This window comes from Gnatocerus cornutus, chromosome 9 (assembly GCF_029298725.1).
Source record: "Gnatocerus cornutus isolate USDA-ARS CGAHR chromosome 9, icGnaCorn1.1, whole genome shotgun sequence".
In the NCBI taxonomy this organism is placed as follows: Eukaryota; Metazoa; Arthropoda; class Insecta; order Coleoptera; family Tenebrionidae; genus Gnatocerus; species Gnatocerus cornutus.
Window position 1 is genome coordinate 1837248 of NC_142241.1, and position 251160 is coordinate 2088407.

At 32.3% G+C, this 251160-nt stretch overlaps 15 protein-coding genes, 1 long non-coding RNA gene and 1 pseudogene across 22 annotated transcripts; 8 read left to right on the top strand and 9 right to left on the bottom strand.

The window, feature by feature from the left end:
• Nucleotides 1-4674: 4674 nt before the first annotated feature.
• Nucleotides 4675-10487, top strand: LOC148167712 (aldo-keto reductase family 1 member A1-like). The gene is made up of 5 exons (XM_088045043.1): nucleotides 4675-4838; nucleotides 4889-5260; nucleotides 9774-10021; nucleotides 10070-10327; nucleotides 10381-10487. Exons 1-5 carry the CDS (start codon nucleotides 4767-4769, stop codon nucleotides 10409-10411), a joined length of 981 nt encoding a protein of 326 aa, XP_087901169.1. The 5' UTR covers nucleotides 4675-4766; the 3' UTR covers nucleotides 10412-10487.
• Nucleotides 10488-16881: 6394 nt separating this feature from the next.
• On the bottom strand, nucleotides 16882-28128 carry LOC148167713 (protein CNPPD1). The gene is made up of 5 exons (XM_088045114.1): nucleotides 27862-28128; nucleotides 27713-27809; nucleotides 27214-27419; nucleotides 27028-27156; nucleotides 16882-17643 (listed from the first exon to the last, which is right to left on the bottom strand). Exons 1-5 carry the CDS (start codon nucleotides 27892-27894, stop codon nucleotides 16921-16923), a joined length of 1188 nt encoding a protein of 395 aa, XP_087901240.1. The 5' UTR covers nucleotides 27895-28128; the 3' UTR covers nucleotides 16882-16920.
• A 2888-nt stretch (nucleotides 28129-31016) lies between these two features.
• Nucleotides 31017-32183, top strand: LOC148167714 (nucleolus and neural progenitor protein). Its single transcript, XM_088045144.1, has 2 exons — nucleotides 31017-31165; nucleotides 31212-32183. The coding sequence occupies exons 1-2, from the start codon at nucleotides 31093-31095 to the stop codon at nucleotides 32147-32149; spliced, it is 1011 nt and encodes a 336-aa protein (XP_087901270.1). The 5' UTR covers nucleotides 31017-31092; the 3' UTR covers nucleotides 32150-32183.
• A 7331-nt stretch (nucleotides 32184-39514) lies between these two features.
• On the bottom strand, nucleotides 39515-41866 carry LOC148167715 (uncharacterized). The gene is made up of 2 exons (XM_088045878.1): nucleotides 41786-41866; nucleotides 39515-41727 (listed from the first exon to the last, which is right to left on the bottom strand). Exons 1-2 carry the CDS (start codon nucleotides 41849-41851, stop codon nucleotides 39658-39660), a joined length of 2136 nt encoding a protein of 711 aa, XP_087902004.1. The 5' UTR covers nucleotides 41852-41866; the 3' UTR covers nucleotides 39515-39657.
• A 17360-nt stretch (nucleotides 41867-59226) lies between these two features.
• LOC148167716 (uncharacterized) lies at nucleotides 59227-61578 on the top strand. Its single transcript, XM_088044589.1, has 2 exons — nucleotides 59227-59307; nucleotides 59366-61578. The coding sequence occupies exons 1-2, from the start codon at nucleotides 59242-59244 to the stop codon at nucleotides 61433-61435; spliced, it is 2136 nt and encodes a 711-aa protein (XP_087900715.1). The 5' UTR covers nucleotides 59227-59241; the 3' UTR covers nucleotides 61436-61578.
• A 5067-nt stretch (nucleotides 61579-66645) lies between these two features.
• On the bottom strand, nucleotides 66646-79490 carry LOC148167717 (NIF3-like protein 1). Of its 2 annotated transcripts, none has more exons than XM_088044593.1 (4): nucleotides 79410-79490; nucleotides 74184-74490; nucleotides 67007-67296; nucleotides 66646-66960 (listed from the first exon to the last, which is right to left on the bottom strand). In XM_088044593.1, the coding sequence occupies exons 2-4, from the start codon at nucleotides 74483-74485 to the stop codon at nucleotides 66689-66691; spliced, it is 864 nt and encodes a 287-aa protein (XP_087900719.1). In that variant the 5' UTR covers nucleotides 74486-74490; nucleotides 79410-79490; the 3' UTR covers nucleotides 66646-66688. The 2 variants fall into 2 exon arrangements, with proteins under 2 accessions (XP_087900719.1, XP_087900718.1); XM_088044592.1 differs by having other exon boundaries at nucleotides 79378-79469.
• Nucleotides 74509-79498, bottom strand: Ciao1 (cytosolic iron-sulfur assembly component 1). 2 transcript variants are annotated; one of them, XM_088044591.1, is made up of 3 exons: nucleotides 79410-79498; nucleotides 78836-79359; nucleotides 74509-75070 (listed from the first exon to the last, which is right to left on the bottom strand). In XM_088044591.1, exons 2-3 carry the CDS (start codon nucleotides 79292-79294, stop codon nucleotides 74528-74530), a joined length of 1002 nt encoding a protein of 333 aa, XP_087900717.1. In that variant the 5' UTR covers nucleotides 79295-79359; nucleotides 79410-79498; the 3' UTR covers nucleotides 74509-74527. The 2 variants fall into 2 exon arrangements, with proteins under 2 accessions (XP_087900717.1, XP_087900716.1); XM_088044590.1 differs by having other exon boundaries at nucleotides 78836-79307; nucleotides 79378-79469.
• An 8617-nt stretch (nucleotides 79499-88115) lies between these two features.
• On the bottom strand, nucleotides 88116-97627 carry LOC148167719 (uncharacterized). 3 transcript variants are annotated; one of them, XM_088045360.1, is made up of 10 exons: nucleotides 97242-97627; nucleotides 97049-97187; nucleotides 96952-96996; nucleotides 96819-96901; nucleotides 94368-94464; nucleotides 94265-94315; nucleotides 94131-94215; nucleotides 93130-93293; nucleotides 92957-93071; nucleotides 88116-88387 (listed from the first exon to the last, which is right to left on the bottom strand). In XM_088045360.1, the coding sequence occupies exons 1-10, from the start codon at nucleotides 97459-97461 to the stop codon at nucleotides 88133-88135; spliced, it is 1254 nt and encodes a 417-aa protein (XP_087901486.1). In that variant the 5' UTR covers nucleotides 97462-97627; the 3' UTR covers nucleotides 88116-88132. The 3 variants fall into 3 exon arrangements, with proteins under 3 accessions (XP_087901486.1, XP_087901485.1, XP_087901487.1); XM_088045359.1 differs by having other exon boundaries at nucleotides 92957-93080; XM_088045361.1 differs by lacking the exons at nucleotides 92957-93071; nucleotides 93130-93293 and having other exon boundaries at nucleotides 97242-97625.
• On the bottom strand, nucleotides 90302-92017 carry LOC148167720 (uncharacterized). The gene is made up of 2 exons (XR_015770728.1): nucleotides 90398-92017; nucleotides 90302-90345 (listed from the first exon to the last, which is right to left on the bottom strand). It is a non-coding gene; the product is annotated as an uncharacterized LOC148167720 (long non-coding RNA).
• On the top strand, nucleotides 93577-123206 carry LOC148167721 (uncharacterized). The gene is made up of 6 exons (XM_088045358.1): nucleotides 93577-93796; nucleotides 100857-100978; nucleotides 111198-111368; nucleotides 111421-111548; nucleotides 111603-111776; nucleotides 122250-123206. Exons 3-6 carry the CDS (start codon nucleotides 111211-111213, stop codon nucleotides 123125-123127), a joined length of 1338 nt encoding a protein of 445 aa, XP_087901484.1. The 5' UTR covers nucleotides 93577-93796; nucleotides 100857-100978; nucleotides 111198-111210; the 3' UTR covers nucleotides 123128-123206.
• Nucleotides 123207-127432: 4226 nt separating this feature from the next.
• glu (structural maintenance of chromosomes 4-like protein gluon) lies at nucleotides 127433-148002 on the top strand. Its single transcript, XM_088045119.1, has 15 exons — nucleotides 127433-127816; nucleotides 127861-128052; nucleotides 128100-128276; nucleotides 128333-128437; nucleotides 128484-128671; nucleotides 128720-128860; nucleotides 128910-129282; nucleotides 129332-129694; nucleotides 129742-129944; nucleotides 129993-130177; nucleotides 134347-134579; nucleotides 140364-140680; nucleotides 140730-141210; nucleotides 147164-147411; nucleotides 147461-148002. Exons 1-15 carry the CDS (start codon nucleotides 127568-127570, stop codon nucleotides 147918-147920), a joined length of 3915 nt encoding a protein of 1304 aa, XP_087901245.1. The 5' UTR covers nucleotides 127433-127567; the 3' UTR covers nucleotides 147921-148002.
• Nucleotides 148003-151525: 3523 nt separating this feature from the next.
• LOC148167723 (chymotrypsin BI-like) lies at nucleotides 151526-155148 on the top strand. Its single transcript, XM_088045844.1, has 3 exons — nucleotides 151526-151637; nucleotides 151696-151874; nucleotides 154370-155148. The coding sequence occupies exons 1-3, from the start codon at nucleotides 151584-151586 to the stop codon at nucleotides 154914-154916; spliced, it is 780 nt and encodes a 259-aa protein (XP_087901970.1). The 5' UTR covers nucleotides 151526-151583; the 3' UTR covers nucleotides 154917-155148.
• Nucleotides 155149-162428: 7280 nt separating this feature from the next.
• LOC148167724 (venom serine carboxypeptidase pseudogene) lies at nucleotides 162429-163911 on the top strand (annotated as a pseudogene).
• A 5200-nt stretch (nucleotides 163912-169111) lies between these two features.
• Nucleotides 169112-170318, bottom strand: ND-B14 (NADH dehydrogenase (ubiquinone) B14 subunit). The gene is made up of 3 exons (XM_088045259.1): nucleotides 170144-170318; nucleotides 169981-170096; nucleotides 169112-169294 (listed from the first exon to the last, which is right to left on the bottom strand). The coding sequence occupies exons 1-3, from the start codon at nucleotides 170268-170270 to the stop codon at nucleotides 169166-169168; spliced, it is 372 nt and encodes a 123-aa protein (XP_087901385.1). The 5' UTR covers nucleotides 170271-170318; the 3' UTR covers nucleotides 169112-169165.
• Nucleotides 170319-170390: 72 nt separating this feature from the next.
• Nucleotides 170391-206535, top strand: LOC148167726 (uncharacterized). Of its 2 annotated transcripts, none has more exons than XM_088045257.1 (9): nucleotides 170391-170736; nucleotides 170785-170870; nucleotides 184414-184759; nucleotides 184811-185098; nucleotides 185146-185807; nucleotides 194270-194897; nucleotides 199155-199793; nucleotides 204877-205715; nucleotides 206390-206535. In XM_088045257.1, the coding sequence occupies exons 1-9, from the start codon at nucleotides 170572-170574 to the stop codon at nucleotides 206436-206438; spliced, it is 3702 nt and encodes a 1233-aa protein (XP_087901383.1). In that variant the 5' UTR covers nucleotides 170391-170571; the 3' UTR covers nucleotides 206439-206535. The 2 variants fall into 2 exon arrangements, with proteins under 2 accessions (XP_087901383.1, XP_087901384.1); XM_088045258.1 differs by having other exon boundaries at nucleotides 184423-184759.
• Nucleotides 206536-211211: 4676 nt separating this feature from the next.
• Nucleotides 211212-213572, bottom strand: LOC148167727 (acylphosphatase-2). Its single transcript, XM_088046039.1, has 4 exons — nucleotides 213495-213572; nucleotides 211904-212039; nucleotides 211733-211859; nucleotides 211212-211441 (listed from the first exon to the last, which is right to left on the bottom strand). The coding sequence occupies exons 1-4, from the start codon at nucleotides 213495-213497 to the stop codon at nucleotides 211327-211329; spliced, it is 381 nt and encodes a 126-aa protein (XP_087902165.1). The 5' UTR covers nucleotides 213498-213572; the 3' UTR covers nucleotides 211212-211326.
• On the bottom strand, nucleotides 213342-220539 carry LOC148167728 (uncharacterized). Of its 2 annotated transcripts, none has more exons than XM_088046037.1 (4): nucleotides 220325-220539; nucleotides 219665-220278; nucleotides 213800-214279; nucleotides 213342-213612 (listed from the first exon to the last, which is right to left on the bottom strand). In XM_088046037.1, the coding sequence occupies exons 1-4, from the start codon at nucleotides 220325-220327 to the stop codon at nucleotides 213366-213368; spliced, it is 1344 nt and encodes a 447-aa protein (XP_087902163.1). In that variant the 5' UTR covers nucleotides 220328-220539; the 3' UTR covers nucleotides 213342-213365. The 2 variants fall into 2 exon arrangements, with proteins under 2 accessions (XP_087902163.1, XP_087902164.1); XM_088046038.1 differs by having other exon boundaries at nucleotides 213456-213626.
• Nucleotides 220540-251160: the final 30621 nt, after the last annotated feature.

The window sequence follows — 251160 nt, forward strand, 5'->3', positions numbered from 1 at the left end:
TAAATCCACATTTCTTCTAAAAAAATTGTATTCATTTCGGGAATAAATAAATCTCTCGATTAAAGATACTCTTGCTCCCTGCCATCGCGAATCATTTACAATGTCAGGATTAATATGAAGGTTTACTGCCTTAATGACTATTATCATTTTGTACAGGGAATTAAAAAAAAACGATACTTTGTTCAACTTAGCTCAACTTTAGCTCAACTATTCGGGCACAGTGTTTTCGCAAGAGCTTTTTCAATGAATAAACAATAATTTTACACAATACAATAATTTACACATTATTAGGTTTAGCCAAAAAAAAAAACAATTTCACGTTATTGAGTTTTAAAAAATAACTTCTTACTATCCTTACTGATAAAATAGCATTTTTTCCACAATTTTAAACACAATTTGCGTATAATAAAAAAAGACAATTGAAATATTTTTAACACATTTATATTAAAAAATATATATATTGAATGGTTCCAAAAACCCTCACAAATAGGTAAAATTACACTTTTAAGGCGTCGCGACGCCAAAACTATCGGTAATAAAGAACAAGTTTTTGCGTCATCTCCTAGTGCTTCTTCGACTATGTATTAGCGTATGTAATTTATTAAAATTTTACCTCTAAGACAATTTTAAGAGTGACCACAAATATTGCCGCACCCTGTATCAAAGATACAAAAATATTAATTCTCAATACACTTGCTACAAGTGTCTTCGATGTTTGTTGCCGAGAGCGGCCAGTTGGGTCTTTACCTGCTTTTACCCGATATCAGTTTATTACAATTGGGCGGAACGTCAGTGACCCCCTGCGAGCGGTCGTAAATTATGAGATTTGAATAAGATGATTTGCGTTAGTTGTACTGTTGGTTGCCTATTTTTAATTTGTTTTTTTTATTAATAACTTCAAAATTATAGCATAATGACAAAAACAAAAATGTCACCTCCATAGAGGTTTTAATTCTCCTCATGTTGGTATTTTTTTTAACTTCGTAGGTTGCTTCATATTCCTTAAAAACAAAAAATGGGAATTTCAGTTTTTAATTAATTAAAGTCAAATTTTTCACTTTTTCAAAATTCGAAGATGTCACCTCCATAGCTCTACTTGAGACGCATACATACAGAGGTCGAGCGATTTTTCAAAGTCTAAAATGCGCTTCAAAAACGAAAAATCGTAAGCCATATACCGAGTATATGCGTAGCGTAGAGCCTTAAGGCTAAAGTGGATTTAAAGTTCTTAAAAATAACTCCCCAAGTTAGATTTTTAATTTATTACGTCAAAACTGGAAACTAATGGCTTAATTTCATGTTGATTTGCGGCATTCTTGACGCGCATTTGGATAGTAATGCTTACCATCATCAAAACGATGATTAAACAGCATTTTTTGACGAAATTTGTTGTTTTGTTGAGAATACATTGTATTTTATCAAGAACCGTTCTGCGCTTCCTACTTTTTTGGTTAACTGATGTACTTACATGATTTTTTTGAACCGTTTGCTATTGTAAATTAAAATAATTAAAAGCAAATAATAATCTAATCTAGAGAACAAAAATTGGCCATCATCTCTTTCTGTAATAAACAGCAAGTTTGATAAAAGCTATTGACCAACTTTAATCGACAAAACTCTAGAAATTTAAAAAAGTACATTGATTTACAAGTCGAGGACAGTCAAAAACAAGTAACCAAAGATTGCAAGAATTTAAATATTTTTTTCAAGATATTTATTTATAAGTTTTCCCAAACACATTTTTAATTGCTTTTGGATGATTTGAAGTTTTGGGTTTTACAATCTTTTCTTGAAATGAAAATTATGGTGTTAGGTTCGACATTTTTCAAAACAAAACGGCTTATTGGTATCGTAAATGTGCAGGTCAAGCGCCCGTTTCCATAAAGTTTATGATCCGCTCATTACCAAATCCTCGGTAATCCCTTTTGGCAGCTGTCAATCAAAGGTGTTGTTAAAGTTGCATACTTTTCAAACACGAAATTTTCGGGCAGGCTCGTAGACCCTTAAGCCTCATTTCCACGGTCCGTTCTAGAGAGAACAGAATTTGATTTACGATGGAATTTGAGTTATTGCACCATATTTTGCGGTCAGAAAATTTGCAAATCCTATTGCACCCTTGGTTTACAATCCTCTGTTCCGATTCGGGCGGACAAGCTGGTTGAAACGCCGAACCACCACACGGACTGCTACATTTGATCGTAACCAAACAGTTTTAATTACTCCAATTCTTTTAATTTGAATACTAATTTTTTATCATAATGTTAATAAGGTAAATAACACATATAAATGTGGATTAATAAATATGCTGATAAATGTAGATGAACATACTTATTGCCTGCATTGATCATTGTATGAAAACAGGCGCGAATGAATGCAGGTAGGTACGTTTCTTATCTTTGTGAGTGGATTTACCCTTTTGAAATAACCGACAGGTCTGTATTTTTGTGGATTTGGTCAGTTATTACCTGAGGATTTGAATTTTTAATTTTGTTCTATGAATTAAATTTTCTGAATATTAGTGAAAGTTAACATACCAGACATATCCACGTAATAGGTAACTTGAAGTATAAATAAAATGAAATAGATTCATGACCATTCTGTTCTGGTTCAAATGCACGAACCATCTTGTCTGTTCGACGGACATTTCAACGCAGAACCAAGACAGAACGCACCGGACAGTTCAACAAAGAACGCACAGAATAATTGAAATTAGCCGCTCCTTTGGAGAAAACTTTCAATAAACAATGCATTTCAAAATTTTTGTATAATTAATCTCGTTAAATAGGAATAAAAAAATGTTACTGTATTTCAATTGATTATTCCTGACATTATTTTACTGGTGGAGAAGTTATTTTAACATCAAGCTAAATATTGCAATGAAATATACAAAATTATTGTATGAAAACAGGCGTGAATGGATACAGGTATGTAGGTTTCTTATCTCTGTGAGTGGATTTACCCTTTTGAAGAAACCGACAGGTAGTATTTTTGTGGATTTGGTCCGACTTATTACCTGAAGATTTGAATTTTTAATTTCGTTCTATAAATTGAATCTTTCTGACTTACGACGGTTTATATGAGAATTTACCTACAATATAAAGTTTACTGCTTTAATTGAACGAACTATCTTGTCTGTTCGACATCGGTTCGGCGGACATTTCAACACAGAACGCACAGTAATAAAATTGGCCGCATAGAATGAACCTAACTTATGAAATTATTTTGTACGTTCGAAAAACAGGGATTTTTGTATGCTTGGTCTGCGTTCTATGAATTGAATCTTTTGGATTTTGGTCAGAGATATTACCTGAAGATTTAAATTTTTAATTTTGTTCTATGAATTAAATTTTCTGAATATTAGTCAAAATTACCATAGCTGACATATCCACGTAATAAGTAACTTGAAGTATAAATAAAATGAAACAAATTTAAGAACATTCCGTACTAGTTCAACTGAACGAACGAACCATCTTGTCTGTTCGACATCGGTTCGGCGGACATTTCAACACAGAACCACGACAGAACGCACCGGACAGTTCGACAGAGAACCGAGACGAAACGCAGAGAACCTAATTAATTTTTTTTAATTGCACTTCATGATTGCTGACAATTGATTGGTAAAAATGAAAGTTATTTAACATCAAATAGTAGCTGCAGTTTTCAGATTATTACTTATGAAATGGCCAAAAAAAAGTTCAAATCATAAGATTTAAGGTCATTCTCAAATATCGAACTTAGCTTATTTGATAAGTAGCTATTTATTTCTCCTAAAAATTATAACACGTCGGACGAACAAGTTGGTTCTGTCCGTTCTGTCTTTGTTTTGTGTTGAAATGTCCGTCGAACCGATGTTCAGTGCAGAATTTATTTAACTTCATTGATCCTTCAAGTTTCTTATTTCGCAGATACGTTGTGTAAGTAAATTCTCCTAAAATCTATTTAGCAGATTTAATTTACAGGATTATATAAAAAATTTAACTCTCCAGGTAATAAACCTAACTAAATCCATAAGAATACAGAGGCCTGTCAATTATTTCAAAAGGGTTAATCCACTTACATAGATAAGAAACCTACCTGTATTTATCCACTTTTTTTCATGCAATGATTCTGTAAATTACAATGCAGGAAATAAATATCTGCATTTATCGCCATCTTTATTAAAATTAATCCACATTTATATGTGTTATTTACCTTATATTAACATATTATAAAAAATTAGTGTTCAAATTAAAAGAATTGGAGTAATTAAAACTGTTTAGTTGTCACCAAACGTAGCAGTCCGTGTGTTGGTTCGGCGTTTCAACCAGCTTGTCCGCCCGAATCGGAACAGAGGATTGTAAACCAAGGGTGCAATAGGATTTGCAAATTTTCTCACCGCAAAATATGGTGCAATAACTCAAATTCCATCGTAAATCAAATTCTGTTCTCTCTAGAACGGACCGTGGAAATGAGGCTTTAAACTCGCTTTGGTGTGACGCCTTTTTAGATCAAAAAATCCTGGGTTATCTTGTTAACAACAGCATTGCTGCGAGTATTAGGCATTTCCCGATAAGAAAATTGTTACGATCATGACTTTCAATTTGCTTCGTTTTTCTTGCAAAGTCATGCGGTCATAAATATGATGCAAGAATCTTTCAACGTACTTTAAGAGATAAGGCTAATTTTGTATGTGAATCAAAAGATAAAGTCCTTAAAAATGTAGTTATCACCAATAAAACGATCAATTGCTAGGTTTGTGTGTGCCTGAAACCACTAAAATTAGAAAAATGGCCGCAAATATTTTCTTCACGTTACCCGGAGGCCTAAAAATGCCGGCTCTCGGTCTAGGAACTTGGCAAGTAAGTGTCAAACCAACAATAACCGCTCAATTCCTTGATTTCTATGGCAGGCTAAAGACGAAAATGAACTGAAAGCAGCCCTAAATGTGGCCCTAGAGGCCGGTTATCGCCACATAGACACCGCTGCTGCCTATGAAAATGAGCACATAATCGGCGACGTGTTAAAACAGTGGTTCATTTCAGGAAAACTAAAACGAGAAGACGTCTTCATCACTACAAAACTGCCACTGCAAGGAATTCACCCGGACCGCGTGGAATTTTTCATGAAGAAGTCTTTAAAAAACCTGCAGCTTGATTACGTTGATTTGTATTTAATTCATTTTGCGATGGGTGTCGAGTGCGATTTAGCTACCGGTGCTCCCAAATTAGCCAACAACCAAGTCATTCCAGAGCCTAAAAACGATCACGCTGCTATTTGGAAGGTACGTCGATTTTACGCTCATACAGGGTGATTTTTAAAAATTTTTATTTATGAACCCATTTCAAAAATTAAGAAAACAAATTTAATGGTTTTTAATATACCATAAACTGATGATTTTAGAATTTTTCTAAATGGTATTAGTATCTTTTGGGCGATATTCAACTTTCTTATTTTTTTTTCATAATTTGGAAGAAATTAATTTTCTTGATTCAAAAATGTGTAATATGTTCTACTTTTACAAAAAAATTTTTTAAAAAAATATCAAAATTGAAAAAATAGGCAATAAAAGTTAATAAAATCTAAATTTATGGTGTCAATTGTGCAATGAAAAAAATCGCGATGGCGTTTCAACAGTATTTTAATTAAATTAGATAGATGTTTTCTCTGATTTGTAATTATCATCGTCTTTTATTATCAATAATTTCAAAAAAGATTGCCAATATTTTCTCTTATTTCCTGCGTTTTGACATTACAATAACGGTATTGTATCATTTGACAGGAACGCACCTAGATTTTATTAACTTTTATTGCCTAAATTTTTTCATTTTTGATAATTTTTGATAATTGATAATTAAAGTTAACAGAGCTAAACAAATAAATAGAAATTTTTGAATTTTGATTTTGCCCTAAAAGTAAATATTTAAAAAAAAATTTCTTTTTTCTCAAAAATTTTGAAAATTGTCAATAAACGTGTCAGAATAATTAGCAAAAGAACGAAATATCATGCTCGTGGTTTTAAAATTAATAATTTGGTCGAATTTTACAGAAAACTATGGAAATTTTGATTCATAGCTTTAAAAATACTTTTCTAAAATCTCTTTCTTGGTGTAAAACATTGTGCATTGGTGAAGTTTGAAAGTAAAAACAGTTTTAAATTTCATTGTTCTAGCATAATGATTATCAGCCCTAAGCAATTACTTGCAAATTTTTGAATTTTGGCTTCATCCTTAAAGTAAATATATTTTAAGTTCTTTCTTTTTGCTTTACAATTTTGTACTTTGCTACAGGCATCAAAGGTGTCAAAAGTAGTAAAACTGCGATATTGCATTCTCGTGACGTTAAAATTACTAAAAAAGTCAAATTATACATCAGATTATAGCTTGACAAATAAAATTTTCTAAAATCCTTTTTTAACAGCTAAAATTCTGTGTGCTTTGGTGAAGTTTGCAAACGCATCGAGAGTAGAAATATTTGCAAATATTATTGTTCTAGGCATTAAGGTTATTAAAACTACGTAATTAATTAGAAATTTTGAAATTTTAATTGAATATTTTTAAAATTTTTCGTTTTTCTTTAAAAGTTTTGCAATTTGGTAACAATCATACGCTTGTAAAAAGTAGTTTTACTTCTAATTTTCATTCTTTTGGCGTTAAAACTGCTAAGATAATCGACAAATAAAAAAACTATGCAAATCTTGATTAGTTCGATTTTTTTTATAGTTTCAAAATTTTGCCTAAATTTTTTCATTTTTGATATTTTTTGTAAAAGTAGAACATACTAAACATTTCTGAATAAAGAAAATTAATATCTCCCAAATTATGAAAAAAAATATATGGGTGCCAATTTAAAATAAGAAAGTTGAATAAGACATTTTGAAAAATTCTAAAATTATCAGTTTATCGTAAATTAACAACCATTTCATTTGATTCAGAAATGTGTAATAGGTTATACTTTTAGAAAAAAATATTTAAAAAAAATATCAAAATTGAAAAAATAGGCAATAAAAGTTAATAAAATTCATGGTGTCAATTGTGCAATGAAAAAAATCGCGATGGCGTTTCAACAGTATTTTAATTAAATTAAGTAGATTTTTTTTCTGATTTGTAATTATCATCGTCTTTTGTTATCAATAATTTCAAAAAAGATTGCCAATCTTTTCTGTTATTTCCTGCTTTTTGACATTACAACGGTATTGTATCATTTGACGCACCTAGATTTTATTAACTTTTATTGCCTAAATTTTTTCATTTTTGATAATTTTTGATAATTGATAATTAAAGTTAACAAAGCTCAGCAAATAAATAGAAATTTTTGAATTTTGATTTTGCCCTAAAAAAAAATCTTTTTTCTCAAAAATTTTGAAAATTGTCAATAAACGTGTCAGAATAATTAGCAAAAAACGAAATATCATGCTCGTGGTTTTAAAATTAATACTTTGGTCGAATTTTACAGAAAACTATGGAAATTTTGATTCATAGCTTTAAAAATACTTTTCTAAAATCTCTTTCTTGGTGTAAAACATTGTGCATTGGTGAAGTTTGAAAGTAAAAACAGTTTTAAATTTCATTGTTCTAGCATAATGATTATCAGCCCTAAGCAATAACTTGCAAATTTTTGAATTTTGGCTTCATCCTTAAAGTAAATATATTTTAAGTTCTTTCTTTTTGCTTTACAATTTTGTACTTTGCTACAGGCATCAAAGGTGTCAAAAGTAGTAAAACTGCGATATTGCATTCTCGTGACGTTAAAATTACTAAAAAAGTCAAATTATACAGAGATTATAGCTTGACAAATAAAATTTTCTAAAATCCTTTTTTTACAGCTAAAATTCTGTGTGCTTTGGTGAAGTTTGCAAACGCATCGAGAGTAGAAATATTTGCAAATATTATTGTTCTAGGCATTAAGGTTATTAAAACTACGTAATTAATTAGAAATTTTGAAATTTTAATTGAATATTTTTAAAAATTTTCGTTTTTCTTTAAAAGTTTTGCAATTTGGTAACAATCATACGCTTGTAAAAAGTAGTTTTACTTCTAATTTTCATTCTTTTGGCGTTAAAACTGCTAAGATAATCGACAAATAAAAAAACTATGCAAATCTTGATTAGTTCGATTTTTTTATAGTTTCAAAATTTTGCCTAAATTTTTTCATTTTTGATATTTTTTGTAAAAGTAGAACATACTAAACATTTCTGAATAAAGAAAATTAATATCTCCCAAATTATGAAAAAAAATATATGGGTGCCAATTTAAAATAAGAAAGTTGAATAAGACATTTTGAAAAATTCTAAAATTATCAGTTTATCGTAAATTAACAACCATTTCATTTGATTCAGAAATGTGTAATAGGTTATACTTTTAGAAAAAAATATTTAAAAAAAATATCAAAATTGAAAAAATAGGCAATAAAACTTAATAAAATTCATGGTGTCAATTGTGCAATGAAAAAAATCGCGATGGCGTTTCAACAGTATTTTAATTAAATTAAGTAGATTTTTTTTCTGATTTGTAATTATCATCGTCTTTTGTTATCAATAATTTCAAAAAAGATTGCCAATCTTTTCTGTTATTTCCTGCTTTTTGACATTACAACGGTATTGTATCATTTGACGCACCTAGATTTTATTAACTTTTATTGCCTAAATTTTTTCATTTTTGATAATTTTTGATAATTGATAATTAAAGTTAACAAAGCTCAGCAAATAAATAGAAATTTTTGAATTTTGATTTTGCCCTAAAAAAAAATCTTTTTTCTCAAAAATTTTGAAAATTGTCAATAAACGTGTCAGAATAATTAGCAAAAAACGAAATATCATGCTCGTGGTTTTAAAATTAATACTTTGGTCGAATTTTACAGAAAACTATGGAAATTTTTATTCATAGCGCTAAAAATACTTTTCTAAAATCTCTTTCTTGGTGTAAAACATTGTACATTGGTGAAGTTTGAAAGTAAAAACAGTTTTAAATTTCATTGTTCTAGCATAATGATTATCAGCCCTAAGCAATAACTTGCAAATTTTTGAATTTTGGCTTCATCCTTAAAGTAAATATTTTTTAAGTTCTTTCTGTTTGCTTTACAATTTTGTACTTTGCTACAGGCAACAAAGGTGCCAAAGGTAGTAAAACTGCGAAATTGCATTCTCGTGACGTTAAAATTAATAAAAAAGTCAAATTATACTTCAGATTATAGCTTGACAAATAAAATTTTCTAAAATCTCTTTTTTAACAGCTAAAATTCTGTGTGCTTTGGTGAAGTTTGCAAGCGCATCGAGAGTAGAAATATTTGCAAATATTATTGTTCTAGGCATTAAGGTTATTAAAACTACGTAATTAACTAGAAATTTTGAAATTTTAATTGAATATTTTTAAAAATTTTCGTTTTTCTTTAAAAGTTTTGCAATTTGGTAACAATCATACGCTTGTAAAAAGTAGTTTTACTTCTAATTTTCATTCTTTTGGCGTTAAAACTGCTAAGATAATCGACAAATAAAAAAAACTATGCAAATCTTGATTAGTTCGATTGTTTTTTATAGTTCTTGTTTCAAAATTTTGCCTAAATTTTTTCATTTTTGATATATTTTTTTAAATTTTTTGTAAAAGTAGAACAATACTACACATTTCTGAATCAAGAAAATTAATATCTTCCACAAGATACTAAGACATTTTGAAAAATTCTAAAATTATCGACCATTTCATTTGTTTTTAAAATTTTTGAAATCGGTTTATAAGTAAAAAATTTACAACGCCTGCCGTTTTTAAAAAATCACCCTGTATTTAATTTAAGCGTTTTCTTAGAAAATGGAGGAGCAAGTCGAAGCTGGTAGGACAAAAACCATCGGATTGTCTAATTTCAACATATCCCAGATACAAACCGTCTTAAATAACGCAAAAATCAAACCAGCGAATTTGCAAGTCGAGCTTCATGTGTACTTGCAACAAACGCAACTTGTTGATTTCTGCAAGAAGAATGAGATTACAGTCGTGGCATTTTCACCCTTGGGATCTCCTGGATACAACAATTTCTTGAAGCAGATGGGAAAAGAGTAAGACGAAGCAAATTTCAAGTTACGATCGCAACTACTTTCTTGTAGGGAAAAAGAGCTGCCTAATATCCTCGGCGATGCTGTTGTTAGCAAGATAGCGAAAAAACACTCAAAGACTCCGGCGCAGATTCTTTTGCGATTTTTGATCCAGAAGGGAATCGCGCCTATTCCTAAAAGCGTTTCGCCTAAGCGACTTCAGGAAAATATTAGAGTGTTTGATTTTAGTCTGGACGAGGGTGATATGAGAGAGTTGAGCAGTCTGGATGTTGGGGAGACAGCTAGGGCCAATGATTTCAAGTTGTTTGGGTAAATAGTGGATTAATTGGGATTAGGATGAATTTATGACATTTATTTTTTAGCGTACACAATCATCCAGACTATCCGTGGTAAAAGGAAAGGCCTAAAGTTGTGCAATAATTCATAATAAAAACTTGTTTTTGACGTTTTTTAACAAAAAATAAATAATAATTTGAATACAGGTGTCCCAGAACTCGCGCCGCTGTAAAAGCAACAATTTTGATCTAAAATTTCGAAACTAAAATTTTTTAGCTTAAAAAATAATCGTCGAAAAAACGGTACCCAATCCCAAAGCTAAAAAGAATTTGAAAATTGGTAATTGTGGACCAAGGTATTAAAATTTGAAAAAATAAAAGTATAAAAGAGTATAAAATGTTACTTCTGGCGTCTTAAAAAATAGTGCAGAAACAACCGAAAAAAGACTAAAACCCTTCAAAAAGCGTTAATTTTTATGCACTCCAAAAGTACTCAAATATCTGTAGACTACCAAAAATTGGGCACTCGAAAAAACTGTTGAAATCTCTCAAAATAATGTAAAATTTCCTCAAAGAAAAAAATTAGTTTTTAGACATTCCAAATGGCTTTTTACTTCTGGACTAACTCTGGGAACATCGAGTAAAAAAAATCGATGTTAAACTCAATTTCGACAAAAGCACAATTACATCGATCTCCGATACATGCATTTTGAAAAATAATAAATAAAAATTTCAATATAGCATAGTGTGAAAAACAAAAATAATTAAAATTCTCAATAAAGCAACAAAATAATAAACAAATACGAGAAAAACAAGAATAAATAAAAACCTAATAATAAACAAACTAATAAGTAAATAAAATTACAAAAAAAATAACAAATTCGAGATTAATAAGAATAAACAAAATTCAAAAATATAACTTCCTTAAATTAAATTCCAGTTTTCTTTATTTAGACCGCAGCACAAGTAAATCCCGCCTTGCTTTGGTTCTATTCGTTGACAACCATCCAAACGAAATGTCACCAAAATCAAGAGTGTAAAATAAAAATCATCGATTTTTAATGATACATCGAAATTAAAAATATTTTCCTATGTATTAAAAATCGATGTTTTTTTGGCGAAATCGATATTAATAAAAAATCGATGTAAAAGTCCCAGATTTATTCTGGACCAGGGCATTTGGCGTGTTAAAAATCAAGGCAGAATCTAACATATTTAGCTGTTTGCCCAAAAGCAAACAACCGAAAAAGACATAAAATCCTTCAAAAATAATAATTTTTTATGCGCCCAAAAATACTCAAAAATCAATAGACCACCAAAAAATTAGTACCTTGGAAAACTGTCAAATCATCAAAAATCAAGCCTAATTAGTAAAGTTTAATTACATTAAAAGTACCCAAAAAAGACCCAAAATGTTTTTTTTTATTTCTGGACCAAGCCAATTGAAACATGTAAAAATCAATGAAAAGAGCCAAAAATCTTATTCAAATTTATTATGTTTTCGACACCTCAAAATGGATTTCTATTTATCGAACTGGACTTTACAGCACTTTAAAAAAAAATTCAGATATTAAGTACCCCAAAATGGCTTTCATTTTCTACACAATTTTTGGCAAAATGAAACCTAAATGACCTTCTGCTTCATCTTTAATCAATATTCTGCCTCTACATGTGGACAAAAGGGTAAAACTCAACCCTCAACCTAACTAACGACAATTATTATTAATTTCAACCTTTAATAGAAATGTAGCCTCATAAGCTTGACATCAAAAAATCACAAATAAATCACTTATCGCGCATAGCCCCACCACCTTCGAGAGGGTGGCAATCTCAACCCCTTTCCACAACGTTCAACTTTTTTCAAAAAAACTTTAATTTAGTCTGATGACATTGCTCTAAAAATTATTATCAGCCCTTAGAGGTGTAATTGTTAAAAAGGGAAATAGCCATCTGTTATGTTAATTAGCACCTATTAGGAATGAAAGTGTTTAATTTCCTTTAATTTAATTTAATTTAATTTACCTCGCTCTTTATTTGATATACAATATGAAATGTACAAGGTGTTTATATTCCTAGCATCAAGGGTGGCTATGAAATGTCAAAGAAATTTGCCGCTCATTACAAATATGGGTTTCGATTTGTCAACTGACATTTACAGTTAACCTCAAACATGAAGCAAAGTAAGTTTTGAGAAATAAACTATTCCAAATGCAATTTAAAACTTGAAAATTGAAAACTTGGGCACAAAACCATAACCAAAACGTCATTGAAGTAAGTAACATTATGAATAATTTTCAAGATAGTTATATTCACTATGTAAACAAAGCGGCAAAATAGTGTACGACAGGAATTCCAAAGCCACGCTTGATGCTAGAAACATTTATAAACACCTTGTATTTGGCTACATAAGTCGGTCCGCCATTTTGCAGACTTTCAAAATGCAGTTTGTCCATTTTTTCACAAATTGAGATATTGGGGCCATTTTGTTTTTTGCGAAATTCTTTTCTATTCTAGTCCTGAAATTTATGTGCAAATACAATGTGTTTATAAATGTATCTAGCATCTAGGGTAGCTATGAAATGTCAAATAAATTTGCCGCTCGTTACTAATATGGGTTTAGACTTTTCAACTTCAACTTTTCAAATTGAACAATTTTAACGGTAACGCTGTCAAATTTGGTACAATTGTTACTTTAGAGGCGTTTATTAAGCGTACAAAATTACAAAATTTTAGATGACGAATTGCAAATTTTAGAATTTTTTTATTTCTAGACTAAGAAGAACTTAAAGTTCACATTTTAAAAAAATCTATAAATTCAACAATTTTATCGATAATGTTCTCAAATTTAGTGGACTTGTTAACTAAAAGGCATTTCTGAAGTGTACAGAATTTTATATCACAAATTACGAATTTTAGAATTTTTCATGTATAGGAGAGTCGAAATTTAGATTTTTTCTAAAATTCTGCAAAATCGACAATTTTGATACTAATGCTGTCAAAGTTGGTAAACTTGTTAGATAACAGGCGTTTATTAAGTGTACAAAATTACAGAAATTTAGATCAGGAATTGCGAAATTTAGAAATTCATACTTCGATTAGGAAAAGCTCAAAATTTATTTTTTTTTAAATTCTGTAAATTGAACAATTTTACCGCTAAGTCTGTCAAGTTTGGTAGACGTGTTACTAAAGCGGCGTTAATTAAGTGTACGAAATTACAGACATTTAGATCACGAATTCCGAATTTTAGAAATTTTCATTTCGACAAGAAAGAACTCAAAATTCAATTTTTTTTTAATTCTATAAATTCAACAATTTTACCCAATCCTGTCAAATTTTGGATACTTTTTACTTAGGAGACGTATATTAAGATTACCAAATTACAAAATTTAGACCACAAATTGCGAATTTTAGAAATTTTCATTTCGACTAAAAAAAACTCGAAAATCATATTTTTTTAAAATTCTATAAATTGAACAATTTTAACGGTAACGCTGTCAAATTTGATACAATTGTTACTTTAGAGGCGTTTATTAAATGTACAAAATTACAAAATTTTAGATCACGAATTGCAAATTTTAGAATTTTTTATTTCTAGACTAGGAAGAACACAATGTTCACATTTTAAAACAATCTGTAAATTCAACAATTTTATCGCTAATTTTCTTAAATTTAGTGGACTTGTTACCTTAAAGGCGTTTCTTAAGTGTACGAAATTGCAGAATTTTATATCACAAATTACGAATTTTAGAATTTTTCATGTATAGCAAGGAGTCGAAATTTAGATTTTTTCTAAAATCCTGCAAATTCGAAAATTTTGATACTAATGCTGTCAAAGTTGGTAGACTTGTTAGATAACGGGCGTATATTAAATGTACAAAATTACAGAAATTTTAGACCACAAATTGCGAATTTTTTAAATTTTCATTTTGACTAGGAAGATTCCAAAATTCAATATTTTTTTTTAATTCTGTAAATTGAACAATTTTAACGCTAAGGCTGCCAAATTTGGTAAACTTGTTAATTTAGAGACTTTTATTAAGTGTACAAAATTACAGAATTTTAGATCACGAATTGGCAATTTTAGATTTTAGATTTTTTTAAAGATCCAGTAAATTAGACAATTTTAATACTAATGCTGTCAAATTTGGTAGACTTGCTTTTTAACAAGCGTTTATTAGGTGTACGAAATTACAAAATTTTAGACCACAAATTGCAAATTTTAGAAATTTTCATTTCGACTAGAAAAAGCTCGAAGGCTGTCATTTGGTAACTCTAAAAAAAAAAACAATAGAAAAATGATACAAGACGTTTATAAATGTTTCCAGCATCAAGGGGGGCTTTGGAATTTCTGTCATGCGCTATTTTGCCGCTTTGCTTTCATAGTGAACATAACTATGTTCACAACTATTTCAAATGTCACTTTACGTCTACGACTTTTCAGTTACGGTTTTGTGGCAAAATTTTAGATTTTCAGGCTTCAAACCACAAATTAAACAGTTTGTTTTCAAAACTAACTTTGTTCAATGATTGAGGTTATCTACAAATGTCAATTGAAAAATCTAAACTCACATTTATAAAGAGCGGCAAATTTATTTGACATTTCATAGCCACCCTTGATGCTAGAAACATTTATAAACACCTTGTATCTGGATGCAGAGGCGGATTAAGGTCAATTTAGGCCCCGGGCACAAGAGGTTTTTTATTTTTTTCTTGTTTTTGTTCCGTTTAGATTCTCTATAAACTTTCTAGATTTTCTTTTTTTATTATTTTGCACTTAATGGAGTTGACTATCCTAAAAAAATCATGCAATTACAACAAAATTTTAGTACCTTCGAAAAGATAATGCGTTATAAATGCACTGTATATAATTTTGTCCAGAATGCTTTAGTTTGTAATATACCGAGTGTTAAAGTGTCGCATGCATAGGCTGAAAAAATAATCTAGAAATGTTAACGATACTTATAGAAATTATACAAGGTGTTTATAAATGTTTCTAGCATCAAGGGTGGCTATGAAATGTCAAAGTTTAGATTTTTCAAATGACATTTGTAGTTAACCTCAATCATTGAACAAAGTTAGTTTTGAAAACAAACTGTTTAATTTGTGGTTTGAAGCCTAAAAATCTAAAATTAAAATCTAAAAGTAAACGTAGTTATATTCACTATGAAAACAAAGCGGCAAAATAGCGCATGACAGGAATTCCAAAGCCCCCTCTTGATGCTAGAAACATTTATAAACACCTTGTAGAACATAATTTTCCTCATTTTATTGCCACATGTTTAAAAATGCAAGTTATTTCTTAAAAGAGCTGCAGATTTTATTCATTTTTAAAAATATGCAATTAAGGACAAACTACTCTTTGAAATAGTTTGCTTCTGTTTCTGCTTCTTCTGCTTCTCCTCACATTTTCTCTAGATTCTGTGTATTTTTCATGTTTTAGATGTTTTGTTTTATATTTTTCTTTACTGGGTTTTGCGGACACAATTAAAGTACTAATAGTACTCCTGTGTAAATTTTCAAAAATTTTTGGGTGCAAATCAGGCTTTCAAATCTTTAGGGAGAAAATCAGGGGAAAATTGAATGTAGCGATTTTTGAGGTTAACACGTTGTCAAAGTTGAGTGTATTAATCAATAATTAATTAAACATTTGGTGCTACAGGAAGTTTTTAATAGAGATTTAACAAGTTTTGGCAATGTTGTGCAGGATGTTTCTAGCATCAAGGGTGGCTATGAAATGTCAAAGAAATTTGCCGCTCATTACAAATGTGAGTTTCGATTTGTCAGCTGACATTTGCAGTTAACCTCAAACATGATGCAAAGTAAGTTTTGAGAAATAAACTATTCCAGTTGCAATTTAAAACTTGAAAATTGAAAACTTGGGCACAAAACCATAACCAAAACGTCATTGAAGTAAGTAACATTATGAATAATTTTCAAGATAGTTATATTCACTATGTAAATAAAGCGGCAAAATAGTGTACGACAGGAATTCCAAAGCCACGCTTGATGCTAGAATCATTTATAAACACCTTGTACTATATTTCAGAATGATTGACATCTCAGTGTGCCTTGGAAATTGCAATTTATGTTGGCAGAATCTTCTAATATCAGCGTATTTAGTGTTTTTAGATTTATATTTATCCCTATGTGTATGTAATGTGTGTCATGTCAACTTAGAATCTGATTCATCATTCATCCATTGGCTTAAAAAAGTAATTTACTTCATAACCTCAAAATGTTACATTGACAGTTTTAGAACCAAAATGCTAAAAGTCGTTCACATTGCTAGAGGCGTTTTACACAGACATGGCCAACCGAGATGTCAATAATTCTCAAATATAGTATACATGTTGGTATAGTTCGTACAGGGAGAGATTGAATGACAGAAAAGTCACTAAATTTACGCGCGAAATTTAAAATAACAAAATAAGCCCACTTACTGTCAACCCAGTTCACGTAGGAATTTAGTGTTTTTAGTGTATTTTGTAGCATAATTTGCTGCTAACCTATATGTCAACTGTCAAAATCTCTCAATCTCTCACCGGATATACTATAGTTTTTGTGGTTTTTGAAACAAAACTACAAACCCATTATTGCAAAGTTTATTGATTCAGTACAAAGTCATTGTTATGACTTGATATTTTCCATGTAATGTAAGTAATTGTCATAAAACTCATGTTTTATCGTATCCGTCCACTCCGCATGCCAGGAACTCTCCAACTGGTCTTGGATTCTAACTTTCGTCGGTTTGTGCACCTGATCCTCCAAATCAAACAGTTTCACTTGAATGTAAGTCTCATACAAATTCTGAAAGTATAAAGTGTCCAATTTCGGCATTTCTTCGATGAACGCGGACGTCTTTGACAACCACTGCATGGTCGACGCAGACCACCAATCCCAAGAAACCTTCTGGACGTTCTCTTCCTCCACGTCGCTCTTATTGCAGAAAGGTGTCAGGAAACTCTCAATGGAAGCCAAGAAGATGCTAGTTTTAACAACATCTAAAGTCGTCATTTCAGTTTTCTGTTTCGTGGCGAGATAAGGTGGGGTGAAGTTCGTCTTCTGCCTCATTTCCAGGCTCTTCTGTTGGAGGTAAGCGCCTGGAATGTGACTCACGATGAAGACTGAGCCGAACAAGGCGAGGACTGCCGCTGTGTACGACGCTACGAGGATGACGGACATTGACATGATGCTTTGGATCAAGTTTTGGATCTTGACGGTTGCTAGAAGAGTTGAGAGTTCGGTGTACGTGAAGAAGCCTCTGGTGGTTCCTTGTTTTCTGGCCACCGCTCTTTCTATGTCGTTTAGTTTCTTCCAAAAGGTTAATTCGTTGACGAAAACTTCCCATTCCTGCAAAAAACGAATGGAAAATAAGCGGAGGCGAAAGAGGGAAAACATGGACGGATAAAAAAACAACTGAAAAACAGAAACAAAACAAAAAAAAATTCTTATTTGAACTTCTTTTTGTAAAGTGTTTCCTTGAATTCTTGTTATGGATTCTATTTTTCTTGTTTGACAACAAAATAAGGACGAAAACCAAAGAAAATGTCGAAAACAGAATTTATACCTAATGTAGAGAAAGTCTATAGAAATTAAAATAAAATAAAATCGGCCTATTGTGTTGCAAAGGAAACTAAAGTAAATATAGAGAATCCAGGAGAAATCTAAACAGGACCTTGAGAAAATCTAGGGTGAATTTTAAGAAAACTCTTTTAAGAAAATTATTCAGTTTTAAAGAACGGAAAATAAGCTAAAGAGAATTTAGAAGACGCAATGCAGAAGAAGTAGAGAAAACCGAATGATGAAGATAATCTAGAGAGAATGTAGAAATCTTTATACATAGAAGGAAAATAGAATTTAAAGAAAGGATGTTGGGAGAATGAAAAATTAAAGAATATTGAATCGAAAAAAATAGGAGTAGTTTCTAGAATTTAAGTATTTAATGACATAAATCTTTAGAATAATCGAATTTAAAAAAGTCTAAAAAGCAAATAAATTCATAGAGAAAATAGTAGGAAAATTTGGAAAAGCTCAAAAGAATTCCATCGAAAACGAACAGAACTGAGGCAATCTAACCTTTTGGGTTAATCACGAGAAAAATTAAAAAAATTAAAAAAGAAAATTAGAATGTAGAGAAACTTAAAACGAGCTAAAATTAATCTAAGAAGAGCTAAAGGCTCTAAACAAAATCTAGAAGATCTAAAGAGAATCTAGTGAGAATCCAAATAGAATTTGGAGAATCAAGAGAAAATCTAAAATTAATCTAAAAATCTCCATAGGCTATCCAAAAAATTCGGAATATAATTTATAGAGAATATAATATAAGAAGATTTTGAGAAATTAAAGAAAATAGAGAGAAAATTTAGATAGGAAGAATACAAAACAATCTAAAGAAAAGTCATGGGAAACTCGAGAGAATCAAGAAAGAATCTGGAAAAAATGTGACAATGTGAGAAGTTTAAAGAAAAACTAAAAGGAATTCAATGAGAATTTATGCACACTCGTAAATTCTAACAGCTTTAAAGTGAACCTGAGACAAATATGTATAATCAATTTTATCAAGATTCAACGGCTAAATTGCAAGAAAACAGCAGAAATCTGCACGAAATCATCAAATTTCTGTAAGAAATCCGCTTATTTCGATGCAAAACGACGATTTCTCGCTGATTTTCGCCGGTTTTTGCCTTGAATTCGCAAAGAAGAGCTCGAAATCTAGAAAACCATCAATTTTTATCAAGATTCAACGGCTTAATTGCAAGAAAACAGCAGAAATCTGCACGAAATCATCAAAATTCTTTAAGAAATCCGCTTATTTCGATGCAAAACGACGATTTCTCGCTGTTTTTTGCCCTGAATTCGCAAAGAAGAGCTTGAAATCTACAAAACCATCAATTTTTATCAAGATTCACCCACTGAATTGCAAGAAAACAGCAGTAATCTGCACGAAATCATCAAATTTCTTTAAGAAATCCGCTTATTTCGATGCAAAACGACGATTTCTCGCTGATTTTCGCCGGTTTTTGCCTTGAATTCGCAAAGAAGAGCTCGAAATCTAGAAAACTATCAATTTTTATCAAGATTTAACGGCTGAATTGTAAGAAAACAGCAGAAATCTGCACGAAATCATCAAAATTCTCAGAAAAATTCGCTTATTTCGATGCCAAACGACGATTTCTCGCTGATTTTCGCCGTTTTTTGCCTTGAATTCACAAAGAAGAGCTCGAAATCTACAAAACCATCAATTTTTACCAAGATTTAACGGCTGAATTGCAAGAAAACAGCAGAAATCTTGGGAAATTCGAGAGAATCAAGAAAGAATCTGGGGAAAATAAAAGAATATGAGAAGTTTAAAGAAAAACCAGCAGGAATTCAATGAGAATTTTTGCATACTCGTAAATTCTAACATCTTTAAAGTGAACCTGAGACAAATAATATGTATAAAGGCAATTTGTAAATTTAAGAAACTCTCTAAGGTAAATACAATGAGGGAAATCTAGATTATTTACTGGGAATTAGACAGAATCTAAATAAAAACTAGTAAAATTCAAATATCTAAAAAACAAAATATTAATTTAAATATCTTAGAGAATGAATGAATTTATCAGAACAAACTATAAAAATTAGTAGGAGTGGATAATAAGAATTCTAGAATGGGACATATAGACCAAAGGTGCAAAAAGAATCTGAGAAAATCCAAAGAGAAACGAATGATTCTGACCTGATTGAAAGAAAATCTAGAGACTCCAAGGAGAACTCAATGGAAGTTTACGGATAATCTAGAAAAAAAGTCGAAAACACCGAGAGAATTAAAGAAATTTGAAGAAAATATTGTTACGAGAAGATTCTGGAAGCTTCGAGCGCCAGCGCTGGAACGTTCCGCTCTGCTCTAGAGCGAGCGATTCGTGGAATAATTCTTATTCATACGCGGAACTCCCGAATATTCTCGCAGCGCTCCAGCATTAGGCTAGTGGTAGGGGAATATCTGTATATAGGGGAGTAGTGATAGGATTGTAGATAGTCTAGTATTTGGAAATCCTGAAAAGTGTTGTAATTGTGAAGTACGAGAGTGTTCATAGTGCACAATAAAATTGTTATTGTTACAAGCGAGACTTTTGATTTTTCGGCCAACGTGACAACTGGTGTCAGAAAGTGGGATCCCGTCCAGCATTGTGATCGAGAAAATTCTGGAATTTTCGATCGGAAAATTCGTGACATTACCGGACTGTGACATTGTTACTTGATTGTGGACAATTTTTATGCCTGTTCAAACCAGACAGCAAGCCGCAGAAATGGAGGCGCTGCAAGAATTGATGGCTTCGATGATGGCGAAAATGGACACACAACAAAAATTGATTACGAATTTAGAAGAAAAAAGACAAAGAGAAAAACTGGAAGAAGAAGAACGAAGACAAAATGAAAAACATGAAACAGAAGAAAGAAGACAAAGAGAGAAACTAGAAGAGGAAGAAAGAAGACAAAGAGAGAAACTAGAAGAGGAAGAAAGAAGACAAAGAGAAAAACTAGAAGAGGAAGAAAGAAGACAAAGAGAGAATGCAGAAATCTTGAACCAGCTTAAAGATATGGAACAAAACATGAACGTAACTATTATGGTTAAAGTCGACGAAATTCAAAAAGAGGTAACAGAGCGGTTAGGAGGCGTTGAGGGAGAACTACAAGGCGTCAAAGAGGAAGTGAAAGATTTGGAGCGATTCAAACAGCAGGTGGAAGACGAGTTACTGCGCTTAAGGCGTCAAGTTCCAAATAGGACCGGCCTGACCACAACGAAAGAAATGAAACCCCCGACTTACGATGGGTCGACTTCACTGGATAATTACAAGCTGCAATTCGAAGTGGCGGCCAAACAAAATGGATGGTCGGAAGAAGAAAAATCCTCATTTCTGATAGTTTCCTTGAGAGGGGCGGCTCTGGACTTGCTAGAGACAATTCCAGGTCGAGACAAAGAGCGGTACGACCAGCTGATGGCAGCGTTAGAGGCCAGATTTGGAAACCAACACCTGCAGCAAGTATACGTCTCAGAGCTCAAGACGCGGCGGCAGAGAACTGGAGAGTCTCTGCAGGAATTTGAGGCAAGCGTCAAGCGCCTTGTTTTGCTCGCCTACCCTTCGGCTCCGGCGAATTTTGTGGAACAACTAGCTGTGGATACGTTCCTGCAAGGGATTCGAGATCCAGAAATACAAAGAACGGTCCGACTGGGCAGCTATCACTCCGCAAAAGAAGCTCTGGTGCGCGCTCTAGAGGTGGAAGCCGTTTTCAAGAGCTCTGTGAACGTCCCCGATTACCGACGAATTCGAGGTGTGGGTATTGACGAAGAAGAGGCAACACCTACCGCTTTCGTCACGAAAGCCGAGCTAAACGACATCCTCAAGGAAAACAGGGAGCTACGGATGGCACTGAAGCAGCGAACTAGCCAGACCTGCTATCGTTGCGGAAAACCAGGCCATTTTAAACGTGACTGTAGGGTTGTTCTTAGGAACGACCAGAACGGTCCCCAGTCACGTCCTCAGCAGTCGGAAAACTAAAGCCCAGCAGTGTCAAGGGGCACACACTGGCTGGGGAGAGCACAAGCCCCAAAGTTATTTCCGTTATGCGTTTGAAGAGGAATTTTGAGAGTTTGATAATTGAAGGAAGTGTGAATGGGAGAAAAGTGAAGATGACGGTCGACACCGGAGCCATGGTTTCCCTTGTGAGAAAGGACATGTTGGACAACAGGACATCTCTGGAAACAACGAGTGCTATTTTAAAAACAGTCACGGGAGATGTCGCCACAGTAAGTGCCGAGGCAGAGGTCACGGTCCAGTTGGGGGGTATGAAGTTTCGGCATCGGGTGCTGGTGGCAGGAATTGAGGATGAGATGATCCTGGGAATGGATGTTATTGGACGACATGGGATTTCCTTTAATCACAACGAGAAGATCCTCAAGATTGGAACCGAAAGCTTTGTGTTATCGACCCCAGAAGTAAAAGAAGATGGAGTGAAAGCGTTCGCCTGTGAAAATACTTGTGTGGATGGGAACAGCGAGAAAGTGATAAGTGTGCGTTTAGGAAGTAACTTTGGGAGCTGCGTTGGAATGATTGAACCAACTAGAGACATGACAAAACCAATTCTTGTTGGAAAGACACTAGTAAAAGTGACGAAAGAAATACCTGTGCGGGTGGCGAATATCAACCCTACTCCAGTCACGATCAAGAAGGGCGAACTAGTTGCTGTGTGTGTTCCGATCTCCAGAATAAGTGACGCACAGCCATCAAAGAAAAACGTGAAGACCGTGAAAAAGTTAAAGCTGGAGGTAGACACGAGTGACCTTTCTGAAGAAGAGGCTCTTAAAGCGCAGGCTTTCATCAAGAAGAATAAGGACGTGTTCGCCGTTGAGAATGAACCATTAGGAAGAACGAACATCGTTCAACACAGAATCAATACGGGCGACCATCAACCCATCAGACAGGCACCGAGAAGGTTACCGTGGGCGAAGCAAGAGCAGGCCGAACAGTTGGTAAAATCCATGCAAGAAGAAGGGATTATTGAAGAATCCAACAGTCCTTGGTCTTCGCCGGTTGTGCTCGTAACCAAGAAAGACGGTAGTACAAGATTCTGTGTGGATTACCGAAAACTCAACGATGTTACCAAGAAAGACAGTTTTCCATTACCCCGGATTGACGACACTCTCACAACTCTGTCAGGGTCGACGTGGTTCTCAACCTTAGACCTGAAGAGTGGATATTGGCAAGTGGGACTTCATCCCGAAGACAAGGAAAAGACAGCGTTCTCCACGGGAAGTGGCCTGTACCACTTTACGGTTATGCCTTTTGGGCTTTGCAACGCACCCGCTACATTCGAAAGACTAATGGAATGTGTGTTGCGAGGATTGACGTGGACAACTTGTCTGGTTTATTTAGACGACGTTATGGTCATGGGTAAAAACTTCGATGAACACCTGAAGAACCTTCAAGAAGTGGTAGACCGGTTTAGGGGTGCCAATTTAAAACTTAATCCGAAAAAGTGCCATCTATTTCGGAAGAAAGTGGAGTTTCTGGGGCATACGGTGTCATCTGAAGGAATCAAGACCTGCGAAGATAAGATTCAGGCGATTAAGGAATGGCCCAGACCCAAGGACAAGCACGATGTGAGAAGTTTTATTGGACTTTGCACGTATTATCGGCGGTTTGTAGAAGGTTTCGCCAACATTGCTGCACCTCTGCACAAACTAACGGAAGCAAAGGCATCATTCAACTGGACATCAGACTGCGAAAGCAGTTTCAAGCGGCTGAAGTTAGCTTTGTGCACTAGCCCGATTTTGAGCTACCCCAGGACTCATGGAAAGTTCGTCTTGGACACAGATGCCAGTAACATCGGCATTGGAGCGGTGTTATCGCAGGTGCAGGATGGAGAAGAGAGAGTGATCGAGTATTACAGCAAAGTGTTGAGCAAGCAAGAGAGAAATTACTGCGCTACAAGAAAGGAATTGCTGGCCGTTGTAAAATCCGTAGAGCATTTCCACAAATACTTGTTTGGCCACGAGTTCTTGATAAGGACTGATCATGCTGCCCTCACGTGGTTACTACAGATTAAAGACGCCGAAGGACAAGTGGCTAGGTGGATTGAGCGGCTGCAGCAATACCACTTCAAAATCAAACATCGACCAGGAAAGCAACACAATAACGCTGACGCTCTCTCTAGAAGACCTTGCAAGGATTGCAAGCAGTGCGCGAAGATTGAAGGGCCATTGCCGATAAACAGGATGGTTATCGGTTGTGATGATGACTGGACTACGGAGAATCTTCGGAAGGATCAACAGGCGGACCAGGAAATTGGGCCACTGCTGGAGTGGAAGGAAGCGGATAATGGAAGGCCGCGTTGGGAAGATGTCTCGGAAAAGAGTCCAGGGTTGAAGGCGATGTGGGCGCAGTGGGACTCACTGCGAGTAGAAAATGGGGTACTGAAAAGGGCTTGGGAAAGCGCAGACGGGAAGGAAGTAACCTCCCAGTTACTAGTGCCCAAGAATAGAGTTCCCCAAGTACTCAAGGAGGTCCATGACGGAACATCAGGCGCTCACTTCGGAGTGAACAAAACCTTAAGTAAGATTAGGCAGCGGTATTACTGGGTTGGCTGCCGGGAAGATGTCGAACGATGGTGTAGGAGATGTTCAGTTTGTGGGGCGAGCAAGGGACCTCGAACGCGAACTAAAGGAGGCATGAAACAATACAACGTGGGAGCCCCGTTCGAGAGAATCGCTCTAGATGTGGCCGGGCCATTTCCAAAAACTGATGACGGCAACAAGTACATCTTGGTTGTGCAGGATTATTTCAGTAAATGGCCGGAAGCGTATGCCCTTCCCAACCAAGAAGCCACTACAGTAGCTCGAGTCCTAGTGGATAATTTCTTCAGCAGGTTTGGAGTTCCACTCGAAATGCATTCCGATCAAGGAAGGAATTTTGAGTCTGGCGTTTTTCAAGAGATGTGTAAGCTGCTGGGAATTAGGAAGACTCGAACCACACCCTTGCACCCGCAATCCGACGGCATGGTCGAGAGATTCAATCAGACGATGGAGGAACATCTGTCCAAGGTAGTGGAAGAGCACCAGAGGGATTGGGATCGTCGACTGCCCTTGTTTATGATGGCCTACAGAGCTGCCATTCATGAAACCACGGGAGAAACACCAGCGAAGATTGTGTTTGGAAGAGAGCTGCGTCTCCCTTGTGATCTTCTGCTTGGTTCGCCTGGGGCGGAGCGAAGGGAAGTACCGGAATTCGTCGACAACCTGAGGGAGACCCTACTGGATACACACCACCTTGTGAGGCAGAGGATCAAAATGGCTAGTGACAGAATGCGGTCCCGATATAATGTGACGGCTAATCATGAAGGATTCAACGAAGGAGACTTGGTGTGGTTATTCAACCCTCGACGAAAGAAGGGCCTATCTCCGAAGTTGACACCTACATGGGAGGGACCGTATAAGGTGATCAAGCGGATCAACGACGTGGTGTATCGGATCCAACGCAGCGCCCGTTCAAAGATGAAAGTGGTTCATCTAAATAGACTTTGTAAATATCACGGAGAATCAGGTGTTTGGTCTGATCGGGACGATCAGAACTAAGAGGGGGGCAGTGTTACGAGAAGATTCTGGAAGCTTCGAGCGCCAGCGCTGGAACGTTCCGCTCTGCTCTAGAGCGAGCGATTCGTGGAATAATTCTTATTCATACGCGGAACTCCCGAATATTCTCGCAGCGCTCCAGCATTAGGCTAGTGGTAGGGGAATATCTGTATATAGGGGAGTAGTGATAGGATTGTAGATAGTCTAGTATTTGGAAATCCTGAAAAGTGTTGTAATTGTGAAGTACGAGAGTGTTCATAGTGCACAATAAAATTGTTATTGTTACAAGCGAGACTTTTGATTTTTCGGCCAACGTGACAATATCATGAAAAATCTAAAGTTTAAGAAGAAATTCTAAGAAGAAGCTAAAAAGAATTTAGAGTATTTAAAAATCTAGTACAATTCCAGAAACTCTAGGACCCACAGGAGTTTTCGCTAGGAGCAGTAATTCCAAAGATATATGAGAAAAAGTGTTATCTAGAGAAAAAAATAAAAACAGTCGAAAGAGAATCTTAAAAAAAATACCAAAGAAAAGTGTGAACAGAGGAATACATAGACAGAATCTAAGAGAATTCAAATAGAATTTGAACACAATCGAGACAAAAAAGAAGAATCTACAAAAAATACTCCTAGACGAGAATTTAAACAGGACCTGCGCTCAATCTAGAGAAAATGACGAAAATTCAAAACGGAGTTTAGGTAGGATTTTAGACTGCATTTATAGAAACTAGAGAGAACACAAAACAAAAATATGTAACTACTCTAAAATGAAACTAAGGAGAAATGAAAAGAAATTTATGCCCAATATATCGTGTTATTCATTAAATTTCCACTCTAAGCATACGTATGCGTATGTCGAATCTTTGCTCGTTTTTTTCTAAAATATTAAGATTTGGTACGTCAATTTTTTTTCTGAAAACCAACAGCGTAATTTTATTGAACACACGATAGAGAAAAAAATATTATACAGAATGATTCTTTTCAATATGAATCCGAGACGGCGTTGAAAATTTTGGGTACTTCATTTTTTACACCACACGATTTTGCCTAACCTAAAAAAACGTCATGAATGTACATAGTAGTTGTAATACGTTAAAGCAAGAATGAAAATTATATTTGACAAATGACATCCGTGATATTTATCAAGATATGTAACTAGTATTCGTAATAGTTACAATGGAGGCAATGATTTATCATGTAGCAACATTTCTCCATTAAACAAAATTCGTTTTAATTTTTTGTTTTGTTAACTTTTAAATCTGTGTCGCTCAAGCAAATTTATTTAAATTTTCTCTAAATAGGCTCAACTTGCATGCATTTCAAAAACCCCCTGTGTGGTCTAGACGAAATTTTGAAAAACGAAAAATTTAAAAAGAAAGAAAGAAAAATCCAAAGAGAATCGAGTCAGAATTTGAGGATAAGCCCAGAAGAAATAAAATTAAAAATAAAAAATCTGAAGAGTATGTTCAGAAAATCTAGGCTGAATAATCTTTAGGAAATGCATGTCAAGGATCCAAAAATAACAAAAGGAAATCATAAAAAAAAGTAAATTACCAAGAGAAGACAGATGAAAGGAAGAAGAACAAGGAGGAGGGAAAGAACAACCAAGGAACATAAAAACTTACAATCGCTTTGAGAAAGTCCTTCTCCAGTTGAACCAACTGCTTGACCGTCATGCCCCCCGACAATGCCCATTCATCAATAAAAACTTCATCAGTCTCACCATCATCATAGAGGAACTTGCAAGAAACCATCTGAAAGAAAAGCATTTTAGTTCATTCTACTAGTCCTCATCGGAACTAGAAAATTACCAAAGACACCAAGAACAAATCAGAAGAAGCAGTCCTCTCCAAGTATTCAGGACATGTCCTTTTCAACCTTTCCAGATACAAAATCGCAATAACCAAAGAGCATGGAGACACACAAGCATTTCTCGATATATTCGCAGCATCATCACAATGGAGCCTGTCCAAAGAACGCCCCTTTTGCGCTTCAGAAAACAACTCCGCAGCTAATTCTACAAGCAATCAAAAATTTATGAGTAGGCTGGGCAAAATGACGTATGTCGAAAAACGAAACAGATTTGACATTTCAAGCCCAATTCGTGCAATTTTATGGGGGAATTTTCAATAAACTGAATCTGAGTGTTCCGTTTCCTTTTGATTTCCCCTTTTCTTAAAGGTTTTCATGCAAAATTTGAAACTGCATGTCTTAAAACGGATCACTCAGACATGACTTCTATCTCTGTCTTTGTCTTTCATAGCCTACTCAGAAAACGTTTTTTGTGGATCACACTGTAAAACTGCCCACCTGTTACAGGTAAACTCAGGCCATCTGGGTGTGGAATTTTGCCATAATACAGAGTCTTGGTAATTCGGGAAATGTACTTCTGATGATCCACATTTCGCTGCAACAAAATTAGCACATAATTCTCAGGCGGCGGGGGTGCGCACACTTACTTTATCGCGGGTTTTTTTCGGTAATTTAGACATGTCGTCTAAACTAGACTACTCGCACTGGGAGATTTTGTGTGGAAAACACGACGGGCACTGTCAAAATGTCAGCGAGTCAAGATGTCAAATTGAAGGTCGTTACTGTCAACCAGTAAAACACAAACAAAAACGTAATTTTTCAAGCAAATTCTTTGTTTTTAGCAAAAGTACCACCTTTTAATTATTAATAAGTGATTCATGCTAAAAACTGAGTTTTTATTTATTGGATTTGGTGCTTTTATGCCGCCGAGGTTGGCACTCCGACTGTCAAATGGAGGGCGGGATGTAAAGTACGCAACCTCCCACTCTGGAGGATCAACAAACCATTTAAATACCATTGCAATCGTTGTTTTTACTATGGTGAGGTTGAAACCTTTTAATATGTATTATCTATACTGCCTTTGAGTAGTAATTGTTTATTTTAGGACACTTTTGGAGTAATTAGTGGTTCAAAAACGTCACTGAACATGAAAACAAAGCGGCAAAATAGTGTACGACAGGAATTCCAGAGCCATCCTTGATCCTAGAAACATTTATCGTGTATTTTTTTTTTAAATAAATAGCGTTTTTAATCTTGTAAAAACAAAAAGGTTTTTATGTGTTATTGTATTTCAGAATTAACAAACATTGCAATTTCAGACCCCAAGTTTTTAAATCTCAGATTTTTCTCAGAATCTTAGATTGAGGCGGACATTATTTGGACTTGTTCTGTTCAAAATTCAAATCTAAAATGAATTGCAAGTAAACCAAATATCTCAAACTTTCAAAACCTGTTTGGTGTAAATTTTTCCATCATTATAATTTGATTTTTCCCCTTCTTCATTCGTCAAAGACCGATGAGAAAATCGAATTCCTTTTGTGCCGCTCGCATTGTTCTGTGCTCTGTCACTTTGAACTCATGTCGATTATGTCACTTGTCGAACGTCAAAATCGCCAATAGGGAAAGAATTTAAACAACAAACAGAAAAATTAAGCAGAGGTTGAGTCAACTTTATCCCTTCAGCGATCTTAAATCAGTGTCTACTTCATTATTTTTGAAATTATTGTGAGGTTATGTAACCAACGTTTCAATCGTTATCTTCATAAAGCGGCAATTTTTAATTTGTACGGAAAATCATAGAGGACTAGATGTAAATCTTTATCAAACACGCTGTATTTTTTATTTTATACAAGGTGTTTATAAATGTTTCTAGCATCAATGGTGGCTATGCCGCTCATTACAAATGTGGGTTTCGATTTTTCAACTGACATGGAGTGCGGGCACTACTGCCTGTAAAGTATGCAACCTCCCACTCTGGAGGATCAACAAACCATTTAAATACCATTGAAATCGTTGTTTAGATGCAGTATTAAATTATTTTTGACTATGTTTTTACTATGGTGAGGTTGAAACTTTTCAACATGTATTGTCTATACTGCCTTTGAGTAGTAATTGTTTATTTTAGGACACTTTTGGCGTAATTAGTGGTCCAGAAAAGCATCAAGCGTGGCTATGAAATGTTTAGATTTTTCAACTGACATTTGTAGTTAACCTCATTCTTCCTGGTGCACCAGCGCGGGTTCAATGTCATATCTGCCGTCAAAAATAACTCTTCTCATAAAAATATTTTTTTTATTGTGAATACAAGGTGTTTATAAATGTTTCTAGCATCAAGGGTGGTTTTAAAATTCCTGTCCTGCACTATTTTGCCGCTTTGTTGTCATAGTGAATTTAAATATTTTGAATTTTTTTTATAATGTCACTTATGTCAGTTACGGTTTTGTCACCAAGTTTATGATTTTCAGGTTTAAAATCACAATTAGAACATTTTTTTTTTGTAAACTTACTTTGTTTTATGTTTGAGGTTAACTACAAATGTCAGTTGAAAAATCTAAACCCACATTTGTAAGGAGCGGCAAATTTCCTTATCACTTCATGGCCACCCTTGATGCTAGAAACATTTATAAACACCTTGTGCTAGGCTTTCATTCGATTTTTTTACATTTTCCAGATTCTTTTAGATTTTCCTCTCTAGGATCTCGTTGAGTTCTTTTTAGATTTTCCTTAGTTCTTTCAAAATCCTTCAGATTTTCTCTATTTTTTCTGTTTTCTTTGGTAGATTTTCTTTGACTTTCTACAAATTCTTTCGAATCTCATTGGATAATATAAATTTTATCTGGATTGCCTATAGTTTCACTTTAGATTCTTTTAGATTCTCTAAATTCTCTTGAACTAAATCTGGGACTTTTACATCGATTTTTTATTAATATCGACTTTACCAAAAAAAACATCGATTTTTAATACATATGTGAGACCATTTATAAACATTTATAAACACCTTGTACATGATTTTCGGTATAGTTAAAAAAGAAGTGTTAAATCATGCAAAACTGCAATGTTAATAAAACGCACTGTATTTAAATGATGATTTAACTCAACAATAAAAAGTATTCTCGACAAGATCAGAATGATTGTTCTATAGAAACAAGGAAGAATTATTATATCTTGTTTTTTACGACAGTTTAAACCCATAATAACTGAACTAAATACAAGGTGTTGATAAAAGTTTCTAGCATCAAGGGTGGCTCTGGAATTCCTGCCGTGCACTATTTTGCCGCTTTGTTTTCATAGCGAATATAACTATCTTGAAAATTATTTATAATAGAGTGCTGGCACTACCGCCTGTAAAGTATGCAACCTCCCACTCTGGAATTTTTCGTTTCAAAACTCCTTATTTGGTATAATTGAATTTAAAATTCGATTCTAAGCAATTTCTCTTAGAATAATACCTAACTTTTAGAGAAATTCCTAACGCGAAGTAAATTACAAGAAATTAGCTATATTTAAAAAATTCTAATATATTGATTTCGCCATATCTGCTGTTTTTAGTGTCGTCATGAATTTTGCAAAGTTGCAAGTTGCATATAAGTATCCCTCAAAAAGAACGATTTTATCAACATTTAACTTAATATGCCAAAAATTAATAGAGATACCAGCTTGTATTCTGGCTGGAATTAAACATTTACCATTCACTGATCAAAATTATCATTAAGGCAATACATTTTAAGAAGTTGCAACCCAAATTATTAAATACTGCATCTAAACCACTATTTCAATCGTATTTAAACGGACCGGCACAGTTTGTTGATCCTCCAGAGTGGGAGGTTGCCTACTGTATCTGTCATTCGTCACCCGTGTTTTAAGGTTATGTTGTCACGATGGAGCTTTGGAACGTTAAAAACCTCCAGCCGCCCCCGGTGATGAGCTGCATCGTCACCACAAAAGAAATAGGTACCGCCGCCCCCACTCTAATCACTCCTATAAATTCTCTTTTTAGACCTCCGCCTCTTGATCATCGTGTTAAAAGAAGGCGTCCAATTCTTCGAAAACGAGAACCACTTGTCCACCGAAGCCGCTCTCTTATCCCGATCTGTGTACCGCTTTAAGACAAAGTTTCGCTCCTCTAAAGACTTCAAATCCGTGGAGATTCTCAACAGAATTCTGCGCACTTATTTAGATATGCGGATTCCCGTGATGTTGAAGATTCTATTGGACTCAATCCCGCAGAATTACAAGATGAATAAAGTCTCGATTTTGACGAAGAACATGATGGATTATGTTCTAGTCAGGTTACAAGGGCTGGGGAAAATGTTGTGTAAGATGTTGGATATTTGTAAAATGGTGTCTCTATGGATGCAGCAGAGACTGAGACTGGGGCACTTCTGGAAGATAGCGTTGGTTATTTTTGCAACAACGTCCAGAATTTTCGTGGTTACTAAAAGTGTCTTGAAAAACACGTGTGATTTGTATGGAAAATTGTTACCATTTTCTTCTTGTTTGAACAATACAGGCGTGAAATGGTTGCCTGATGGTTACAATTTTCCCAGCCGTCTCGATGAGTGGCTCAACATCGATTGGATTGATTTAGAAAGTAACGTGATTGAGATTCTTGATGACGAACCAATTCTGTCTTATTTAAAACTCACTGATTCTGATGATGAGGTTGAGTTCTGTGATGAGTATATTTTGGTTAAAGATGAGACTATTATAGACTTGAGTCAAACCGCTGAGATTGATGTGGGTGAAGATATAAACGTACCCACTGTCAAGACACCAAGAAAAAAACGCAAAAACAGTGAAAATTGGATGAAGATAGGAAAGATGAAAAATAAACGAGCTAAACTTAATGGAAATGATTCGGTTATCTGTTTAGACAGTCCTAAGAAGCAAGGTGGTAAAAAAAAGAGGAAAAAGAAGAAACTGGCGCAATTGTAAAAGTTGTTTACTTTTTATTAAAAGTTAATTTGAGTTTGCGTTGTCGCAAGTCGCAAGTTTCCCGATTTTGCTAGGTTTTGTACTTATACAGGGTGGCCCATCTAAGACCTTCGGGCTCAATATCTTTGTTATTTATGAACGGATTAAATTAAATCTTAAGTAATTAAAATTTAAAATAAGACAAGTAAATTTAACATTTTTAAGACAAGCATGATGCTGGTAATGTCACATCATCCTTACCTACTCAAGAAATTATATTTTAAATTTTGGAAAAATCCGTTCATAAATAACAAAGATATTGAGCCCGAAAGTCTTAGGCCACCATTTTCTAAAATTGATTCCTTCATATTTTTCAAATCCCTAATATCCCTTAGATTCCTCAAACTGCTTAGATTCTTAGATTTCTTAAATCCTGTATTAGATCTCACAAACCACTTAGATAAATCATTTAAATATAAGAAAGATAAGAAATTTTTTAAATTTTGCATCAATTTTGCATAACAGTAGATGAACAAAATGTCATATTTGTTCATGTTATTGTTGTTTGTTGAAAATGAAATACAAGGTGTTTGTTACATAATGGACGTTTATTAGGTGTACAAAATTACAAAATTTTAGACCACGAATTGCGAATTTTAGAAATTTTCATTTTGACTAAAAAAACTGGAAAATCATTTTTTTTTTAAATTCTGTAAATTGAACAATTTTAACGGTAACGCTGTCAAATTTGGTACAATTGTTACTTTAGAGGCGTTTATTAAGTGTTCAAAATTAAAAAAAAATAGACCACGAATTGCAAATTTTAGAATTTTTTATTTCTAGACTAGAAAGAACACAATGATCACATTTTAAAACAATCTGTAAATTCAACAATTTTATCGGTAATGTTCTTAAATTTAGTGGACTTGTTACCTTAAAGGCGTTTCTTAAGTGTACGAAATTGCAGAATTTTATATCACAAATTACGAATTTTAGAATTTTTCATGTATAGGAAGGAGTCGAAATTTAATTTTTTCTAAAATCCTGCAAATTCGACAATTTTGATACTAATGCTGTCAAAGTTGGTAGACTTGTTACATAATGGACGTTTATTAGGTGCACAAAATTACAAAATTTTAGACCACAAATTGCGAATTTTATAAATTTTTATTTTAACTAGGAAGAATCCAAAATTCAATATATTTTTTAAATTCTGTAAATTGAACAATTTTATCGCTAAGGCTGCCACATTTGGTAAACTTGTTAATTTAGAGGCGTTTATTAAGTGTACAAAATTACAGAATTTTAGATCACGAATTGGGAATTTTAGATTTTTTTACATTTTTTTTAAAGATCCAGTAAATTCGACAATTTTAATACTAAAATTAACTTTGTTCAATAATTGAGGTTATCTACAAATGTCAGTTGAAAAATCTAAACTTTGATATTTCATAGCCACCCTTGATGCTAGAAACATTTATTTTTAAACACCATGTATACAGGGTGTTAGGTAACGTTACGGCCATAGATTAATGGGTAATTATGGGAAGCAAATTGTCTCGGAATCTGCAAATAATTTTATTTTTTTCGTTTTAGTTAAAAAGTTACAAGGCTTTAAAGTTGACCAATAGAATGGCTTCAAATAACTTTTCAATTTTACAGAAATCCAAGTCGCTTTCGGACCAAACGAATAATTTGTTACTTTCCCGTCACATTTGAAGTTTTAAATCAGTGGCGTCAATAAAAGGGAAAAACAATAACGCAATTGTATGCAAAAAACAGACAATAAAGCAACACTACAATGGATGTTCAAAATGGCCACCATCTTGTTGAACACATAATTGTAAACGACGCAGCAATGTTTCCAAAGCCTTCCAGCTCGTAAACGGTTCAAGAAAACTTGAAAAAAAAACTTCGAAACATTACTTTTCACGGCTGCCTCCATCACCCCTTTTTCTATGGCCGTAACGTTACCTAACACCCTGTATATATTATATAATGTTATATCTATATAAAATCTAAAATTAATCTGAAACATCAAGGGCCGGTTTACACAATAATTTAATTGAAATTAATTTAATCTCGCAATTCATTTGACGATTGCTGACATTTGATTGGAGGAAAAATAATCATAACTCACTTTAATATGATGTTAAGCATTTAATTGAAATTAAGGATTTAACTTCTGTAAACCGGCCGCTAGACTCTAAAGGCAATTCAAGAATTACCACAAATACAGAATTTCAGAAAAATGTATAGAAAATCAAAAATACAGAAAATTTAAAGAATGTTTAATTAGGAAGAATATAAAACATAAGAAAAATCTACAGAAAATTAGATAGAGTTTAGAGAAAGCAACGAAAATCTAGACCTAGGGAATAAAAAAAAAATCAAACTTATGCACAGTTTAGAAATTTCAAACATCCAAGGATTTGAGCTGAATTTTATGAATTTAAGGTAAATATTAAAAATCCTAGAAGAATTAAAAAGAGAATTTGAGAGAATCTTTATGTAGTCTAGTAAGATAAAAAATTGTAGAAAATTTCATTTTCGCATAACAAACTAAAATTAATCTAAAAAAAGCAGAGACTAAGGAAATTTTAAAGGAAAACAAGAAAAGTAGAAAATCCAAAAATATTCTAAAAAACTATATAGAAAAAATCTGTAGAATCCAACGAGAATCAGAAAAACTTCAAGAAAATCAAGAATAATCTATAAAATTCAGAATTTGCAGAACTAAGAATTCAATAGCATTCTAGATAATCTCTAATATTTCCAGGACGTCAGAGAAAAAATGTCAAAAATTTGTAATGCAGGGAAAAATTGCGGTGTTGGTGGTTTTTTAATAAAAAAACGGACTTTATAGCAGAGCTCATTACTATTGGTCCACTCATTAAAAACTTAAGTTGGCAACAGCCCCTAGGGATTTTCATCGGTAACAATTGGCAATAAGAGTGCTTGACCTTGACGCAACTGTGGCATGCGTATAGTTTATCCGTTGAGAGATTGGGAGATTTCGACAGTTGACATATTGGTTGGGAGCAAATTATGCCACAAAATACACTTAAAAACACTAAATTCCTACGCGAAATGGGTTGACAGGGTTGTCAGTAACCACGGTGAATCGAGTATACGGTGGCCGCATCTCTCTAGCCGAACAGAATGATGACGTCACAATCGCCCTGTAGACAGCGCTTGCATGAACATTTTACGATTATTCAATTAAATTTCGCAGAAATAATGTTTAAACTTTTATTAACATATCAGAAAATTATACAACGATTCTTTTCACTTTAGGGAAAAGCATTTTCTAACTATTTCTTAGCTATAATTTAGCAGAAATATTTTCCTAGTTTTTTAACTGTTGTTACAATTTTTGTTTCTGTAACATGTTCTATCTGTTTTTTGAATTAAAAATAACAAAAAAACACGTAATAATAAAAAAGAAAAGTATGTATATAATACTAGTGTTGGTTTTTTTGTTTTTTTAGCATTTTTAGATTTTATGTGTGTTTGTGATTTTCTTTTTGCCCACGCATATTCTTCTTGACTCGTATTTAATCTTTATACCTTCATATATGTGCGTTAAAAAAATATATTGTCAGCTTATTAAGTCGTTAAGTTGCTAAGTCCATTTCGATTTTTTTTAACCGAGGTCGACATATCTTAATTTTTTTTTTTGGGGAACGAAAATAGAATGGTTCTTAATTCTGAAATCATAACACATGAAAGGATCCAATGCTGTACTATTCTGTTATTCTTTTTATAAAATTGAAAACGCATTTTGTTCAAAAATGAATAATTTACGGTGTACAGTACAATATTTTGTTACAAAAAATATTATTAACAATACGTCGTACGAAAATGAGGCCAAAATGCATTTTCTAACTTGATAGTTTTGTAAAATACAATGAGTACGTTTTAAATGACCAACCGTTCTGAACTCTATTGTGTTTATTATTTTATTACGCGTTGATAAAAAATGCAAGGTGGCGTTTGATCAGACACCGACATCAAAAAGTGCCGAGTGTCTTGGCTTGAGACTGCAAATAATTTTGAGAAATATTTTAAATCTTTTCACAGTAAAGCCGTAAACAAAAATAAAAATATTGTTAAATCTATTACTAATGAAATAAAAAAAAATTAAAGAATTTCCAGAGGAAATTATTACTACATATATTCTTCAACGCACATACAGGGTGATTTATAAAAAACGGCAGGCGTTGTAAAATTTTTATTTATGAACCAATTTCAAAAATTTAAAAAAGAAATTAAATAGATTTTAATTTACTATAAACTGCCGATTTTAGAATTTTTCTAAATGTCTTAGTATCTTTTGGGCGATACTCAACTTTCTTATTTTAAATTGGCACGCATATTTTTTTTTAGATTTTTTAGATTTTATTAACTTTAATTGCCTAATTTTTTTCGTTTTTGATTATTTTTTTTTAAAATATTTTTGTAAAAATAGAACATACTACACATTTCGGAATCATGAAAATTAATATCTTCCAAATTATGAAAAAAAATGACTCCCAATTTAATAATAAATAATAAATTTAATAATTATCTTATCTTGCAAAAGTAAAAAGTTGAATATCGCCCAAAATATACTAAGACATTTAGAAGCATTCTAAAATCATCAGGTTATAGTAAATTAAAAGCCATTTAAATCAATTTTTAAATTTTTGAAATCGGTTCAAATATAAAAAAAAATTCTACAACGCCTGCCGTTTTTAAAAAATCACCCTGTATATAAGAGTTGAAAGATTAAATACTAGTCAAGAAGAATCCGCGGGGGCAAAAAGAAAGTCACGTACACACATTTTTTATTTAAGGTTTTGGTCCACTTTTTCTCTGAACCCCACAATTATAATGTTTTGTGTATTTCTCTCTGTATTCTAGTTTTAGGTCTTATATTTATATCTTGTATAATCCTTTTAATTCATGGGTACCAACACTAGTATTAGATACATACTTTTCATTTTTATTATTATGTGTTTGTTTGTTATTTTTAATTAAAAAACATATAGAACATGTTACAGAATTAAAAATTATAATAACAGTTAAAAGTAGACTATAAAATGTTACTTCTGGACCACGGCATTTGGCGTCTTAAAAATCACGGCAAAATCCTACAAATTTAACTGTTTGCCTAAAAGCAAACAACCAAAAAAGGGCTAAAACCCTTTAAAAAGCATTAATTTTTATGCACCCCAAAAGTACCCAAATATCTGTAGACCACCAAAAATTGGGCACACGAAAAAACGGGGTAGAATTCTACAAATTTAGTGTTTTTCCAAAAGTAGACAACCAAAAACGTTCCAAAAAACTTAGAAAATGCCTTGTTTTTAAACACCCCAAAATGGCTTTCTATTTCTGGACCAGGGCATTTGGCGTGTTAAAAAACAAGACAGAATCCTACAAATTTAGCTGTTTGCTCAAAAGTCAACAACCAAAAAAGGCATTAATTTTTATCCACTCCAAAAGTACCCAAATATCTGTAGACCACCAAAAATTGGGCACATGAAAAAACCGTTAAAATCTCCCAAAATCATGCAAAATCATCTCAAGAGCACTCTGAAAAACTTTCCAAATCCGTTGTTTTTAGACATTCCAAATGGCTTTGTATTTCTGGACCAGACCAATTGGCGCATGCAAAAAAAAGTAAAAACATTACCAAATCAAAGAGGTATATTTGGCGCCCTACAAAACAAGGCAGGATCCTAAAAATTTATGTTTTCCCAAAAGTTAACAACCGAAAAAGACATAAAATCCTTCAAAAATCATAGTTTTTAATGTGAGCAAAAAATACTCTAAAGTTTCTTTTCTTGTAAATCAATAGCCCATCAGAAATTGGACATATGAGAAAACTGTTGTAAATCATCCAAAATCAAACCTAATTATGTTAAAAGCACCCAAAAAAAACCTTACCAGAATTCCTTGTTTTGAGTCACCCCAAAATGTATTTACTTCTAGACCAATACATTGGCGCATGCGAAAAATTCACCGGTCGGAATGGCGACTGGTAAAAATATTAGACAAATAAGAGCTCTTGTTTTTAAATACCTCAAAATAGATGAACCAAGTATTACGCTTCCCATCTACGATTATGCACATTGTTAATATTAGTTAATAAAAATCTGCCATCTAGCAGAGAAAAAGAGAATAAAGTCTTCCTGTCTGCGACTCACAGATCGTTAAACCTAGCTTAATTGTCTATGCTGTGACTAAACATAAGGCCCTTTAAAATTTTTTGGAATTTTTTGATTCGTTTTGAAATTCAGGCGAAGCCCTCATGAGCGTCCACACAGTGGACTAGTGCGTAGCATGCGGAGCGAATTTTATTTTACAACTAGAATATATTCTATCGCTATGAAAAAGTTTTGGATATCAGAAGGGGAAGTAAGAAAAATTTTAAAAGAGAATTTAGGTTGTTTTTGTTATATCACAATTAAATTTTGTTACAATATAGGTAGTATAGTATAAAAAGTTAGAGACAAAATTTTAAACCACGGCCATTTAAACATTCACATTTCATGTGCATCAAAAGTTCAGTCTGCTCTGGATTGCCACTTTCCAGCCATTTCAAAATTTCGCTTACACTTTCGGAAAGATTCTTTCAAATCCGCCAAAGTTTTACAGCATTCCTTCACAAACATCTTTATGCTGTCTCAAGATTTCAACAAACATCCACAACTATTTTGAGAATTGATGTGAATTCAAATTGGAGCAAACGAAATAAGAATATTTCTGTATATTTGGCGTGACACTTTTAATTATGTATTATTATAATAAGTGAAATAACTGATAAATAAAATAATTGACTAGTTCTTTGAAATTTGTCAGATTAGTGACATCTGAAAACTCTAACCTTAAAAATGGCATGGTGGAACTAAAACGTTGGTTTCACAGTCGAAAAGTTACTAAAGTCACGTGAGTTAGTTCCGTATAATGAAAATACATATATCTACATATTAGATGCATGTTTCATAATGTCATAGTTACTAATCAACAAACGACAGGGTTCTTGCCTAGTTACTTACTACTATGGGAGTAGAAAAAATAAATTATTATTACACCAAAGTAACGACACGAACGAAAAATTAGTTTGTTTGCTTTATAATTATATAATTTGTTTTTGTAACACAACTACTAACTAAAATTGATTTTCTTATTTTGTGATATTAAAAAGGTACAGATTTTCTTATCTTACTTTGTTGTAATTAAGAGAATTGTTTATATTTAGTTATAATTTTCATTGAACATATAAATAATAATAGTTTGTTTTTTTTTCAACTTATTTTCTTACCATATCAAATATTATGTACCAACTAACATAAAGTCGTAAGTCCCGGTTTAATGAAATATTAAAAAATACTCAAGTAGAAATGTATAATTTAATCAAAGATTAAGGGCAAAAAAATGAGATTATTTTCCATTACAATTTACAGATTCTCAAACTACCTTAAAATCAGCGAAATGCACATAAAATAAAACAGGGTACATAACTAACAGAGAGAATGATTTTAACATTCATAGCTATCCTCTACAATTGTTTCTATGTTTGGTTCATCTTGCAGTGTTTTTTTCTCAAAATTTTCTAAATACCTGATGCTAACTTTACGATCATCAGAGAGATGAAGACCAATTAAAATTTTCTTTAAACCCTTTCTTTCATTTCCTTCAAGTTCAAATGCTTCATAGTATTTTTTCCGTAGACACTGTTTTAGGGCCTTCTTTGCAGAATCTTGTTTATGCCGCTTTAGTTCAATTATAATTACTGCACATTTTGAAATAATAATTAAATCAAGCTCGGGTGAGCAATCCAACTTCCCACAACTAGAAATTAACATCCAAAGGTCACAGTGAAAGTGAAAATGAGCTTTTGGTAATTCTCGGTCGGTATACAAATTTTCCACAGATTTTTTAAACGCAACATATTTCATAGGTTCATGCTTCTCTCCACTTCCTAAAGACTTTAATGCATTCACAAATGACTCTTGTTGTTCTACAGTAAACAGGTTAGTTTTAAATTTTACCAAAGCCTCCTGAAGTTTGTCTGTAAATACTTGTTTCAATTCTAGATTCGGAATTTGTAATGTCCAATTCCCATCATTCTTGTCAATAACGTTAAAGTACCCACATTGTGTGAGAAACTGAAGAGCTAAGTCTACCTGCACTAGTTCGATACAATTCAAAATTGATTCACGTAATGATTTCAGATTATAAATATCGTTCAACTCTATAGTTGTTGCTATGATGGAAATTTTCTCATTGTCTCTAACGGCAGGAAACACCTTCTCCCGCATTTTTTCGAATTTAAATAGTTGGCAGATATATTTGGTTCCAACCGATTCAATCCAATAACTTTTTCGTACGAGATTCGGTAAATAATTGGTAATAGACACAGGATTAGAAATAGTTGTATCTTTGTCTCCCACTACAGTGTAATTGTTGTACCAAAGAGTAATTTCATCAAGAGCTTTTTCTCTTTGACTTCCTTCTTTGACACAGTTGTTAACTAAAGCGTTTACTTCTTCTCTGGTAAATCCAAAGAATTTATAATAATCATAATCCTTGTCCAAGAATGTTCTACGTTGCACATTGTTAGCTCCTAATGAAATCGTACCGCCTGATGCAGTGACAGAAAAAATTATTACTCGTTGAACAAATTGTGCTGATATCTCATCTTTACATAAAAGACGCATTAGTTCTCGTATGAAAAACATAATCTGTCGGTCTGATGAGTTTTCACTAAATAACATATTCATAAAAGGTGCGTCGAACTCGTCAATCAATATAATAATTTTCTTATGGGTTTGTTTTGTTTGATAGTGGACCGACAAAACCTCGATCAAATATTTAAAAGCCACCATTATGTATTGTGGTGCTGTGTTACAATTTATTGCCTCTTTCCAATGATCATCATCATCGGCATATTTCAAATAGCGCAAGAAACGTTCAATATCCAGTTCTCCCATATCGTTACTTGACCAGCTGAATTTTTCACCATCTTCGTGAATTAAACATGTTTTATATTTTCTAAACAGCTTCGTTATCATATTTCTAAGACTCTCCAAAAATTGGCTATATGACCTTACTGATAATTGTGCAAAATCAAGAAAAATTACTGGATGCTGTCCGCAATGCTTGCGAAAAAATCTTTTACTTTCACAATCATGATTCTCTATGCATTCTTCAGTGCATTTGTAAATTTTGAGATCCTGGAAAAGTTTATATTTCTCCAACTTTTGTTGTTCACTGCTGACAATTTCAAAAAACTTCTCCAGCATTTTGCAAGCCATAGTCTTGCCAAATCTGGGCGGTGCAGTGAGAAGTATTCTATGTGCATCCTTCATAACGCATTTAATAAACATAGACTTGTCCACAAAAGTCGATGTCCAACGAAGAACTTCAAAAACCAAGTCAGGATCCTGAAAAGACATAACAAATTGTAATTTCCATGAATTCCTATTTGAACATAAAACAAATTGTACATTTGTTCGAAGCAAGTTACTTACGTCTTCACTTTCATTTGAGCCTCCGGAAGTGTCCAAAGATGTTACATCATCCATTAAATTTAATCCAAGTAATTCCTATAACAAAAGTGTAATACCATGTTACCGTGTGATACAATAATATGTCTGGTCTTACTTGGTCTGAATAGACAGGTTTACTTTCGACTTTTTTGCGCTTTGATGAGGATGAGGAGCCCTCCATCAGATCTACCTGAAAAAAATTTTATATTCAACGAATTTTTTTATCTGTAATCTGTATGAGTAAAAAAATATTAACAAAGTTCCGTTCAAAATGATATAAAAAGATTCAAAATAAATTTTTTACAATAAATAAAAAAATGACCAATACTAAAGAGAACAAAATTGTAGCAGAATATTATACACCATTAAAAACAAGACAACCATCTGAACTCCAACAATTTCAATGAAGTAACTCAAATGAGAAATCGTAATTTTGCCATTGAATATCTCAATTCGACTGTAAATAAAAAACTAACAAAGACAGAATTTTGCAAATCTAAAAATATTTCTAGAAATTCCCTAAATATGGGACTAAATTCAGTTGGAATTAAGATTGCATGTAAAACGAGAACAAATGAGAACAAACGGGAACAATCCGGGACAAAAGAGAACAAATCGGAACAATTGGGAACAAAAGAGAAAAAATAAAATAAAATATAAAAAAATATTCGATAATGTAGAACATAAAGCAGGTAGTCGTAAAAATATAAGTTTAGATGAAGAAGCACATAAATTAATTAGTAAATCTTTAGAAACTTTTCAATCATAAATGGACAAACTAGTTTCATACATTCCCAACGATGAGAAAGAAAAATGGAAAAAAGATTTAAAACCTATTATTACTGAAATAGACAGATTAGAAGATGGAGCAAAAATAGTCGGTTTCAAACAAGAAGTAGTAGATAAATATATTACAAGAGCTAACAGCTAATTTATTCCTTGAACAATTAATTATGACAGACTGTGAACTAGAATCCGCTAATAATAAAATCGATGAATTGGAATATAAATTAGACAACTACAATAATTATGATCCTAAGAAATTAGCAGAATTAAGAAACAAAACAGTAGTAATACCATCAAACATCGATGATGTAAAGAAAAGAAGTCTCAAAATATTTGAAAGACATACTAAAAATATGAGAGCAATAAATGAAAAAACTCAAAAATTGTAAATTAAATGGAAAGTACTGTATTCAAGAATTTAAATATATTCAATGAAGAATATCCAAAATTCAGAAAAAAGTCTTATTCAACAAGTTAATAAATTAAAAATTATTATTTTTATTCTTGCGTTTATTATCGTAATTGTTATTATTGTTTTCTTAATTTATTACTTCAACGCTAATAAAAAATAGTTCAACAGTGTCCATGAACGTACCTATGATGATACTAATACGTGTCCATAAGCTAATGTATCTGTAGAATTAGGTAAAAGATATCTTTTATCATCTTTCCAACTTAGAGACTTTTTCTTTACTTCTTCAGTAAAAATATCATGTTTATGACTCCTAATCACTCTCTGTCTATGGAAGTATTCAGTTTGATTGAATAAGCAATTTTTGTAATCTTCAAAACTTATTTCTTTCTTCAATACTGCTTTCTTGATACCTTTTAATTTTTTTGAAACACACGTTTCAGTTCTGTAACTGTACATTTTTGACCTTAAACCTATGTATTCTAATATCTTAATACCATTCAATTCATCTTTGAATTTCCCTATTACTTTCTTATTTTTATCAGAATATAATGGATGGTCCTTTGGATAATCAGATGTATCAAAATAGTCGGGTTTGTTTTTCATAAATTCATAGAAATCAGCCATTTTAATCTCATATATGAAACTGTCGGTATCTCCATAAAGAAGTTTTATTTTTTCATTAAATTCTTTTTTAATTACATTGTAATGGAAGTTATACATTAATAATTTCGATAAATCTAATACGGCTTGCCCAATGTAAATTGGTTTATTAAACAATACTTTGGTTTTACAATTGCGAACTGCTGCCAGGTGTTTGCTAAATATAGTTCTGTGTTTAAAATTAGGTTTGTTTATCGCTTTTTGTAATTTTTCTTCATCACAATATAATTTAATATTTTGTTGGTTTCTAACAGATTGCATAGACTTACCATATGGTGCATTAACCATTAGTTTCCAGAAATCTTTTTCAAAATCATTTTTCGCCTTCTGTCTTTGTTCAGTATTAAATTTTACATATGGTGCTATGAAATTTGACTGAGTAAATTTTATACCTCTGTGAACCTTTGTTATTCTAATACCTAAACTTTTGTAAAGTTTTAATGTTTTGTAATGAATTATATAATTTTTCTTATCATAGAAATGACAAAGTAGTTTTTCTACTTTTCCGCCCGGGGGAATTCTATTTTCCGGAGCCAAAGGCAAGTCATTGAATTTGTTATGAATAGCCAAGTCTACAGGGAATGCTAAATCAACTTCTAAAACATAACCGGTATCACTATCTGATAACAGTATACCATCAACATTTTTAATTTCATCACAAGTCAACCATTTAAAGTTTTTTTCTGGTAATCTCTGAGATAAAGCCCATCCATATAGATTATTAGCATCTATATAGATAATCTGAGTATTTTCATCTGCCTGCGAATACCTGTTACTACACTGTGAAATACCTCCTCTAATTCCGTTTTCAAAAAACAAATACATTTCATAATCAGTTAATAATTCCAACTTCACTGAAGTATATTTGAGCATACAGTCCCAAGCTAACCCCGGAGTTGTATAATACCAAACAGGATCCAGTCCATAACTCTTTTCTAAACATAAATCTCTAAAATTTTCAAATACATCAGTTAATAGCAAAACATCTAGTTTTAAGTATAAATCATGCCATTCACCCAAGTTTTCAATTTTAAAATATTTCCATACTTTCACTGCATGTTTGAATTCTTCTTGAGAAATTCCTTCTTTTGTGAGCGAAGAATAAAATTTATCTATTGATGGAAGTTTTGTTTCAGAAAATTCCTTTTCTAATTATCTTGCTTTTTTCTTTCCTAAATAACACATCTAATTCATGATTTGAAAAGTATTTAATTATTTCTCTCAACTGACTTGATTCCAGATTAGATGACAAATTGTCTAGGCTACTTGCTAAAAATCTAAATGAATCGATAAATCTCAGTTCGATATATCCATTATCATCCATTCTTAAAATTTTACTGAAAGAAATATATTTCTCTTCGTTATTAGGTATTAATATCAATTGACTTTTATCTTCTCCTAGATTTTTTATAAACAAATGACAATCGTAAGCGCTTAAATTATGAAACAAAATTGGAATAAACAATGGTTGCCTATATTTCAAATTGCATTTTCTACAAGCAGCTCCTCTATATTTTCCAGTGTAGTGATCATGATCTCTTACTTTTGGGTTTTCTATAGAAAAAAGATAACAAATTTTTGTTTTTTTATATTCTTCTAGTTCGATATCTTTTATGGGTTTATTTTCTTTTAATAACTTGTATATTGTTCTGGCATATTCAGTTATTCTTTTTATAAAACATTTATCACTTTCCTCTCCTCTGTAAATTTCCAATGGGTTACCAATATTATTATAAGCACTCTTAATGTATAATCCATAACCACAGGGAATATGAAATTGTGTTTTATGAGTATATGATGATTCAGGATTTGGTTCGCATGTATGAATAGGTTTCAGAATAGATTCAAAATCAGAATAAATTACATACGGATGTCTTAACATTCTTTGAATATTTTTAAATTTTAATATATTATCTTCAGGCATGTTCGGAACACATGGTTCATTACTAAAGCACACATTTTGATGTTTCTTTAAAGCATCTTCAGTTCTAGAGGAGTAGTTTAAACATCTTCTACAGAAATGTTTTTTGTTTCTATTTACTTCCAACTGATCATTCAACAATCGACTCAAATTCTTATATAAAAAAAAATATATAAAATATAAAAAAAAATAAAAAAAAATAATAACAAAAGATATTACATATATAGGTTTCACCAAATAATTTAAAAAAAACAATAAGGATTTTATTGGGTGTTCGTAATTTTAAATCCCTAATTATATAAAAATTATTAAATACAAATACAAAAACAGCTCAAGAAATTAGAGAATACTATAATATTACTTTGGAAGAAATATTTTATTCATATTTGGAATACACTAAAGACTTTTATTTGAATATAGAAAAATCACTCCATAAAGCAAATTGAAACGATAATCTGAAATTAAGAGAGATTGTCATGTTTTTTAGTCCGCATAAATCTAAGTGTGGGAAAGACATGTTTTCATGATAATTTAATCGATGATGACAACGTAAACAGATAACTCATCTTTTGATAACACAGGTTTACAAAAATTTACAAAAATTTTTGGACTGCAGATGTAAGGTACATTTTTAATGTATTTTGACACGCTGAATTCAAATCTGTGCTCAGTTTTTCTCCATCAAGTCTAGATTTTGAAATAGCATATGATTGTTGACCCCTCGTGATTGGTCGCGGGTCTCTGTCAAACTGAAAATATATGAAAATTCTTGGATGTAACCCACAAAACATGAAAACTTACAAAAGCTTTCAAAAAGCTTGATATTCACTTGACAAAATAACTTAAATTTGAAAGTTTAAAATAAACTTACAATATACTTTGATGTGTAAGTTTCCATCTACACTTAATAGCAACGTTGCGATAAGCTGCCTTACGAAACTTTAGATTAACTTGTTTTGGTAAGTTTATAGTAAGCTTACAGAAAGTTGATGTGGTAAGTACAAATGAAAATGGGCGCATGTGCGTGTACCAATTCAGAGAAGAAACCAAGAATTATAGAAAAAGTGTCATTCGTTCTTGAAGCTAACTATTTATAATTCATTCAAAATGGATTTCTTTAAGCATCCCTCTTTAAAAGTAAGTATGAAACCTCTTATTTATTTATTGTGTTTGTAGGTATACCTAAGTAGTTCTGTTTTCTTTAACTATAGATGCTGTAAGAAGTTCATTTTCGACAGTCACGAACCGCGAGTTCAAGATGGCTATGATGGATTGGTTCAACCATTCGAGAACGAGGTTGAAGCGGGCTGGCGAAAATCTCGTAAGGGCAGTTGCCGGACCAATTAGTGATTTTTTAGCATAATTCACTACACAAAAGGACTAAAAGACCGCATTAGCAGATTCAAAAATGTTGTTATTTTATGACAGACATTGGCATAATTGACTATTTGACCATTGCTGTCTGATGGTCGGTTTTAGTTTTGAGAAGGGGTGTGGGGTAATCTCGATATGCCTAGCATAAAAAACAAAATTAAGAATCAAGTGCTGTGGCGATTTAGCCCTTCTGTGTAGTGAGTACCCTAATTAAACCATAAAAGCACTATTTGGTGCCGGCAACTATTACAGTTTATAGTTCATCCAAGTTAATCTAAGCTATTATAAAATCATATAAATTTATGTTCTACCGCCTACCACAACCGGACAGCTTTGTGGTATTTTGATATTTATGACGAGACAGCTTGACCTGTTTGGACATAGTATTTTCATCGCAGGGTGCAAATTCGGGTAAATAAACCCTCACTCATTACATGCACTTATGGACCTTTTCAAGCTGTCCCATTGTAGTAGACCAGACATTTTTATAAATTTATGGTATAAATCAGACTAATTTGATGATACTATAAGTTTTTTTACTCATTTTTAACCGTTTTCATTTAGAATTAGATCACGACGACCGACTTTCTTGTTTCTCTTTTATACCATTACCATTATTTTATTATTATTATTGTATTTCGTTTTGAATTTAGAATAAACATCTTTATTTGAAAATTTGAGTTTATTTACAGAACTGCAATTTTAATATAACCTTTCATATGTTAACTTAAAATAACCTTTCTGTTACAATCGTTTTAAAAGCTTGTCGTTTCAAGCTCGCACTAAACTTGTGGTTTCAAGCTTGTGTCAAGCTTATGGTTTCAAGCTTGCACAATCAAGCTTAAGAAAGTCGTTTTCAACGTTTATGCAAGAATTCAGCAAGCTTATCGCAAGTATGCTTGGAAACTTACACTTTGATTCGCAAGTTTGAGGAAAGTTTACATCCAGCTTTTTTTGCTTGGTGGGAAGTTGCTGTAGGTACGTTCTTTTTGGGAAAATCTTGTGAGAAATTACTGGATGACAAGTGCGAAGTCAAATAATAAACGTTTTTATAAACTGAATATAGGTAGGTATGCCCCTTTAATTATTCTATTAATTGCTATCATGTTTTGGGCGTGAAAACAACGTTTCTTCTTTTACGACATTGGAAAACGATACACTATACCACGTGGCTGTTCAGATGTTTCATTTATTTTAATTTTCGACACAACCGTTAAAAATTACCGAAAAGCAGACGACTTATATTTAACTTATAAACTTATAATACTATTAATAAATAACAAGACATTTTATTACTTACCAGCAGCTTTAACAATTAACACCAAACCAACACTGAAACGACTGAAACTGTCAATCATCTGTCAACGCAGAACGCAGCGGAACGGACAAAACTGAATTATCGACCGAAAGAGCGTCGCGCGCCATCCTGGTCTAGATGGCGCTAACCATATTATCGTTTTTATTATAAAAATGTGTAATCACAAAATAAAAAAACCTCAAATTTAGTAAGTTGTGTAACAAAAACAAATTATACTTAAAAAAACTTTAACGTTCACACCGTTACTACGGGTGCGATTTTGGTTCTCCTAACGATAATTATCGGTACCGAGCATTTCGTTTGTTTACATCACGTGACCATTTTATTTCTCTGTTTTATCGGTCCCGTGGACGAAATTTTGCCAAAAGAGCGACACTATTCTAAGACTTAAGTCTGCCTTAACACAATGCATGCCGTTTCGGCTCTCAAACGATTAATAAATATTTTTGTTAGTAATTTTTCAGAGATCTCATTGGTTCGCTCCTCAGGTTTGATTTTAACAAGGATTTATCGCCAATCTTCCGATTCCGGTTCAAGTTTGGTCAAGTGTGTTACTTTTTAAAGCATGTGCAATTTGGCTTCATTTAATTCCTTTCGCAAGAACGGGGAATAGAAGGGTTAAGTCAGGAATCGTTTAAAAGGCAACTCCGTAATAGTTGATGCATTCAATCTTCCCTACGAATAGTAAAAAACATCTCATTTTAGAAAATAGATAATAGATAACATTTCTATTTTAGTTTAGTGAATTTTTTAAAGACACAATGAATAACTTGATGTCATGTGAGAACCTGACCTGACTCCGCACATACCAGTGGCGACTCGCCATATGAGGCAAATTAGGCTGCGCCTCACCACTTTTGTATCTGGCAAATTTAAAATCATACTAAATTTATTATTATACTTTTGTATATAAATTTTAACATTAATGATCACTTATTATAATCATAACCCTTGAAAAAAAATAGAATTCAGTTTGTTGTTTAGAATATATCGCATGAGGCTCATCATTTTCAGTTTCAGTTCCACTCATTTTACATGCGATATTCACGCGAACTGGAACATCTCAAGATGACCCGATGTACTCGGTAATCTTCGTCGTACAATATTTTGTAATTGTATTAAATTTACCTACTCCTGGAGGACGTGTGATGACTTTTATCTGGTTTAATCTGTTCTATGGTGTAATGATCTGTAACCCAATTCCGCCAAAATTCAAATGAACCGCCAAACTCGAGAACTGCGAACTTTAAAATAAATAAAATGGCCGAAAATCGTGATCGTCTGAAACGCCTAGGACCTACGTTGTGTTGTGAAGGCGGATGTTCGTTAGATACAAAGCAGTGCATCGTCTTTTGGGAAGAGCGTACCAACACAAAGAAATAAAAATACACCAGACAAAATGTGGTTTAACTTGTTTTATTCAGACTTTAAAAGTTTGAATGGTTTTGATTTAAATTTTACAGCTAATTGTTCAAGAATTACAAGCATTTGAACAGACGAACTGATCATGTTACAAAATTCTTAATAACCTTTAATGTCAAAAGAAGTCACTTTACAAAGAAACGTTTCGGTACAAAAATGCAATAAACAAATTAACAGAAAGTGAATTACGTCAAAAGAACTACGAAAATCTCCCATTCGCTCTGTTGTGAGTGTGATCAAACTACAAAAATTATTTAAACAAAATAACAATGAAAAACAACACACAATTTACCAAGTAAACATATACAAACAATTTATCAATAAACATTAATAAAAGATAATTATTTTCAAAGGCGACACACAGAAACAGGACGAGATTATGTTTTCGGAAGACTCGAAGACAATCTTTCCTATTCCGCAAGCATAGTACAGGCGGTGTCTTAGCGAGAGTACTAACAAATTATGGCCAGATTAAGAGTAACCAACATCTCACCCGCGGAAGACCCGCTAGTTAGGTGAACCCTGACTACCTCGCGAGTCCCACGTAACAAGCTTCCAGCACTGGAGGGTTTTCGAAGGTCAAAAATCAAAGTTTAATTTTGAATTGATCACACTCTAAAAAAAAACATACTAGCATTAACGCGAGAGGCTGTTTGTTATGTTGAGTCTTTTGTGACGAAGAAAATTTAGAAAGGAGAATTGGGTTCGGACAAGTACAGAGCAGCTAAGAAAACAAGGGACATACATAAAATACATAAACATATAAATTTTCGGTTTCAGTTTCAATAAAATACAATGGAAGAGAAAGTCGTGGACTTTAGGAAAAATGTACTCGTTTTTGCTCACGAATGACACAGAGCGATTCAAAATGACATTCCCAGTTAATTTGATGTATTTCACAATTTCTTTAAAATCCTATTCTATTTTTAATCCTTCGAACTCAACAGTAAAAATTCCTTGAACTGAATCGAATAAAATTCAAGTTCCCAAAACTATCGGGTTTCCACGAATCTAAACTGCTTCTGCACATGTCTTATCGGACGGCGGGCGAACACTGGTTGAATCCAGACGCTTACGTCACCGGAAAAAACGCGTTACTTTAGAATTGTACAGAAAATAACTACTTTACATGATTCCGGAGTGACTTCCTTCTTAAACAACAAATGACAAAAATAATTACATACCAAAAGGTGACAACACACAAGCGCTTCTACAAGAAGCCCTAAAATAGTCACTACACTCCCGTTAAAGTCAATGCGTTTAAAAAAAAGAAAATTATTTACAAGATTTTGACAAACTACAAATTAACAAAACACAAAATGAAAAATTAAAACAAAATAGGAATTAAAATTAACACTTGGAAAAATTTGGCGAAACGCACTCGATAACACAGCACCTTCGTAGTTCCGAAATCGTACCAAGAATGATTGCCTCCGGCGTCGCCCGCCTCCTCCGCTGTGGCGGCGGTGAACTCTCAAGTCCACCAACTTCTTAACGCAAAAATCCCTGCGGTCGTTGTAGCGCGAAGAGTTTGAAATTTGAATTTGAAGTGGGACACTACAATGGGTTTAATTATACCCAATGCGGTATTCTACATAAGAGGTAACTTATGGTTACTCCTAGCCTTTAAAAAGATTCCAGGAAGCATGTCAAAAATACATAGTGAACAACACAAAAAAGAAATTTGGAAATCCCAAACGCCCAAATTTAAAATTGTTTCTAATGATAAACTTAAAAATCGATCTAATAGGAGAACAATTGAATTGCACTTCAGATAGTTGTGCTAATTTTAAAGAATTTATTGGCTAGATTAATATTTATAGATATTTTCACAAATCAATTCAAATTTAATACTATATTACCAATTTAGGTGTAATCTATAATAAGCCTCACCTTCCCAAGTGATCACAAACTGTAAAATGGAAGTTACCAATGTTTTTGATCAGAAAGCTAACCGCTCGCAAGTAGCAGTGCTTGATGCCTCATTTGGCTATTTGTTAATGTCCTACCTTTTGACACTGTTTTAATCCACAGCAGATCCTTCAAAGGTTTAAGATATATTCTTGTATTGAGCCGTTGTTGTGAGGTTCTAATAAATAATTTTGAAAAAGATGCAATACAAGATGATCGAAGTGTTAACCACGACGTTGAGGCTGATATTATCATTCTATTGCAAAGTTTTGAATTATATATTTTCTTTTATTTTGGTGGTAACTATTTGATTATTTATTCTCTTGCCCACTCACATTCTCAATTCAATTCCAAACCTCGCTAGTTCTACTGTTCATAAACTGAACGTAGAGTTTTTTTCTTGCACAAAATTGGCATATGAAACTGTTCAGAGTTATTGGTTTTTACTAGACTTAGCAGCTCTGGCTTCTAAATATTTTGGTTTCAAATGGACACCAACGCCTTGAATAAAAATGTTTCCATTTTATAATTATTCCAAAGATAAAACAAGTAGCAAACTCCTTTGTATGGACATTAATGTAACATTTTGGAACAATCCATCAAAAAGGAAAGAAAAATCAGTCTTTGCTGTCCAGTTAATTTTTTACACACAATGTTCTTCATGTTTCATCTAAATAATGAAAAACTAACCTTAGAAATAAATATAATACATTCCTGCATTTAGCCATCGTCGCATTTCTCAATTGAATTATGTTAATAAACGTTAATTTGTAATTTCGCTTGTCTTTCGTAGTGAGTAAACAAACTGTTGAGGTTATGTACTACCGAAAACATCTTTTCGTCTGGGTTCAGGCTGCCGAGAAGTTTTTTGTTGCAGTACCGATAATAGCTGCGTAAGTAACGAAAACTATAGCGTCAGTACTGTCAACTAGGATGACGTCATTGACTTGGACAAAAGTCATATAAGAAATACATGTTCTATGGTATGAACTGTCAAGAAAATATTTGGTTATAATGTTCTAAAGGCTTTCTTATGGTTTTGTTCCGTTCAGACCATGGGGCAGACTTACTCATTTACTTCGTAGTGCCCTTAGACAACATCAATTCGAACCATTTTGCATGTTTTTTAAAAATTTTGGATCGGTAGAAAACAAGTGTGAAATTATCGTCATCTCGAATAATATGTGGCAACAGCGCATCAATTTTTACGGTTGGTGAAAACCGAAAAGTAACCAAACGAAATGCTCGGTACCGATAATTATCGTTAGGAGAACCAAAATCGCACCCGTAGTAACGGTGTGAACGTTAAAGTTTTTTTAAGTATAATTTGTTTTTGTTACACAACTTACTAAATTTGAGGTTTTTTTTATTTTGTGATTACACATTTTTATAATAAAAACGATAATATGGTTAGCGCCATCTAGACCAGGATGGCGCGCGACGCTCTTTCGGTCGATAATTCAGTTTTGTCCGTTCCGCTGCGTTCTGCGTTGACAGATGATTGACAGTTTCAGTCGTTTCAGTGTTGGTTTGGTGTTAATTGTTAAAGCTGCTGGTAAGTAATAAAATGTCTTGTTATTTATTAATAGTATTATAAGTTTATAAGTTAAATATAAGTCGTCTGCTTTTCGGTAATTTTTAACGGTTGTGTCGAAAATTAAAATAAATGAAACATCTGAACAGCCACGTGGTATAGTGTATCGTTTTCCAATGTCGTAAAAGAAGAAACGTTGTTTTCACGCCCAAAACATGATAGCAATTAATAGAATAATTAAAGGGGCATACCTACCTATATTCAGTTTATAAAAACGTTTATTATTTGACTTCGCACTTGTCATCCAGTAATTTCTCACAAGATTTTCCCAAAAAGAACGTACCTACAGCAACTTCCCACCAAGCAAAAAAAGCTGGATGTAAACTTTCCTCAAACTTGCGAATCAAAGTGTAAGTTTCCAAGCATACTTGCGATAAGCTTGCTGAATTCTTGCATAAACGTTGAAAACGACTTTCTTAAGCTTGATTGTGCAAGCTTGAAACCATAAGCTTGACACAAGCTTGAAACCACAAGTTTAGTGCGAGCTTGAAACGACAAGCTTTTAAAACGATTGTAACAGAAAGGTTATTTTAAGTTAACATATGAAAGGTTATATTAAAATTGCAGTTCTGTAAATAAACTCAAATTTTCAAATAAAGATGTTTATTCTAAATTCAAAACGAAATACAATAATAATAATAAAATAATGGTAATGGTATAAAAGAGAAACAAGAAAGTCGGTCGTCGTGATCTAATTCTAAATGAAAACGGTTAAAAATGAGTAAAAAAACTTATAGTATCATCAAATTAGTCTGATTTATACCATAAATTTATAAAAATGTCTGGTCTACTACAATGGGACAGCTTGAAAAGGTCCATAAGTGCATGTAATGAGTGAGGGTTTATTTACCCGAATTTGCACCCTGCGATGAAAATACTATGTCCAAACAGGTCAAGCTGTCTCGTCATAAATATCAAAATACCACAAAGCTGTCCGGTTGTGGTAGGCGGTAGAACATAAATTTATATGATTTTATAATAGCTTAGATTAACTTGGATGAACTATAAACTGTAATAGTTGCCGGCACCAAATAGTGCTTTTATGGTTTAATTAGGGTACTCACTACACAGAAGGGCTAAATCGCCACAGCACTTGATTCTTAATTTTGTTTTTTATGCTAGGCATATCGAGATTACCCCACACCCCTTCTCAAAACTAAAACCGACCATCAGACAGCAATGGTCAAATAGTCAATTATGCCAATGTCTGTCATAAAATAACAACATTTTAGAATCTGCTAATGCGGTCTTTTAGTCCTTTTGTGTAGTGAATTATGCTAAAAAATCACTAATTGGTCCGGCAACTGCCCTTACGAGATTTTCGCCAGCCCGCTTCAACCTCGTTCTCGAATGGTTGAACCAATCCATCATAGCCATCTTGAACTCGCGGTTCGTGACTGTCGAAAATGAACTTCTTACAGCATCTATAGTTAAAGAAAACAGAACTACTTATAAATAGTTAGCTTCAAGAATGAATGACACTTTTTCTATAATTCTTGGTTTCTTCTCTGAATTGGTACACGCACATGCGCCCATTTTCATTTGTACTTACCACATCAACTTTCTGTAAGCTTACTATAAACTTACCAAAACAAGTTAATCTAAAGTTTCGTAAGGCAGCTTATCGCAACGTTGCTATTAAGTGTAGATGGAAACTTACACATCAAAGTATATTGTAAGTTTATTTTAAACTTTCAAATTTAAGTTATTTTGTCAAGTGAATATCAAGCTTTTTGAAAGCTTTTGTAAGTTTTCATGTTTTGTGGGTTACATCCAAGAATTTTCATATATTTTCAGTTTGACAGAGACCCGCGACCAATCACGAGGGGTCAACAATCATATGCTATTTCAAAATCTAGACTTGATGGAGAAAAACTGAGCACAGATTTGAATTCAGCGTGTCAAAATACATTAAAAATGAACCTTACATCTGCAGTCCAAAAATTTTTGTAAATTTTTGTAAACCTGTGTTATCAAAAGATGAGTTATCTGTTTACGTTGTCATCATCGATTAAATTATCATGAAAACATGTCTTTCCCACACTTAGATTTATGCGGACTAAAAAACATGACAATCTCTCTTAATTTCAGATTATCGTTTCAATTTGCTTTATGGAGTGATTTTTCTATATTCAAATAAAAGTCTTTAGTGTATTCCAAATATGAATAAAATATTTCTTCCAAAGTAATATTATAGTATTCTCTAATTTCTTGAGCTGTTTTTGTATTTGTATTTAATAATTTTTATATAATTAGGGATTTAAAATTACGAACACCCAATAAAATCCTTATTGTTTTTTTTAAATTATTTGGTGAAACCTATATATGTAATATCTTTTGTTATTATTTTTTTTATTTTTTTTTATATTTTATATATTTTTTTTTATATAAGAATTTGAGTCGATTGTTGAATGATCAGTTGGAAGTAAATAGAAACAAAAAGATGCTTTAAAGAAACATCAAAATGTGTGCTTTAGTAATGAACCATGTGTTCCGAACATGCCTGAAGATAATATATTAAAATTTAAAAATATTCAAAGAATGTTAAGACATCCGTATGTAATTTATTCTGATTTTGAATCTATTCTGAAACCTATTCATACATGCGAACCAAATCCTGAATCATCATATACTCATAAAACACAATTTCATATTCCCTGTGGTTATGGATTATACATTAAGAGTGCTTGTAATAATATTGGTAACCCATTGGAAATTTACAGAGGAGAGGAAAGTGATAAATGTTTTATAAAAAGAATAACTGAATATGCCAGAACAATATACAAGTTATTAAAAGAAAATAAACCCATAAAAGATATCGAACTAGAAGAATATAAAAAAAACAAAAATTTGTTATCTTTGTGAAAATGTGTTTTCTATAGAAAACCCAAAAGTAAGAGATCATGATCACTACACTGGAAAATATAGAGGAGCTGCTTGTAGAAAATGCAATTTGAAATATAGACAACCATTGTTTATTCCAATTTTGTTTCATAATTTAAGCGCTTACGATTGTCATTTGTTTATAAAAAATCTAGGAGAAGATAAAAGTCAATTGATATTAATACCTAATAACGAAGAGAAATATATTTCTTTCAGTAAAATTTTAAGAATGGATGATAATGGATATATCGAACTGAGATTTATCGATTCATTTAGATTTTTAGCAAGTAGCCTAGACAATTTGTCATCTAATCTGGAATCAAGTCAGTTGAGAGAAATAATTAAATACTTTTCAAATCATGAATTAGATGTGTTATTTAGGAAAGAAAAAAGCAAGATAATTAGAAAAGGAATTTTCTGAAACAAAACTTCCATCAATAGATAAATTTTATTCTTCGCTCACAAAAGAAGGAATTTCTCAAGAAGAATTCAAACATGCAGTGAAAGTATGGAAATATTTTAAAATTGAAAACTTGGGTGAATGGCATGATTTATACTTAAAACTAGATGTTTTGCTATTAACTGATGTATTTGAAAATTTTAGAGATTTATGTTTAGAAAAGAGTTATGGACTGGATCCTGTTTGGTATTATACAACTCCGGGGTTAGCTTGGGACTGTATGCTCAAATATACTTCAGTGAAGTTGGAATTATTAACTGATTATGAAATGTATTTGTTTTTTGAAAACGGAATTAGAGGAGGTATTTCACAGTGTAGTAACAGGTATTCGCAGGCAGATGAAAATACTCAGATTATCTATATAGATGCTAATAATCTATATGGATGGGCTTTATCTCAGAGATTACCAGAAAAAAACTTTAAATGGTTGACTTGTGATGAAATTAAAAATGTTGATGGTATACTGTTATCAGATAGTGATACCGGTTATGTTTTAGAAGTTGATTTAGCATTCCCTGTAGACTTGGCTATTCATAACAAATTCAATGACTTGCCTTTGGCTCCGGAAAATAGAATTCCCCCGGGCGGAAAAGTAGAAAAACTACTTTGTCATTTCTATGATAAGAAAAATTATATAATTCATTACAAAACATTAAAACTTTACAAAAGTTTAGGTATTAGAATAACAAAGGTTCACAGAGGTATAAAATTTACTCAGTCAAATTTCATAGCACCATATGTAAAATTTAATACTGAACAAAGACAGAAGGCGAAAAATGATTTTGAAAAAGATTTCTGGAAACTAATGGTTAATGCACCATATGGTAAGTCTATGCAATCTGTTAGAAACCAACAAAATATTAAATTATATTGTGATGAAGAAAAATTACAAAAAGCGATAAACAAACCTAATTTTAAACACAGAACTATATTTAGCAAACACCTGGCAGCAGTTCACAATTATAAAACCAAAGTATTGTTTAATAAACCAATTTACATTGGGCAAGCCGTATTAGATTTATCGAAATTATTAATGTATAACTTCCATTACAATGTAATTAAAAAAGAATTTAATGAAAAAATAAAACTTCTTTATGGAGATACCGACAGTTTCATATATGAGATTAAAATGGCTGATTTCTATGAATTTATGAAAAACAAACCCGACTATTTTGATACATCTGATTATCCAAAGGACCATCCATTATATTCTGATAAAAATAAGAAAGTAATAGGGAAATTCAAAGATGAATTGAATGGTATTAAGATATTAGAATACATAGGTTTAAGGTCAAAAATGTACAGTTACAGAACTGAAACGTGTGTTTCAAAAAAATTAAAAGGTATCAAGAAAGCAGTATTGAAGAAAGAAATAAGTTTTGAAGATTACAAAAATTGCTTATTCAATCAAACTGAATACTTCCATAGACAGAGAGTGATTAGGAGTCATAAACATGATATTTTTACTGAAGAAGTAAAGAAAAAGTCTCTAAGTTGGAAAGATGATAAAAGATATCTTTTACCTAATTCTACAGATACATTAGCTTATGGACACGTATTAGTATCATCATAGGTACGTTCATGGACACTGTTGAACTATTTTTTATTAGCGTTGAAGTAATAAATTAAGAAAACAATAATAACAATTACGATAATAAACGCAAGAATAAAAATAATAATTTTTAATTTATTAACTTGTTGAATAAGACTTTTTTCTGAATTTTGGATATTCTTCATTGAATATATTTAAATTCTTGAATACAGTACTTTCCATTTAATTTACAATTTTTGAGTTTTTTCATTTATTGCTCTCATATTTTTAGTATGTCTTTCAAATATTTTGAGACTTCTTTTCTTTACATCATCGATGTTTGATGGTATTACTACTGTTTTGTTTCTTAATTCTGCTAATTTCTTAGGATCATAATTATTGTAGTTGTCTAATTTATATTCCAATTCATCGATTTTATTATTAGCGGATTCTAGTTCACAGTCTGTCATAATTAATTGTTCAAGGAATAAATTAGCTGTTAGCTCTTGCAATATATTTATCTACTACTTCTTGTTTGAAACCGACTATTTTTGCTCCATCTTCTAATCTGTCTATTTCAATAATAATAATAGGTTTTAAATCTTTTTTCCATTTTTCTTTCTCATCGTTGGGAATGTATGAAACTAGTTTGTCCATTTATGATTGAAAAGTTTCTAAAGATTTACTAATTAATTTATGTGCTTCTTCATCTAAACTTATATTTTTACGACTACCTGCTTTATGTTCTACATTATCGAATATTTTTTTATTTTATTTTTTCTCTCTTTTGTTCCCAATTATTCCGATTTGTTCTCTTTTGTCCCGGATTGTTCCCGTTTGTTCTCATTTGTTCTCGTTTTACATGCAATCTTAATTCCAACTGAATTTAGTCCCATATTTAGGGAATTTCTAGAAATATTTTTAGATTTGCAAAATTCTGTCTTTGTTAGTTTTTTATTTACAGTCGAATTGAGATATTCAATGGCAAAATTACGATTTCTCATTTGAGTTACTTCATTGATATTTTTTGGTATATTTATTTTTTTATCTTGGGTAAAAGATTTGTAACTGTTTTTAAATTGTTGGAGTTCAGATGGTTGTCTTGATTTTAATGGTGTATAATATTCTGCTACAATTTTGTTCTCTTTAGTATTGGTCATTTTTTTATTTATTGTAAAAAATTTATTTTGAATCTTTTTAAATCATTTTGAACGGAACTTTGTTAATATTTTTTTACTCATACAGATTACAGATAAAAAAATTCGTTGAATATAAAATTTTTTTCAGGTAGATCTGATGGAGGGCTCCTCATCCTCATCAAAGCGCAAAAAAGTCGAAAGTAAACCTGTCTATTCAGACCAAGTAAGACCAGACATATTATTGTATCACACGGTAACATGGTATTACACTTTTGTTATAGGAATTACTTGGATTAAATTTACTGGATGATGTAACATCTTTGGACACTTCCGGAGGCTCAAATGAAAGTGAAGACGTAAGTAACTTGCTTCGAACAAATGTACAATTTGTTTTATGTTCAAATAGGAATTCATGGAAATTACAATTTGTTATGTCTTTTCAGGATCCTGACTTGGTTTTTGAAGTTCTTCGTTGGACATCGACTTTTGTGGACAAGTCTATGTTTATTAAATGCGTTATGAAGGATGCACATAGAATACTTCTCACTGCACCGCCCAGATTTGGCAAGACTATGGCTTGCAAAATGCTGGAGAAGTTTTTTGAAATTGTCAGCAGTGAACAACAAAAGTTGGAGAAATATAAACTTTTCCAGGATCTCAGAATTTACAAATGCACTGAAGAATGCATAGAGAATCATGGTTGTGGAAGTAAAAGATTTTTTCGCAAGCATTGCGGACAGCATCCAGTAATTTTTCTTGATTTTGCACAATTATCAGTAACGTCATATAGCGACTTTTTGGAGAGTCTTAGAAATATGATAATGAAGCTGTTTAGAAAATATAAAACATGTTTAATTCACGAAGATGGTGAAAAATTCAGCTGGTCAAGTAACGATATGGGAGAACTGGATATTGAACCTTTCTTGTGCTATTTGAAAAATGCCGATGATGATGATCATTGGAAAGAGGCAATAAATTGTAACACAGCACCACAATACATAATGGTGGCTTTTAAATATTTGATCGAGGTTTTGTCGGTCCACTATCAAACAAAACAAACCCATAAGAAAATTATTATATTGATTGACGAGTTCGACGCACCTTTTATGAATATGTTATTTAGTGAAAACTCATCAGACCGACAGATTATGTTTTTCATACGAGAACTAATGCGTCTTTTATGTAAAGATGAGATATCAGCACAATTTGTTCAACGAGTAATAATTTTTTCTGTCACTGCATCAGGCGGTACGATTTCATTAGGAGCTAACAATGTGCAACGTAGAACATTCTTGGACAAGGATTATGATTATTATAAATTCTTTGGATTTACCAGAGAAGAAGTAAACGCTTTAGTTAACAACTGTGTCAAAGAAGGAAGTCAAAGAGAAAAAGCTCTTGATGAAATTACTCTTTGGTACAACAATTACACTGTAGTGGGAGACAAAGATACAACTATTTCTAATCCTGTGTCTATTACCAATTATTTACCGAATCTCGTACGAAAAAGTTATTGGATTGAATCGGTTGGAACCAAATATATCTGCCAACTATTTAAATTCGAAAAAATGCGGGAGAAGGTGTTTCCTGCCGTTAGAGACAATGAGAAAATTTCCATCATAGCAACAACTATAGAGTTGAACGATATTTATAATCTGAAATCATTACGTGAATCAATTTTGAATTGTATCGAACTAGTGCAGGTAGACTTAGCTCTTCAGTTTCTCACACAATGTGGGTACTTTAACGTTATTGACAAGAATGATGGGAATTGGACATTACAAATTCCGAATCTAGAATTGAAACAAGTATTTACAGACAAACTTCAGGAGGCTTTGGTAAAATTTAAAACTAACCTGTTTACTGTAGAACAACAAGAGTCATTTGTGAATGCATTAAAGTCTTTAGGAAGTGGAGAGAAGCATGAACCTATGAAATATGTTGCGTTTAAAAAATCTGTGGAAAATTTGTATACCGACCGAGAATTACCAAAAGCTCATTTTCACTTTCACTGTGACCTTTGGATGTTAATTTCTAGTTGTGGGAAGTTGGATTGCTCACCCGAGCTTGATTTAATTATTATTTCAAAATGTGCAGTAATTATAATTGAACTAAAGCGGCATAAACAAGATTCTGCAAAGAAGGCCCTAAAACAGTGTCTACGGAAAAAATACTATGAAGCATTTGAACTTGAAGGAAATGAAAGAAAGGGTTTAAAGAAAATTTTAATTGGTCTTCATCTCTCTGATGATCGTAAAGTTAGCATCAGGTATTTAGAAAATTTTGAGAAAAAAACACTGCAAGATGAACCAAACATAGAAACAATTGTAGAGGATAGCTATGAATGTTAAAATCATTCTCTCTGTTAGTTATGTACCCTGTTTTATTTTATGTGCATTTCGCTGATTTTAAGGTAGTTTGAGAATCTGTAAATTGTAATGGAAAATAATCTCATTTTTTTGCCCTTAATCTTTGATTAAATTATACATTTCTACTTGAGTATTTTTTAATATTTCATTAAACCGGGACTTACGACTTTATGTTAGTTGGTACATAATATTTGATATGGTAAGAAAATAAGTTGAAAAAAAACCAAACTATTATTATTTATATGTTCAATGAAAATTATAACTAAATATAAACAATTCTCTTAATTACGACAAAGTAAGATAAGAAAATCTGTACCTTTTTAATATCACAAAATAAGAAAATCAATTTTAGTTAGTAGTTGTGTTACAAAAACAAATTATATAATTATAAAGCAAACAAACTAATTTTTCGTTCGTGTCGTTACTTTGGTGTAATAATAATTTATTTTTTCTACTCCCATAGTAGTAAGTAACTAGGCAAGAACCCTGTCGTTTGTTGATTAGTAACTATGACATTATGAAACATGCATGTAATATGTATGTATGTATGTATTTTCTTTATACGGAACTAACTCACGTGACTTTAGTAACTTTTCGACTGTGAAACCAACGTTTTAGTTCCACCATGCCATTTTTAAGGTTAGAGTTTTCAGATGTCACTAATCTGACAAATTTCAAAGAACTAGTCAATTATTTTATTTATCAGTTATTTCACTTATTATAATAATACATAATTAAAAGTGTCACGCCAAATATACAGAAATATTCTTATTTCGTTTGCTCCAATTTGAATTCACATCAATTCTCAAAATAGTTGTGGATGTTTGTTGAAATCTTGAGACAGCATAAAGATGTTTGTGAAGGAATGCTGTAAAACTTTGGCGGATTTGAAAGAATCTTTCCGAAAGTGTAAGCGAAATTTTGAAATGGCTGGAAAGTGGCAATCCAGAGCAGACTGAACTTTTGATGCACATGAAATGTGAATGTTTAAATGGCCGTGGTTTAAAATTTTGTCTCTAACTTTTTATACTATACTACCTATATTGTAACAAAATTTAATTGTGATATAACAAAAACAACCTAAATTCTCTTTTAAAATTTTTCTTACTTCCCCTTCTGATATCCAAAACTTACGATACGTAGGTAAATAAGTTGAAAAATGTGATAATGCAAAGTACAGAAAAAATTTTATTTTTTTAATTAATAAGAAAATTAGCATAAACGTAATACATTCAATCCGAAACCGTTTGTATAAAATCCATTATAGGCGTGCTGATAAGACAGAACCGTGTTAGCCCAGAAGTTTAAGCGTCGCACTTTAAACATGTGCGCTCATTTGTTGCTTGTTCAAATCTTGATAAAGCGCAAAATCTTTTTTGTACGACCATAACCTAAAATGACATTTTTGACACTCCTTACTAACGTCAAAAGTATGGCTTTTTCGAGGAGCGTTAAAAAAAATTTTTTTTCACGGCGTGATAAAAAACTTGAACAATAGATTAAAACATGTAATTGCAAATAATTCAAGCTGCAATTAATAATTTAACCATTTTTTAATAAGATTTTATTCAACATTCAAGTACAAATTTTTAAAATTCCTAATAAAACATAAAAACTTGTTAACGAAAAGTAATGTGGATTGTACTATTTTGAACATTATTAATGTTTATTTCTGGAAGTAAAGCTCCTGAGGAGCATGTAATATTAGGGCCACGTATCTCACACTGAGCTGAAGGTTCTGAATCAGGAATATTAACTTCATTTTTCTCAGCATCAACAGAACTATTTCCACCTTTACTAGCAAAATTTTTTTTTGCTGTATCCACTTTCGTATGGACACTTTCTTCCACGTATCCTTCGGCAACACTTGACGACTTCCACCCTCCTAGTCGTTTTAATGTTAGGATGTCTGTCCCAGAACTTGCCAACAACGATGCCGAAGATCTTCTAAAACTGTGCCCAGTGTACCGTTCGGGATTAGGTAACTTTAGGTAATGAGCTATTAAACTTGGTATTTTTGAAAACTGGTTAATCCCAACACATTGTACGGTACATTTTCCTTTCTGATACTGTAGGAAAAACCGTCTGTGTTTCACATGAACCGGACGTAGAGCAGCGTATTTTTCGTAAACATCGAGTAGATTTATTCCGTTAACTTCCTCACCTATGACAGTAAATGTCCGTTCAGTATGTGTTTTAGAATCCGGTATCTTGACAAGAAGAATTGACTCTTTTTTGACAATGTCATCGATAGTCATGTTAGTCCCATGCTAGTCCCATTATTAACGTCACTTTGTACAGCAAGTACGTGTCATCTGGAGCATTCAACAGAAAATTTTCTACATCTTCCCTAAAAAACGCTTTAGATTTCTTTGGTCGATATCCGACAGACTGTCTCTTCAAAAATGCCTTCAGTTTATAGTATTTAGTCACATCAACATGATCCTTAACGTCAAGTCCGGACTAAGGAGGGGGGCTAAGGGTGCTGTAGCACCGGGCCCTACTTTCCCAGGGGCCTCTTGCCACGTAAAAATTGCTATAAAAATTGAAAAAAATACAAATCTACGTAAGGCTTTCTTTGCATAATTTTATCGATGGGTCCTCTTTTACAATTTAGCCCCGGGCCTCAAATTTTCTTAATCCGGGCTTGCTTAACGTATAATACTGACTTTAGCATTGAGAATTTGGACCACAATGTTGAAGATTTGCATGTTCTCGACTTCTCACTCAAGTACGCTAGAAGAACGGATTCAGATATTTTGCTTGCGGTCTTCTGTTCGCACCACTGCTTAAATCCTTTATACTCCTTTTCGTATAAAATACGTACTTTCTTGGTAATAAATCGAGGGATGCATTATTTGCTTCTTGTCTAATTTCAGGAGGAGTACAAGAAAAATCTGTTTCGCTATCACTCATCGTGTTTTGTGCACGTTTTGTGTTGCAAATTTAGGTTATTGACAATTTTTCCTTAGTAACATCAACAATGACGACTGGATTAAATTCAGGAAATTTTGATCAAAAATTCCTGTCCGTTTTCAGAAAGATGCCGACATGGAGGACCATTCTTCGCATCCAGAAAAAGCTTTGGATACAAGATTCTTCATTTTTATTTAAAGGAGCTTACGTTTCATTCATAGTTTAAAAATTACTTTGACTTAAATAAAAATAATTAGATTTCTTAAGAAGTATTATGTTAAATTATGGTCGTACAAAAAGTATTGTATACAACACGTGGCTAAATAGTGCTTTTTTTTACTTGTGGGCTTTATAGCACTCGCCTTCGGCTCGTGCATATAAATGGCCCACGCGTAAAAAAAAAGCACTATTTTAGCCACTTGTTGTATAAAATACTATTTCATAGCGATAGAATATATTCTAGTTGTAAAATAAAATTCGCTCCGCATGCTACGCACTAGTCCACTGTGTGGACGCTCATGAGGGCTTCGCCTGAATTTCAAAACGAATCAAAAAATTCCCAAAAATTTTAAAGGGCCTTATGTTTAGTCACAGCATAGACAATTAAGCTAGGTTTAACGATCTGTGAGTCGCAGACAGGAAGACTTTATTCTCTTTTTCTCTGCTAGATGGCAGATTTTTATTAACTAATATTAACAATGTGCATAATCGTAGATGGGAAGCGTAATACTTGGTTCATCTATTTTGAGGTATTTAAAAACAAGAGCTCTTATTTGTCTAATATTTTTACCAGTCGCCATTCCGACCGGTGAATTTTTCGCATGCGCCAATGTATTGGTCTAGAAGTAAATACATTTTGGGGTGACTCAAAACAAGGAATTCTGGTAAGGTTTTTTTTGGGTGCTTTTAACATAATTAGGTTTGATTTTGGATGATTTACAACAGTTTTCTCATATGTCCAATTTCTGATGGGCTATTGATTTACAAGAAAAGAAACTTTAGAGTATTTTTTGCTCACATTAAAAACTATGATTTTTGAAGGATTTTATGTCTTTTTCGGTTGTTAACTTTTGGGAAAACATAAATTTTTAGGATCCTGCCTTGTTTTGTAGGGCGCCAAATATACCTCTTTGATTTGGTAATGTTTTTACTTTTTTTTGCATGCGCCAACTGGTCTGGTCCAGAAATACAAAGCCATTTGGAATGTCTAAAAACAACGGATTTGGAAAGTTTTTCAGAGTGCTCTTGAGATGATTTTGCATTATTTTGGGAGATTTTAACGGTTTTTTCATGTGCCCAATTTTTGGTGGTCTACAGATATTTGGGTACTTTTGGAGTGGATAAAAATTAATGCCTTTTTTGGTTGTTGACTTTTGAGCAAACAGCAAAATTTGTAGGATTCTGTCCTGTTTTTTAACACGCCAAATGCCCTGGTCCAGAAATAGAAAGCCATTTTGGGGTGTTTAAAAACAAGGCATTTTCTAAGTTTTTTGGAACGTTTTTGGTTGTCTACTTTTGGAAAAACACTAAATTTGTAGAATTCTACCCCGTTTTTTTGTGTGCCCAATTTTTGGTGGTCTACAGATATTTGGGTACTTTTGGGGTGCATAAAAATTAATGCTTTTTAAAGGGTTTTTGCCCTTTTTTGGTTGTTTGCTTTTAGGCAAACAGTTAAATTTGTAGGATTTTGCCGTGATTTTTAAGACGCCAAATGCCGTGGTCCAGAAGTAACATTTTATAGTCTACTGTTAAAATAATATTTCTGCTAAATTATAGCTAAGAAATGGTTAGAAAATGCTTTTCCCTAAAGTGAAAAGAATCGCTGTATAATTTTCTGATATGTTAATAAAAGTTTAAACATTATTTCTGCGAAATTTAATTGAAATAATCGTAAAATGTTCATGCAACCGCTCTCTACAGGGCGACTGTGACGTCATCATTCTGTCCGGCTAGAGAGATGCGGCCACCGTATATACTCGATTCACCGTGGTCAGTAACTGGGGTTACTTTGTTATTTTAAATTTCGCGCGTATTTATTGCGTAGATTTAGTGACTTTTCTGTCATTCAAACTCTCACTGTACGAACTGTAGAAGCTAATCGTCCTACAAAAATTGCCAAAACTTGTTAAATCTGTATTAAAAACTTTCTGTAGCACCAAATGTTTAATTAGATTGATTAATACACTCAACTTTGACAACGTGCTAACCTCAAAAATCGAATTTTCTCCCTAAAGATTTGAAAGCCTGATTTACACCCAAAAATTTACACAGGAGAGTTCATCTAAAAACCTGTATTTGCCTAGATCAATAAAATCAAGTTCACACTGTACTCAGTGGATCCCTGTCGACTTTCGAAACGACAACTTCCACTTCTTCAGGCAACAAACTCTCCTTCAACCGCCGCTGGAAAACCCGCAAGAAACCTCTTTCACTGTTACTGTGCTCGCACAAAACGACGTGGACGCCATTTTGAGTGGCGTCCAAGACATCATGATGCGACATTTCTCCAGTTAAGTAAAGATCGGCTTCGACTCCGCTTAGAACGGAGCTTCCTGAGCCCGCGCAGAGCGCTATGGAAGTCACCAGTGAGTCTAAAAGAAAATCTCAATGAAAAAATTTAACAGTAAAGAGACTTACTTAGGTCTTTGTGGCGTCCCAAGGCCAGGCGGACATGCTGCATCCCAATGTGCTTCTTGACGAACTCAGTCACGTTCTGCACGCTTGTTGGACTTTCCAGCATCAACAGTCTTCCAGCTCCTTGGCGAGGGTTGTCGAGTCTTTCTTGAATCGGTTTGATTAATCTGAATTTGAAGGCTGTGGCCAACCAGTCGTTGACGCCGCCTTCCACCGAGTCCCAGGAGGTGTGAGGAGAAAATACGGCGATTTCGTGCTTGATGCATTGGACGACTATTCGCTCTTTCCAAGAACTAAAAATAATGATTGTTTAAGAACCTATGTGATTTAAAGAAGTGAATTTGGTAACAAAATCTAATGAGAATCTACAAAATTTAGACAATCTAGAGAAAATTTAAGTTCATCTTAACGGAATCTAGAAAATCTAAAAGGAAAATTAGCACATTGAAAAGTTATAGAAAATGTTAAATTAATCCAAAAAGATCTAGATATAGAGAATCCGAGACAAATCTAAAAGAAAGGAGAGAATTTCGAGAGAAATCAAAGAAAATCTAAAAAAAATATTAAAAAAAAAACATGAAAAATAAACACAATTCAGAGAATAATAATATAATATTATAATTTATATTATATTATAATATATACATATATATATAAAGTGTTTAATAAATGTTTCTAGGCATCAAGGGGGGCTATGAAATGTCAAAGTTTAGATTTTTCTACTCAAGATAACACCTTGTATAGGTGGAACATAAAAGCCAATTAAACACATTTTAAGAAAAAAAAATGCTTTATTGACATTATTTTACACTACATATTTCAAAAAGGCCGCCAAATAATAAATTTCAAGTTTTCTAAAAGTATTACGCTTTTTCTTTAGCTAAACGGTTTTACTTTTTTCTCCAAATGTTTTGTTCAATCGTAATATTCTTTTCCTACCGATGTTTATAGCAATGTATTATTTTCTCTTTATGTGGCCTATAAATTTTAGATCACGAATGGCAAATTTTAGAATTTTTTATTACTAGTCTAAGAACACATTTTAAAAAAATCTATAAATTCAACAATTTAATCGGAATGTTCTCAAATTTAGTGAACTTGTTAACTAAAAGGCATTTCTTAAGTACGAAATTGCAGAATTTTATATCACAAATTACGAATTTTAGAATTTTTCATGTATAGGAAGGAGTCGAAATTTAGATTTTTTCTAAAATCCTGCAAATTCGACAATTTTGATACTAATGCTGTCAAAGTTGGTAGACTTGTTAGATAACAGGCGTTTATTAAGTGTACAAAATTACAGAAATTTAGATCAGGAATTGCGAAATTTAGAAATTCTTACTTCGATTAGGAAAAGCTCAAAATTTATTTTTTTTTAAATTCTGTAAATTGAACAATTTTACCGCTAAGTCTGTCAAGTTTGGTAGACGTGTTACCAAAGAGGCGTTAATTACGTATACAAAATTACAGAAATTTAGATCACGAATTGCGAATTTTAGGAATTTTCACTTCGACGAGAAAGAACTCAAAATTCAATTTTGTTTTAAATTCTATAAATTCAACAATTTTAACCCAATCCTGTCAAATTTTGGAAACTTTTTACTTAGGAGACGTATATTAAGATTACCAAATTACAAAATTTTAGACCACAAATTGCGAATTTTAGAAATTTTCATTTCGACTAAAAAAAACTCGAAAATCATTTTTTTTTAAATTCTGTAAATTGAACAATTTTAACGGTAACGCTGTCTAATTTGGTACAATTGTTACTTTACAGGCGTTTATTAAGTGTACAAAATTACAAAATTTTAGATCACGAATTGCAAATTTTAGAATTTTTTATTTCTAGACTAGGAAGAACACAATGTTCACATTTTAAAACAATCTGTAAATTCAACAATTTTATCGCTAATGTTCTTAAATTTAGTGTATTTGTTACCTTAAAGGCGTTTCTTAAGTGTACAAAATTGCAGAATTTTATATCACAAATTACGAATTTTAGAATTTTTCATGTATAGGAAGGAGTCGAAATTTAGATTTTTTTCTAAAATCCCACAAATTCGACAATTTTGATACTAATGCTGTCAAAGTTGGTAGACTTGTTACATAATGGACGTTTATTAGGTGCACAAAATTACAAAACTTAAGACCACAAATTGCGAATTTTATAAATTTTCATTTTTACTAAGAAGAATCCAAAATCCAATATACATTTTTAAATTCTGTAAATTAATCAATTTTAACGCTAAGGCTGCCACATTTGGTAAACTTGTTAATTTAGAGGCGTTTATTAAGTGTACAAAATTACAGAATTTTAGATCACGAATTGGCAATTTTAGATTTTAGTTTTTTTTAAAGATCCAGTAAATTCGACAATTTTAATACTAAAATTAACTCTGTTCAATGATTGAGGTTAACTACAAATGTCAGTTGAAAAAAATCTAAACTTTGACATTTAATAGCCACCCTTGATGCTAGAAACATTTATAAACACCTTGTATATATATTATATAATATTATATTTATATAATATCTAAAATTAATTTAAAACATCAAGGGCCGGTTTACACAATAATTTAATTAATTTAATCTCGCAATTAATTTGACGATTGCTGACATTTGATTGGAGGAAAAATAATCATAAGTCACTTTAATATGATGTTAAGTATTTAATTGAAATTAAGGATTTAACTTCTGTAAACCGGCCGCTAGACTCTAAAGGCAATTCAAGAATAACCACAAATTCAGAATTTCAGGAGAATTTATAGAGAATCAAAAATACAGAAAATTTAAAGAGAATCTTTAATTAGGAAAAATATAACACATAAGAAAAATCTACAGAAAATTAGATAGAGTTTAGAGAAAACAAAGAAAATCTAGATCTAGAGAATAAAAAAAAATTCAGTGAGAACTTATGCACAGTTTAAAACGTTCAAATATCCAAGGATTGAAGGTGAATTTTATGAATTTAAGGTAAATATAAAAATCCTAGAAGAATTACAAAGAGAATTCAAGACAATCTAACGAAATTAAGTGAATTTATGTAGTCTAGTAAGATAAAAAATTCTAGAAAATTTCGTTTTCACATAACAGACTAAAATTAATAAAAAAAGCAAAAACTAAGAAAATTTTAAAGGGAAACAAGGAGAATTGGAAATCCAAAAAAAATCCAGATATTCCAAAAATATTATAAATAACTTCAAATAGAAAAAATCTGTAGAATCCAAGGAGAATTCAACGAGAATCTACAATCTAGAAAGACTTTCAGAAAATCAAGAGTAATCTATAAAATTCAGAATTTACGGAACTAAGAATTCAATAGTATTCTAGATAATCTCTAATATTCCCAGGATGTTAGAGAATAACTAGAAAGAATTTAGGTTCGTTTTAAAGGAATATAAAAAGAATCTGTGAAAAATCTAAAAGGAAAATTAGATCACAGAGAATTTATAAAAATGTAAAATGAATCTAGAGAGAACCTAAGAAAATCTACAAAAAACAAAAACTCCAAAGGCAATCCAAGAGAAATCACAAATACAGCATTTCAGGAGAATGTATGCAGAATAAAAAGTAAAACAAATCTAAAAAAACTCTTTGGATTACAGGAATATAAAACAATATAAGAAAAATCTACAGAAACCCTAGACAATGTAAAGAGACGAAAGAAAGAAAGTTAGATCTAGAGCTCTAAAGTATCGGAAGAAAAGAGAATTTTAACAATCTAAGAAGAATTCCAGGTGAAATTAAAGATTGTAAACAAAATTTAGGAAATCCAAAAGAATTACAAAGAAAAATCAGAGAATCTACAAAGATAAAAAAAAACAAAGAGTATCTGGCAAATTTCATTTTGAAATAACAAACTAAAATTAATCTAAAACAACCAGAGACTAAAAAATAAAAAAAATTGAAAGGGAAATTATAGACTATTTAAATCAATCAAAAGTAAAAATCAAAAATAAAAAAAGAAAAAATAAATTAAGATAATGTAGAGAGAATGCAAAGAGAATTCAGAATGTAGAAAAAAAATCTAAAATTAATCTATGTAAAAGGTTTAGAGACAGTAAAGACAATCTAAGAATAATCGATAAAAATTTAAAGAGAATCAAAAGTATAAGAAAATCTTGTGAATCTAAAGGGGATCATTAGATGGTAAAATTTTTAAACTATTTAAGAAAAACACAAAATTGCTCCATACAATTCAGCCGAAATTTAGAAAATACGAAGAAGAGAATTTGGAGAAAACAACTAGAAATTTTAAAGATAAACCAAATGTAAGGAGTTGAAAGAGAATCTAAAAGGAATTTAAAGAATCTAAGAAATCAGTAGTATTCTAGAAGATCTCTGATAATTCCCAGGATATTGGAGAAAAACTGTAAGTAGCTAGAGACTACACAAAAACTAGACAAAATCTAGAAAATAATTTTAAAATAGGTAATTCAGAGAATTAATTAAATACATTTTAATCCAGAGAGTACTTGACGTAAATGCAATGAGAATTTTAAGTAAAGATGGAGAATATAAAGAGATTCTAAAGATGCTAATGTAAAGTCAATAAAGAAGTTAAAGCATACTTAATCATTTAAAAACAATCTAGGAAATCAACGAGAGAAAACGTAAAAAATGCAGAATCCAAATTCGAACAGCTAATCGAATCCATAAAATTCAATAAGATTTTAGACAAAATATACAGAATTTTAAAAATATACATAGAGAGAGAAGCTAAGCAGAAAAACAGAGAAATAAAAATAATCCAAAAAAAATAAAGAAAATCGAGATTAAAAAAAATAAAAAAAATATAGAGAATTCGAAGAAAATCGAAAGTAAGTCTAAAAATCTGTGGCTTCCTTATGATGATTACTAGTATTTTTAAGCATATGCTTCTAAACTACTTCAAGTTATCAAGAACTACATAAAATAGAAAATAAGACTTATTTTAACACATCTTTTATGCAATTAAATTCTCTTAACACTTCTTGTTAAACTAAGTTTTTAAAAATTTCGGGTGGCAAGCTCACTTTATTAGTAGAATTGTTCATTTTTATTGTTCCTGTGATACTTTATTTTACAACTGAGGTTATCAAAAAACCAACATAATAGCAAAAAATATGTAGGCACATTAAAATATAAAGTCCAGCTCATTGCTATCAGTCCACTCTCTAGTGTAAATTTTCGAAAAATTTGTGGGTGTAAATCTGGCTTTCAATTCCTAAGGGAGAAAATTAAATGTAGCGATTTTTGAGGTTAACACGTTGTCAAAGTTGAGTGTATTAATCAATAACTAATTTAAAATTTGTTGCAAAAGAATGATTAATAGATTTAACAAGTTTTGGCAATGCTGACGCATGCCACAGTTGCGTCAGGGTCAAACGCTCTTACTGCCAACTGTTACCAATAAAAATCACTAAGGGCTGCTGCCAACTTAACTTTTTAATGAGTGGACCGATAGTAATGAGCTTTGGTATAGAATCATAAAAAGAAAAATATGTTTACAATCCCATTCAGAAAAACCCATTCTAAAGGAGATTATTTTAAAATTAGTGATTTTAAAATGTGCTTTACAACATTCAATTGTTATTTTAATTTCAGCACCCGTATTAACCTATCAAACCGAGTTTATAGGCCAAATAAGGAGAAAATAATACATTGCTATAAACATCGGTCGAAAAAAAATAAAACGATTAAACAAAACGTTTGGGGAAAAAAGTAAAACAGTTTAGCTAAAAAAAAAGCGTAATACTTTTAGAAAACTTGAAATTTATTGATTGGCGGCCTTTTTTTCTTAAAATGTGTTTAATTGGCTTTTATATTCCACCTATATATTTCTATAAGTATCGTAAACATTTCTAGATTATTTTTTTTAGCCTAGGCATGCGAGTCTTTAACACTCAGTATATTACAAACTAAAGCATTCAGGCCAAAATTATATACAGTGCATTTATAACGCATTATCTTCTCGAAGGTACTAAAATTTCGTTGAAATTGCATGTTTTTTTTTAGGATGATTCACTTCATTCACTATTAAAATACAGGGTGATTTTTTAAAAACGGCAGGCGTTGTAGAATTTTTATTTATGAACCGATTTCAAAAATTTAAAAAACAAATTAAATAGTTTTTAATTTCCCATAAGCTGATGATTTTAAAATTTTTCTAAATGTCTTAGTATCTTTTGGGCGATACTCAACTTTCTTATTTTAAATTGACACCCATTTTTTTTTTCATAATTTGGAAGATATTAATTTTCTTGATTCAGAAATGTGTAATATGTTCTACTTTTACAAAAATATTAAAAAAAAAAATATCAAAAATGAAAAAATTTAGGCAATAAAAGTTAATAAAATCTAGGTGCGTGGTGTCAAATAACATAATATCGTTATTGTAATGTCAAGAAGCAGCAAGTTACAGAAAGAACAAGTTTTCTTTCAACAAGATGGGGCTACACCTTACAATGCACAATGGATTTCTCGTAGGTGTCAATTGTGCAATGAAAAAAACGGGATGGCGTTTCAACAGTATTTTAATTAAATTAGGTAGTTGTTTTTTCCGATTTGTAATTATTATTGTCTTCTGTTATTAATAATTTCAAAAAAAAAATGCGATCCTTTCTGTTATTTGCTGCTTTTTGACATTGCAATAACGACATTCGTTTATTTGACACCATGCACCTAGATTTTATTAACTCTTATTGCTAATTTTTTTTTCAATTTTGATAATTTTTAAAAAAATATTTTTGGTAAAAGTAGAACATATTACACATTTCTGAATCAAGAAATTTAATATCTTCCAAATTATGAAAAAAAAAATGGGTTCCAATTTAAAATAAGAAAGTTGAGTATCGCCCAAAAGATACTAAGGCATTTAGAAAAATTTTAAAATCATCAGTTTATAGTAAATTAAAAACCATTTAATTTGTTTTTAAAATTTTTGAAATCGGTGCATAAATAAAAATTCTACAACGCCTGCCGTTTTAAAAAAATCACCTTGTATAAGTGAAATATAAAAAAAAAAAAAAATCTAGAAAGTTTATAGAGAATCTAAACGCAACACTAAAGACAATGTAAAAAAAACCTCATGTGCCCGGGGCCTCAATTGACCTTAATCCGCCTCTGCATCCAGATATAATTTTTCAATTGTTTTTTTTTCAGCGTTACCAAATGATGAGTTTTTCTAATTAAATCATACTTAGACGACAGCGTCTTCAGCCCCCGGAAGATGTTTGGATGGTACGTGACGATGAGATTAGCCCCGACGTTTCTCGCTTCATCCAGGACATCTTCAGTGAGATCGTTGGTCAAGAAAATCGTCTTGACTTTGGCATCGCTCATGGGGTCCACCAGGAGGCCTACATTGTCCCAGCTCTCCGCCAAACTCAAAGGTGCGTACGACTGTAAAGTGTTAACAATGTCTTTGACTGTCGACATTGCGCGGTTCTTTGTGACGAGACTAGGATAATGGCTAAGGGTGCTGACAAAGACCTTCAACATTTAATCTGTGGAAGGAAAAGAAAGACTGCTCAACTATTTATTCTACAACTCTGAGAACTTCCAGATTTTGATTTCACCATCGTCACTACCAGAGACCAAAACATCAGGAGTTACCGGATTCCAAGCCACGCAGTTCACGTCTTGGGAATGAGCGCGATCTATGCACACAATCTGGCTGAACGTGGGGGCGGCGTCATCGCCGCCGTCGTCTTCTTTGAATATCCGTATGGCGTCGTCTCCACAGGCTGTGGCGATTAAATCATTGGAGCTCCAACTGACGTCATAGATGGTTCTGTTGTGGTGGCCGGAAATGGTGCAAATGCACTTCCATGTCTCAGTTTCGGTGACCACGCCTTCGTTATTGCCAGGAAGGTACTGTTGCCAGATCTTCAGCGTGGTGTCGTCGCTGCAAGAAACTAATCTCTTGCCGTCTTTGTGCCAGCTGAGGCTCCAAACTGTGGATTCATGGCCTTCTAAAGTGGCGAAGCAGATCCAGTCGTTGTCGGAAAGGTCCTCTTTGAAGAGCTTGATGGTGTTGTCGTAGGAGGCTGAGGCGAGGATGTCTTCGGTTGGGTGCCAGACTACCTGCAATATAAATGTTTCTAGCATCAGAGTGGCCATAGGTGTGAGCATTGATTATTTAAAAAAAAAATAGGAGGCCATGACTTTGTTCTGATTTTGGTAGCACTGACAAAACAATGGAGTGTGGGCACTTCCGCTTATAAAGTAAAGTCCGTTTTTTTTTATCTTCCCCTGCATTACAACCGGCAACGTTGCCTAGGGAGATTTTTGGTGAAAAAATAGTTGTCAAATTTTTGACATTTGTGAAAATCGGGCAGTGTTTCCGTTAAAAACGTTTCTTTTAAAAGGCCGTTTTGTGTAATCAAATTGTCAATTAGGCCTGCTCATTGCTATCAGTCCACTCTCTCGTGTAAATTTTCGAAACTTTTTGAGTATAAAACTGGCTTTCAACTCTTTAGGGAGAAAATTAGGGGAAAATTGAATGTGGCGATTTTTGAGATTAACACGTTGTCAAAGTTGAGTGTATTAATCAATAACTAATTTAAAATTTGTTGCAAAAGAATGATTTTAATGGAGATTTTTAGTGTGAAAATAGCTGTCAAATTTTTGACAGTTCTGAAAATTAGGCAGTGTTTCCGTTAGAAACGTTTCTTTTACAGCCTGTTGGATTGCAAAACAAAGGATTTAATAGTGAAAAGACGGCATAGCCTGAAAGGCCGTTTTGTGTAATCAAATTGTCAATTAGGCAGCTAACCTATTTGTTTTTATCACCTATGCAACCTCCCACTCTGGAGGATTAACAAACCCTGCCGCTCCATTTAAATACCATTGAAAGAGTTATTTAGATGCAATATTTAATAATTTTTTGTATTGTAGTTGGGTTGCAAGTTCTTAAAATCTTTAAAATGTTTAATTACAGCCAGAATCCATGACGATACTAAATACAGCAGATATGGCAAATTCAATCTATTAGGATTTTTTGAATATAACTATTTTCTTGTAATTTACTTCGCGAATATCTCTAACTCTAAAAGTTAGGTATTATTCTAAGAGAAGTTGCTTAGAATACAATTTCAAATTAAAATTTTAAATTTCCAATTTTTATTCTATTACATTGTATAATAAGAATTGGCAAACCAAAATCTTTAAATTTTGAGTTTTCATTAAGTGTAATTTTATGCGAACTAAAAAATAAACAAAATCACTTATTTAGCAGAAATGAAGGAAATAATAATATTTAATTATCAATAACACTATGTAACAACAAAAACAATTAAATTATTTTTTCATATTTATCGTTGGTTTGGTCGAAATGTCGATATATTAAAAAAAAAAATTTCAAAAATTTTTGTTTTCGCTGTTTGCCTTATTGCGAATTAAAAAGTGACCACAAAAGATGACAATGTTAATTATTTGCGGATCTATTTATCTACATAGGGGGATGTTTTATAACAATTAAATAAGAAAAAAAAAAGACATGGTATTCGTGAGTCTTTGAAGACAATAACATTTACAAATTCCAGTGTCTTTACAACTTTAAGATCATTTCAGTAACTGCTATTTTGGGTTGCTGTTATTTTCCATTTGCTAACAAAAAGAAAAAGAACAAAAATTGTATTTTAAATTTTTATCGTAAAACCGCATTTTATTTTAATAGTTTATCGTATTTTTAACGCTTTTGTATTATTTTATGAATATAATTGTTAATTTTCCAAAGCGAGAAACAAATGATATTTATATTCTTTAAAAGAAAGCCAAACTGCAACTATATTAAGAAAAAAATCAGACAAATATGACTTTTTCAAATTTTGTTACACAGTGTAATTAACGTTCAAATTTAAAGTTTAATATTAAAAAAATCAAAATAAGATTTTTAAGTTGAAATTTTGTAAGGAATGTAGTTTATTTAAAAACTTGTGGACAATCTATCATTTTCAAATTCATTCTTCTAAAATTAAGGAAGATAAAAGCGTATTCATTTAAAGTACAAAGCACTGTATTATTTTTTCGTCTAATCTGTAGATATTATAATTTTATTTTTATTTTCATCGTCAAGCAAAGGCCTGTAACTTTTTTTTTGCGATTTTTAAAATATCAAATTTAATTAATTAATTATTAATTACGCCAAAAGTTTTCTAAAATAAACAATTACTACTCAATGGCAGTATAGATAATACATATTAAAAGATTTCAACCCAACCATAGTAAAAACACAGTCAAAAATAATTAAATGCTGCATCTAAACAACGCTTTCAATGGTATTTAATACGGTTTGTTGATCCTCCAGAGTGGGAGGTTGCATACTTTACGGGCGGTAATTTGGAGGAGGTGGTAAGCGTGTTCAAACTAGTAAAATTCCTAAATTTCAATGCCACAGCGTAAAAACTGTCAGAATTACAAATTTTTATTTAGAAAAAAGTGGGAATTTTAAGTTCGTTTGCAAAATAAAAATTTTTAAAAACTGTCTCCTCTGGTCTACAACTTTATAATTCCGAGGACGTGATGAACAAGTTTAAGCTAGTAAAATCCCCAAATTTCATTGCTACGGCGTAAAAATTACCAGAATTACAATTTTTTTTTTTTTAATAAAAATGATAATTTTAGTTCTTTTGCAAACTAAAAATTTATAAAAATATATTTAATTTGGACGAGGTGATAAATAAGCTCAAACTAATAAAATCCTCAAATTTCATTGCTACAGCGACAAATTTACCAGAATTACAAATTTCAATTTAAAAAAAAATGAGAATTTTAGTTCCTGTGCAAAGTAAAAATTTCTAAAAACTTTCTTTTGTGGTCCACAACTTTCTAATTTGAAGGAGGTGATAAACAGATTTTAACTAGTAAAATTCCCAAATTTCATTGTCACTGCGTAAAAATTACCAGAATTATAATTTTTTTTTGAATAAAAATGATAATTTTAGTTCTTTTGCAAACTAAAAATTAACTAAAAATTTCTAAAATCTGTCTTTTCTGCTCTACAACTTCCTAATTTGGCGGCAGTAATAAACGTCCTTAAAGTAGTAAAATCCCTAAATTTAATTGCTGTAGCGTAATAATTATTAAAATTACATTTTTTTTTAAATATAAATTAATTTAAATTTTTACCGTAGTTTTTTCTTAAAATAAGAAAGAAATCCGAAAGTGAAACTTCAACAGCCTACATAGGTCAATGTGGCAACGTTGCCTGGTTGTCGCAAACGTCTCTATCGCATTTTTCGGAAAATTTTCACGATCCTTTGTCAATAACCGAGTTTTTTAACTTTTTTTTTTGCAAATTTTCGTTTCTGCCACCTACCTTTAAACGTAACTATTTCAGACATCCTAGCAATTAAAAAACAAAAATGTAATCTAGAAATGTAATTTGTAGGTTATGTTGACAGCTCGCAGCGTTGCCAATACTACAACTGTCATGAAAGGTCTGAAGTTAGCAACATTCAAAAAGTATCCGCAACAAACTTCAGCTCAATTTGTCTCGACCATACTATACTTTATTTCAGAATGATTGACATCTCAGTGTGCATTGGAAAGTCAAATTTGTGTTGGCAGAATCTTCTAATATAAGCGTATTTAGTGTTTTTAGATTTATATTTATCCCTATGTGTATGTAATGTGTGTCACGTCAACTTAGAATCTGATTAAAATATCAATCCTTTAGCTTAAAAAAGTAATTTACTTCATAACCTCAAAATGTTACATTGACAGTTTTAGAACCAAAATGCTAAAAGTCGTTCACATTGTTAGAGGCGTTTTACACAGACACGGCCTACCGAGATGTCAACAATTCTGAAATATAGCACACCTTAATAAAATCGAAATTGAACCCACCTTCTTGACATCTTGCGTGTGAGCATTGAGCACCGCCGCACAATCGTATTCATCCTCGTCAACAATGTCCCAAATCCACACAGACTTGTCCCTGCTGCACGTCGCCAGAAACCGCCCGGACTTGGCCCAAGCGACACTCTTCACCTCATTTTCATGCCCCTCCAGAGTGGCATTGCACTCAAACTCCCCGGATTTCTTATCCCAGATGCACGTGGTGGTGTCGAAACTTGCAGACGCCAGATAGTTGCCGCACGGTGACCATGCGACCTCCCGAATCGTGCGCTTGTGGCCATCGGTCAAAATGACTTTGTTGATCCAATTTGAGCCCTCTTTCGACCAAATTCTTATGGTTTTGTCTTCGCCGCATGACGCGAATGTGGCGCCTTTAAAGTGCCAGTTTACGTTCCAGACGCGACCCACGTGCTTGGTTAAAGTGTGTTGGGGCTCTAGTTTTGCCATAATTGATCAAAAACTGGAGTGACAATGGTGAACATTACAGGGGAGAGTTCTCAAAGGTTTCAGATCTGTGGCGTTAAACTTACTTTCTTTAAATATAGGAAAGGTGGAATTGTACCTGGGGGGCTGTGGCTGCGTTGATAACCTCATAAAATGGGAATCATCACTTGAAACTGCGTGAAATCGTTTTCTAGGTTAGGAAGTCTGGAGATTTTCAGTTTCATGGTTGGCAGCACTTGGGTTTCAGTGTATTGTTGGTTGCCTATAAAAATGCTAATGAAAAATATATAAAAAAACGCAGTTTTTAGTGATTTTCATATACAGGGGTCCGACAACACTTGTGTCCACCCCTAAAATCGTCTTAAATTTTAAAGATAAAATTTTAGAAATTAGCATAACGCTCATAATATTGTGTGATTCATTAAATTTTCATTCGCAGTTAGCTTTGAGAAAAAAATGCATGTCGTAACTAACACCATTACAGTAGTTTCGACTTAATATTTACGAGATTTGCTAGTTATCGAACAAGAAGTCAACGCACGTCCAAAATACACGGCCTACCTAGAATGGAAATTTAATGAATCACATGATAGCGGAAATATTCGCGAATTCAATTTTTTTTCAACATAACTGTGATACAAATATCTGAGTTTTTATTTCAAATCTAATGCAAATTGTGTTTCAAATTTGCGAAAAAAACGCTGTTTTATCAAGTTAGTTTTCAAAATTATGACGGCGCAGCGGCAAACTACGTTTACACCAAAATTTCACAAGTCACTTCATTCCCTCTTATAAAGGTCAATTTTGATTAACACGGGCATGTTGCACTTTATGGACACCAGAAATCGTTAATTAACATCGACAAAGCGACAATTTTACCGAGTAAGGCTTTTGTTACAATCTAAAGCGAGCCAAAGGATAGATGTCATTTGTGACACAAGATGCTGACAGATGGGTGTAAACGTAGTTCCCAACTTTGACGTAATGAAATTGGAAACTAACTTGATAAAACAGCATTTTTTTCTCAAATTTTGAAGACAATTTGCATTGAATCTAAAATAACAGCTGAGATAATTTTAACATATTTATATTGAAAAAAATAATAAATTACGGGTTGATATCACAAATCCTCACAATTAACTAAAAATTACATTTTTAAGGCGTCACGACGCCAAAACTATCAGTGATAAAAAACAAATTTTCTCGTTAAAATTAAAGACGATTTTGGGGGTGGACACAAGTGTTGCCGGATCCTGTATATAAGAGCACGACAAATATGTATAAAGATTTTCCCGATAGAAAAACCCCGACTGATTAGTTGTTAATCAACGACAAATTTAAATAACTGAACGACAGAGATGAACGATGAAAAGAAGTTAATGTCAGACATTAATAATAATTTTAGCGACAAATAAATATGTGATCGACAATTATTAATGTTTTCAACGACTGTTAATGTTTTCTTTGACAGAATGGCTAAAATGGGCAACGAACAAACTGCACCTCACAACAAGTAAATAAATTACCAGTTGTGCAATCTATTAAAAACGGCAAACTAATGTTTTCCAACTGTCGTGCAAGATATTTTGAAAATTTGTTTGTCTGATTTTGAGTTTTTTTCTATCTCCTACGTTCGGCCGTTTGCTAGTTTTATTTTGTTGTTGTGCTCTGGCTGTCGAGAAATTAAAATTTATATCGTTAAAAAATTGTTTAGTCTGGCATTATTGCATTCTGTCGTTGAAGATATTAAACAACCAGGTTGAATCAATTGGAGAATATCTTTATTGTCTTGATAAATATAACTTGCCGTCCGATTTTTTTATTTTACTGGGAAATAAAATTTCACGTCGTTTTTCTTCTTCTTCTTCTTCTTCTTAAATTAGTGGATTTAACAGTTTTTCAATAAATTACGAAGATATAATTTTTTGAAATTGAATTACCCTCGCTGAAGCAACCGTGGTGTGACGTCACACGACATATTCAGAGCTTTGAAAATTCACAGCCGTATAACTCCGGATGTAATTGATGAATGGTTCTCAAAATTTCAGGAGGTTTTTAGGTCACCATTTGCTATCGGAACATCCAGTTTTTTCTATTAATTTGAAATATGCTAAACGGGCCCATTGTGACAGAAATACATATTATTTTAAAAGTGGACACTTATTTTCGAACAGATAAAAAGTTCAATCCAAACAGAGGGAGTGTTATTTACTCCCATTCCTCTAACAACCGACCCCGGCGATTTAATTACTCAATAAAAGTTACAGACCGCCTGAAAAATTTGGTTTGCGTTTTTACAAACTTAAAATTAACAATTAAGTTCTACTTATGAAAACAAATTGTGTTTATACTCAATGGAACAACTTATTTCTATTCAAAAGTTGATATTCCTCCAAGTAGATGGCGCACACGACAACCACTCCCTAACTATTGACGGCAGTTTCGGAATAAAAGAGTCCCATCCATTAATTTTATAGCATCGAGACCTGTGATCGACACTCACCTGACCACTTATGGGGTTCTTTCGCATTCGTGCGTTCTCCCCTAAAAAAGAAACGGGGTTCTTTTGCCATTACGGCGTTTCTCCCATTCAAAGTAAACAACAAACTAATTCAAACATAAAACTTTCGAACATGTCAATATGTTCAATAAATCGATGAAGGTAAACGCCAACTTTCAATGAAATTGCGTACATTTAAAATAAATCTATGAAGTAGCAGCAATTTTTTGGAGTGCGATCATTTATAGCGGGTAAGACATGCAACCCTTTCACACTACAAAAATACGAACATAGAACAAACTATTGTCACACCATTTTTTTTGTAATGAAATTCCAGTTTCCAGTACATTTATATTTACAAATTAGGGATGTCGAAAGTGAACCAATATATCGATTTTTATAAAAATATCAATATCGTCCCCGATATCTCAAGAAAAAAATATCGATATATCGGTCAAATTTTTAAAGAATTTGGCTGTTTAAAAAAAATAATGTATTTAATTCAGTCTAGCAATAATATTAATAATAATTTTTATACAAAATGCATATTATTTTAATATACGAAAATCTCAATAAAACGATGGTATTTTTATCAGAATTCCTTTTTATTAGGCAAAATACACAAGCATAAAAAAACTAAATAGCAATATTTAAACTCCGGTTAGCTTATACTGCCGCACTAAGCAAAAATGACTTATATACCGGGTATTCCAGCGATTGCTGAACATAGGGAAATAACATGGGAAAATGAATTTTATTTTTTTCCTGCTCTCTGGAACCCCTAAATAAAATTCGGTCAATAGTGGATTATTCTTTGAATGATTCTCAATCAAACCGTAATTTTTTTAATTCGATGCTTTTACAACATTATTAAAAAAAACAATACACATACATAAAATGCATCTGCGAACCGATAGCTTGTAGGAAAAAAGTGTTAATATATTTTTTATAGATAATTTTATGATCTACAATTTTAGTTTGAAGTATTTTTATGATAAAACTTACCGTTTTGCTGAAAATCGCAAAAAACTCATTTTTATGACGTTTGACCGTGAATAAAAAAAATTCCATACACGGGAATGATGGGGAACTTTCAGGGTTTGTTTATAATTGTATTTTTAACAATTGTACCAATATTCAGCTTGTTGCGAATTTATATAACCTCGAATGTCTAATAGGCTACCGGACTGTTTTTTTTTTATTTCAAAAAATAAATCTGTCCAGTCTGAAAACATTAAAAATCAGTGTCCATTTTTTTTGCGCACTTTGTTTATACCAAAAAAAAATATTTAAAAAATGGATAGTTTCAAACACGCGCCTTGGTGACGTAACAACTTCTTAGTCGACGCCTATTGGCTGTACAGGTAATGCCGAGGTCATTGGTGAAAACGATGAAGTTGAGTTTGAATTGAGGTTATGAATGCATAAAATGTGTGTGCAGAACGCGAATTGCTGTAGTTTTTGTATCTTTCTTACTTTAGTGCTGCAATAATCGAAAAGCGAAAATAGACAGATGACGTTCGGTGCAGATGATTCCTGAGCTGACTTATGAAAACAAAACTTCTGATTGGTTGACGCAAGTGTGCTATAAATCGGAAACCAGTTAGGAATTATAACGATTACTCTATCTCACTCTCACCAATGCAACATTCCGTTGACGTATGCGTTTTCTCAATTCATATGCATAGAAAGGAGTTATGACGTAGTCACTGAAGACTTATTTAAACTAACAGCGCGAAGCTGGATTTCAAACGAATATTTAGCTAATAATTCCGACCTTTGGAGAACAAAAAATCTGTTTGGTAATTGATTTATGCGTATACGTTACTCATAAACATAATAAAATGCATGGATTTTTCTGGTGTCCGGTAGCCTATTGACGATTGCTGCTAAGCAACACGCTCTCTGGTGGCGATTCTTGAACTAAACCCCACATGCTTTATTGTGGGCAGTGACATGTTATAATATACCTTATTTATTATTTAGTTAAAGTCAATGATTGTGAGAAACGTGATGAAAAATTAATTATAATAATTAAATTTCCTTTTGAAACAGTAAGATTTTGGCTTTTCTCACACGTTAAAACTATCAAAACAAACTTCAAGTTTGATTTTTTACGTGTTTTTTTCCTTCGAATTTTGACCACAGTGTCATTTAACAGCTGATTTTTGACAGAATAATGTGGCGCGAAACCTTAGTGCAAAATGTCAATTGTTTTAGTGTGGGCATAAATCTACGGAGGCGCCACATTCGACAAAACGTCAAATGTAGGTAATACAGAACTCTAATTTAATGCTAAATTGTCATTAATTAAATGTCATAACCAAAGTCACAATCGTTCATGTTTATTTTGATGATTTGTAGTCACTTGGTAGTATTTTGTGATCAACTTAATCCTGGATCATAAATTAATTCCATTAAACCTTTGTTAATGTTTTAGGTTCATCATGTTTGCGTATATTCAAGATCTTTTGGAGTGCTTAATTGTAACTTGACCATGGTGCACTAATTTACGTATTGACGATTTTAATTAATACTTGGGTAATTAATTAGGGTAACAGTTTTTAACATAATATAGAAATGACCTGCTCGGTACATTTTATTTTTGCATACTTTGGTTAACTTATGATGAGGCACATTAGAAGATCTTGATTTTACTATGAAGGTTTAACTTTCCCCGAAATGCGTGTAAGAAATTATTTTCAATGAGGTGGTCATTTCTTTACAAATCCGAATGCCGTCAGCGAGAAACATGCTTAATTTATTGAGGAAGTTATTATTTAGTGAGTAAATTTGTCTCAGTTAAGTCAAGTGACAAGTGTGACGTGCTAAAGGACAACCCTGTAGGGTTGCCAATGGGTTCCAAATGTGAGTACAGTTATTCTGTAAGTCGCCGTTGCTACAGTTCTTGGATTTATTTTTTAAGAGAAATCATCATGTAGTCACAATTACGCGAGATGATCTTCAGGTACTGAGAAAGAAATGCATCATATATACCGACGTTTTCGGAAGTAATTTTGGAAATGGCGATATATATGATCGTTTCGCGTAGATATTTCTATTTATTACAATTTTATTTTCAATTAATATTCAATTTAGAGCAATTAAAGCATTACTTTTTTTTTCATTGTAAATATTTCAAACTGTAGTGTTCTTGATCATTTTAGTGACAAAGTAGTTTTTAATAATCGTCAATTAGTGTTTATTTTTGATCAATATAAATTGTAATAAATAGAAACAGGTGCACATAGCGTAGGTTCCTAATTTGGCTTAAAAAATATTTTTGTTGGTGTTTACTGATGGTGTTATTGAAAAATTTAAGACTAGTTTTAGTAAATTCTTTTTTCTCCAAACGTCACAAAAGGTCACTATTTTTTAGTCGTTTTTAGACAGTAAAGTAGGTAATTTTGTTATAAGTAATGAAAAGCGCTCGTTGAAACACTTTTGCTGCCTAGGCAGAAAAAGTACTTTGTGTGACGGGTACTATTTGATACTTACATTTTGCACTTGCACTTGCTCGATCTTAACTTTGAAACTCTTTGAAACCAATATTTTTCACAGTAAATGGCATCAATGACAACTACATGCATAGCCATCCATGTTTATAGTTCAATTTGCGTTCACTCATTGTCGGTCGTGGAACTGAATTTAACGTTTGGAGAAAAAGTTGTATTTGTTATTTGGCCGAAAAGTGGCTTTACTGTCTCGCAATTTTGCATACGCTCGGCTACGCTACGCTACGCTTCGCCTTGCTACTGCAATTTAATTGCTCGACAAAAAGTACTACTTTTCTGCCGTATAACAAAAATCTACTATTTTTGTCCATCTGAAAGTAGATATTAAGTTTTTACTGGTTTTAAATTTTTCAATTACTTTTTAGTAGTATTAAAGATTTTCTGTAAATTTTTTGTAAATCTTTCATTTAAATTGTGTATATTATGTATATTTTTAGTGTCTATTGTTTTGAAAAGAAATAACATGTATAGAAATTCAGGGTAGATTTTTACACGAGTATATCACCATACAACCGCATAGAAACAGTTTTTGTTTGCTTTTTTAACTGTATGAAATTCAGAAATTTTAACATTGAAATGTTATTTTTTCATTGTCACATTAATTATGAGCTATTCTTGTGTTACTTTTCTCAATAAATTCTTTAAATACGATCTTGATGTGTATTTTGTTAACCACTTCGTTTTCGTTATCTTACAGTGTTAGACACGTGTTAAATATAATAAAAAAGTGGGTTTTTGTAACATGAATTTTGTGAGATTCGAACTTACGTTCATCTTATTATCACCTTTGTTGTTTAATTAATTCACTTTATTCCCGGTTTGATGGCGCTCCTACAATGGGTGCGATAAGAAGCGAATGATCTTTTGTTTTTGTCATACAGCGCGCCAATTACGAATCTTATTAATTTGCATACAAATTTGCAAAGTGCCAAGGTCACAGTTGCAGTCGTCGGTTGATTTGCATAGATTATGCCACGTGGATAAGAACACATGTAGCGCATTGGAATGCGCGAGAGACTTCAAAGTCCTCACCAGTCTGGGAAGAAGCGAAGCAGGTTCGAACCCCGACGAGGAGCTTTTATAATTTTTTTTCCAGTTTAGTACATTCCAGTACATTTATACAGGGTGATTTTTTTAAAACGGCAGGCGTTGTAGAATTTTTATTTATGAACCGATTTCAAAAATTTAAAAAACAAATTAAATGGTTTTTAATTTACTATAAACTGACGATTTAAAAATTTTTCTAAATGTCTTAGTATCATTTGGGCGATACTCAACTTTCTTATCTTAAATTGACACTCATATTTTTTTTTTCATAATTTAGAAGATATTAATTTTCTTGATTCAGAAATGTGTAATATGTTCTACTTTTACAAAAAATATTTAAAAAAAAAATCAAAAATGAAAAAAATTAGGCAATAAAAGTAAATAAAATTTAGGTGCGTGGTGTCAAATAACACAATATCATTATTGTAATGTCAAAATGCAGCAAATAACAGAAAGAACAAGTTTTCTTTCAACAAGATGGTGCTACACCTCACAATGCACAATGCATTTCTCGTAGGTGTCAATTGTGCAATGAAAAAAACGGGATGGCGTTTCAACAGTATTTTAATTAAATTAGGTAGTTGTTTTTTCTGATTTGTATTTATTATTGTCTTTTGTTATTAATAATTTCAAAAAAAATGCCGATCTTTTCTGTTATTTGCTGCTTTTTGACATTACAATAACGGCATTCTTTTATTTGACACCATGCAATAGATTTTATTTACTTTTATTCCTTTTTTTTTCAATTTTGATAATTTTTTTAAAAATATTTTTGGTAGAAGTAGAACATATTGCACATTTCTGAATCAAGAAAATTAATATCTTCCAAATTATGAAAAAAAAATATGGGTTCCAATTTAAAATAAGAAAGTTGAGTATCGCCCTAAAAATACTAAGACATTTAGAATTTTTTAAAATCATCAGTTTATAGTAAATTAAAAACCATTTAATTTGTTTTTTAAATTTTTGAAATCGGTTCATAAATAAAAATTCTACAACGCCTGCCGTTTTAAAAAAAATCACCCTGTATTACAAATTTACAATACCTTATTTATCATTATTATTCAATGTTCGTCTTCATAAATAAATTGAATTTTCCCGACAAGGAGGGAATAAGTGTAATTGCAAAAATTGAAGAATCACTAGATGCACTTTCGGTCTTTGAATTTCGACCAAGATTTTTGTGACTTTAACAAAAAATAATGGACGTAAATAATAATTATATTCTATTGTTTTTGTGATTGATCATCTTTTATGACCTTTAAATTACGAGCAATTTTTCTGTCTTTTCACCACCCAAAAAGTCATATTTTTGACAACAAGACGTGATACTACTGTCTGGTTGTTCTCAAAATAACATGTTTATGTGAATTTTGAAAAATATACACAGCCGAAGACAAAAAATCTTAGACGTCAATGTCATCTAATTGTCACATGGTGTAAAACCCCATTTAGAATTTGCAACCTTACTTTTTTGCATTGTCAACTTTGACAGTTTTAATTCTTTCATTTTAAAATTGTTAGAAGTTTAAGTATTTTCTTTATTACAACTTTTATTTCGAATTTTGCTTCGAAAGCTAAACTAGCATCAAAGTTGGCACATAAGCTTCATTCTTTAACAATTTTTAATGACTTGTCATTCTAGCACGATTTTTGGAGTCCCAATAGTCACTAGTAATTTTTGAAAATAAAATTAAGTCAATCTAATACCATAACATAGTCAGAAAAATTCTGGAAGCTGGAAAAATAGGAAGTGAAAAACTAATAGTCATTTTTTATTCAATTTATCATTCCCATTTGCACAGCAATCTCATTGGAATGACTAAAGAATTCACACTCAAAATAAAACTGGCAGCAAATATCTTTTCCCTCGTCGAAATCCACTTGACATTCAAAATCCCGTGTTAATGGCAGCTTCACATCAGCAATGGGAATAAAGTCAGTCTCAGTGTTGGTTGTGTCTTCAGGTACTGCTGATGGCCGGCTTCTTTTTCGACGCTGTTTTGCTTTTGGGCGTTCAAGGCTCTGATATTCCTAATACAGAAACGAGTGTTAAATTCAGAATACATTAGCACATTATATACTTTTTTTCAAGCACTTTAAATTTGAATTGGCGGCGTAAGTTTTGTCATCTCTATTTAATAAAATTCGATTTTAATACCACTTTTATCAATATTTATAATATTTATGCACGACACTGGCGAATAGAAATGTTAAATTCCATTGCGGTCGCCTCGATCTGATTGGTTTAAGTGCTAACGTTATTTTATTGACATGTAATATAATGTGATCATTATTTAACTGTGTCGCTCAAATCTCCTTATCTTACTTTCCATGTTAACAATTTATTATACAGGGTGGCCCATCTAAGACTTTCGGGCTCAATATCTCTTTCATTTATGAACGGATTTTTCCAAAATTTAAAATATAATTTCTTGAATAGTCTTGTTTTAAAAATGTTAATTTTACTTGTCTTATTTTAAATTTTAGTTAGTTAAGATTTATGTCATTTTATAAAACATCAATAATTATCCGAGTGTGCCAAAAGAACCTGCGCATTTCTTGCACAAAACGTTGCCTGATGCATTGTGATTAGTTTCCAATTTCAAAAGATCGAGATAAATCGTTCTGCGCAAGTTTAAATCAATGATATTCATCATCATGCTCAAAAGTAAACATAACCTCAAATGAGAAATATCACAAATGTTGAGAAACGATGCTCGGTCCAATGCATTGTGATTGGTTACCAAAAGATGGAGATAACAAATCGTGAATGTTTGAATCAGTCGTACTCATCATAATTGGGACTTTTCACGTTCCAACAGAGGGCGCTGTATTTGACAACATGGTGGAAATATCGAGGATAATATTTTGCACACTAATTTCTGTACAATCAAGAACTACTCGAGTACTTCTGAATTTATTAAAACATTTTGGCAAATTTGCAATAATTTCATCCTTTGATGGCCAGTATACAAGGGGTTTTAAAGCAAGAGCCATTAATTCTAAAGTGGATTCAAAATATCTACTACAAGTTGATAATGAAATACTAAACATGATTGCAAGGCAAACTAATGGAATGTTCAGTTTTAACTTAATCAATGCTTATTGTTATATTTTAAAATATTTACAATGGCCTCTTCACTAGCTTTAATTATGTTACTATCTGTTCCAGTGAAAGCATTCAATTTTTTGTCAGAATCAAGTAGTTCATCGAACTGGAAATTTTGGTAATCAGTTTGAGTAGATTTGTCAGCCATAAAATTAGCATTTGCCAACGGAACTTTAAATTCCCCATATGATGAACTTGATGGAATATTAGTAGATTTGATAGCATTTATTATTAATAGTGGATGAGTCTCATTTACGTTTTGGCCATCTGGTACAATATCTTCATGGGCAGAACCAGTGATTAAACTATTTGTATCATCTTCATTTACATCCATTTGTTCCATAGGTTTTAACCTAAAACAAATATAATTATTTTATTTGTAACGACGATGTCCTGTCCATTACCACTTGCGTTTTCCTCTATTAATTTTAATTTTCATGTTTTGAAAACTACTGGTAGGGATGTTTTGGGAAGGAATAACTCCTTTTTTCAATCTTCTTTTTTTGGTATGAGCTGTTGCTAAAATTAATTGTACTAATAAATGAGACAGAAATGATATTAATTACAAAGATCAAACTTTTAGGTAGAAACTATATAAATTAAATAAACTTCTTAAGTTCTTTTTTACATAGGTAGATACTTACAAATTGTAAAATCAGTTTCTAAAAAATGCTTGCTGCACACAGACATTCCTTTAGTGATGGGCTTTCCTATTTTTAAAGCGTCCTTCCATTGTTTCAATAATTTCGTGTCATTTGGAAACAAATGTATGGATACATCAGGGGATTTGTATGTGCTACACTGGGGCACTGAACAATAACGTTTACACATACTCGTCATTTTTATGGTTTATTCTCTATTGTTTATATTAAATCAAGCACTAAATGCATAACACAATGATTAAATTTATAGTTAATAACTGCGGAACATACACAGTATCAATGGTGCTGACACTTATTATCCTCGATATTCTACTTTCTCGATTGTTGAAGAGGTGGCGCTAGCATCGAGAAAAGTCCCACATGCAACCTCCCACTCTGGAGGATCAACAAACCATTTAAATACCATTGAAAGCGATGTTTAAATGCAGAATTTAATTATTTTTGACTGTGTTTTTACTATGGTGAGGTTGAAACCTATTAATATGTATTATCTATACTGCCTTTGAGTAGTAATTGTTTATTTTAGGACACTTTTGGCGTAATTAGTGGCCCAAAAACGTCACTGAACATGAAAACAAAGCGGCAAAATAGTGTACGACAGGAATTCCAGGGCCATCCTTGATCCTAGAAACATTTATCGTGTATTTTTTTTTAATAAAATGCGTTTTCAATCTTGTAAAAACAAAAAGGTTTTTATGTGTTATTATTTCAGAACTAACAAACATTGCAATTTCAGACCCCAAGTTTTCAAATCTCAGATTTTTCTCAGAATTTTAGGTTGAGGCGGACATTATTTTGACGTGTTGTGTTCAAAATTCAAATCTAAAATGAATTGCAAGTCAACCAAATATCACCAAATATCTCAAACTTTCAAAAGCCAGATTTACACCTGTTTGGTGTAAATTTTTCCATCATTATAATTTGATTTTTCCCCTTCTTCATTCGTCAAAAACCGATGAGAAAATCGAATTCCTTCTGTGCCGCTCGCATTGTTCTGTGCTCTGTCACTTTGAACTCATGTCGATTATGTCACTTGTCAAACGTCAAAATCGCCAAAAGGGAAAGAATTTAAACAACAAACAGAGAAATTAAGCAGACTTTCAGTCAACTTTATCCCTTCAGCGATCTTAAATCAGTGTCTACTTCATAATTTTTGAAATTATTGTGAGGTTATGTAACCATCGTTTCAATCATTATCTTCGTAAAGCGGCAATTTTTAATTTGTACGGAAAATCATAGAGGCGACTAGATGTAAATCTTTATCAAACACGCTGTATTTTTATTTATACAAGGTGTTTATAAATGTTTCTAGTATCAAGGGTGGCTACGCCGCTCATTACAAATGTGGGTTTCGATTTTTCAACTGACATGGAGTATGCAACCTCCCACTCTGAAGGATCAACAAACCATTGAAATCGTTGTTTAGATGCAGAATTAAATTATTTTTGACTGTGTTTATACTATGGTGAGGTTGAAACCTTTTAATATGTATTATCTATACTGCGTTTGAGTAGTAATTGTTTATTTTAGGACACTTTTGGCGTAATTAGTGGTCCAAAAACGCCAACGAATGACAACTTTCCAAATTTGATATTTTATAAATCGCAAAAAAAGTTACAGGCTTTTGTCGCTTGACGATAAATATTAAAATAAAATTAAAATATCTGCAGATTAGACGAAAAATAATACAGTGCTTTGTACTTTGAATGAATAAGCTTTTATCTTCCTTAATTTTAGAAGAAAGAATTTGGAAATGATAGATTGTCCACGAGTTTTTGAATAAAGTGAACTTTTCCTTGGTGTTGGACATCTTCAATTTTTAAGAAGAAAAGTTGCTCAGAATGCATTCCTTACAAAATTTCAACTTAAAGTTCTTTTTCTATTTTTTTTAATATTAAAATCTTTAAATTCGATCGTTAATTATTGATAATGAAATATTATTATTTTGTTTATTTCTACTAAATAAATGATTTTGTTTATTTTTTAGTTCGTAAAAAAATATATGTAACTATAGTATAGTATAGCTATATTTAAAAAATTCTAATATATTGAATTCGCCATATTTGCTGTTTTTAGTATCGTCATGGATTTTGCAAAGTTGCAAGTTGCATATAAAAGAACTTTACGATTTTATAAACATTTAAATTAATATGCCAAAAATTAATAGTGATACCAACTTGTATTCTGGCTGGAATTAAATATTTACCATTCACTGATCAAAATTATCATTACAATACATTTTAAGAAGTTGCAACCCAATTACAATACAAAAAGTTATTAAATACTGCATCTAAACCACTATTTCAATCGTATTTAAATGGACCGGCACAGTTTGTTGATCCTCCAGAGTGGGAGGTTGCCTACTTTACAGGCGGTAGTGCCCGCACTCCATGCTCGAAAATAAACATAACCTCAAATGAATGTCAAGAACGTCACGGGTGTCCAAAATCTAAACTCGCTGTAGAAGTCGATTGTTTCATAGCCGACTATCAGTTTGTATCTTTTGGAAATGTTGAGGTTCTTTTGTCTTTTTCTCGGCAACTTGACTTGCTAGACGGTTGATTTTTGGCACACGCGTATAATTATTGATGTTTTATAAAATTACATAACTCTTAACTAATTAAAATTTAAAATAAGACAAGTAAAATTTACGTTTTCAAGACAAGGATAGCGTTCGTAATGTCACATTCATCCTTACCTATTCAAGAAATTATATTTTAAATTTCAGAAAAATCCGTTCATAAATAACAAAGATATTGAGCCCGAAAGTCTTAGATGGGCCATCCTGTATATCTGCATCAATTAGTGCTAATATCCATTTGCACAAACCTTTGGAAATATTGTAGGAATAAACGCAGGGTTATAAGGGTGGTTAGATTTCGCGTTCCCAATGAAATGCTGACTGCAAATTCTGGAATAGGGTTTGGGTTCCCAAGCGATTTTGCTGTTAAACCTATAAGTATTAACAATTATTGAACTTAGTTTGTCACAATTTCACTTACGAATTTCTCTTAACGGCGTTTATCCACTGTTTCCGCCGTTCCTGTTCATGTGGTCTGGACGGAAAACTATAAAATTTTGTATTTTTGTCGGTGTTTGAATAATTGTTGTGACATCCCTCTATGCAACAATTTGTACAGCTAACACGACTGCCTATTTTCGTTGGCTGCATGACACGAAGTTAAGTAAAACCTTAGTTAAATGCGACACTGTTGAGCTGTGAACTCTAACCTAACAAATGTAATCTTGGTTATATGTGAAACGTTCACAGTTCTGCCGAACGAGGGCGCCACCGGCGAATATTTTTTTTTAACCTAATTATTAATGCTTGTAAGAGAGGTGCTAAATTTATTATAGTTTTTGCTTTTGCCCAAGCTTAATACGCATTAATCAAATTTTCTATTTCTAGATTTCTAAAAACGGATCAAAGTCACCTTTGACATGCGTGGAAGCATGTCGTTGATCGAACCTTTTTGACAATGACATTAGTGACAACCAATTAATGTGAAAGTTCAAATGTTTGGCCTGCGACTTGTGGCTTCACAGTAAAAACAACTTTCTCATAAACGGCGTTTAATTCATTTTTGAGTCTGTGAATAAAGTGGGGTTAAGAATACAATTAGTGCCATTTCAATGAGCCATGCGACATACGCTACAAAAAATTCATAGGTGACCTGATTTGTTTTTTTTTAACGTTCTAACGTGTGATCCACAAAATTTTTATTTAGGGTAGGCTTTGACACAATTTACGTAAGTCGAGGAAAAATTTGACAGTAGTTTGACATTTGTCATTTGATTTCAATTAGTTTTCAATACATTATTGATTCTGAAGAGACACACGATACATTTTCTCTTATTTGCACCTCGTATTGTTACATATTTTCATAAAAAAATTGAGGTTATATCAAAAACAAAATTTCACTCCGACATGACTTCTATGTTTGTCTCTCTTTTTCATGGCCTACCCTAAACAAAAATTTTGTGGCTCACATGATATATTTACTTGTATACTCTTATCAACATTTGTAAGGTCGTCAAATAATATGTTTGCTACTTCTTCATTTGTCTCATTGTCAATCTTTGCTGCACTAAAAAAACACAGTCAAGTTTAAAAACATATTTACCGACATATTTTACCTTGTTTCTCCTTTTTCTGTCTGACATGGAGCGAGAGATCCTTTATTTATCCTGTAAATAATAGTACCATGAACTAATTTATATAATTTTGGCTTTGACTTACAATTTCCCTCGCTTTTCCCGTCTTATTTGTCCCTCTTTTAGCAAATATACACTTGGTATTGCGTTGTTTTTCAACCTGTATGTTTTACAAGTCATACCTGCAATAATTTAGACTATAATTAGGTACGTTAGGACATTTTTTTAAATAAAAACTTAATAAATTATAGAGATATCACTGATAACATGAACACTGATCAATTCAATGCAATTGTTAGTTAGAACCTTATAGTTCTCAGGTCGCGAGGTATTTAAAGTCCAGCTCATTGATACAAGGTGTTTATAAATGTTTCTAGCATCAAGGGTGGCTATGAAATGTCAAAGAAATTTGCCGCTTATTATAAATGTGGGTTTCGATTTTTTAACTGACATTTTCAGTTAACCTCAAACATGGAATAAAGTAAATTTTGAGAAATAAACTGTTCTAGTTGTGGTTTGAAACCTGAAAATTAAAAATTTGGACATAAAACCATAACTGAAATGTCATTGACGTAAGTAACATTATAAACAAATTTCAGGATAGTTATATTCACTATGAAAACAAAGCGGCAAAATAGTGCATGACAGGAACTCCAGAGCCACCTTTGATGCTAAAAACATTTATAAACACCTTGTATAATGTGTGATCCACAAAATTTTTATTTAGGGTGGCTTTGAGAAAATTTAAGTAAGTCGATAAAAAAATGCACAGTACTTTTGACATTTGTCATTTGATTTATTTTGAACAAATTATTGATTTTGAGGTTATTTTCGTAATGTTATTTTGATCAAAAAAATGAGGTCAAAAGCAAAATTTCTCTCCGACATGACTTCTGTATTTGTTTCTTTCTTTCACGGCCTACTACATAAAAATTTTGTGGATCACATATTTAATACAGTTGATTTAGGTTGCAAATGTCCACCCAAGGTCACAAATTTTAAAATTTTAATTGTGTAATTTGTTCCTGTGCAAATGTTGCAATGGCAGTGTTGTTTTGGGGTACAAAAGACGATCGTGTATAGTATATCCGGTGAGAGATTGGGAGATTTCGACAATTGACATATAGGTTGGCAGCAAATTATGCTACAAAAAACACTAAAAACACTAAATGGGTTGACAGGGTTGTCAGTAACTAGGGTTATTTTGTTATTTTACACTTTTTATTGCGTAGATTTAGTGAGTTTTCTGTCATTCAAACTCTCACTGTCCGAACTTTAGGTTCTGTCATTGTAATGCGGCGCAATTAAATTTGTTACTATTCCAAACAGCAATCACATTTAAGGAAAATTTAACCTCACTTGGAACATGTTTAAGGACTCGCACTAATTTATAACGTAACTTTGATGCACAGCGATTTTCATGTCAAAATTGACAAATGTCACATTCTGGTGGGACAATGCTGCCAACCACGTTATCTTAAAGTTTCGAAAATTGATTTATCAGGATTTCAACCTTAAATAAAAAAAATAGTGTCAAAGTGGACACTTGCAACCTAAACCGACTGTGAACGTGCGTTCAAGTAAATTCCTGAGTGCTGTTGGCTTTGATTAAAGTTAACCATTTGTGACAGCCTAAACGCCTGAAAACTGTCAATTATCAAAAACATTTAACAAAGTAAAATTTAAAATTAGCAGTTTATAATCCGTATTTTTCAAATTTGCTTCTTTAATAGGTCCATTAGAGTACTCAATTTGGAGTGGTTTATAGGTATAGTTTGTACAGTGAGAGATTGAATGACCGAAAAGTCACTAAATTTACGCGCGAAATTTAAAATAACAAAATAAGCCCACTTACTGTCAACCCTGTCAACTCAGTTCGCGTAGGAATTTAGTGTTTTTAAGTGTATTTTGTTGCATAATTTGCTGCCAACCTATATGTCAACTGTCAAAATTTCCCAATCTCTCACCGGATAAACTATACCTATAAAAGAACTCAAAGTAGGAAATTTTGTTTTTTAGAATTGGCAGAACTAATTAATCTGGCTGTCACCTGGTTCCTGTCAAGTTCTTGGTCAATTTGAATTTTACGATTCGTGTTTAAAAAATTGCTGCGTGAATAAAAAATCTATCAATATAATTGAATTGTCCTTTGCGGCCAATAATAATTGTACCTAAATATAATAGATGTAAATACTGGCTGTGAGGTTAGGTTACGTTATGTCAAAATTCAGTGATAGAGAAACTCGATAAGTGTCAAATTTTAAATTAAATTTGAAAATCAAGTGGCAAGTCGTGGTTACAAAACCATTACCAATCGTGTAACACGAAAACTCTTAAAATTGGAGAATTGAATTTTTTTTATTAAAAAAAGGATGCAAATTCGAAAAAATAGTATAAAGGACTTGTTTTATAATGGCATTGGAATTGACCATTATAAAACACGTTCTTTAATATACTATTATAACGTCAGACACATGAAAGTCATTAAACTCCTCATATGTATTCAGTTGAACACCTTTAACTTCAAAGTTTTTACCTTTTGTGCTTAACAAATTTTTGGAATTGGAATGTCCCAAAGAAATAAACGCCTCTGCAGCATCCAATTCACTAGTTTTGGCACTAAAATGGAAATCTAGGTAAAAAACCAACCTACTTCTATTGTTAACTACCTCTCAACAACCTCTACGATTTGCACAGCATTCTTACTCGCATCTCTGCATAAAAATAATAATAATAATAATACTTTCACTTGAAACCTATTCTTACTTTGATTTGTGTCGATTTACAATTCTTTGTTGTCTTTGCAACGATTTTTCTTCGTTTACTTTTTTGTCATGCGAACCTCTGGGGAGATTTTGTGAAGGCACAACATTTGCTTTCAGTCTGTAGTTTTTATTTACATAGCCTGTAATCATTATTTATGGATTAAGTTAGGTTAGATTAAATTATACTGACTTACGTCGATTAAAGAAGAAATCTTCATCTCGAAAATGTTTGTTGCATACTAGCATGTATGGTGACACTGCTTTTTCCATTTTCAAAGCATGAATCCACTTCAATCGCAGCACTTTCTTATCAGGATTTGGAAATTTGTGAAACGATACATTATGCGAATAATACGTTTTACACTGCGGCACTGAACAATACACATGACTTTTATGTTTTTTATTAGCATTCATTTTTTTTTATTAATTATGCAACGCTTAATAAAGCACTTAAAACAATAAAAACCATCAGGTTTTATTAGCACGCCGGTTGTAAACACACAGTTATCCTATAACCGTCTTCCATATTGCGCCATATTGCAATTTAGCAGCGCCATCTACATTCCGTTTTCAAATTTAGTCAATTTGTCAATCGCATTTTTTGCTTTTTGAGTTTGAGTCTTCTCGAGTTCGCAGCTTGGCGATTTGACGATTGACTCCCAACCTCACTTTTGCAACTTTTAAAATGGAGTGCGGGCACTACCGCCTGTAAAGTACGCAACCTCCCACTCTGGAGGATCAACAAACCATTTAAATACTATTGAAATCGTTATTTAGATGCAGTATTTAATTATTTTTGACTGTTTTTACTATGGTTGGGTCGAAATCTTTTAATTTGTATTATCTATACTGCCTTTGAGTAGTAATTGTTTATTTTAGGACACTTTTGGCGTAATTAGTGGTCGAAAAACGCGAACGAATGACGACTTTCCAAATTTGATATTTTAAAATTGCAAACAAAGGTAGAGGCGTTTGTCGCTTGACGATAAAAATTAAAATAAAATTGAAATATCTACAGATTAGACAAAAAAATAATACAGTGCTTTGTGCTTTAATAGAATAACCTTTTATCTTCGTTAATTTTAGAAGAAAGAATTTGAAAATGTTAGATTGTCCACAAGTTTTTAAATAATGTAAACTTTTCCTTCGTGTTGGACATCTTCGATTCTTAAGAAAAGTTGCTCAGAATACATTCCTTACAAAATTTCAACTTCAAATTCTTATTTCAATTTTTTTTAATACTAAAATCTTTAAATTCGATCGTTAATTATTGATAATAAAATATTATTATTTTGTTAATTTCTGCTAAATAAATGGTTTTGTTTATTTTTTAGTTCGCAAAAAATTATACTCAATGGGAACTCAAAATTTAAAGTTGATAGTGGTTCAAAATTGTGTAAGAGAGTATGGACAACATTGTATGTACTAAAGAATTCATGGCTCATTTTGGTTCGCCAATTTTTATTGTACAATGTATTACTGCTGAAAAGAACTGTATGTGATAAAAAAAAATGTAAATTTTTCGTTTAGAAACTCCTCATTTGGTATAAATGAATTTAAAATTCGATTCTAAGCAACTTATTTTAGAGTATTACTTAACTTAAAGATTTCCTAACGCGATGTAAATTACAAGAAAATAGCTTTATTCAAAAAATTCAAATAGATTGAATTTGCCATATCTGCTGTATTTAGTAACAGTTTGTTGATCCTCCAGAGTGGGAGGTTGCATAGATTTAAGATTACTTGTCAAATTTTCAACAAGATCTACTCCTCATTTATTTTGAATACCGCATTTCAAGGTCATAATTTGTGAAAATTGTGGAGCTCTACGGCAAATTTGAGAAGATTTATCCATTGAATTGAACATAAACGAGTACTGGAACACCCAAAGATCTGTTCGTGATTGTTTTCAATACATAAATCCTCTTAAATTTGTCGTAAAGCTCCACAACTGTCACAAATTATGACCTTGAAATGCGGTATTCAAAATAAATGAGGAGTACATCTGTCACTGTACACTTTTAAAAACGAAAATAATTGAACGTTTCCAACACCTCCTCAACCCAAGATTTTACTTAAACGCACAATATATTATTTTAAATACTATTTTGAACATTTATGGTTCAGTTATGGTTACTCACTTTTGTTGAAAAAATAATCTGTTTAATTTGGCAATTTCTAATTTAAATACCGTTTTAAACACCTTTTATTCATTTTATTACTATTTTATGCTTAAATTAACACCACCTTGAATACTTTTGTCACTTTTATCTACATTTGGGCTTAAATTAAGATGAAACTGCAGTGTTCATCTCATTGACGGATAAAAATGTCAAATTGCTCTACGGCCGCCGCGATTTGATCGGCTTCGAGTCAGTTTAAGAATGTGAACATTGTTTAACACCGAAAAAATTAGCTTAACGGCCATTTTTCCTACAGAAAACTTTTTGTGGGCTTTTTTAAACTCGTGCCGAATGTCAAACAAGAACTGTCACTAAATTGTTCTTGTTATTTCCAGTGTACATACGCGGTATTTGATAATTTTATCATTGTACAGTGGCGGCCAAAATAAAGTGGTACAGTCTTGGAGCTGATTTTTTCAAAAATTGAGCTGTGTAAAACAAGCTTTCAAAGTAGGTATAATCATAATTTTTGACATTAAGAAAACAAAAGAAAAAAATGACAATGATATTATTGTTCAAGTATAGAATATCCGGTGAGAGATTGGGAGATTTCGACAGTTGACATATGGGTTGGCAGCAAATTATGCTACAAAATACACTAAAAACACTAAATTCCTACGCGAAATGGGTTGACAGGGTTGTCAGTAACTGGGGTTATTTTGTTATTTTACACATTTTATTGCGTAGATTTAGTGACTTTTCTGTCATTCAAACTCTCACTGTACGAACTTTAAGTTCTGTCATTGTAATGCGTCGCAATTAAATTTGTTACTATTCCAAACAGCAATCACATTTAAGGAAAATTTAACCTCATTTGGAACATGTTTAAGGACTCGCACTAATTTATTACGTAACTTTGATGCACAGCAATTTTCATGTCAAAATTGACAAATGTCACATTCTGGGGGACAATGATGCCAATGTTGCGTAGATTTAGTGACTTTTCTGTCATTCTAACTCTTACTGTACGAACTTTAGTTATGATAACGTCCAATTAGTAGTTCAACAATTTAACATTTGGCCTGGATCACAATGTGTTCAAAAGCTGTATCACTTTATTTTGACCGTCTCTGTACAATCATATTTACAGCTTATAAATCAACTTGACATTCGTTGTGGCGCCATCTATTAATCAAAAATGGTGTTTATCCACTACAGATATCTAACTTATCCTACCCAAATCCCGCTGATGTCTAAAATTGCTCCTTTGTAAATCGGTAAATTCTCTGCAGGAACAATAACCTAAAATCCGTTTGTTTTTAACACCCCAATCTTCCCCTGCATTACAACCGGCAACGTTGCCTAGGGTGATTTTTGGTGAGAAAGTAATTGTCAAATTTTTGACATTTCTGAAAATTACGCAGTGTTTCCGTTAAAAACGTTTCTTTTACAGACTGCTGGATGGCAAATCAAAGGATTTAATAGTGAAAAGACTCGGCACAGCCTGAAAGGCCGTTTTGTGTAAGCAAATTGTCAATTAGACAACTAACCTATTTGATTTTATCACCAAAAAGTCACCATCGACGACGTTGCCGGTTGTAAAGTGGTGGGAGAGTGCGGTGTTGGTGGTTTTTTTAATAAAAAAACGGACTTTAAACACAATTTCGCGCTTTCATTCAAATACAGAAGATGGCGCTGCGATCGTTCCAAAGATGGTGGACGAAGAACGTACTTGGCAATGTGTTACTAGAAGTTTGAGGCATTTCATTAAATTCGTGGGATTTCAGGCTTGAATCGTGAAAAGAGTGGTAAGTAGAAACAAATGTGAAAGTTTGGTTGTTTTCCACGTTTTCCGTTAAGACCACAAAGACTTGTTTACTTGTCCCCTCGTGCCTGTAAAGTGCATGTGGGTTGATTTTGGTTTGCGCATTTTTCTTTACTATTTTTGTTATCCCCTGTGTTCTTTTAAATTGTTTACCAGCTTTGATTGAGATTGACGTATGTCTTTTCTTTACTATAATTTTATGGTTAGGAACTGCCAAGTTTGTGAGACTGTTATAAACACAATAAACATTCTTGTTTCTTGTTGCCGGTTATCATTATAACATAAATTCTAGAATATTATGAAGGTGCAAATAAGATAAGCGCTGAATCAATAATATATTAAAAATCAATTGAAATTATATCAGATGACAAATGTCAAAGTAGTGTCAAATTTTTTTGACTTACGTAAATTTTCTCAAAGCCTACTTTACATAAAAATTTTGTGGATCACGCGTTATTAGCGAAGTTTTAGGTTATTTCACATGTTTGGAATAACAAGGTTCTAACTGCAGTCAAATTAGTAGAAAAACGTAGATCCAAATTCAAAGTGATAAATATCGCAAATATTTAAAAAATTGACTGTTCCGTTTAAATTATTTATTAGGAAAAAAATATTGAAACAAAGTTCTAAAAGCCGATACAGAAAAATGAAAGCAAAAAACAAGTTGTTTAAATATTTTATTTTCAACAAACAACAATAACACGAACAAGTATGACTTTTTATTTTAATACTGTTGTGCAAAATGATGCAAATACAAATTTTGTATAATAATTGGGTTAAAATTATGTTAAAAGTGATACACAATTTTGCAATTGTTTTTGAAAAAAATAGTTCAAATTTAAGTGCGTGCTGATCAGTGGTGCATCAGTTCGACGTTGACAAAACATTATAATATTTTTTATTAAGAAGTGTATTAATTTCAATGGTTGTGTCAACATTTGTCACAAAAAAAATAGTATTTTAGTGGAATACATATGTTAGTTTTAGTCTTTCATTGCTTAGATGCCTCATCTGTTATCAAAAACACACGAAAGTTAAAAATATTAGCACTTTAGAAAGAATTTGATGTTATATGTTTTTTTTTAAATTTTAATCACTTAAAGAAAACAATTTGATTTTTCAAAATTTGTCCCGTCCGTTATCATATTTTTTTAAAAACACTTTCAAATCCAAAGCAAACGTATCAAAGTATCGAGATCAAATAAAAACTCATCCTCAGTTGGCTTTGAAATTCCAAGTCACGTCTTTGATTGAAAGAACAGTCTTTTGTTATTTGACGTTGTCAAATTGAAAATTTTCTGAAAATTTTAATGAACGATTTTGTCAACGCTGTTATGTTTGATTCATGTTGCAAAAAATTCTTTTATGAAAAAAAAGCCGCAACACGTACTCTTGCTTTCCATTATTTGCATTTGAAGACACTTTTTATCTTATAACCTCAAAATTGGCACCTGTCAAAGTGGCAATTAATGACATGCTGTGGAATTTCAAAGGTAACTGAGGATGAGTTTTTATTTTATCTCTCGATAGATGCGGTAAGACAAAAAACAGCTCAACGTAAAAACTGTATTAATTAAAACTGAAAAAAAAACAGCAAAAGAAACAAAAGAAGTAATATTTCTTTATAAATGTTTCCAATTATTGAGTAAAAGTGTGAAAAAAGTAGACTTTTTGGAAGTGTGGTCAGAAAAAAAATTATTAAATATTATTATTTATTATTAAAGGAATAATATTCATCAGTGTTTTTTTTTATTAATATTACCCTGTCTATGCTTCTTTAGGTCTGTCCTACAGCTTGGTGGTCAGGAGAGGTGTGGTATTTATTTAGCTTCTCGTATGCAGATGGCGCCTTAGATCGGTAAAGTAGATCCTTGTTTATAGGCAACGGGCCTAAAGAAGCATAAGAATGCATTAGAAAACTTCTTTCGTAATCTTAAAGATAAAACGCTAAAAATCAAAATTTACTAACTGTTTCTTTAAGTAGGTACAGTACATATCGCTGCAGCATGAGTCAAATGTTTCCCACCGGAGTTAACTGAGAACCTAGTAATACAAGTTAGACTGATTAAATAAACGCAACTAATTAACAGTAAAAATTAAATCCGATGACTGCATGCAATCAATCATGCAATTGAGACCCTAAAATGATTGATTGCATGGACTCAATCATGCAGTTGAGACCCTAAAATACAAAAAAGTCAAAAAACCGGAGAAAAACAAATTTGTGATTTTGCAAAGAGAGACTATATTCAGATACAAATGGGTGTGTGCAATTGAGACCCTAAAATGATTGATTGCATGGACTCAATCATGGTTGAGACCCTAAAATACAAAAAAGTCAAAAAACCGGAGGAAATCAAATTTGTGATTTTGCAAAATCAGGAGAGACTATATTCAGATACAAATGGGGGTGCGTATTTGCGATCACGAATGCTTATATAAAAAACAGTTTTGCAGTTGCATATTTACTAAAAATGATCCAAGTCACAATTGCGAAAAATAGTAGTAGATATTTCCACTATTTAATACCCTTATTTTTTACAATTGCTTACTCTTTGACAACAATTTGAAACTTCAGCGATAATCTACAATATACTGAAATTTCAATCTCATTACTTGAATATTTAAAATAACGATGACTGCCTGGCAGTCGCAACAATAGAATGATTTACAGTTTAAAAATAATTGTATCAATTGAAAACTATTTGAGAGCTACGAGTATCATATTCCTATTGTACGAAAGCGATATTCGTTTCTATATCTTGCTCAAAAAAATAATTTTTTAAAAACAAAATTTTTGGCCCATCGTCGGGCCTAAAGAAGCAATTTTACGCCGGTCTGGGTGTGGGAATGGAAAGTTTTGGTAACAAAAACTATAAAAAATAGCATCTAAGGCTTTTAAAACAACTAATCTTTTTTAAAAAGTAATCTGTATCATGTCAGGGTTCATGCAATTTTACTAGAAATTAGTAAGTCGCAATTTGCAAAAAATAGTGATGAAATCTTTTAAATGGTTAGTACCAGATATTTCTACTATTTAATACTCTTATTTTTTACAAGTGCTTACACTTTGGCGACAGTTTAAAATTTCAGTCATAGCCGAAAATATACTCTAATTTCAATCTCATTACTTGAATATTGAAAATCACGAATTTATGACTGCCTGGCTGTCGGAACAATAAAATGATTTACAGTTTAAATAATTTGGATCAGATGACTACTATTTGAGAGCTATCACACTCCTATCTATAAAAACGACATTCGTCGCTATCCAGCTCCAAAAATTACTTTTTTTTATAACAAATTTGTTGGCTTATTGTCGGTCCTAAAGAAGCAATTTTACGACGGTCGGGGTTTGGGAATGGAAAGTTTTGGTAACATAAATCATAAAAAATAGCATCTAAGGCTTTTAAAACAACTAATCTTTTCTGAAAAGTAATCTGTATCATTTCAGGGTTCATGAAATTTGACTACAAATCATCCAAGTTGCAATTGCAAAAAATAGTGACAGAATCTTTTATATAGGGAGTAGTAGGTTTTTCCACTATTTATTACCCGTATTTTTTAAAAGTGCTTACTCTTTGGCGACAGATAGAAATTTTAACCATGGTCGACAATATACTCTAAATTTAATCTCATTACTTAAATATAAAATGAAGAATTTATGACTGCCTGGCAGTCGCAACAATAGAATAATTTATAGTTTAAATAATTTGGATCAAATAATTATTATTTGAAAGATATCATATTCCCTTCTATAAAAACGATATTCGTCGCTATCCTGCCCCAAAATTAATTTTTTTATAACAAATTTGTTGACTTATTGTCGGTCCTCAAGAAGTATTTTTACGACGGTCGGGGTTTGGGAATGGAAAGTTTTGGTATCAAAAATCATAAAAAATAGCATCTAAGACTTTTAAAATAACTAATCTTTTCTAAAAAGTAATTTGTATCATTTCAGAGATTCACGCAATTTTATTAAAAATCATCCATGTCGTAATTGCGAAAAATATTGAATAAATCTTTATATAGGTAGTAGTAAGTATTTCCACAATTTTAATACTCTCATTTTTTCCAAGTACACTTTGGCGACAGTTTGAAATTTCAGCCATGGTCGAAAATATACTCTAATTTTAATCTCATTAATTGAATATTTAAAATGACGAATTTATGACTGCCTGGCAGTCGGAACATTGTCGAGCTGTAAATCGGTGAACAGTCACTTAATTTTTCATTTTTAACCCCCATTCACCAACAAAATGTTAGAGAGTACAAATGTTTTGAAAATGGTATATGTTTTTTGTTATATCAAATAACAATAAATGGATATACAACATTTATACCATTAGTGATATATCTAATTCAGATCAGTATTATATTAAATCGAGTTTCTTAATTTAACGAAAGTTTTGATGAAAAAAAAGATAACATTGATATCATTAACAATTAGTTTTCAGGGTTTAGCCTTTAACGTCAAAAAAAAATTCTATTTGTTTTACATTTTTTCATTCATTCATTCCTATTTATTTATGAGTTCTTTCGATTTAAATTCGTCTGACATGTGATTTATCTTTTATTGATTTTCCGAAATTTGATTTGACTTAATCTTTCTTAAATCAACTTAAACTGCCTAAAAATGATCTAAACCGCCTTAAGAAGATTTTTTTTGAAATTGCTCTTAAGGTCACATTTACCTGTACATTTCTAATTTTTACGATTGAATTGTGATGATTTATTGAAGTTGGTGTAAGTTAAATAACTAATTTTTGCTAATTTATTATTTTTTTTTTAAGAGTACATATAGGGCCATCTGTTGGAAAGTAGTGTTTCTTCATTTAGTAGCTGTTAGAGGGAGACCAATTTTATCAACCCGCTTGCAAAAGCAGATGTTCATAAACCGCCCTAAGCAGACGGTTTTTTCTGCATAGGCCCGCTTTCGACACGCGGCTAAACACTCAAATTATGTCGAAAAACGGGCCTAAAGAAGCAAGCCTAATAATAACCAAGACGGCTTTGCAAATTTTGACGTAGGGTGTAGTGCAATTCGCTACTAGTTGAACGTGTTACACATAAGCGTAGAACTGACGGGGGTTAGGATACATGTATTCATTAATTATTTTTCGGAAATATTGAACATTAAACTACTGCTACTTGTTATGCACTATTAATGCGACCTGAAATGATGCAAATCTAGTGTAGTCAAAGCACATTTTGGACAATTAAAATGAATTTGTTTTACCGCGAAATGTTACCACATGATACGCCCTTGGGCTCCGACTTTGCTGTCAGCACTGATGTGTCATCTTTCAAGTCAGGTGTGAGTGTTTATCATCTTCCTCTTGACTGTTTATTGTAAAAATCGTTGAAGTTGGCATATTCCTGGGTATTGCCTAAAAACAAAAAAAATAAAAAATATACTTCCAATATTAGACGCACTTTTTTGCTCGTTTTTGCATCGCGAAAATTTAGGTGCGTCGTCGGTGTTAACGTTGTTTGCCACTGCGCCGTCAAAATTTAGATCAAAAAGTCGAATTATTGGAAGTTTTCGTTTTAAGACCAAAAAATGCTATCAATTTTTTTTAAGATTCTGTAATTTCTTTATTTTTTTATGCGATTTTAACCATTTGTGGAGTTTATCACTCTCGACTGCCTTATTAAGAGTGTCGATTTAGAAAAATTTAGACCGAAGAAGAGAATTTTTAGAAATTTCGACTTCGAAGAGTAAAGAAAAATTTTTGTTTTTTGACCAAAAAAAATGTGGCCAAAAATTTGACTGTAAGTTCTTCATTTTTAATGCCACTATAATCAAATTTGTGGAGTTTATAAGTCTTGACTGTCTTATTAAACATTATTAAACGATTTAGAACAATTTAGCCCAAAAAGGAGAATATTTAGAAATTTTCATTTGGACAACTGTAATTTCGTTATTTTTATTGCGACAGGACCGAAATTTATGCATGTTTCTTTTGTTATCACTAATTTGCAAGAGTTTAGACCAAAAAGTCGAATTTTTAGAAATTTTTGTTTTAAGACACCAAAAAATGCCACCAATTTTTTTTAAGATCCTGTAATTTCCTTATTTTGTATGTGATTTTAACGATATTTGTGGAGATTATAACTCTTGACTGCCTTATTAAGAGTGTCGATTTAGAAAAATTTAGACCGAAAAAGAGAATTTTTAGAAATTTTGATTTCGAGGAGCAAAGAAAAATTTTCGTTTTTTGACCAAAAAAAATGTGATCAAAAATTTGACCTGTAAGTTCTTTATTTTTAATGCCACTATAACCAAATCTGTGGAGTTTATCACTGATTTAGAACAATTTAGACCCAAAAGGAGAATATTTAGAAATTTTTATTTGGACAATTGAAAATGTAAATTTTTTTCAACATTGTAATTTCGTTATTTTAGTGCGACAGGACCGAAATTTATGCGTTTCTTTCGTTATCACTAATTTGCAAAAATTTAGATCAAAACGTCGAATTTTTAGAAATTTTCGTTTTAAGACCAAAAAATGCTATCAATTTTTTTTAAGATTCTGTAATTTTTTTATTTTTTTATGCGATTTTAACGATATTTGTGGAGTTTATCACTCTCGACTGCCCTATTAAAAGTGTCGATTTAGAAAAATTTAGACCGAAAAAGAGACTTTTAAAAATTTTGATTTCGAGGAGCAAAGAAAAATTTTTGTTTTTTGACCAAAAAAAAATGTGACCAAAAATTTGACCTGTAAGTTCTTCATTTTAATGCCACTATAACCAAATTTGTGGAGATTATAAGTCTTGACTGACTTATTAAGAGCACCGATTTAGAACAATTTAGACCAAAAAGGAGAATATTTAGAAATTTTTATTTGGACAACTGAAAATGTCAATTTTTTTCAACACTGTAATTTCGTTATTTTTAGTGCGACACGACCGAAATTTATGCGTGTTTCTTTCGTTATCACTAATTTGCAAAAATTTAGATCAAAAAGTCGACTTTTTAGAAATTTTCGTTTTAAGACCAAAAAATGCCACCAATTGTTTTTTAAGATCCTGTATTTTTTTATTTTTTATGCGATTTTAACGATATTTGTGGAGTTTATCACTCTCGACTGCCTTATTGAAAGTGTCGATTTAGAAAAATTTAGACCGAAAAAGAGAATTTTTGAAAATTTTGATTTCGAGGGGCAAAGAAAAATTTTTGTTTTTTGACCAAAAAAATGTGACCAAAAATTTGACCTGTAAGTTCATTTTTAATGCCACTATAACCAAATCTGTGGAGTTTATAAGTCTTGACTGATTTAGAACAATTTAGACCAAAAAGGAGAATATTTAGAAATTTTTATTTGGACAACTGAAAATGTCAATTTTTTTCAACACTGTAATTTCGTTATTTTTAGTGCGACACGACCGAAATTTATGCGTGTTTCTTTCGTTATCACTAATTTGCAAAAATTTAGATCAAAAAGTCGACTTTTTAGAAATTTTCGTTTTAAGACCAAAAAATGCCACCAATTGTTTTTTAAGATCCTGTATTTTTTTATTTTTTATGCGATTTTAACGATATTTGTGGAGTTTATCACTCTCGACTGCCTTATTGAAAGTGTCGATTTAGAAAAATTTAGACCGAAAAAGAGAATTTTTGAAAATTTTGATTTCGAGGGGCAAAGAAAAATTTTTGTTTTTTGACCAAAAAAATGTGACCAAAAATTTGACCTGTAAGTTCATTTTTAATGCCACTATAACCAAATCTGTGGAGTTTATAAGTCTTGACTGATTTAGAACAATTTAGACCAAAAAGGAGAATATTTAGAAATTTTTATTTGGACAACTGAAAATGTCAATTTTTTTCAACACTGTAATTTTGTTATTTTAGTGCGGCAGGACCGAAATTTATGCGTGTTTCTTTCGTTATCACTAATTTGCAAAAATTTAGATCAAAAAGTCGAATTTTTAGAAATTTTCGTTTTAAGACCAAAAAATGCTATCAATTTTTTTTAAGATTCTGTAATTTCTTTATTTTTTTATGCGATTTTAACGACATTTGTGGAGTTTATCACTCTCGACTGCCTTATTGAGTGTCGATTTAGAAAAATTTAGACCAAAAAAGAGAATTTTTAGAAATTTTGATTTCGAGGAGCAAAGAAAAATTTTCGTATTTTGACCAAAAAAAATGTGACCAAAAATTTGACCTGTAAGTTCTTCATTTTTAATGCCACTCTAACCAAATCTGTGGAGTTTATAAGTCTTGACTGATTTAGAACAATTTAGACCAAAAAGGAGAATATTTAGAAATTTTTATTTGGACAACTGAAAATGACATTTTTTTTCAATACTGTAATTTCGTTATTTTAGTGCGACAAAACCGAAATTTATGCGTGTTTTTTTCGTTATCACGTTATTTGCAAAAATTTAGATCAAAAAGTCGAATTTTTAGAAATTTTCGTTTTAAGACCAAAAAATGCTATCAATTTTTTTTAAGATTCTGTAATTTCTTTATTTTTTTATGCGATTTTAACGACATTTGTGGAGTTTATCACTCTCGACTGCCTTATTGAAAGTGTCGATTTAGAAAAATTTAGATCGAAAAAGAGAATTTTTGAAAATTTTGATTTCGAGGGGTAAAGAAAAATTTTTGTTTCTTGACCAAAAAAAATGTGACCAAAAATTTGACCTGTAAGTTCTTCATTTTAATGCCACTATAACCAAATTTGTGGAGATTATAAGTCTTGACTGACTTATTAAGAGCACCGATTTAGAACAATTTAGACCAAAAAGGAGAACATTTAAAAAAATTTATTTGGACAACTGAAAGTGTCAATTTTTTCAACACTGTAATTTCGTTATTTTAGTGCGACAAAACCGAAATTTATGCGTGTTTTTTTCGTTATCGCTAATTTGCAAAAATTTGGATCAAAAAATTGAATTTTTAGAAATTTTCGTTTTAAGACATAATCTGTAGCCAATTTTTTTTAACACCCTGTAATTTCTTTATTTTTTATGCAATTTTAACGATATTTGTGGAGATTATCATTCTCGACTGCCTTATTAAGAGTGTCGATTTAGAAAAATTTAGACCAAAAAAGAGAATTTTTAGAAATTTTGATTTCGAGGAGCAAAGACAAATTTTCGTATTTTGACCAAAAAAAATGTGACCAAAAATTTGACCTGTAAGTTTTTAATGCCACTATAACCAAATCTGTGGAGTTTATAGGTCTTGACTGATTGAGAACAATTTAGACCAAAAAGGAGAATATTTAGAAATTTTTATTTGGACAACTGAAAATGACAATTTTTTTCAACACTGTAATTTCGTTATTTTCAGTGCGACAGGACCGGAATTTATGCGTGTTTCTTTCGTTATCACTAATTTGCAAAAATTTAGATTAAAAAGTCGAATTTTTAGAAATTTTCGGTTTAAGACCAAAAAATGCCACCAATTTTTTTTTAAGATACTGTAATTTCTTTGATTTTTTATGCCATTTTAACCACATTTGTGGAGATTATCACTCTCGACTGCCTTATTAAGAGTGTCGATTTAGAAAAGTTTAGACCGAAAAAGGGAATTTTTAGAAATGTTTATTTTGAGTAGCTAAAAAAAATTTACAAAAAACATTTTTACATTTTTGGTGTCACCAAAACAAAATTTGTGGGAGTTTTTTTAAGTTAAATAGTCCATAGAAGTTGCTGAATTTGTGTTAATTTGAATATATTATGGTTAGCCATTACTTCTAAAAACGTATTACCTTTTTTTTTGTAAAAACATTGTTCATTTTTTTTGAAAGTTTTTATTACTAAGTGGGACTTTAGTTAAAAGCATAAGGAATCAAAGTGTAGAAATATGCTCAAAAAATTATTTTTAGTTTGCGGTTATTTTTAAAAACTTTAAATTAATTTTTCTTCTAAAAAAATCTATTAATTTCTGGAATAAATAAATCCCTTAATTGAAGATACCCTTGCTCCCTGCCATCGCTAAAGTTTTGCAATTTGGTAGAGTTATATTTTTTTTTAAAATTGCCAGTTGAGTTTAATTAGTTTTGTTATTTGTTAAAATTACCAATTGTAAGTATCGTTCAAAAAATCTTTAAAAAATAAAAATCGTGAAAAAAAGTAAATATAGTGAAAAAAGTGACAACTGGCATATTTTAAACACATTTATATTAAATTATATAAATTATAATTCTTGGTGAATGAATATTTACTTAATTTTTTTATTTAAGGTTCAAGTAGAAAATGCCAAATACAGAAGCATTAAAATTGAAAACTAAAAAGCGGGTGGACAACACGAATTGTTGTGTATTAGGTTGCCACAGCAAAAAATGCCGAGAAACCGAATTATCGTTCCATCATTTTCCACAACAAAATGAAAGAAGTGTTTATATTACAAATCGGTAAGTGATTATTATGAAAGTCTATCTCCCACATCAAATTTTCTGTTTGTAGATTTGGAGATGAAGAAAAGGTGGACCGACACACTGCTTGGTTGATCAAACTTAATATGGGCAAAACATCTTCAAAGTTTTTGAGAGTTTGCTCGAAACATTTTCAACCAAATGATTATTTTTTTCCAAGTATTTACATTATTTGGATGATTTCCTTAATTTATTTAGAATGATTGATTCCAGATATTCCCTGCCGAACCCCCAGATTAAAAAAGAATGCTGTGCCAAGTAAGAATTTGCCCATAAAAAGCTCTCAAACGAAATCCAGAGCTAGACCATCTAGAGTTAGACCAAAAAAGATGAAACAACCAACAGAAGACTTGAAAACACCCAATTCAAGTGTTAAATTCATGAGTGGTAAGTCAGAGCTGCGATTTTTAATGTGGTTGAAGTTAGCTTGGGATTGGCTTTTTGGTTGCGCCGTAACATAGGCAACGTGCACTCGGCTTTTTTTACAGAAGACCAGACAAATACTGGAATTTCGTGGGTATTTTCATGTCAAAGTCCCTAAATCTATAGATCTGAGCGAGTCCACTAATCGCGTTTCCATGCTGATGACGTCAAAACGGTTCGCCTTTTGGCGCGAAGTTTGAATACATTGGTCAGCAAGCAAACTGCAGTACACCGGTGTATTTTTGCATGCATGTATTTTCACTTTTGACACTCAATTCAGTCATAAACTAATTCGACCAAACAAGCTTTTTTTAAGGTTTCATGACGAGCACAAGTGGTGTCCCCAATCGCTGCTTGACCCAAGTGCCTCTAATGAGAATAGTAATTCGCACTTGGCTAATCAGTATCAAAATGCTTTCAAATGTAAGATCGGAAGCTGCACTCTCAGTAAAGTGTGGTTTTACCTTCCACAACCACGTGGGGAACACCAAGAAAACCTCAACATTTCGCACATTTTGAAATGGTCTGCCATATGGCAATTTCTGCCAGGAAATGGTGAGGAACACAAAGCTTTTTGACAGTGCAACTTTCGGTTTTTCAATAAATAAAGTTTTTGTCATTGAATTATTTGTGTCCCAAGACTGAGTGTCTTAAGATCCTGGGATATTTCTGATGTGTTTTTCTTCAAATAGGAGGTAAATACGATGATAATAAGCAGGCATAAGAGCCAAAAAGAGACTGAATATTTTTTTGGGTAGAGGACCAATCATACAAATGCGCCATTTCTGTAGGAACCCTATCGAATTAAATGACACGAACCGTTATGACGTCACATCCCCTCTCACCCCACCCATACTTGGCAACTCGCTCAGACCTATTGGGAGCGCGCATAAACGCCGGTGGCGCCCTCGTCCGGCAAAACTGTTCTCGTTTTACATATACACAAGATTATTTTTGTACAGGTTAAAGTTGTTTACAACTCAATAGTGTTGTATTTAAACAACAAATAGTTAAATTCGTAAAATGCAGCCAACGAAAATAGGCTCCGGATGTGTTAGTTTTACAAATTGTTGCATAGTGTGATGTCACAACAATTATTCAAACACCGATAAAAACACAAAATTTTATAGTTTTCCGTACAGACCACATGAACAAGACCGGCGAAAACAATGGATAAATGGCGTTAAGAGAAATACGAAATTTTGAAAAGACGAGTTCAACTAACTTCAATAACACTGATCTGCAAAAAAAATTTTTTCTTCTCTCCTTCAAGTTTTCATGCATAATAACATTATTGTCGGTACTCTAAACACGGAATTTAACATGCAAATAAATACAGCAGATATATTTTAAAAATTATGTCAATTTAATTAATAAATGATATAATGAAAATAACAACAATTACATAAAAGCGAAAATAGACTGCGGTCTAAGTTTTACAGCGAAATATGCTAATTTTACAGTCACAAGTTATAGAAAGACTATATTATTTATGTCAGGATGGTGATATATTTCAAGTTATTTTGTAGATTTTTTTCTTTTCATCGATTCCATGGAGGTTTCTCGGCAAATCGACCAACAAAAATCAGCAAGCATTGCTGCTGAGCATTTTCCATTGTAGCGTCTTTCAATATGCATAATATCCTGATGAAATCTTTCACCATGCTCATCTGATACGGCACCGAGATTTTCCGGAAAGAAATCTACATGCGAATACAAAAAATGGATTTTGAGTGACATATTGCATCCTAAAGCTTTGTAAGCAGAAAGAAGCTCGCGAATCATTTGTCGGTAGTTGTCAGCTTTTGTATTGCCAAGAAAGTTATGACACACTTTTACAAAAGCCACCCAAGCTTTTTTTTCAGTCTTGTTTAACTTCAAATTAAAAACTTCATCTGTCATAGGTTCTCGTATTTGCGGACCTACAAAAATCCCTTCCTTCAATTTCGCGTCACTGATTCGAGGAAATTTTGTTTTGAGACATTGAAAACCTGCACCATCTTTGTTCATTGCTTTCACAAAATTTTTCATTAGTCCCAACTTTATATGAAGTGGTGGTAGAAAAATTTTGTCACTTGGCACTAGAGGTTGTTGAGATACATTTTTAAATCCAGGTGTCAAGCTTTTTCTTTGTGGCCAAGTTTTCACTTTGTAATGTTTGTCTCTCGCACGACTGTCCCACTCACATAAAAAACAGCAAAACTTGGTATATCCGCCTTGCAATCCAGTAAGTATAGCGACAACTTTTAAGTCAGCACAAATATTCCATAGGTATTGAGAATATTTTATTCGTTCAAGTAATACCTGTAGATTTGCGTAATTTTCTTTCATGTTTGTTGCATGTGCTAGAGGAACTGATGGGTATTTATTTCCGTTATGAAGTAGAACGGCTTTCAAACTAATCTTCGATGCATCTATAAAAAGTCTCCACTCATCAGGAGTTTCTGGAAAACTCAGTTCTTCAAGAAGACCTGCAGCATCATCACAATATACTAAATCATTTTCTTTGGAAAAATAACTAGTAAAATTTTCTTGCCTTGTACGAAAAAATGAGTCTCTCGTACTTTTATCCAACAAATTCCATTGTTTCAATCTTGATCCGAGTAATTGAGCCTTAGATTTTGATAACCCTAAGTCACTAACGAGATGATTCAAATCAGGTTGTTTAAGAAAATAAGGTTCTTTTGATGGGCTTGAAGATCCAGATAAGGTGTATGATGATGAAGATGTACAGGTAGATATGAAACTCGATTGAGACTGTAGACCAAAAGTATTTTTGTTTTCCATCTCCTCGCTATTTTTTGGAGGTGGACAGTCTTCACCACGAGGAATTGGTCTCTTTGCAGATGCGATGTTCGGATACACAATCTTGTCTTTATTTTTTTTCGAGAATCCTCGTGTTGATGTCATGCAGAAATAACAATCATTTTCATGATTCTGAGGTTCACTCCAAAGCATTGGCATTGTAAACGGCATAGATTTGTGACTTTTTTCAAGCCAACCTCTCAACGTTCTTGAACTGTTGCAGCAAATTTTTGGTAACCAACTTTTATCCCTCTCATCGAATGAAAATCTAAAATAAAGTTGATAAGCTTTTTTAACAAGATCCGTTATCGCATTTCGCTGCGTTTTTAGAGTGAACTCACCACAAATGTAGCAAAAACTGTCTGTAGAATTCTTACAAGTGTGTGGCATTTTATAACCTAAAATTAAATGAAATTTGTTTAAAAAAAAATATTTAAATTTTTATTTTATGTTTATTATCTCTGTTTGTAAGAAAATAGATAAACCACTAATAAAATATTTACAAACATATGTGCAAATATAATGAATTTCGTGAAAAACTTACTAAAGTATTTCATATAGAACGTAAACAATTAAAAGACAAGTTTTCGACTAACTGCTGTAGTCTCAATGAATACTACGCAGGCGCACATGTAATACCATAGAAATCACTTATCGGCACTTTCCTTCTTTCTCTTACAACTAGCAAAAACTAATTTCATATGTATATACATTTTTTATAATGTTAACGCATAAGAAGATTTAAAAAATCCTGACATTATGATATTTTAGAAAAAAATTCAAAAAAAAATTTTTTGAAAAATTTAGACGTGATAGAGCAAATCGACCACCGGGAACAGATTCAGAGCATCAAAATCTTAGTATTTATGATATAATTTTTTGAAGGAGGATTTTGTTGCAGACCAGTGTAATTGTTAACATTTATAGGTTTAACAGCAAATGCGCTTGGGCACCCAAACCCTATTCGAGAATTTGCAGTCAGCATAGTAATGTAATGATTAATGTTCCAAAATTTGTAAATTCAAGTACTCAATTCAAGTCTAATGATGTTGAAAAATCGTTTTTATTTGAATGTGAATATTATGGTAATAATGAAATTGCAACATCATGCAACATACCTGTAAATAACAATTTCAAAAGTTACGTAAATAAATGCATTGGTCCAAATAAGGAAGAAGATGTATGTGCAGGCTTTCATGGTTTTTCTTCTACAAAAACTGATGAACAGATAACTAGCTTGAAATACTTGAAATATTTTGTCATTACTAAGTATTACAACACATGGAAATGACAAAATTTGTCTTAAAGATAAGTTATTAATATTTTTAATGAAAATGAAACTTGGAATTTCCTATTCTGCAGTAGGAGTGTTGTTTGGAGTTCATAGATATACTATTCAAAGAATATTCATCGCACTATTGGAGGAACTAGCACAGAAGATAAAAAATTATGTTTTTTGGCCTAGCAGAGAAATTGTGTCAAGAACAATGCCAGAAGTTTTTAAAATCAAATAGCCCAATTGTCGTGTTATCTTTGACTGTTCAGAAATACGAATTCAACAATCAGGACCTGTAGATCATTGCATTTATACTTATTCACATTACAAAGGCGCTTTTACTGCTAAATTTTTAATTGGAATAACTCCATGTAGATTCATATCATTTATATCTTATTGTTATGGTGGTCTTGGCCTTTATAAGTGAAAATTCTGAGAAATTTCGCTCTAAAACGTTAAGGACGTGACCGACTCGAACCAATGCTTTCCCCTTTTCTTCGGTCGTAGTTGTTCAGTGAATAAACTTAACAGTTTCAGATCCAAAATGAAGTTCGATTTCCATACCTAATAAATATCTAAAACACTACTTAAACACCACAAAAACACACAAACAATCACAAAAACATTACAATCGTACACCAACCAGTGACGATTTATATGTAAATATTTCAGCTGTCACTTGTAGGGGGCGCTATATTTAAAATCCGCGCGCTCCCAATAGATTTATACTGTTCCAATTCTTCTAACGTTTTTATGACACACAGTCTTCATTACCGCAAAGATTATGAGGGTTCAACACAATTAAATGTTTGTTCTTTTTAATTAATTAGAATGAAATCAATCGCTGTCGCTTTTAGTGAGATTTTCATTGCCGCCGCTTTCTTCCAAATTAATCACAAATTTGGGAAAATTAGGCGACACATAACTGTCCTCAACTTGTTAAACATGTTTAAAACAGTTTCTCCACAAATCGGGTCCAATTTTGGCGGCTTCTGTTCGAATCATGTCCACCACGTTCGAGCTTAAATTTAAAAACTTGTTCATCTTCCGAATCGATCTCTTCAAAGAGCTCCAAATTAATTCGATGGCGTTCAGAACACAGTAACAAGGAGGCAGTCGAAGCACTATGTGGCTTTGTTCCTTTGTCCATTCGTCATTTTAAATTTTTTTTGAAACATCCAAATCTTTAATTTACTACTCAGTAAGAATCAAAACTGGAAATGTAGGTATAAATCAATCATATATGTGTCTATTTAATTATCATATCATCGCCCGTAAAATGAATCACAAAAAAAATTAATCGGAAAATCAAAAATAAATTTGTTGCATATTATTACTGTTTGGTCTGCGACAGAATTGAACAGAATTTGTCGATGCAATATTTTTATGCTGTTAAAACCTTTCTGGACGGTCGAAACCGCAATTTATGAGGGGTATTGTGTGGGTTATTAGCTTTTCTAAGGGTGGTACTGCCATAAAAACGTTAGAAGAATTGGAACAGTATAGGGACTTTGTTTTCATGTTTTCGCTACTTTTCTTACAAATTTATGGCAATTTGACTTTGGAATAATAACCTCCCATTGTGACAATCAATACTTTGGTGTAAAATATACAGAAAAGGGATAATCAAAGGGGGTTGTGCTGTCGCCTTTTTCATCACCGTTATCGTAAAAATCCAGCATCTACCCCGGTCGCAGTGATCCCAAAAAATAGAGAAAACTTCACTGATAAATCTCTCACATCAAGTTTGTCTCCACCAGCCATCAGAGGGTTGTAATCTCGCCCCGTTTAAATTCACCCTGTAAAAATGTGAAAAATCGAAAATGTACCCCAATGGAATTAATGTCAAAAATTAGAAAAAAAAATCCTAATTAATTCCATTAATCACATTTGCTTCCACAAACTATCAGATAGTAATCTTTAATTTTTTTACCTTTAGACCAAAAGAGAGAGTGTTTTCTGGCAACCCAGAATACACCTTTCTTTGTAATAAGTTGCAGTCTCAATTTTTGTAAGTTTGAATTTACCGGCAAATTGTTTTTTCTTCGGGATAGAGTAACATCAATTTATCAGAAAAATTACATAATTGGTTAAAAACTTTTCAAAAAAAAAAATCACAAAACTGAGATGAACCAAATTCATTTTAGGTGAGTCCAGTTCGAGGATCGCAAAATAAGTTTAAACTTCATAATTTTGTGTAAATTTGTGCTACAATTTCCAATTTCTGTTCATTTTTCATTTTCAAAAAATGTATTTCAAAAATTAAATACAAAATTACGCCAGGTAAGAGTTTCATGCATCACAAAACACAATCAATTAGTGATAAGTGATAAGCCATAATTTTATGCTACTGTATTTTCTAAATTTTGTGTTTTTACGTTTTCCAGTTATTTCAAAAAACACAGAGCTAAGATGACTGAAACGACCCCCTCCGATTTTCCATTTTACTGATTCTGAATTAAAAAAAATATGCTTAGATGCCTAACTTTATCTACTTGAGAGATAATTTAAAAATTTTAAATTTTATTTAGAAAATAACGATTTGCCGGTAAATTCAAATTTCCGAAAATCTAAATAAGCACTTTACAATACACAGATAGTGTATTATGGGTTGCCAAAAAAAACAATTTAGTTTATTTAATAAGCCTAACAATCCCCTACCGGCTGGTGGAAACAAATATGATATCGGAGATTATTCGATAAAGTTTTCTCTATTTTTTGGGTCTAATGCCATTAGGGTACATTTTCGATTTTTTACATTTTTGGAGGGTGAATTAAAATGGGGCGAGATTACAACCCTCTGACGGCTGGTGGAGACAAACCTGAAATGGGAGATTTATCAGTGAAGTTTTTCTACTTTTTGAGTCTAATGCCATTGGGGTGCATTTTCGATTTTTCACATTTTTAGAGGGTGAATTAAAATGGGGCGAGATTACAACCCTCTGACGGCTGGTGGAGACAAACCTGAAATGGGAGATTTATCAGTGAAGTTTTCTCTACTTTTTGAGTCTAATGCCATTGGGGTACATTTTCGATTTTTCACATTTTTAGAGGGTGAATTAAAATGGGGCGAGATTACAACCCTCTGACGGCTGGTGGAGACAAACCTGAAATGGGAGATTTATCAGTGAAGTTTTTCTACTTTTTGAGTCTAATGCCATTGGGGTGCATTTTCGATTTTTCACATTTTTAGAGGGTGAATTAAAATGGGGCGAGATTACAACCCTCTGACGGCTGGTGGAGACAAACTTGATATGGGAGATTTATCAGTGAAGTTTTCTCTATTTTTTGGGTCCAACGCCGTTAGGGTACATTTTCGATTTTTTACATTTTTAGAGGGTGAATTAAAATGGGGCGAGATTACAACCCTCTTACGGCTGGTGGAGACAAACTTGATATGGGAGATTTATCAGTGAAGTTTTCTCTATTTTTTGGGTCCAACGCCATTAGGGTACATTTTCGATTTTTTACATTTTTAGAGGGTGAATTAAAATGGGGCGAGATTACAACCCAAACTTGATGTGGGAGATTTATCAGTGAATTTTTCTCTATTTTTTGGGTCTAACGCCATTGGGGTACATTTTCGATTTTTCACATTTTTAGAGGGTGAATTAAAATGGGGCGAGATTACAACCCTCTGACGGCTGGTGGAGACAAACTTGATATGGGAGATTTATCAGTGAATTTTTCTCTATTTTTTGAGACTAATGCCATTGGGGTACATTTTCGATTTTTCACATTTTTAGAGGGTGAATTAAAATGGGGCGAGATTACAACCCTCTGACGGCTGGTGGAAACAAACCTGATATGGGAGATTTATCAGTGAATTTTTATCTATTTTTTTAGTCTAATGCCATTGGGGTACATTTTCGAATTTACACATTTTTAGAGGGTGAATTAAAATGGGGCGAGATTACAACCCTCTGACGGCTGGTGGAGACAAACCTGATATGGGAGATTTATCAGTGAAGTTTTCTCTATTTTTTGAGTCTAATGCCATTGGGGTACATTTTCGATTTTTCACATTTTTAGAGGGTGAATTAAAATGGGGCGAGATTACAACCCTCTGACGGCTGGTGGAAACAAACCTGATATGGGAGATTTATCAGTGAATTTTTCTCTATTTTTTTAGTCCAATGCCATTGGGGTACATTTTCGACTTTTCACATTTTTAGAGGGTGAATTAAAATGGGGCAAGATTACAACCCTCTGACCGCTGGTGGAGACAAACTTGATATGGGAGATTTATCAGTGAAGTTTTCTCTATTTTTTGGGTCTAATGCCATTAGGGTACATTTTCGAATTTTCACATTTTTAGAGGGTGAATTAAAATGGGGCGAGATTACAACCCTCTTACGGCTGGTGGAGACAAACTTGATATGGGAGATTTATCAGTGAAGTTTTCTCTATTTTTTGGGTCCAACGCCATTAGGGTACATTTTCGATTTTTTACATTTTAGAGGGTGAATTAAAATGGGGCGAGATTACAACCCTCTTACGGCTGGTGGAGACAAACTTGATGTGGGAGATTTATCAGTGAATTTTTCTCTATTTTTTGGGTCTAACGCCATTGGGGTACATTTTCGATTTTTCACATTTTTAGAGGGTGAATTAAAATGGGGCGAGATTACAACCCTCTGACGGCTGGTGGAGACAAACTTGATATGGGAGATTTATCAGTGAATTTTTCTCTATTTTTTGAGACTAATGCCATTGGGGTACATTTTCGATTTTTCACATTTTTAGAGGGTGAATTAAAATGGGGCGAGATTACAACCCTCTGACCGCTGGTGGAGACAAACTTGATATGGGAGATTTATCAGTGAATTTTTCTCTATTTTTTGAGTCTAACGCCATTGGGGTACATTTTCGATTTTTCACATTTTTAGAGGGTGAATTAAAATGGGGCGAGATTACAACCCTCTGACGGCTGGTGGAAACAAACCTGATATGGGAGATTTATCAGTGAATTTTTCTCTATTTTTTTAGTCTAATGCCATTGGGGTACATTTTCGAATTTTCACATTTTTAGAGGGTGAATTAAAATGGGGCGAGATTACAACCCTCTGACGGCTGGTGGAGACAAACCTGATATGGGAGATTTATCAGTGAAGTTTTCTATATTTTTTGAGTCTAATGCCATTGGGGTACATTTTCGATTTTTCACATTTTTAGAGGGTGAATTAAAATGGGGCGAGATTACAACCTTCTGACGGCTGGTGGAAACAAACCTGATATGGGAGATTTATCAGTGAATTTTTCTCTATTTTTTTAGTCTAATGCCATTGGGGTACATTTTCGAATTTTCACATTTTTAGAGGGTGAATTAAAATGGGGCGAGATTACAACCCTCTGACGGCTGGTGGAGACAAACCTGATATGGGAGATTTATCAGTGAAGTTTTCTATATTTTTTGAGTCTAATGCCATTGGGGTACATTTTCGATTTTTCACATTTTTAGAGGGTGAAAATGGGGCAAGATTACAACCCTCTGACCGCTGGTGGAGACAAACTTGATATGGGAGATTTATCAGTGAAGTTTTTTCTATTTTTTGAGTCTAATGCCATTGGGGTACATTTTCGAATTTTCACATTTTTAGAGGGTGAATTAAAATGGGGCGAGATTACAACCCTCTGACCGCTGGTGGAGACAAACTTGATATGGGAGATTTATCAGTGAATTTTTCTCTATTTTTTGAGTCTAACGCCATTGGGGTACATTTTCGATTTTTCACATTTTTAGAGGGTGAATTAAAATGGGGCGAGATTACAACCCTCTGACGGCTGGTGGAAACAAACCTGATATGGGAGATTTATCAGTGAATTTTTCTCTATTTTTTGAGTCTAACGCCATTGGGGTACATTTTCGATTTTTCACATTTTTAGAGGGTGAATTAAAATGGGGCGAGATTACAACCCTCTGACGGCTGGTGGAAACAAACCTGATATGGGAGATTTATCAGTGAATTTTTCTCTATTTTTTTAGTCTAATGCCATTGGGGTACATTTTCGAATTTTCACATTTTTAGAGGGTGAATTAAAATGGGGCGAGATTACAACCCTCTGACGGCTGGTGGAAACAAACCTGATATGGGAGATTTATCAGTGAATTTTTCTCTATTTTTTTAGTCTAATGCCATTGGGGTACATTTTCGAATTTTCACATTTTTAGAGGGTGAATTAAAATGGGGCGAGATTACAACCCTCTGACGGCTGGTGGAGACAAACTTGATATGGGAGATTTATCAGTGAATTTTTCTCTATTTTTTGAGACTAATGCCATTGGGGTACATTTTCGATTTTTCACATTTTTAGAGGGATTTTTATTGGTATTTTATGTATTTTTAATTTCGCAGAGCAAGAAGCAGCCGAGGCTTTGTTAAATTTGGCAAGCAGAAAAAAACAAGAAACGCAGGTTGTGAGTGAAGATTTACCTTCTTCGTTTGTGTCCACCATCACAACCGAAGCTGAACTGAACACAATGACTGGAATCCTCAGTTTCAAATTATTTGATCGTATTGTCTCATCATGTGAATCATTTCTTGGTGGATTAACATGGATGCATAAATTATCTCTAAAAGAGTGCCTTCTCATGACTTTCATGAAACTAAAAAATGGCTTCACATACGCCGTTTTAGCTGTGTTGTTTAAATGTGTGACAGCAACGTGTCGAAAAATTTTCCATGACTGTTTAACCCTGTTATCAGAAGTTTTACGACCAGCGATCAATTGGCCAGAAGATTTTACAAAACATAAAATCGTTTTAGATTGTATAGAAATCCCCATTAAAAAATCTAAAAAGTCAAAGCTTCGATTGGCAACATATTCCAAGTATAAAAAAGCTCATACTATAAAATTCATGACTGCTGTAACACCGGCGAGATTAATAACATTTGTAAGCAAAGGTTATGGAGGAAGGCTTTCTAACAAAGCTATTTTTGAGCAAAGTGGTTTAAGAGAGAAGCTAGAAATGTGGAAAGATGAAATTATGGTTGATAAACGACTTTTAACTCGTGGACTAAAAGTTATCCAATCTCCATTTTTGAAAAAACAAGCACATTTTAATAAAAAACAACCATTACCAAATAAAAAAATTGAGCGGGTGAACCAGAGAATTAAAATTTTTGAAATACTTCAAAAACCATTACCAGTTTCTCTTTGGCCACGAGTTGATGATATTTTTATTATAGTTTGCGCAATTGTGAATTTAACTAAACCAATTTTGGATTGTTAATTAAAAAGTGAGTGAATTTATTTTTGGTCCATGTGACTTTATTGTGGTGTTTTTACTAATAAAGATGAACAAAAATTAATACCATATATTTTATTAAATAATAAAGTACCTAAAATACAGTTAATGTCCAATTGTATAGTAGCACTAGTACAACAAATTTTGGACGAAATTTGTACTGAGATGTTTGTAATTTTTTTTTTCAGTACTCCGCGTTCACTTTTTGTAAAATCATGAAACTTTATAAAACAGCTTTCAGAGACGAACTATAGAACTCGCCGGGAGAATTAGTTTTTGACAAAATATTTGTAGGAAAAAGACTGATGTAAATTTCGAAAAACGAACGTTTTTTATAGAACTTCTAAATTGGTAAGATATTATAAAGGTGATAAACAAATTATATTATCTTTAGCCATTTAGAAGCTGCATGACAAAGATCATGGATCGATTTTTAGAAAAAAACATGTTTTGTTAATTTTCGAAGATTTTGTTAATTTTTTAATTTAAATACCCACAGGGCCGGTTTACAGAAGCTAAGTTAAATCTTTAATTTTGATAAAATATTTAACGTCATGTTAAAGTGGCATGTGATCGTTTTTCCGCCAATCCAATGTCCACAATCGGTGAGATTAGTTGATTTTCAATTATATTATTGTGTAAACCGGCCTACAAAATTGTAGTTTTTCGATAAATCTCACGTTTCTAAATAATTTCACTAATCAAAATCGAAGATCATTTGCAACGACTGTTAAAATGTTGGTAAAGTTTTTTATTATGTAAATTAAAAATGACAAAAATTCTAGGAGGAATCAAATAACAATTAACACTAAAAGTGACATTTCAATGTGTCAAATGTTAAACTTTAAAAATGGCAAAAATTCTAGGAAAAATCAAGCAACAATTGAATTAACCCAAAAAGTGACTTTTCAATGTGTCAAATGTTCAACTTTAATAATGGCAAAAAATCTAAGAGAAATCAAGTAACAATTGAAATTAACACTAAAAGTGACATTTCAATGTGTCAAATGTTAAACTTTAAAAGTGGCAAAAATTCTAGGAGAAATCAAAGTAACCTTTGAAATTTATTAGTGTAAATTTGTGACATTGTTTAAAAGTGACATTTCAATGTGTCAAATGTTAAACTTTTAAATTGCAAAAATTCTAAAAGAAATCAAAGTAACCTTTGAAATTTACACTAAAAGTGACATTTCAATGTGTCAAATGTTAAACTTTTAAATTGCAAAAATTCTAGAAAAAATTAATGAACAATTGACACTATTTAACACTAATTTAACTAAAAGCAAAAATTCTAGGAAAAATCAAGGAATAATTGAATTAACACTAAAAGTGACATTTCAATGTGTCAAATGTTAAACTTTAAAAATGGCAAAAATTCTAAGAGAAATCAAAGTAACCTTTGAAATTTACACTAAAAGTGACATTTCATTGTGTCAAATGTTAAACTTTAAAAATGGCAAAAATTCTAGGAAAAATTAATGATCAATTGACACTATTTAACAATAATTTAACTAATAGCAAAAATTCTAGGAAAAATCAAGGAATAATTGAATTAACACTAAAAGTGACATTTCAATGTGTCAAATGTTAAACTTTAAAAATGGCAAAAATTCTAGGAAAAATTAATGATCAATTGACACTATTTAACAATAATTTAACTAATAGCAAAAATTCTAGGAAAAATCAAGGAATAATTGAATTAACACTAAAAGTGACATTTCAATGTGTCAAATGTTAAACTTTAAAAATGGCAAAAATTCTAAGAGAAATCAAAGTAACCTTTGAAATTTACACTAAAAGTGACATTTTAATGTGTCAAATGTTAAACTTTTAAATTACAAAAATTCTAGAAAAAATTAATGAACAATTGACACTATTTAACACTAATTTAACTAAAAGCAAAAATTCTAGGAAAAATCAAGGAATAATTGAATTAAGACTAAAAGTGACATTTCAATGTGTCAAATGTTAAACTTTAAAAATGGCAAAAATTCTAAGAGAAATCAAAGTAACCTTTGAAATTTACACTAAAAGTGACATTTCAATGTGTCAAATGTTAAACTTTTAAATTGCAAAAATTCTAAAAGAAATCAAAGTAACCTTTGAAATTTACACTAAAAGTGACATTTCAATGTGTCAAATGTTAAACTTTTAAATTGCAAAAATTCTAGAAAAAATTAATGAACAATTGACACTATTTAACACTAATTTAACTAAAAGCAAAAATTCTAGGAAAAATCAAGGAATAATTGAATTAACACTAAAAGTGACATTTCAATGTGTCAAATGTTAATCTTTAAAGATAGCAAGAATTCTAGAAAAAATCAAGGAACAATTGAAATTAACACTAAAAGTGACATTTCAATGTTGCAATTGTTAAACTTTAAAAATGGCAAAAATTCTAGGAGAAATCAAGTAACAATTGAATTAACAAAAAAAGTGATTTTCTAATGTCTCAATTGTTAAACTTTAAAAATGGCAAAAATTCTAAGAGAAATCAAGTAACCTTGGAAATTTACACAAAAAGTAACTTTTCGATGTGTCAAATGTTAATCTTTAAAGGTGGCAAAAATTCTAGAAAAAATCAAGTAACAATTGAAATTAACACTAAAAGTGGCACTTCAATGTGTCAAATGTTAAACTTAAAAAATGGCAAAAATTCTAGGAGAAATCAAAGTAACCGTTGAAATTTACACTAAAAGTGACATTTCAATGTGTCAAATGTTAAACTTAAAAAATGGCAAAAATTCTAGGAGAAATCAAGTGACAATTGAAATTATCACAAAAAGTGAATTTTCAATGTGTCAAATGTTGATCTTTAAAAATTTGGTAACGTTTTCGTATAAGTCTAAATAATTTATTCGCCCTAAATAATAATAATTATTGATAATGATTTGATCGGTAACTGCAACTAGACTGTCCGGAAATAAAGTTCAATTGGAGATACAAAATACAGGGTAAACCCGAATAAGGTACAAAGATTTCATCAACCCCAATATCAGACATTTGACAAATTTCGCGTTCCAAAACGTCACCGTTTCCGAGAAAAAAATGACTAAAGTTTGCAGTTTACTGAATTTGGATGTCAATGTCAAGTTCAGTCCAGACCATCGAAAAGTTCTGAATAAAAACGTTAATAAACAAGTGGCAAAAATGTCTTTTTAGGCGACTTAAACTGAAAATGAAATTTTTAGGCCTTAAAAGCGGCCTAAAAGTGAGTCTTTTCTGGCCGCAAACATTTTCGGCCGATCTATGGTGGCGCCATATATCCATAGTTTTGCATATTACGTCAAGATACCGATATTACCCTCAATTTTATAATTATTTAGATAAAATCAAATCGACAAACAGCTGTAAAGTGCAACAAAGACGTGTTGAATTATTGAAAATGAACATGTCTAGCAGTGCTCCTGCAACAACATTAAAAACACATTAAACCTAATTCATACAAATTGTGAAGCTACACGTGCTGAAACTGCAAATGTAAATAAGGAAAATATGAACTTTTCTGAAGGATTCATAAATATTTACAATTATTCAGTTGTTATAATTGATTAAATCAATAAATCATAAATAAATATTAATTAACTTGTAAATTTAATGATGTCGCCTAAAAAATCTTGTGTGTAACACGGCCAAAAAGTGACATTTTGCCCTCGCCTTCTTTCTGGCCTCGGCCATTAAAAAAAGACTCGGCCACTTTTTGGCCTTGGTACACAAATAGCTATTATTGGAGATTCCGTCAGTTTAGCAATAGTCGTGGTACAGAAATGTGGGTTTTGCAGTGCCAAATTATTCGAATTTCGATTATTTTGAGTTAACTTTTTTTATTCTTTGCTAGTGGTTCCATCAGAAGTGTTATGATATGATGAACCTAAAGTTATAATGTTGTTTTTAAACTAGTAATTAAGTAAAAGTTACACAAGTATGATAGATATTAGCGAACGTAAACGTTTTTTGTTCGAACGGTTTTTGCAGTCTTTGAGAAACAGCGTTAAAATTCAGTTCCATTCAGTGCTTCAACAGCGGTGTCTGATATTGGGGTTAAAAATCTTTGCACTTTATTCGGGTTCACCCTGTATACACTTCCAATGACATCCACCTGAATGATTTAGAAGATAAATGAGGAAAATAAATTTTGGGGGTGTTTACCCCAATTTAAAGAAATGAAGTTGACACGGTAGGTGAGACTTTCCCCCTTCAAAAGTGTAAATTCGAATTCGAATCACTATAAAAAATGACAAATGACATTTGACAGCTACAGTTTCTACAAAATTCTAGTAGATGGCGCAACGAACACTCAACCAATCAAAGGCGCAGACGCCGGCGCACACCGACAGTTGAAAACCGTTACAGATGCCCGAACTTCAAATTTTTCACAACAAATTCTTCCAATTAATGCCATTTGAAGAAAGTGATTGAATAATGTCAGCAACCAAAAGAAAACGAACCATCGAAACTGTTTCTGACCCAGATCCACCAGCACCAACAGATCCTGATGAAGAGTTGCATTGGTCTGATGAAGAAGGCTCCTATGTTGACGGTATTTACATCCCGCCCCCTATTAAGCGACATGAAGCCGCCGCCACCACCACCCGACTCATGATAACGAAGATTACCAACAATTTCTTCAAGAGTTACGCAAAAGAGACAGTTTTGGGGCCGTTTTCAAAGGTAGGTTATGTTGTCTTAACCTCACTTTTTAAGAGCATTTTTAGTGTTTCAACGCCATCGTGGGACCCAACGGCAGTGGCAAAAGCAATGTAATCGATTCAATGCTGTTTGTGTTTGGTTATAGAGCGACTCGAATTCGTTGCAAAAAATTGTCAGTTTTACTGCATAATTCTGAAAAGTACAGAAATGTTCAATCTTGCAGTGTTGCGGTGCACTTCTGCCAAATTGTGGACAAGGTAAATTGCTAAATGCGTTGGATTCATTGTTAATTTGTCAATTTTAGCCAGGAAATGATTTTGAAATTGTCCCTGGAAGCGAGTTCGTGGTTTCTAGGACTGCAAACAAAGACAACTCGTCGTATTATGAACTCAACGGGCGGCGGGTGCTATTTAAGGAAGTTGCGAAATTGTTAAGAGGGCTTGGAATTGACTTGGACCACAACAGATTCCTGATTTTACAAGTCGGTTTTTATACTCAATTAGCCCCCACACTTTACTGTTTTACTACTGTTTTTAGGGAGAAGTGGAAGAAATTGCCACCATGAAATGCAAAGGGGCCAATGAGAACGAGACGGGAATGTTGGAATATCTTGAAGACATCATTGGAACGACACAATATAAAGTAAATTTCATGATTTTGTCGTTTTTTACTGTAGGATCCGTTTTAGAAACCTCTGTTTGAATTGACGGAAAGAATTGAATATCTGTCGGCCGTTCGAACGGAAAAACTGAACAGACTTAACTTGGTACAGAAGAAACTAGATGAACTTCGAGCACCAATGGAAGAAGCTATTGATTTCTTGCGTACAGAAAACAAAATCACTTTGTGCAGGAACTTTTTGTATCAAAAAGAGATGTAAATTCATTTACTTTACATTATCTCTTATTAAGTTGTTGTTTTTAGCTTCCTATTAGAAGAGAAGTTCAAAGAAGTTAAGGAAGATCAAGACAAAATTACAGAGAGTAGAAACAATATCAAAGCCAGCTTAAAAGAACTCGCGAATAAAAAACTGGAGCAAGAAAATTTGTTGAAACAAGAGTCGGGGTTTGTTATTGCATCACTGTTAGTTCAGTGCCTTGATGATTTTTTTTAGAAAATACGATAAATTGCAACGTAAAAGGGATAAATTGAAGGAAGCTTACAATGCCACTGACAAAAAACACGTACAATTACAAGCTGAAATGGTTCAGTCTAATAATAATCGAAAAAAACTCAAATCGCAGCTTGAAGAAGAAAAACAGAAGTTGATTCAATTAGAAAATGTACCTGAGAAAAATCGACAGGATATTGGCGAATATGAGGCAAAGGAAGTAGAAATGACCACAAAGCAGGAGAAACTAGAACAAGACAAGATGAAATTATTGGCGAGTATAAAAGACGAAACTAAAGATTTACAAGCGGAGAAAGAAAAACTTGAAGTAAAACTGGGAAAACTAAAGAAAACCGTCGACGAGACAAAATCAGCGGTACGTTTTTATCATCTCCACGCCTCAATTTTAAATTATCTCATTCCAGTACAATTTAGCCGAATGTGAGTTAAAAGTAGCACGCAGCCAAGAAGAAACGGAAGCAAACAAGCTGAAAAAACTCCAAGACACTGTGACCACTTGCAATGAAACTATAAAACAACGAACCCAACAACTCTCAGAACTAAAACGAAAAATTCCTCCAACGGAAAAATCCCTGAGCACCGCCAAAAAAGAACTCGAAGTTGTTTGTCACGAACAGGCGCAACTTTCCCGTCAGATCCACCAGGTGAAAATGCAATTAGAAGAGTCACGATCGTCCATGCAGATGACAAAGTCGCGTGGAAAAGTTCTGGACTGTCTAATGCAACAAAAACGCGAAGGAAAATGCCCGGGGCTCTATGGCCGACTGGTAATTAGCCGCGATGGTCAAATTTGGCATTTATTTTGAAATTCTAGGGTGATTTGGGGGGAATCGATCAAAAATACGATGTGGCCGTCTCGACGGCTTGCGGGCCTTTGGACAACATTGTCGTCGATACTGTTGATACCGCGCAATGGTGTATCGAGTATTTGAAACGGCATGGAATCGGCAGGACGACTTTTATCGCGCTGGACCAACAGGAGCATTTCAGGCGGTCGGCGACAAGTCGAATTCAAACGTTGGTTGTGGTAACTTGTCGAAATTACTTATCGATTTGATTTTTTAGACCTGAAAATGTGCATCGGCTCTTCGATCTTATTCAAATCCAAGACGAGGCGGTCCGAACTGCATTTTATTATGCGTTGAGAGACACTTTGGTTGCTGATGATTTGGATCAAGGCACTAGGATTGCATACGGGGCGCAACGGTACAGAGTGGTCACGCTAAAAGGAGATTTGATCGAAGTTTCGGGTAAAAATTCTCTCCAATCAATAGTGTATTATTATAGGGGGTGATTTTTAAAAAACGGCTGGCGTTGTAGAATTTTTATTTATGAACCGATTTCAAAAATTAAAAAACAATTTAGATGATTTTTAATTTGCTATAAACTGATGATTTTAGAATTTTTCTAAATGTCTTAGTATCGTTTGGGCGATATTCAACTTTCTTATTTTAAATTGGCACCTATATTTTTTTGCATAATTTGGAAGATATTAATTTTCTTGATTCAGAAAGGTGTTCTACTTTTACAAAAAAATATTTTTAAAAAAATTATCAAAATTGAAAAAAAATAGACAATAAAAGTTAATAAAACCTAGGTGCATGGTGTCAATTGTGCAATGAAAAAACGGGATGGCGTTTTAACAGTATTTTAATTAAATTAGATAATGTTTTTCTCATTTGTAATTATTATTGTCTTTTGTTATCAATAATTTCAAAAAAGATTGCCAATCCTTTCTGTTATTTGCTGCTTTTTGACATTACAATAACGGTATTGTATCATTTGACAGGACGCACCTAGATTTTATTAACTTTTATTGCCTAAATTTTTGCATTTTTGATAATTTTTGATAATTGATAATTAAAGTTAACAGAACTAAGCAAATAAATAGAAATTTTTGAATTTTGCTTTTGCCCTTAAAGTAAATATTTAAAAAAAAAATTCTTTTTTCTCAAAAATTTTGAAAATTATCAATAAACGTGTCAGAATAATTAGCAAAAGAACGAAATATCATGCTCGCGGTTTTAAAATCAATAATTTGGTCGAATTGTACAGAAAACTATGGAAATTTTAATTGATAGCTTTAAAAATACTTTTCTAAAATCTCTTTCTTGGTGTAAAACATTGTACATTGGTGAAGTTTGAAAGTAAAAACAGTTTTAAATTTCATTGTTCTAGCATAATGATTATCAGCCCTAAGCAATTACTTGCAAATTTTTGAATTTTGGCTTCATCCTTAAAGTAAATATTTTTTAAGTTCTTTCTTTTTGCTTTACAATTTTGTACTTTGCTACAGGCAATAAAGGTGTCAAAGGTAGTAAAACTGCGAAATTGCATTCTCGTGACCTTAAAAGTAGTTTCATTTCTAATTTTCATTCTTTTGGCGTTAAAACTGCTAAGATAATCGACTAATAAAAAAACTATGCAAATGTTGATTAGTTCGATTTTTTTATATTTTTTTTCATTTTTGATATTTTTTTTTTAATTTTTTTTGTAAACGTAGAACATATTACACATTTCTGAATCAAGAAAATTATGAAAAAAAAATATGGGTGCCAATTTAAAATAAGAAAGTTGAATATCGCCCAAAAGATATTTAGAAAAATTCTAAAATCATCAGTTAATAGTAAATTAAAAACCATTTAATTTGTTTTTAAAATTTTTGAAATCGGTTCATAAATAAAAGTTCTAGAACGCCTGCCTGTATGAGCAATAATGACCATAATTGCGAATATAATACTATACTTTTTCTACGACCAAGTGGTGAAATTCAATTTTTACAAACGAACATTTTAATTTTAACCCTGTTTATTTATTGTAAATTCGAACAGTTAGAGATGGTGTGGTGATGTCCATCGTTAAATTCCCTTTCGATGTCTTGATAATGGAGTTATTTTGTATCGACTGAACAATTTTTTGACCCCCACCCTCCGTGTCTCTTCAAGGCAGTGGTGTCGCCACCTGCGTCCACAAGTAAAGTTGCTGGAGATCTCCTAAATGAACGTCCAGTATACAATTCAGGGTTAGAAAGATCCAAAAATGTGGCAATTTGTCTCCCCATCGAAGCAAACTTATTAATTCCAATTCTTTGACTTATGCAACGACCATTTTGATAATTGAGAAAAAAAGAACGGCATGCAACATCAGGAGGGCGTAGGGCAATGTATTTCTTGATTATTTCATAAAATCACTTGTGATTGTAAATTTGCAAACTATCTTGTTTTTTGTGTTCAATATTCATTTCTTTCATCTCATTGCCACCTAAGTAAAAAAAACATTAGTAACATTTTTAGTCACGCAGGTTTTACAAACTGTACCTTGGTTGCCAAATACATTTTGTCATTTGTCCGATTTGCGTTTGAGAAATGCTCTTCGTTTTCCGTAATTTTCCAATTTTATACAGGGTGATTTTTAAAAAACGGCAGGCGTTGTAGAATTTTTATTTATGATTATTTATGATGATTTTCTTGATTCAGAAATGTGTAATATGTTCTACTTTTACAAAAAAATATTAAAAAAAAATATCAAAATTGAAAAAAAATCGGCAATAAAAGTTAGTAAAATCTAGATGCATGGTGTCAATTGTTCAATGAAAAGAGGATTTTAATTAAATAAGGTAGATGTTTGTTCTCATTTGTAATTATTATGGTCTTTTGTTATCAATAATTTCAAAAAAGATTCCCAATCCTTTCTGTTATTTGCTGATTTTTGACATTAAAATAACGGTATTGTGTTATTTGACAGCACGCACCTAGTTTTTATTAACTTATTGCCTAAATTTTTAATTTTTGATTTTTCTAAAAATATTTTTTGTAAAAATAGACCACCATATTGCACATTTTTGAATCAAGAAAATTAATATCCTCTAAATTATGAAAAAAAAAAATATAGGTCAGCAGTTCCATTTTTTGTTAAAAATCAAATATATCAATCTTAAATTAACCAAAACCATGAATGGTTGAATTGTTTGCTTCTTGATACTTTAAATAACCACCTTCTTTTAACTACACTCTCGTTCATCTATTTTAATTAAATTTTTCGCTTAACTTCACTTATTTTTTTTTCACTCAAAATATATATTCCAAGAATTTAAAATTAGTGGACAAATCAGTTTGGACTATTTACTTAACACATCAGATACTGAATACATAAAAAAGTAATTTCATAATTTGTTTTTGAATTAAAACTTTGTTAAGAAAATTTGTCACACCCGTGACAATATTTTAACAAAAGTTGGCAAAACTGGTTGAAATCTGTGGAGTTAAAAATTGATAATTTGTATACAAAGTAACAAATTGATAATGCAGTTTTTGCACTAATTAAAGTTAAATAATATATTAGAGAAATACTGAAAATAAATGTCACGGGTGTGACAATTGTTAGATCGGACTTTACAAATTTGATGATTTAAAGCTTAAATATGTACACACAGTTGGTTTTAACAACTTCTATTATTATTATTAACAATAAATTTAATTTGTACCCGTGACACCACAAATTAATTTGCTGCTCTATGATCTGCAATCGTAACTTAACAAATTTTATTTAGATAATTTGCAGCACTTTAACGTACCTGATAACAGTGTACTTCTGCTTGAAAAAGCTCTTAGTCGTAAATAAATTTAAAAAATGTTGTCATTTTGTCACACCCGTGACATAAGGAATAGCTGAGGTGCCAATTTAAAATAAAGTTGAATCTCGCTCAAAAGATATTAAGACATTTAGAAAAATTCTAAAATCATCAGTTTATAGTAAATTAAAAACCATTTAATTTGTTTTTTAAATTTTTGAAATTGGTTCATAAATAATTTTTTTTTAAAAATCACCCTGTATTATGATGAATTTGTCGAGTGCTTCTTAACATGGAATATTGAGTCCAAAGTGTTGAAGATTTATACTTATGAGCTAATTCTCCAAAATAAGCGAAAATTTGCTTTTTTCTCCTTACGCCAGTCCATGAAAGATTTTTATGTAGTCTCATAAAGTTTCACCGATTTAGGTGGCAGTAAAGCGGCCGTTGTTGCTTTTGCTGCTTTAGTTATCTCTGGAGGAGTAGAATTTTCCAAATCACTATCATCACTATCCATTTTTTAATATAAAACCCACTGTAGTTCACTGCAATTATTATATTTAGAACGTGAAATTGTAAACAGCATCAGATCACGAGAATCAACAACTGTCACCATGGTAACGCTGCTTCTTTTCTGTGATAGGTTAGCATAAGCGCGGACGATTTGAAATAATGCAAATTGTCATAGCAACAATTAAAAAGCAAATAAATAAAAATAAAAATCCCCATATGAATTCATTATTCACATGCTTGAAATTAATTAATTCGAATTAATCGAAAAAGTTGAAATAATGGAAATATTATTAAACGGTCGTAGAAAAAATATTTTCTAAATACGTGAATTTGTAGGTACCATGAGTGGCGGAGGCAGAGCCATTCGGGGCCGCATGGGTCAGTCCGTCGTCGCATCAACCATGAACCCCCAAGAACTACAAAGAATGGAAACTAATTTACAACGACAGACTGAGCAAATCAAACAACTAACCCAAAAACAGGCGTCTCTACAGAGTCAAATTAACACCCTAGAGCCCGAATTGAACTCAATGAAGTCGAATTTGGAAAAATTTTCGCAAGATTTACAGGTTTGTCACTTAAGGTAGTATGAAGTTTGTTGCGGATACTTTTTGAATGTTGCTAACTTGACACCTTTCATGACAGTTGTAGTATTGGCAACGCTGCGAGCTGCCAACATAACCTACAAATTACATTTTCAGATTACATTTCTGTTTGTTAATCGCTAGGATGTCTGAAATAGTTAGAAAAGATGTTTATTAGAGGGCAACTAGTGCAGATTACCAAGTTGAGAAAGAAACTTATTTCTAATTTGCAAAATACGTTTGCGACAACCAGGCAACATTGCCACATTGACCTATGTAGGCTGTTGAAGTGTCACTTTCGGATTTTATTCTTATTTTAAGAAAAAACTACGGTAAAAATTTAAATTAATTTATATTTTAAATAAAAATTTGTAATTTTAATAATTATTACGCTACAGCAATGAAATTTAGGGATTTTACTACTTTAAGCACGTTTATTACTTCCGCCAAATTAGAGCAGAAAAGACAGATTTTAGAAATGTTTATTTTGCAAACGATCTAAAATTCCCACTTTTTTCTAAATAAAAATTTGTAAATCTGTAAATTTTCACGGTGTAGCAATGAAATTTAGGGATTTTACTAGTTTAAAATTGTTTATCACCTCTTCCAAATTAGAAAATTGTAGAGCAAAGGAGACAATTTTTAGAAATTTTTCGTTTGGAAACAAACTAAAATTCCCACTTTTTTTTTCAATAAAAATTCGTAATTCTAATTATTTTTTTGCTATGAAATTTGGGATTTTACTACTTTAAGCCCGTTTATTACCTCCGCAAAATTAAAAAGTTGCAGAACAGAAGAGACAGTTTTTAGAAATTTTTAGTTTGCAAAAGAACTAAAATTATCATTTTTATTCAAAAAAAAATTATAATTCTCGTAATTTTTACGCAGTGACAATGAAATTTGGGAATTTTTACTAGTTTAAATCTGTTTATCACCTCCCTCAAATTAGAAAGTTGTGGACCACAAAAGAAAGTTTTTAGAAACACAGGAACTAAAATTCTCATTTTTTTTTTAAATAAAAATTTGTAATTCTGGTAGATTTGTCGCTGTAGCAATGAAATTTGAGGATTTTATTAGTTTGAGCTTATTTATCACCTCCCAACTAAATTAATTTTTATAAATTTTTAGTTGGCAAAAGAACTAAAATTATCATTTTTATTAAAAAAAACAATTGTAATTCTGGTAATTTTTACGCCGTAGCAATGAAATTTGGGGATTTTACTAGCTTAAACTTGTTCATCACGTCCTCCAAATTATAAAGTTGTAGACCAGAGGAGACAGTTTTTAAAAAATTTTATTTTGCAAACGAACTAAAATTCTCACTTTTACTTAATAAAAATTTGTAATTCTGACAGTTTTTACGCTGTGGCATTGAAATTTAGGAATTTTACTAGTTTGAACACGCTTACCACCTCCGCCAAATTAGAAAATTATAGACCCCAGACGACAGTTTTTAAAAATTTATTTTTAAGGTGTCAAGAATGTGGGTTTAATTTTAATTTTATTAAGGTCGAGACAAATTGAGCTGAAGTTTGTTGCGGATACTTTTTGAATGTTGCTAACTTCAGACCTTTCATGACAGTTGTAGTATTGGCAACGCTGCGAGCTGTCAAACATAACCTTCAAATTACATTTCTATACTATATTTCAGAATTATTGACATCTCGGTAGGCCATGTCTGTGTAAAACGCCTCTAACAATGTGAACGACTTTTAGCATTTTGGTTCTAAAACTGTCAATGTAACATTTTGAGGTTATGAAGTAAATTACTTTTTTAGGCTAATGGATGAATGATGAATCAGATTCTAAGTTGACGTGACACACATTACATACACATAGGGATAAATATAAATCTAAAACACTAAATACGCTTATATTAGAAGATTCTGCCAACATAAATTTGAATTTCCAAGGCACACTGAGGAGATGTCAATCATTCTGAAATATAGTATAGCATATCCGGTGAGAGATTAGGAGATTTTGACAGTTGACATATAGGTTGGCAGTATATTATGCAACAAAATACACTAAAAACACTAAATTCCTACGCAAACTAGGTTGACAGTAAGTGGGATTCTTTTGTCATTTTAAATTTCGCGCGTATGGTACACTTTTTATCGCGTAGATTTAGTGACTTTTCTGTCATTTAATCTCTCACTGTACGAACTATATAAGTTGACAGCAGCCCCTAGGGATTTTTATCGGTAACAATTGGCACTAAGAGTGTTTGACCTTGAGGCAACTGTGGCATGCGTAGAAGCTAATCGTCCTGCACAACATTGCCAAAACTTGTTAAATCTCTATTAAATAAAAACTTCCTGTAGCACCAAATGTTTAATTAATTATTGATTAATACACTCAACTTTGACAACGTGTTAACCTCAAAAATCGCTACATTCATTCAATTTTCTCCCTAAAGATTTGAAAGCCTGATTTACACCCAAAAATTTTTGAAAATTTACACAGGAGTACTATTAGTACTTTAATTGAGTCCGCAAAACCCAGTAAAGAAAAATATAAAACAAAACATCTAAAACATGAAAAATACACAGAAACTAGAGAGAATGTGAGGAGAATATAGGAGATCTAAAGAGGATTTAGTCAGAGTCCTAAGAAAATCTTGAAAATTAAGAGAAAATCTAGGGCCGGTTTACACAATAATTTAATTGAAATTAATTCAAGCACGCAATTAATTTGACGATTGTTGACGTTTGATTGGAAGAAAAATGATCACATGTCACTTTAATATGATGTTAAGTATTTAATTGAGATTAAAGATAAAATTTATAGAAAATCAAAAATACAGAAAATTTAAAGATAGTTTAATTAGGAAGAATATAAAACATAAGAAAAATCTACAGAAAATTAGATAGAGTTTAGACAAAGCAAAGAAAATCTAGATCTAGAGAATAAAAAAAAAATCAGTGAGAACTTATGCACAGTTTAGAAAGTTCAAACATCCAAGGATTTGAGCTGAATTTTATGAATTTAAGGTAAATATTAAAAATCCTAAAAGAATTAAAAAGAGAATTTAAAAGAATCTTTATGTAGTCTAGTAAGATTAAAAATTGTAGAAAATTTCATTTTCACATAACAAACTAAAATTAATCCAAAAAAAGCAGACTAAGAAAATTTTAAAGGGAAACAACAACAACAACATTAACACTTTTTGAATGTTGCTAACTTCAGACCTTTCATGACAGTGGTAGTATTGGCAACGCTGCGAGCTGGCAACATAACCTACAAATTACATTTCTAGATTAGATTTGTTTTTTAATTGCTAGGATGTCTGAACTAGTTACGTTTAAAGGCAGGTGGCAGAAACGAAAATTTGCAGAAAAAAAGAGTTAAAAAACTCGGTTATTGACAAAGGATCGTGAAAATTTTCCGAAAAATGCGATAGAGACGTTTGCGACAACCAGGCAACGTTGCCACATTGACCTATGTACGCTGTTGAAGTGACACTTTCGGATTTCTTTATTATTTTAAGAAAAAACTTTAGGGTAAAAATTTATTTTGCAAATGCTGAGTGTCTTCTTAACATCTAGACAATATTGTGGGAGATTTTTATGAAATTCCAAGGACGCGTTAAAATTTTAACGGCAAAAACTAACTTTTTACATGTATTTTTATGACACTTTGACTTCGATTTTCTCGAAAACTGTACGGTAGACGACTTATAATTTTGGGGAGTTGCTAGTGTACCTCTATTCTAAACTTTTACGAAGTTTTATCAAAATCCTAGGAAAACGGTTACCTTAAGAGACTGTAACTTTCAATAATATGTTGGTAGCACTGGATGTCAATCCATACTTGACGTTTCACACAAGGTGAGGTTATGTTTATGCCAGTTTTCAATAGAGTGCGGGCCGCCTGTAAAGTATGCAACCTCCCACTCTGGAGGATCAACAAACCGAATTAAATACCATTGAAAGCGTTGTTTAGATGCAGCATTTAATTATTTTTGACTGTGTTTTTACTATGGTTGGGTTGAAACCTTTTAATATGTATTATCTATACTGCCATTGGTAGTAATTGTTTATTGTAGGAAACTTTTGGCGTAATTAATAATTAATTAATTAAATTTGATATTTTAAAAATCGCAAAAAAAAGTTACAGGCCTTTGCTTGACGATGAAAATTAAAATAAAATTAAAATATCTACAGATTAGACGAAAAAAATAATACAGTGCTTTGTACTTTGAATGAATACGCTTTTATCTTCTTAAATTTTAGAAGAAAGAATTTGAAAATGATAGATTGTCCACAAGTGAACAAAATAAAGTGAACTACATTCCTTACAAAATTTCAACTTAAAAATCTTATTTTGATTTTTTAATATTAATCTTTAAATTTGAACATTAATTACACTGTGTAACAAAATTTGAAAAAGTCATATTTGTCTGATTTTTTTGTTAATATAGTTGCAATTTGGTTTTCTTTTAAAGAATATAAATATCATTTGTTTCTCGCTTTGGAAAATTAACAATTATATTCATAATATAATACAAAAGCGTTAAAAATACAATAAAGTATTAAAATAAAAAACAATTTTTGTTCTTTTCCTTTTTTTTCTTAATATATCGACATTTCGACCAAACCAACGATAAATATGAAAAAATAATTTAATTATTTTTATTGTTACATAGTGTTATTGATAATTAAATATTATTTTCTTTATTTCTGCTAAATAAATGATTTTGTTTATTTTTTAGTTCGCATAAAATTACACTTAATGAAAACTCAAAATTTCAAGATTTTGGTTTGCCAATTCTTATTATACAATGCGATAGATTAAAAATTGGAAATTTGAAATTGGGTTCTAAGCAACTTCTCTTAGAATAATACCTAACTTTTAGAGATATTCGCGAAGTAAATTACAAGAAAATAGTTATATTTAAAAATTACTAATAGATTGAGTTTGCCATATCTGCTGTATTTAGTATCGTCATGGATTTTGCAAAAGTTGCAAGTTGCATATAAATGTCCCTAAAAAATAAATTTACGATTTTATCAAAATTTTGTCTGTATTCTGGCTGAAATTAAACATTTTAAACATTTTAAGAACTTGCAACCCAACTACAATACAAAAAATTATTAAATACTGCATCTAAACAACTCTTTCAATGGTATTTAAATGGACCGACACGGTTTGTTAATCCTTCAGAGTGGGAGGTTGCATAAAGTCCGTTTTTTTTTTTAAAAAACGGACTTTAGAAGCTAATCGTCTTTCACAGCATTGCCAAAACTAGTTAAATCTCTATTAAAATCATTCTTTTGCAACAAATTTTTAATTAGTTATCGATTAATACACTCAACTTTGACAACGTGTTAACCTCAAAAATCGCTACATTCAATTTTCCCCTAATTTTCTCCCTAAGGAATTGAAAGCCAGATTTACACCCAAAAATTTACACTAGAGAGTGGACTGATAGCAATGAGCTGGACTTTAGGTTAGCTGCCTAATTGACAATTTGATTATACAAAATGGCCTTTTAAAAGAAACGTTTTTAACAGAAACAGTGCGTAATTTTTTATTTTCTAGGGGAAGATAAAAAAAAAACTTTTTACATGTATTTTTATGACACTTTGACTTCGATTTTCTCGAAAACTGTACGGTAGATCGACTTATAATTTTGGGGAGTTGCTAGTGTACCTCCATTCTAAACTTTCGCAAAGTTTCATCAAAATCCCAGGAAAACGGTTATGTCGACAAAACTACACGTTACTATCAAAAATAACGATTTTTAATTTTTTTTTTTTAATTTAGTCATTGAAAGCCCAACAACCGACGCTACAAGAGGAGCTGCGAAAACAAGAAAACATCGCAAAATCGACAAAGTCCGATCAAACCCAAATCGCAAAGTTAACAGCGATTGTTCAATCAAAAAAGGCGAAATTCGATGACGCGTCCGATGTGGCAAGAGAACTTCAAGTCGACGTCGACAAACTCACTGAAACAATCAAAGAGAAAACCAGCGGAAAGGTGAAAACTATCGATAGAGACTTGAATGAACTGAAGAAAAAGATCGAAAAGTGCAAATCGGAGATCACACGCATGAAAGTGGCGATTACCACTTCTGAACGGTAAGAAATGACACGACAATATTTCAATTTTAACTGTTTTTTTCCGAAGGAATTGTAAAAAGTGCACGCAAAAGATCGCAACGTTAGAGAAGAACATTGATGACCTTGGAAACAGATTGAGCGAGATGAAAACAGAACGCGAAACTATAGAAGAAGACGCAAACAAACTTCTTAAGTGTATAGAAGAAATCACTCAGCAGCTGGAAGAGGGCAAAGAAGACTTTTCCGGTTTAAAAGAGGAGGTCGAAAAGCTCACTGCCGAAGAGAAGAAACTGTTGTTGCGCCAAGTCGACGTGGAGCAAACCTTTAAGAATATCAACGAGAAAGTCGGCCGGTGTAACGCGGAATGTCACCAACGCACGGCGAAATTAGCCCAACTAAAGTTGCACCAAATTGACGGCGATTCGTGTGAGTTAGTGAAGTTTTCAACTGAGGAGTTGCAGGCGAAGAATCCGGAAGTTATGGAGTTGGAGATGCAAGCGGCGCAAGATTCTATAAAGAACTCGAAACCCAACCTCAACGTTATTCAAGTCAGTTTAAACAAGTTTAATTATAAGTATTTGAGAATAGGGGGAATGCAAAAAATGTAACCTATATGTTTTTGTACCAAATTTTGTAGAATATTGTTCAAATAACTCAGTGGTGCAAAAATTTTTGAAAAATACATGACGGTTTTGCCAAAATTGGCTAAAGAAATTTAAATATTCAGGCGGGAGCTAAAACACTTTTTCATTGGTTTGACGTCACATCTCAGCTGCACGCTCAGCCTACTGATAGAATTCCGTATGCAGAATATTTGTTTAACACCAGCGTTGCAATTTTTGGTTGTTTTTGCAAAAGAATTTATACACAATGGAAACGGGATTACAAAATTTGAGACACGTAGATGTGCGAATGATATGGGATTTTTTATCAAGAAATCCTAACTTTATAGTGAAAGTGCCGCGGTTACTACATCTTTCTTTAACTTGATATGTTAGTTTACAATCAATGGTTGGATTTTTATTATCCAAGAGAAAAACAATTATAATTATTATGTTGATGTTTCTTATTCAACCGGTATACTTTCACACGTTTATTCACATTTTTGCTTTGCATCATTCTCGGTCGGCGGGCGCATTTATCGCATTTTCCGCATTTAACGATAATTTCTACGAATACACAGTCAGATTTATTATTTTTTTCTCTCTCATGACACCTTTGCAGAAAAAATATGGTTTTTACATTTTGATCCATTCTGATTTGATTGAATTTTATTTATGTACGATATAATAACCATCTATTTTTTTCTATATTCGGAAATGATTCATATGAAGAATGCGCTCTCCGTATTCGCAAGAAAATTTATAATTCAATAATTTGGTAGAAATTAAATAGGTGGTTTACTGTATTAGATTTTTTAAAATCAGACCAAATTTATAACAATAACTGATCCAAAGCTTTTGTTGTTTTTTTAATTTTTTATTTCTATACAATCCACTATACAGTATGTCCCCGGATTGAGTTCACAAGAGAGAAAAAAATAGTTATTTTACATTTTACAAAAAATGACAACGGAATAACATTTTTGCTTAATTCAAAACAGATAAATCTGCAATTAAAATTTCAAAATTATTAGTTTGTACTCTTAAAATCAATTTTTTTATATTTTTATTAATTGAATTTTCTAATCGTAAGTACATAATAGTAGGCTGTGAATTCAAAATATCAAATAATGCATTAAAGATTAAAGGAAAATTTACTCAAGTAAGTATTTAAAACTCGAATAATAAATGCAGTTGCATCCGATAAAATTCGAAACAGTTGAATCACGAGTTAGAATTATTCAACTATGTGCTAAAAAAGGTGTGGGTTAATCAGATATTTAAAATTTGTTTAAATTAAGGAATAAATTTTATTCTTTTGGTATTTGTTGCAAAATTAAAAATAAAAAAGTTCTTTGTTAGTTTTTGTTTTTTACGATTTTAGAAACACATTCTGATGAATTTTAATTTAAGCAAAAACTATTATTCCGTGATTTATGCGTAAAATTAAAAATAAAGTTTTTTTTTCCTTTTGCAAATTCAATCCGGAGACATACTGTAGACTACTGTATAGAATAAAAGTCGCAACTGAATTGGTAAATTTCTTCGAATAGTTTTTTCGTTAGACCAAAGGATTTTTTTTTACCCCCAATAGACCAGGGTCGATAATTTTTGAAACCAAAAAAAATCGTAGTAGAATGAAACCTATTGGAAAATGTTGAGAATATTACAAAAATAAAAAGAAAAATAAATTACGGTCGATTCGAGGTCGGGAAGTGGGAGAGGGTTGGTTTTTAAGGGTTAAAATCGGTTTATTTCGATTTCCGGCAAAACTACAAGTCTTATGGAAAAAAGTTAAATGGCAAAGTTGTAGGTAATAAAAAGATCTACAACTTTTGTATTTACACTTTTTTCTCATAACCTCAAAATTCACATGAAAAACTCAAAAAACCACGTTTTTGGTTTTATTTGTATCTTTTACAAAAAAATTTTTTTTTATGAAATTTGGTGAGAACTTACCTTTGTACATACCATTTACACAAGAATTTTTTGGATTTGAAAAATTAATTTTTTCTTCTTATTTTTATTTAATACCGAAAAAGCACCCTAATTTTCAATCGAAAATTCACGCGTCAAAATATCAGCTTTTTAAAAAAAGTTGGTGGGCTTTTCATTTGTTGAAATCTCTACTTTCTGATAGTGTAATAAAAAATATACGTCACTGTGGAAAATATTTTCAAAAAATTTAAAAAACGAAAAAAACTCGAATCGAAAAATTATTTTCTATCATTATGTACAATTTTGAGCTATTTATTAATATTAACACTGTAATTACTTATTTAGCGTATGATTCTATGTTACATTGATAAACAAAAAAATTTTCAATCCATAAAACATGGGAAAAAGGTTGTTAAAAATATTCAAGATAGGATTTAAAGGGAATTTTATCTAAAAAATGAGGATGTTATAATTTTTTTTTCAGTAAAAAAGCTGGTTTATTACAGTTTTATTATATTTTTCTCATAAAAAAATCTCATACTATATAAATGTTCTTCGGAATATTTTTTATTTAGTTCAATAATTTCTGTCTCTTTGATGGTATTCCTTCGTCGTTTTCCGATTCTAGCAATGAAATTTCGGGAGGTTTTTAATCTAGACTTATTTATTAATTGTGCCAAATTACAAAATTATCGATCAAAAGAAACACATTTCGAAATTTTTTAAATTGATGATGGAACTAGAAATTTTTGAAAAAATATGTTAATGCTTGTAACTCTAACAATTTTAATGCCAAAGCAATCAAATTTGGCAAAGTTACTAATTTGGACTTAGTTACTAACCATACGAAACTTTAAAGTTATGCAGCAAGAGATACTGAATTTGAAATTTTTTTATAATTTTTTTGAATGGACCAAAAACTAAAAATTATTTATTAGTGGTTTTATCTCGGTCAGTTTTAACGCCAAACAATAAAATTTGAGGAAGTTACTAATTTAGACTTACTTATTAACTGTGCTAAATTGCTAAAATATAAACCAAGAAAGTCAAATTTTGGAATTTTTTATTTTGAAAAAGAACCAAAAACTTTTGGAAAAAATATATGGGTCTATTTTAATGACAAAACAATGAAATTTAGCAAGGCTATTATTTCAGATTTAATTACTAAATATGCCAAATTTCAAAATTATACAGCAAAAGGTACTAATTTTGGAAAATTTAATTTTTTGATTGAACCGAAATCTGAAAGAATTGTCTAATAAGGGCTGCATCTCTAACAATTTTAATGCCAAAGCAATCAAATTTGGCAAAATTACTACTTTGAACTTAATTACTAAGTCTACTAAATTTCAAAATTCTACAGCAAAACGTACTAATTTTGGCAAATTTAATTTTTTTTTAACCGTTAGCTGTTTAAATTATATATGTATTAAGGGTTGTATTTTTAACAAACATGAAAATTGAGGAGATTGCTAATTTAGACGTACAGTAATTAATATACAATTAACTGCGAAAAAAAATGCTATTACAGATCAAAAATGTTAAATTTTGGATTTTTTTTATTTTGGGAATAAACTACAAACTTTTGGAAAAAATATGTTAAAACTGTAACTCTGTTAATTTAAATGCCAGAGCAATCAAATTGTAGATGTTTTATCAAATATACACATTATTAACTTAGTTGTTTGTTAATTATAGTAGTACCTTTTGATTGAAAATTATTTTGTTAATCAATGTAACTTAGAATCATACGCTAAATGAGTAATTACAGTGTTAATATTAATAAATAGCTCAAAATTGTACATAATGATAGAAAAATAATTTTTCGATTCGAGTTTTTTTCGTTCTTTAAATTTTTTGAAAATATTTTCCATAGTGACGTATATTTTTTATTACACTATCAGAAAGTAGAGATTTCAACGAATAAAAAGCCCACCAACTTTTTTAAAAAAGCTAGAAGAAAATTAGGGTGCTTTTTCGGTATTAAATAAAAATAAGGAGAAAAAATGAATTTTTCAAATCCAAAAAATTCTTGTGTATTTGGTATATACAAAGGTACGTTCTCACCAAATTTCATAAAAAAAAAATTTTGTAAAAGATAAAAATAAAAAACCAAAAACGTGTTTTTTTGAGTTTTTCATGTGAATTTTGAGGTTATGACAAAAAAGTGTAAATACAAAAGTTATAGATCTTTTTATTACCTACAACTTTGCCATTTAACTTTTTTCCATAAGACTTGTAGTTTTGCCGGAAATCGAAATAAACCGATTTTAACCCTTAAAAACCAACCCTCTCCCACTTCCCGACCTCGAATCGACCGTAATTTATTTTTCTTTTTATTTTTGTAATATTCTCAACATTTTCCAATAGGTTTCATTGTACTACGTTTTTTTTGCACTTTTTACCTTTTTTGAAGGCTTCGACACTGGTCTGCAACGCTTCAAGTCTTTGAGAAAATGTACAATTGGCAGTTGTTTCGGATATAACAAAAGTCTTCAGTTTAAACAAAAAATTCATGGTTTTTAAGTTTGTATAAAACACTTAAATAAATAAAGTCAGTGTATGTAGCATGTGGACTAGAGTTAAAGTCAATCAAAAAATGTTAATACCAGCATGTATCATGGGTAATAACATAATTAATTAATAACACAATAAATTTAAAATATAACACTTTATAGAAACATCAACCATTGAACATCTCGCGGCCGAAAAGCATTTTTTTTTCTTCTTATTGTCTTAAGAAACTGTTATAATAGCTATTTGTGTACCAAGGCCAAAAAGTGGTTCTTTTTTGGCCGAGTCTTTTTTTAATGGCCGAGGCGCTAGCCGAGGCCAGAAAGAAGGCGAGGGCAAAATGTCACTTTTTAGCCGTGTTACACACAAGATTTTTTTAGGCGACATCATTAAATTTACAAGTTAATTAATTTTTATTTATGACTTATAGATTTAATCAATTATAACAACTGAATAATTGTAAATATTTATGAATCCTTCAGAAAAGTTCATATTTTCCTTATTTGCATTTGCAGTTTCAGCACGTGTAGCTTCACAATTTGTATGAATTAGGTTTAATGTGTTTTTTAATGTTGTTGCAGGAGCACTGCTAGACATGTTCATTTTCAATAATTCAACACGTCTTTGTTGCACTTTACAGCAGTTTGTCGATTTGATTTTACCCAAATAATTATAAAATTTAGGGTAATATCGGTATCTTGACGTAATATGCAAAACTATGGATAGATGGCGCCACCATAGATCGGCCGAAAATGTTTGCGGCCAGAAAAGACTCACTTTTAGGCCGCTTTTAAGGCCTAAAAATTTCATTTTCAGTTTAAGTCGCCTAAAAATATTTTTTCGAGTGCATTAATACTAGCACTTTTACATTCTGATACAAAACACCTCTGTTTTGACCCCATTTTCAATAATAAAGACGGCAATCGAATTAGAGTAATTGACATTTTGCACTAAGGTTTCGCGCCACATTATTCTGTCAAAAATCAGCTGTTAAATGACACTGTGGGATCTTGTCAAAATTCGAATGGAAAAAACACGTAAAAAATCAAACTTGAAGTTTGTTTTGATAGTTTTAACGTGTGAGAAAAGCCAAAATCTTACTGTTTCAAAAGGAAATTTAATTATTTTAATTAATTTTTCATCACGTTTCCCACAATAAAGCATGTGGGGTTTAGTTCAAGAATCGCCACCAGAGAGCGTATTGCTTAGCAGCAATCGTCAATACAAACGCACGGCTCTGCTAAGAGCCAAGCTGAGATGTGACGTCACAAAGCTAGCCTCGCTGTTAGGTATGTTTTCCAATCTCGCTCGGACTTTTAACAACGCTTAAAAAATTATAAACGATTTTTTTGCAATTTTTCCACTAGCGACATCATATTATACGACATGAAAACTATCGATTTTTGTCAAAATTCAAAAATGTGCATTTTCCCTATTGTTTTTTCAGAATTACAAAGCGGAGGAAAAGCTTTTCACTGAAAAGGCGCAGGAATTGGAGGCCGTCACGGCGAAACGTAACGAAATGAAAAACTTGCACGACCAAGTCAAAAATCAGAGAAAGAACGAGTTTTTGATTGGCTACAATATAATTCGAGTGAAACTAAAGGAAATGTATCAGATGATAACGCTGGGCGGAGACGCGGATTTTGAGATTTTGGATTCTTTTGATCCTTTCACCGAAGGCGTGCAATTAAAGTAAGCAGTTTTCGATTAATTGCCATTATTATAATATTGTTTTTAACAGCGTTCGCCCCCCGAGGAAGTCGTGGAAAGCAATTTCTAATTTGTCTGGTGGTGAGAAAACCTTATCGTCGTTGGCTTTAGTTTTCGCCCTGCATTACTACAAACCGTCGCCTCTTTACGTGATGGACGAAATTGATGCCGCTTTGGATTTTAAAAACGTCTCGATTGTGGGGCATTACATTAAAGAACGGACTAAAAATGCTCAGTTTATCATCATTTCGCTACGGCCAAATATGTTCGAATTGTGCGATTATTTGATCGGGATTTATAAAATTTATAACTGTACGAGGTGTCTCACTATTGAGCCAGATAAGTGCAGTGAGCGAGCTGAAGAAGAAAAAAAAACGGCGGATAATGCGGAGGATCAAGTGGTTGAAACTGTCGAAAATGTTCAACAAAATGGCGACGATGGAAGCGTCATAGGTGACTCGCATGAAGAACCAATGGATGTGTCAGTATAAATAATAAACATGTAATTGATTTTTGATATGTATTTGATGTTATTAGTATTTAATATTTGATATAAAATTTTCTAATGTATAATCCGACTTTTATCTAATGCAACTGCATTTTTATCCGAGTTTTTAATACTTACCCATTATTGGGTAAATTTTCCTTTAATCTTTAATGCACTATTTGATATTTTGAATCCACAGCCTACTATTATGTACTTGCGATTAGAAAATTCACTAAATAAAAATATGAAAAAAATGATTTTAGGAGTATAAATTAAGAATTTTCAAATTTTAATTGCAGATTCATCTGTTTTGAATTAAGCAAAAATGTTATTCCGTTGTCATTTTTTTGTAAAATGGAAGTTTTTTTCTCTCTCTTGTGAACTCAATCAGGGGACACTGTATAGTGGATTGTATAGAAATTAAAAATTAAAAAAACAAAAGCTTTGGATCAGTTATTGTTATTAATTTGGCCTGATTATAAAAAATCCAACACAGTAAACCGTAAAAGTAAAATTTCTACCAAATTATTGAATTATTTGAACTTTTTATCTGTTCGAAAATAAGTGTCTACTTTTAAAATAATATGTATTTCTGTCACAATTCATTATTATAAAAAAATTATTCTTATTAATATTAATCAAAGGTGCGTTGACATTTTTTGGACATTTGTTTTCTTACACCATACGATTTTGCTCAAGTTAGAAAAAAGGCGTATCATGTGGTAACATTTCGCGGTAAAACAAATTCATTTTAATTGTCCAAAATGTGCTTTGGCTGCACTAGATTTGCATCATTTCAGTTCGCATTCATGGTGCAGTAGTTCAATGTTCAATATTGCCGAAAAATAATTATATAATGAATATTGCACCCTAACCACCGTCAATTCTACGCTATTCGGTTATTAGTGGATTGAGGTTCAAAAAGGCGAATTAAAAACGTGAAATTTCAAATTCATCACTCAAAGTTTCGAAGTTTACTTTTTAAATTTACTTGTGCATAGATACAAATGTTTCTAGCATCAAGGGTGGCTATGAAATGTCAAAGAAATTTGCCGCTCATTACAAATGTGGGTTTAGATTTTTCAACTGACGTTTGTAGTTAACCTCAATCATGGAGCAAAGTAAGTTTTGAGAAGAAAACTGTTCTAGTTGTGGTTTGAAACCTGAAAATAAAAAATTTGGACACAAAACCGTAACTGAAACGTCCTTGACGTAAGTATAGTTCGTACAGTGAGAGTTTGAATGACAGAAAAGTCACTAAATCTACGCAATAAAAAAAGGAACCATACGCGCGAAATTTAAAATAACAAAATAACCCCAGTTACTGACAACCCTGTCAACCCATTTCGCGTAGAAATTTAGTGTTTTTAGTGTATTTTGTGGCATAATTTGCTGCCAACCTATATGTCAACTGTCGAAATCTCCCAATCTCATCGAATATACTATAACATTATATATAAATAATTTTCCTACGACCCCATATGAAAGTGGCATTTTCCACACGGTTAAATGACTCCGAAAGTTGATGTTTTCGTACGTCAATTTCCGAAAGTAAAAGTCACTAGTGTGATATGAATATATCCGCACAGACCTGTCAAAATTGACAGTTATTTTCAAATACAAATGTAATTCTTGAATTTTTGTCTTAAATATCTAGACGATTCACTGTAAAACAACATGCATAATGGTAAAAATGAATTGGTTAGGTCGTTTCTGACAACACAATTTTGACAGGTCTGTGCGAAAATATTCATATCACACTAGTGACTTTTACTTTCGGAAATTGATGTACGAAAACAACAACCATCTAACTATGTGGAATACGTCACTTTTATTCATATAAAACCTCATGGTCATAAAAAATGATATTTAGAAAAGATAAGAAATGAACTATTGTCAAGATTTATGGTTTCTTCCTGATGATGGAAGGTCGTAGGAAAAATAGTGTACACAACTCGTCGGAAAGTGTCTTTTTATACTCATCTCTTGTTTTTCGATGTTTTGCGCACGCTTTTCAGTGCGCGAAGCAGTGTTTCGCGGTTGAGTAGGGCTAGTCGACCGCAAAACAAAACAAAAGACAATCATGCCTTGACAACGTGTTTCACCAGTGTCAGACGGAACTTAATATTGAAAGGGTGAACCAAATAAATAACACGAGGTTTAATTATTCGACATTGGGGCACACGAATTTCAATATTTCATAACAAAATTACAAATGTAAAAAATGGTTGCTAAGTTACCAATAATTATTTGATTTCATTTCTCGTTTTATTTCTGGACACAAAAACTTGAGCAGTTTGTCTACCCCTTTGTTTGCCTTCTTAGTGACTTGGAAGTACCATGTAAAAAAAAGCTTACAAATCATGGCAACCGCATGACAATGCTGTCTAAAAATTTAGTAAAATCTAAAAAATTTAATTAAAAATATATTCGTATAAAAAATGTTATACAATCCTCGTGCGCGAAACTTGTTCGTGCATTCGCGTAAATAAAACACTCGCTAATGCACGAACATAAGCTTCGCGCACTAGTATTGTAAATAACTATTCTTGCACTCGTGTGGCTGGCGCCTCGTGCATCTACATTTACACTCGTGCGAAATTGCTCACTTTCCGCACTTGTTATGTAAATATCTATTTCCTGATAGTTATATTCACTATGAAAACAAAGCGGCAAAGTAGTGCACGACAGGAATTCCAGAGCCACCCTTGATGCTAGAAACATTTATAAACACCTGACATTTGAAGTTAACGCCAAAAGTATGTTTTGAGAAATAAACTGTTCTATTTGTGGTTTAAAACCGAAAAATAAAAAACTTGGACACAAAACTGTAACTGAATCGTCATTGAAGTAAGTAACATTATACATAATTTTCAAGATAGTTATATTTACTATGAAAACAAAGCGGCAAAATAGTGTCGAACGGGAATTCCAGAGCCTCCCTTGATACTAGAAACACCTTGTATATGCGAAACCCGCGATGTGTCCGAATATAGTTCGTACAGTGAGAGTTTGAATGACAGAAAAGTCACTAAATCTAGGCTATAAAAAGTGTACCATAGTTACCTAGTTACTGGCAACCCTGTCAACCCATTTCGCGTAGGAATTTAGTGTTTTTAGTGTATTTTGTGGCATAATTTGCTACCAACCTAGATGTCAACTGTCGAAATCTCCCAATCTCTCACTGGATATACTTACTATACAGAGGTTGTCCGATTATCCAAGGTTCGAATTAGGCGTAAATTACTGTACATATTTTAATTTTTGATTGTCCTTGTTAGATTACTGTCGTATCAGTCGGATGTCGATCTATTTCTAATTAACTTAAGTGCGTCCATGTTAGTCTGAAATGATACAATTGTCTGATATGAGTGGTATCTACTTCCGCGGAAAAACAAAAAAAAATGCATGACCCTTGGCATATATTTTTTTTTTTAAATAATCGAAATAACTTGTCGTTTTTTACTCATTTCGCCATTTTTGCTTTTAATGGAGAAAAGTCTTTTTAACCTCAATTTTCGATATTTTGATTTAGGCAAAATAGGAACTAAATGTGACGCCAAAAATGTTTTGGAGTTTTATTTTATTGTTTGATATGGGTGAAGATAACACTTATCAAATCATATATATTTGGTGTTTTCATGTCCTTAAAACGGAAGTTTTCAAAATGAAAGTCGTTGTGGTTTTGGCCTTAATAACTATGGCTTCGGCCGTTTCCAAGGTTCGTACCTGCTTACACTAAAAAAAATATTTTTTTTACACGAAACGTTAATTTTTAGTTCCCCATATCTGCTATTTCTGATACAAATTACATTGACTCTGCCCCCCGAGTGTTTCTGGGGCGTGAAGCTACTCCACATTCCATGCCGTATCAAGTTTTGGTATACACAGGACATTACTATACTGGCGCTCTTATTTCGCAGAACTATGTCCTTACTGGCGCCAGTTTTCTCTATGGGTAATACGTTTTTTGTCGTAAATTAAATATCTAAAGTCCAGCTTATTGCTATCAGTCCACTCTCCTGTGTAAATTCTCGAAAATTTTTGGGTGTAAATCAGGCTTTCAAATCTTTAGGGAGAAAATTAGGGGAAAATTGAGTGTAGCGATTTTTGAGGTTAACACGTTGTCAAAGTTAAGTGTATTAATAAATAAATAATTGAACATTTGTTGCAGCAGGAAGTTTTTAATAGAGATTTAACAAGTTTTGGCAATGTTGCACAAGACGATTAGCTTCTACGCATGCCACTGTTGCGTCAAGGTCAAACGCTCTTACTGCCAATTTTAACCGATAAAAATTGCTAGAGGCTGCTGCCAACTTAACTTTTTAATGAGTGGACCGATAGTATATAAAGTCCGTTTTAAAAAAAAAAAAACACCAACACCGCACTCTCCCAGCACTTTACAACCGGCAACGTCGTCGATGGTGACTTTTTGGTGATAAAATCAAATAGGTTAGTTGCCTAATTGACAATTTGATAACACAAAACGGCCTTTCAGGCTGTGCCGAGTCTTTTCACTATTTAATTCTTTGATTTGCCATCCAACAGAGGATAAAAGAAACGTTTTTAACGGTAACACTGCGTAATTTTAAGAAATGTCAAAAATTTGACAATTATTTTCTCACCAAAAATCTCCTTAGGCAACGTTGCCGGTTGTAATGCAAAAACGGACTTTAGAAGCTAATCGTCTTTCACAGCATTGCCAAAACTTGTTAAATCTCTATTAAAATGATTCTTTTGCAACAAATTTTAAATTAGTTATCGATTAATACACTCAACTTTGACAACGTGTTAACCTCGAAAATCGCTACATTCAATTTTCCCCTAATTTTCTCCCTAAGAAATTGAAAGCCAGATTTACACCCAAAAATTTTCGAAAATTTACACGAGAGAATGGACTGATAGCAATGAGCAGGCTTAATTGACAATTTGATTACACAAAACGGCCTGTTAAAAGAAACGTTTTTAACGGAAACACTGCCCGATTTTCAGAAATGTCAAAAATTTGACAGCTATTTTCTCACCAAAAATCTCCATTAAAATCATTCTTTTGCAGCAAATTTTGAATTAGTTATTGAGTAATACACTCAACTTTGACAACGTGTTAACCTCAAAAATCGCTACATTCAATTTTCTCCCTAAGAAATTGAAAGCCAGATTTACACCCAAAAATTTTCGAAAATTTACACTAAGAAGAAGATTGCGGTGTTGGTGGTTTTAAAAAAAACGGACTTTACTAGAGCTTATTACTATCGATCCACTTATTAAACAGTGAAGTTGGCAACAACTCCTAGAAATTTTATCGGAAATAGTTGTCAGAAAAAGCGTTTGACCTTCAAGCAATTGAGACACGCGCAGAAGCTAATCGTCCTGCGCAAGTTTTCCGAAACTTGTTAAATCCTTATTTAAATCTCTTTTGGAACTAACCTTTGATTTATTAAACTAATGTGAGATGTTGATACACCAACTTTGACAACGTGTTAACCTCCAAAATCGTTAATTTTCCTCTAATTTTCTCCCTCAAGAAATAAAAGCCGGATGTACACCCAAGAATTTTAGAAAATTTACACAGGAGAGTGGACTGGTAGCAATGAGCTACTATTGGATCTTTTATTAAAAAGTAAAGTTGGCAGCAGTCCCAAACAATTTTAATTGGTAGCAGTTGGTAGCAAAACCGTTTGACCTTGACGCAACTATGACATGCGTAGAAGCTAATCGTCTTGTTCAAGTTTTGTAAAACTTGTCAAATTCTTATTTAAATCTCTTTTGGAACAAATCTTTTAATAACTAACGTGTTATCTCAAAAATTCTTACATTTAATTTTCCCTAATTTTCTGCATAAAGAATTGAAATAGTTATTTACAGTCGCGTGTGGTAACTTATATTTTACAGCGCGAAATCAGTTTGAGCTTTAATGATTAAGCGTTGTAAAATGGTTAACGCACAAGAGTTGTATTAACTTTTTGGCCGAAAAATTTTAATTTAAATAATTGGGTTTTTCAAAATTCATGAGAACTGTCACATCTGACATTTGTAAATTTCATCATCTGTCAATTCTGTCAATTTTGTAGTTGCTGCACAAAAAGTACACAAGATGGTGCTGTATAAAAAAACGTTTTAATATTACTTTAAAGTAGAAATATTGTCTTAATTGAGATAAGAATTTAGGTAGATTCCACTTTGGTGATCAATCTTCATTATGGTAAAGTGATTTTAATTTTTAAACGCATCTGAAGAGCAGACGATTTGAGCAATTTTTACCGCACGACGTGTGTAAACGTCCAGGGCGCTTGTAAATCAAGTGTTTCCGAAGATGTCAATTGAATGTTAATTTGACGTTTACAATTCATGAGGCCAAAAACCTAATTTACACTACACTTAAGATTTTTGGAAAATTTGCTCAGGAAATTGGACTGATAACAAAGAGTACTTTATTTATATTTTTTTTTTCAGAAAAGATTCAGTGGACTTAATTTTGGGCGCTCATAACAGAACGTATATTGAAGACACTCAAGTCAGGATGACTAGTACCGAAATTTTATTACATCCAGACTACAAAGACTACATGAACAATAATGTGGCAATCGTAAGACTTCCTTTATCCGTACGTTTGACTTCAACTATCAGACCTATTCCATTACCAAGTCTAAATGATGACATCTCGAAAGATTACTCAGGAGCTTTAGCTACTTCTGGCAGCTGGAGAACGACGGACGCTAATGGAACCCATTTTGTTCATGATGTTCTAAGTTACGTTCAAGTTAAAGTTATTTCAAATTCTGAATGCTCCGTCATTTACAATAATATAAATTCAAGAGTTTTATGTGTTACTGGGGAGGGCAATATGTGCAGCGGAGACAGTGGTTCGCCATTGGTGACCAATGGTGTTCTTATAGGGATCTTCACTTTTATGAGTTCCACTTGTCCCGATTCTTCACCGGCTGGATTTACTCGGGTCACTAGTGTACTGCCTTGGATATTACAAAACACTGATGCTTAAAATGTGTGAAAAACTGTCTTAGTAATTTCTATTCTGTCTAATTTATATATTAGTTTTTGACTCTTTTTGTATGTTTCTCTAATTTTCTAGATGGTTTGTAATTTTCTTTATGTCCGATTGTATAATAACCTGTTTTTCGATAGTGTTTAGCGTCCATAATGATAAAGTAAAACGACCGCTTGTCAATGTCAAATAATTATAAATAAATTAATATATCAAAATCAAAATACAATATCATCTCCTTTATGTGTTGTAAATTTCTTTTTGGCCTCTTGAATTGTTAACGTCCAATTATCATTCAAATGACGTCTTCGGAAACATATTTACAAGCGCTCTGGATGTTTACACACGCCGTGCGGTAAAAATTGTAAAAATTGCCCAAATCCTCTGCTCTTCAGATGCGTTTATAAATTAAATTCACTTTACCATAATGAAGATTGATCACCAAAATGGTATTTACCTAAATTTTTATCTCAATTAAGATAATATTTCTATTTTTAAAGTCAGATTAAAACATTTTTTATACAACGCCATCTTGTGTACTTTTTGTGCACCAACTACAAAATTGACAGATTTGACAGATGATGAAATTTACAAATGTCAGATGTGACAGTTCTCATGAATTTTGAAAAACCCAATTATTTGAAATAAAATTTTTCGGCCAAAAAGTTTAATACAACTCTTGTGCGTTAACCATTTTACAGCGCTCAATCATTAAAGCACTCCGGCTACGCCGTCGTGCTTCAAACTGATTTTGCGCTGTAAAATGTAAGTTACCACACGCGACTGTAAATAACTATTTTATTCAGCGCCATCCTGTGTAATTTTTGTGCACCAACAACAGAATTGACAGAATTGACAGATGACGAAATTTATAAATGTCAGATGTGACAGTTCTCATGAATTTCGAAAAACCCAAACCTTGTGTAAAATTTGTATATAATTAAGCTTTATAGACCCGTTTTCTGTAATTTTTTCAGGATTCTGCATTTCATGCAAAAACGACATTTTTTTTCTGTTTATTTTAAACAAACTGATGGTTACTAAAATCCCCCAAAGCGCACTATTTTCGAGAAATAATACTAATTAATTAATCTCTGATTTTTCTCTGAATTTTCATAATGTAAGTCAGACTTTGAGCAGTGGCGTTCTTTTTGATTTTTTTCTAAACATTTTATTTTACTTATACAACTCTTACTAATTAAATTTTGCAATAGCTCTTGGTTTTTAGACTAAAGTTCAATGTTTAGCCGATTTTAACTAACTACTGTCATCAATTGTCATAAATGACAAATAGAAGTGCGCCTATGATTTAAAGTGAACGTTACGCTAGGCGTTACTAGTTGCGCTATTAGTAGAGGTTTAAATGTGTTTTTGGGAGTTTTCAGAAAAAAAAAGTTTTTACAAACTCAACTGCTATTCCAGCAGTATTTTAGCTAACAAAAATAGCTACCTATCTAGATTTTTCTTAGATTATGTAGACAGATTTTTCCAGATCAATTTTGGATTTTCGAATTTTTATTCTTAGATTTCTTTTACATTCTCGATTTTGTTTAAATTTTTTAGATATTCTATGAATTTGATGATTCGAAACTGTGCCTAAATTTACTTTTTCTACTTTGCGTTGACAATACTTTCATTGTGAAACGCAAACGCAAACGCGTTTCACAATAAAAACAATTGTTTTTATTATAGCACGCAAAACAGTAAATTTTTTTGGTTATGTTGGCTATGTTTTTATGCCGACACTTAAACGTTGAATCAAAACCTGAATGATGATCATCATCGTGATCACGAAAATGTGAATTTAGGAATAATGAATCAGAAGAAAAGCAAACGTTGTAATACCTAATTTTGCAAAATTAAACAGAAAACGTCAGTAATTATTTGAATTGAAATTTTGTTAGACAAATGTCATTACCTCTTTTGTCACCAACCTAACTTGTCAAAAATCCCTAATCGACAATAATTTCTGTCAAATGCAATTTTTAAACTTATTTACAATGCAAAGTAGAAAAAATAGTATATTACACTCATTTCATAAGACGACTTGTAGCACGAATGAGTTTTGACCACGACGAGCGCAGCGAGGAAATACGTGTAATAATGTACTATTAATTATCTCTGGCTTCCTTAGGGTCGCTGAATTTGAATTTTGTGGATTCTATTTTTGTTTAATGATTTATTTGGTTTCTATTAATGTTATCTCAATTCTGATCTAAACTCCATCTGTATTTTCGACACGACACGACACATCATTTTCAACCACGTTGCCGTTTCGTTTTTAAGACAAATTACAAAAAATTAAGATTTTTTTACTTTAAAATAAAGCAAATTCTTTAAGAAATGGTTTTACTTTATTATTAACCACAGTCATCTACACCTTAAATAAACAATAAAGACTGAAATTTTTAGCCTACATTTGAAGAAAAAAAAGTATCTTTGTGAGAAAGTCCTGAATCTTCATTTTTTTCCATATTTAAATTACTGAAGTGATTCTCTACAACCTATTTGCTCTCTTCATGCGCTTTAAATTCTGTCTATTTTTGTATCTTTCTTATATCCTTAGATTTCCCAAATTCATTAAATTCTCTGTAGATTCTTTATCGAATCTTTTCTGAGATTTTCTACCTTTTTTTATAAATTATTGTGGGCAAATTCTTATTTAATTTTTCTTCGATTCTATAGACTTTTTCTTCAACTTCTCTATACAAGGTGTTTTTGAAATGCATGTGGGTACAAAACAGTTCTGCGTTATTCTAGAAGGAGTATGAAAACCCAAATTTTAAATTAATAACTAACAAGGTAAAATTAACCCCAATCCACGTACTTTCTACACCACTGGCAAAAAAACGCCTTGAATGACTTGTTTCCTTAACAACCAACAACTCGATTTTTTGTTCACTTTTAATCAGTGGCGCACAAAAAATTCATTAAAATTTTTATGTAATTTTATCTCTAAAATAAAGACTTTTACTATAACTACACTCTTTATGTAGATATGCATTTCAAAAACACCATGTAAGATTATTCTAGAATCTTAATAAACAAGTACCGGGTGTTTCGCGGATTGGTGAACATAAGGAAATAACATGGGAATTCGAATTTAGTTTTTTTCCTGCTCTCCCGAACCTCCAAATAAAATTCTATTATTAGTGGATTTTGCTTTAAGAGGTTCTTAATTCGAGAGCCATTTTTAAAATGCTATTGCGACAGTTATTATAAAGGCGAATTAAAAACGTGAAATTTCAAATTCATCACTCAAAGTTTCGAAGCTGAGTGCTGACAATTGGGCAACCCGAGAGATCGACGCGTCGTGCAGCGGAAAAAATCTGAACTGTCCGTTGAAGGATAAACACGTGTTAAAATTTCGCGTTTTTTGCTGTTAATGTGTGTTTTTTCATGTGGGGAGAGTTCTGTGGTGTTAGAAGTGGGTTTATTTCTTGATTTTTTGTGTTGTAAACGTCCGGAATGCAAAAGTGCATCCTTCAATGGGCCGACATATTGTTGTTTCACAGCGCCACCTATAGCTAGTTTGCAAGCCCAATTGGAGAGCTGTCACGATATTATCTAAACTAACTTTACTTTTTAAATTTACTTGTGCTTGGATACAAGGTGTTTATAAATGTTTCTAGCATCAAGGAAGGCTATGAAATGTCAAAGAAATTTGCCGCTCATAATAAATGAGGGTTTAGATTTCTGCTGTTTTCTTGCAATTTAGCCGTTGAATCTTGATTAAAATTGGTGGTTTTGTAGATTTCGAGCTCTTCTTTGCAAATCCAAGCTAGAAAACGGCGAAAATCAGCGAGAAATCGTCGTTTTGCATCGAAATAAGCGGATTTCTCTAAGAATTTTGATGATTTCGTGCAGATGTCTGCTGTTTTCTTGCAATTCAGCCGTTGACTCTTGATTAAAATTGGTGGTTTTGTAGATTTCGAGCTCTTCTTTGCAAATCCAAGCTAGAAAACGGCGAAAATCAGCGAGAAATCGTCGTTTTGTATCGAAATAAGCGGATTTCTCTAAGAATTTTGATGATTTCGTGCAGATTTCTGCTGTTTTCTTGCAATTCAGCCGTTGAATCTTGATTAAAATTGGTGGTTTTGTAGATTTAGAGCTCTTCTTTGCAAATTCAAGCTAGAAAACGACGAAAATCATTGAGAAATCGTCGTTTAACATCAAGAGAAGCGGATTTCTCTAAGAATTTTGATGATTTCGTGCAGATGTCTGCTGTTTTCTTGCAATTCAGCCGTTGAATCTTGAAATAAATTGGCGATTTTGTAAGTTTCGAGCTCTTCTTTTCAAATCCAAGCCAAAAAACGGCGAAAATCAGCGAGAAATCGTCGTTTTGCATCGAAATAAGCGGATTTCTCTAAGAATTTTGATGATTTCGTGCAGATTTCTGCTGTTTTCTTGCAATTCATCCGTTGAATCTTGATTAAAATTGGTGGTTTTATAGATTTCGAGCTCTTCTTTGCAAATCCATGTTAGAAAACGGCGAAAATCAGCGAGAAATCGTCGTTTTGCATCGAAATAAGCGGATTTCTCTAAGAATTTTGATGATTTCGTGCAGATGTCTGCTGTTTTCTTGCAATTCAGCCGTTGAATCTTGATTAAAATTGGTGGTTTTGTAGATTTCGAGCTCTTCTTTGCAAATCCAAGTGAGAAAACGGCGAAAATCAGCGAGAAATCGTCGTTTTGCATCGAAATAAGCGGATTTCTCTAAGAATTTTGATGATTTCGTGCAGATGTCTGCTGTTTTCTTGCAATTCAGCCGTTAAATCTTGATTAAAATTGGTGGTTTTGTAGATTTCGAGCTCTTCTTTGCAAATCCAAATTAGAAAACGGCGAAAATCAGCGAGAAATCGTCGTTTTGCATCGAAATTAGCGGATTTCTCTAAGAGTTTTGATGATTTCGTGCAGATGTCTGCTGTTTTCTTGCAATTCAGCCGTTGAATCTTGATTAAAATTGGTGGTTTTGTAGATTTCGAGCTCTTCTTTGCAAATCCAAGCTAGAAAACGGCGAAAATCAGCAAGAAATCGTCGTTTTGTATCGAAATAAGCGGATTTCTCTAAGAATTTTGATGATTTCGTGCAGATTTCTGCTGTTTTCTTGCAATTCAGCCGTTGAATCTTGATTAGAATTGGTGGTTTTGTAGATTTAGAGCTCTTCTTTGCGAATTCAAGCCAAAAAACGGCGAAAATCAGCGAGAAATCGTCGTTTTGCATCGAAATAAGCGGATTTCTCTAAGAATTTTGATGATTTCGTGCAGATGTCTGCTGTTTTCTTGCAATTCAGCCGTTGAATCTTGATTAAAATTGGTGGTTTTGTAGATTTCGAGCTCTTCTTTGCAAATCCAAGTGAGAAAACGGCGAAAATCAGCGAGAAATCGTCGTTTTGCATCGAAATAAGCGGATTTCTCTAAGAATTTTGATGATTTCGTGCAGATGTCTGCTGTTTTCTTGCAATTCAGCCGTTAAATCTTGATTAAAATTGGTGGTTTTGTAGATTTCGAGCTCTTCTTTGCAAATCCAAATTAGAAAACGGCGAAAATCAGCGAGAAATCGTCGTTTTGCATCGAAATTAGCGGATTTCTCTAAGAGTTTTGATGATTTCGTGCAGATGTCTGCTGTTTTCTTGCAATTCAGCCGTTGAATCTTGATTAAAATTGGTGGTTTTGTAGATTTCGAGCTCTTCTTTGCAAATCCAAGCTAGAAAACGGCGAAAATCAGCGAGAAATCGTCGTTTTGTATCGAAATAAGCGGATTTCTCTAAGAATTTTGATGATTTCGTGCAGATTTCTGCTGTTTTCTTGCAATTCAGCCGTTGAATCTTGATTAAAATTGGTGGTTTTGTAGATTTAGAGCTCTTCTTTGCGAATTCAAGCCAAAAAAACGGCGAAAATCAGCGAGAAATCGTCGTTTTGCAACGAAATAAACGGATTTCTCTAAGAATTTTGATGATTTCGTGCAGATTTCTGCTGTTTTCTTGCAATTTAGCCGTTGAATCTTGATTAAAATTAGTGGTTTTGTAGATTTCGAGCTTTTCTTTGCGAATTCAAGCCAGAAAACAACGAAAATCAGCGAGAAATCGTCGTTTTGCATCGAAATAAGCGGATTTCTCTAAGAATTTTGATGATTTCGTGCAGATTTCTGCTGTTTTCTTGCAATTCATCCGTTGAATACTGATAAAAATTGGTGGTTTTGTAGATTTCGAGCTCTTCTTTGCAAATTCAAGCTAGGAAACGACGAAAATCATTGAGAAATCGTCGTTTAACATCAAGAGAAGCGGATTTCTTTAAGAATTTTGATGATTTCGTGCAGATTTCTGCTGTTTTCTTGCAATTCAGCCGTTGAATCTTGAAATAAATTGGCGATTTTGTAAGTTTCGAGCTCTTCTTTTCAAATCCAAGCCAAAAAAACGGCGAAAATCAGCGAGAAATCGTCGTTTTGCATCGAAATAAGCAGATTTCTCTAAGAATTTTGATGATTTCGTGCAGATTTCTGCTGTTTTCTTGCAATTCATCCGTTGAATCTTGATAAAAATTGGTGGTTTTGTAGATTTCGAGCTCTTCTTTGCAAATTCATGCTAGGAAACGACGAAAATCATTGAGAAATCGTCGTTTAACATCAAGAGAAGCGGATTTCTCTAAGAATTTTGATGATTTCGTGCAGATTACTGCTGTTTTCTTGCAATTTAGGCATTGAATCGTGATAAAAATTAGTGGTTTTGTAGATTTCGAGCTTTTCTTTGCGAATTCAAGCCAAAAAAAGGCGAAAATCTGCGAGAAATCGTCGTTTTGCATTGAAATAAGCGGATTTCTCCAAGAATTTTGATGATTTCGTGCAGAATCTTGATAACCTCAATCATAGAGCAAAGTAAGTTTTGAGAAGGAAACTGTTCTAGTTGTGGTTTGAAAATCAAAAATGTTGACACAAATCCGTAACCGAAACGTCGTAAGTAACATAAATAATTTTCAAGATAGTTATATTCACTATGAAAACAAAGCGGCAAAGTAGTGCACGACAGGAATTCCAGAGCCACCCTTGATGCTAGAAAAATTTATAAACACCTTGTAGTATATCATAAAATTGGTTTGGAAGTAAAAAGGTTCGTTTAGGCAAAAAGCGACGTCACACAGTGCCCGATCTTCATTTCGCAGTAACACAACTTTCCAAATTTCGAACGGGAAATTTTACATTTCACATTTTTAAATTCAATTTTTTTATTAATGCTGTGTTAACACATAATTCTAAAAATAAATTTTAATTTGAACTTTTACTTATTGTATAAATAAATATAATATAAATGAACATACCCGCAAAACAAAATTTCTTCTTCAATTTGCCATTAATGATAATAATTTACGTGAACTGCAAATTACAAAATTTAAGAGTTGATTCGAAAATTACAAATGCAATTTTATAACTCATACTGTACAGTCGATAAAGTAGAACAGCAGTCATGTGAGAAAATCTCTAATAGCAGTCCCTGCCGACAGATGGCATCACAATAGCTAAAAAAACTAAACTCTCAATTCTGCCGGAATCAGTGTGTCGTTGTCTTTTAATCTATCATCACGATGCCGCCGCTAATCCCATTCAGCATCCTCAGTTTACTCGCCCAGTTAACAACCTGCGCCTTCCCGAACGTTTACCACGCGATCAAAGAACAACCTGTGACTGATAACCCTGGACTTCCCCTAATCCTAACCCCACTCATCGAAGCCGGAAAAATCCAAGACGCACTCACCGCCTCCCAAGTCTACTTCAACGGCTTCAAAGGTATCAAAAGTTACTCAGGCTACTTCACCGTCAACAAACCCTACGATTCCAACTTGTTCTTTTGGTTTTTCCCCGCGCAAAACGGCTATGAAAGCGCTCCAGTGGTGTTGTGGCTGCAAGGGGGCCCTGGGGCGACGTCCCTCATCGGTTTGTTTGGCGAAAACGGCCCGTTCACCGTGATGAGCCAGCATGGATTAAAAATGCGAAAGTACTCGTGGTGCAGCACTCATTCGGTTATCTACATTGATAACCCTGTGGGCACCGGGTTCAGCTTTACTAACAACGGTTTTAGCCAGAATGAGACGCAAGTCGGTTTGGATTTGTACAATGGTCTCCAACAGTTCTTTTTGTTGTTTCCGGAGCTGCAGAAAAACGACTTTTTCGTGGCCGGGGAGTCTTATGGGGGCAAGTATACACCTGCAGTCGCATATACCATTCATACCCAGAACCCTGCGGCTAAAATCAAGATAAACCTCAAAGGAATCAGCATGGGGAACGGGTTGAGCGACCCGGAGCACCAAATGAACTACGCGGATTATCTCTACCAAATTGGGTTGATCGACTCCGGCTCTCTTACCATTTTCAAACAGTACCAAGACCAAGGGGTGAAGTACATCCAGGACAAGGAGTGGGCTAAAGCCTTCAAAACCTTCGACGACCTCCTCAACGGCGATCTTAACAACCACACGTCTCTCTTCAAGAACACCACAGGTTTTGCCAACTACTTCAATTTCTTGTATACTGTGGACCCCAGCAATGAGTTGGAGTATATGGGACAGTACATCCAAAGGGACGATGTCAGAGCTGCCATCCACGTTGGGAACGCTACCTTCCATGGAAATACCACCGACGTCGAGACGAACCTCGTTGAGGATGTCATGCAGTCCGTCGCGCCGTGGGTTTCAGAGCTTTTAAGTCACTACAGGGTGTTGGTTTACAATGGACAGTTGGATATTATAGTTGCGTATCCACTAACTGTTAATTACCTTCAGAATCTCAATTTTAGCGCGGCTGAGGAATACAAGACGGCGCAAAGATACCAGTGGCACGTCGAAGATGACTTGGCTGGATATGTCAAACAGGCTGGGAATTTGACAGAGGTGTTGGTGCGGAACGCGGGGCATATGGTACCAGCAGACCAGCCCAAATGGGCTTTGGATTTGATATCGAGATTTACACGGAACAAGCCGTTTCACTAATTAAAAAATTATTATTTTTTGTTATTATACAATATTCTGAAAATTAAAATCTTCGAATTCTTTTAATTTTCCTTATAACTTCAGATTCTCTTTAGGTTTATTCTAAATTCTTGGATTGTCCAGTTTTTTTTTTCTAGCTTTCTAGTCAATTCTTTTCGAATCTTCTTTGATTTTCTAAAGTATTCATTAGATTTTTCTTAGATTCTCTGATGCCCTAGATAGAGAATCCTTACATTTTCTTTGTACATACTATAAATTCCTTCTATTCTAGATCCTTTCCATTCTCTTAAAAAAAAATGGGTCTAAGTTTTTAGCATTTTCTCTCTAAATTTTGAATTTTCCAAATTCTCTTTGGATTTTTTACATTCTCTAAACTTGTTTCAGAATCTTTGAAGATTTTGCTTTAGATTTTTTTCAAATTCTCTGGATTTTTAATTTTTGGGTTTTACAGATCCTCTCAAGATATGATTTGAATTTTCCTCAAATTTTGGAAATTCTCAGTATACTAAACCGGGTAAGCTCGATCTCGCCAAATGAAACGTGAAAAATAAATAATTTTTTGCGTATTCTATATTTTTTTCTACATTGCTTATCGTTTTCTATTTGAAACTTTCTGGGATTATATAACATAAATTAAATTTTAATTTTGTGTTTCTCTCTATTCTGTCTAAATTTTGTGGATTATTTTTGCATTGTCCAAATTCTTTTAAGATTCTATTTATATTCTTTTTCCGTTCTATTTAAGTTTGCTAGATTTTCTTCAAATTCTTTCTATTTAGAATTAGATGTTCGATTTTCTTAAAAAAAACAATTATCTAAATTTTTCGATTTTTCTCTCTAGATTTTCTTCAGATTTTATAAATTTTGGTTGAAATCTTCATATTTTCAATGGATTTTTTATATTGTCCAAATTTGTTTAAGAATCTGGAAATATTTCGCTTTAGATAATTTCTAAATTCTCTGTAAATTTTTAAATTTTTGGGTATTATAGATGCTCTAAGATTCTTTTTAAATTTTCTCGATTCTTTAAATTTTGTGTTTCTGTCGATTTATTATAAATTTTGTGGATTATCTGCTATTTCTACATTTTTTTCAGATCGTATTTATATTTTTTCCTATTCAATTTGAGTTTTCTAAATTCTTTCTATTTAGACCTTTTTGATTTTCATTTAAAATTAATGGATTCTGCTTGAATTGTCGACATTTTCGTAGGATTTCTTACATTCTCCAATTTTGCTTTGGAATCTTTGAAGATTTTGCTTTAGATTTTGTTCAAATTCTCTATAGATTTTTAATTTTTGGGTTTTACAGATCCTCTCAAGATATCCTTGGAATTTTCCTCAAATTCGGGAAATTCTCAGTATTACTAAACTGGTTCGGCTCGGTTTCGTCAAATGAAATCAGGAAAATAAACTATTTTTTGCATATTCTATTTTTTTTTTATATTTCTATATTGGGATTCTCTAAATTAAGTTTCGATTTTGTGTTTCTCTCTATTCTGTCTAAATTTTGTGGATTATCTTTGCGTTTTCCAAATTCTTTTAAGATTCTATTTATATTCTTTCTCCGTTTTATTTAAGTTTGCTAGATTCTCTTCAAATTCTTTCTATTTAGAATTAGATGTTCGATTTTCTTAAAAAAAACAATTATCTAAATTTTTCGATTTTTGTCTCTAGATTTTCTTCAAATTTTATAAATTTTGCTTGAATTCTTCATATTCTCATTGGATTTTTTATATTCTCCAAATTTGTTTAAGAATTTTGAAATATTTCGCTTTAGATAATTTCTAAATTCTCTGTACATTTTTTAATTTTTGGGTATTATAGATGCTCTTAAGATTCTTTTTAAATTTTCCTCAAATTTTTTCGATTCTATGAATTTTGTGTTATTATAAATTTTGTGGATTATCTTTGATTTTTCTACATTTTTTTTGATATTCTAAATTTTGTCTAGGCTGCATATAGCTTTTTCTTTGAAACTTTCTGGGATTCTTTAAATTAAGTTTTGATTTTGTGTTTCTCTCTATTCTGTCTAAATTTTGTGGATTATCTTGCATTTTCCAAATTCTTTTAAGATTCTATTTATATTTTTTTCTAGATTTTCTTCAAATTCTTTCTATTTAGATTTAGATGTTCGATTTTCTTAAAAAAAAACAATTGTCTAAATCTTTAGATTTTCCTCTCTAGATTTTCTTCAGATTTTATAAATTTTGGTTGAAATCTTCATATTCTCAATGGATTTTTTATATTCTCAAAATTTGTTTAAGAATCTGGAAATATTTCGCTTTAGATAATTTCTAAAATCTCTGTAAATTTTTAAATTTTTGGGTATTATAGATGCTCTAAGATTCTCTTTAAATTTTCTTTCAATTTTCTGCATTCTTTAAATTTTGTGTTTCTGTCGATTTATTATAAATTTTGTGGATTATCTGCTTTTTCTACATTTTTTTCAGATCGTATTTACATTTTTTTTCTATTCAATTTGAGTTTTCTAACTTCTTTTTAAATTCTTTCTATTTAGACCTTTTTGATTTTCATTAAAAATTAACGGATTCTGCTTGAATTGTCCACATTTTCGTAGGATTCCTTACATTCTCCAATTTTGCTTTGGAATCTTTAAAGATTTTGCTTTAGATTTTTTTCTAAATTCTCTGTATGTACATAGATTTTTTAAATGTTTAGGTTTTGTAGATTTTCTTTAAATTTTCTTAAAATTCTATTGATGCTCATTAATACACTGACGCGGGTTAGATCGGTCTCGCAAAAAGAAGCGAAAAAAAGCGAGCCAATTTTTTTTATATTCTAAATTTTCTCTTGATTCTATTTAAATTTTGTGGATTATTTTTGCATTTTCTAATTTCTTTTTAGATCCTATTTATATTCCGTTTCCGTTGTACAAGGTGTTTATAAATGTTTCTAGCATCAAGGGGGGCTTTGGAATTCCTGTCATGCGCTATTTTGCCGCTATGTTCACAATTATTTCAATTGTCACTTACATCTACTACTTTTCAGTTACGGTTTTGTGTCAAAATTTTAGATTTTTATTAGGCTTGAACCCACAACTTGAACAGTTTATTTTTAAAACTAACTTTGTTCAATGATTGAGGTTAACTACAAATGTCAGTTGAAAAATCTAAACTCACATTTATAAAGAGCGGCAAATTTATTTGACATTTCAAAGCCACCCTTGATGCTAGAAACATTTATAAACACCTTGTATTATAGATTTCAAGATTGTCTTCAAAATTTTTTATTTAGATATTTTTGATTTTCTTTAAAAAACCTTTAATTGTTTAAATCTTTAGATTTTTCTCTCTACATTTTTTTGTTTTTAGAATGAACCAAAATTTTTTAAGATTCTACAGAAATTTTGTAATTTTGCTAATTTTAGGAGTAAATAAATAAAATTTGGAGACTACTCCTTTTGACATGCCTATTAAGTTTGCCAAATTTCAAAATTTTAAAGCTAGTGACAAAGTTTTTACAAATTTTCGTTTTTAGAAGATTCTAGAATAAATTTCGAAATGTTGTTAATTTTAGGAGTGAATGAATGAAACGTGGAGGCTTTATTTTTTTTGACATGCTTATTAAGTCTACCAATTTCCAAAATTTTAGAACAAGACGCTTAATTTTTAGAAATTTTTTTTTTAGAACGAACTAAAAATTTCTAAGAATATGGAATAAACTCCATAATTTTTTGACATGCCATTTATAGCAGCCGAATTCCAAAAATTTGAAATTTTTGTTTATAGAACGAACCAAAAATTTTTAAGATTCTAAATAAAATGCCGGAATTTGGTTAATTTTAGAAATAAATGAATGAAATTTGAAGACGTTATTCCTTTCAAAATGCCTACTAAGTCTGCCAAATTTCAAAATTTTAGTACAGAAAATAGAGTTTATAGAAATTTTTGTTTATAAGATGAACTAAAAATTTCTAAAATTCTAGAATAAATTCTGAAAATTCGTTAATTTTAGGAGTAGATTATTGAAATTTGGAGACGTTACTCCTTTTGACATGCTTATTAAGTCTGCAAAATTCCAAATTTTTAGAACGCAAAACTGAGATTTTAGAACTTTTTGTTTTAAAGCGAACTAAAAATTTGCAAGATTTTAGAAAAAATTTCGTAATTTTCTTAATTTTAAGAGTAAAAAAATAAACTTTGGAGGCTTTACTCCGCTTGACATCCTATAAAGTTTGCCAAATTTCAAAATTTTATAGATTCTATTAATTCTCCATATTCTCCTTGGATTTTTATATTCTCCAAATTTTTTTAAGAATCTTGAATTATTTCGCTTTAGATTTTTTCGACATTCTGTATTGATTTTTAAAATTTTTGAGTTTTATATATCCTCTCAAGATTCCTTTGGAATTTTCCTCAAATTCTGTATATTTTCAGTATGTAAAACGAGTAAGCTCGCTCTCGCAAAATGAAGCGAGAAAAACGGACCATTTTTTTTGCATATTCTAATTTTTTTCTAAATTGCTTATCGCTTTCTCTTTAAAACTTTTTGGATTATCTAAATGAAGTTTGGATTTTGTGTTTCTCTTTCTATGGAGACCCTTTTTAGTTAATATGTATTTTTTTTAGAATCCTGGTTTTTCAAGATCGTGTATAAAATTTCCTTTAATTCTTTAGATTTACTTTAGATTATCTTCTTAGGTTTTACTAAAATTGATACTTCGATTCTTATTATTTTAAGTTTTTGTATGTTTTTTAACTTATCATATTGTTTTTAGAGTCTCTAGTTCTTTTTAGATAAACCTTAGGTTTTTCCTAAGTTCTGTAGATCCTATGGATTCCTTTTTTTCGCTCTAATTTTCTATATACATATGCCTTGGATATTACTCCATTTTGTTTAATTTTATCTAGATTTTATTTAGTTTGTTTATAAATTCTTGAATTGTTTTCTGTATTTTTTTTAATTCTCCCTAGATTTTGTTTAGAATCTGTAGAGGTTTTTTTTACAATTTTTTTTTGAAATCTTACTTAAATCCTTTTTAATTTTTTTGGATCTCCTATTATTAACCTCTAAAATATGAAACAAGAACATTTCGGTTGCTTTCAAACTATCTAAATTCTTTCTACACAATGCTTGAATTCTATATTCTTTCTAGATTAAATTCCTATTTTTTGTCATAAATTTAAACTAGTGTCAATGTCAACAGTGCTACCAACCCATAGGATCATATAAAGGCTACTAGACAGACATATTATCTACTATTAATTTATTTGAATCACTCATCTATGTACATTGACTCTACGGTTTAAGAATGTCCAGACAAGAATTTGGACAAGAAATCTTTCGGTCGCGGTTCCACGGTATCCTTAAAATACGCCATTAAAGTCCCCTTTTGCTTCCAGAAATTGACGGTTTCCTTCAGTTCCATTTGACCCTACAAATTTAAGCACTAATTATACATATATCATACTAAAGTGCAGCTCATTGCTATCAGTCCACTCTCTAGTGTAAATTTTCGAAAATTTTTGGGTGTAAATCTGGCTTTCAATTCCTTAGCGAGAAAATTAGGGGAAAATTGAATGTGGCGATTTTTGAGGTTAACACGTTGTCAAAGTTGAGTGTATTAATCAATAACTAATTAAAAATTTGTTGCAAAAGAATGATTTTAATAGAGATTTAACAAGTTTTGGCAATGCTGGGAAAGACGATTAGCTTCTACGCATGCCACCGTTGCGTCAAGGTCAAACGCTTTTGCTGCCAAGTATTGGCGATAAAAATCACTAAGGGCTGCTGTCAACTTAACTTTTTAATGAGTGGACCGATAGTAATGAGCTCTGGTATAGTTTGTACGGTGAGAGATTGAATGACAGAAAAGTCACTAAATCTACGCGATAAAAAGTGTACCAAACGCGCGAAATTTAAAATAACAAAATAACCTCAGTTACTGACAACCCTGTCAACCCATTTCGCGTAGGAATTTAGTGTTTTTAGTGTATTTTGTAGCATAATTTGCTACCAACCTATATGTCAACTGTCGAAATATCCCAATCTCTCACCGGATAAACTATATATAATCATATAGTGTTGCCAACTTATGAAACAACTTTTTTTTTACTTTACCTTAACGACTAACATGTCGATGAGACGAATGTCTTTCAACTGATCATTCTTCCGAAACTCTTCCCTTAGTTTCACCTTTAAACTCTCCACAGTTTTCGGAATATCGTACTGTTTTACTGGAATTTCAAAATTAGAATTTTGTGGGGTTATGTCAGATTCTAACCTATATATGGTAGTTGGCGGTACCAGGCTTTGTACAGGTTCAAGACTCTTCGTCTGGCCTCATGGGGGTCTGTGGAGAGAATCGGTCTAACCTGCTTAGTCGCAGCCCTAACTGCCTGGGATGACATAACGAGGATGACACTGTTGACAGCTAAACTAAAAAATTAAGGTGACAGTTCGTTTTCGTCGAAAGTTGTTACATCGAAACGGTGTCACACATGCATAAAATTATTTGAATTCTTGGAGGAATTAAGGAAAAGGTCGTGATGAGAATCTAAAAGATAATTAATAGAAAAAAAAGGCTTAATTGTCATCTGATCATAAAACATCAAAACGAAATATCTCCAAATATTTCGACGTAATATTTGACATTTGTGCGTCAACCGAAATATAACCTCAAATTAATTTATTTTGATAACAAAACCAAGCATGAGTGATTCAAATTTCAGCATCGACAACATTCCCACATACGTCGCACTTCCAATTGAAGCCATTGAAGCCAACCCACAGAAACCCGAGCAATTTCGGGTGATCAAAAATGCCATAATAAAAAGGCTCTTGGACGGCTCCCTATGTATTGTGGACTCCAATGAGGTACGATGTTGTTTTGTTGCTTGCAGTGTAATTGTAACAACTTTTTAGGGGACCGAGACTTCTCAACTCATCACATACCTGCCTACTATAGAGGAACCCCAAAATGTCAGTTTAAGCAGTGAAAAGTCTCAAATGTAAGTCTATGTATTTTTGAATGAAAACAATTGGCAATTATCGGATTTTTGTAACTTTGGTTTAACTCTATCACTTGTTAGCCAGTAGACTAAGTTGAAAGTTCACTTTGCAACATTTTTCTATTCTGTTCATGTTTGCCACTAGTCAGGCAAGAAACAACCACACAATATTAGAAGAAAACAACATTAGAATCAACGAAAATTTCACGATTAATTGAACTGTTGGAAACTGCGAATCTTCTTTACATGTGTGACATTAGAACGGTCAAATTTATGTGTCGGAATTATACAGAGTGTTTATAAATGTTTCTAGCATCAAAGATGGCTCTGGAATTCCTGTCATGCATTACTTTGCCGCTTTGTTTTCATAGTGAATATAACTATCCTGAAAATGATTTAGTTACGATTTAGGTTCAAGTTTATGATTTTTAGGTTTCAAAACACAACTAGAACAGATTTTTTTCAAAACTTACTTTGGTTCATGATTGAGGTTACCTACAAATGAGCGCAGTTATGCAGAAAACATTCAATCCACATTGACATAGTTTTGAGATAATCGATCTTAAAGATTTGAAAATATTTTTTAAGTTTCAAAGAGTAATGAACAAGTGAAGTTTACTGTAATGTTTTCTCTGCCTTTGAGCCTTGAGTATTAAAATAACAGAGGAGCCACGCTTATGGGAATTTTGTAACCGCCAGTATGTGGTAAAGAAGTGGTGCCACCTTTCTTTAAGAGTCCCACACCACCATCAAAATTACAGTTCCTTGCTTCTTTACAGGTTGGTGATAATGGTCCACACATGTAATATGATATCATGTTGGGTTGAGATAGGTTCAGGTCAGATAAACAGTTTGGATTGAATTTCGCAGAACATATAGTTTCAACAAACGAATATTCGCAAGAAGTAAAACAATTTTGGAATATGTAGGTTTTTATTTTTCAAAATATGAAATACAAGAAATTACAAATTGCGTTAAACAGACATAATATAATTTACTTAATTAATAAATTGACAATTGACAATTGACAATTGAGAAGTTGCCATAATAGTTATTTATGTATTAAGGGCATAAACATCAAGTTATGCCCGTGGTACATACAACGTTTTATGTCTTACCAGTAAATTTTGATTTTTCAAAAATAAATAATTTCTCCACAACTACCAATTTCTGTTCTTGAATTTACATAAAGACTTTATAAAAAATACTTTACATGTCGTTTTGTGTTAGTTTAAAGATTTAATCATTTTAATTACTAATGGCTTTATATACAATTTCTGATTTCTACACTGTTTATTTGCGATAATTGAAACCACAAAATACTATTGTAGTTGATTTATAATTTATTAATCATTAGTTAATTCGTTAATTACTAGGAACTATATTATTAGCATTATTTTTATTACTGTTATTAAAACAATCTAGTGTCCTGTCAATGAAATTAATCTTAGAACGCTTTACAAAACAATTGAAAGCGTATCAAGATGGCAGGTAAAATTCCATCTAAAATTGTTGAAAACGCTGCAAAAGCCACTGAAAGTTTATGTCAACAAAATCTAAAGATTTATATGATAAAGATTACGAAAAAGTGACAACGTGGATAACCCAAAAAAACACGCGCGCACAGTGGAGCATGGCTATGCAATGCAGCGAACTGCAAAGCATGAATGTGTTGCAGCCTCAAAACGGAGAATTAAAGACAAAAAAACATAACAACCAGTTTATTTATTCAGGTACCTTTTGAGTTTGACTGTTTGATGACAATTAAGTTTAAATGCAATTTGAATATAGCGGGCAATTAAAACAAGTCGATTCGTAGCCAGTCGCTGTTTGTTGTGAGGTTGCATGACACCTTAATGCCCTAGGGCGTAATTGTACCTCCAACGTACCGCCAATCCGAGCCATAAGCAGCCAATAAGTAGACGGTAAGACATAAAAGTGAAAATGTCTCAGAAAACAATACATTATTTTCAAACAACATATAACATATAATATATAAACAACATAACATAAACACAACATAAACACAACATAAACATATATAACATATAATTATAAACATAATATTAGCTATTAGTTAAGATATAGCATATAAAAGTCTTTTTCAAAAATTGCTGTTATGTATGAAAAAGAGTTTTCAGTTTTCGTTTGCTCTGTTTGACATTTTTTACATTTACGTTCAGCAGTTTATTAACATTAAATAATTTAGTTCTAATTAAATTGTCTATTAAATATTGTCTATGCGTTGAACAACCTTCGTATTGCAATAACCATTGCGCTACTTTTTGATGATCATAAATAACAGATAATATGGTATTTTGATGTAAGAAAGACAAAGACAGTCCCTTGAAAAATTTTTAAGCAAATAAAGACTATTTGAAAAGTTTCATCTTTTGGTCTTTTCAAATATTCAATGTGTGGTCTCTCAGAATAATCGCGTTTTAATGTTAAAATTTCAATTGGAACAATGTCTTCACCATCATCTTGTAGTAACGAACTTTTACAATTGGTACATTTAAATTTTTTAATTGTCTTACAACAAACGTAACCTGTAAAATAATTTACCGAGGAGGCACTAAAGGAGATGTGGATGACAAATCTCTTTAGTAAACTATTGAAACAAAAGGGTTTATATTTTTGGACTGCCCAAGATTTTATCTATTCCATTGAGTCTAATAAATTCTTTTCGATTTGAGGATTACCATCGGAAATTGGCACATTTATTGGGATTTCTGTGATATTTTAAATTAGAATTAAGGTTGTCAAATAGATTGTTAATTTTTAATAAAAACTCTGCTGTGTTATTACATGTCGAAGAATTAATTTCTTTTGTTTCAATGCATGTGGACATTGCAGCGTAAAATTTTTGACTGAAAATTTGTGTTGCCAAAGAAACATTTTTTTTGAAAATTGTTTGGCGCAAAATGTTTTTCTGTTATTTTTGTGATTGGATTTGATATTTTATTTTTGCAAATATTTAGCTCTATTAATTTTTTTATAAACAAAACTGCCTGTTTATAAACTGTTTACAAAACTGGTTGTTTTGTTGATCTTTCTGTATTTTCGTTTAATCACGTGTATTGTATGTATTGTGTGTATAACGCTTATTTAAAAAAATGGAAAGCGCCAATTTTGACATACAACCGCCGCCGACTCCAAGGTGTCTATTAGCAGAAAACTTGAAGCTGATTGTGAAAATTCGTTTAAAAAAGAAACAGTTGTTGCAATTAAAATTGCTTTTGCTATTTGGTTCTGACCCGGAATGGTAAATATGTTTATTATATTATAGCATTCTTTTAAACGCTTTAATTTTTCAGAACGCTACTTCCTCAAGTAATTTTTAAATTTATTTAAGTTTTTCAAATGTTCTATTTCAATTTTTAATGTTAAAATAAAATATTTTTTTCTAATTTCTAACTAATTTTCTATACATTATTAATTTATTACTCCAGAGTTCATTTAAATTATATTGTATAAAATCGGCAAAGGCGGGGCCTAAATTCAGTGACTGATTAATAAAAACGTCTTATCTCATTTTAAAAAAATCTGTACCAAATAAAATTATAAATTCAGATCATTTTTTAAAAAATCGTCCATTACAATTAAAAAAAAATTAAAAACCGTGTTTTAAAATCTGTTTTGCTGTTATAACGCTAAATCCTATGTTTTGGTTGAACACAACCAGAAAAAAGTATAAAACAATAAACAATTCTCCTTCAAAGAAATCACGTCATCACAAAATAAGATTAGCTTCTCATTATAAAATCTTGACCACTAGATGGTGTGTGACGACCATCTTGAACGATAGGTGGCGCTAGCGTTTTTTTGTGGCGCCCACTGGTGTTCAAGTCGTTCGTTTGGTCACAAAAATTAGCATTGGGTGGTTTCTCTGTTATTTTTATACTCAATGCTTTGAGACACTTTTCTAAACAAATCTTTATGTTATTTTCGAGGATATTTTCAACACTTACATGAATTTCTTGACATTTTGGGGGTTAGATTTTTTTGCAAAATAAATAAAAACTTTTTATCGTTTATAAATCTGAAGTTTGGACGTTGTAACCGTCAACATCTTCTCCAACAAAAGTACTTCCGTTGAGACAGTTTAAATTAAAAAATAATCAAATGGTACGTTTTTTTGAAATTTATTCAAAAGTATAAAGTCACGAATTGCTTATTTGATCGTTTAGACCGTAAACAGCAAAAAGGGAGCATATTGGATATTTTCTGCTAAAATTAATAATGGTTTTATAGGTTAGTACCGCACGGTTCAAATTGTGGCCTTGAGAGTTAGGATACTGGTTGAACGGATCTTTTATAAAAAAGAAAGATGTATAAGTATATCAAAAATCGTATTAGTTCATTGTTTGCAATTTTGTGGGTTGGATGGTTTTTGTATAATTCCACTCAAATGTCAGTTGAAAAATCTAAACCAACATTTGTAATAAGCGGAAAATTTCTTTGACATTTCATTGCCACTCTTGATGCTAGAAACATTTATATTCTAGCATCAAGCGTGGCTTTGGAATTCCTGTCGTACACTTTTTTGCCGCTTTGTTTACATAGTGAATATAACTATCTTGAAAATATTTATAATGATACTTACTTTAACGTCGTTTTAGTTATGGTTTTGTGCCCAAGTTTTCAATTTTCAGGTTTTAAACCACAACTGGAATAGTTTATTTCTTAAAACTTACTTTGCTTCATGTTTAAGGTTAACTGCAAATGTTAGTTGACAAATCGAAACTCACATTTGTAATGAGCGGCAAATTTCTTTGACATTTCATAGCCACCCTTGATGCTAGAAACATTTATAAACACCTTGTATATGGAATAAGAGTGAAAATTGAAATTTTTCCCAAAATGTTACTGCTATAATGTTAAGGCTACCAAAATGACAAAATTTGTGTTCTATGCATTTAAAATTTCTCATTTTTACTCGGGAATTTTATTTGTCAAAAAAATTCTTTTTACATTTAAACTAGATTTTGTCAAATATTTTAGAAATTTTCTAGATTAGTTCTTTTTACTTTAAATAGTGTAATTCGAGGCGGTTTATAAGCGCATTTTAAACAATAACCTTAAAAATTTGAAACTATAGCGTTTAAATAAAATTTGAAAATTTCAACATTTTTGGTTCAAAATTAAAACTGTCAAAAATTGATCTTTTTTATTCCAGAATTTTGTAATTTGGCAAAAATACATATTTTTAAGGTATTCTCCCTAAATTTTGATGTTATTCCATTGAAACTTCCAAATAACACGGTTTTTAATAAAAAAATAGAAAATATTCACAGTTAAAATTCTTAATTCTTAAAATTTGCATCTTTTATTTCATAAATTTTTAATTTTACGCAGTTATTCACACATAAATAATGTCCCATAGAGCTCATTACTATTAGAAAATAATGTTGACAGCAGTGCCTAGTAATTTTAATCGGTCACAATTGGTAGCAAATGCGTTTGACCTTGATTCAACTGTGACAAGCATTGAAGCTAATCGTCTGCGCAAGTTCAAAATCTCTCTTTTGGAACAAATATTTAATTAATTATGAATTAATTTGAGGTTGACACACTGAACTTTGACAATGTGTTAACCTCAAAATCGTTACATTCAATTTTCCCCTAATTTTCTCCCTAAAAAAATAAAAACCTGATTTACACCCAAGAATTTCCGAAAGGCCGAAAATCTGCGCAAAAAGGGATTCTCAAGAGAAATGAGTTGTTTCTTCACGAAATTGCCATTTTCCGAATTTTATTTTAGTTCTTCTATGAAAGCAGAGAATGTGGATTTTTTTTAATTTTTTTGATTCATAATGATGCGCCACTTTTCGGATTTCATTTTCAGTTTATCTTAAAAAAAGAAATTTCTAGAATTAGTTCTTTCTACTGTACATTTGCCTTTTTTATTCAAGATATTGAAAATGCTGGTAATTTAGCACAATCCAAAATCAGGTTTAATATTTATGATAAATATATATGATAATAGATGTCGCAAATTAATAATTTTTAACAATTTTTAACTCATCCCAAAGATTAGATTTTAACAAATTTACTACAAGGTGTTTATAAATGTTTTTTTTGGAATTTCTGTCCTGTGCATTTTGCCGCTTTGTTTTCATAGTGAATATAACTATGTTCACAATTATTTCAAATGTCACTTTACGTCTACGACTTTTCAGTTACGGTTTTGTGGCAAAATTTTAGATTTTCACGCTTCAAACCACAACTTGAACAGTTTGTTTTCAAAACTAACTTTGTTCAATGATTGAGGTTAACTACAAATGTCACTTGAAAAATCTATACCCACATTAGTAACGAGCGGCAAATTTCTTTGACATTTCATAGCCACCCTTGATGCTAGAAACATTTATAAACGCCTTGTACGTAACGTTGATGCACATCAATTTTCATGTCAAAATTGACAAATGTCAAATTCTGGGGGACAATAAATTTTTCAAAGTTAATTTAACAATATTCGAACCCTAAACAAAGAAATAACTGTCAAAGTGGAAACTTGCAAACTAACCCGACTGTATATCTATTATACAGGGTCTGGCAACACTTGCGTCTACCTCCAAAATTGTCTTTAGTTTTAAAGATAAAACTTTGAAAATTTGCATACTCTCATAGTTGACAAAGCTGTAAAAGCTGACGCAAAAATTTGTTTTTTGGCGTCGTGACGTCTTAAAAATGTAATTTTTAGCTAATTGTGAGGATTTGGGAAATTAATAGCTAGTTTAATTTTTTTATTATAAATGTGTTAAAAATATCACAATTCTCGTTTTAGATTCAATGCAAATTGTCTACGTAACCTTTGATCCAAAACTAATTTTTTGGGCATATTTTGTACACTTGGTTCCTTATACTTCTAAGAAAAATTATCTGGACTAAAGTCCCACTTAGTAATAGAAACTTTCAAAAAAAAATAATAAAAATAAGTTTTACAAAAAAAAGGTAATACGTTATTAAAAATTAACCGAAATTTAGCAACTTCTATAGACTAATTTAACCTTAAAATAACTTCCACAAATTTCTTCTAAATTTTTTTTTAGCTACTCGAAATAAAAATTTCTACAAATTCTCCTTTTTGCTCTAAATTTTTGTAAATCGGCACTGTAAAAAGACAGTCAAGAGTGATAATATCCATAAATTTCGTTAAAATCACAATACAAATAAAGGATTTAAAAAAAAATTGGTGGCATTTTTTTGGTCTTAAAACGAAAATTCAAAAAATTCGACTTTTTAATCAAAATTTTTGCAAATTAGTGATATAACTAAAACAAACAAAAGAAACAACATGCATAAATTTCGTTCCTGTCGCACTAAAAATAACGAAATTACAGTGTTGAAAAATTGACATTTTCAAAGTTGTCCAAATAAAAATTTCTAAATATTCTCCGTTTTGATCAAAATTTTTCTAAATTGGTGCTCTTAATAAGACAGTCAAGACCTATAAACTCCACAAATTTGGTTATAGTGGCATTAAAAATTTTTGGTCAAAAAACAAAAATTTTTCGTAAACTTCTTGAATCAAAATTTCTAAAAATTTTCTTTTTCGATCTAAATTTTTCTAATTCGACACTCTTAATAAGACAGTCGAGAGTGATAATCTCCACAAATTACGTTAAAATCACATAAACAACTAAGAAATTACAGGATTAAAAAAAATTGGTGGCATTTTTTTGGTCTTAAAACGAAAATTTGTAAAAATTCGACTTTTTGATCTAAATTTTTGCAAATTAGTGATATTACTAAAACAAACAAAAGAACCAACATGCATGAATTTCGTTCCTGTCGTACTAAAAATTACGAAATTACAGTGTTGAAAAAAATTGACAATTTCACAGTTGTCCAAATAAAAATTTCTAAATATTCTCCGTTTTGATCTAAATTTTTCTAAATCGGTACTCTTAATAAGACAGTCAAGACCTATAAACTCCACAAATTTGGTTATAGTGGCATTAAAAATTTTTGGTCAAAAAACAAAAATATTTCGTAAACTTCTCGAAATCAATATTTCTAAAAATTCTCTTTTTCGATCTAAATTTTTCTAATTCGACACTCTTAATAAGACAGTCAAGAGTGATAATCTCCACAAATTTCGTTAAAATCACAATACAAATTAAGGATTTAAAAAAAAATTGGTAGCATTTTTTTGGTCTTAAAACGAAAATTCAAAAAATTCGACTTTTTAATCAAAATTTTTGCAAATTAGTGATATAACTAAAACAAACAAAAGAAACAACATACATAAATTTCGTTCCTGTCGCACTAAAAATAACGAAATTACAGTGTTGAAAAATTGACATTTTCAAAGTTGTCCAAATAAAAATTTCTAAATATTCTCTTTTTTGGTCTAAATTTTTCTAAACCGGTACTCTTAATAAGACAGTCAAGATTTATAAACTCCACAAAATTGGTTATAGTGGCATCAAAAATGAAGAACTTACTTGCTTACTTACTCGTTAAAAATTTTTGTCACATTTTTTTTGGTCAAAAAACAAAAAATTTTCTTTGCTCCTTGATATCAAAATTTCTAAAAATTCTCTTTTTCAGTCTAAATTTTTTTAAATCGACACTCTTAATAAGAATATAAGCCATTTAATAAAAAGCCAAAGAACAGCAATTTTTAAATTTAAAAAAGATCTTTTTATGCGTGCTCAATGGCATTATCTATGGGGTATTTTCTGCTGATGCTCCTAATTAAGCTAAATTAATTAAAGCCAATTCTTGCATAAATGTTATCATATCATATTATGAGATAAGCCTCTCAAAAAATCTGTAACTTTCAAAGTATGGAATTTTTTTAGTCTTGACCTTGAAGCCATAAAACAGCAGCATTGTAATGACAGTTTATTTCTGCTATTAAACAATAAAAGTACATTTTTTAAGCTACCATCATCTCAGTCCAAATGATCCAACTCATTATCATAACGCCCCATTCTTTATCTACTCTTCCACAGTCCGTTTTAGAGTGAACCGAATTAGATTTATGACCGGTTTTGAAATATCGCATCATATTTTGTGGTCAGAGAATTTGCGAATTCTATCTCTTTTTTACAATCCTCTGTATTGATTTGGGCGATTAATTGTAAGATTTTAAGAATTTTAAAAGGCCAGATATATGTGTGACGTATTTATTTCCTACACTGAAATTTACAAGGTTATGAGTCTGTTTACACAATAATTTCATTAAAGTTAAGTTATGCTCGCTGATATTTGGTTGGCGCAAAAACGGTCACATGTCGCTTTAATCGAAATTAAATATCTAATGTAGCTTCTGTAAACCTGTCTTACAGCTAATTTCTAGAGTCGGTTGGTTTTCAGTTTTTTGAGCAAAATTCTTCAGCGTTTTAGATTGAGCAATTTCTTGATCAATTAAATATTTTGGTTGGATTGGAGTAAAATTTGCTTCGCGTTCATGAATTGTGAAAATTTACAAACTAAGTAAGTCACTTAAGTAGAGTAACCCACAGAAATTTTGATTGTTTAATTTTAAAATTAGCTGAAGTAGATAAATAAATATAAAATTTTAGAAATTTCTGGTTCATTAAAAATTAAAATTTCTAAAATTGTTTTTTTTAAATTTTGAATATTTGCACATTTAAAGAGTTGATTAAGATGAGGGGAGAAATTTTACCGTTTTAGTGTCAAAATTTGCAGTAGTAAAGACATAAATTTAAAATTTTCGAACATTTTGGTTCGTCTAATAATAAAAATTTTGGAAATTTGTTTTCTGTGCTCTAAAATTTTGTTAAACCGCACATTCAAGTCAATTAACAAGAGTACATTTTAGAAATTTTAATAATATAGTGTTAAAATTAATAGAAGTAGAGATAAAAATATAAAAGTTTGGAAATAGATTTCTTCAAATTTTGAAAATTTGCACATTTGATTATTTCGTGCAGATTTCTGCTGTTTTCTTGCAATTCAGCCGTTGAATCTTGATAAAAAGTTCTTCTTTGCGAATTCAAGCGAGAAAACGGCGAAAATCAGCGAGAAATCGTCGATTTGCATCGAAATAAGCGGATTTTTCTAAGACATTTGATGATTTAGTGCAGATTTCAGCCGTTTTCTCGCGATTCAGCCATTGAATCTTAATAAAAACTGGTGGTTTTGTAGATTTCGAGCTCTTCTTTGCGAATTCAAGCCAGAAAACGGCGAAAATCAGCGAGAAATCGTCGTTTAGCATCGAAATAAGCGGATTTCTCTAAGAATTTTAATGATTTCGTCCAGATTTCAGCCGTTTTGTCGCGATTCAGCCATTGAATCTTAATAAAAACTGGTGGTTTTGTAGATTTCGAGCTCTTCTTTGCGAATTCAAGCCAGAAAACGGCGAAAATCAGCGAGAAATCGTCATTTTGCATCGAAATAAGCGGATTTCTCTAAGAATTTTCATGATTTCGTCCAGATTTCTGCTGTTTTCTTGCAATTCAGCCGATAAATCTTGAAAAAAATTAATGGTTTTGTAGATTTCAAGCTCTTTTTTGCGAATTCAAGCCAGAAAACAGCGAAAATAAGCGAGAAGTCGTCGTTTGGCATCGAAATAAGCGGATTTCTCTAACAATTTTGATGATTTCGTGCAGATTTCAGCCGTTTTCTCGCGATTCCGCCGTTGAATCTTGATAAAAACTGGTGGTTTTGTAGATTTCAAGCTCTTATTTGCGAATTCAAGCCAGAAAACAGCGAAAATAAGCGAGAAATCGTCGTTTAGCATCGAAATAAGCGGATTTCTCTAAGAATTTTAATGATTTCGTCCAGATTTCTGCTGTTTTCTTGCAATTCAGCCGATAAATCTTGAAAAAAATTAATGGTTTTGTAGATTTCAAGCTCTTTTTTGCGAATTCAAGCCAGAAAACAGCGAAAATAAGCGAGAAGTCGTCGTGTGGCATCGAAATAAGCGGATTTCTCTAACAATTTTGATGATTTCGTGCAGATTTCAGCCGTTTTCTCGCGATTCCGCCGTTGAATCTTGATAAAAACTGGTGGTTTTGTAGATTTCAAGCTCTTATTTGCGAATTCAAGCCAGAAAACAGCGAAAATAAGCGAGAAATCGTCGTTTAGCATCGAAATAAGCGGATTTCTCTAAGAATTTTAATGATTTCGTCCAGATTTCAGCCGTTTTGTCGCGATTCAGCCATTGAATCTTAATAAAAACTGGTGGTTTTGTAGATTTCGAGCTCTTCTTTGCGAACTCAAGCCAGAAAACGGCGAAAATCAGCGAGAAATCGTCGTTTGGCATCGAAATAAGCGGATTTCTCTAAGAATTTTGATGATTTCGTGCAGATTTCTGCTGTTTTCTTGCAATTCAGCCGTTGAATCTTGATAAAAATTCATGGTTTTGTAGATTTCAAGCTCTTATTTGCGAATTCAAGCCAGAAAGCAGCGAAAATAAGCGAGAAATCGTCGTTTAGCATCGAAATAAGCGGATTTCTCTAAGAATTTTAATGATTTCGTCCAGATTTCTGCTGTTTTCTTGCAATTCAGCCGATAAATCTTGAAAAAAACTAATGGTTTTGCAGATTTCAAGCTCTTTTTTGCGAATTCAAGCCAGAAAACAGCGAAAATAAGCGAGAAGTCGTCGTTTGGCATCGAAATAAGCGGATTTCTCTAACAATTTTGATGATTTCGTGCAGATTTCAGCCGTTTTCTCGCGATTCCGCCGTTGAATCTTGATAAAAACTGGTGGTTTTGTAGATTTCAAGCTCTTATTTGCGAATTCAAGCCAGAAAACAGCGAAAATAAGCGAGAAATCGTCGTTTAGCATCGAAATAAGCGGATTTCTCTAAGAATTTTAATGATTTCGTCCAGATTTCAGCCGTTTTGTCGCGATTCAGCCATTGAATCTTAATAAAAACTGGTGGTTTTGTAGATTTCGAGCTCTTCTTTGCGAATTCAAGCCAGAAAACGGCGAAGATCAGCGAGAAATCGTCGTTTGGCATCGAAATAAGCGGATTTCTCTAAGAATTTTCATGATTTCGTGCAGATTTCTGCTGTTTTCTTGCAATTCAGCCGTTGAATCTTGATAAAAATTCATGGTTTTGTAGATTTCGAGCTCTTCTTTGCGAATTCAAGCCAGAAAACGGCGAAAATCAGCGAGAAATCGTCGTTTAGCATCGAAATAAGCGGATTTCTCTAAGAATTTTGATGATTTCGTCTAGATTTCAGCTGTTTTCTCGCGATTCAGCCATTGAATCTTAATAAAAACTGGTGGTTTTGTAGTTTTCGAGCTCTTCTTTGCGAATTAAAGCCTGAAAACGGCGAAAATCAGCGAGAAATCGTCGTTTAGCTTCGAAATAAGCGGATTTCTCTAAGAATTTTGATGATTTCGTCCAGATTTCAGCCGTTTTCTCGCGATTCAGCCGTTGAATCTTGATAAAAATTGATGCTTCTGTAGATTTCGAGCTCTTCTTTGCGAATTCAAGCCAGAAAACGGCGAAAATCAGCGAGAAATCGTCGTTTAGCATCGAAATATGCGGATTTTTCTAAGAATTTTCACGATTTCTTGCAGATTTCAGCCGTTTTCTCGCGATTCCGCCGTTGAATCTTGATAAAAACTGGTGGTTTTGTAGATTTCAAGCTCTTATTTGCGAATTCAAGCCAGAAAACAGCGAAAATAAGCGAGAAATCGTCGTTTAGCATCGAAATAAGCGGATTTCTCTAAGAATTTTAATGATTTCGTCCAGATTTCAGCCGTTTTGTCGCGATTCAGCCGTTGAATCTTGATAAAAGTTGATGCTTTTGTAGATTTCGAGCTCTTCTTTGCGAATTCAAGCCAGAAAACGGCGAAAATCAGCGAGAAATCGTCGTTTAGCATCGAAATAAGCGGATTTCTCTAAGAATTTTGATGATTTCGTCTAGATTTCAGCTGTTTTCTCGCGATTCAGCCATTGAATCTTAATAAAAACTGGTGGTTTTGTAGTTTTCGAGCTCTTCTTTGCGAATTAAAGCCTGAAAACGGCGAAAATCAGCGAGAAATCGTCGTTTAGCTTCGAAATAAGCGGATTTCTCTAAGAATTTTGATGATTTCGTCCAGATTTCAGCCGTTTTCTCGCGATTCAGCCGTTGAATCTTGATAAAAATTGATGCTTCTGTAGATTTCGAGCTCTTCTTTGCGAATTCAAGCCAGAAAACGGCGAAAATCAGCGAGAAATCGTCGTTTAGCATCGAAATAAGCGGATTTCTCGAAGAAATTTGATGATTTTTTGAGAGCTTTTACCATTTCAGTGTCAAAATTTGCGGTAGTGGAGGAAAAATGTAAACTTTTCGAAATCTCTGATTTGCCTAAAATTGTTTTTTTGTGGCTTAAAATATTGAAAATATGCATATTTATTGAGACAGTTTTCAAATTTGGCAGTAGTAGAAAAATGAATATAAAAGTTTCGAAAAATTTTAAAGTTTGGGAAAGCAGAAAAAAAATAAAATTCAAATTCCAAAATTATTTCCTTATGTTCAGCAATCTGTGGAACACCCGCTAGGTCCTTTTCCTCATGGCCTGCTCTGAAAACTCTGTTGTGTTTTTAATTCACACGTTACATAGTACTTTCAGACCCGATGGCCCCAAAGACGAGCCTCCTCCACAAAAACCCACCACCCTGTACAAATGCCCCAAATGCAAAGAAGTCTTTGAGAAAATCGCCCTGTATAGAAAACACATGATGTGGCATAGAAACGTGAAGAAGTTCAAATGCGACCAGTGTTCAGCCGGGTACAACGTGGAAACCAATTTGAAGATTCACATGGCGATGCACGCCGAAGGGAAACCGACTTGTCCCATTTGCAGCATTTCTTTCCAGAGGTTGGCGAGCCTGAAGTCGCATTTGATGTTGCACCAAGTGGAGGAGTTGTACACGTGTGAAGACTGCGGCGCTGAGTTTGATAAAGAGGTGAGATTGATGGGTGCTTTGACTTGACTTGATAAAAACTGGGTGTTTTAGGAGGAACTGAACAAGCATCTTCAAAACCATTTGAACAATGTTGTCCAGGAGAGTAATGGCTTGGTTTGTTCTTATTGTAACGTGCAGTTTGAGGACAGGAAGAGCTATAAGGAGCACATAACGCATCACATTAAGGTGAAGAAGATGGTTTTGTCCGGGAAGAAGTCCAGGAGGACTAGTGGGAATAAAAACAACCCCCATGTTTGTAGCGTGTGCCAGAAGGGCTTCTCGAAGTTGTCCCTTCTGGAGCGCCACCTCAGAGTGCACAGCGGCGAGCGCCCGTTCATCGTAAGTCCTCTTGGATTCTCTTCAGATTCTTCTTCATTGTCTTTCAGTGTGAGCACTGCAACAAAGGGTTTAACCAGAAGGGCACCCTTCAAATCCACCTCAGCAAGCACACCGGCATCAAACCCTTCCACTGCACCCTTTGCTCGGCGAAATTCAACCAAAAAGGCAACCTCCGAGTCCACGTGGAGAAAACCCACACCGCCCCCATGCCAGGGGTGAAAATGTACAAATGCCCCCACTGCACGTGTATTTTCAAGAAGATCGCCTCGTTGAACGTCCACATCGCCAAGTGCCACGCGAGCAGTGAAGAAGTCGTCGCGGACATCACCAACGTGATGAGTCGGCTGAAGGAGTTGGAGCAGCACCAGGAAGTGGCGGAAGGGACCAACACGAGCTACGTGAAGTTAGCCGAGTCGCTCCTCGATGGCACTGTCAGACGGTATTTGGTCATGCAGAAGAAGGTCAACGACGCCAAGTGGTACATCTGCACGTATTGCAGCAAGGAGTTCAAGAAGCCCTCGGATCTCATCCGCCACACGAGGGTGCACACGCGAGAAAAGCCGTTTCAGTGTGAACAGTGCGGGGCGTCGTTTGCTCTCAAGTCTACGCTGTTTTACCACGACAAAACTCACGCCAGTGCTACTAGTAATTTCTGTCCGAAGTGCAAGAAGAAGTTCTCGTCCATGCGGTCGCTCAACATGCATCTGAGGTGAGCGCTCAATGAGTTTTCATGTTTTGCCGCCGTCTGGAGTGCGGGTTGTAAAGTATGCAACCTCCCACTCTGGAGGATCAACAAACCCTGCCGGTCCATTTAAATACCATTGAAAGAGTTGTTTAGATGCAGTATTTAATTATTTTGGTAAATATAATAATGGTAAATGTTAAATTTCAGCCAGAATACAAGCTGGTCTGTTAATTTTTGGCAAATCGTCAAGTTCTTTTTAGGCATATTTATATGCAACTTGCAACCTTGCAAAATTCATGACGATACTAAATACAGCAGATATTAGGATTTTTTGAATTAAGCTATTTCCTTGTAATTTACTTCGCGTTAGGAAATCTTTAAATTTTAGCAGAAATGATCAAAATAATAATATTTTATTACCAATAATTAACAATCAAATTTAAAGATTTTATTATTTAAAAAAAATCGAACTAAGAATTTTAAAGTCTTAAAACGAAAATTTCAAAAAATTCGACTTTTTAACCAAAATTTTTGCAAATTAGTGATATTACTAAAACAAACAAAAGAAAAACATGCATAAATTGACAATTTCACAGTTGTCCAAATAAAAATTTCTAAATATTTTCCGTTTTGGTCTAAATTTTTCTAAATTGGTACTCTTAATAAGACAGTCAAGACCTATAAACTCCACAAATTTGGTTATAGTGGCATTAAAAATGAAGAACTTACAGGTCATTAAAAATTTTTGGTCCAAAAACAAAAATTTTTCTTGACTTCTCGAAATCAAAATTTCTAAAAATTCCCTTTTTCGGTCTAAATTTTTCTAATTCGACACTCTTAATAAGACAGTCGAGAGTGATAATTTCCACAAATGTCGTTAAAATCGCATAAAAAAATAAAGAAACTACAAAATTAAAAAAAAAAGTGGTGGAATTTTTTTGATTTTACCACAAAAATTTCGAAAAATCCGACTTTTTGATCTAAATTTTTGCAAATTAGTGATACTACTAAACCAAACAAAAGAAACAACATGCATAAATTTTGTTCCTGTCGTACTAAAAATAACGAAATTACAGTGTTGAAGAAAATTGACATTTTCACAGTTGTCCAAATAAAATTTTTTAAATATTCTCCGTTTTGATCTAAATTTTTCTAAATTGGTGCTCTTAATAAGACAGTCAAGACCTATAAACTCCACAAATTTGGTTATAGTGGCATTAAAAATGAAGAACTTACAGATCGTTAAAAATTTTTGGTCAAAAAACAAACATTTTTCTTGACTTCTCGAAATCAAAATTTCTAAAAATTCCCTTTTTCGGTCTAAATTTTTCTAATTCGACACTCTTAAAAAGACAGTCGAGAGTGATAATTTCCACAAATGTCGTTAAAATCGCATAAAAAATAAAGAAACTACAAAATTAAAAAAAAAGTGGTGGAATTTTTTTGATTTTACCACAAAAATTTCGAATTCGACTTTTTGATCTAAATTGTTGCAAATTAGTGATATTACTAAAACAAACAAAAGAACCAACATGCATGAATTTCGTTCCTGTCGCACTAAAAATAACGAAATTACAGTGTTGAAAAAAATTGACAATTTCACAGTTGTCCAAATAAAAATTTCTAAATATTCTCCGTTTTGATCTAAATTTTTCTAAATCGGTACTCTTAATAAGACAGTCAAGACCTATAAACTCCACAAATTTGGTTATAGTGGCATTAAAAATTTTTGGTCAAAAAACAAAAATATTTCGTAAACTTTTCGAAATCAAGATTTCTAAAAATTCACTTTTTCGATCTAAATTTTTCTAATTCGACGCTCTTAATAAGACAGTCGAGAGTGATAATCTCCACAAATTACGTTAAAATCACATAAACAACTAAGAAATTACAGGATTAAAAAAAATTGGTGGCATTTTTTTGGTCTTAAAACGAAAATTTGTAAAAATTCGACTTTTTGATCTAAATTTTTGCAAATTAGTGATATTACTAAAACAAACAAAAGAACCAACATGCATGAATTTTGTTCCTGTCGCACTGAAAATAACGAAATTACAGTGTTGAAGAAAATTGACATTTTCACAGTTGTCCAAATAAAAATTTCTAAATATTCTCCGTTTTGATCTAAATTTTTCTAAATCGGTACTCTTAATAAGACAGTCAAGACCTATAAACTCCACAAATTTGGTTATAGTGGCATTAAAAATTTTTGGTCAAAAAACAAAAATATTTCGTAAACTTCTCGAAATCAAAATTTCTAAAAATTCTCTTTTTCGATCTAAATTTTTCTAATTCGACACTCTTAATAAGACAGTCGAGAGTGATAATCTCCACAAATTTCGTTAAAATCACATAAAAAACTAAGAAATTACAGGATTAAAAAAAATGGTGGCATTTTTTTGGTCTTAAAACGAAAATTTGTAAAAATTCGACTTTTTGATCTAAATTTTTGCAAATTAGTGATATTACTAAAACAAACAAAAGAACCAACATGCATGAATTTCGTTCCTGTCGTACTAAAAATAACGAAATTACAGTGTTGAAAAAAATTGACATTTTCACAGTTGTCCAAATAAAAATTTCTAAATATTCTCCGTTTTGATCTAAATTTTTCTAAATCGGTACTCTTAATAAGACAGTCAAGACCTATAAACTCCACAAATTTGGTTATAGTGGCATTAAAAATTTTTGGTCAAAAAACAAAAATATTTCGTAAACTTCTCGAAATCAAAATTTCTAAAAATTCTCTTTTTCGATCTAAATTTTTCTAATTCGACACTCTTAATAAGACAGTCGAGAGTGATAATCTCCACAAATTTCGTTAAAATCACATAAAAAACTAAGAAATTACAGGATTAAAAAAAATGGTGGCATTTTTTTGGTCTTAAAACGAAAATTTGTAAAAATTCGACTTTTTGATCTAAAGTTTTGCAAATTGGTGATATTACTAAAACAAACAAAAGAACCAACATGCATGAATTTCGTTCCTGTCGCACTAAAAATAACGAAATTACAGTGTTGAAAAAAATTGACAATTTCACAGTTGTTCAAATAAAAATTTCTAAATATTCTCCGTTTTGATCTAAACTTTTCTAAATCGGTACTCTTAATAAGACAGTCAAGACCTATAAACTCCACAAATTTGGTTATAGTGGCATTAAAAATTTTTGGTCAAAAAACAAAAATTTTTCGTAAACTTCTCGAAATCAAAATTTCTAAAAATTCTCTTTTTCGATCTAAATTTTTCTAATTTGACACTCTTAATAAGACAGTCGAGAGTGATAATCTCCACAAATTTCGTTAAAATCACATAAAAAACTAAGAAATTACAGGATTAAAAAAAAATGGTGGCATTTTTTTGGTCTTAACACGAAAATTTGTAAAAATTCGACTTTTTGATCTAAATTTTTGCAAATTAGTGATATTACTAAAACAAACAAAAGAAAAAACATGCATAAATTTCGTTCCTGTCACACTAAAAATAACGAAATTACAGTGTTGAAGAAAATTGACATTTTCACAGTTGTCCAAATAAAAATTTCTAAATATTCTCCGTTTTGATCTAAATTTTTCTAAATCGGTACTCTTAATAAGTCAGTCAAGACCTATAAACTCCACAAATTTGGTTATAGTGGCATTAAAAATTTTTGGTCAAAAAACAAAAATATTTCGTAAACTTCTCGAAATCAAAATTTCTAAAAATTCTCTTTTTCGATCTAAATTTTTCTAATTCGACACTTTTAATAAGACAGTCGAGAGTGATAATCTCCACAAATTACGTTAAAATCACATAAACAACTAAGAAATTACAGGATTAAAAAAAATTGGTGGCATTTTTTTGGTCTTAAAACGAAAATTTGTAAAAATTCGACTTTTTGATCTAAATTTTTGCAAATTAGTGATATTACTAAAACAAACAAAAGAACCAACATGCATGAATTTCGTTCCTGTCGCACTAAAAATAACGAAATTACAGTGTTGAAAAAAATTGACAATTTCACAGTTGTCCAAATAAAATTTTTTAAATATTCTCCGTTTTGATCTAAATTTTTCTAAATCGGTACTCTTAATAAGACAGTCAAGACCTATAAACTCCACAAATTTGGTTATAGTGGCATTAAAAATTTTTGGTCAAAAAACAAAAATATTTCGTAAACTTTTCGAAATCAAGATTTCTAAAAATTCACTTTTTCGATCTAAATTTTTCTAATTCGACGCTCTTAATAAGACAGTCGAGAGTGATAATCTCCACAAATTACGTTAAAATCACATAAACAACTAAGAAATTACAGGATTAAAAAAAATTGGTGGCATTTTTTTGGTCTTAAAACGAAAATTTGTAAAAATTCGACTTTTTGATCTAAATTTTTGCAAATTAGTGATATTACTAAAACAAACAAAAGAACCAACATGCATGAATTTTGTTCCTGTCGCACTGAAAATAACGAAATTACAGTGTTGAAGAAAATTGACATTTTCACAGTTGTCCAAATAAAAATTTCTAAATATTCTCCGTTTTGATCTAAATTTTTCTAAATCGGTACTCTTAATAAGACAGTCAAGACCTATAAACTCCACAAATTTGGTTATAGTGGCATTAAAAATTTTTGGTCAAAAAACAAAAATATTTCGTAAACTTCTCGAAATCAAAATTTCTAAAAATTCTCTTTTTCGATCTAAATTTTTCTAATTCGACACTCTTAATAAGACAGTCGAGAGTGATAATCTCCACAAATTTCGTTAAAATCACATAAAAAACTAAGAAATTACAGGATTAAAAAAAATGGTGGCATTTTTTTGGTCTTAAAACGAAAATTTGTAAAAATTCGACTTTTTGATCTAAATTTTTGCAAATTAGTGATATTACTAAAACAAACAAAAGAACCAACATGCATGAATTTCGTTCCTGTCGTACTAAAAATAACGAAATTACAGTGTTGAAAAAAATTGACATTTTCACAGTTGTCCAAATAAAAATTTCTAAATATTCTCCGTTTTGATCTAAATTTTTCTAAATCGGTACTCTTAATAAGACAGTCAAGACCTATAAACTCCACAAATTTGGTTATAGTGGCATTAAAAATTTTTGGTCAAAAAACAAAAATATTTCGTAAACTTCTCGAAATCAAAATTTCTAAAAATTCTCTTTTTCGATCTAAATTTTTCTAATTCGACACTCTTAATAAGACAGTCGAGAGTGATAATCTCCACAAATTTCGTTAAAATCACATAAAAAACTAAGAAATTACAGGATTAAAAAAAATGGTGGCATTTTTTTGGTCTTAAAACGAAAATTTGTAAAAATTCGACTTTTTGATCTAAAGTTTTGCAAATTGGTGATATTACTAAAACAAACAAAAGAACCAACATGCATGAATTTCGTTCCTGTCGCACTAAAAATAACGAAATTACAGTGTTGAAAAAAATTGACAATTTCACAGTTGTTCAAATAAAAATTTCTAAATATTCTCCGTTTTGATCTAAACTTTTCTAAATCGGTACTCTTAATAAGACAGTCAAGACCTATAAACTCCACAAATTTGGTTATAGTGGCATTAAAAATTTTTGGTCAAAAAACAAAAATTTTTCGTAAACTTCTCGAAATCAAAATTTCTAAAAATTCTCTTTTTCGATCTAAATTTTTCTAATTTGACACTCTTAATAAGACAGTCGAGAGTGATAATCTCCACAAATTTCGTTAAAATCACATAAAAAACTAAGAAATTACAGGATTAAAAAAAAATGGTGGCATTTTTTTGGTCTTAACACGAAAATTTGTAAAAATTCGACTTTTTGATCTAAATTTTTGCAAATTAGTGATATTACTAAAACAAACAAAAGAAAAAACATGCATAAATTTCGTTCCTGTCACACTAAAAATAACGAAATTACAGTGTTGAAGAAAATTGACATTTTCACAGTTGTCCAAATAAAAATTTCTAAATATTCTCCGTTTTGATCTAAATTTTTCTAAATCGGTACTCTTAATAAGTCAGTCAAGACCTATAAACTCCACAAATTTGGTTATAGTGGCATTAAAAATTTTTGGTCAAAAAACAAAAATATTTCGTAAACTTCTCGAAATCAAAATTTCTAAAAATTCTCTTTTTCGATCTAAATTTTTCTAATTCGACACTTTTAATAAGACAGTCGAGAGTGATAATCTCCACAAATTACGTTAAAATCACATAAACAACTAAGAAATTACAGGATTAAAAAAAATTGGTGGCATTTTTTTGGTCTTAAAACGAAAATTTGTAAAAATTCGACTTTTTGATCTAAATTTTTGCAAATTAGTGATATTACTAAAACAAACAAAAGAACCAACATGCATGAATTTCGTTCCTGTCGCACTAAAAATAACGAAATTACAGTGTTGAAAAAAATTGACAATTTCACAGTTGTCCAAATAAAATTTTTTAAATATTCTCCGTTTTGATCTAAATTTTTCTAAATCGGTACTCTTAATAAGACAGTCAAGACCTATAAACTCCACAAATTTGGTTATAGTGGCATTAAAAATTTTTGGTCAAAAAACAAAAATATTTCGTAAACTTCTCGAAATCAAAATTTCTAAAAATTCTCTTTTTCGATCTAAATTTTTCTAATTCGACACTCTTAATAAGAAAGTCGAGAGTGATAATCTCCACAAATTACGTTAAAATCACATAAACAACTAAGAAATTACAGGATTAAAAAAAATTGGTGGCATTTTTTTGGTCTTAAAACGAAAATTTGTAAAAATTCGACTTTTTGATCTAAATTTTTGCAAATTAGTGATATTACTAAAACAAACAAAAGAACCAACATGCATGAATTTTGTTCCTGTCGCACTGAAAATAACGAAATTACAGTGTTGAAGAAAATTGACATTTTCACAGTTGTCCAAATAAAAATTTCTAAATATTCTCCGTTTTGATCTAAATTTTTCTAAATCGGTACTCTTAATAAGACAGTCAAGATCTATAAACTCCACAAATTTGGTTATAGTGGCATTAAAAATGAAGAACTTACAGATCGTTAAAAATTTTTGGTCAAAAAACAAACATTTTTCTTGACTTCTCGAAATCAAAATTTCTAAAAATTCCCTTTTCGGTCTAAATTTTTCTAATTCAACAATCTTAAAAAGACAGTCGAGAGTGATAATTTCCTCAAATGTCGTTAAAATCGCATAAAAAATAAAGATACTACAAAATTTAAAAAAAAAGTGGTGGAATTTTTTTGATTTTACCACAAAAATTTCGAATTCGACTTTTTGATCTAAATTTTTGCAAATTAGTGATATTACTAAAACAAACAAAGAAAAAACATGCATAAATTTCGTTCCTGTCACACTAAAAATAACGAAATTACAGTGTTGAAGAAAATTGACATTTTCACAGTTGTCCAAATAAAAATTTCTAAATATTCTCCGTTTTGATCTAAATTTTTCTAAATCGGTACTCTTAATAAGACAGTCAAGACCTATAAACTCCACAAATTTGGTTATAGTGGCATTAAAAATTTTTGGTCAAAAAACAAAAATATTTCGTAAACTTCTCGAAATCAAAATTTCTAAAAATTCTCTTTTTCGATCTAAATTTTTCTAATTCGACACTCTTAATAAGACAGTCGAGAGTGATAATCTCCACAAATTACGTTAAAATCACATAAACAACTAAGAAATTACAGGATTAAAAAAAATTGGTGGCATTTTTTTGGTCTTAAAACGAAAATTTGTAAAAATTCGACTTTTTGATCTAAATTTTTGCAAATTAGTGATATTACTAAAACAAACAAAAGAACCAACATGCATGAATTTTGTTCCTGTCGCACTAAAAATAACGAAATTACAGTGTTGATAAAATTGACATTTTCAGTTGTCCAAATAAAAATTTCTAAATATACTCCTTTTTGGTTTAAATTTTTCTAAATTGGTACTATTAATAAGACAGTCAAGACTTATAAACTTTACAAATTTCCAAATGTTCCAATACACGTATTTTTTTCTTTAGTATCCCCGATTAATATAATTGCGTTTATCTTCAATTTGAATAAGTTTGGGTCAATTGAGTAACAAAATCACCTCGAAATGTAGACCTGTAAGGAGTTCTTTTGTAAGACTGACCAGCTGGGAAAAAATATTTATTAGATGAGACCCAACCATTTGAGCGTTATTATGTTTATGGGGGTTTGCAATAAGGTGGCTGTAAACGATTTAAAAAGTCAAAGCCATAACCGCACTAGAGCGTTTGTTAAACTGTATATGGGGTGTTCCATTTTAAATAAGCAAGTTGACTACTACTTCCGGCTAACCGCAAGTGTCACGAATACGTGAATATTGTCATTCGATTTGTCTTATTCGCTCATTTTTGTTCCCAAAATTTCAAATTCTCATCTTTTGTAGTTTATGAGAAAAATGTCAAAACGTATTAATACGTATTATAACAGCGTTAATGGCGCATTCGCCCTCGAATGAAAGCTCCCCTCACATTTCTTTCTTTCAGGAAGCACACCGAGAAGCAACACAAGTGCCTCCACTGCAACAAATGGTTCACTTCCCTGCAAAAAGCGCGACTCCACGACAAACAAGCACACGGTGAAGCCGACGTCCACCTCAAGCAACCCCTTTTGGACACCCCCGACGGCTTACTCCCCATGACCCAGAAAACTGCCACCCCCAAACAACACCAGTGCTCCCTTTGCAAAGCCAAATTCAGCAAAGTCACGAATTTGCGAAGACACATGCTTCTCCACAGCGGAGAAAGAAAGTACAAATGCGAGCAGTGCTTCAAGTCGTACTTTACAGCACACGCGTTGAAAGAACACTCTTTGTACCACTCGGGAGTGCGGAATTTCGGGTGCAAAGTCTGCGGGAAGAGGTTCACCACGTCGTCGCTGCTCAAGAGACATTCGCTTAGTCATAATACGACGAAACCGTACGTGTGTCCTTATTGTACTAAGAGTTTCAAGAGCGAGATGTTGTGTCGGAAGCATATGAATATTCATAAGAAGGAAATCGCGCGCGCTGAAGAAGTGGTGCCGACTGTCAGTGATGTGTTGTTGACGGACAATACTCAGGGTATAGAAATAAACAACTTCCAGTTGGTAACTCAGGATAACGACAAACTGCCGGTAAGTTCCAGAAGTGTTGGTTTTCTTCAGCTAGATTCCAGATTTACCTTTGATTCCCTTTGGGTTTTTTTCAAATTACCGGAAAATTGTTGACCCAAACGAAAATTTCTAAAGTTCCCAGAATCTCCTCTTTGACTCTCTAGATTTTCTTCAATTGCTCTTCTCAGGTTCTTTAAATTATTACAATTTTTTCTATATTCGTTCTTTTCAGATTAATTTAAAATTTTCTTTATTGGATTTTTTTTATTCTCTCTACAAGTTCTCTACAGTATTTTTAGATTCTGCCTTTAGATTTACTTTGCATTTTCCCTAGATTATTTCTCGATTTTCTTTGGTTCTTTTGGAAGCTTGAAGAATCATAAATTTGGATTTTTACATTTTATATTCGTAAATCTTTGTTCTTTGTTCTCTTTGAGCTTCTTTTTAATTGTTTTGGGTAATACTTTGGGTAATAAGATCAATTTTTAAAATAGTATGGAAATTAGTATACATTTTTTTTTAATTTTATTTAAATTTTCTACATATATTCACAGATTAAGAACGAATTTTGTTTGAATTATCCTTATTTTCGAGGGTTTAATGTCAAAAGGACCTAACTGCAAAAATCGGTTTTTATAGAAATTGAGTTTAGAGATGTCAAGTTCACAAATTTGTCTTCTCTTGAGTTAACAATACAATAAACTATTGAATTGATTGCTTGAACATAAGAATAAAGTTTTCATAATGCAATTTTCTTAAATTGCTTTAAGAAGCTTTAATGTAATTAGAAAAATACTAGATTTTATTATACGGCAGAAAAGTGGTACTTTTTCTCCAAACGAAATATTCAGTTCCACGACTGACAATGAGTTGAACACAAATTGAACTATAAATATGGATGGCTATGTATGTAGTTGTCATTGACGACATTTACTGTAAAAATATTGGTTTCAAAGAGCCTCAAAGTTAAAAAAAAAGTGTTTCCATGTCAACAAGCGCTTTTTATTACTTACAAAATTGCCAACTTTACTGTCTAAAAACAACTAAAAAATAATGGCTTTTTGGGACGTTTGGAGAAAAAAGTGGTTCTTTTTTGGCCGAGGCGCTAGCCGAGGCCAGAAAGAAGGCGAGGGCAAAATGTCACTTTTTGGCCGTGTTACACACAAGATTTTTTAGGCGACATCATTAAATTTACAAGTTAATTAATTTTTATTTATGATTTATTGATTTAATCAATTATAACAACTGAGTAATTGTAAATATTTATGAATCCTTCAAAAAAGTTCATATTTTCCTTATTTACATTTGCAGTTTCAGCACGTGTAGCTTCACAATTTGTATGAATTAGGTTTAATGTGTTTTTTAATGTTGTTGCAGCAGCACTGCTATCCATGTTCATTTTCAATAATTCAACACGTCTTTGTTGCACTTTACAGCAGTTTGGCGATTTGATTTTACCCAAATAATTATAAAATTGGGGGTAATATCGGTATCTTGACGTAATATGCAAAACTATGGATAGATGGCGCCACCATAGATCGGCCGAAAATGTTTGCGGCCAGAACTCACTTTTAGGCCGCTTTTGAGGCCTAAAAATTTCATTTTCAGTTTAAGTCGCCTAAAAACGTTAATTTAAGAGTTTACGTTTTGACATTACCAGTTTTTATCAAGATTCAACGGCTAAATCGCGACAAAACGACTGAAATCTGCACGAAATCATCAAAATTCTTAGAGAAATCCGCTTATTTCGATGCCAAACGACGATTTCTCGGTGTTTTCTTGCTTGATTTTGCAAAGAAGAGCTCGAAATCTACTAAACCACCAGTTTTTATCAAGATTCGACGGCTGAATTGCGAGAAAATGGCTGAAATCTACACGAAATCAACAAAATTCTTAGAGAAATCCGCTTATTTCGATGCAAAACGACGATTTCTCGCTGATTTTCGCCGTTTTCTGGCTTGAATTCCCAAAGAAGAACTCGGAATCTACAAAACCATCAATTTTTATGAAGATTCAACGGCTGAATTGCAAGAAAACAGCTGAAATATACAGGAGATCACCAAAATTCTTAGAAAAATCCGCTTATTTCGATGCTAAACGATGATTTCTCGCTGTTTTCTGGCTTGATTTTGCAAAGAAGAGCTCGAAATCTACTAAACCACCAGTTTTTATCAAGATTCAACGGCTGAATCGCGAGAAAACGGTTGAAATATACCGGAGATCTCCAAAATTCTTGGAGAAATCCGCTTATTTCGATGCTAAAGGACGATTTCTCGCTGTTTTCTATCTTGAATTCGCAAAGAAGAGCTCGAAATTCACAAAACCACCAATTTTTATCAAGATTCGACGGCTGAATCGGGAGAAAACGGCTGAAATCTGCACGAAATCATCAAAATTCTTAGAGAAATCTGCTTATTTCGATGCTAAACGACGATTTTTCACTGATTCTCGCCGTTTTCTGGCTTGGATTCCCAAAGAAGAGCTCGAAATCTTCAGTTTTTATCAAGATTCAACGGCTGAATCGTGAAAAAAACGGCTGAAATCTGCACGAAATCAACAAAATTCTTAGAGAAATCCGCTTATTTCGATGGTAAACGACGATTTCTCGCTGATTCTCGCTGTTTTCTGGCTTGAATTCGCAAAGAAGAGCTCAAAATCTACAAAATCGCCAGTTTTTTCAAGATTCAACGGCTGAATTGCAAGAAAACAGCAGAAATCTGAACGAATTCATCAGATTTCTTAGAGAAATCCGCTTATTTCGATGTAAAACGACGATTTCTCGCTGACTTTCGCCGTTTTCTGGCTTGAATTCGCAAAGAAGAGCTTGGAATCTACAAAACCATCAATTTTTATGAAGATTCAACGGCTGAATTGCAAGAAAACAGCTGAAATATACAGGAGAACACCAAAATTCTTAGAAAAATCTGCTTATTACGATGCTAAACGACGATTTCTCGCTGTTTTCTGGCTTGAATTCGCAAAGAATAGCTCGAAATTCACAAAACCACCAATTTTTATCAAGATTCGACGGCTGAATCGCGAGAAAACGGCTGAAATCTGCACGAAATCATCAAAATTCTTAGAGAAATCCGCTTATTTCGATGCTAAACGACGATTTTTCACTGATTCTCGCCGTTTTCTGGCTTGGATTCCCAAAGAAGAGCTCGAAATCTTCACAACCACCAGTTTTTATCAAGATTCAACGGCTGAATCGTGAAAAAAACGGCTGAAATCTGCACGAAATCAACAAAATTCTTAGAGAAATCCGCTTATTTCGATGCTAAACGACGATTTCTCGCTGTTTTCTGGCTTGAATTCGCAAAGAAGAGCTCGAAATTTTTTCATTACGCGCGTGTTTAGTGTCAAAACTTAAATAAATTATTGATTATTTTGAAAGAAATTAGGTTGATATAGGGATTACAAAAGGTCGATTACTTGAAAATAAAGAAAATACAATCCATTTTTAAACCATCTAAATCTTTTATTAAAACTAAGAATTGAAAAGACGAAAATTATATTAGAAAACATTGAACACTTTTTTATAAAAGAATTAATTATGTAATTATAAAATTCCAAATTCTCTCTCTAGAATTTTAAAATTCTTCTAGGATTCTAGAGTTCCTAGATTCATTTCGGATTCTCTAGATTTGCTCTGCATTCCCTGTTATACTGTAAGATTTCCCTCAATTTCTCTTTCTGTTAATTTTTTTAATTAATTAATTCATTTCTCTTTAGACTTATTAACCCTAACGAAAAATTCTGGAGTTTCTAGCGACTCTATTTTTAGATTCATTAAATTTTCTTTAGATTCTTTTTCTCTTGTTTTTATATCTAAATTCCCTTATAATTTTGCTCAGATTCGTTAAATTCTATGTTTGTTTTAAATTTTATAGATTCTCTTTTCATCATCTTTTTGGATAATGTTTAAATTCTCTTTAGATATTCTTTAGATTTTTCTTATTATAAATACCCCCAGGTTCTGGATTTAATTTTATTTTCAATTAATTTCCAATTTCGTTTTAGATTTTTTTAGTTGTACAGTTTCTAATGATTCTTGAATTAATTTTATATTCCCTCTAGTTTCACTACATTCTAATTTTGTTTTAGGATCTTCCTTACATTCTTGGTTCTGCTTAAATATTCTAGATACTCTCTCAAATTTTTAATAAGTCTAACTTTTTCATGAATTTTTTCTTCAACATTCATAGTTCTTCTGCAAGGTGTTTGAACATCCTATAAAAAAAATTTTAATTCTTAATTCCACCTCTTTCTTTCCAGGAGCCATCGATCATCGACCAGCAACTCTACGAAGTAACGCCAAACTCCATCCAGATCATCACCAACTCCGATAAAAACCTCACCCCGGACTCGAATCAAATCCAGACAATTTTCATCAACTGCGACGATCTCCAACTAAGCGACAATTTGTACTCCCAGAACCCCGACGCCATGTTGTTCAACTCTTTACCAGACTTACAAGACAACACTACATTTAACATCGATCCCATCACCAACAACTTCATTTATAACAACGAAATCTTGTCCGATCAAGACAAGTCGAAACTCGGAAAGAAGGAAACTGACGCCGCGTTAACAGGATCTATACCCTATTATTCTCAGTCTGAGTTAAATCTACTTCTGAGTCTAGGTCCTGAGTTTGAAAGCAACAATTGTGATAATTTGAATCTGCCTGATATTAATTTGAACGAGGTGCCGGTGTTGAGCGTGGATGAAGCGCCGAAGGAGTGTGAGAAAGAGGCGAAGAAATTGTTGAGTTGTGGGAAGTGTAACAAATTGTTTACCAATAAGAAGACGCTGGCGAAGCATGTGCAAAGTCACAAGGAAGGAAAGACGACGGGGGGGAACATTCATCCTTGCAGTTTTTGCGAGAAGACTTTCAAGAAGAATTCTGATCTGGTGAGTGCACAGTTTCTCGTTTTATTTTCTTTCAATGTACTTTTTCTTCTTTCTTAAAAAATAACACGAAAATGTAAATATCCACTTTGAAAGATATTTCTTTATTTAAGGTTGAAAGCTTGATGAATTAAACTTGAAAATTTGAAGATGATGTTCGCCTATAAATCTTGGCAAGAAAATTGCTTTGTGTCAATGTTAAAATCCATTCTCAAAACGTAAAAGTTACAAAAGTTGGCGAAAACAAAACCTCCCAACGTGACAGTTGGCAAGAGAAGTATATAAATGGGCAGTTGATATTTTTAATGTCAAAAGTTCAATTTCAAAGTTTCAATTTTGAATTTAGTATATCCGGTGAGAGATTTTGACAGTTGACATATAGGTTGGCAGCAAATTATGCTACAAAATACACTAAAAACACTAAATTCCTACGCGAACAGGGTCGACAGTAAGTGGGCTTATTTTGCTATTTTAAATTTCGCGCGTAAATTTAGTGACTTTTCTGTCATTCAATCTCTTCCTGTACGAACTATAGAATTTTATTTTGTGCGGGAAAAAATAAAGAAGTTGATAATAATTTTTACATCGATTCTCAAAATTTCCTTTAGGTAACCTCAAATATTTTTTTTTTTACATTTTTTGACATTAACAACAAACTTCAAAGTACAGTCCCATAGAGAATTCGAATTCGATGTATACAGATCGTCAAGTACATTCTGATTCACCAAAAATCTAAGGTAATTTGATTTTTATGTTTTGAGAATTAAGCATTTTTGAGTATTTTGACGTTTTGCAACCAACGTGCATCATTATCTTCGTAAACTGTAACAAACAAACTAATTTTCGACACATTACATTGACAGAACTTTCACGATCGTCTTTTGTACCTCAAAATTTACGAATCATCGCTAGTGCAACATTTGCAACACGAACGAATTCTGCTGTTTTCTTGCAATTCAGCTGTTGAATCTTGATAAAAATTGGTGGTTTTGTAGATTTCGAGCTCTTCTTTGCAAATCCAAGCTAGAAAACGGCGAAAATCAGCGAAAAATCGTCGTTTAACATCAAAACAAGCGGATTTCTCTAAGAATTTTGATGATTTCGTGCAGACTTCTGTTGTTTTCTTGCAATTCAACCGTTGAATCTTGATAAAAATTAGTGGTTTTGTAGATTTCAAGCTCTTCTTTGCAAATCCAAGCTAGAAGACGGCGAAAAGTTTGATGATTTCGTGCAGATTTCTGCTGTTTTCTTGCAATTCAGCCGTTGAATCTTGATAAAAATTGGTGGTTTTGTAGATTTCGAGCTCTTCTTTGCAAATCCAAGCTAGAAAACGGCGAAAATCAACGAGAAATCGTCGTTTTGCATCGAAATAAGCGGATTTCTCTAAGAATTTTGATGATTTCGTGCAGATTTCTGCTGTTTTCTTGCAATTCAGCCGTTGAATCTTGATAAAAATTGGCAATTTTGTAGATTTCGAGCTCTTCTTTGCAAATCCAAGCTAGAAAACGGCGAAAATCAGCGAGAAATCGTCGTTTTGCATCGAAATAAGCGGATTTCTCTAAGAATTTTGATGATATCGTGCAGATTTCTGCTGTTTTCTTGCAATTCAGCCGTTGAATCTTGATAAAAATTGATGGTTTTGTAGATTTCGAGCTCTTCTTTGCAAATTCAAGCTAGAAAACGGCGAAAATCAGCGAGAAATCGTCGTTTTGCATCGAAATAAACGAATTTCTCTAAGAATTTTGATGATTTCGTGCAGATTTCTGCTGTTTTCTTGCAATTCAGCCGTTGAATCTTGATAAAAATTGGTGGTTTTGTAGATTTCGCGCTCTTCTTTGCAAATCCAAGCTAGAAAACGGCGAAAATCAACGAGAAATCGTCGTTTCGCATCGAAATAAACGGATTTCTCTAAGAATTTTGATGATTTCGTGCAGATTTCTGCTATTTTCTTGCAATTCAGCCGTTGAATCTTGATAAAAATTGGTGGTTTTGTAGATTTCGAGCTCTTCTTTGCAAATCCAAGCTAGAAAACGGCGAAAATCAGCGAGAAATCGTCGTTTTGCATCGAAATAAACGGATTTCTCTAAGAATTTTGATGATTTCGTGCAGATTTCTGCTATTTTCTTGCAATTCAGCCGTTGAATCTTGATAAAAATTGGTGGTTTTGTAGATTTCGAGCTCTTCTTTGCAAATCCAAGCTAGAAAACGGCGAAAATCAGCGAGAAATCGTCGTTTTGCATCGAAATAAACGGATTTCTCTAAGAATTTTGATGATTTCGTGCAGATTTCTGCTATTTTCTTGCAATTCAGCCGTTGAATCTTGATAAAAATTGGTGGTTTTGTAGATTTCGAGCTCTTCTTTGCAAATCCAAGCTAGAAAACGGCGAAAATCAACGAGAAATCGTCGTTTTGCATCGAAATAAACGGATTTCTTTAAGAATTTTGATGATTTCGTGCAGATTTCTGCTATTTTCTTGCAATTCAGCCGTTGAATCTTGATAAAAATTGGTGGTTTTGTAGATTTCGAGCTCTTCTTTGCAAATCCAAGCTAGAAAACGGCGAAAATCAGCGAGAAATCGTCGTTTCGCATCGAAATAAACGGATTTCTCTAAGAATTTTGATGATTTCGTGCAGATTTCTGCTGTTTTCTTGCAATTCAGCCGTTGAATCTTGATAAAAATTGGTGGTTTTGTAGATTTCGAGCTCTTCTTTGCAAATCCAAGCTAGAAAACGGCGAAAATCAACGAGAAATCGTCGTTTTGCATCGAAATAAGCGGATTTCTCTAAAAAATTTGATGATTTCGTGCAGATTTCTGCTGTTTTCTTGCAATTCAGCCGTTGAATCTTGATAAAAATTGGTGGTTTTGTAGATTTCGAGCTCTTCTTTGCAAATTCAAGATATAAAACGGCGAAAATCAGCGAGAAATCGTCGTTTTGCATCGAAATAAACGGATTTCTCTAAGAATTTTGATGATTTCATGCAGATTTCTGCTGTTTTCTTGCAATTCAGCTGTTGAATCTTGATAAAAATGGGTGGTTTTGTAGATTTCGAGCTCTTCTTTGCAAATTCAAGCTAGAAAACGGCGAAAATCAACGAGAAATCGTCGTTTTGCATCGAAATATGCGGATTTCTCTAAGAATTTTGATGATTTCGTGCAGAATTCTGCTGTTTTCTTGCAATTCAGCCGTTGAATCTTAATAAAAAAAATTGATTTTGTAGATTTTGAACTCTTCTTTCCAAATCCAAGCCAGAAAACGGCGAAAATCAGCGAAAAATCGTTGTTTAGCTGAATTGCAAGAAAACAGCAGAAATCTGCACGAAATCATCAAAATTCTAAAAGTTCTAAAATGTTTATAGTGTAATTTGTTCTTGTTGCAAATGTTGCAATGCCGGTGTTACGTGAATTGGATTTAGGGGTATAATTTTCATGTGAAAATTGAGAAATGTCAAATCCTGGGGAAACAATGATGCCAACCTTGTCGCCCTAAATTGTCAGAAAAGTGTAAAAACAGACTGTCATAAAATAATACAAAAATAGAAAGAATCTAAATAAACTACCGAATGAAAAAAAAATGGATGTCAAAAGTGTGAAAAAAAAACAAAAATTGAGGAATGAGGATACGCAAATGGACTAAAAACGAATCTGAGTAAACAATCCGAATAATCGGTCATAAAATAGAAAAGAAAAATAAGCCTTGACAGAATTAAAAAATCTGATAAAACGATGAAGACTAAATCGTACCAAAAAAGAAAAAAATTGAATTCTGAACCAAAAATCTAGGAAACATTAAAAAATATCTAAATGTGAACAAGATAAAAATTTTCAGAAAAGTACCCGATAAAACGATGTAAAGATAGAATGAATAATGAGAGTAAGAATTAAGAAATTAAAGATAGGATTAAGTAAATAAAATTTAACAAAAGGAATTCCAAGAACGAATGTCAGAAACGAGAATATAGAAAGATTCTAAATAATGAATCTAAAGGCAAAACTGGGAATCCAAAAGTAACTGAAGAGTGGACTAAAATAAGTGTTTAAAGAAAGAATTTAAAGGAAGAATTCGAAACAGGAAGCTAAAGAAAGTTTCTTCTGGATAAATAAATAAATCTGAAGAAGAAAGAGTCCACCGACAGAATCTGAAGGAAAAGTCGGATACTATTTGTCATTTTTCCAGCAGATAATTTACCCATTTACAAAGGAGTAATTTTAGAAATCAGCAGGATTTGAAAGGGATAAGTTAAATACCTGTAATAGATATATAAATCTCAGTTTTAATTAATAGATCGCTCCACAAGCAACTGTCAGGTTTTTGACTAATTGCAAAATATCTGATGAAAAACAAAGCTATAAATAAATACCTTAAAGAACAGTTTATAAAACCAGTTGATTAGTGATGGTTCTACAATTTTGACATTCTGCAAGAATTTAAAAAAATCAGCATTCTACAACTTGCTCTCCTGAACGTCCAATCACGGAGTCGTATTTTAAATTTGGCGCCCACAAAAAAATTTCTGCATCTCCTGAACGGCCAATCACGGAGTCGTATTTTAAATTTGGCGCCTGCATTGGCAGCAACTCCTAGCAATTTTTATTAGTAACAGTTGGTAGCAAAAGCGTTTGACCTTGCATGCATTCAATTTTTCCCTAATTTTCTCCCAAAAGAATTGAAAAGTCTGATTTACATTCAAGAATTTTTGAAAATTTACAAGTATGAAAAAATACATGAAAGTGAGAATCGAAAGACGAGTTTGAAGAAACAATCCGAAATGTGGACAGAAAAAAAAATAGAATAATACGAAAAAGAATTAAAATAAAAATCTAAAAGAAAAATCGTATATCGGGAAGTCACAAGACAGAAAAACTGAAATATTCGAAGAAATTATCTTGAAAAAGAGCATGAAAAAATAATCCGAAAAAAAATCTAAATGTCTAAAAAAATCTAAAGATAGAAGGTTTTTAAAGGTGGAATCTCAGAAACAATTTTTGTCCTTTTTTCGCGTTCTAAATTCTTACCTAAGTTTTTTATTTCATTCCACATTGTTTAATTACATTTCTTCTCCTCTTCATCGTTTTCTTCTTTGCAGGTCCGCCACATCCGCACCCACACCGGCGAAAAACCCTTCGCCTGCGACAAATGCGAGAAGCGCTTTTCTTTAAAATCAACCCTCCTCTCCCACCAACGCACCCACAGCCCAGTCATCCACAAGCAGTTCAACTGCACAGTTTGCAACTCCTTCTTCTCCTCGAAATCGAGTCTAAAAGTCCACACGACCGTCCACACAGGCGACAAAACCCACAAATGCAACTTTTGTACCATGAAATTCCGCACCGCTGCCCATCGAAAGTCCCATGAAAACAACTACCATATCAACCCTTCGAAAAAACGCACGAAAAACAAAGTCACGAACCTCTTGGCGTCGGTCGCGATGGACGTGCTCAACCAAGATCAACCAGAGACTCCACAAGTTGTTAATGAGTTGGAGAACATCCTAGTAGTACAAGAACAGTTGCCGTTTGCTGGCGACCAGTTGCTCCTCAACGAGGCTAATCCGACTGATTCGTTGATTTTTCAACAGTTGCAACCGAATATCTTGTTGCAAGATAACTTGTTGCCCTCGTCATTGATACTCAACGATGGTACTTTTATTAATGTTAAGGCGATTGGTGAAGAAGTGGAGAAACCGCGGAATTTCGAATGTGAAATTTGTGGGAAACGATACGCATCAAAAGACGTTCTAAGGAAACACAGGAAAACTCATGGGACGGATAAGAAGTTTCGTTGTAAAAAGTGTGAGAAAGGATTCGATGATGAAGAGAGTTTGGGGGTGCATGAGAAGACCCATGATGGGTTTCGCCCATATTCGTGTCTGTACTGCGCCAACAGTTTCGCAAAGGAGCAAAGTTTGGCCACCCATGTGAAGAGGTGAGACTTTGAGCCATGAATTTTGGGCAACGTCAACTGATCAATAAGATTTTGCCCGAAATTCCATGATCGCAACTACAAGGTGTTTATAAATGTTTCTATAGTTTATCCGGTGAGAGATTGGGATATTTCCACAGTTGACATATAGGTTGGTAGCAAATTATGCTACAAAATACACTAAAAACACTAAATTCCTACGCGAAATGGGTTGACAAGGTTGTCAGTAACTGGGGTTATTTTGTTATTTTAAATTTCGCGCGTTTGGTACACTTTTTATCGCGTAGATTTAGTGACTTTTCTGTCATTCAATCTCTCACCGTACAAACTATAGCATCAATTGTGGCTCTGGAATTGCTGTCGTACACTATTTTGCCGCTTTGTTTTCATAGTGAATATAACTATCTTGAAAATTATGTATGTTATTTACGTCAATGACGTTTCAGTTACAGTTTTGTGTCCAAGTTTTTGATTTTCCGGTTTTAAACCACAACTAGAACAGTTTATTTCTCAAAACTTACTTTGCTTCATGTTTGAGGTTAACTGCAAATGTCAGTTGAAAAATCGAAACCCACATTTGTAATGAGCGGCACATTTCATAGCCACCGTTGATGCTAGAAACATTTATAAACACCTTGTATATGGAATAAGAGTGAAAATTGAAATTTGTGTTTCAGGATGCATGGGATTTCGTTTAAGGATTTACTTTCGTACGATATTACGTGAAAACGGAATTTGGAATTCCTGCTTTTAATGTATATAAGAGTATTTTGTATAAAAAGGACATTTATTATGAAGTTTTAAAATACATTTACTGAATATTTTTGGTTTTTTAATTAGTCCCCATTTATCCACCATTTAGACAGCTTCGATTTTATAGGAAATTTAAAGCAAAATAAGAATGAAAAAAATAAAAAAAAACTATAGAACGAATCTTAGAAAATATTTATAAAAGTGAACACCAAAAAAGATTACAAAATTCTAGTTACCTTAGAAAACAGTATAAAGCACTAGCCCGTTTTGATTGGTTTGGCACTCGCTTGTTTCAAAGTACATGTTGTTTTTTTTTGAATTTTTTTTAAGTCGCATCGTTCGTCTATTTGTCAATTAAGACAGTCGGGGTAATAAGCGTATGATCCGTCTATATATTAATTAAGACAGTCGGGGTAACAACTGCATGATCTGTCTTTGTTAATTAAGACAGTCGGGGTAATAAGCGCATGATCCGTCTATATGTATATTAATTAAGACAGACGGGGAATAAGTACATGATATGTCTAATTGTTAATTAAGACAGTCGGGGTAACAACTGCATGATCTGTCTGTTTGTTAATTAAGACAGTCGGGGTAATAAGCGCATGATCCGTCTATATATTAATTAAGACAGACGGGGTAACAACTGTATGATCTGTCTTTGTTAATTAAGACAGTCGGGGTAATAAGCGCATGATCCGTCTATATATTAATTAAGACAGACGGGGTAACAACTGTATGATCTGTCTGTTTGTTAATTAAGACAGTCGGGGTAATAAGCGCATGATCCGTCTATATATTAATTAAGATAGACGAGGAATAAGTACATGATATGTCTAATTGTTAATTAAGACAGTCGGGGTAACAGCTGCATGATCTGTCTGTTTGTTAATTAAGACAGTCGGGGTAATAAGCGCATGATCCGTCTATATATTAATTAAAACAGACGGGGTAACAACTGCATGATCTGTCTGTTTGTTAATTAAGACAGTCGGGGTAATAAGCGCATGATCCGTCTATATATTAATTAAGACAGACGGGGTAACAACTGTATGATCTGTCTTTGTTAATTAAGACAGTCGGGGTAATAAGCGCATGATCCGTCTATATATTAATTAAGACAGACGGGGTAACAACTGCATGATCTGTCTGTTTGTTAATTAAGACAGTCGGGGTAATAAGCGCATGATCCGTCTATATATTAATTAAGATAGACGAGGAATAAGTACATGATATGTCTAATTGTTAATTAAGACAGTCGGGGTAACAGCTGCATGATCTGTCTGTTTGTTAATTAAGACAGTCGGGGTAATAAGCGCATGATCCGTCTATATATTAATTAAAACAGACGGGGTAACAACTGCATGATCTGTCTGTTTGTTAATTAAGACAGTCGGGGTAATAAGCGCATGATCCGTCTATATATTAATTAAGACAGACGGGGTAACAACTGTATGATCTGTCTTTGTTAATTAAGACAGTCGGGGTAATAAGCGCATGATCCGTCTATATATTAATTAAGACAGACGGGGTAACAACTGCATGATCTGTCTGTTTGTTAATTAAGACAGTCGGGGTAACAGCTGCATGATCTGTCTGTTTGTTAATTAAGACAGTCGGGGTAATAAGCGCATGATCCGTCTATATATTAATTAAAACAGACGGGGTAACAACTGCATGATCTGTCTGTTTGTTAATTAAGACAGTCGGGGTAATAAGCGCATGATCCGTCTATATATTAATTAAGACAGACGGGGTAACAACTGCATGATCTGTCTGTTTGTTAATTAAGACAGTCGGGGTAATAAGCGCATGATCCGTCTATATATTAATTAAGACAGTCGGGGTAACAACTGCATGATCTGTCTTTGTTAATTAAGACAGTCGGGGTAATAAGCGCATGATCCGTCTATATATTAATTAAGACAGACGGGGTAACAACTGCATGATCTGTTTGTTTGTTAATTAAGACAGTCGGGGTAATAAGCGCATGATCCGTCTATATATTAATTAAGACAGACGGGGTAACAACTGCATGATCTGTCTGTTTGTTAATTAAGACAGTCGGGGTAATAAGCGCATGATCCGTCTATATATTAATTAAGACAGACGGGGTAACAACTGCATGATCTGTCTGTTTGTTAATTAAGACAGTCGGGGTAATAAGCGCATGATCCGTCTATATATTAATTAAGATAGACGAGGAATAAGTACATGATATGTCTAATTGTTAATTAAGACAGTCGGGGTAACAACTGCATGATCTGTCTGTTTGTTAATTAAGACATTCGGGGTAACAACTGCATGATCTGTCTGTTTGTTAATTAAGACAGTCGGGGTAACAACTGCATGATCTGTCTGTTTGTTAATTAAGATAGTCGGGGTAATAAGCGCATGATCCGTCTATATATTAATTAAGACAGTCGGGGTAACAACTGCATGATCTGTCTTTGTTAATTAAGACAGTCGGGGTAATAAGCGCATGATCCGTCTATATATTAATTAAGACAGACGGGGAATAAGTACATGATATGTCTAATTGTTAATTAAGACAGTCGGGGTAACAACTGCATGATCCGTCTATATGTTAAGGGAATAGAGACGTGTAAAAATCTTATTTCCACGTGCTTTAATTTAAAAATTAAAAAAAGGTGATTCTTTTTGCTTTTTTTTTAGAATTCGATTTGCCCCACCTTTCCCTATTAAAATTCAAATTAAATTTTTATTTCGTTTTTTGTTTGCATGGTATGGAGTTAAAAAAATAAAAAATTAAAGTCTCAGTTTTGTAACTTATTAAAAGAAATATCTGGATTTGTTTGCCAATGAACAATTTGTTATTCAAAAAAAAAATAAGAAAAAAAATAAAGAATACGATAAAATTATATGGAAATAAATCACTCAAAGCAACGATCTCAAGTAAGTGGATAAAAATAATATCAGGAATTCAGAAAAGTATAAAAAAGAATCGAAAGAATGCAATAAAACAATGTAAGGAAAGAACAAAAAGCTAAAGAAAGCTTATAATACAAATAAGTAATCTGAAAATGAACGACTGCAAAGGCAGAATCTGAACTAAGAATCGGAAAAGTGTAAAGAAAATTACATACAGAGTGTTTTTGAAATGAATGTACAAAACAGTTCTGCGCCATTCCAGGAGTATGAAGCATGAAAAATCAATTTTTAAAGCAGAAACTGACCAGATAAAATTAACCCCAATCTACATACTTTCTACACCACTGGCAAAAAACGCATCTAGAATAAAATCTGGGGAGTAAAAAAATCGAAATTACATCTCCAATACATCGATTTTGAAAAATAGTAAATAAAAAACTCAATATAGCATAGTTTATTGTGAAAAACAAAAATAAATAAAATTCTTAATAAAGCAACAAAATAATAAGCAAATACGAGAAAAACAAAAATAAATAAAAACTTTAGTAATAAACAAAATAATAAGTAAATAAATTATAAAAAAAAATAACATTTGAGATTAATAAGAATAAAGAAAATTCTAAAATATAACTCCCTTAAATTAAAATCCAGTCTTCTTTATAAATATCACCAAAATCGAAACCGCAATTATCGTTTTTTAATGATACATCGAAAACAAAAATATATGTATTAAAAATCGATGTTTTTTTGGCAAAATCGATATTAATAAAAAATCGATGTAAAAGTCCCAGATTTAACTAAAGTGCAGCTCATTGCTATCAGTTCACTCTCTAGTGTAAATTTTCGAAAATTTTTGGGTGTAAATCAAGCTTTCAATTCGTTAGGAAGAAAATTAGGGGAAAATTGAATGTAGCGATTTTTGAGGTTAACACGTTGTCAAGGTTGAGTGTATTAATCAATAACTAATTTAAAATTTGTTGCAAAAGAATGATTTTAATAGTTAATTTTTAACAAATTTTGGCAATGTTGTGAAAAACGGTTAACTTCTACGCATGCCACCGTTGCGTCAAGGTCAAACACATTTGCTGCCAATTGTTACCGATTAAAATCACTAAGGACTGCTGCCAACTTAACTTTTTATTGAGTGGACCGATAGTAATGAGCTCTGGTATAGAATGACTTGTTTCCAAAGCAACCAGAAACTCGATTCACTTTTAAATCAGTGGCGCGCAAGCAAATTCATTGAAACTTGTTTATTACCTAATTGTTATGGCTATTTGTTATTGATTTTGTTCTTTGTCAGTTCACACTTAAAAAAATTGTTTTTTAGCTTATTTTAAACAAACTTTTTAAGTTCATTTTAAAACAAAACGTAGTTTTTTTACATGAAGCTGTTTTTGTATTTGTAGAAATGATTTTTATCATGCACAATTCTTACAATTGATGGACAGTTTTTTTAACAATTTTTTAACCTTTTTTTTGAGTACTTATTTTTTTAAATTTCTATATTTCTTTTAAATTTCTATTCTAATAAAACCTCTTTTTTACTCCGTTTCGCTTCACAGAAAATGTTTAGTGCTTTTAGATTGTTTAAACTTATAAGATAATCACTCAGAACATTTAAAATTCAATTCAAAATTGAAAAAATAAAGGTGCTTTTCTACAACAAAACACCCAAATTAGATCAGTCAAAATAGACATAGATATACATACAGGTGTCCCAGAAATCGCGCCCCATAGAGCAAGGGAGGGACGCGAGTTCTGGGACACCTGTATACTAGAAAAAAAAGAAACTGGCTTTTTACCCTTCTGATTCACTATCTAAAATAAAACAAAAGAACGCGCGGTCTTAATTAACATGCAATTGTCTTTTATTGTTCCGTCTATATCTAAGGAAACAAATAGTTAAATACATAATTTAACACACTTAGAATTAGAATGATACGTCGTAAAAACAGCCCCCAATTCCTCAAAACCTTATTGTAAATCCTCTAAAATCAGGTTTGGCTAGAGTCTGCCAGTTTTGTAGATCGCAATGTTCGATTTGACTTCCTGGAGACCCAGTATTCGACAACCAAATACACCTAAAAAAAACAAACCAAGCCTTGTGTATTTATAACCTGTCAATTCTAGATAAATATACTCCGACACGAGTTTGGCCAGCGTCCAGTTTGCTGTTTACAAAAATGAAACATGACCAAAACATTGAAATAATAGCGAGTCAATTTCAAAGAGTTGGTAACACTGAATCCCCGACCTTTAAAGCTATTTGAGGTTAGTGTACGCCGTATTGGACAGGTATTGGAGCTGTCATTTCAGGTTGTTTTACAGTGTTACCAAATTATGAAAAAAAAACTTTTATTGATTGCACTTACATTTGTTCGACGTTTCCTCTCAATCCTTGAAGCTTTCCTTGGATTGATCCTCTTTTCGTGTTTTTTACCCATCCGCTGATCCCGAGCTCCTCGCACATCTCTTTACAATATTTGGTGAAATACAGTCCTGGAAACAGATTTTGATTTGGAATTCTGTCAAGACTGACGTACCTTGCACTTTTCCAAAAACTTCAAATTCCACAGAAACTAGAGAGTTTAATCCGTTCATCTCTAGCGACACGGAAAGATGTCGAAGGGGCGACTGTACCGACAGTTCAAATGTTTGCGGTCCAATTATAAAACTGATCTATTTAAAACAACAACATCATTTAAGACGCTAATAGATGTTGCGTAATGAAGAGAAAAATTGCCGTGAAAAAAGTCGAAGTTTCATTATTTTACTTCAGGACTTTGAAAGTCTGTTGTTTTTGATGTTTTGTGGAGATATAATAAAATTATAATTAAATATTGCCTGGGTTAATAGTCTGGGAACTTTCAACAATATATCCGAATATCACTTTTGGTTCTTTCAATTCTCCTGAAATTCAATATTGAATCTCTTTGGATTTTTTCAGATTATCCATAAATTCCTTTTAGATTTTTCTAAGTTATGTTTTGAGTTTTTCCTAATTTTATCGACTCTCTAGACTCTTATTTATTCTCTATAAAATGTTTACAAATCATCTGAGAGGCGAATATCTTTAGATTCTGCGTAATTTTCATTAGATTATGTAGATTTTCAAAATTTTCTTGATTAGAGGAAAGTATGATCAGTTAAGAGGTGCTTTTTGAGGCACTAAAAATTCTAGATTTTCTATATATTTACCTCGGATACCTATTAGAGCTGTTTCAGTTTTCAAAATTCTCTGAATTTTCTAAATTGAATAATTCTCATTGTTTTTTTCGACTTGTTACATTTTTCCTCTTCTTTATTCACTTTAATTTTTCTATATTTTTTTATAATACAAGGTGTTTATAAATGTTTCTAGCATCAAGGGTGGCTTTCGGAATTCCTGTCGTACACTATTTTGCCGCTTTGTTTTCATAGTGAATATAACTATTTTGAAAATTATTTATACTGTTACTAACTTCAATGACGTTTTAGTTACGGTTTTGTGTCCAAGTTTTGTATTTTCAAGTTGTAAACCACAACTAGAACAGTTTATTTCTCAAAACTTACTTTCCTTCAAGTTTGAGGTTAACTGCAAATGTCAGTTGACCAATCGAAACCCACATTTGCAATGAGCGGCACATTTCTTTGACATTTCATAGCCACCCTTGATGCTAGAAACATTTAAAAACACTGTAATGCAAAATTTATCTAAAAAAAGTAGGAACAAAAAGGACAATCGATACATCTAAAAAAATATAGACAAACTAGAAATAAATTCAAGAGAATCGAAAGACAGTCTGGAATGAACACAACAAGAAAATAGAAAATCAAAAATTTCTGATATGTACTCTAAAAATAATCTAAGAAAAATGTAGAGAGAATCAATTTATAGACAATCGAAATCAAATTATAATCTCCAATATTCTTGAAGAATATTTAATAACCTCTGAGAATTTCCAAGGACCTAAAAAGCTTCCTTTAAGGATCTACACAAAATGAAAGAGAAACTCAAACTTTTATTTATTTTATAACGTCTTTGAAGACATTTCCGCAGTTGTCTTCAATAAAAAGAATTAGTCGTTCTTCGTTTTCAGGAATTTGGAATGAGTATTTTAGAATTCGGCTGTCAAAGATCCAATTTGATAATACCATTGAGTCTTCTTCTTGGCGGAGTTCGATGACGCGAAGTCCTGCTCTGGAAGACACTAATTTGGTCGATGCATCGTATTTGATGGTTTTATTTGAAGGTTCGAAATTGTTGAGCCATCTGAAAAAGAAAATCTTCAAGGATCCTTGATCCTCTATAATTGGACAAAAATACAAGAAGGAAGAAAGAAAATGGTAAAATAATAATAATAAACAACAGGACTAAAGAGAAATAAAGATACAAAGGAACTGTGCAAAACCAAGAAAGATCAGTTGGACTAAATCTGGTAAAACTCGCGGCTACTCACCTATGATACGCCAAAATCATGAGGCTACTCCTCGTAAAAAAGGCCCCATGCCCCCCATCCTTCCCATTGACATAAAATTCCTTTCTTCTCTCCACAAGCCGTTTTAACCTCGGATTTTTCTCCCTTTTTTCGTTTACTGTAAAAATCTTATCAACATCTTCAAACCCCCTCGCCATAATCCCTTCCCTTGTATGTCCCAAATCCAAAGTATGACACAATTCGTGCAAAGCAGCCCCTAAAGTCGTGGAAAAACAAGCACCAAGTGTCCCCCTGCATCCACTTTGATCCATAAACTTGTCTTTATCTACACTGGTTGTGTTTTCAAATCGTTCCAAGACTTGTTCTAAATTTTCCGGCCAGGTGTACAAACATGCGGTGCCAAACAACCCCAAACCGCCTCCACCTAAGGCGACATGGGCTTGGGTTCGTTTTATTATGTCTTCATGGGTGAGGTCGACTGCTGGGTTGGCGCCACAGTACCTAGAAACACCCATCAATGGGCTCATTAATTTGTCTTTTTTTTTGTAATGTGAAAAAATATGAAAAATCTAAAAGTACGAATAAAATCAAAGTAATTCAGTAGATCTAGAAAATCTGAACAAAACCTAAAAAGAAATGTGATCAATAAAAAATTAATAAAAATAATCGAAAGTAAATGTGGGTATCTGAGTAAAATATTGAAAAATTCAAAAAAAAATTAGAGAATTTAAGAAAACTTCGAACTAAAGATAAAAAACAAAGAGAATCTAAATAATTTAAAATAGAAACCAAAAACACCCCTGATACTAAAAAGAATGTAGAAAAAGTGTACTTAAAATTTTGTGAACCAACAATAAATTAATAGTTATCTATTTTGACTTTTGGTATAAATTTAAAACACTTCATTCAATCGAACTCAAATATGTTTCAGTAAAATGTTGTAATTTTGTGCAACAAATAACTACAACGTGTTTATAAATGTTTCTAGCATCAAGGGTGGCTATGAAATGTCAAAGAAATTTGCCGATCTTTACAAATGTGGGTTTCGATTTGTCAACTGACATTTGCAGTTTATAAATGTTTCTAGCATCAAGGGTCGCTATGAAATGTCAAAAAAAATGGCCGCTTATTACAAATGTTGGTTTCGATTTTTTGATTGACATTTGCAGTTAACCTCAAACATGAAGCAAAGTAAGTTTTGAGAAATAAACTGTTCTAGTTGTGGTTTAAAACATAAAAATCAAAAATTTGGACACAAAACCGTAACTAAAACGTCATTGTAAGTAAGTAACATTATAAACAATTTTCCTGATAGTTATATTCACTATGAAAACAAAGCGGCACAATAGGGTACGACAAGAATTCCAAAGCCACGCTTGATGCTAGAAACATTTATAAACACCTTGTATTATAAAAAAATAGAAAAATTAAAGTGAATAAAGAAGAGGAAAAATGTAACAAGTCGAAGAAAACAATGAGAATTATTCAATTTAGAAAATTCAGAGAATTTTGAAAACTGAAACAGCTCTAATAGGTATCCGAGGTAAATATAAAGAAAATCTAGAATTTTCAGTGCCTCAAATAGCACCTCTTAACCGATCATATTTTCCTCTTATCAAGAAAATTTTGAAAATCTAGATAATCTAATGAAAATTACGTAGAATCTAAAGATAATCGCCTCTCAGATGATTTGTAAACATTTTATAGAGAATAAATAAAAGTCTAGAGAGTCGATAATATTAGGAAAAACTCAAAACATAACTAAGAAAAATCTAAAAGGAATTTATGGATAATCTGAAAAAATCCAAAGAGATTCAATATTGAATTTCAGGAGAATTGAAAGAATCAAAAGTGATGATAAATATCTAAAGTTGATCTAAAGAATATAAAGATATTCTCGAGGCAGAATCAGAGGAAAATATAAAAAAAATAGAAAATAATAAAATAAATAATAAAATTGTGAAACAAAAATTTTTGAATTTTGAGTTTTTCCTGTAAGTAAAAAATTGTAGCATTTTTTTGTTTTTAGTTTCAACATTCTGTAATTTCGCACAATTAATAAACACTTTTTTACTACTAAGTTCACCAAATTTCACTGCTTTCTCATTAAAACTGCCAAACTTGCCGAATTTTAGAGAAAATTTTGAACTTTGAGTTTGGCCTACAAATAAAAAGCATATAATTTCTGTTTTTGGTTCTAAAATTTTATAAGTTAATCCACATCAAGGCACTTTTAATAGTAAGTTTACCGAAATTCACTCTTTTAACATTAAAACTGTAAAACTTACGATGGTTTAATGAAAAATTTGAATTTCGAGTTAGTCTAGAAATAAAAAATTCTAGAATTTCTGTTTTTGAATCTTAAATTCTGGAACTTAGGCACTACACTTAATAAACACTATTTTAGTACTCAATTAATTCACCGAATTTCACTGCTTTATCGTTAAAACGGTCAATTCATAGACCAACAAACAAAAAATTGTAGAATTTCAGTTTTTGGTTCCAAGATTTTTATAATTTACAGCATTAAGTCCACATAATTTGACATCTATAGCTTCAAAACGTCAAAATTACGGAAGCAAATTAGTTAAGCGCCAAGGTATTCATACATATGTACAAGGTGTTTAAAAATGTGTCTAACATCAAGAGTGTCAAATAAATTTTCCGCTCATTACAAATGTGGGTTTCGACTTTTTACTGACATTTGCAGTTAACCTCAAACATGGACCAAAGTAAGTTTTGAGAAATAAGCTGTTCTAGTTCTGGTTTAAAACCTGAAAATCAAAAAATTGGACACAAAACTGTAACTGAAACGTCATTGACGTAAATAACATTATAAAAAATTTTCAAGATAGTCATATCCATTTATAAACACCTTGTATAATTAAACAGAGTTTAAAAACATGGCAGAGAGAATCTAAGAAAAGTTCTATACGTAGAGTCCCAGGTGATTGCAATGATAATTTTAACAAAATCTAGAAGGTTAAGAGAGAATCTACAAAAATTAAAATTGAGAAAGAAAAAAAACACACTATCAAAAGAAAATCTAGAGGTTAAAAAAGATTCTATGAAAAATGTCAAGAGGACCTAAGGAATTTAGAAATACAGTGCAATTTCAAAAAATTTAAGACAAATTAGGAAATTTCGGAAATGAAAAAATGAAAGAATTTAAGGGGAATCCAAATGAAGATGACTAAAATAAAATCGAGATAAAATCTAGAAAATCCAAAGACACAATCTAGATAGACAAAATAAAAAATATATAAAGAGAATTTAGGAAATTTTAGATTTTTTGCCCCAATTTTTTAATTAAAAAAAAAATTAAATCAAATTAGAATTATTCAATAATAATTTATGCTTAATCTACTGAAAACAATTATAATTCAAAAAAGCATGTATCATCCCTTCACAAAAGATAAAAATCAAATTACCTTCGATTCTTTGTAAATCAGAGTGTACTTGGCAATCTGCATAAATTGAGTTCTCTTTGTACTTTTAAGTTTGTTGGTAATGTCAGATCCATTTATTTTATTTTAAGTTAGCAAAGGGAAGTATTGAAGATCCAGTTAACACCCCCATGTAGAAATTATCAATTTCTTTCTTTTTCTCACTCAAAGTAAAATTCTAGTCGAATTTAAAAATTTTAAATTGATTTTTTGACATTACAAACGTCAACTGCCCGTTTAGGATGTTTTGTTTTCGCCAACTTAACTTATGTAACTTTTATGTTTTGCGAATGGATATTAGACAGACAACAATGAATGTAAATAAAATTCAAAAAATATCCATGTTTTGTTTCATGGCCCACAATGTTTTCATGAGCTTGGGGCTTCAACTGATCTTAATCCCCCTCTGATAAAACCGAGAAAACGAATAATAAAAGTACAAAGTGTTTGTTTATAAATGTTTCTAGCATCAAGGATGGCTCTGAAGTTTATTTTGCCGCTTTGTTTTCATAGTGAATATAACTATCTTGAAAATATTTATAATGATACTTACGTCAATGACGTTTTAGTTACGGTTATATGTCCAAATTTTTGACTTTTATGTTTTAAACCACAACTAAAACAGTTTATTTCTCAAAATTTACTTTGCTTCATGTTTGAGGTTAACTTCAAATGTCAATCAAAAAATCGAAACCAACATTTGTAATAAGCGGCATTTTTTTTGACATTTCATAGCCACCCTTGATGCTAGAAACATTTATATACACCGTGTACATATGTATGATTGAATACCTTGGCGCTAATCTAATGCAAAAACAAACATTCTAGAATTTGCAGAACAAACTCAAAATTCTATTAGCTTCCGTAATTTTGAAGTTTTGAAGCTATAGATATGAAATTATGTGGACTTAATACTGTAAATTATAAAAATTTTAGAACCAAAAACTGAAATTCTACAATTTTTTGTTTGTTGGTCTATGAATTGACCGTTTTAACGATAAAGCAGTGAAATTCGGTGAACTAATTGAGTACTAAAATGGTGTTTTTTTAAGTGTAGTTAATAAGTTCCAGAATTTTAGATTCAAAAACAGAAATTCTAGAATTTTTTATTTCTAGACTAACTCAAAATTGAAATTTTTCAGTTAACTATCGTAAGTTTTACAGTTTTAATGTTAAAGCAGTGAATTTCGGTAAGCTTACTATTAAAAATGCCTTGATTAAGTGGATTAAGTTATAAAATTTTAGAACCAAAAACAGAAATTTTATGTTTTTTATTTGTAGGCCAAACTCAAAGTTCCAAATTTTCTCTTAAATTCGGCAAGTTTGGCAGTTTTAACGACAAAGCAGTGAAATTTGGTGAACTTAGTAGTAAAAGAGTCTTTATTAATTGTGCGAAATTACAGAATGTTGAAACTAAAAACAAAAAAAATGCTACAATTTTTTACTTACAGGAAAAACTCAAAATTCAAAAATTTTTGTTTCACAATTTTATTATTATTTTCTATTTTTTTATATTTTTTTCTGATTCTGCCTAGAGAATTTCTTTATATTCTTTAGATCAACTTGAGATATTTATCATCACTTTTGATTCTTTCAATTCTCCTGAAATTCAATATTTAATCTCTTTGGATTTTTTCAGATTATCCATAAATTCCTTTTAGATTTTTCTTAGTTATGTTTTGAGTTTTTCCTAATTTTATCGACTCTCTAGACTCTTATTTATTCGCTAGAAAATGTTTACAAATCATCTGAGAGGCGATTATCTTTAGATTCTGCGTAATTTTCATTAGATTATCTAGATTTTCAAAATTTTCTTGATAAGAGGAAAATATGATCAGTTAAGAGGTGCTATTTGAGGCACTAAAAATTCTAGATTTTCTTTATGTTTACCTCGGATACCTATTAGAGCTGCTTCAGTTTTCAAAATTCTCTGAATTTTCTAAATTGAATAATTCTCATTGTTTTCTTCGTCTTGTTACATTTTCCTCTTCTTTATTCACTTTAATTTTTCTATTTTTTTTTTATAATACAAGGTGTTTATAAATGTTTCTAGCATCAAGCGTGGCTTTGGAATTCTTGTCGTACCCTATTGTGCCGCTTTGTTTTCATAGTGAATATAACCATCAGGAAAATTATTTATAATGTTACTTATTTCAATGACGTTTTAGTTACGGTTTTGTGTCCAAGTTTAATATTTTCAGGTTTTAAACCACAGCTAGAACAGTTTATTTCTCAAAACTTACTTTGCTTCATGTTTGGGGTTAACTGCAAATGTCAATCAAAAAATCGAAACCAAAATTTGTAATAAGCGGCAATTTTTTTTGACATTTCATAGCAACCCTTGATGCTAGAAACATTTATAAACACCTTGTATACCTCAATTTTAACAATAAAATAACTAAAATTAAAGAAAACTAAAAAAAAATTAAATGGGACGCACCAAGTGCAGGATAAAAATCCCAGGAACTTCGTGTTGGCAACATCCCAATTTGACGTGGAGATTTCTTTAGCTAAAGTCTCCCAAAGCTCCTCCTGCGACATTTTTCGAGCAACCAAGTAGTGCAAGCGACTCTGGAAGACCACACAGTCTCTTTCCAACTGGAAAGTCTTTCTTTCTTTACCACTTTCATGCAAAATATCCGCGATGGCGCTTTGTATCAACTTGGATGCAACTGTTATGCGTCTGATTGCACTTGTGACGGTGCTCTCCTCAGTTGGGGGCGCTTGGAACTCTCCGTCGTGACCCTCACAGATTATGTACAGAGGGAGAACAGTGAATTTGGTGTCTCTAGGTTGATAATTCAACGTGATTTTCAATTTTGTACCACAAAAAAAGAAGATAATCTCATTCTGACCTTGCTCTACCTCAAGAAAGGCCTTAAACTCTCCAGAAACGACTTTGAAAGACGAAGTTGTTGACTTCTTTACGTGAATTTCCTCACAGTTGCAAGAGTCAGAGTCATGATTTTCTACAGCTCCTTTGATTATGAGAAGAGGGTAAGAGACAGTTTGCCCACATTTGAAGTTGGTGATGGTAATTTCATGTTGGCACGACTGGAAAAAAGTGTTAAAATGTGAGGGTAAGTAAAGGGAAGCGCACCATTATGAGACACCCCTGTGAACATTATTATACTTCCACTTCAAATGGCCCTTGAAGTGCGAATCTATCCGAAAATGAAAACAAAAAAACAAGACACCACGGACATTGCATGATTTTTTATTGTCTGTAAATTAAAAGTCTACTTTATCTTGCATTTTATCGACTTTACTTTTGAGGTTAACTGTCAAGTTGACATTTGAGTTTTACAGGGAGATGTTTTACCGACCACGTGAGTAGCATGGGTGGTCCTTTAGCTTCTCGCCGCGAGATAACGCGGCGCAATGGCTCCGTTCACGACCTGCTGTATATTTACGACCTGTGCATTTGTGCAGTTCGACTGTTTCTCCGCATATGCTTTAGAGGCCGCCACTGCTCGGGCACTTTTGGGAATATTTTACCATATTGGGTTTATTACCAACATTGTTTTTGACATTTCAAATTTTAAGTTTGAATTTTCAAATTATTACACGTTGTTTGTTGCTTTTTCAAGTTTTCGCTGTGTGCTATGTTTACGATTGTTACTTTGTTCTACGTTTGTGTTTTTTGTGGCTCTCAAAAGTCAAAAATCTTACTAACCCCAAAATTCAATTTGTCAACAATGTCAAAAGCGCCCGAGCAGCAGCGCCCTCCTCGGCAAAAGAATGCGTTTTCTCGGAAACATTCTTGATACGGGGAAATGAGATTTTGCACAGGCCGTATATATACAGCAGGTCGTGGCTCCGTTTTTAAATAAGATGGTTACTTAAGGTGACTCGGGAGTGACAAAAATCCTTTTTTTTCGCTTTTTTTTCGCTCATTTTGCCACTTTTTTTGAAATAATATCAACTTGTTATACATCAAACTGTGTATTTTTTCATTTTGTAGGGAGGATGCTATGTTATAACTTGGTCCACTTGTTTATAACAATATAAGAGCAAAAAAACGTGTTTTTTTTTGCTTTTTTTCGATTTTTTGGCTATTAATTTTAAACTAATATGGACATGTTATACATCAAAATGTGTATTTTTTTATTTTGTAGGGAGGATGCTATGTTATAACTTGGTTCAGTTTTTTGTATCGTAATTGAAGCAAAAAAACTGGTTTTTAACCATGTTTTTTCATAATTTTTACTCTAAATCTTCATAGAATGTCACAAAAATTGGTATGAACATTTGATATGTCAATATAAAGAGCGCTAACTTGACAAATCATTGTAATCCTTTACATTTGTTTAAATATTAATTATTTTACAAAATGAATAATATCTTCGAAAGAAATACCTAAAAGCGGGCAATATTGGGTAAATAAATAGAAGAAAAATATCTACGTTGAATCCACCAAAATTTTTTGCTTATAAACCTGTCTTTTTTTTATTATGAATTATTGTTTGTAAAATTATTTGAGCAGTTAGTTCGCCTGTTTTACCGCTGGTGGCGCAAGAGAAGTTTCGAAGTTTGCGGACCCCAAAATATTACCTGCTTCGGTTCACAAAACCATAACTATAATCGTTTTATGAACTCCTAATTTCTGAGACGAATAGCACATTTCTTCCCTTGAAAAAGATACTTTTAGTGGCGTACCTACTGATCATTCAAATTTAGTTGTGATATATTTTTTTGCAATTTAAATAAAAATCAGCTTTAAATAAAATCAAAAATGGAATAAAATTTATTAAATGCTACAGATTTTTTTTGCGTCATGGAGAGCTATTTTGACTAAACACAAAAAATCGCAAATCGTAAATTCAGTATGAACTAGTCATAAACAGAAATTTAAAAGAACTAAATCCGTACCTTCGCTTATTTATAATATTTATTTATGATAGCAGGGGAGGGGTTGGGTTGGCAAATGTAGGGGAATGTCAATTAAAGGTTTTGAAAATTGCTAGGCCGGTGCCTAATGACCTAGGTATTCCCATAGCTTCCAAATAATTTAAATTGTTGTGATAGCATAATGTAAAAATATAACTTGACCCCATTCCACTTTTTTTAAAATTGTACTGGAGAAGGGAATCATGGACATTAAATTGCAAATTATTTTGTGCAAGAACATAATTGATACCTACCATTCCAAAACGTTTTAAGTGCCAATTTACGCAAAAACGGAATTTCTTTGGATTTGAATTGCATAATCCCAAATCAATGTCTTGTTGCAAGTGGTTTTGCTAAACATCTGCTACATTTGAAATTAAACAAGTGTGAAAGTCAAAACGTTGTCCTAAATATAAGCCAAGCAAAAATCAAGGTAAAAATCGAATCAGAAAGCAATACAAGTGTGGAAGAGCTCTTCAAAAAGTGTCGAGAAATACCGGGGCACAATATTAGTCGAAGTTTCGATATTTTTTTCATTTTTCGTCGAAAGACGATTTTTAAAAAGTGCCTACCTTAGCTGGACTTACAATGTTTCGACGCGCATTAGTAGACGGACTTACAACGTTTTGGAAATTTGCGCACATTTAACATTTTTTTAAACATTGATCATAAACTTTTTTTCGATTTTCTTTTGCGGGAATTCTTTCAAAAAACATTAGAATAACACATACAAAATTACAGATGCCCACTACAATCGATCTTCATATGAAGCACAAACGCTTTTCAGTATTCATTAGAATTCTTCCATAATTACTAAATTCGATTAGAATAGAACCATCTGGAGCAAAGTTAGTTTTGAGAAGAAAACTGTTCTAGTTGTGTTTTGAAACCTAAAAATCAAAAATTTTGACACAAAACCAAAACAGAAACGTCGTTGACGTAAGTAACATTGTAATGATCTGTAACCCAATTCCGCCAAAATTCAAATGAACCGCCAAACTCGAGAACCGCGAACTTTAAAATAAATAAAATGGCCGAAAATCGTGATCGTCTGAAACGGCTAGGACCTACGTTGTGTTGTGAAGGCGGATGTCCGTTAGATACAAAGCAGTGCATCGTTTTTTTGGGAAGAGCGTACCAATACAAAGAAATAAAAATACACCAGACCAAATGTGGTTTAACTTGTTTTATTCAGACTTTAAAAGTTTGAATGGTTTTGATTTAAATTTTACAGCTAATTGTCCAAGAATTACAAGCATTTGAACAGACGAACTGATCATGTTACAAAATTCTTAATAATCTTTAATATCAAAAGAAGTGACTTTACAAAGAAACGTTTCGGTACAAAAATGCAATAAATAAATTAACGGAAAGTGAATTACATCAAAAGAACTACAAAAATCTCCCATTCGCTCTGTTGTGAGTGTGATCAAACTACAAAAATTATTTAAAACAAAATAACAATGAAACAACAACACACAATTTACCAAGTAAACATATACAAACAATTTATCAATAAACATTAATAAAAGATAATTATTTTCAAAGGCGACACACAGAAACAGGACGAGATTATGTTTTCGGAAGACTCGAAGACAATCTTTCCTATTCCGCAAGCATAGTACAGGCGGTGTCTTATCGAGAGTACTAACAAATTATGGCCAGATTAAGAGTAACCAACATCTCACCCGCGGAAGACCCGCTAGTTAGGTGAACCCTGACTACCCCGCGAGTCCCACGTAACAAGCTTCCAGCACTGGAGGGTTTTCGAAAGTCAAAATCAAAGTTTAATTTTGAATTGATCACACTCTGAAAAATCTACTAATATTAACGCTGTTTGTTATGTTGAGTCTTTTGTGACGAAGAAAATCTAGAAAGGAGAATTGGGTTCGGACAAGTACAGAGCAGCTAAGAAAACAAGGGACATACATAAAATACATAAACATATAAATTTTCAGTTTCAGTTTCAATAAAATACAATGGAAGAGAAAGTCGTGGACTTTAGGAAAAATGTACTCGTTTTTGCTCACGAATGACACAGAGCGATTCAAAAAGACATTCCCAGTTAATTTGATGTATTTCTCAATTTCTTTAAAATCCTATTCTATTTTTAATCCTTCGAACTCAACAGTATAAATTCCTTGAACTGAATTGAATAAAATTCAAGTTCCCAAAACTATCGGGTTTCCACGAATCTAAACTGCTCCTGCACGTGTCTTATCGGATGGCGGGCGAACACTGGTTGAATCCAGACGCTTACGTCACCGGAAAAACGCGTTACTTTAGAATTGTACAGAAAATAACTACTTTACATGATTCCGGAGTGACTTCCTTATTAAGACAACAAATTACAACCAAAAAACATACCAAAAGGTGACAACACACAAGCACCTCGACAAGAAGCCCTAAGAGTCACTACACTCCCGTCAAAGTCAATGGGTTTAAAAAAAAACAGAAAATTATTTACAAGATTTTGACAAACTACAAATTAACAAAACACAAAATGAGAAATTAAAACAAAATAGGGATTAAAATTAACACTTGGAAAAATTTGGCGAAACGCACTCGATAACACAGCACCTTGGTAGTTCCGAAGTCGTACCAAGAATGATTGCCTCCGGCGTCGCCCGCCTCCTCCGCTGTGGCGGCGGTGAACTACCAAGTCCACCAACTTCTTAACGCAAAAATTCCTGCGGTCGTTGTGGCGCGAAAAGTTTGGAATTTGAATTTGAAGTGGGACACTACAACATTATAAATAATTTTCAAGATAGTTATATTCACAATGAAAACAAAGCGGCAAAGTAGTGCCCGACAGGAATTCCAGAGTCACCCTTGATGCTAGAAACATTTATAATCACTTGTATATAATTACATAATAGTGCAGAGGTATAGCAGTTGCTGTGGAGGTCATAAAAATTTATCAAAATTGACATTTGCAATTTGTATTGGTGTGTTTCATCATGACCAGTGACTCCGAGTGTGAACTGCAAGCTACACCCCCAAAATTGCGGCACCAGCAGTTAGTGAAACTGATGGATTTTATGTCGAAAATGTCAAAAGAGCGGTTTGAGTCGGTGTATAGCAAGTTCATGACCTGACGTGCGGGCGGCGGAGTGCAGTCCTTCTCCAAGAGTGTTTTACTAGCGTATTTTGACAAGTAAAAACAAGATTTCAAACCTGCTTCGTCCCTATGGGCTTTTTATTCAATGTTGAGACTACGTTAACCTTCAAACACGTCGTTACTATTGCAAATTACGAGAAATTACGGGGATACTTGATGAGACAATCAGATGGATTCAAGTAATTCATAGTTTACTATAACAGGAGTTGAAAAACATTGTGAAATTGCTCATAATTTGTGAAAATGGTTCTTTGTTCTTGTTGAGTTGTTCCTTATAATAATGTTTGAATTAACAATGTCTTAATAAAAATCATGTAAAATTCAACTTTAGTTGTAATTTATCAAAAATTTCACGGCTGCGGGAAAGCAAGTCGTAGAAAAAGTATAGTACGCAACTCGGGGGTAAGGCCAATTTTTCCCGTCGTGCGTAATTGGCTTCTTACCCCACACGTTGCGTAATATACTATAAAGCCAGAACCACTCAGGAAAAGCAAAATTGGCGTTTAATGTTATTATGCTAAAAACTATTTTTTTAAAAACCTGTATCTACTTGTGTCTTTAATTGTACGAATTTTACATAAAAATCCTCGTCTCTAATAAGCTAATCATTACTTGCTACTGGTGGATTTTATACGTTACCAATAAGACCTTCAAATCATCCAAAAGCAATTAAAAATGTGTTTGGGAAAACTTATAAATAAATATCTTGAAATAGTTATTTACATAAAAGTCAGGAAAATGTCTCATTACTGAAGAGGAGCTATGTTGAAATACGAGGCACTTTGTGCCGAGTATTTTAAAGCTCCGAGTCAAGTAAGACATTTTACTGACGAGTTTTGTATAAAATTTTTCCGGAAATCGCAATAAATCGCTAAAAATCGAGATTTTCCAACAAGTTTTTTAATTAATTGCGCAAAAATCTAGTTTGTCAATTTGTTGAAAACGATGGTTACAAACAAAACAATTATAAAATTTTGTGCGTACGTCAGAGCTGTGTGTTTATTTCATTAATTAATTATGAATACAAGCGAAAACACTGGTGAGGATGTTCCTTTTGACCTAAGCAAAGCAGCCGCTGCTGCTACAGAAGAATTGTTACCGTCGAAATCTAAGGAGCGGTATGAAAAGCAGTTCCAAATCTTTGAAGATTGGCGCAGGCTTAAAAATGTTACTTCGCTAACGGAAGACGTATTTCTGGCTTATTTTGCGGAAAAATCAAGTTCTTATAAGGCTTCAAGCCTCTGGAGCACTTACTCTATGTTGAAAGCCGTGCTTTTGTTGAAGGAAAATTTGGATATCAGCAAGTTTTGTAAGGTAACTGCTTACCTAAAACGAAAATCGACTGGTTACCAACCAAAAAAATCGAAATGTTTGTCTCGGGACCAGATAGATAAATTTCTGCTTGAAGCTCCCGACAAGGAATTTTTATTAATGAAAGTAAGTTATTACAATGAATACATATTTAAGTTTTATTAAATTTGGTAATTTCAGGTGGCGCTTATTTTTGGGGTGTCTGGAGCCTGTCGATGCGACGAATTATCAAGGATGTTAGTTGACGACATTGAAGATCAAAATAACGTGCTCATAGTACACATTCCTGATTCTAAAACAAAAAAACCTCGACGCTTTGTAGTTGTTGATGAAAGAAATCTTGCTACATACAGACGTTATTTGGAATTACGTCCGCCTAGTACTCCACACAAGCGCTTATTTTTAAATTACAAGAAAGGGAAATGTACGGTCCAACCAGTGGGCTTGCATTCATTTGGTAAATTTCCTTCTCAAATTGCTACCTACCTTGGTCTACCAACACCTCTGGAATACACAGGACATTGTATGCGGCGCAGTTCCGCGACGTTACTAGTAGACGGAGGAGGAGATATTACCAACTTAAAAAGGCATGGAGGATGGCAAAGCAGTTCAGTAGCAGAAGGATACATAGAAGAGTCCATCGAAAATAAATTAGATATAGCTAATAAAATACAAGCTGGTCCGAAAAAAAGACTCTTCACTAATATCGAGACGTGTCCCTCTACAAGTAGTGATTCATCTGAAATCTGTTGCACCGAAATCTCGACTGAAATTTTTGATAAAAAGGTTAAACTTGATCATAAATCTCTGTCTGGAATTAACATTGCAAATATATCGAATTCTACAATTAATGTTAATATCTGTAAATAGTGTAATTTACGAAATTTTGAATAAATTTTTCTTGTTTAAATAACTAATTATTTTGCGTCATTTTTGTAGTTTTTACAGTACTAGTCAGGGAAATCCAATTTTCCTGCGCCTAATGTCGCAAGGAAATGCTGTTTCAATGACGATTTCCGGAAAAAAATATTTAAATTCTTGCAATCTTTGGATACTTGTTTTTGACTGTCCTCGACTTGTAAATTCCTCGACTTGTAAATCAATGTACTTTTTTTTAATCATCGTTTTGATGATGGTAAGCATTACTATCCAAATGCGCGTCAGCAGTTTTTGAGGAAAATTTGGTGTTTGGGAATAAATTGTGTTTTTGTTAATTTTGGCAACACCAAGATTTGGTTATGAAAAATATTAGGAATAGTTTCAAAAGTGAAAATGTAAATACCGGTTTTAAGTCAGAGTTATCGGATAAAGTTTATTAAATAGAAAATGTTCCTAATAATACACATTTTATACTTGCGGAAAAATGGTCTTTTAGTTTAGAAATATTTGCAATTTTGCATAAGCTAAAGCAAAAATTCGCGATGCATTAGAAAAGTAATTTTTAGCGATGTTTGAGTTTTTGCGTAAATACTCGCGAATTGCTTTTTTTTAACAAAACTGTGACCAGTTTCACTTTAAATTTAATGCAAATTGTGTTTAAAATTTGAGCATAAATTGCTGTTTCAACAAGTTAGTTTTCAAAACTATGACGGGCAGTGGCAACTACGTTTAACATCAAATTTTCACAAGTCACTTTAATTTTGATTAACGTTGATTGTTGCACCTTTTGGATACTAAATAGAAATAGTTAATTATTTACATTGAAAAATAAGAACTTAGGGCCCGATTTCAAATCAGTGGCGCAAAATTGCGTTGACGCAGTTGCTAAGGTAGCAACAGTTTGATTGGGATTGCTAAGACGCAATTCTGATTTGCAATGCCGCAAGTCAACATGAAATTAGGCCATTAGTTTCCAGTTTTGACGTAATAAATTAGAAATCTAACTTGGGGAGTTATTTTTAAGAACTTTAAATCCACTTTTCTTCTAAAAAAATTGTATTCATTTCTGGAATAAATAAATCTCTCGATTGAAGATACTCTTGCTCCCTGCCATCACGAATCATTTACAATGTCAGGATTAATATGAAGGTTTACTGCAACTTACTATTATCATTTTGTACAGGAAATTAAAAAAACCGATACTTTGTTCAACTTAGCTCAACTTTAGCTCAACTATTCGGACACAGTATTTTCGCAAGAGCTTTTTCAATGAATAAACAATAATTTTACACAATACAATAATTTACACATTATTAGGTTTACCCAAAAAAAACAATTTCACGTTATTGAGTTTTTAAAAATAACTTCTTACTATCCTTACTGATGAAACAGCATTTTTTCCACAATTTTAAACACAATTTGCGTACAATAAATAAAGACGATTGAAATATTTTTAACACATTTATATTAAAATATATATATATATATATATATATATATATTGAATGGTTCCAAAAACCCTCACAAATAGATAAAATTACACTTTTAAGGCGTCGCGACGCCAAAATAAAGAACAAGTTTTTGCGTCATCTCCTAGTGCTTCTTCGACTATCTATTAATGTAAATTATTAAAATTTTACCTCTAAGACAATTTTGAGAGTGACCACAAATATTGCCGCACCCTGTATCAAAGATATAGCAGTCTCCAAGATAATGTAGCGCTGACCTGCTCAGATGACTTGACTTTTAAGGGTTTTTACAACGGTGCGGTTGAGGGGCCATAAATTTCGGCTCTGAGGCCTGGGTTGTCACTCAAACACTGCTATTATTGTTCAAAAAAATGTGGCGTCCAGTCGAGGATCAAGTAGAAAATAGTGACATCGACGTCGAAACAGTTAGCTGTGAGGAAGACAACGCCAACGCAGCACATGTGTCGGTAGAAGAAGATGCTACAAGAAATTTTCAAGAAAAAAGACGCCACAAATTTCTAAGCAACGACGCGAAGGAGATAATTAAAAGTGTTTTCCAATTTTTCGTGGATGAAAACAAAGGTGACGAAAGAGGAATAATAAAAAAAGATCACTGGCGACACAAGTTGCTTCTTCAACAGTGTAATTAATTTGTCTATTTGTTAGTTAATAAATTGTACCATATGAGCAAAAAAACTTTAGATAAAGGGTGGCTGTCTACAAACTTTTGTTTTGGAAACGTATGTCGGCTTTTGTTGTCATACCCAATCATATGTGCTTGAATCTTTGATGTCTTCGGCTCTTTGAACTTCTTGTTCTGCCAGAACCATTGCTACGATGCACGCTCCCGATTTCTTCAAATAACTGCACACCAATCCATACCATAATAAAATAATCACCATCCAAAAATGCCATGCCGAGAACTGTCAAATTTTGACGGCTTAGTTTAGACAATCAACGACAAATTCATTTGTTTTTCATGGCCTCTTATTATCTAAAATTTTGTTGCTCATACGGTATATATTTAATTAGTTAATAAATTATCTCGTAATTTGTTGTTGATTTTTACATATTTTTTTATTGGTTCAAAAAATAAAATTAATCTGATATGAATCCTCTTAATTTTGAATTTAGCAAATGCGATCCTAACAATTTAATGCATGTTTGACAGCTTAAACCAGTAGAAATAAATACCTAAATTTATGGGACCCCAACCGCACCGTCGTAAAAACCCTTAAAAGTCAAGTCATCTGAGCAGGTCAGCGCTACATTATCTTGGAGGTTGCTATACAAAAATATTATTTCTCAATACACTTGCTACAAGTGTCTTCGATGTTTGTTGCCGAGAGCGGCCAGTTGGGTCTTTACCTGCTTATACCCGACAGCAGTTTATTACAATTGGGCGGAACGTCAGTGACCCACTAGTGAGCGGTCGTAAATTATGAGATTTGAAGAAGATGATTTGGTTTAGTTGTACCGTTGGTTGCCTATTTTTGATTTGTTTTTTTATTAATAACTTCAAAATTATAGCATAATGACAAAAACAAAAATGTCACCTCCATAGAGGTTTTAATTCTCCACATGTTGGTATTTTTTTTAACTTCGTAGGTTGCTTCATATTCCTTAAAAACGAAAAATGGGAATTTCAGTTTTTAATTAATTAAAGTCAAATTTTTCACTTTTTCAAAATTCGAAGATGTCACCTCCATAGCTCTACTTGAGACGCATACATACAGAGGTCGAGCGATTTTTCAAAGTCTCAAATGCGCTTCAAAAACGAAAAATTGTAAACCATATACCGGGTATATGCGTAGCGTAGAGCCTTAAAGTCATCAATAATACCCTAGTGTATATTGGGTTGCGGAAAAATAAAATGTTCAAAAAGCGTAAAGAAGTAAAAATTTAATATTACCTAATAAGTATTTTAATCATACCTATCCCGAGGGCTAACGAACCCCCGATATTTCATTATTTATGGTGTTTTAATATAATTAAAAAGAAAAATGCAAATTAATAGTTGACAAAGGGCGATTGTTTCGTACTTGCGAGAAATCATCTCTAATTCTTTTTATTTTTACTAATTTTATTCGCTGCCTTCATACGGTGTGACAAAAAATTCCAACATATTTTATTTGTATTCCCAAATCATACATGTTAACTAGCAACACAGGTTTTAAGTAAAACTGTTTCATCTGTCCACATATATTGCTTTGGATCAACTACCAGCTGATGCAACAGACACAGTTGAATTTATCGACAAATTTGATAAACTTTTTGATATCTTAAATTCGTCCAACAACAAGTATGGCCAAATGTTTCAATAGCTTTCAAGGGTTTGGAATATCAAATCACGTTCTTAAGGCGAGTGCCAAGACATTTTTCTTATGGAGAATCCCATGTAAAGTATCGTCTAAATATTTCGCTTATTTTTTAATGTATAAGTTTCGTTCTTATTCTCAACTGCTTGTATTCACATTTTCTTCTAAAACTAAGTATCAAAAATTGAAAAAAAACATTTAATTTAAAAGTGAAATGACTTGAAAATTCGATAATTTAGGGGTAGTTTCACGAATAGAAGTTTATGTCCGATTTTTGTGAATTTTTAAACTTAGAATTAGTAAAGAATACTTTCAAAATCACTTTCCTGCTAAATTTAAATCGATATCATTAAAATTGGTCTAGTTATGAGAGAGATAAACTAAAAATTTTTCAATCGAAGCTCTGAACTTTGCAGATAATTTACGACTAGGTTGATTTATAAGCGTACCCTCATTTGCGGTTTCTTGACCAGCTTTGGAAGTTGTAAATCAAGGGATTTCTTCTAAAATTTTTACCTGCCTGTTTCGCACAGAGGATAATAAAATGGTCACAATTAGAAGAGGGTTATTAAAAGTGCTAATAAGTAAAAACACAACGAAGTTTCATAATGCTTGATGTATGAAATTATAGAAGCAGCTATGTAGTATGAACATTCATTCGATAGTAGTATAGATATGGGGATTCTAGATCAATTTAGGCTCAGGCTCACTAGGCGTGGTCGTGGGCGTGCCTCCGGTGGGGCGTGACGCTGTGGTGGGGTCGTGATTTGGTGGGGGTCGTGGTGGGATTTAGTGAGAGTTGTGGTTGTGGTTTAAATAATCAAAAATCATGTAATTTATTGATGAATGGATAGAAATGAGATGTAGTTAAAGATATAAATAAAATATTTTAAATTTTGTAGACTTTTATTTATTAATTTACTTTTAATCTTAAACATTTGGAATTACAGTTAATTTTTGAAATAGTAATATTAATATTTTCTTGCATAACAATATCATTAACATTACAATTATATTAACATTCATAACAAATAAAGAATTAATAGTAGAATCTTCACCACATAACACAGTATTTTTTAAGTAGGCATGATCATTAAAGTTAGAATATTCACTTGTAGATTCGTTTAATACATGATTCCAATTAGTTTCACTAACTTTCTTATCGTAATATAGAAATTTTAATTTATACTTTAATATAGAAACATTATTTTGTAATAAATTTTTAATTTGATAAATAGGAATATCATTTTGATTTGAAGGTAATAACTTTAACCAACTGGTAGAACAATTATTATTAACGGATTTATTATTGAAACAAACAAAAGCTTCAATTACTTTTGGATCACGATATATCATAAATGTATTATTAAACTAAACAGAAAAAAGTAGAAGACTTGTTTTAAGTAAAGTCATTGTTATTTTTATTTATGTATTTCTTTTATCAATTTAGATTTGTATAGAACTGAGTAAGTGTTAAATCTCTCTAAGTATAAGAATATTAGTCAAACTAATCAACCTGTTTCAGATGTAAACATTTTTCATAAACTAAAGAAAAAGCCTTTTGTAAATTTATTTAATTATAAATTTTTTATGACGTCATCATTTACTACTTGTGTAATGTGACGGTAAATGTTTTGCATTATCTATGTTTCGAATAACATTTATCATTAAACAAAACATACATAACGTATTTTCTTTGTCTGTTTCACCTTTACACTTTAAACACTTATATTTTACAACAACAGGCATAATAAAATTCGTGATCTATTTTATAATTTAATTTTATTGTTAGATATGAAAATCAAAAATTTTCTAAATTAGGTTATTAATGTTTAAACGATTGTCATTGAATAAGTTTGTTTCATGTTTGTAACATTTATATAATCAGGTGTATATTCTAAGGCTGCTGATTCGTATTCCCCGTTACTCAATATTCTTTGTTGACCTACATCACGATATTCAAAACAAGATATCATCAACAATTGTTCTACATATTTTGCATTATAAGTACATCGAATAGGTAAAATTATAAATTATATTTATAAAACAAAATAATGTTTCTATATTAAGGGGATATCAAACAAATTTCAGTATAGGGCAAATTCAATGTATTTTTCCAAACACGATTACTCGAAAACTATTTGAGTAAATTGCTTTCTGTTTTTTGCATATGAATCTGTTCAACGTGCACTATGTTGAATGCTATATATAATTTTTGTAAAATGATTCTTTAATGACTTTTTGATTAATTAAATACATAAACTTGGCTGAAAGCAAAATAATTTTTAGCATTCCACATGCGTAGACTAATTTTACATAATGTCGACTAAACAGATTTTTTTTAAAGTTAATAGTTTTTGAGAAATCGTGTTTGGAAAATTTCATATTCGAAACATGTTATCCTTGTTTAGCAGTAACATCTCTTTTCTCTGTACCAGAGAGGTCTGGTAGGTAGAAATGCGGGTACCATAAATCAATTTTGTAGCCGAAGGGGATAGTTTACAACTGAAGCTTTTCCATAAACACACAAAATCTTAAATTTGCCTGAAACAAGATTTTTCTCTTTCATTCAAACTGATTGTAGCTTTGAGGATAATCATTTCAAAATTTTGAACTTTATATCTGATGAATTAGGATTTTAAATTGTTTTAAAATAGTTTTAGGTGAAAAATATTTGTCTTTATCTTTATTTTTTTAAGGGGATCTCGAACAAATTTGAATATAAGGCAAATTCAATGCATTTTTCCAAACACGATTACTCGAAAACTATTTGAGTAAATTGCTTTCTGATTTTTGCATATGAATCTGTTCAACGTACATTATGTTAAATGCTATATACAATTTTTGTAAAGTGAATATTTAATGACTTTTTGACGAAAACTAGGCTGAAAGCGAAATAATTTTTAGCATTCCACATGCGTAAACTTTTCAAAATTCACACATACGTATTTTGAGAACAACCAGACAGTAATATAACGTCTTGTTGTCAAAATTATGACTTTGGGGTGGTGAAAAGACTGAAAAAATTTTCGTAATTTAAAGGTTTTAAAAGATAGATCAATCACTAAAGCAACAGAATATAATTATTATATATAATTTAATTATTTATAATTATGTGCACTAATTTTTGTTACATTGACAAAAATCTTGGACAAAATTCGAAGATCCCAGTGCATTCATTAATTCTTCAATTTTTGCAATTACACAAATCCCACCTTTTCGGGAAAAATTTAATTTATTTATGAAGATAAACATTAAATAATAATAATGAGATATTGTAATTATTAAGTTTCACGGGTGTAATTTGTAAAATATTCTGACTCTACTATCAAAGTATTTAAGATTTACTGGCCATGGGCAATAAAAATTTGGCCATCAGTGCAGTCAAAACTATTAGCTATTGTCCTGACCACAAAATGATGGTAATAATAATCTAAACCACTCGGGCTGGGGTTTTAAGAAGTAGTTTTTATTTATGGTTTTATTACCGTAGTAAGCAGACTGACCATGGGTAACTCACTAAAATAGTGCCGTCTACAAATAATGAGGGTTGAAGGGAGATGCTGCATTTAACGTTTGGATGTTTAAAATGTTTCATATAATTTTTCCTTTACGCAGAATTTTGAAGCAGAATTTACCGTTACAGTTTGTTAGATATCCCCACTTTAAAATTTCTATATTACGATAAGAAAGTTAGTGAAACTAATTGGAATCATGTATTAAACGAATCTACAAGTGAATATTCTAACTTTAATGATCATGCCTACTTAAAAAATACTGTGTTATGTGGTGAAGATTCTACTATTAATTCTTTATTTGTTATGAATGTTAATATAATTGTAATGTTAATGATATTGTTATGCAAGAAAATATTAATATTACTATTTCAAAAATTAACTGTAATTCCAAATGTTTAAGACTAAAAGTAAATTAATAAATAAAAGTCTACAAAATTTAAAATATTTTATTTATATCTTTAACTACATCTCATTTCTATCCATTCATCAATAAATTACATGATTTTTGATTATTTAAACCACAACCACAACTCTCACTAAATCCCACCACGACCCCCACCCAATCCCACCACGACCCCCACCCAATCCCACCACGACCCCCACCAAATCACGACCCCACCACAGCGTCACGCCCCACCGGAGGCACGCCCACGACCACGCCTAGTGAGCCTGAGCCTAAATTGATCTAGAATCCCCATATCTATACTACTTTCGATTTATAGTCATGTTTTCAACTAAAGTCTTTCAATGACACACGAATTAATTTCTCGACTATTTCACGTTTCTTGGACGTAAAATTTAGAAAATGAGATTTAATAAAATAGTAATTTATTATTATTTTTCTTATTACATATTTTATTATTTATGTTTATTTCTTTCTTATTTCATTAGAATTTAAAAGTTCATCAATGAATAAAAAATGTTGAATGAAACAAAATTGTTTTGAATGGTAAGACTCTATGGAGCAACCAGACCGGATGCAATTTACCTGATGTTTGCAATATTGGATTAAGGTTTATCTAAGAAACTGACCGGGGTTTTACTAGGTAATGACAATTTCTTTCATTTTGCCGCCGGCCGGTTCAACTTTTATTGAAAAACCCACTAAATCTTGTTCCTTTGAGAAGAATAAAAATTTTTGGGAGCCACACCTGACGGTCTTTTTGAGGAAGACGGAATTATTGAAATGAAATGCCCGTATAAAGCTTTTCATTCAAACTTTAAAGATGCGGTGAAGAATAAAAAGGTTGACTTCTAGAAACTAGAAAAAAATGGAACATACATTATAAATTCAAATCATAATTGGTATTACCAAATCCAAGGGCAGTTAAGAATAACACGAAAAAAAAATGTGCACAACTTTTGGAAAGAAAAAATGGAACCAAAATTGATTAAGTTTTATTTTGATCACATGTTGCCGGAATTAATTGACTCCAGGAAACAAAGGTCGATACCAATTCGTGATAGCTAAATTATGTACATAATGTTAATATTTTAGTCTTCACTTTTTATATTATATTTCCATTTCAATTATGTTCCATTGTATATTCCGATCCGCCGTCATTGAGTTTGTATTACCTATGTATTAGTTATCAAAATTACAATTTATTCCCAAACACCAAATTTGAAAACAAATAAAATTAAACATAAAACAGATTTTAGTTTTTTTTTTAGAAAATTTCTGTTTGGCATTCTAATATTAAATAATACTTTAATCTATTTATTATTTGACTAAAGTCTATTTGAATAAATTTGGCCGCTAGCTCTAACTCAGTACGCTATGAACCAAAATTGTCAGACTGACAGATTCAAGTGGCAAAAAATAGTAGTTTAACTTGGGCTGACCTGGGTGAAATGTATTTGTCAAAAATTACACTTGGGTGCATAGAAATCGGCCCACCTACCACTTTTGACTTAAACTGCTTTTTGTCAGAAACTAGCTTGACAATTTGAAAAAAAAAGATGCTGATTGAAAGATGATTTAATACTGCTCAACAAAAGCCAGCATTTACTCAAATTATCGCTGTCTTAATTTAAAAACCATGTAATGAAATGAATGAAGCCAGTCACCACTTTATTACCGCAAGAAAAAAGATTTTTTTAAAATCAAACTGACATAACAACAATCAGAACCTAAACTTATTAATAAGGCGTATGACCCCCTCTTGCCCTTATGACCGCTTGCATACGATTAGGCATAGACCTTATCAAATTTGAAATGGTTTCTTGTGGAATGTTTAGCCACTCTTCTTCTACTGCAATAATGAGCTCTGAAAGCGATGTTGGGACATGAATCCTAGAACGAATGCTTCTTTTCAGCTTATCCCATAGATGTTCTATAGGGTTTAAGTCTGGACTGCAAGCCGGCCACTCCATATAGCGAAAATCCACTTCAGAAGTGTAATCTTGGACAATTTTAGCAGCATGTGGTCTTGCATTGTCGTGCATAAAGATGAAATTGTCTCCAATAAAATCGACGTAAGGTACCACATGAACTGCTAGGATCTCTTCTATGTACCTAGTGCTTGTTAAACCTCCTCTCTCGACACCACGGACAGGCCTGGTAATGAAAACAAGGTCTGTCCTTGCTTCTATAGATATCCCACCCCAGATCATGCATGAACACCTCCGTAGGCGACCCTCTCTTCAATGTAGCAGTCTGCAAATCGTTCTCCTGGTCTCTGGTAAATTTTCTTTCTTCAATTGAAGCTGGCTATGTTGGGCTAACTGTGGAACAACGATATATGCAACGTTCTGCATGCGCAGCTACGACAAATATCATCAAATTTCAAGAGGTGGGACCATACATTGTTTTTTAAATTGCACTGTTAGGGAACAACGATCTATGTTCTCAATAATGGGGTCAGAGTCAAACGTGATTTTCTCACCTTCTTCGTTAAAAACGGCCAACAAACTGCGCAAAAGAAAAGTTAACGTTCCTGAGTGGCAATGTGTGAAACGAAAAACTCTGAGAGATGCAGGTAAAGAATACATTTCGAAAAGAAAACATATTATCCCAGCAAAACGGCTTCCAACAAAGGTGAGTGGAACAACGATCTATGTTTTATATGTTTTGAAAAAGAGTAGTTCAGCATATACCTAACGCAAATCCATGTATTGTATTTTTATAACTAATATATTACTAATGTTGAGTTTCTTTCAGGATCGTGTATGTAATCCTCAGTCATGCTCCAAAGTTGGATGTCGCAATTTAAACGCTAATAAAAAAATTAGACTGTTTCACGAGTACCATAAATTGAATTATGATGAACAGTCAATTTACTTGCAAAAATGTTTGTCAATAAAAGAACCTGTCAGGAGGCGAAGTGGAAAGAATGATGCCAATTCCAAAAAGCTTGCATCGTTCACTTATCAAATAGAAGGGGAAGACGTGTGCAAGAAAACTTTACTTGACGTTTTCTCCATCACATTTCGTCGTATCCAGACTCTTCAATCGAAACTCAAGAATGGTATTACTATTCCTAGGGACCAAAGGGGAAGACATAGCACCAGACCTCATGCTCTTAAGGACACCGACCGAGAGATGGTGAGGCAACACATCAGGAGTTTTCCAAAACAACCAAGTCATTATTCACGAGCAAAAACTGAAAAAGAATGTCTTAGTCCAGATTTAAATCTATGTAAAATGTATCGCCTCTTTAAAGTACAACATCCAAACGTATCAATAAGTCGTACCCTGTATCAGCAAATTTTTAATGACGATTTCCAGCTACGATTTGGTGTTCCAAGGTCAGATACATGCAAGTATTGTGATATGACTTATGTGAAGTTGGTCAACGCAACAACAGAAGAGGAGCGTAACAAGATATCCGCAGAAAGAGAGCTGCACCATCGTAAGGCAGAAGCTGGTTATAAAAATCTAAATGAAGACAAGAACACTGCCATCCAGAATCAGAATATTGTTGTCGTATGTGTTGATTTGCATCAAGTATTGTTCTGTCCAACACTTACTCATTCCTCCATGTTTTACCAAAGACAGCTTTCTTGTTATAACTTCAACATTCACAATCTTGGAGCAAATAGAGCCACTATGCACTTATGGGATGAAACGATCGCGAAAAGAGGCTCTGCAGATATTGCTTCATGTATTTTCAAATACATAACAAGCAACTACGAGAAGCTCCAAAGAGGTGAACAACGCACCCTCATTGTTTGGTCGGATAGATGTGTAGGCCAAAATAATAATTGGAAGATGATTGCTTTGTATTTTTACCTAATCCAACTAGGCTATTTCTCAGAAGTCCATCAGAAATTTTTGTGTTCCGGACACAGTTTCCTACCCTGTGACCGTGACTTCGCCCAGATAGAAAGAGTTAAAAAAACAGCAAAAGTAATGGTCCCTCTAGAATGGAAGATGTGATAGCAGAAGCCTGTATCAATTCTCCCTTTTCAATAGTGTTTATGAAACAAGAGGACTTCAAAAACTTCGATGTGTTGGGTTGGAAAAACTCATGAATAAAACGATCACCAAAATCACTGATGCCATGTGGATAAAGCTTTCTTGGGATAATCCAACGACGGTAAATATTCGAAAGTCACATAATATCATGCGCCCATGGGAACAATATGATATTATAAGAAAGAAACGTGGACACCAACCTACTAGAATCGCTGTTCCTCCCATCCAGGCTTTGGAGATTTTGTATGATGAGCCCTTGAAAATCAGCAAAGAGAAGAAGGACAATCTCATTGATATGACGCAGTATTTGGACGAAAAGTATAGAAATTTTTACCATAACATTGCTTGCGAAGATGCTTAGTAATACAGTTCAATAAGATGTTTGTTTAATAAAGTTACAATGACGTTAATGGCATTTCTTTTTCATTAAGAATAAATATATATATATTTAAATTACATTGCTCTATACTTTAATTTTTTAATGCAACATAGATCATTGTTCCACTGTAAAACAAAACAATTACGTTTTTGTCACGAATCAGGTCATATTATAATGTAAACGTAACTGAATTTGTGATGTCCACGCATACTATGATGTGTTGTGACATATCTAAACGTAAAACTGCTAAACATATCATGCTGAAACGTTTTTCGCAGTTTCTGACAAAAAACTGAAATGTAACATAGATCGTTGTTCCGGTGCACGCTTCAATTGCTGCCAAGAAGACATATCTTGGTCTCATCGGAAAAAAGAACAGACCCCCACTGTTCCAGTGTCCAATTCAGATGCTCCCGTGCAAAACGTAAGCGTGCTTGACGGTGGGCTGGGGTCAGTTTCGGACCAGTTGCATGGCTTTAGGGGTCAGTTCTTGTTCCTTTAGTCTCCTCGTACCTCACAGAGCTGGTGTTGCAGTTGAACCGCATTAAGTCGACGATTTCTTAATGACGCTGATACAATAAAGCGATCATCGCGTTCTTCTGTACATCGCTTTCTGCCTGTTCCTTGTCGGCCATGAAAGGATCCAGTCTCCTCATATCGTCTGCAAGTCCTTCGAACCGCTCCACGTGTCAAATTCAGTCGTGTAGCAACATCTCGCTGGCTATGTCCGTTTTGGGTTAAAATAACCACTTGGGCGGCTTTTTCGGGTGTAATATGCATTGATTCGACACAATTCGGAGGTAATCAAACCAAAACAACCAAATTATGTTTAAATTATTGCCGAAAAAACAATTTACCTTAGTCAAAATTTTCACGTGACATTTACTAAATAGGCGGTTTTTTTTGTTTTCGGTTGGCCCGTAACATTAAGAATAAGCACCCTTTATAAATTTATGTTCAACTCCAAGCATATTAAACGTATTCCTTTTTAAATTTGACTCGCATTTTCTACAAAAATTCAGTTGAACTCAGAAGTATTGAGTGGGCCGATTTCTAGGCACCCAAGTGTATTATTGGTTTATTATCTTTGCGTTAGAAATATCTATCATTTGTTGAAGTAATAAGTGATTTACGCAGAGGAAAAGCAAATTTCCTAAAATCCAAAAATTTCCAATGCATCAAATAGGATCACTGCAGAGAACTTTTTAGAACCACTCGAATCTGTCAAAGTGACAATTTTAGTTCACAAAGTACTGCGTTAGAGCTAGCGGCCAAATTTATTCAAATGGACTTTAGTTAAATTATTTTTTGAACAACGTACTAATGTAGTCGTAATTTTAAAATAAAATTTTTTGATTCATATTATTTTACCCATGAAAAAGTATTTCTACCAGACAGAGGCAAAATAAGCATTTATCATTTTACAATCACTTTACGATAGCACAGTAAGGGGTGTTGTAAACAGAGGTACCGCTTGACAACCTTCCCGATGTGACAGCTCAGCTCGAATTCTGACCAGCGACGAGTCTTGGCACTCGCCTTAAATGAAACTTTGCAATTCTTGAATTCTCTAAAAGTAATTAATAACAAATCATATCATTAAGTGTTTGAAAATAACCATAAACGGACTTCTTGTGTTGTGGAATAAATTACAGCCCTTAGGGTTCAAATATCTTCTAACAAGACGCACTTGAAAATTGTTTTGGAAGGATTAGAAACCTAGGTGGAAATGCAATAAATCCAACGCCTAGCCAATTTCAAGCTGCATTTAAGAAACTAATAGTTCAGGATTATTTTGATGAAACTAATACCGCCAATCAAAATTGCGCTCCTGATAAAGATGAGATACTGAATTTAAATTTAAATGACAGGTTTGACGACACTACAAAGGTTTCTTCATCGAAGAAACCAATAATTGCCACAAAAGATTGCGACTATCGTTTTCATTCGGCTGAAAAAAATGCCATTAGATATATTTGTGGTTTTTTAATAAAAAATTGTTTAACAATGCATTCTTGCAAAACTTGCACAAAATATGCCAATGGCTATCAAATTTTGGGCGAAACAACAATTTATACGCACTTTAGAGTCTATAAAACCAAAAATATGGAAGTCTTTGGAAAATTATACATGCCCAACAACAATTTTTTCTTATACATATGTCAACTTGAAGAAATTTTTTTTATAATTTTGAAAATATTGGAATTCAAAAGAATACGCTTGAAAAATTTGTTGCTATGTACAAAGAAGTTATTTTACTTCATCAGTGTGAAAATTTTCCACATGAATATTTGTTAGCGTTATATAGCAGAATGCGCCTAGTTTACACGTTAAAATTTATAAATGCAAATTTTAAATATACCAATTTGAAAGGTGAAAAAGTTAATAGAAAAAAAAATCTATTTCAGCATTAATAAATGGGTACAGCTAACATAAGCGTTATTTTTGTATGTTTGTATATAACATATATGTGTTTTAGGTATCACAATTTGTATAAAGTTCATGTTTTGTATTTGTAAATAGGACTACAATCATATTAAATTGTGTATACGGCGTTATTAGAAATTTGAAGATATTATTTATAAGTATAAAGCTTTTGTGAGACATTGTGAAATAGTAAAGTTGTAACAACTAGTTGTTTAACATTGTTGTATTATTTGAAATAAGAATTATATTGAATTACAAATGTTTATAACTTTTTTAATGCTGTTTGAGACCTGAAATCTTCCAAGTTATTCGCGATGAAAATGTTCCGATACGACCTCTGGAGGCGCATTTTAACACTGTTGAGAAGTATAATTGTTGTGAACGTGCATAAGAAATAATGCATTTGTCGCCCAAAAAATCATCTTTCTCGGGTGTATTAACATTTTCAAAGCAGTTGTTTAATTCCTTCTAATGTATTTTAATAGATTCATGTGTTGGTAACGCATGATTTACCGTTATTACGTGAAATGGCTCGCATTACAAACCAAACCAGCAAATCAACTAAACAATAATAACAGTGCTTGCAGAAGGTTTTTATTGATAAATCTACTTTTAGATAAGTGAACCAAGGAATAGTGAACGGATACACGGTGGGTTATTCGTTCTTTGAGGTATAGTAAGTGATTGACAAAGTGGAAACGTAACCTCAAAGGAATGTTAAAAGAAAACCAGTTAAAACCTATTAAATACCTCAAGAATGATTAACAAACTCTTTAAGACAACTATTTGGGCGTCGGGGAACCAATGCATCCTAAATTAACACGAGGAGTTAACAAAGTTTTATAATACAATGATTGTAGTTTGCAATTTTGTCTCAAAACGCTTCAAATCTGGTACACATCGGTTTGTAGGCTCAGATATAACAACAATTACACCCAACGATGTAAATTAACACTGAATATTGTAGATAAATTCATGTTTTTGCTAATAAACGACCACAAAAATACACATTTCAATAACAGATTATGCTTCTCACCCATCATCTTTGCAACGATCGCAGAAAAACCATCGGTAATTTTTTTCGCGAATTAGCGCAGTTTTTAAGGTCACTAGATCAAAGTTTCTGTTTTATAAGGCACCGCTATTAGTTTTCAGTGCGCAATTCAAGAGAGACAGACATAGTCCATAACGCAATGGGTTAGAACGAGACGCAAGATTCTAGGGAATTGTCATAAAATTGTTGACGTAAAATTTGTCATTGACAAAATTTAAGATTATCTTAAATTTATTTGTTTAAAATACACTTAAATAAACCGTGGGTACAAAAAGAAAATTGGTTCCAACATTATAACAGACTATGTGAATACGTAAGAGGTGAGCTAAACGACATTAGGACCGATTACATTTTGCGTCCACGTTAAGGAAGAGCAACACTCAGTAAAGTTCTTGGACTTCAAGCACTGTCTTTGGCAATCTCCAACGATTCGACCTGTATGCAGTAACGCCCCAATTAGAATATGCTATCAGCACTTTTTATATTGTAGCTTAGAAAGCATTGCATAAATGGAAGTAGCAAATACATGAGCAGAAAATGAAGTACATGAGATATTTTAAAGGGACTATTAAGAAGAAAGAGTTTACAAGTTTGAAGAAGTAGACATGTTTAAGATCTTGATTGAGTTTATACAGAACAACTGCAATTATCATCAACATCAACAAAACGAATATCAGGAGCAAATATTGAGGTTATGGCAAAATTATTTAACACCTTAAAATACAAAATTAAATCTATTTCTAACATTACAGGAGACCATTTGAATACGTAAGAAGTGAGTGAGCAAACCAACATTACGATCAATTCCATTGAAGCGCGAGTCATGTGTTTGAGCCTCTAGCGTTGTCTTTGGCATTGTTTCAACGATTCCACCTGTATACAGTAAGGGCATAAGTGTTATAAATTCTTTATATGTTGTGAACTGTAGCGAGAAATATAAAAATTATAAGACTTAAAGAAGAACTGAGAAAAAGCATTAGGACGGACATACATGGAAAATGCAAGTGACGCGTATAGTGAGGAAATGACTAAGAGTATATGAAATAGTTGAATAGTTGAGAAGTTTGAATGTGGAAAAATATTCAAGAACTTGAGAGTGCACAACACTGAAATACAGATTGTTGCAATGAAACCTTGTGATTTTCTTTCAGGTAAAATGAAGATTCAACGTTGTATCCAAAAACCAAAGAAATAGTGGAGCATCTAACTTAACGACAATAAAATAATTTTAATCAAATCTTTTATTCTACTACATTTTTTCTATGAATGTATAGCTATGAGTTAGCACCTATGTGTTTAAGGACCTTCGTACGCCCCTTAGAACTATAGAACCTGTTTTGCCTATCTTATGTGTATTTCTTGTTCGTTTGCATTTTCAGTGCTCCCTTTCATTATGAGGAAGTAGCAGTGGCTTCAAGCCAATCATCTTCTACCGCTGATGTTGAAAGCGATGCTGTATCTCCCTCCTGAGGCTGCATATCTGCAGTGTTCAGTGCAATGACTGTATCTTGTCCCTCTGCTGTTTTATGAGGTGCCTCTTTTAGATTTAAGGGTAGCAAGTCAGTTGGTTCTACAACACATTTTGATAACGTTTCCCGTTGAGGCCGACAAACTTACACTTTACAAGATTTTTGCTTATTTTTTAGGCCATTGAAACATTTCTGTTCATAACGCAGGTTATGTGATGTACTTAGCTAGTACCACATGTGAGTGGCCTTCCTTCTTCCATTTCTTTGTCCATATATTTGATTTCAACTCATATTAACAATAAGATGAACGAGTTATTCGCCTGAATGCAAGAAGTTCATGTTGGTATTGGGGCTATTGAGATACAAAAGCGATTTAAGACAAATTGGGGGAACATTATTTAAATTTAGTTCACGGAATTCGTAAACTAACAGGTACAAAATTCCATAACCTTATAAGAAGTACTCAAGGGTTCATATACAAAAAACAACTTTAGTATTCCCCCAATACGTACTGCCTAACCAATGTCACAATGATTGTCGGCTTCGATAGGGCTTCCATCTACGTTCTATTTGGAGTTTTCTGAAATTAGTGGAAAGTCGTCGTACATAAAACGTCAAATAGTATTTACTTACGGCGGCGGAAACAAAAACACCATAACGATTCGTGTTGAGAAATCGCACATTCGAACCATTTTATTACAAACGATGTGTGACAAGAATTGACAATTCATAAAGCAATGTGTCCATACGAACAACACAAAATTTCCATGTCATCTAGTGCGCATGTAGAGATAGACAGAAGATATCGTTGTCTTTCTTTTTGTCACTAATAGCGGTACACTGGCGGCCTTTAGTTTGGAAACACCAAAATTTTTCTAATGTAAAAACGTTGGTTACTTGTCAAGCTTGTCAATTTTATAAAAATAAAATTTTTATAAAAATATGCCTCGAAACCTTACAGAAGCAGCAAAAGTACGAGCCATCAGTAAATCAGCAGAAGGTTGGAGCTTAAGACGAATTGCAAGAGACCTAAACGTTAGCCACAGCTGCATTTCAAAAATCATAAAGAAGTGGAGATTACAGCATACAGTGGCACGTGCTAGAATTCCTGGCAGACCAAAAATTTCGACCAATGTGGAAGATGCAGCCTTGGTTGACCACATCGACCAGGAGCCTTTTTCAAGTGCTGTAAAAGCTCGCCAAGAAACTAATTTTCCAGGTTCTGTAAGAACCGCTAGAAAAAGAATTAAAGCAGCAGGTTTGGCTAATAGGGCGGCAGCTAGAAAGCCATTTTTAACTGAGGCGCATAAGGAAAACACAGTCGGATTTGCTCTTCAGTACTTGAATAAAGGTGTAGACTTTAATTTTTCACGTTCAATGATAAAAGGCTAACGATACTTATACAATAGAGAAAATTCAAAATTTCCAGTGAACTCGATTAGCTTGGTGTTTCCAAATTAAAGGCCGCCAGTGTAGGTACCTTATAAAACAGAAACTTTGATCTAGTGACCTTAAGTTTTTAAATCTGAGAGTGCCATCTATGTGCGAATTATCAAAAGACCACCCATTCTTGGTACCACGACCTGCTGTATATTTACGACCTGTGCATTCATGTAGTTTCACTGTTTCTCCGCATATGCTTTGGAAAGCGCTGCTGCTCGGGCACTTTTGGGAATATTTTACCATATTGGGTTTATTACCAACATTGTTTTTGACATTTCAAATTTTAAGTTTGAATTTTCCAATTATTACACGTTGTTTGTTGCTTTTTCAAGTTTTCGTTGTGTGCTCTGTTTACGATCGTTACTTTGTTCTACGTTTGTGTTTTTTGTAGCTTTCAAAAGTCAAAAATCTTACTAACCCCAAAATTCAATTTGTCAACAATGTCAAAAGCGCCCGAGCAGCAGCGCCCTCCTCGGCAAAAGAATGCGTTTTCTCGGAAACATTCTTGATACGGGGAAATGAGATTTTGCACAGGTCGTAGATATACAGCAGGTCGTGCCACAAACCACCCAATCTCTAGACGCTCAACGCGCTTGCTTGAAACTTGGATAAACAAAATTTTGTCCCTCTCGTGGTTGGGAGAGAAAATAATGTCTTGTAAGTCACTAAGTCAAAGAAACGGGTTTAGGTTAGGTTGGAATTTACTAATTTAATTTTAATAATTAAAAAATCAGTCAAATTAAAATCATTTAATTTAAAAAAAATTACAGAATTTTTTGTCCTCGTTCCATCCTCTTCTTGCGTTTATTAAATATAATCTTGGCCTTCCTCTTTATGTCATCGTTCTCCGACACGGGTCTTGAATCCTTTCCTCCCAATGTTTTGTTTACAGACTTACACCAACTGTGTATGATTGTCCGGTGCACAATTTTTACTATTTTTGGTACAAGAACACTTTTATGGTCATTGCAAATTATATCAAAATGTAGATTTTCTAAAATGTTCATAAAACTCTCTTGAGCCAAGGTTTTTGTCGTTGCTTTTTCCAATAACGTAGTTTTAATAATTGCGAGCATTTTTTCAAAGAATTTGGAAAAACCTTGACTTGGAGCCATCATTTTGGAGTTGTTTGAATACTTTCTGTATTTTATCAGCATATTTCCGCTGTCTTCGACTTTTCCTTCAGTCATTGTTCTGCAACAACTGCAACCGTCGACCGTTTTTCTAATTTTTTTTTATGACAAATCCTGCCACATAATTTGTCGAAAACATGTTTAGGTCCATTTGAAGCATTTGTTCTCCCAAATCTTGTTTTATTCTTTCTCCTGATTCCTTCACAAAAATCTTTTCAGGTTCGACACCGCTTTTCCCCTTTTTTTCCAGTTCTTTGTTGAATTCACGCTTTTTGAACAAAATATTTATTTGGTCAAACAAAAAATCGCAGCCATCGTCTTCACAGTTGTAGCTCGTATTGTGAAATTTTATGGTCGTGTTAACAACAATGGTTTTGAAAATAGAACCAAAGTTCCCTGGTATTGGGTTCGTCTGTTGTGCTCCAAAACTTCTAATTCGCCCAAAAAAGTTTTCTAATGCGTCTTGATTTAAATGACGACCCAAAATGTATTCAAATCCTTCTTCTTGAAGCTGTTTAGTCACCCTCATAAAATTTTTTAGAGTGAATATCCAATTCTTGATAGTTGGAGGTTTTGCCCTGTCCTTTGGATTCTTAGTTTCAAATTCCATAGACTCCAGTATTGGTAATGCCTCTTCAATCCAAAATTTATAATGTGCTGATAAATTTGTAATTCCGCCCGTGAGTGGTTTACCGTTGGTGGCAAATTTAGTCTTTCCGTTAACAGAATCAAACAATTTGTCAAAAAATAACAAAAATTCGGCGGTGTCCTTTGCTCCGCCATCAAACACATTGAAATTATCTGTAAACATGTATACATTAAAACAACATAAACAATAAATATGATATACATACCACAATTTCCAGCCAAGTTTAAAGTGACTGCTACACGATGGCTAAATATTTGAGCAGCATGCTTCACCTTCATCTTCTTAATTTTGTTCTTGTAGATGTGTTCATCCGTTAAATGAGGTAATGCTTGTAGCCCATCAATCGTATTATGGGCATTATCAATTTCATAAAGCTTTACAATATGTGCCCATTTTGCAGTTTTGGTAGTCTGGCCTTTCCTAAACTTAACGCTTTTGTTTAAAAAATTATTCCTTATCCCTTTTAGTAAATGTGGTGGGTCAAAAATTGGAAATATTTTAAAGTTTTTTATTTTAAAATACCCTTCTTCAAAATAATTGTTGCCATGTCGAAGCAGCTCTTCCTTTGTCTCAAGCAATAACGTGTTTATTACTTTAACATTAGTACTTGCTTGGTCGCAAACTGTGCAGATTGGCTTCAGCCCAATTTCAATCAATGCAGTCAAAACTTCTTTCAAGGCCTTTTTAAGTTGATGTCCCTTTGCTCCCCCTCTTGAAGAAAATGCATAATAAATGGGCTGTTTCAATCTCCCTTTTATTCCTCTTATCATGAACACTAACACATGGTCTGCAATTTCGTTCTTCCTTTTATTTTCTCCAAAATCTTCAAATCCTTCAATGTAACCTTTTCTTTCGTTGAAGCTAAGATGTGGTTGAATTGCCATTTCATCCCACATGAGGCTAACATACCGATCATTTTCGTTTAGTGCATGAACTTTTTGGAGAAGCGCTTCAAATATCTTCTTATTCATCCCCGGTTCAAAATCTATTTCATTGAGAAAATTTTGGAGGGTAGTCCTACTCGGTAATATGAAAATTTTTGATAAAAATCTATAAGATTTTGGACTTTGTTTATACAACGTGAGAGCTAATATTTTGTCTTCGAGAGTGAAGCGCCGTTGCTTAATGGATTTCGTAGCTTCCCGAAATTGACTAGTCACAAACCGAGCAGCGACTTTGTTTAAAACATTCAAATTGTTGTTGAGAAAATTCTCTTTAGCAAACTTTTCTGCTTCAAACAAGCGTTTCTTAAAATTGTTTTTTGAAGCTTGCACTTGTTTCACCTTTTTGGCACATTTTTTCACCAAAGCATAAAGTTTGTTTTTTCTTGGAGTCATATCCTTGCGAACATTTATTCCAACACTCTTCAGCATTTGATGGGGAGTTGGCATTGTTTCTGAAAAATACAAATTGATATGAATATTTCAACAGTCAAACACTAACAGAACAATAATGCGCAAAATATATTAACCAAAACACATTTTGTACGATAGAACAAAAAAACAAACAACTAAAAAAAGCTAAAATCTTTGAATTATTTGTTATTTCTGACTGTGGACTTAAACGCGATCTGCTTAATTTGTTTGTTGTAAAAAATTATTAATAATTTCAGGTGTGCTTAATAATACATATAAATAATAACCTTGTAAAATGTTCTTCTTTTGAAAGTGCACATTTTCCAATTTTTCCTCTTGAATGTTGATCTTCACTTCTTCATCCAGAATCAAAGGTTCAATATGGTTAGATGAAAGTGAAACTGAAGTTATGATTTCCTTCATTGGAATGCTGGCCACATTCGTAGCATTACTTGGTTCTGAAATTTACAGTGAGTTTTAGAACCTGTTCAGAAATACATGTAAATAACTTGCTTGATATTTTTGGCGTTGGTAGAAACAAAGCAGGAATTGCATTGGCGTGCAGTCGTTTATTCCCCAAGCTAAAATGTTTTGCCTCAAAATGGTTGTGGCAAACCTTCTTCAGGTTGTAAACATCAACTGGATCCATGGGAGTAAGGAGGTCATTGTTAATTAAGTCAATCCAAATTTGAAATCTTTTCAGATCCTTTTTTGGATTTGGGAAACGATGCTGTGGTTTGAGATTAAGTTCACAACCCTGTACGCAGCATTTTACAGGAGCCATTATTATCTGCAAAATATTAAAATACATAGTTTATGTAAGAAGAAAACATGTTTTATAATCACTCACCTTTTGAAGATACTGAACTGGCAAGTAGTTTTGAAAAAAACTGTTTTCTTTTCAACTCAGAACACAAAATAAAACGTGGAAATCGCAAATTCGCTTGGAAAACACAGGAAAACAAGACTGGCTGGTGACTCATTTCTTGTTTACAATTTCAAAATGGGTTTTTCCATTTAGGGATATTTTTCCCAATTCAAGAACTTTTACCTTTTAATCTTTGGTGTTGTTTGGTGATTTTTCTTACGCGACATCTACACTTTGGGAGAAAAACTAATTCTAGTCACGTGATTGGTTCAAACGGTATCATTTGTCGTTAAAGGTCTATAGAGTAGGTGGTTTGTGGGTCGTGCTTGGTACAATTGGTGCAATTTTTTAAATCTAGGGTTGCCATCTGAGAGCAAATAGTCGAAGGACCACCAATACTTCGCTCAATTTGTTGGCTCAACATCAAAGGTGCCGACCAAAGCTTTCCTTGCTGATTATCTCTCTATGCTGTGGTCAAGATACATATAAGACTGGTACGTCAACTCCCTACTGTAAAAATGTGTCGGATTTTTGGGTCCAGATAAAACCTCACATAGATGGCGACACTTTAGCGAAGGGCTGTCAGGTAATTGTCAATTTGTGATTTTGAGGTTAAGAAAATTTTGTACTAATCTTCATGTTGATTAAGGAGTAATTTTTCAAATAAATATGTAGGTGTATATTACCGAAGGAACTCTAAAAATAGAAACATCACTGTTTAAAAGTTTAACGTGTCCACAAATGACGCACTTCTTCATTTTTAACCTTTACACTGCTCGGCCCGGAAAAATCCGCAAAATAATATTTCGCTCAAACTGCTCCGAACGGATATATTCGCATTGATTAAGAAATGGTCAACTGCTCAAAACATAATTTTTTGAAGACGCAAATATGGTTATTTACCTCTCAGAAAAACACAGTCACAATAGCTTTAATTTTTTTAAATACATTTTTTTTACCGTTCCCTGCTCAGAAAGTATATATCCGTCTACGACTAAAATTCATTTGAAATCTATTCCATGCATTTTTTTATTCACGCAGTTTAAAAGTAGGTCCGAACTAAGGACCATAATAATCAGCTCTCATCTTAATGTTACCTTGTTTAATATATTGACGTTGTGGAAAATTAAAATCTCTATGAACATTTGTAAAACTAGTTAATCGGCCCAGTGCTCAAGACGTTAATATACGCCAAGGCAAAACAGCGATCAACTGCTCGGAACGTATATTAAC

Excerpts from the sequence above, each read along its gene's own strand:
- LOC148167712 (XM_088045043.1), top strand. The coding sequence starts at position 4,767 with ATGGCCGCAAATATTTTCTTCACGTTACCCGGAGGCCTAAAAATGCCG. Across the intron at positions 4,839-4,888 it reads TCGGTCTAGGAACTTGGCAA|GCTAAAGACGAAAATGAACT; the intron begins GTAAGTGTCAAA and ends TTTCTATGGCAG. Across the intron at positions 10,022-10,069 it reads TTGAAGCAGATGGGAAAAGA|GGAAAAAGAGCTGCCTAATA; the intron begins GTAAGACGAAGC and ends ACTTTCTTGTAG.
- LOC148167726 (XM_088045257.1), top strand. The coding sequence starts at position 170,572 with ATGAGTGATTCAAATTTCAGCATCGACAACATTCCCACATACGTCGCA. Across the intron at positions 170,871-184,413 it reads AGCAGTGAAAAGTCTCAAAT|TACTTTCAGACCCGATGGCC; the intron begins GTAAGTCTATGT and ends CACGTTACATAG. Across the intron at positions 194,898-199,154 it reads AGGATAACGACAAACTGCCG|GAGCCATCGATCATCGACCA; the intron begins GTAAGTTCCAGA and ends CTTTCTTTCCAG.
- LOC148167714 (XM_088045144.1), top strand. The coding sequence starts at position 31,093 with ATGGAGCTTTGGAACGTTAAAAACCTCCAGCCGCCCCCGGTGATGAGC. Across the intron at positions 31,166-31,211 it reads CGTCACCACAAAAGAAATAG|ACCTCCGCCTCTTGATCATC; the intron begins GTACCGCCGCCC and ends TTCTCTTTTTAG.
- ND-B14 (XM_088045259.1), bottom strand. The coding sequence starts at position 170,270 with ATGTCATCCCAGGCAGTTAGGGCTGCGACTAAGCAGGTTAGACCGATT. Across the intron at positions 170,097-170,143 it reads CCGCCAACTACCATATATAG|TAAAACAGTACGATATTCCG; the intron begins GTTAGAATCTGA and ends TTGAAATTCCAG. Across the intron at positions 169,295-169,980 it reads TCGACATGTTAGTCGTTAAG|GGTCAAATGGAACTGAAGGA; the intron begins GTAAAGTAAAAA and ends TTAAATTTGTAG.
- LOC148167719 (XM_088045359.1), bottom strand. The coding sequence starts at position 97,461 with ATGAATGCTAATAAAAAACATAAAAGTCATGTGTATTGTTCAGTGCCG. Across the intron at positions 96,902-96,951 it reads ATCGTAGAGGTTGTTGAGAG|TGCCAAAACTAGTGAATTGG; the intron begins GTAGTTAACAAT and ends TTTCCATTTTAG. Across the intron at positions 94,216-94,264 it reads ACAGAAAAAGGAGAAACAAG|TGCAGCAAAGATTGACAATG; the intron begins GTAAAATATGTC and ends GTGTTTTTTTAG.
- Ciao1 (XM_088044591.1), bottom strand. The coding sequence starts at position 79,294 with ATGGCAAAACTAGAGCCCCAACACACTTTAACCAAGCACGTGGGTCGC. Across the intron at positions 75,071-78,835 it reads ACACGCAAGATGTCAAGAAG|GTAGTCTGGCACCCAACCGA; the intron begins GTGGGTTCAATT and ends TTTATATTGCAG.
- LOC148167727 (XM_088046039.1), bottom strand. Across the intron at positions 211,860-211,903 it reads AGTTTTTGGAAAAGTGCAAG|GACTGTATTTCACCAAATAT; the intron begins GTACGTCAGTCT and ends ATCTGTTTCCAG. Across the intron at positions 211,442-211,732 it reads AGAGGAAACGTCGAACAAAT|GTGTATTTGGTTGTCGAATA; the intron begins GTAAGTGCAATC and ends TGTTTTTTTTAG.
- LOC148167713 (XM_088045114.1), bottom strand. The coding sequence starts at position 27,894 with ATGTCTAAATTACCGAAAAAAACCCGCGATAAA. Across the intron at positions 27,157-27,213 it reads ATTTGTTCTTGGTGTCTTTG|ATGGTTTCTTGCAAGTTCCT; the intron begins GTAATTTTCTAG and ends CTTTTCTTTCAG. Across the intron at positions 17,644-27,027 it reads AGGACTTTCTCAAAGCGATT|GAATGGGAAGTTTTCGTCAA; the intron begins GTAAGTTTTTAT and ends CGTTTTTTGCAG.
- LOC148167721 (XM_088045358.1), top strand. The coding sequence starts at position 111,211 with ATGCCAAATACAGAAGCATTAAAATTGAAAACTAAAAAGCGGGTGGAC. Across the intron at positions 111,369-111,420 it reads AGTGTTTATATTACAAATCG|ATTTGGAGATGAAGAAAAGG; the intron begins GTAAGTGATTAT and ends TTCTGTTTGTAG. Across the intron at positions 111,549-111,602 it reads AAATGATTATTTTTTTCCAA|ATATTCCCTGCCGAACCCCC; the intron begins GTATTTACATTA and ends GATTGATTCCAG.
- LOC148167723 (XM_088045844.1), top strand. The coding sequence starts at position 151,584 with ATGAAAGTCGTTGTGGTTTTGGCCTTAATAACTATGGCTTCGGCCGTT. Across the intron at positions 151,638-151,695 it reads TGGCTTCGGCCGTTTCCAAG|TTCCCCATATCTGCTATTTC; the intron begins GTTCGTACCTGC and ends GTTAATTTTTAG. Across the intron at positions 151,875-154,369 it reads GGCGCCAGTTTTCTCTATGG|AAAAGATTCAGTGGACTTAA; the intron begins GTAATACGTTTT and ends TTTTTTTTTCAG.
- LOC148167716 (XM_088044589.1), top strand. The coding sequence starts at position 59,242 with ATGGAGGGCTCCTCATCCTCATCAAAGCGCAAAAAAGTCGAAAGTAAA. Across the intron at positions 59,308-59,365 it reads AACCTGTCTATTCAGACCAA|GAATTACTTGGATTAAATTT; the intron begins GTAAGACCAGAC and ends CTTTTGTTATAG.
- glu (XM_088045119.1), top strand. The coding sequence starts at position 127,568 with ATGTCAGCAACCAAAAGAAAACGAACCATCGAAACTGTTTCTGACCCA. Across the intron at positions 128,053-128,099 it reads TCTGCCAAATTGTGGACAAG|CCAGGAAATGATTTTGAAAT; the intron begins GTAAATTGCTAA and ends TGTCAATTTTAG. Across the intron at positions 130,178-134,346 it reads AGATTTGATCGAAGTTTCGG|GTACCATGAGTGGCGGAGGC; the intron begins GTAAAAATTCTC and ends GTGAATTTGTAG.
- LOC148167715 (XM_088045878.1), bottom strand. The coding sequence starts at position 41,851 with ATGGAGGGCTCCTCATCCTCATCAAAGCGCAAAAAAGTCGAAAGTAAA. Across the intron at positions 41,728-41,785 it reads AACCTGTCTATTCAGACCAA|GAATTACTTGGATTAAATTT; the intron begins GTAAGACCAGAC and ends CTTTTGTTATAG.
- LOC148167728 (XM_088046037.1), bottom strand. Across the intron at positions 214,280-219,664 it reads GGATTTTTATCCTGCACTTG|GTACTGTGGCGCCAACCCAG; the intron begins GTGCGTCCCATT and ends GGGTGTTTCTAG. Across the intron at positions 213,613-213,799 it reads ATGATTTTGGCGTATCATAG|ATGGCTCAACAATTTCGAAC; the intron begins GTGAGTAGCCGC and ends TTTCTTTTTCAG.
- LOC148167717 (XM_088044593.1), bottom strand. The coding sequence starts at position 74,485 with ATGTTGAAGGTCTTTGTCAGCACCCTTAGCCATTATCCTAGTCTCGTC. Across the intron at positions 67,297-74,183 it reads CTGAAGACGCTGTCGTCTAA|TTCTTGGAAAGAGCGAATAG; the intron begins GTATGATTTAAT and ends CATTATTTTTAG. Across the intron at positions 66,961-67,006 it reads GGGACGCCACAAAGACCTAA|ACTCACTGGTGACTTCCATA; the intron begins GTAAGTCTCTTT and ends ATTTTCTTTTAG.